Here is a 288,358-nt window from a genome sequence, read left to right on the forward strand (position 1 = left end):
GGAATAAAATCACCAAAGACATACTACAAAGGAACCTTCACTTCAGACAGGCTCCCGCCTCAAAATCCCAGCCTACAAGAACAAACCATGGGTGGAACATCCTTCTCTGACCGAACTATGAAATTCATTATCCCACTAACAAAAGATCCACGGAAAACTATCTAACCTTAAAAAAATTACTCAAGAATTGGCACTTCCCCACACGACTGCTACACTGAAAATACAACGTACAGCAACAGTATTCACACAAGACTAAACAATACATAAAATAACTTATTTAATCGGAAAAAATATTTTAAAAACAAATCTTTTTACTCATATTCTATATATCCAAATGTTGTTGTACTCATATCCATTCGTCCGTCAATATGAGTTGCATCAAATATATAACTACGTACTTATATAGTAAATGTGTTAATGAGTCTCCACATATCATCCCTATATCTCTCCGAGTATGTAACTATGAAACTAGTAAACATACCTGTGAGTATGTAACAATATTTTTTAAAGATAAAAAAACACCAAACTTGCATGTTTGACCATCTAAATATTATTCCATATACATGCATGTAGATATATTGGGATCAACTCAAGGTATATAAAATATTACCAATTGTACTGTGTGTATGTAAACATATATGATTATACTTGTAAGTTTTGATATGTGCATTTCTCTATACAAATGTTTATATTACTTATGGTTGAAAAAAACTAAGTAAAAATAATATATTGTATGCTTAACATGTATATAGGTCATTGCTTACATAGCATATAAGTATTTGACTGTATGCCATGGATTTGTGTTTTATTATGATAATATATATATCACAAGATATAAACATGATTATACAGAGGTATGTGTAAATGTTCCATCTTTACACTCAACACAAAAAAATATACATCTTATAGCCAGCTAAAATGTGAATGCCTCAGCCTTTAAATAATAATACAAACTCATACGTATGTGTGTGCTTATAAATTACGATTATCTTCAGTAATACATAAAAACTGTGTAGGTATAATATATTAATGTGTGTGTATAAATTACGACTATATATTATCATGCCAGGTATGTGTCTATATATTTTTTAATATTTTTGTTACTTACTGGAGGGAAAATATATATTATTTTTATATAAATGTTTAATTTATCCTTTTATATACAAGTTGGTCAATATATAGATAACATACAAGTTGATCAGTGTATGTGTTTGGTTATTTTCCCCATGATACAACATTTTAGTTACAATGTGTAAATATGATTATAGGAAATCCAAGTATAAGTGCTTAACTACTGAAACATTTCGGGGGGAGGGTATTAGTAAACTATTTATAACTGCAAAAGTGTGAATGCTTGAGTCTGTAAGAAATTATACATGCATTACATATGAGTTTTTAGATAGTACAAATGTTTATACTTCTACATTATTTTGCATATGTGTAATATGTTAACATAAGTACGTACACCATTATTGTGTGGGTATGTACCTATATAGTTATATATTTTGCCCCTACTGCAGAGGAAACCAAATACAAAAAAAGCTATAAAACTCTGCCCATACCTCCACTCGAACTCATCTCGAATCACTCACACTACTATGGACTCCTAAATCCCTTTCCAAACGTTTCCCATTCCCAGTAACAATTTACATTTTCTTGCTACTAATCCACCAAAGCCAATATATCCCTTCAAAACTATACACTTATGGCAAAAAGTCTCAAGCAATTACTTAAAACGATTTCTACCCTTAATCCCAAAGAAAAAATAATCTGAATTAGTAACTAAACAACTCTAAAGTTAGGTTAGGGAGTGACGTGCTACTTGCTGAAAAGTACTTCAACGCCTCAACAGTGTTAGAAAGTGCTATATAAATACAATACAATGTGCCCCTTTACTGTGGACAAACGTGTTGGCACGTTTTTCTCTTCCCAGCCTTGTTTGCTTTTAAGTTAGCGGGTTAACTGTACTTTTACAGATCGTTACCGATTATATTTTGTTTGGATTTGCCTTTAATTTCAACACCACAACATTCAGGAACTAAATATGGACACATCAGCTGCACCTGGAATTTGTCACTGACCAGCACTGCGAGAGATTTGACCCATTCAATGAGACTGAACACATAGACAATGAGTCGAAAGTTCAGTAGTATCACAACTGAGTTCCAATCAGCTGATACAGGTTAGGGTGATGCTCGAAGACCCACACTCATATTGTCATGCACCATGAAGAGACAATCACCCTATGACACTTCATCCTCAGATGGGTTCGCTGGGAGGTCGGCTGACCCCATTCTCTGCCAAAGAAACAGAACCGCAGGAAACCCCATATGCCAAGAGACCACAAGCATTATACTGTGCAAGGTCAGTCCACAAAACCCCACACAAAAACATAATTGAGAGATAAATAAAAGTTAACCAAGAGGGTCAAGTAACAGAGTCAATTAACTAGCAAACATTGCCATTTAACAACTATATAAAATAATATAACATTCAGATCCATGCAACCTCCTTCTAAATCTTCAATTTAATTTTGATTGTTCTGTGGATTGAAGGTACTCTATCCACAAAGTAATTGGCATTGTAGGTAAAAGTTTCAGAGGTACAGTAAAATGCTACCTTTTATCTCAAATTGTTTGTGTGGCAGTTCAAGAGTAACTCCTGTTTTGTGACAGGGAGTGAAAGAAAGGGGGGGGGGAGAGCATGCAACAGACTATAATTATATCTTTAAGTATTGCTAGCGCATAGCCTCACACACAGGTGGTAGAGCATTTAAGAGAATAAATGAAAACTCAAAATCTATAAGGCAATACTTTTAATTGTCATTCAAACATTATTTAATACTGTACATAGATAATAGACATCACTTCATTCAGTTTCAAATGTTAAAAAACCCCTATTTAATAGCACTCTGGGGTACAGATTATAAATAACTGTACTTTCATAAGCGTTTACAAAATCCATTGTGTCCATCAACATGAACACTTCCTTATATCAGTGCCTAATTTGCAGGAAAAGGTATTCAGGGTCACAAGAGCCCAATCAGAAATGAGTTTAATCCACACACCACTGCTCCATGTAGATCTACCTCCTTTCTGAAAACGATATCCCCAGTTCCCACAATGTGCTGTTTCTTCCTGCCAATAAGATAAATGGGTTCAGGGTTTGGGCACGGGGAGTAACAAGACCAGCATTAAGCAAGAATTCTGTGTAAAGACACAGCCAAAGATTAAAGGAATACGAATCTCAGTGGCAAAATGTGGTTACCTGGGACTGTGTGCCATTATATGAGGCCTGAGCAATCACACATTAACTTCAAAGACCATGTATATTTTAATCACTAATACCACATATAACAGAAACTGTTCAGAAGGAATGCCTAATCACACCTTGCACATTTAAGTGTATCGTCCCGGACCTCGAGCTTACAACATAAAACAAGATGCTTTTGTATAAAAGATATATAAAGATATATTGAAGACCAGTCAGTATTCTGGCTGGTCTTCAATATATCTTCTGCTATTGTGCAGTGTGCAGTTCTGCTACATACAGGGTGGGATTGGCTAGGTATCATCATTTTAAAAGCAATCTTTTTTTATTGTGGGTGCTGACCTGGGCATGTGTTAATTGACAACCGTCGATCCAACGGCCACAATACCTACCATCTTCAGATTGTATTTTCCTCTTAGCATGCAGAGTCTGAGCCAACACACTGTCTTAATAAATGAATACATTCTTTCATTTAATAGCCTCCCGCATCAGTGGGATGCGGATGGTCAAATGTAATATTACAAAGGATGCAAGCAGCAAAACGAGTCTGCTGCAGTTAAGAAATGTCTTATTTGCTACATGAATCCATTGTAGATTCCCTTACTCTGCATCAACTTTAAAGCAGTATTACTCCTCTTAGGTGAGAATAGAGATTGTGGCTTTGCAATAGTAGCACCAAGGAAAATAAATAAGTAATGGGTGGAATGAATGAAATCTCAGCCACTGGTAATTACTTGATGAACTGGTCCTACCAGGAAATCAGCCATATGCAAATAACCGTTGGTTCAGCTCCAATATGAACAGTACAGTCTGAAAGTCCAGGTCAGGTCGCCCGCCTCTGAATGGGACCACAATCAACCCCAGACCTGTTTCAGACATCCAGTAGCAAATACGTTACAAGTAATTAGTTGTCCTAATTGTGCTTCGTGCTTTGCTTGAATACCTACACTGTTATGTAGGCATTTCCTAGTGGCAGCCTCGTGCATTAGTAAAGGTAATAAATGAACAAGCAGCAGAGCTGTGAGGCTAGGCTGGTGGTGCACTAGCCATAGAAGTAACAATACAATTACCAACAAATGCAAGAACAACTGTCATCGTCTACATGGAATGGGCTCTGGTGCCCACCCTCCGACTCATTGGTCACTGAGTACTACAAAAGAATGCAACCCCCGATTTATTTACCAAATCATGCTTTGATGATGGGGTTTCTCTCTTGTGATGCATAACCTAAAGGTATTTGACCAGGTCTTCTAGACACCTTTATTCTAGCTATCTAATATGAGTGCTCCTCTAACAATGAGCACTTGGTGTAATCTATCAACTGGTTACAAAGGGTCTGAAAAGACCTTTGAGTGATTAAAAAGAAAAATAAAGGTACATTTAGGTAGGATGGGGGTGCATTCTGAACAGTATCTTGTCTTGTGTACTCCTGAGACATGTTAAAGCAATCACAAGTGCTATTTTAAATGCCAACTCTTTCAGTGGTTATGTATGCTTTGGTTCACAATGGAGTGACAACCTATCTGGACCTCACTTAGGTAACACACCAGAGATAGTGCTCCATGCGATAGAATCGTTCCTTTGAGTGCCTCCCGAAAACAATGTAGTACCACTATTTTGAACAGGGGTATACGCTCGATTTTCTTGATTTATGCTACAGGTGTAGCCAGATCAACTTTAAAGGAAGAGTAGGAAAACTTTGTTTCTACCACATACAGTAACAAAATACTCTCAACTGTTGCAGTTAGAAGTGATTTATGATGCCTTAAACACGACACAAATCTTTTGTTTTGCTGAGTAACACCTAGTTGTGTTAGTCAGACTCTAGAATTAGGACTCAAGTGTGTCCATTGCCTAGCCAATATGCATGGATCCACAAATCTTGTTATATAACTCTTCATACCACACTAATGACATGTCTAAGTGCTATAAACAATATAGATTCGATTACACTATTTAATGGTACTTTATTTAATGGTATAGGGAAGACAAAAAGCGGAGTATTCCTTACAAAGATTCGAACTTCTGGCCTTCAAGTCAACGTCTGCCCTATTTTATACAGCTTAGCTGCTTCAGAGGATATTAGGGATCAAAGTGAGTACACTCCATGCCCTCATCTTACTTGCAAAACCTTCTTGATAGCTCCTTTGTGGAGGAGAGTTTGCACATCCTCTTTTTGAAGCGGTAAGTAGTTGGTCTTTGTTATGCACCTTCTTGATTTGTCATTAGTTGGTTTCGAAATTAATTTCAAGCAGCATCTGGTCTTGTTGGTCTCCCAAATGCACATTTCAAAGGTTATAATGCCCCTTCTATGATGATAAAAGCTTGCCCTAGCCAGAACTGGGGGACCTTGCACATATACATTTGGCTTTTGCTTTTCTGGTACTACCTCTTGGGGAAGAATGCTATCTTTTTTGCAGCATCTTCCATAAATACAACTCGCTTGTGACGTTTCAGGATCTTGTCATGTTGATGGCTGGCCTAACAGTGCGTCTCTTTTGATTACACGTTTTATGTTAGGAGCATAGGCACTGGACCATAACTGGCTCTTGGTCCCCCCCCCCCTTCTTTGTATTGATACAGATGGCTGGCCTGAACCAGATTTGTGATAGCCTGACAAGTGGGCCTTTACTGAGGCATTGCTCTTCTTGAAGATATAGAGCACCTATGAAAACTTCTTCCTTGGTGGAGAGTCTCTCTAGACTTTTCTGTCCATGCCCTTGTTGAGTCTGTATGAGGTGTATCTACTGGCCTAAAAAATTACACGTAAAGGCATATTTAGCACAAGGTCTGTAGTCCGTTTCAAAGCTTAAAACAATTAGTGTTTCACTTCATTTGCTCGGTCTCTTGGGGGTTTGGATCTAGTCAAAACTGGATGTCTACGAGGTGTTGTAGGAAACAAATATTATTCAGGATCACAAAAAACGTTATTGGAACTTCTGGCAAAACTACTTAAAAAAGCCAAAAAGTGGTACAATTCGAGGGACATTATTGTATGATCTCATTAGTCAAAAATCAATGACCTAAAGTAACTTTGATTCAAACTCCAGTCACTGAAAGATTTATGCCACGCGCAGCTTGTGTTCTACCTATGTGCTGTCGAACAAGATGGTGGATGAAAACAATATGAAACTATCTGTGTCCTGAGGGGCACTGTGGGCTTGAACCCAATACTTTGTGACTCATCACATTACAAACATTTGAGATAAACTATACCAATCTGAGCCCAATAGCCAGACCACCAAATTATACACACCTGTGGAATCTGTAACACATTCATCCTGCAAACATTACAAAAAAAGAAAAAAAACGTCTGCAATTTCTTGATACACTACTAAAAAGTGACCATATAATGAAATAAAATAATCAGTTCTGTTTAGCCATTCCTGTAGCAACAACAATATGGAGCTGAGAAACTCCCTGTGGCGGATGTCTGTTTGGGCTTTGAGACCTACTATAGCACCATTAACAGTATGTATAGTTTAATTTCTTTTAAGTAGCATCTTACATTTTAAAAAATGTCTAATCAGTAAACTTTGGAAAGCATTCCTAATGTGCCATGGAGGTTAGTATGGGAAAGGATAATCTTAAAATATTGGGAACCTCTCCATACATGTTTAATAGCATTAACACACTGCAATGCGAACCAGACAGAATTAGATTGAGTTACACTGAGTGTGAAAGCTTGAAGGAATGGCAAGAGTGGGAAATGGAGTAGATGAGATCACATGTAGACTGAATCATATGAAGGACTAGGATGGAACGAACCCAAGATGATCGTGAACTAAAAGTGAACCCAAATGGTCAAATAAAAGAGCAGGGTAAACCAAATATAAAACTGGATCATTCATACATTTAAGGAAAGGTGATAAGTGGTAGTTAACACCATTAGAAGACTGAACATTGCTGGATAGGGCAGGAAGTACAATCATTCCCTATAGAAAAGTCCCCACATTTTCTACGAAAGAGAAGATATGAATTCCAGTCAGCCCATGAGTACAATCCGGTCATTATCCAGCATGTAAATGCTTAAAATAGATCATAATGATCACATACATTCCCTGTCAAACCACAGTTGACCAGCTCCAAAATGACCATTTGCGGTTTCCTCCAGCAGGCACAATGTTGGACCTGCAACTCTCTAAAGGGTATTAGAGAACATTCATACTACATACAAGTAAGAATGTCATATATTCCCTACTGGAACCCTCAAACATACGATTTTGGAACAAGTCATGCACAGGGCTGCCCTCTGCCCATCTCGTCAGCATCTGGGTCAGTATGCTGCTATGGGCTCACAGCATTCCAGTAGTCAACACAAAAGCACACAGGATTAAGGAACAGACAAGAAAGGATGTTGGGAGAGGCAGATTCCAATTTGTGTTATTTGGATATATTAACCTGTCTAATTATCACTGCACAAATGGTCCTGGAGACAAATCAAAATTTTGTATATACTGCACAGAACATATCCTATGCAACTGCACAATATTTTGCTTCCCTCATTCCAGCTATTATCTCTGGACATTGTAAGACATGCATCAGCAAGATCAATGCGGGACAATTCTTGAACATTGGCGCACTGTAATATCACAGACAACTCCCCTACGTAGATTTGGTGAGACGGACAGAACCACACGCACTAAAACAATGTGTTGTAAAGATGGCAGGTTCAAAGGTACACAGCAGAAAATGAAATGCACTGTCTGGAAACAAAATTGTTTGCAGGAACCGAGAGTGAACACCGTCTTCTTCCATGACTTATAGAAAGACATACCCCAGTGGTAGGCAATGCTCCTTGATTTTGCTTGTATTCACGTCACAGGTAGAAGTAATCAAACACAGGAAAAAAGGAAGAGCTTTAGGTCTCAATATATTCCCCATTGTTCTGTTACTAAGCACCTTAAACGACCTATGGCTTTCCAATGAAGTTAGAGCACCTGTCATCAAGGAAAGGAGGCATTTCCAATATGTCATCGAATGGGGAGAGTGCTCAACTTCATGCAGCTGCATCGACAAATGGCCAATAAAAGCTAAGTCAGTATGACATCTATAACCCTGCAGATAATGCCAATATCAGAGGTTCAACAAATGGACATGCCGTTCCTCTCTTTGCTAAAAAGGTGAAAGCGGGATTAGAGAAAAATGGAAAGTGGATGGAGCTTGAAAGGTTTATCAATCCTCCCAAAAAAGGTACGACACATTGCTCATATATCATGAGAAAAGGTAAAGGAAGTGGGAGATAGGCATGCACCTTTACTGCACGAAATAGCAAAAAAAACTCAGTTTTAGTGTGTAGGTCAGAGAAATGTTTGTGTACATGGCACAGGTGTACCAAAATCATGCTGGTAACCAACTTTGTGAAAAGTTAAAACTAGTATTATCACAAAAATGCCTAACTTCACGAGATATCATTTTTCACAGAAAAATTGAATATGGGTGACAGGCCTTAGCCGTCGCAAAAATGTATTTCACTGCCTTCTGTAATACCACATTGGTAGGGTGGTACTAGTACACCTGTAATTTGTAATAACAGGTGGGGATGTAATATTTCACATGTACACTGTTACCCCTCCATTCCTATTTGCACACCTCAAAATAGGCAATGAATCACTAACCGCGCATGCGGTTACCAATTCTGAGGTGTGCAAAAGTGAGCAGTTTGCCCACAAACGTTTAGTCTGGTTTTACCAAACAAACGTTTTGTGGGCAATAGCATGCACTGTGTTAAGTGGAGCAAAAAGTGTTACCCCAAATTGGGCACACACTCCTGTTTGTGCCCGATTAGGTATTTTGGTAACCTTGGCTCTCACTAGATTCCTCTTCTATTTTGGTTATAGGACTTTTTGACATTATCAACTTCATACAAGAAAACCGTTATCACATATGTCAACTTTCGTAATAAGCTAATACTAGTACTTCTTACCTCTGTTGTGGCTTACACTTTTATTAGTATTGCCCCATTCATTTTCTCTCATGATTAGTTTACTATTTAGTGTTCTTGTTAAGTTCATGGGGAGTATGTAGGGCTAGCTTTCCTGAACATGAAAAGCAATCCCACAAAGGAGTTTAGTTTAAAAAGAAGAAACAAATCCTCTGATCGATTAGACAAGAAGAATATAAAAGTAGGTTTTACCTCCACACCTGCGTTGTGTTCAATAGTAACAAGTTTGTTTACTTGTTAAATTTACTTTTGTTCAGTCAATTTACTCAACTTGCCAATACTGGTGAGGATCTAGCAGACTCAACAAAGTAAAATATTGAAATCAAACTGAAAGTTGGGCATCAAATTGTCAATCTATCACAAATGATGAATAGTGGTATGCGCTTAGTTTCTGTAGAGCAGCAGAAACAGCATGCTTTTGAAATGGGTCAGAGAGAAGTATGGGCACGCTTTGTCCCAACAATTTTACTCTGTGGACAAAGTGGGCTATATTTGAAAGTAACATAATTCATTCACCGAGAAAATGGGATTGAGGAGCTTGTAGGGCATGCTGCCAACCAAACATAGGGGCAAGATGTATGCTACCTCATTCACCGGTAGCAGCAGATGAGACACAGAAATACACCCTCCTTAACATAGATCAAGTAACTGCTTTAAGTAAAACAGATTGTGATGTAAAGTTCTTTCATGTCCACTTGGAGATGGTCAGAGCAACTTTGGGTTCAAGGTTTCCTGTGGTAGTATATATTTTTTTGCAGTCTTCATGGAAGGGAAGGTGGCTGGTGGTAATGAAGAGAAGGCATTGTGAAGGCAATTAGTTGTATATTCCCAACTTGAGGTTTGTGAAGAGTAAGGGAGAAAAAGTCTAGTCCATGATTCAGTGCTACAATGTGGTCTAGGACACAAAAGACGATTTGCGAATTATGTGGTTCCTCCCAAGTGTTAATCTGCCCTCCAGTGCTTGGTGCCTTCTCATACTGAGGTTGGTCTCATGGATGAAGACTACTTCGATATAAATGTCTTTAGAATCAGAAAATAGGGGTCTCTAGCTCAGAGACAGCAGGTCCTAACAGTAATGTCCTGGGAAAAAGGGCCACAGTATTCACAGGTCCTGCTGGAGGAAGAAGACGTCTTCCAAGTGGGGTGTGAAAATGTCAGACAACAGCCCTGGGGAAAATACGCTTCAGCAGGTGGCTGTATGCCTGCTCTCTCCCATTAGCAGAGCCATGGATTACACCCTTTTCAACAGTGGTGGGAACTGGTTCACAGTGTGATGAAGAGAATAAGCACAACCAGCAGCACTGCAGCGAGGATCCCAATGGCGCACCACTGTCGCCGATCTGCAAAAGGAGAACAGGAACTGTGATTCACCAGCCAATGCAAGCCAACTAAGAAATCTGGACTCAAATACAGTCTATACTTAAAACTCCAGCACTGCTGCTGTTAGAGATAAAATGCAATTTAAGAAACGAGGTTGGAACAAAAGAACCATCAAGGTTTATAATCGTCACATGTTTAGTAGAGAAACCATTTAACATAATACTCTCAATCCGCAGCCCCAACAGTTATTGTTCAAGCAATAACACATGCCACTATGAAAGTACTTACCACTCGTCATGTGAGAAACTTTCGCCAGCTTCTTCATGACATTGTCTAGGCGAGATTGAGTGCTGTCTATTTCGTGAGTGAAATCATCTAACATTCTGTGATATGAAAGAAAAACAATGAAATGGCAGAAGGAATTAATGTCTTACACAGCTCTCTTTATTATGTGGTCTCTATGCTGATTTTCAGCCTGCATGCACCCCCACTCATACTTTTGCCAGACCCTGCCCATCATAAAGCATTCACACGAGGTAGCGGATGATTACTTCTTTTATCGTGCTGCCATCATGTAGTGTAAACACTATGAATTGCTATGTTCACAAAGAGGCAATAACACTAGTCAACCCCCATGTGCACACACTTTATAAAGGCACTCACCAGCCTTTACTCCCCACTGCTCAATCAAAACGTATGCATGGGAGTAACCGATACAAAGCCGCTGGTTCTCTGTAAGGATGTACCCACCTGAGTGAATTAAAACATTTCAGGAGGGGCGTGCATCCTCAGAGACAAGAGGTCCATTATTGGAGTCTGACACTTTTCAAGCTTGACTTCAAGTTTATTCCACGAGTGCATTAATACTAAGAAGGCGAGAGGTTTGTTGTAAGGTGGACCCTCAGCTTCCCAAACTATAATCCAGAATATACAAAGAGGAGGGTTGACCCAACTCTCTTAAATCCCACCTTGTATTCAGTTATATGCGTGATCTTACAAATATCTTAAGTGAGTGTGTTATCCGCACCCAGGTAAATTAGTGCTCTCGCCACATTTCTTGGATATATTTGTTGGATCCTCTCCCACAGGTGACATCTGTGGCATGCTTTATCTATGGACACACACACATCACCTAATGTGAGTGGGTGGGCTCTATGTGTTTGTAATAGGAGCACTTAGAAGGTAAAAGGCAAGGGATTTTCCGAGTGAGTTAATATTGCCTCACAGATCCTAAAACTATGATTTAGAAAGTGAGGTATTTGATAAGATTAAAAACAACGAGATGTCATAAGGATCTAATTGTCCTTGACATCAAAAGGTCGACATGTTTCAGCGTTGTAACTGCCCCTAGAGGGTCAATCGGCTTTCTTCAAGACAGGTTCTTGCTATGTTAAATCCCTGTGTGGTGTGGTTGAGCTTGCCATACTATTTCATTTCAATCATCACAATTTTAAATGTACAGTCACTTAAATACCCTTAAGACGTTTGCATGTGAACAGTTCAGTTTGATTTTACTTTAGTTTGATATGAGCATTAAAAATATGCGAGTCTAACAGTCTTTTGCCTGCTTCTCAGTCTAGTGTCTCAGCCTCCATCTGCGCAGTTACTGCAGCTGCAGTCCTGACGGGTACAAGACTGAAGTATGAAACATTACCACTCTGGTAGAAACTCTGGAGCGGTAGCAGACACAGGGTGTTAAAGCTGTAGTGTTCGAAGGGCAATATTGAAGCAGTAGCGTTGAAGTAGAAGCACTGTCGTATCTTGATGTTTGTGTTTCCAACTCTGTAGACACAGCTTTAAGGTACACTAAATTATCCAAAACGTCAGCAGCACTGCAGATATGTGCTTGCACGTGTACGTTTTGTCGTGAAGGAGAAAAGAGACTCAAGGTGAAGATAGGCTTGTTTTCTTAAAGTAGGCTACGGAAACATTTTACAAAATATGTGCGCTGATTATCATCTGGGTCTCCAGCAACATTGGCCGTTCACACATGATTTTCAGTGAGACCCTTCTGGTTAGACCATTGAACCTTTAGCATCGCCACATCTAAATCTCGGATCTAGGTTTCCTGTCAATAACTCTTCCAGGGGTTCTAGCACTTCAAAGTCAGTAAGGGTGGTAGGAGTGGAAGGGAATACTTTAACCATAAAAAATACTTTCCAAACTAGAACGTTGCCATTATGTGGAGTTCTGGAAAATATTCTACCGGGAGGCAGTACGCATGCATGCATCAATGATGGTGCCAATGGTCAAGAGAAGATGAATCTACTTTAAGTTACAAACGATGATGTATTAATTTGAATAACAGGAGAGATTTTGGTGAATGTAGATAAATACCATGTCTGCTCTTGCAACTTGTTATATTTTCTCTTTGAAAAACAAAGCTGTAAAACTCAATTCTTCCCAGACCTGGGGTACGGCACTCCCTGCCCCTGTTGCATCCACGGGCTAGACACAGCCTTAGGGTGGGCTACCTGAAGTAAACGGCCAAAGCAGGGTTTCACCATCTTGATTTTTGCTGAAATTGGGACTTATGGGTCAGGTTTATTTCCACTCCGCACATGAAGTGAGCATATAGAGGGCGTAGAGGCCCTAGTGGCAGGTAGCCCATTGGCCACTACCATATGCTCCTCTAAAATCATCACAATTGAATATTTAGGGGTCCCTCCGAAACCAGGTCCTGAGAGTCGACTTCTTGGGACCAAAAGAACAAAGACGACACAGCAAAAACCAAGGACCTACAAAGAAACTGGTGCCAAACCCTGCACTGGTGCCTGCTCCTTAAATATTGCAAAGACCCAACTCATCCTGCAGCTGTATGTCCCTCCCAAAACTGGGAGGTCTACTTGGCACTTCGACAACCATCTAGCATCTCCCTTGGGGTGCAGGAGCCACCCCCATGCATCTGCAGGAACCATCCACACTATGTTGAGCAACACTTCAGGAAGAGGTTTTTGTGGCTCTAGAAGATCAACCCGGTCTCTCTGCCACGTTTTAAGACACTGGACCCTCCAGGAGCTACCCTGCACCAATACCCTCAGTATCGGGGCACTTGTACCAGTCAAGGCTTGTTATTTGTCCAGTCTGACCACCACCTTGGAAGCCTTTCTGCATGCCGAAGGACTTCAGGACAGATGAGAACCACAACCAGAGTGGCTTAGCTGTTTTGTCCCCCCCCCCCCTTACTGCAGATCTACAGAAAACCTTGAGAGCCTCAAACACAAGTGTACAGCCAGCCAAGCACCTCTACACCAGAGGCCCCCCAGCCCAGGTTCACAACTTCTGACTGCGTCCCCCTGGCCCCTGAGCCACTCTTTAGGTTCATCTGACTTGTCCAAAAGTACCCCATTACAGCCTCTTTGTTTCAGGTCCCCATGATTGTAGTGGTGCAGCACCCGAGGCTACCATCCCTGCCAGCACCTCTGCACCCGAACACACCAGGGCAGGTAAAGTGAAACTGCTGGTGGCAATTTGGACCTTGACCCCCTAGCATATTAATTTGCAAAGGCCACCTCTGAACTCCGACTGAAAGTACAGGTGTACTACATGGGTTTTTCCTCCCATAGGCTAACATTGTAGTGTTCGAGGTTAGTGGTTGAAAACCATTCCTCGAGTTATTTTACTGTTTACTTCTAAAATCGATATCTCCAAATGTACTAAAGTTATTCTAAAGATCTTGGTGTCTCAATTCATATTAAAAATCTACTTTAATTTTAGAAATCGGTCTCCGGTTTCTTATTGGGTGTGTGAAACATTGATTGACTGTATGTTTACAACATATGATTAACACTCCACTCTGATAAGCCTTAGATGCTTGACTACAATACCACAAATAGAGCACTTGAGATTATTAAAGTAAGTTCAGTAAACCAAATAAGAGTAGTCTGGACTTTTTGCAGGGTGTGCCCTTACATTGGCACAACTTCATAAAAGGCCAGCTTCCTACACCGGCCACTCGCTGACTTGACCCTCTTTTCCGAGCCCTGAGGTATACACACATGTAAAAACTCTTTGGTTTGGATTCAAATGCGCTGGACATGCTCACGCTGGATTTTAGGTGCAAGGAGTAAGGGTTCAGAGGCTGCTCGAGGTGATCCACAAAATTTAAGCTCTCCCCTTTATATCTAATCTGCCATATTACCTCTTGGAAGAAGTGCACCACAGTCATGCTTGATGCGCTGCACAAAGAGACCACAGAAGTGGTGCCTATAGAACAAAGGGACACAATTCGACTCCATTTACTTCTTTAACCTGTAGAAGGAAGAGGTAGCAGGCATGTGCTGGACCTCTAGTTCCTGAAGAACAAGTTACTTACCTACATATATCTGTTAGAGTCAATATCTAGCCGCACATTCCTTACTTTTATATTTCCCCAGGCTTCAGACTGGATCCTGAAGATTTTTCCGGAAGCAGTATCCCAGCGCGCTGGAAGTGACGTCCACGTTTCCTATATAGACGCCACATCGGAGCACTGACGGGTGTTACTTTTCACGACTTGCCACACTTGACGCATAGAGCAATGAAGGGCACTGACACTGGTTTGATGTGTCCTAACGAGGGATTGAAAAGGATTGGCCCTGACCCTAGAAATCGGTCCGCAGGGCAGGGAGGAATCTGCGGCTAAATATTGTCTCGGTAAGGCGTTACCGAAGGCAAGTAACTTGTGCATCTAATGGGACAGATAACTCAGATTCCTTACCTTTGAATAGATACCAGAGCAAGATCATCCCCCGAGGAGGGTCTGCGGACAAATCTAGTCTAAGAAGTCCTGCAGGACCGAACAGGCGATGTGCCCGTCCCTGTGGACCGGACTGTCCAGGCAGTAATGCTTGGTAAACTTGTGCAGGGGATGCCCACTTTGCAGCCTGACAAATGTCCTGGACTGGACCCCCCAAGTTGCAGCCTGACATATGTCCTGGACTGGACCTCCAAGGGTTAACGCAGTAGTCGCAGTCTTAAATCGGAAGGAATACACTCTTAAGTCTTCAGGAGGCTGCTTCTTTGCCAGTATGTAGCAGATCTTGATGCAGAGACAGACTCATCTAGCGATGGTCCGTTCTGCACTGCCCAACTTTTCTTTGCACTACCATACCCCATGAAGAGATGGTCGTCAACCTGTAGGTCTCCTGTAGGTAGAACCATGAAGCTCTTTTTGGGTCCAGACAGTGGAGTCACTCTTCTTCTTTAGAGGGATGTGGAGGAGTGCAGAAAGTGGGCAAGTCGACCAATTGGTCTACCTGAAATCTGTTACCACTTCTGGCACGTAAGAGGCGCTAGTGTGAAGCATCAGTTTGTCAGGAAAAACTGATAGGATGGGAGTCTTGGACGATAAAGCCTGCAGCTCACTCGCCCTCCTGCCCAATGTATTTGCCTCAAGAAAGGCTGTTTTGATGGTGACTAGCCTAAGAAGACAATTGTGCAAAGGCTTGAATAGAGCACACATCAGAAATTTAAGAACCAAATTAAGGTCCCACTGATGCATAATGAAAGGGGAAGGTGGGAACATTTGTACAAGACCTTTGAGAAATCTATTTACAACTGGAGATTTAAATATGGAGGGATGATAAGGCAGTTGCAAGAGACCAGACAATGCAAAAAGATACCTTTTCAGAGTGCCCGGGGCAGAGCCCTGCTGGGCAAGGGTCAAAATAAAAAGTAAAATATCAGAATAGGAGGAAGAAAGAGGGTCAATAGACTTTTCTGTACAATATGATATATATATATTATGTCAATACAATCGACATACAACACTGCACATTATACTAAATGTTTAAAAAATGCACCTTGGTTAAATGATATGAATTTAAATACAATGCCCACAATGCAATTTGTGTCACATGTGTATATAATGCAAAAGTGAAGAGGGACTCACTGTCTGAAAATTTGCCGTGAACAAGAACGCTATGTTCGAAACGCGCAGGCGATCACAGGTGTGAAATAAAACGCTGTTAAAAAGTTCCCCGAGTGGAGTGCCATATATATATATATATATATATATATATCCAAAAGCTTCTCCCAACAGAAAGAAAGAGGCCACACCAGGGAAGCACTTGGAGAGAGCTTTAATCTAAAGCACACAGAAACATGGCGAATGCATTTCGGCAAATGCTGCCTTCTTCAGCGCCAGGGTTAGAAGTGGAACCGCAGCCCAAATGCTTGATTTTGAATATCCTGCTGCGTCCTGATGGGTGGATATCTGCCCCGCCCCTCTGCATCTTGAATGGTAACGCCTCCTGTGTGTTGCCCGGTTTATGGCAACTACAGTTCCCAGAATGCCACATTCTGTATCGTGAGGCGTTGCTGTGGCGGAGCGGTCTCTCAAACTCCAACCCCAAAGTTCCTCCGTGCGCCAAATCAAGCTCTCTCCTCCCGTCCCTGTCTGCAGCAACCTCCAAGTCTCCGGAAAGTTATAAGCGGTGAACAGGCAGGAAATCCGCTTGTCCGACGTGTAGTCAGTGACTACCACCCCGCCCCATATTTCTCCGAACCTGAAGGTGGACCAGGGATATCCAGGTGAGTGGAGACAAAAAGTTCCGCCGAAGCAGGTACCAGTAGTCCCAGGTCACTTGATGCTGCAGGGGCCTCTGGCGCGGTACTGGAGAACCACGCAACAATGTCCAAAAGCTTCTCCCAACAGAAAGAAAGAGGCCACACCAGGGAAGCACTTGGAGAGAGCTTTAATCTAAAGCACACAGAAACATGGCGAATGCATTTCGGCAAATGCTGCCTTCTTCAGCGCCAGGGTTAGAAGTGGAACCGCAGCCCAAATGCTTGATTTTGAATATCCTGCTGCGTCCTGATGGGTGGATATCTGCCCCGTCCCTCTGCATCTTGAATGGTAACGCCTCCTGTGTGTTGCCCGGTTTATGGCAACTACAGTTCCCAGAATGCCACATTCTGTATCGTGAGGCGTTGCTGTGGCGGAGCGGTCTCTCAAACTCCAACCCCAAAGTTCCTCCGTGCGCCAAATCAAGCTCTCTCCTCCCGTCCCTGTCTGCAGCAACCTCCAAGTCTCCGGAAAGTTATAAGCGGTGAACAGGCAGGAAATCCGCTTGTCCGACGTGTAGTCAGTGACTACCACCCCGCCCCATATTTCTCCGAACCTGAAGGTGGACCAGGGATATCCAGGTGAGTGGAGACAAAAAGTTCCGCCGAAGCAGGTACCAGTAGACCCAGGTCACTTGATGCTGCAGGGGCCTCTGGCGCGGTACTGGAGAACCAAGCAACAATGTCCTATAATCTTTGTGGAGGGACACCTGGCTGCCAGAATAACATTACAGACTTCGGGAGGAAGGTCGAAGGCTATCAGATGGTGCCGCTCAATCTCCTCGCAAAAAGGCAAAGAGTTGATAGGTTTCAGTGGAGGACCCTCCCCTGCTGCTGCAACAGAAGATCCTCCCAAAGAGGCAACCTGGCAGGAGGATCGATGCTCATGTTCATAAGCACAGGATACCAGACTTTCTATGCCCTGGCAGGGGCCACAATGATGACTTGGACCCGGTCGTTACTGAACTTCTTGAGGACTCTGGGTAGAAGTGGTGTGCACGCAAAGTTGTACAGGAGGCCTGAGCTCCACTTGAGACGAAAAGTGTCTCAGAGCAAGTGCAGCCTTGGAAACTCAAGCGCGCAAAACTGCTAACATTTCTTGTTTTCGGCGAAGACGAACAGATCTAACCAAGGCTCTCCCCACTGTTGAAAGAAACCCTGCGCCACCTTCGGGTGGAGACGCCATTCGTGATCCACTAGGCATCGAAGACCGAGTTCGTCCACCCTGGCATCCAGGGAACCTCCCAGGTGTTGAACCATGAGGGAAATGCCCAACTGTTCCAGCCATGTTGGGCCTCTTGACAAGGGGTCCACAACCTCATCATGCCCTGTTAGCTAAAGTACCACATTGCAGTGGTGTTGTCCGTTAACATCTGTATCAGCCATTCCTTGATGGAGGGTAGAAAGGCTTTCAGCGCCAGTCGGATCGCTCTGAGCTCCAGGAGGTTGGTGTGGAGTCCAGATTCCGACGGAGACCAGAGTCCTTTGATCTCCACCTCTCCCAGGTGGCTGCCCCATCCCAGGAATGACGCATCTGTTACTACTGTGAGATCTACTTGGGGAAGGGAGAGGGGTTTGCCTCTGACCCAATCACGGGTTGTTAGCCACACCTTCAGGTCGTTTGCAGTTCCCTCCAAGATCTGGATCTGAGCAACCAATGGAACTTCAGGTACCACTGCAGAGCCCGCATATGCCATCTGGCATGTGTCACTAGCAGGATGAAGGAGGCTATGAGGCCTAGTGGCCTCAGAGTCTGTCTCACCGAAGTCCAGGATAGAGGATGAAGCATTGAATATCTTGAATATCCTTGACTCTGGAGGATTATCCCGAAACGGCACTGTGTACAGCACAGCTCAGATGAAAGGGAGTGTCTGAGAGGGAGTCGTATGACTTCAGCATGTTGAAAGTAAACCCCAGCGAATGCAGGAGGTACGTCATAGCCTGGAGGTGGGTGAAGACAGTCTGAGGCAAGTGCGCCTTCACCAGCAAATCTTCCAGATAGGGAAAGACTGGCAACCCTGATCTGTGAAGATGAGCTGCGACCACCACCATCACCTTGGTGAATAAATAAGGCACACTGGTAAGGCCAAAAGGAACTGAAAATGCTAGTGGCCTACAGTAAACCGCAGGTAACGCCGATGGGCAGTCTCCTGGGTCCAGGGCAGACAACAGCTGAGCCAATGCAAGCATCTTGAATTTCTCCTTTTTAAAGGAAGTAGTTGAGGGCTCGGAGATCTATGATAGGCCAAAGGCCCTTGTCCTTTTTCATGACCAGAAAGGAGCGGGAACAGCAACCACAGCCTACTTCTGGCACCGGAACCCTCTCTGTGGCTCCCCTGGCCAAGAGAGCCGTGGCTTCCTCCCGGAGCAGGAACAGATGATCCAACGTCAGCCAGTCGTAAGATGGAGGACAGAAGGAAGGGGTAGTCTTGAAGGGAACGGAGTAGCTTCTGCAGACAATCTGCAGAACCCATCTGTCTGATAATGATTGCCACTGGTGGAGGCGATGGTGGATCCTGCATAAACTGGACACCCATGATCTAAAAGGGCACGATTAGGAAGGTTTGGAGGCTGCATCCGCTGGAGTGGTGATTGGGGGTGGGGGGGTCACCTATACTAGACCGCTGGCTACCTGACCCACAAAGAAAGTAGGAACCATGCCCTCGTCCATGCAGAGGTTGGGAAGCTTGTATTCTCGGTGGCTGGGATAAGTGTGGCACAGTTGAGAGGCCCAAGGACTTTGCCGTAGCCCAGGAGTCTTTAAAGCGCTCCATCGTGGAGTCTGCCTTGTCTCCGAAGACACCGGTGCTATTGAAGGGCATGTTCATGAGGGAAACCTGGACATTCCCCGACAAGCCAGATGTTCTCACCCAGACGTGGCATCTGAGGGCCACCGTCGACGAAACCACTCTGCCCACTGAGTCGGTCGTGTCCAAGCCACAGTGTATAGTAAACTGAACTAGCTGCATCTCTCCCGTCTGACTGTGAGAATGGCCTGGCCCTCCTCCGGGACCTAAGGCAGCACTGGCGCAACCGTTTTCCACAGCATGTGGGAATAATGGCCCAATAAGCAGGCGGTGTTCACTGACCACAACGTTAGGCTGGCGGAAGAAAACATTTTCTTTCTCAAGCTGTCCAGCCTCTTGGATTCCCTGTCCTGGGGAGCAGCAAGGTACAAGCCAGGGGAAGTAGAGGCTTGGACCACCAGGCTCTCCAGAGTAGGGTGTTTGGAGAGGAAATTTGGGTCCTCTGGAGCGGGGAGGTGGCGGCAGGCAATTGTCCTGCTCACAGGAGGCCCTGTGCCTGATTCGGACCAGGTTCCCAGAACATTAGTGAGGGCTTCATTGAACGGGAGTAGGGTTTCAGAAGAGGAAACTCACAGTTGCAACACCCCCGTAAAGGTGTTCAGTCTTGACTGCCACAGAAGGCAACTGAAGGTTGAGGACCTCAGCCGCCTTCCGCACCACCACTGCATATGTAGCTCCCTCCTCTATAGGGGATTGCGAGAAACAAGGACCCCCTGGACACGGATACCAGTGAACTCCTAGGGCAGGGACAACAATGTGTGAGTGAACACCCTAGGCAGTCAATAACAATGGCAAAACAAGTAATATCAAATGACAGTAAAAACTAAAGGTGGGCAAAGAAAATTAAAAATAGTCAGAACTTTAATGTAGACAGTTAAAAATCATACAGATACATGGCATATTCATAAACATACAAAGTAGACATAATAATTAAAAAACATAATTTCATTACTATTTATACATCTAAAAATAAAGATCATTTAATTGATAAAAATCACACTGTGGCGAGTGCACTCTGTCTACTTTGTATGTTTATGTTGTTTTGCCATTGTTATTGACTGCCTAGGGTGTTCACTCACACACGCTCCCTCCTCTATAGCCACGGTAAGGGGGGGGAGGGGAGAGCATGCCAGTATCTGGAGATGTGCCTTGTCTGCTGGCATCACCCAGTTCCTTATACCAGTCCATATCTTGTTCCTACTGGTATTCTAAAGGGTCCAGTGACTTTCATTACTCCCCAAGGCCTAAACCTTCAGAATAGAGTTCAGGTTCCGACCTAGGACGCCGGGTCCTGTCAGCGCCGGAATCGGCATTGATCTACGTGACTTTAGCTCCATGTTGTCGAGGATCAAAATGGAATTGGTGCCGCCGGTGGAAGACTGCTTCGGGATGGCGCAGCGGAAAGTCGCAGTGGCACGACCAATGCCAGTCCAGATCCATGAAAGGATTCATGGGAGTCCATTGAGGCTGGAATTGCTGGCCCAGAATCAGACGGGCTCCCCTGACCGCGCGGGCCAGAAGGCATGCCAGAGAGGTTGCCAACTCAAAAATTAGGTGCATGGCCTCATAACATTCCTTAATTTGAGTGGGGTTGCTCTGGCTCACGGAAAATTGGGAAGTTGTGGAGTCGGGCCAGGCTTCTCAGATCCAGGCCTCGAACGCCGATGTTCCTTCGTCACGTCGGCCGACAGATGAGGAGAAGTCGTAGCATGCTTCGACTTAGTGTGTTTCCTGTGCTTCTTACCCAAGTGCCCGCTGATTTGAAGTGGGATGAGTACTTCAGACTCCTGGAACGGTGACTTTCGTAAAGTCACATGCCGGGCCGCTAGCAGCTTCAGGGTGCTTCAAAGCCTTTGGTGCCATGGCCCGGCAGTTAGAGCTTGACTTGGAGTCATAGTCGCCCTCCAAACACAACAAGCACCTGAGGTGCGCGTCGGTCACCAACATGGCACGGTGACAGGCATCACAGGGTGTAAAACAGGAGCCACAGGGTTTAAGGCCGGTCTTCCTCGATGACATCTTCGACACATCAGGAGGAAACCTCAAAAAAGAACAAAACAATTCAAAGGTATTGTCAAAAACTGACAGAGGGGTACCTCTTCTCTCAGATCAGTGCTGACTGGCGCAGATAGAAAAGAACTGATGTCAGCATCAAGAGGTGGCGCCTATATAGGATGCGCGGACGTCACTTCCGCTGCGGACAACGCCATGTGGAGCCGATCAATGACACCTACTGGTGTGCAGGGGTACTGCTCCTGAAAAATCTTCTGGATCCAGTCTGATGCCTGCAGAAATTTAAAGGTAAGGAATCTGCTGCTAGATGTCTATCAAATTCTTTGTTCGGACAAATTCAAATTGTTGTCCCCAACTCAGATGATGATGTTTTTTTCAGACTCTATTCCCGGATCTGCGAGTTCCTAGATTGCTGGAGCAGATAGCCTTGTTGTGCCTCAGGAACACGGAGAATGCCCACGTTTTTGTTCTAAAAACCTAACCCTCTACAAGCAACATCTTTGGAGGGATAAGTGTTTAGGAAAGCATATCAATTTCAAGGAGCCATTTCCTCACCTTCTAGGAATCCTTCATGTTTCCTTCTCCGTCCCATAGTTTCCCATAAGATGCAGAGCTGGACTATGTCACCATTCCCAATTGAAGATGGTGGGCGCAGTGGATTCCTATGACTGGTTTCTAATAGGACTCCTGTACTTCCTATGATGTCACTTCTGTCTACTATAAAATGCTGCTGAATTCAGAAAAGTTTGCTGCAACGCAACAGACAGCACGTATTTTTTGTTGCATTCTTCGCCTACTGCTATAGACTTTTCTCACACTGTTTTGCTCCTTAGAATTTCCTTGAAACCATTCCGCAATTCATCCGGTTCCAAATCTTCACAACTCAGTCTTGGGTAGTTGTGTCCTGATACTAAGCTTCCACCTTCTCCATCTGCCTCTGGAGGTTTTTTCCCTAAGGGTTTGTCCTCCTTTGTAATCTTTCTTGAAGGGCCCTGCGAACGATGCATTGTTTGCACTGTGTAGGTGGTACCTTAGCTATAGGAAGGAATCGGCTAATGTCAAGTAGGACTGAAGTCAAGAAAAAGGCCTCAGTCCAATCTGAAGTTAGACACATGCGCATTCTGGTGGTGCTGCATGCCAGGTGGCAGATGAGGTGACTCAGTGGTGTCACAGCAGACAGTGGATTCATTTTCAGGGACAGATGTCTGCTCTAGTAGAGATCTCCAGTTTTCTTACTCCAGAACTCAATCGGTGGATGTGCTCTTCCAACGTTACAGTTCATCATCCCCTCAGTCCTTCACAGTTGCAGGTTTTGTTGTGATGGACGCTTCCTCGTTGCTCGGGGTAGCTCATACATAGGAGATGACTGCAAGATATCTTGGGTCCCCATCAATAGAATTAATACACATCAAAGTGCAGGATTTAAAGGCTGCCACCAGGTCCTGAAGGTTTTGCTTTCTTCCAACTCAGGCAGTGTTGCTCAGGTTCTTCCAAACAGCACTATTGGCGTTCAACATTTCAACCGGCAGCCGACAGTGTGTTCATGAACCCTGTGTCCAGAGGTTTTGCACTCACACATGAAGGCCCTACAACAGGGTATTGTCCTACTGATGTCTCATCTGGCAGGCAATTTGAATGTGAAGGCAGATACATCAACAAGCCAGTTTCTGTACATGGGAGCTTTACCCCAATGTGACAGGCATGATCCTTTCTCAGTTAGGGCATCCTTCGCCTTGCCTACAAACCTGAAATGCCTGTTCTACGCCCCGCAATTTCACCATTTGATTCCCTGGGGGACACATTTCAAATAAGCTGCTGACAGGGCCTGCATATGTATTTGCCTTTTCACCCTGATAGGGCAAGGAGAGTTTGTTATGCCGATCTGTTGGAATTCAGTGTTCTGCCTTCCCTTCCTCCCCCGGACAGAGCCAATCTGCTTATGTAGCAGGTTGGATAGGTCCTTCGCCCTAACCCTTGAATACTTTCCCTATATGTGAGGAGATTCAGCAGTATCGGGTAGAGGCCTTCAACTTATCATCTGAAGAACGGATTGGCACCTTAACTGCCCGGAAAGTGTCCACTGAAGGGACACGTTTGTCTCTTGGCATTGGGTTGCTGACTTTAACCCTTTTCAAGCCTTATCTATCTGACGCCATGCAATTTACCTCACTCAACAAGATTTAAAAGATTCTACTGTCAAGGGATAGTTGGATGCACAGTTAGCCTGGTTATTGGTTGTTGCCCAACTTTCATTGTTCAGGTTGGCCCAAGTTATAAGCTTCTTCACAGGTTTGCTAGTTATTTCTAGCCAAGCCCTATAATAAACTACGGTTAACAATAAGGTTCCAAGGTAGGGCATTGTTACAATTTTTTCATTTTATGCTGTTTTTACATTTTTGTAAGGAAGAGACGCCCGTGACGTATACAGGCCAGAGTTGTCACATTCTGGGCCTACAGAGCAGTCACTGGAGTTGCATGGCACCATTTGGCAGCGCTTGACAACTGGATCTTCTGGAAAGGTTTCCAGGATCAGTATGGCACCAGGGGATAGTCATAAAACAAGGACTCTACGGGGAAAATACAGTATCATTACCAAAGGTAAGAAAGTTTTCCTTTTGGGAGTCATCAAGTCCCCTCAAATAATTTGTGTACTACAGTTTTTCCAGCCAAAAGGTAAAACATCAACTTCATCCCTTTCAACTGGCATTTTTTTCATTCCCATATGCTTAACAGTTTAATTGCACAGAAAAGATAGCCTGCAGGTCTCTAACCCTGGTCGTATGCTTCAGCTGGGTAACCTTTACACAACCAAGACGTTCCAAAGGCTCCCATTCCATTTAGAAGGGAAAAGCTCTTTCACATGACTTGTTCATCACCTATGTTGATCCAACCTGCTGGAAACAAACTAGTAGAAGCCACTTTAAACGGGGACAATCGCCTGCATAGCAAATATTACATTATTAAACAAATTTGTTTGCCCAAAGATCTGGTGTTCATTCAACCAGAGAAAAGGGCATTCTGGATGCCATCCAGGGGTATATACTATTACTGAATTGAACTGCCAGCAACAATTGTTATTTCTTGTTCTTCTTACAAGCGCGTCCTTTTAGTTTCATTTTCCAGAAAGGATGCCCTTTTTTTTTTAAACAAACAAATATGTTCAAAGCAATCTAGCACAATGATGTTATTGAATGCAATTTTGATGCAATTTGAAAAACAGTAGCAGCATCCAACATGCACTGACCTAACATTCAATCCAGCTATGGGACCTGGTGGAAGAATCCCTGCTAGAATATAGGGTGCTACTGTCTTCACTACACTCACATGCAATTTCCCACATATACAAAACTATAAAGAGTAAATGCCAATGGATCCTGGACAACCTTAGAAGTAGGTGTGACCATAACCTGGGAAGGATCGAGGACTCAGACTGGAGAGAAGCTTGTAAATACCCAAAGGAAGTTGATATCAGGTTAGGCTTTCGGCTGGTGCAACTGAGAATTCTGCACCGGGCATATTGCACTTGGACCGGATTACATCTCATGGGAAGTCCTATGCAAATGCAAGCAAGAGGGCTCACTAACACACACTATGGTGGTGCCCACAATTGCTGGAGCTCTAGACAGGTGTATGAAGCCACCTCACAAAGGCCCTGGATTCTGAACTGAATTTCAATGTATGGGTAGTTTATTTGGGGATATAGGGAGGCCAGCCAAAATATGCCCTGTTTTGCACTGTGCCACCGATGGCATCCTGTAGAGATGTGGTCCGACTGTGGGGAAGCACGACCCGCCCCATGGGCAACAGTGGGCACAAAACATGGACTGGTATAGGCAGGCAGTAAAGCATCATACAAGTTGTGATGGTTGCTGTGAGAAGTTGGCAGGATATGTGATGTCCACTATTCTAGTGGCCACCCTGTATCAGTCCAAACAACCCTTATGGTGATGGTTGTAAAGTCAACCTTATAGACCAGCAATCCTAGAGATAGCATGGACAAAGTAGTCTTAGGCTAAAACTTCAGAGGGCATGTAAAGCCAGCTGTTTTACCATATGTAACCCCTTTAATACCAAATGAAAGGACACCACACAGGTTATATATAAAATATATATGTATTTATTTCTAACACAACCCCTCTGAACTCTTTATGAGGTCAGAGGCACAAGCACATAACAAGATACTTAATTATCATACAATAAGTTGCACAATATACAGAAGAGCCCTAGGGGCACTTCAAACCATATACTAAAATAGTGGTATAAGAACCACGTCACGAACAAAGGATAGGCCTAGGGTATCGCTGGGGCTACGCTGTACTACCAAAGGATAGGAAGCAGGAGGCCCACGGGAGGCGTGTGCAGAGTCTTTACACACACGCGATTTACCATAGTTAGAATGGGAACGAAAGAAATGGAAACTAGTTCTTTTAGGACACTTCCGGATGGACTAGGAGAAAGCCACTGAAAACTGTGACACTAGGATAGTGAATACCCACAGGAGCACTCGCGTTACCTCACCCACAGGAAGCGGGTGCATAGGTGTCAAAGTGTGTCTGGTTTCGTCGCTGAATCCTATGGAGCCTTGAAGAAAGATGCTGCAGGCGACCAGGAGAGAAGTGTCCGGTTGGATTCAAGGGCGGATCAAGGATGAAGAGTACCTGAAAGAAGAGGGGACAGAGTCTGAGTCACTAGCCAGTGACCAGGAAGGAACCAGGCGATGTCGCAAAGCAATCAGGTGATGTCGTGAAGCTTGTCTCTGCAGCCACGTGGACCAGGAGGTCTCGACGACGACCAGAAGCTGGGCACGGACTGTCCCACAAAGGATCTCGCTGTCGGCGGTGTCGGCTTCCGGTTTGGAGTCAACAAGCCTTGGCAACCCACGGAGGAATCAAAGATGGCTTCTGGATCAGACCAGCAAGGTCTGATGGGGTTCTCCTTTTCAGGGAAGCAAGGGCCAGCCTGGAGAAACCAGGCCAGCGGTGGAAATTTGTAAGTTCGTTGTCACAGGGGCCATTAGCCAACTGGCAAGTGACCAGACAGACGCGTCGAGCAGGAAAATGCAGAAGGGCCCCACGCGGCACTCGTGGAGTGTGGAGGGCTGATCTTCGGTGCAGATGATGCTCTGGGCTGGGGCTTCCCAATCCCCAATGGACAACTTCGAGGGTGCCTCAGAAGTTGCACAGGAAGCAATTTGCAGGCTTTCCAAGATGGCCGGTCCCACGTCTCTCGTCGCCTCCACAGGTCTCAGCTTTGCTGAGGCTGTGGATCGGGCTGAAGGAAGTCTGGAAGTCAGGGTCTTGTCGGGCTCTGTGCTCGGGCTCCGGCGGAAGCGTCGACAAAGCAAACCGTTGATCGCTTGATGGTGCCTGCTTGCACAGGGTGTCACTTGCCCCAGCCGAGTGATCAGCCAGTTGTGTCAATGTGAATGGCCAGCCAGGGGTTGCATAATACATGCTGCAGCCCCTGGTGGGCCTTGGATGAACCTATGCCCTGGGTACCTAAGGTACTCTATACAGGAGCTCATACGGTGACCCAATGTCCAATTGGAGATGTACCTAAAGTACATGGAGTCCATTTTACAGTGAGAGCAGATAGCCTGGGGCCCTGATTGGCAGGATCCCAGGCCAACTAAGTCGAAAACCAGCTAAACACTAGGCAAAAAATCTGGGGCAACCATAGTCAGGTATCCACCTTCCTACAGTTGCCATGAAAATTCGAGTATATTTGGAACCCCTAGAGAGATCTCTGGGAACATGACTGACTTTCAGTCATTGGATCGATCTGGAAAATGTAGATGGTGTTGAAGCCAGAAACAAGGCTAAGACTTTGCACTGTACTGAGACATTAAAAAAAGACACCAGCAGCACATTTGGGGGTGTTATGGTTGGGAAGATAAACATAGCAGGACCATTTTTGAGGTATTTGGAAGGTAAACATAGTATTCCTTCAACTGATGTTGCTCATGGGATTTCTAATATTTAACATTATTGTGTGTCAAGCTAGTAGAAACTGTAATATCCTTTACATGCAGTTTTTTTAGGAAATTTCTTGGATTTTGAATTAAATCCTTGTACACTGGCCACAGGTCTGACCTTGCTCTAGGCCATGGCAGAGAATTCCCTTATCCAGCACAGGCAGATACAGTTTGTAATTGTTGGATCCTTGTGATGGCCTATAACCATGTTCTGAACCTAGTAGCTGCAACCTATATAACCTCAGAGGACATGTATTGCCTGAGGTCATGCATTGCTACCACTTGGCACAAGGAATCACCTTGATGATGCCCTAAGGGTCATTAGCACAAGATTGTCCCCTGATAAGTAAAACTTGGTCAATTTTCTTTTCTTTTAAGTTTTCGGACTACCCTAAATTGTTACATGGCATAGACTTTGACCAAGCGCTGCATGTACTGAAATGCAAATGCTACTTACCAGTATGCATCTGTTCTTGGCATGTAGGGCTGCTGACATTCATATCTGTGCATAGTCCGCCACCTAGTGTTGGGTCCGGATGATTGCACATTGTTGTCCTGGAAGAGTTTTCGAAGTATCACGAGATAGGTGGCTCCTCCCCTGGACTACAGTGCGCATGGGCATCGCCTCCATCCCCAGATTGTTTTCAGCCATAGGCAGAGATGGAGTGAAGAAGTGAGTGATGACCATGCTATGAGCATATGTTTGTATATGAATACATACTGCAGCTGCTACAGGCGCCGGGGAGGAGGGTGGGCGATATGAATGTCAGCAGCCCTACATGCCAAGAACAGATGCATACTGGTAAGTAGCATTTGCAGTTCGAGGCATGTGGGCTGCTGAATTCATATCTGTGCATAGAATACATAGCAGTCCCTCCATTAGCGGCGGCCGCCCGTGCCAGCTGCAGCAGTCTGAAAAAGCGTTTTTAGAACAGCCTGACCAACAGCTGCCTGTTGTTTTGAATGCACGTCTACACAGTAGTGCTTAGTGAAAGTATGAGTGGTAGACCATGTGGCTGCTCTACAGATGTCTTCTAAGGGAATGTTACCTAAGAACGCCATAGAGGCCCCCAACTTCCTAGTGGAGTGGGCCCTCGGTGGTATAGTGAGAGTGCGCTTTGCTTTAGCGTAGCAGATCTGAATGCACTTTACTATCCATCTAGCTATTCCTGCTTTGGAGATTGCATTTCCCTTGTGTTGTGTGGCAAAAGCAACAAAAAGTTGTTTGGTTTTGCGGAAATCTTTTGTCCTGTCCACATAATACATCAAGGCTCTCTTCACATCAAGGGTGTGGAGCATCCGCTCCGCCAGCGTCTCTGGGTTTTGGAAGAACACCGGCAATTCAATAGTCTGGTTTATGTGAAACTGCGAGACCACTTTGGGTAAGAACTTAGGGTTAGTGCGGAGCACCACCCTGTTGGCATGTACCTGGAAGAAGGGTTCTTGGATGGTGAGCGCCTGCAGTTCGCTAACCCTCCGTAGCGATGTGATTGCTACCAAGAACGCCACCTTCCAGGTCAGAAACTGCAGCTCGCAAGAGTGTAGTGGCTCAAAGGGAGGACCCATCAGCCTTGTAAGAACCACATTGAGGTTCCATTCCGGAGCTGGTGGAGTCCTTGGTGGAATGACTCTTTTGAGGCCTTCCAGAAAAGCCTTGATAGCAGGGACCTTAAAGAGTGACAGGTGTTGCCTATTTTGGAGGTATGCTGCCATAGCCGACAGGTGAATGCGGATGGAAGAGTAAGCTAGATTACACCGATACAGGTGAAAGAGGTAACATATGATGTTTTGAATGGAAGCGTCTAGCGGGTCAATGCTGTGCTCCACGCAGTAGACGACAAACCTCTTCCATTTAGCCGCATAACAAGCTCTAGTAGTGGGCTTTCTCGCCTCCCGAATGATGTCCATGCAATCGGGAGGAAGATTGAGGTAGCCAAACTCTAGGACTTCAGGAGCCAGATCGCCAGGTTGAGCTGTTGCGGATCTGGGTGCTGAATGTCGCCATGGCTCTGCGTCAAAAGGCTGGGAGTGAGATGAAGCCTTTGATGCGGTACCACGGAGAGTTCCAGAAACGTGGTGTACCATGGTTGGCGAGCCCACGTTGGAGCAACCAGGATGAGCGTCATCGAGTGTTGCCTGAGCTTGCGTGCCACCAGCGGTATCAGAGGTGCTGGGGGAAAAGCGTACGCAAATCTGCCTGACCAGTTCATCCACATCGCATTGCCCTGTGATTGGGGGTGTGGGAACCTGGCGGCGAAGCTTTGGCATCTTGCGTTCTCCTTTGTGGCGAACAGGTCTATCTCTGGATGACCCCACCTTTGGAAGTACGGTTGGAGTACTGATGGATGTAACTCCCACTCGTGCATCTGATGGCTGTGTCTGCTGAGCAGATCCGCCATCTGGTTGTCCTTGCCTGGGAGATGTTCTGCCATGAGGAAGATGTTCCTCTGAATGGCCCACTTCCACATGCTCTGAGCCAGATGAGACAGCTGTGGAGAGTGTGTTCCCCCCTGCTTCTGGATGTAGTACATGGCCGTCATGTTGTCCGTCCGGATCAACACGACCTTGTTGCACAGATGTACTTTGAACGCCTTTAAGGCCATGAAGATTGCCATCAATTCCAACACATTGATGTGCATCTTCCTTTGCTGAAGTGTCCATAGTCCCTGCACCGTGTAATGGAGTACATGCGCTCCCCATCCCTGGAGAGAGGCGTCCGTTGTCAGGATGATCTGTGGGACAGGCTCTTGGAATGGTCGGCCCTTGCAAAGGTTCAGTGGATTCCACCAATGCAGAGAGTCGTACGCCCGACCGCTCACCAACACTAGGTCTGTCAGTTGCCCATGAGCCTGAGTCCACTGACGTGCCAGGCACTCCTGAAGCGGACGCATATGTAGTCTCGCGTGCGGGACAATGGAGATGCAGGAGGCCATCATGCCTATCAGCTGCATGAATACCTTCGCTGGAAGCGAGGTTTGGGGTCTGAATCTTTGGATCAGCGCCTGGATACTGGCGATTCTCACCGAACTCGGCTGCGCAGTGGCTGCCAGAGTGTCGATTGTCGCGCCCAGATACTGTCGCACGTGGGCGGGCTGGAGATGGGACTTTGGGTAGTTCAGAGAGAATCCCAGATCGTGCAGGAGGTGAATGGTGCGTGACACGTGGTCTACGCACTGCTGTTCCGTCTTTGCCTGAATAAGCCAGTCGTCTAGGTATGGAAAGACATGGACGTGCTGGCGACGGAGATGCGCTGCTACAGTCGCTAGGCATTTGGTGAACACTCGTGGTGCCGTGGTGACCCCGAACGGCAGGACTCTGAACTGGTAATGCTGGTCTAAGATCTTGAATCTGAGATACTTCCTGTGTGATGGATGCAGGGGAATATGGAAATAGGCATCCTTCAGATCCAGCGTTGCTAGGAAGTCCCCTCGTTGAAGCAGGGGAAGCACCTGCTGCAATGTGAGCATATGGAAGTGCTCTGAGTTGATGTACCAGTTCAGGGGCCTGAGGTCCAGGATCGGCCTGAGTGATCCGTCCTTTTTGGGGATTAGAAAATACAGGGAGTAAACCCCTGTTCCCCGTTCTTGCAATGGAACGAGCTCTATCGCCCCTTTTTGCAGCATGATTAGTACTTCTTGCTGCAACAAGGTCAAGTGCTCTTCGGACATAGCACGGCCTCTTGGCGGTATGTCCGGTGGAATGGACGTAAGTTCTAGACAGTACCCGTACTGGATAAGGGACCTCACCCACCTGTCCGTGGTGATGGACCTCCACGCCGGCAGGAACTGCTGTAGTCGCCCCCCGACAGGTGTCGTGTGATCGGGGGAAGTGACAAGACGTCACTGCTTGTTGGAGGCGGTGGACCTGGAGGCATTGTTTCCACGTCCTCTGCCTTTGATATTATTGCCTCTGTAGCCACCCCTGCCCTTGTTGTTGTTATACGAGGACTGGGTGTTACCCTTGTAATATTGCGTGGGCTGGGATGCCTGGCCTCTTGAGGTGCCTCTTGAATTGGAGCGGCGAAAGGAACCACCCCGAAACTGCTGACTTTGTAAAGCCCCCATAGACTTGGCAGTTTCGGTATCTTTCTTCATTTTTTCTAGGGAGGCATCCACCTCAGGGCCGAACAGATGGTCAGGATTCACCGTTTGACCCAGTAATGTGGTTTGTATATCGGGCTTGAACCCGGAAATTCGAAGCCAGGCATGGCGTCTAAGTAACACGCTTGTATTGATAGCCCTGGAGGCAGTGTCTGCTACATCTAGGGCACATTTGATGGATGCATTAGTAATGAGTTTACCCTCCTGAATGAGCATCTCCCCCGCCTCTTTGTATTGGTCAGGCAAGTGTTGTAGGATGGCCTCTAAAGTGTCATAATGGGCCCTATCATAACGTGCAAGCAGGGCTTGGGTGTTAGAGATCCTCCAGATGTTTGCTGCCTGTGCAGCAATGCGTTTGCCTGATGCCTCAAAGATTTTTGACTCTTTGTCTGGGGGAGGAGCATCACCAGTAGACTGCGAATTCGCCCTCTTTCGTGCGTTGGACACCACCAGGGAGTCCAATGGCAAATGTCCCTTAATATACGTGGGATCCGTGGGCGCCGCCTTATACTTCCTGTCGATGCGAGGATTGACCACCCGCGCCCGGGTGGGCTCCTTGAATACCTCCTGTGCATGCTTCAGCACTCCTTTGAGCATAGGTAGCGTCTTGACTTGCTTCTCGGCTACCGAGAAGGTGTCGACTAAGAAGTCCGCATCCACAGGGTCTGAGTGCAGTTCGACGTCATGGTTCGCTGCAGCTCTCTCTATTAATGCATTAAACGCCGCCGAGTCCTCCGTCGGGGACGTCTTCGCGGCGAAAAGTTGAGTGTCCTGGCCTGACTGCAGGTTATCCGTGTCGCCTCCTGCCGTCCAGGGCACCTGCTCCTCTTCCGGATCCGAGTACGCCGGATAGTTGTACTCGTCGTACTCCTCGTCCACATCAGGCACTGGGGAATGGGCCGGCGAGCGTTCCATGGCTTGTGGAGACAGAGGTTCCATCAGAGCCGAAGAGTCCGCAGAGTACTTTTTGCTCTTAAGTGGAATCCTAAAAGGTTCCAAAGGCGGCTCCGACGTAATCTTTCGCTTGAGGAGCGACAATTTTCCGGTGTTGGCGTCGATGGTCACCTCTCGACGTTCCTCCACCGCGAGCGGCTGGAGCCGAAGCTTCGACACCACCAAGGCAGCTTTCGGCGTCAACACTTCCTGAGAATGTCCGCCCTGCTTAGGCGCGAAGGCCTTCGGCGCCGACTTGGGAGGAAGGGTAAAACGGATGGGCGTTTGTTCCCTGGCAGGCTTCGGCGCTGGCCTAGGCACGACAGTGTCCTGGCTGGGAACCACAGTGGCCTGTTGGATCCGCTTCAAGGATTCTCCCACCTTCTTTGTAAGGGATGCCGAGGGCTGAACCATCTCGAGCGACTCTTCGTCTCCGAGAGCCCGGTCGCCGGCAGACCTCTTCTTCGGTGCCGACGCCCCCTGGCCTGTCGCCCCGTCGGCGTGACGCTTCTTCGAAGCCGTTTTCGGGTCCGCGACCCCTTTCGGTGCCGACGCGGCCGCGTCGGAAGTCTTCACCTTCGGTGCCGACCCAGAGGACTTCGGGTCGGCCATTTTGGCGCGGCTCTTGTGGTCGGCCATCTTGGCGTGGCTCTTCGAGTCGGCCATTTTGGGTTTCGTGGAAGTTGACGCCTCCAGAACCTTCTTTACCAACGCCAGTTTCGGTTTCGGTTTCGCATCCGAGGGTGCGGGACCGGTTGGCTTCACTTTCGTTTTGTTGCTAGAAATGTCCGTGACCGGGCCCGGAGGCGGGGACGTAGGACTTAAAGTAAGATCTCGGGTAAGGCCCGAAGGCGATCCCTCGACCTGGGCCGTATGACGGGGGGAAACCCCGGAGTCCGGTTGGGGATGCTCTTCCTCTGAGCTATCTCCCATCGTGGCACAAATCAGGTCGTCGTCCCCTACCTCACCGGAGACTTCGTCGCAGGCCTCCTCGTCCGCGTCGTAGGTCTCTTCCTCGGACGCGGGGCCAGAGTCCGACTCTTGCACGTCGTCCTCCTCCTCGATCGATTCCTGAAAGATGTCATCAGGTGGGGGTGCCGAAGCCGACAACTGTGCCTGGAGTCGATTAGCACGGCGAATCTTCAAAGTTTTCTTACTCCTAAACTTTGAACACGCCATGCAGGTGTCTTCACGGTGATCCGGTGACAAGCATGTGTTGCACACGGGGTGCACGTCGAGGTGCGAATATTTCGAGTGACATAGCGGACACTTCTTGAATGGAGTCCGCTCCATAGCAAATGCGGTAGTGTAGGCCCGTCCGCGTCGAAGCACGTGGAAGGGCAGTAGGAGATTGGAGCTGAGAGTCAGTAAGAGAACCCGAACGCAACTATACCGACGCCCAGCCTAAAGACCTTTTGGTCTCAAGTATAATCGAACAACTATCGGTTCCGAAGGAGGGAACCGAAAACACATCCGAACCCTATGGCGGAAAAAAACAATCTGGGGATGGAGGCGATGCCCATGCGCACTGTAGTCCAGGGGAGGAGCCACCTATCTCGTGATACTTCGAAAACTCTTCCAGGACAACAATGTGCAATCATCCGGACCCAACACTAGGTGGCGGACTATGCACAGATATGAATTCAGCAGCCCACATGCCTCGAACACAGGCATCACTGTCCTGTGCCCAGAACCACTGGCTCCTGCGATTTCATCGTGTGTGGTCGAAAGATCTATGAAGTTATTTAATGGTTGAACTCTTTATTTTTTCATCTTAGGAAAGTACACAACCGTCCTCTACAAACCTCAGGCGAGCAAAGGGCAACATGAATTTGTTCGTTAATTTACCATTCAACAAGATAACAACAGACTGTAAATTCCCCCTTTGACCCTCACCGGTTCCCTCTATCCTCTTAGCAACTGCGAGCCTTGCATGAATATAGGACAAAATAGAAATAATAACTTGCTTTAAAAAGAGTATTGTGTGTTTACGAGGCAGACTGAGTCTGTAGAAGGAGTAGTACTTTTAAGAAGTTAGGGGAAGTTAGCTCTCAGTTTTCCCAGGATAGAATTCCCACTAAGGGTGCCCAATCAATGTTGTGTGCTCTAGGTCTGTGTTCGAAGGAAAGTGTAATCTTTTCCTGGGCGAGGGTCTCCAAGAGTATGAGCAACCAGTCTATAAATGTTGGAATCGTTCCCTTCCCCCTTGATTACAGATTGTATCACTGTAGTCAAGTCAAGGACTTGTGGGATTTCCCCCTCTTGATATGGAGGCCCATGAGGAGCATCTGTGTAACCCTCGGTATACAGACTTTGAAAAACATATCTAATTTACTCAGGATTTCCTCTCAATATCTGTGTAGTTTTGGGCATGCCCATAACAAACATGTTAAACTGTCTTGGGCCCTGTACTCTCTCCAATATAAGTTGGACTTCACTCCGTCCCAAAAAGATATTTTATCCAGAGTGTAGTACCAATTTGTGAGAAGAAATAAGTTACTTACCTGTAACTGTAGTTCTCCAGTATTGGAAGCTTTCATAGATTCACATGCTTGTATCATTCCCCGTCGTCATGATGGGAATCCCGGTACTTAAATTAGTAGTAGTAGACTTAAAATCAGTCATAATACACTGATGGGTATAGACTAGAAAGGCCTAGGCCTCTTAAGTTTAATAACCTATTATAGTCATAGAACCTCAGATTTGAGCACAAGTGCTACATTCAATATGCTGAAACATATATGGTGAGCTTCCCCCAGGCAGGAGGGTGGGTCGCATGTGAATCTATGAAAGCTTCCAAAACTGGAGAACTACAGTTACAGGTAGTAACTTATTTTTGACTCCGGTATTGGAACTTTCATAGATTCACATGTTTGAATCGGATTAACAAGCAATTGGTAGCACATTTACCATAATCTTGAAAGCTTAACAGGAATCTGAAATTGTGTAACCTGCAAGCAGTCACCAAAGAGTATACAAGTCACAACCATAACAGTAACAGTAAAAGTAACTTCCTTAAGCCTTAAGGATAGTGACAAGTTTAACGTATGGAAATGTGATACAGTTGAAAGAGGTAGGAGGGTAGACTGTGGTGGCTCACCTTAATGGAACAGATGCCGAAGTACTGCTTGACCCACCACTGTGTTATTGAGAACTGCTGAATCCAGGCAGTAGTGTTGGGTGAATACGCGTCTATTCTTCCACGTTCCATCTTCCTCAGGACTCTTGGAAGTAGAGGAATGGGAAGAAAAGCATAAGCAAAGATGCGGGACCATGCAATTGAAAAGGCATTGGCCCATTACCCATGATGGGGATACAGACTTGCATAGTACCAGCATTTACGGTGCAGGGGAGTTGCGAACAGGTCCACGTCCGGTGTGCCCCAGCGCAGGAATATGTTCCTGAGGGTTTGGTGGTGCAGCTCCCATTCATGACACGAAGTTGTAAGCCTGCTTAGTGTGTCAGCAATTGTGTTCTGTTGTCCTGGAACATGTTCTACTCTGAGGCGGATTCTGTGATCTATGGCTCATTCCCACAACTTCTGAGCTTCCTTGGAGAGATGGCGAGATTTCGTGCCGCCTTGCTTGTTTATATAGTACATCGTTGAGGTAGTGTCCGTCCGGACTAGCACTGATGAATTCCGTATCCTGAGAACAAACGCCTGGAGGGCTAGAAGCACCGCTTTCAGCTCTAGCAAATTTATGTGGGATTGAGTTGGAGCCAGATGCCACTTGACGTTTACTTGGAGCTCTTGGAGGGAAGCTCCCCATTCTTCCAAGGATGCGTCTGTTGTGATCACTAATGGAGCTGCCTCCTGTTGCAAGGACATCCCTACCTATTGATGTTTTTTGTCTATCCACCTCTCTTGGGAATTTCACCATACGTAGTCGAAGGAGCCTACTGACTGTACCCACGGTTTGTCCAGCTCCTCCTGAAATGGGCGCATCCCGAGACGACAAAACGGGATCAGTGTTATGCATGATGACATCATCCCTAAAATGGATTTGAAACATCAGACCGAAAGAGACCTTCTTTTGATGGAATTTGCCAGAACGAGAAAACGCTGCTGACGTTCCTCCGCAGGATATGCTTTTAAGCAGACCGCATCCAGCTGGGCTCCTAGGAAGACAATCTTTTGTGATGGATTCCAATTGGATTTCTGTTGATCCATAGTCAGACCCAAACGTTTGAAGAGAGTTGTACAGGCCTTTGTGGCACTCGGACGGAGCCTTGATGAATCAGTCGTCCAGATACGGGAGGAATGGATGTTGCTGTTGTCCGAGAAATGCTGCAACCGGAGCAAGACACTTTGTAAAAATCCTGGGCGCAGACTTGAGACCAAATAGGAGCACTCTGAACTGGTAGTGGCATCCGGCTACCACTAATCTCCGGTATTTTTTGTAAATAGGTATATGGAAGTAGGCATCTTGGAGGTCTAATGCGGTCATGAAATCGTGCTGGTTCAGGAGCTTCAGTACCTCTTGTAATGTTATCATTCTGAAAGATAGTTTTTTTCAAATACAGATTGAAGTTTCGAAGGTCCAAAATTCGTTGCCACTGCTGTAACTTCTTTCTGATGAAGTAGAAACTGGAGTAGAAACCTGTGCCCTTGCTTGAAAATGGGACCTTCTCTATCACCCCTTTGTAGAGCATGTTCTTTACCTCTTGCTGAAGAGCCCGGAGATGCTTGTGGTGGGAGGCATGCGGAGGAGTTGAAGGCGGTTTTTGGATACATTCTAGAGTGTGTCCAAATTGTACTAGGCACAGAACCTAGTGGTCTGTAGTAACGGCGAACCGTATGCAGGCAGTAAAGCATCATACTAGCCGTGATGGTTGCCATGAAAATTCGAGAACATTTTGAACCTCTGGAGAGATCTCTGGGAACATGACTGACTTTCAGTCATTGGATCGATCTGGAAAATGTAGATGGTGTTGAAGCAAGAAACAAAGCTACGACTTTGGCAGGCAGGATGAGACTGAAACAACTAAGTTGAGCTTGGGGAAATGAGAGTTGGATTGACTAGGCAAAGAGATCCATCGATATGAACTCAGACTATTGCAAAGGGCATTTCGATTATTGGAGTGTCAATTTTCCTCCAGCTTCTCCACCTCTGTTGTTGGCCAGACAGTCTAAATCAATCTGTTTCTTGGAAACTCAAGATATTCCAATGGAATATCAAGAAGTGGCATCAGTTTTTGACGAACAGGAGACTAACAAGTTACCTCCGCATCAAGAGTATGACTGCAAGATCGAATTGGAGGCTTGCGCTTCTTTGCCGTGCAGTAGAATTTATGCGCTTTCTGAAAAAGAAAATCAGCATTTAAAGGAGTACATAGATCAGTACCTGGCAAATGGTTTTATCTGCCCTTCACAGTCACCAGTCTCCTCTCTGCTTTTTTTATTCCTAAGAAAGATGGAAGATTGAGAGCTTGCATCGACTATCGAGTTGTCGGCGGCTAGTATCCTTGCCGGCCTGCGAGGTCTTTCTTCTATTCACTCTGACACAGGATGTCTGAGGTGGCTGTCTTTGCTGAAATTGAGGTTGATATGACTGGGATGTTGAAGAATATGCCAGATAGCGGAATTGTAGATACCCTCCTCTATAGGATGGTTGACCTCTACCCTTTGACCCTCGAAAAGGAGCTTTCCTAAACTGCACCATTCCCAAAGACTTGGCAGTTTCTTTGTCCGCCTGGATGGGTTTAAGGGCTTCCTATAAATGGCTGCCAAAAAGAGCTTCTCCATTATGTGGAAGGTCCAAGATTTTGTTTTGAACCTCAGGACGAAATGAGGTGGCTTTAAGCCATCCCGGTCTTCGCAGGACTGCTGCTCCAGCCAGTTCTCTAAAACCTGTTACAGCAACATCCATGGCTGAATCTATTATTTCATTGGATGTTCTCTCTCCTCCATGCAATATCTTTTTTGCCTTATCTTGAACATCTTACAGCAGTTGGTCAATATAAGAAACGATGTCTGACCATATCTGGCGATCATAGCGCCCTAAGATCGCCAAGGAGTTTGCTGCCTTTACTGTTAGAGCTGACATTGCCGAGAATCTTTTTCCAACAGAATCTAGACGTCTGCCCTCTTTGTTCGGAGGTGCAGAAAGAGGTGCTACGGGATTTTGTAAGCAGCTCTGAGCGGTGTGCATCACTACTAAGTCCGGTTTTAGGTGTCCTGTGAGGCACGCTGGGGCGTCAGTGGCCTTATATTTTTGTATCCAGACGTGGGAGCGCCACTGGCACCACTGGCACAGAGGCTGGGTTTTTCATTATTCTAATACCTTCCTCCCAGATATAATCAATTATGGGAATAGCTCTGACAGACTTAGGAAATGGCTCTTTGAAATCATATAAGAAAAAGTCTGCTTGCTTGGAGGGCATTAGCATAGCAAACTTTTTCGCTGCATGCTCCAACAAATTGTGAAACCCTCAATATCCTCTGGTGGAGAATCTACCGGAGGAGGTGTTGGTGAGGCAGGTGAAGACATCCTGCAGTCATCCCATTCTGAGGCTGTATCATGAAGTTCTCCTTCTTCATCCCGAAGAGGCCGGTTCCTGGAGAGGAACAGGTTGTGGAGTATTCGGTACCGAAAGTACAGTCGGAACATATATTCGTGCTGGCGATGTCACTTGAGGAGGTGGAGTTATAATCTATAACAATGCTGAAGGTGGGAAGCATTGCCGATAGTCCTGCAGTATAAATTGCAGACCAGATAGTAATGCAGATGGCATTGTGACCATTTCTTCATGATACTGCTGATGTTGTTCACTTTGGGTAAAATAGGCTTGACCATAGTATTGCTGGTCATCATATTGTTGGCATTTGACAGGCAACTCTCATGGACTATGTGCGTCCTCCTTCCTCAGAATCTCCCTCCTCTGAAAGATGAGTGGGTAATAGACGTGTAATTTTACGGGGTAAGGAGTGTTCTGGTGTAATTTCCATTCCCAGTGTCTTTTTTGGCGTAATCAGCTTTGCAGACACAATCTTCGTTGATGACTGTGTCGATGGTTGCGTTGACGACTGTGTCTTCCCTTCCACTACTTTCAATTTACTTGCCGTAGGTGATGTCGTCGACAGTAAAGATTTTGTGGCCCTGATGACTGTATTTTCATCGACTGCAATGTATCAGTCGACTGTGGCATGCTCGACGATGGCAATGACTTTGCCGACCGATGCAGCCTCGCCGATTTCTCCGTCAAAGATGAACTAGTCAGCGGTATTTTCCTCAAGGACCGCGTCATTGACAACTTCAATTTCAACGATGAGTGCTTCGTCGATGTGTCCACCTCCTTAGATGGTATACAAGAAATGGTTGACGAAATCAGACCTTGTGTCGACAATGTCAAGGACACCGTCGACGATGAGAGAGCCAAAGAGCAAGTTGTCAATGTCGGCGTGCCTGAAGTGTAGCCTCTAGTCGTCGACAGAGCTGGAATACCTTTTGGTTCAGAAACAGTCTTTGGTGGCTGTTCTTTTTTTTGAGAACCTTTGCGCTCAGAGGAAGATTCGTGTGATGACTTCTTGGCGCATTTTCTGGCAGGCTCTTATTTAGACCGTGACAAATCCCTTACCTTCTTTAAAGAGATTTTTGAAGAGGTAGACTGGTCACTCTCGGAGTCCGGCACCAGTCAGATGTGGTTTTCAATTTCTGGAGCCAGATGAGAAGATGTCCTTCCCTGTCTCTGAGGGTTTTGTTTGAAAAAGTGCAGCAAATCTTGCAGTCTGACAACTTATGAGATGGGTAAAGGCAGTTTTTGTGAGGATCATCAACGTAAAGCATCTTTTTCAAGTAAGTGGCACTTTTCTGAAAAGAGCCTTCTTAGCCTTTTTCAGACATGGCCCAGTTAGTTTGAAGAACCATCAAAATAGAAACCGGAAGATTAACTCTCTGTCTAACATATAAGATTATATAAATGTACTTTGCTGAGCAGACCTCAGATGAGACTCCCTTAGCACAACGTGCGGTAGAAAATCCGAGGTTCTTAGCTTCCCTCAGGAGTGTTCTAGAGGGAGACTGATGCTTATTGGATGGGGAATAACTTTGGTCCCTTCTTTAATAATGACAATTATAGGTGGAGGCCTAGGCCTTTCTAGTCTATATCAGTGTACTGCGACTAATATTAAGCCTACTACCATTTTAAGTACCGGGGACTCCCATCCTGACGACGGGAAACGATTCAAGCATGTGAATCTATAAAAGTTCCAATACTGGAGTATTCTTATATTCTCTTTCCCTCAACTTACCATTTTGGAACGACACACTGGTTTTGTCATGGAGACGTTCCCAGTTCTTACTAAAGAGATATTTCCTTCTAGTTCCTTATCACACCTTTTCTGTCTGGAAACCTTCCCAGTAAAAGCTGAACCCTGAAAACTATGCAGAGAGTTGAACTGAGTTGCAGATCGTGTGACCCATCTTTTCAACCATTTCTAAAAGGGTGCGAGATCCCTCACTGCCTCTGGTGTGACCGACGGACGACGGTCCCACTGCCGAACTTATAAACATGCACATCTCACAGTTTCAGGTAGGTTGTAATACTTTTTAAGATTGTGAAAAGCTTTAGCCATTGTTAAATAGGGACCTCATGGAAGGTCTGTTTCACCATCGTTGGAATGAAATTGGAGTTAAAGCACATGAGGAGAAGGACAATTGGAAGGTGGTAAGATCTAAACAAATCTTTACATTAGGCCTACATAGGTAATGTAGCCCTGTTTACAGGAGACAAGTACAGCCCTCAACTTCTCGGAGATTGAGACAATTAAGACACCTGCCATATGGGGACGGCTATCAAGTAATCAACTAAGCATCACTGCTTTGGGGTTTGGTTCTGTTAACATTTCACTGGATAAAGGAGTTAAGGGGCTTGATATGTTCAAATATGGTGGGACCCTCTTGAGCAATCGTCTGATAGAAAATTTGATAGCTATCCTCTTGGTCCTTGCTTGCCACATCAAATTACCGATTGTGACTTGTCACAGTTTCAGCACCTCACCTGGTAGTGCCAGGGGCATATTCTGATGTGGATAGAGAATCTTGGGAATGATAGTCATTTTAGATCTCACCTACTAGATTGTGCATGTGCTCGCTTAAGAGGTGTATTGCCAGCTTACAGTGGGCTTAGAGTTTGTCCATTGTTTACCATTGGTTGGATTCATTGTCACTCCCATTTGTTTGCTTATTCTTCATTAGCTTATGTGGGCTTTACTTCCTTTTTCAGTGATTGGCCTTCACCTGGAGCATGGACACAGTTATAAACTTCCACTGCTCACGTTTTACATGCTACCTTTTTCTTCTTCCTTCCCCACTGCCGAGATGTTGCACCTTTTCTGCCTGTGTGCTTTCTCCACCCCCTCCGTGACGTACATGCCCTCGTGAGCTTCTTCCCGATGTTGCCTGCTCGCCTGTGGGCTCCTCAACTCCACCTTGTGCTCTCCGTTTACTTCCTGCTCCACATTCCTCTCAAAATTTGCTCCACATTCCTGGTTCTCTCTTATTGCTTTCCCACCACCGCTATGATATCAGCTTCCTCTCTCTGCTGCCTACCCCCATCTGACCAGGCTACTTTTTTTTGTTTACTGATTCAACTCAGATGGATAAACAAATAGAAAAACAAGCCTTTGCAATGCAATAGGTCTCGCATTAGGAAAGTTTGAGCTATTGGTATTGTAAATTACATTTTTTATTTATGTGTTGGTTTTGAAAATAGCGAAATTAATAGCTTTGTCATTTACAATGCCAATGATTTTAACTTTCGCTAATGCGACACCTATAGCATTTGTAACGCAATATGTGTTGTATTTACATGACTTAAATGTATTGATATTACAAATAATAATGGCTTGTAATTTTTGTAATAATTAATACTTTAAAAAAGTTATTGTAATTTATAAAGGCAATAGCTTAAACTTTTGTAAATAACTTTTGTGAAGATTATGTTCATTGTATTTTATTATGAAGAAAATCCAAGAACAGAAGTGAAATAACATCTTTTTGTGACATTTGTAATAAAGCTTGAAACATTGAGCGAACATATTTTAACCAGTTGTTGCTGAATCATTGCACAGATTGATGCAGTGGTGGCGACGAGTGATGTTGTGGTGGCGACGAGTGATGTTGTGGTGGCGACGATTGATGTTGTGGTGGCGACGAGTGATGTTGTGGTGGCGACGAGTGATGTTGTGGTGGCGACGAGTGATGTTGTGGTGGCGACGAGTGATGTTGTGGTGGCGACGAGTGATGTTGTGGTGGCGACGAGTGATGTTGTGGTGGCGACGAGTGATGTTGTGGTGGCGACGAGTGATGCTGTGGTGGCGACGAGTGATGCTGTGGTGGCGACGAGTGATGCTGTGGTGGCGACGAGTGATGCTGTGGTGGCGACGAGTGATGCTGTGGTGGCGACGAGTGATGCTGTGGTGGCGACGAGTGATGCTGTGGTGGCGACGAGTGATGCTGTGGTGGCGACGAGTGATGCTGTGGTGGCGACGAGTGATGCTGTTGTGGCGACGAGTGATGCTGTGGTGGCGACGAGTGATGCTGTGGTAGCGCATAGTGATGTTGTGGTGCCCATGAGTGATGCTGTGGTGGTGCGGAGTCATGCTGTGGTGGTGCTGAGTGATGCTGTGGTGATGCGATAGATCGAGTGAGTGCGATATAGATCGAGTGAGTGCGATAGATAGATATAGGGAGGGCGATAGATAGATATAGGGAGGGCGATAGATAGATATAGGGAGGGCGATAGACAGATAGAGGGAGGGCGATAGACAGATAGAGGGAGGGCGATAGACAGATAGAGGGAGGGCAATAGACAGATAGAGGGAGGGCGATAGATAGAGGGAGGGCACTAGATAGATAGAGGGAGGGCGCTAGATAGATAGATAGAGGGAGGGCGATAGATAGAGGGAGGGCGATAGATAGAGGGAGGGTGATAGATCGATAGAGGGAGGGTGATAGATAGAGGGAGGGTGATAGATAGATAGAGGGAGGGTGATACATGGATAGAGTGAGGGCGTTACATAGATAGATAGAGTGAGGGCGTTACATTGATAAATAGAGTGAGGGCGTTACATTGATAAATAGAGTGAGGGCGATACATAGATAGAGTGAGGGTGATACATAGACAGAGTGAGAGTGTAACTTAGATAGAGTGAGGGCGTTACATAGATAGATAGATAGATAGAGATAGATAGAGGGCGTTACATAGATAGATAGATAGAGGGCGATACATAGATAGATAGAGTGAGGGCGTTACATCGATAGATAGAGTGAGAGCGTTACATAAATAGCTAGAGTGAGGGCGTTACATAGATAGAGTGTTCTCTTTCAATAGGGATGGTGGCGCTTTTTTTTACTGGGACATTAAGCCCCTTTACATTAAAGCGAACTTCTTTCACACACCATACTCATGGTAAAATTGCAGCTTGTATTAATGGTCTTTGCAACTAAGACCCTTTGACTTGTGTATGCCTTGGACCGCTGGTCTATAGTAGGCCACCTCCCTTGTACATCACTTGGCATGTATATATCTGTAAAGCTTGAGACCAGGGGATCCGCACCACATTTCATATGTATTCCCATCCCTCTTGAGGACACTAAAGTCGTTATTGGCTTCACTTAAACTTACTCCAGCAACAGTATGCCTTAAATCTATTCCCAAAGACATCTTACTTTGAAGTGTCTAAACTAAGATTCTTGCATGTTATTCCTCTTGGTCTCAGTTGTGGTCATCTTGAAACATAGGGATGATATGGACCCCCCCCCCCCGCCTCCCCTTTTCACCAACATGCGTGTGTGCCCCTTGTCCAGACTAGAAGCTGCACCTACTATGGGGGATTATTTTATCACTTCGGGAGTGGCCCGATCCTAATCCTTCTTAATTCGGAGTGGAGGCTGGTCCCCAAAATCCCACCACTACTCTAACAGCATCAGCCTTTTCAATTTATTTTTTCTTAGCGGTTGGTGACTATGGTTTGGAGCGTTACACAATCTCCCACTGGACCCCTGTGAAAACCGCCAGCAGGTTAGGCAGGCTGGAAGCCTTCTGCACTTGTGTCTTCTGTGATTGCCAGGATTTGTTTAGCCTCTTCAAGATATTTAACATAGTGTTTCATGTTGTCCAATGACAAAAAATGAGGTGGAAAGCGAGCCCCCATGATCTTGTACATCACGCTTACCCAGAATGTCAGGGATTTGCCCAAATTCTCTCCTTCTCTTGAATGCTGTACAACCTAAACCATAGAAAAAGCCTACGTTTGTGGCCACTATATGCTACAAAGTCTAGACATCTTGGGAGTGACATTTTCCTCCTTTTCTTCAAAGAAATGTACCGGAGTCAGTATGTCTGGCGGAGCTTTCTGGAAAGGAATGAATGCCGCCACTCTATGGGTGTGCTTCCCTATCTGTTTCTGATGTGCTAGAGCAGCTGCAGTATTTGGTTCTGAATGCCCAGCTATTCTGCCACCCCCAAGGGGGGCTCTCATACAAATGTTGTTCTGTCTGGACCTAATCTCGAGGTCTTCTTTTTTGAAGAGCATGTTGTTTTATTGTTATCCAGGACCATCACTTTACAGCAGAGCAGGCAGATTTCTTCCAACCTTTCTTCAAAAGTGTTCTCCATTCCACTGACTCTTGTTCCCAGTAGGCAAAATCGTGTTAGATGTCACATAGGTCCCCAGAACAGTGCCAATCTCATCCTTGAATTCTCTGAGTGCATTTCAGAAGAGAACCTCGTAGATTCATAAGACCTATTAATCTTGTCCAGTTTGCTGACTTTAGCTGATAGCATCTCTTCAACAGAGTGATCTTGGTGACCTCTGCTGGAAGCCATACTGTCCAAATGCCAGCACCAACAGACACTTTGATGACACGTCGGTGACGCAGTGGAGATTTTCCTCTTTCCACCGTGAAAGAGATTCTATTCTCTATAGCTTTCAGCCACATAAAGAAAACAAAGGCTTGGACCCTCTCCTTAATCCCACCGGAATAGGTTTATGCCTGGGATGTCAAGACCTCCTCCCAGGATCCAAGTACCACTTTCTGCCTCAGTAGTGTCTCACCCTCAATTAGGCAGTTCGCTGGGTCTGGCAGGAGTGATGGTGGTTGGGGGAAATCCGCAGACCCTACAGCGGCTGAGGTCCTCCTGGAGACCTGGGATTTGCACAACTTTGTCTGACATGTGGAGGGTACTCACCACCAATGCGATCTCTTCAGCAGGGATCACTTTTGTCTCACCAGACAATTAGGTACACTAAAAAGCTGTATACTTGCATCCTCTACAAACTCCCAGGAACATGGAAACTACCTGACAGTTCTCATTTGTGTCACCCTGAGTACCCAGATTTCTGGGGCAGTGGGCTCACTTGTAGAGGAAGCAGCAATTTAAGTTGACGAAACACCGACCCAAGAAATACAATAGCTGTGCTGCAGCACTACCTCTGCTCCACTAATAATGTCACCAAGATGTTGGCTGACAGACTTCGGCTGAGAGGCCTATGGCCAGATTATTCGGATTAGTGCCTGCTCAAATCTCTGCCGCTACCGGAAAGTCAAGCATCTTCAGAGCCCCTGGCTGTCAGGGGTTTGCTCACATCAAAGTGGTAAAAGGGGGTCTGGATGCAAGCTGATATTTTGGGAAGGAGCGGAGCCATCATTATCACATGCACTCCATTCCCTGGCTAGTCAAGCCCAATACAGAATAATTTTAGACAGCTCAGTGTGTAAAATGGACGGTCTACATTTCCTAACTTTTGTTGACAGTTCTGAGGGCTGAAGCTAAAAACTCCATAGTTAAAATGCAGCGTATGTGGTGAAATGGTTCATTTGCAACTCTAAGGTTTGTTCTAGTTCCTCTCTCTTTTAACGAAGGCTCCACAGACCTCGTAATGACTGTGCGTACAGACGTTCAGCTCATGGCACGATTCAGATTCCAAGATCAAGTTAAAATTTTGGGACAGGAGGCCAACTATTTTTTATTTTTGAGATCTTCAAAAACCAGTGGATTTACTTATGAATGAAGGATGGAAAAAGTGTTTTAAATATGGAGTGGTTGCTATCTTCAAATGAAATTTGTTGTTTTACCTGTCCAATAGTTTTTACAAAGCTAGCGATCAACACTCCCCTGTGGGATTTGGAATAGGCACATACATATCTGCCATTTGCTCCTCAAAATCACTCTTCCATGACTAATCTGAATTCAACTTTCCAAAGTGGACTTAAGATTATTACATGTTTTGGGGGACGTGGCCAACACCATGGCGTGCTAGGACGTGTGGCTCCGGAGCTTTGCCTCGAAATCCGTCATTTTAACTACCCAAAATGTCACAAAATCAACAGGGACACAGCGTGACCCAGCGGAGGCGAGCAACGAGAGGTGTACCTTCCCGCAATGCCTCATACGCTGACTTTTTGGTACTGCTTTGCGTGCCCGGCCAGAGGCAAGATGGCGGCCGTGGCGCTGGGGCATCGGCGATGGGGCTGAAACTCTGCCTCCGATTCCGGCGACCGGTCCCCGCAGTGGGGTAGGAGGGCGGCACTCTCAGTGCGACGATTGCCAGGCCTGGACACCTCCGGTTCAGGAGCTAGGAGCTCCGGAGACGATCACCCCTTCACCAAGATGGCGGCGGGAGCGCCAGCGGTGTGAAGAGGGGTGCCGAGTGATCCTCGAAACCTCACCAGGGGGGCCCGCGAGGTGAGAGGCGGTGAAACGGGAGGCGTTGGCCGTATCAAAGGTGGGGTCTATGAGGGAGCCCCCGAGGAACCATCGTGGGACTGCGCTGTACCTGGGGTTACACCAAGATGGCGGCCGGAGCCGCTCTGTGGCCTGATCACCACACATAGCCAGCCACCTGGTGGGGCACCCAGACGACGTTATCTCCCTACGACCGCAGCAGCGCTGGGAGTCGCCTCGGAGACTGCTTCGCACACCTGCCACATACTGCTAATCACCGGCCCAGCTTCAAGAGACACCGATCACTGCAGATAGCCCGGATGGTAGAAGATTTGTATTCCTGCGCCCCCCCCCCACCCGCCCTCCCCCCCCCCCCTGGCGTCCTACGAAAGAGGGTCAGTCCCGGGCGGTGAAAGGGGCCCGGGGCTGGGTGAGCAACCTTGGGAAGTGACCATCGGAGGAGGGTGGCCTGGAGGACCTACCTGCGAAGGGCGGGAAGGAGACAACAGTGACCCACGGGACCTGCGGTGTGAGGGTCCTGGACCCCAGCACACCAGGAGACACGAATACGGCGGACCATCCATCAGGCCGCGACTGGTGCCCGGGGGGTAGGGTGATTCATTGCTTGCCTTGCGTGCTTGACGCATCACCCTTGTAAACCATGGGGAAGAAGGACCTACCACCTAAAGCGCCTAAACAAGGGCCCATGGACAATTTTGACACGCCGAGACAGATGGAGGAGAGCCTACCGGCCGCGTCAGGCGTGCGCTCGGACACCGAACTGCTGATGGGGGCCATCCAGGCCTCACAAGCAGATATCCAGGAGTCCCGAGCGGCCCTGGAGGTCAAGATAGGAGAGGTGTGCTCTGAAGTGACACTCCAGAGGCAGGACTTCCGAAACTTATCCGACAGGGTGGCTTCTGCCGAGACGCGGATGGGCGAGGCCGAGGATTCAATCACTGCCCTGAGAAAAGACATGGCGGAGCTCAAGGCATCTCATCGCCAACTGCTGTGGAAGGTAGATGACGCCGAAAACAGAGCGCGACGCAACAATCTGCGCTTTGTTGGATTTAGGGAAGGGATTGAGAAGGCGGATATGGTGCACTTCCTCCACTCTTGGCTGATGGAAACCTTCCCAGCGGTAAAATTTTCACCTTGCTTCATTATTGAGAGGGCGCACAGGGCCCTCCTGGCAAAACCGCCGGAGGGGGCAAGACCGCGACCGGTCTTTGCGTGCTTTCTTAACTTCGCCGACAGGGACCTGATCCTGCGAGAGGCGAGGAAACTGGGTGAAATCCGTCTAGAAAACGCACAAATCATGGTCTTTCCAGACTGCAGTCAGGAGGTGCAAAAACAACGCCGCTCTTTTGATGCCGTGAAGGCGAAACTTAGAGACTTAAAGATCTCGTACATGCTCCTCTTTCCGGCGAAACTCAAGGTGCTCTATAAGGAACAGTCACTCTTCTTCACCCATCCGGAGGACGCCTGGCAGTGGCTGGAGGAACGTCCGATCCTCAACAGCAGAGAGACCGTCGGACAGGATCTGCTGGACAGGTCATTGCGAAGCGGACTCCAGTGGTAACTACCGAAGGCACAGAGGTTGAAATCCAAGAGGTCTAAGAGACAAACCCCGGCGACACCTTATCGTGGCCGTGGTATGGGAAACACGTGGAATGGACGTTCGGCCTCCCCGAAAGGAGCTGCTGAGGCGGTCTTGAGATTTGCCGGTCTGCTATCCACTGCTCGCTCAGAGGGCGACGACGAGGATGAACTTGAGAGCCGCACTTCTGGAGGGGAGGAAGAGGAGGAAGGGGGACAATCTGTTCATTCGCTGGTTGAGGAGATCCGAGTGTTGGAGCAGGACATGTCTGGACAGCACAGTGCGCCCGAATCAGAGACTCAAGAATCCAAATCATGAACACAGGTGGATCGGGCCACTGAGTATGCAGCTCGGTAATGGGAAACACGCAAGTTGACAAGCCCTTTGAGCGATGGTGCTTTTGGAGACTGGAACTGGCAGCCCGACATAGGGAAGCACGCAAGTTGACACGTCTCTCTGGTTTACACGTTTTACGTTTTTTTTGAAGGGAGGGATCAGTGGGTGGGCGATAGGCCTACTCTTACAGAAAGTTCTGTCCTGTGCTAGGATAAGGCTGGGAGGTGGGGAGAGGGGTGGGAGAGGGGGATTCCAAGTTCATTCAGGTGGGGGAACGGGTGGGGAAAGTTGGGGGGGACAACAACAGTTGGGATAATGCAGCAACGCACATTGAACCTCCACACCACGTATACATGCCAGAGACTAACCACACTCAGCCATCGCATCTTTGAATGGCAAGTACCTTAGACACTCCACATTGGGGAGATAGGGGAATGAGCATCCTGACGTGGAATGTCAACGGATTAGACTCTAAAGTTAAGAGAGGCCTAGTGAACGCCTACATCAAAAAGGTGGACCCGGATGTCACCTTACAACAGGAAACACACTTCAAGGGTGCACAGTGTGCCTTCATCGCTAGGGGCCGACAGAGTTCTGGCTCATGCCGGCTACACATCGTATTCCAGAGGGGTAGCGGTCATCATTAACAAGTCCTCACCATTCTGCACCACACGCACCTGGATAGACCCACAGGGGACAAACCCTGGAGTACAGGGTACCTGGAATAGACGCACGTACACGCTAATTTCGGTTTATGCACCGCCCAAACTACAGACCCGTACGCTTACAGCGCTTGCGAACATCCTTTTGGACACAGCGGACACTATACAAGTGGTGGAAGGTGATTTCAATGATGTTATGAATATAGGACTGGACCGGTCTGGGGACTCAGGGAGAGGGCACTAGACCACACTGTTCAGTCAGATGTCCAATATAGGACTCACTGATATCTGGAGATGGCTACACCCGACACAGCAAACCTACTCATATTATTCTGGGGCCCACAGGGTGTTCTCGCGATTGGGCTATGTCTTCATGTCCCGACAGTACCTGAGGGTGGACGATATTGCAGAGTATAAGGCCAGAGGCATATCGGATCACTCGCCACTGTTTGTAAGGGTGGGACACAACCAGGGTAGGGACACAGGCTCTTGGCGCTTGGCGGCCTTGGAACTTCAAAAGGCAGCCATACTGAGAGGCATTCGAGCGGACATTAAGGACTATATCGCAGAAAATGAGGGTACGGTGGAATCGAGTGTCACCTTCTGGGAAGCCCTAAAGCCGGTACTACGAGATAGGATACAATGCAGACTGGGAGAGGAAAGACGTAAACTTCAGGCCGAGGTTGGTGCCCTGGAACAGGCTATCCTGGGATGGGAGAGGGAATATCTGACCCATAAAAACAGTGAGACTCTTAGGAAGCTACTTGATGCCCAGAGACAATATAGAGAATTGGCAACTAATGAGGCGAAGACCCAATCCCTTGCCACCCTTCACCGCCTATATGACGTGGGTGACAAGTCAGGCAAACTTTTAGCGTGGCTCAGTAAAAAGGAGCAAGCGGCTAGGTGGGTAGATAGTATTTGTACCGCCGACGGGACTGGTGTTAACACCGACACCAAGATAGCTGAAGCATTTGCTACGCACTATGAACAGTTCTATGCAAAGCGAGATCTTGTAACTTGTGAGGAAGCATTACAATACATGGAACAGACGGTCCTACCGGTGCTGCCTCCTGAGGCCCTGGTGGTGTTAGAGGCGGACATCACGACTGATGACATCGCGGACGCCATTGCCAAGCTGAGACCAGGCAAAACCCCTGGCCCGAATGGTTTCCCGGCCGAGTTCTTCAAGCGCTCGGCAGACCTTTTGACACGCCATCTTAAAGGCCTCTTTACTGGTGCCTACCAGGAGGGGGAGCTCCCTCCAGATCAAGCTAGGGCAACGATTGTCCCGATCTACAAGGAGGGTAAGCCACAAGAGAATTGTGCTTCCTACCGCCCCATCTCCCTACTCAATACGGAAGTAAAATTGTTAGCAACCATCTCGGCGGTCCGCTTGAGAGCGGTTATTCCAGGCCTTACACATCTAGACCAATCAGGTTTTTTTTACCAGATAGGGCGACTAAATTGAACCTTAGGAGAACCCATAACTGGCTGCAGGAAGTGCGAGGCGGAGCGAACCTCACTGGTCCTTTCCCTAGACGCCGAGAAAGCATTCGACGTGGTACACTGGCCATTCCTCTATGCAGTGCTTCACAAGTTTGGTTTCGGACCAAACTTCGTAAAATGGGTCCAGCTTCTCTACACCGCCCCGAGTGCCGAGGTGAGGGTGAACGGGAAAATGTCGCATGAGTTCCGGATTCAGAGAGGCACCCGACAGGGTTGTCCCCTGTCTACCCTCCTCTTTACACTCACTATTGAGGTACTCGCTGCCAGTATCCGGCAAAACAAGGACATCTCTGGCTTTACAAGCAACGACACGGACCCGACAAGAAAAGATCTCGCTATATGCGGACGATGTCTTCCTATATATAACTAAACCAGAGACCACCATCCCGGAGTTATTCCGGGAATTAGAGCATTATGGCGGGCAGGCAGGACACAAAATAAATTGGCCCAAGTCTATCCTTTATGACCCGGGGGGACGAGACAGGTGGGGAAGGTTACCGGAGAGACTACTGACGACTACCGAAGGCTTCCAATACCTCGGGTCTATATAACCCTGAGTGCTACCCTCTCGTTCCAAAGAAACCTGGAACGGATCATCTTGAACGCGGTAGAAGATATGGACCGTGGGAGACAGCTTCCACTCACGCTCCTAGGCCGAGCAGCCATGTACAAAATGATTACTCTACCCAAATTCCTTTATGCCTACAAAACGAATATTATCCACTACCGACTGTGGTCTTCACTAAGATTCATGCAGACCTGCGATCCTTTCTTTGGCTAGACAAACATGCTAGGGTGGCTCTGTCCACGCTTCAGCGACAACAGTACAGTGGGGGGGATCTCGCTCCCTAACCTAGAGGCCTACTACTGGGCGGAACATCTGACACCAAATAATGATTGATTCCATGCCCCGGCGGACCACCCGACTTATGCCTTGGAGAGAGCTAAAATGTCGTCCAAAAACCTATTGTGTTATCTTTACGGGGGTGCTAGAAGGGCACACCTCCTCCCGGCAACGTCTCTAACACTTAATGCATGGTCTAAGGCCACAAGACGCATGGGTTGGGATAAGAAGCCCACACGGCAGACACCGCTGTGGCACTGCCAATGGTTGGCAGAACTTAACAAGCTGCGAGGTTTCCAAAGGTGGGATGATATCGGTATCTCCACTATAGGAGATGTGATAGCCAAAGGGGAGCTAAAATATTTTCAAGTACTTAAAACAGAGTTCGGCCTACATAATACACAGCAGTCCAACTAAGGCACGCATGGCGAGCCCAAAACATCACACTCACTGATGTCCCAGAATATGCACCATTAGAGGGGCGGCTCCTCCAAGAGCAGATAACGGGGAAGGCGGTCTACCTAACCTATAAAACCTTAACTAATCATATGCTAGGGGACCTGGCAAAACTCAGAGGCACGTGGGAGGCAGAGGTGGGAGAGATGGAAGACCTGGACTGGGAGATAGTGCTGATGCATCCCCGAGAGGTGGCAATCAAATCACGACTGCGACTCATTCAATTTAATGTACTCCATAGAACCTACTATGATAGACTACGACTTAGTAAAATGGGAAAAGTAGAAGACTCACGGTGTCTTAGATGTCACCGGTGTGATGGGGACTTCTATCATACTATATGGGCGTGCGACACAATACGAACATACTGGACACAGGTATTCAAGGAGTTAGAGGAGGTCTTGGAGGTTCCGATCCAACAGGATCCCAAGCTGGCACTGCTAGGCATGACTAATGAGGTAGACCTGACTCGCCCACTTCTTACATTCTTAGTCCTTGCACTGGTTGTAGCAAAAACGGACATCGCAAAATATTGGGGGGCGCCGGAACCGCCGGGACTGGAGGAGTGGAGGAGGGGGCTGGATCTCTATTTGGCAGCCGAGAGGGTTACTTATAAGGCAAGGGGGTGCCCCAAAAAATTCCGGAGAGTTTGGTCCAAGTGGCGCCACCATCATGGGCTAGATGGGGGGGTGCGAGGGGCGTTTATGTTAGGTATAGGTCAACACACGGAGACAACTTTGACACCGCTAAGATGGATAAGATGAGACAATATGAACGCAAAGGATGTTATGAGGCACTGGAAATCTGAGGCTCCGAACTGTGAAAGATTCTACTGGCATCGAGGGGGATGGGGGGAATTGGAAGTGTAACTGCTGCTATTTTCGTGACTGTATTGTTTGAGTTATAACAAAATGCGTTTATTGGTTTATTGAGGGGTTAAAAAAGAAAACCAGATACTCGGAACGCTCATTGGATGCTCACATTTGTTTATGAGTTTGTATTTTCAGCGCTCTAACGATATTTGCCGCCCAACCTCCGGGCTGTGGGCTAAATGGCCGTGTGTTGCTCTACCGACTGTGCGGTGCACTAATACTGGTGAATAACTGGAATACAGATTGATTGCTGGTAGCTTTCTGTGAATCTGCAATAAAAATTTATCATCAACAAAAAAAAAAAAGATTACATGTTTTGGCATTTCATGTCGATTGATCAAAAATATCTGAATGCTCCAGCTTTGCATCATTGCCATGACAGTCCTCCATGGTTTCTTAATAGTTAATTTTTTTGATGCCTCCCAACAACTCCCAATTCTACTCATTCAGCCCAGAAAAACGATCTCTATTGGTTTATCCTTCACCCAGCCTCCCCCCAAGGCGCTCTCATTGGTTCCTTTCTTTTTCTTCTGGTTCTCCAATTGCTCCTTCTATCCCGAACAGGCCCCTTTTCTCCACATATGCCGATTTCTCTTATAGGCTAACTACTTCATGCTAACATCCTTACTCACACTGCTTGCTCATCTAATTCATTGCCGATGCGTTGAGACATGTTCTTCAGGACCCCAATACTCCCAGAGACCAGCTCCAGCTGCTCGTCCTGCTGCTCTGCGATCAGCTACATGAGACAAAGAAGTAGATGGTGAATACAGACAGAGCAATTTATATGTCCAGTGGCTTAGCTGAGAGCAAACTGGAAATCTAATCAAAGGTAAGGAAATATGTATGGCGATATACAGGTAAAGAGAAGAATGAGAGCGAGGAATAAAAGTAGAGGGTGGTGGTAATGGAAAGCAGCGAGAAAGGGCTACAAAAACAATTGAAAGGCTGCTGCAAGAGTTAGAGGCGAGGAATTAAGTTTTGTCTCCATGGTGGTGAAGGAAGTCAGAGGATAAGTCATTGAAATTGGACGAAGAGAGCCAATATGGAGATCACTCAGGCAGTTTGATATTCAGCTGCTACTTCATATGTATTGAAAATACAACAGAGAAAGGTTAACTGCAAATCTGGATGCGATGTGTGAATGAATTGATAGTAAAAAAAAGCAAAGGTGCTAGATATCTTGACTGTCATATATACTTTCCTAAAGGGCTTCTGCCTCCTTCTTGTAACTTTAGCCTCTTTGCACAAATTTAACGCTGGACTGCAGAATTTCCTTTGCCAGCTCTGTGCATACTCTCCCTGCAATATTGCTTCCAAAAGTGTCCCTAAACTTTTTTGTAGATGGTGCTTCAATTCCTCATCTACAATCTATATAATATCACACTGCCAATCAAAACCTTCTCAATTAACGAAGATTTCCAGCCTTTCAACTTACAGCTCTACAGAAACTTGAAACACTCATCCAGCTTGGAGTCTAGGTTCTGTATTGGCCAGTTATTTTTTTTTTCCATCTGGCTCAGAAGCACTGTGTGGGACCTAAATTCATACGCTCTACAGTACTTAAAGGGGCCCCACTACCCTGCAGTCTATGAGGACCTGCTATACTATCACAAGTACATCCTCTCTCCCTCAGCTTGAAGTACTCCTGGACCCCCAATACTCTGGTAGTCTGCTGTACATACTGTAGCCTTACTCTCATCAGCCCATGAGCCTCTCCAGTGCTGCTGGATAAATATTGGGCCCTAAACAGTATGACTCAATGTCGGCTACTAATAATCCCCAAACCAAGATTTCCAGTACTGCACGATTTCTCATACAAGATCAACCCCAATCCACACACACCCCAACTCAAGTTGTGTTGTACCTGCTGCTGCACATGCTGCTCTTCAATAAAGTGGGTGTTAGCGGAATGCAACTCCCGATCCAGGCGTTTGTATTTATCAGCTCCTGGGGCCCAGCTCTGTCCAGAATTCTCTCCCAGTAGGGTCTGTGCAAGTAAATTGACAGGCATATAAGAAATAGAGAGAGGCAACATTTCATTACTTTTCTTCATTTGCATGGTAACCGCAAGGCACCACTTAAATGGGCCATCAAAAAACATGACAGACTAGAATACAAGTAGTGTATAAGAAAAACTGTAAAACCACACATAAAAGGAAATAATCCAAAAGATAAACAAGAGAAAATACACCTTGAAGTACACAACGTAAAAAGGAAACTAGGAAGGCCCACACATTTGGAGTGTGAGTGCTGCAAACCCCCGAGCTTCTTCAAGAACACCAGTGCTCCGAAAAGTTTCACTGGGCTGTGCAGACCAACTACTCAGAGGACAGGGATTGTTGCAGTGCTTCGATGAACCAAGCTCATCTCCACATAACCCGGAACAGAAGATCACAGGTAACTATTAAAGATCACTATGTGCAAGTAGGGGACAGTAATGTGCGTCAAACTAAATATTCATTATAGCGCACATGCTTCAGCATTTCTGAACTTGTTGAAACTTCCTTGCAAGACAACTGTGCCACAGCTGCTTTCAAAGCCTGAATGAGCAAACTATTAGGTTGGGTGACTGGACCAGAAAATTAAGACTTGGCAAATCACTGAATGTATTTTAAATGAGTACATGATTTTCACAAAGATTTCACAAACCACACACCTGAGTAGATGAAATAGGGCCATCCAGACTTTAGAATGAATGGCTTGGCCAGTAAGCCTCACTGAACTCTTCTTCAATGTTTGTGACCAGCCTTTAATCACAGTTTTACTTACTCAATGTTACTTACAAGATAGTGGATAGAATTTAGGTTTCTATACATATGGGGCATCCTGAAAGAATGCAAATCGATTCTTAAATTCACTTCATATATCATATCCGTTACTGGTCCCAATACTAACAATTTTATTGCGGTTTTAAAAAATATTTTCCAGCAACCTGAATTGATGTATGCTGTTTTTAAAGGACATCTACAAAACTGGTATGTGCAGTCACTAAACCTAAAAGACTGCACCACTGTATAAACTCTACTGAGCAGTATTAATGTCCTTTACAGTGGTGCACCTTTTTTATTTTATCTAGTCCAATAAAAGGTATATAATCTTGGATTGCGGAGACATTTCAGACTATTCACGGATCACCCCTTCTGAACAGGATATGCCAATAATCTCTAGTACTACTGCAGCTTTCAATGCCGCAGTAAGGATCTACAATGGACAGATGACCTAGGTACAGGTGGCTTAAGTCATTCCTGTCGTGCTCTGTAAAAAGACCAAATGTAAATAAATGTAAAGTCTTCAAAGATTCATAGTTGAAACATGCCAGCAAACCTGTTGTTGGACACCAAGGAGCACATATTAGTTTACTTATATACAATGAATTAGCTGAACTCATTGCATTGTTCTGATACAGACTTAATCTGGTTAGTGTAAAGCCTGAATATATAAGGCAGGTAACCATCTGTTGGGTGTTTCCCTGCTGAACTGTTTCATGGGGAACCTAAACCATTTTGTGACCTAAGCACCACTCTTTGCCCAGCCTTAAACCAGCAAAGATTGAGCAGCCTAAACAGTGTAAAAGTTGTGTAATTTTTTTAAGCTTATGCGAGGGACTGGATGTTAAGCCCCTTACGTAGATAATTTAATGATAGTTAGTAGATATTGTTTAAATGCCCCCAACCCTTTGACAATTGGCTAGACCATCTTTGCACATTTTCCATGTATTTTGCTCCCAAACGTTAACGCAATTTTAGAGATGTACTGCCCACCTAGGACATTATAGTGTACTAAACTGATTCTGAACGAAAAAGCAGTCCCTTTTTAAATGTAATACAAAACATGCTCTATTTTGAAAATAGCAACATACAGTTGCAAATTTGCACTCAACATACCTACAAGCACATCCCATATCAAATTACGTCCTAGTACCGTTCCATGTTTTATAACCAACTCTGCTGGTTGCCCCATATATTATTATTGTTATACTCGCAGTTTCCAAAGTACTGCCGTAGAAATGCAGCACTTGCAGGATTTAGCAGTTCCCCCTCTCATGAAAAACCTAAAGAAGCCTGCAACTTCATGCTGTGAGTTTTAGTCGCCTGGTGCTGCTTTCCCTCATGCTTGTGGGCTCCTAGTTGCTGCCCCCTGCTTATTGAGCACCAGAAAAGCAATCCCCAGCTTGAGGGTTTACTGCTGCCTTTTGAAAAAGCTCCTCAGCTAGTCCAGTTCAGGTTTACATTTCGGTTTATTCCCTGGGCTGTATCTTTTTTGGTTTCCTTAGTCCTTCGTGTTTCCTGTTGTATAATTTTGTTTTATATAATTTCCTTTTACTGTTCATTTACTATATAAAGGCTTCAGTCTGGTTAGCGGGTGTGTCACAACAAAGCTGTGCTCCTTACCTGGTTTCCTTGCTCCCTCCTCTTACTCCAATGTCTCCAGAAGAAGCATTAATCCAAGATCTATGGCAGAACTATTGCTGGGCTTGAAGAACAACCGAGTTTGTGGTCCCACTAGCCCTTAACACTGGCTGGTATGATTGATATCTTAAAACTGGTAGTACTTTCCAGGTTTCTTAACTTTAATTTAAATATCCTGCTTTGCCTCACCAGACACTTTCTTGACCAACTGAGATCCGGAATAGTTAACCTGGGGTTGGCTAGTAAACAACCTAAAGTAGTGGGCTGGTAATCAACCTAGAATAAAACTGGAAACAAGCTCCCCTTTGAACAACAGGGCCAACTTTTGGCACCCTATTTCAAAATCTATCATTACTGCCTTCATGCACTTTTGTCACACTAGTAGCACCACCCTACACATTTTCACTGCACACACCGATATAGATGGATACTGCTCACCCATGTCTCCTCAACACTGTAGCCTGACCCCCTCTACAGCACCCCTTGTACAGACAGATCCAATTAAATGCACAGCCTAGGCATAGAAAAATCTCTGTTGTAAAACACAACTAGCTTGGATACATGCAGATAACATGTCACTTGCATACACCTCCTTACTGCCTACCACAGAGTATGCAGGCAATTATAAGATCCCCAGCTGCATAGGTTTAGCGACCTGTACCTTGATGGTCTCCAACTGTCACCTGCTGTCATCCAGACAGCCGGGGGATGCACCTCCTTGACATTTTCTTGTACTACAGATTGGGAGCCACTGCAGAGAGCGAGAATATATTTCCTTCTGCCTACTCCACCATTCGCTGTAATGACAACACTTAACTCCACCCTCTTTAAGAAGACATGTCTCCTGTATTTATGCTATTCTGCAAAGCACTGCAACAGTGTGCGTTCCCCAATTGAGATCAAAATGGTTGGCCTATTTACAGCCTTCTCCCACTTTGAGCAATGGATGTTCTGCTGGGCCCAAATGGGTGCTCTTTCACCCAACTATAGGTGATACATATTAAATTCTTACAAAGAATATATTATATCCTGGATTCTACATGTAAAATTTGCCTCAGAGGCGACAAACGCCACTCACCATGGGGCCTTAGATCAGGTTGTAAGTAATACATAAATAATTGCAGTGACTGGTTTCGCCATCCAGAGGATATCACTTATGGCCACAGAAACTATGCAAGATAAGCTATGCAGCTTATCTTGGTGAAACATTGAGTGCCTATCCTCTGAGGAAGTGTTCTACTCCTAAAGTTAAATACAGGCTGAAAGACACACCTTAGTGTCAAGAACAACTGGAAGCCTTTTGGGAACTTACGCAGATCAATCCAGGGGCTTTTTGCTACTGTAGAAGGATGGGGAATGCTCTTAGTCAATAGTAAATGCACCATTTGAGTGACTCCTGGATCCGTATCTGTGTATTAGGAAGGCTTGTACCTAAGCTGGATGGACGCCTGAAGCATTGCAAATTCCGGGGAGGTGTGTTGCACTCTGGTGGTGTCACGTTGGGGGGGAGGGTCTCTTATTTAGCAAACTGGTGAATGGATTTTTTGGGGGATGGGTCGCAAGAAACTATAGTTATGTTTGCTTCTCTCACATCTCCGATACTCTGTATTCTCGTGCTGGGGACTGAGTGCATATGTTGTTTAGGTATTCCTGTTTAAGATTTTTTGAAAAGTAATACATAAATAAAAGATCTTGTTGATTTATTAGCTTTTTATCACTGTACAATGCATTCAATATGTTTACATTGCCATTATGTTATCAGCTGGGTGAGACAATCATCAAGTCAATGTACCGTCATAGGGCACAATGCCCTGAAGGCACTCCAAGTGCATTAAATAACACATTTCTAAAAAGGCGGGAAGACCTATTATCTTCCACTATTTCCTTTTATGCAGCAGACAGGTTTTCTTCCAGAACCCTAGTGGGTAATGCACATAAAACAACTCTTCAAAAAAGTTGTTTAAAATTTTTTTTTTTTTTAAAGATTCCTCCTATCACATTTACTTTTCTTTTGAATACTGGGGCAAAACTATTTAAAGGCCTACTGTTTTCCTGTCTACCATACTTGGCTAGAGAAAGCAGGTGTCTGCCCAGGAAGTGGCAGGTTATACTGTATCTTTGCCCTCTGGTACTTTGTACAGAGCCCACAATAAGTTGTAGGAAGCAATTATTTGCATGCTTTGTGGATTTCCTTGGGTTTTCAATACAGTGGTCATTCCCCTTTACGGAAGAAGCAAGAGGAGTAAGATATAGTACCAGGACTTTTGTATTTGGTCCAAGGGTTGCCTGTGGATACTCGGAAAGGGATCCATCTAGGAACTTATTAGCAGAATACAAAAAGAAAATTCCGATTTGTAATGGCATAAAGAGCTTCTTTGTAAACCTGCCTTTTTTGCCCCTGACAGACATTCCAAAGACGCTTGCCGCAAGACCTTTTCCTTCTAAAGTTGTATCTCAAAATGTAAACGCCCTCCTTAATGTTTATGAGTTGGTCATCTTAGATAGGATACCTTTCAGCATAAAGCAGCAGCTTGATACCTTATAACAATGCACCCTAAATATCAAGACCCAAATTGTGCTACCTTGGAGAAGAAAGATCTTGTCAGCATGGTGTTAAAAAAACAAGCATCTTGAAACTGCAGCCTATATTGTTCTCTGTGATTGATGACCACTCACTACCTGATTTTGGTTGAGGAAAACAGTTAGGATCTTGGGTGATGGAGAATATTCAATCATCGCCAAAGAAGGTTTATCAATGCCACTTTAATTACGGCCTTGAAGGTAAAGACTGCATAAGGAAGGCTGTCCCAATTGTCCTACCTGGTTCACTATCACTAATGAATATTACAAAATCAATTTACTGCATCTTGAGACAAAATTTAGAAAGAGATTCTCTTTAGCTATGGCCTCAATAATACAAGACTTTTGCTCAGAGGTTAGTTTACCTTCTACGGAAAATACTAGGTGTGGATAGAATGTCAAGTACGCAGGAGTAATCAGAATAATTTCTGTAATTCCACACTGCTCTTTAATGCAGAATTACTGACGAGAATGCGATTACGCCAACTCATGCAATTCAGAGTAATTTGGGGAACCAAAATCCTACCGCCCGAGCACATTTAGCAAGCATGAGCAGCTGCTCATGATGCTATGTCCTGTTACATTTAATGCTATTTTCTTAGCACAAAATGGTGTGAGTAAGTTGGGGGAAATACTACCCCAAGTGCACATTTAGCTAATGAGAGCATCTCCTTGCACTCACTATTCATGTTCTCCACACTGCTCTTTAATGCAGAATTACTGACGAGAATGTGATTACGCCAACTCATGCAATTAAGAGTAATTTGGGGAACCAAAATCCTACCGCCCGAGCACATTTAGCAAGCATGAGCAGCTGCTCATGCTGCTATGTCCTGTTACATTTAATGCTATTTTCTTAGCACAAAATGGTGTGAGTAAGTTGGGGGAAATACTACCCCAAGTGCACATTTAGCTAATGAGAGCATCTCCTTGCACTCACTATTCATGTTCTCCACACTGCTCTTTAATGCAGAATTACTGACGAGAATGTGATTACGCCAACTCATGCAATTAAGAGTAATTTGGGGAACCAAAATCCTACCGCCCGAGCACATTTAGCAAGCATGAGCAGCTGCTCATGCTGCTATGTCCTGTTGCATTTAATGCTATTTTCTTAGCACAAAATGGTGTGAGTAAGTTGGGGGAAATACTACCCCAAGTGCACATTTAGCTAATGAGAGCATCTCCTTGCACTCACTATTCATGTTCTGTTGATTTAGCACTATTTCTTAGTGCAGAATACATCCTTGTGTCCATTTTGGAAGCAGGAGGGCATATATGTGCTAAGAAAATATCACTAAATGCCAACTTATTCTTCACTGAAAATTGTGTGCAATCTTACTGAATCTTTGGGTACTTCCATTTGATTGAGCTTCACACAACTACGAAGGTTCCCTCCAGACCTAGAAAATATGGGGCAGTCTTATGGTTGAAAATGGTACTGCTCTTCTACTAAAGCTTTAATAATAGAGTTTTTGCTTTAGTTTTTTTCCATTTCAAAGCATTTTATTAGGAATTTTTCACATACATTTAAACATCGCTTTTACTTCACGGGTGACACCCCAAACTGGTCGTATATGCTTGAGGTACTCGATATGGTTTACATGATCGGATGTCCCCTTAGTACTGTGCTACTATAGGAATAAAGGTGTGTGAAAAGAAAAAGTGTGAATAGGAAATGAAAAGGAGGTTGTGCGCAATGGTACTTTGCGCGCCCTACTGTCTTCGTGTGTGGAGAAGGCCTTTTTAGTAGATCACTCTGTGCTCCTGTTGATCATGGGGGCTCATAGTGACCCAGGAACTCATCCATTGTGGACCATATACCTCTGGTCGTTGGCTTCCAGGGTGAGTTGCGGAGTACAATGCTATCAGCGCCTCTCAGGTATCCAGTTGAACCACCCCTTAAACAATACCCTCCCTGCGTCTTTCCATTTGGAGACCACCATTTTAACTGCCAAGGTTAACAGGAGGGCCAGAAGGTCCCTGTCTTGTTGTGATTGCAGGTTCGCGTTTAAAAACGCCGTAGTGAGGGTTGAGAACTCCAGGTTTAGTGTACATCCCAATATTTTCTTAATAAACATGAATACCTCTTCCCAAATGCTCTTTACTTTGGGGCAGTGGAAGATGATGCGAGCTAGGCCTCCTTTCTCCCTCTCACAGTTCCAGCATAAGTTACTCTCTCTAAGGTTTAGTGATGCTATTCGCGCGGGTGTCAAATATGTAGTAGCCAGAACTTTGTCTGGGCCAGTGCTGGTGTTATTTTGTTCCTTGAGGGGGATGCCCAAAGGGGCTCCAACTCGTGTTCGTTCAGTGCGGTGTTGTGTAGATGTGTCCAGTAATCTGTTAGTTTGTCATTGATTTTGGTCGTTGTGAGTTGTGAATATGCAAGCAGGTGTGGATTACACTGGCAGGCAAATAATAAACAATTGTTTAAATGGCACAGACATTGCTGTGGTCATCAAATTAGATATAGATAAATAAAATAAAACAAACAAAAAACACTGACCATCTGTTCAGTCACCTATGCTAGGAATTGTGTTGAAAGTAAAAGTCCTTATTCTTGCTATACAACAAGCCTTAAGTTCATCTAGTGCTTACTTAACATCTGTTCTAGCTACACATAACAGGAGTCTTCTCTTAAAAGTGTGCTTCTGCCTGCCGTTGAGAAAATAATCAGAAAAGGTGGGGGGGCCTGCTTATTAATAACAGAATGTGCAACTCAAAACAATGCAAAAAATGCAGATTATTAATGTAACCTATGTACGATACATTTAGAAAGACATTTTCAGTGGCAACTATAGACGTGGTAGACACCTTAACACCCACTGATGCTTATTAACAATCTCTTGGCTAATTCCTGCAACAGTTTCCATTGCTAATGCAAATGTTTAAAAATTGCTTAGGAGATATTAAATCATTGTGATTATAATGTACAATGTGTACTTTTTTGTGAATTGTTTAGATTGACAACTCTCTATAATGAACTCACTGTTAAAGTAAGTTACTTGTAGACATGTCCTTCTGGCACCTCATCAAGTGCCTCTACAAGTTCACCCACCTAAATGTCCAGATCAAGCCCTTTGCTTACAGCTTCTCTCTGTCAGGAGATACTTGAGCTGATCAGTTTGACAAAATCCCTTCTCTTTCAACCACGCTCGATCCTACATTATCCTTTGTCTGAATTGTACTCCACAATCCGTTCTTTTCAGGAGAGCGGCAGTGCAACAGAAGCCCTCATCTTCAGCTGCAGTTGGCCGGTGAAAAGCACAATAGACATCCCTAAATGGTATTTTTTTCACCCAAACCTATTGGTGACTCTATTTTAAGGGGTCACTGCCACAAGACCATCTGAAATTAAAATGTACAGATATGATTTTTTCTGTTTCGGTAAGGCTGCACATCCACAGACTTTTACGATTAGTAATGCTTTTTAGATGTACGCTACTTTCATGTGTGTGTGTGTGGGACTCTTGACCCTGCTTCAGGCAGGTCGCTCCCCACGCTGCAACAGCTCCACCTGCTGTGCCCGTGCTCCCTGTCACTGCTGCTGCCTCTGCAGCGAGTTCAGGGCAGTGAGTTGCTGTAGATCTGCTCTTGCTTGCTCTGTATTGTTTATAATGCTCCTGTGTGTACTGTATTACCTCTGTGTCACTGCTTAACCGGTTCCATTTATTTTTTCTCTCCTTCCATTTTATTATTGATTTGTTTCATTTCTCCTCCTTGCATTTTGTGCCCTCGCCGATCCTTGCCCCCGTTCTTCCCGCCGCTGCGTCCCCTGCGTCCTCGCTCCCCCTACCTCGTACTGTATTGCCTATGCTTAATTGAGTCTTTTTCCTACTCCCAGTTGTATTCTGTGCCCTGTGCCCTCTTTTTCCTTCTGTTCCCTTGCCGGTCTCCATTTCCCGCCGCTGCGCCCTGCCCCCCCGCTCACCCATTCGTATGCTCCCTCCTCCAACCTCCCCTTCTTATGGCGCAGCTGTGCCACCGCGCCGCTGACGTACCCAAGGCAAGCCCGTCTGAGCCCGTCCGTGCCTGGACTGCACCCAGCACCAGAATCCCTGGGCCTCTAGCACTGTCCACGCACTCAACTTCGGACGATCACGCACCTGCTGCCTGGCCGGCCCGAAGCTAACCCAAGGACCCTTCTCCTGCTGGAACTGCTACTTCACCAGTTTTCGGCCCGCCAAGCCACCGACCAGAAAAGAACCTAATTACCTCAGATGCGTTCTCTTCAACACCCGCAAACACGCCGTTGAACTCTGGGACCTACTCAACTTAACCTCCCCAGATGTCGCCTTCCTGACGGCGACCTGGCTGAACCCCACCTCAGCACCAGACATCGCCATAGCCATTTCAGAAGGCCACAAGATCACCAGCAGGGACCGCACCAACGGAGTAGGAGGAGGAATCGCCATCGTCCAAAGGAACACTCTCAGAGTCTCAACCGACAACACCCTCAGCACCGCCGAACACCTGCACTTCCAGATCCACATCGACCGAAACACCAACCTCATAAGAACCCTCGTCTACAGACCCCCCCGGACCCCGACCACAGTTCAGGACTCCATTGCCAACTTTGTCAACACACACGCCCTCGCCTCCATGGACTACATCCCCCTCAGGGACCTGAACTTCCACCTCGAGAACAACAACGACACCAACTTCACCACCCTGATCGACAACCTCGGACTCACACAACTCGTCACTACGGCCACACGCTTGACCCCATCTTCTCTGCAAGCCCCCACATCTCTTTCAACCACACCACCGAACTCCACTGGACCGACCATCGCTGCATCCACTTCTCCTTCCGGAAACCCACCACGCACCACCGCACCCAACAGGTCCCTCGCCGCTGCTGGAGCAAAGTCACCGAAGACGAGCTAATCACCACCCTCGCCCTAAGCCCCCCCGCCAACCCCTCCCACCCAGACACTGCCGCCCGCAACCTCAGACAGTGGATCAACGACTGTGCGAACACCCTCACCCCGGTCAAGAAACCCTACAACAGCTGCACCAGCAAGAAATCCAGCTGGTTCACTGAAGACTTCCAGGCCTCCAAGCAAACCTGCTGAAAGCTAGAGAAGAACTGGCACCGTGAACGAACACCGGAGAACCTCGCAGCCCACAAGAACGCCGCTCGCAGACAACACCGCCTCATCAGATCTGCCAAAAGGGCCTCCTTCAAAGACTGCATAGACAACAACACACACAACAGCAAAGAGCTCTTCAACATCGTGAAGGAACTCACCAACACTAATGACATCCCAACTTCGCAAGACCTGTGCAACCCGCTTGCCACCTTCTTTCATCGCAAGATCGCCAACATCCACAACAGCTTCACCACCACGTCCACCCCGACCTCCACTGAGACCTCCGCCCCCATAACGAACATCCACACCAACCACCTGCTCTCCTGGACCAACATAAACGACGATGACACCATGAAGACCATAAACACCATCCCCTCCGGATCTCCATCAGACCGTTGCCCACAACACATCTTCAACAAAGCCAGCACCGCCACCGCTCCCCAACTCCGGAAAGCCATCACCATTTCTTTTGAGACTGCAACGTTCCTGGAGAGCTAGACGCACGCCGAGATCAACGCCTCACTCAAGAAACCCAAGGCAGACCCCAAATGCTTCCGGCCCATCTCCCTGCTCCCGTTGAAGGTCCTCGAGAAGATAGTCTACAAACAACTGACACACTACCTCAAGGAGAACAGCATCCTGGAACCGTCCCAGTCCTGGTTCCACAGCAACGAAACTGCCCTCATTGCCGCCACCGATGACATCAGGACCCTGCTAGACAACGGAGAAACTGTGGCCCTCATCCTCCTGTCCGCTGTCTTCACCTCCATGACGCCGGAATCCAAGAGAAGGCCCTGGGCTGGACCACCTCCTTCCTCTCCGGCAGAACACAAAGTGTCCGCCTCCCCCCCTTCTGCTCCGTAGACACAGAGATAATCTGCGGCGTACCCCAGGGCTCATCCCTCAGCCCAACGCTGTTCAACATCTACATGGCACCACTCGCCCACGTCGCCCGACATCAACATCATCTCTTACACCGATGACACCCAGCTGATCCTCTCCCTCACCAAGGACCCCCACACCGCCAGAAACAACCTCCACGAAGGAATGAAGGCTGTCGCCGAATGGATGAGGAACAGCAGACTGAAGCTGAACTCTGACATGACGGAGGTCCTCATCCTCGGACCCACCCCCTCGGCTTGGGACGACTCCTGGTGGCCGACCGCACTGGGAACAGCTCCAACACCCACCGACCACGCAGGCAACCTAGCGGTCATCCTCGACTCCACCCTCTCTGAAAAACTGCGTCCTTCTCAGGCGTCCATTTGTTCTCCATGACTCCATGTTTGAGTTGCCATCTCGTGACAAAAGAGCCAGGCTTGATTTTCTGCTGATGTCTTCATTTGTCACATACACATCACCTTCCTCGCTCCTTGTGGCTAAACAGATGCCTGAAAGGGGAACAAAGACTTGGTCACGTCGCCGTCCCAGAACTTGTTCTTTCACACATAACCTGTTTTGCAAGATCTATCTGTTATTCACGTACATCTCCTGTTTGGCAAAATCTGTCGTAATCTATTGCATCATCTGTTGCAACACCAGTCCTGCCTGAACGAAGAATGGCGAAACTGCAGCCCCATCCGGACTGGTTTCTTAGGGTGGGGAAAATACGTATATAATGCCTGTAAGCTGCGGAGTAAAGCAGCAGCCTCCTCTGTCTTGTCTCTGACGAGCTTGGGACACTGTTCCATAGCCCGGGCTATACTAATAAATATTGTCCTTTCTGCAGACGAAGGCTCCGGTGTCTCGCTTTATGATATAAGGAGGATAAGGTAGATTCAGGTGGTCCCCCCGCTGCCGAGACCCAGTAGCTGGGTATTTTCGGTTCTACAAATGGCGCCTGAACAGTGACTCCACGGGAACGCAGGTGGTCGTGAGGAGACATGCGGAGGAAGCCAGACGGAGGTACCTTGCCCAAGGGATTCTTGTAAATCCGGTAGCCCGAAGGTCTTGCCTGCAGGTCTTTCCCACCCGGTCTGGGCCACTTGACCGCGTCCCCGCTGGGGTCGCCCGGAAGGTGATTTCTGCTTGGAATTATACCCGGTACTGCATCTGCAGAACAGAACAACATCTGTCAGGTAAGGGTGGGCTGATCACCCACCACCTTTTTTTCGTTTGTAATGTTATTGACTTTTGCAAAAGCCAAGTGTTGTATTGTCATATTTCCTTTCCGGTTTCATTTCCCTTTTATAATTATTTCCATCTTTCCCACATTGCCCTTTTAAAAGATTTGTATTCTTATGATTGTGGCTCATTCCACTCTGTAGTAATTCTATTTGGAATCTCATGTAAACAGTTATTTGGAGTTTCAGCTGCTGAACTGGAGCTGTTGTTCTGTGCCTCTTCAATGAAAGATTTGCTTCTTTATCCTGGATTTCAACTTCATTTATACCTTGAACTTTACAAATTTGGCGACGAGGACAAGGAGGTACCTGCTACTTCACGGGAGGCACTGGAGCGGTACATCCATATATATTTTTTTTTGTGAAGAATTTACTCTCTACAAATTAGCACTTTGTTATTGAAGGATTGTGCTTTCTTTTTATTTCTTTATAAAATCATTCCTTCATATTACCTTTTTTAAGCTAACTTTCTTGGATTCCATAAATGTTATACATTTTGACCTTTTGACTGCGTTGGATAACCTATATGTGAAAATACTATTGAATCAACGACAAACCGGATCTACGAGCTTCTTACAAAAAACCTGGATTTTATAACTGGCTGGATAGTTTCATGGTGAAATTTTATAACTTTCCATCCTTATTGAGACTACATTTTAAATAATAACAAATCCTCGCAACGATCGCAAGGAACACTAGGAGACTTCCATGGTAACTTGTTCCTGGTTTCATCTCTGTGACGTTTCCTGGTACTCGATGTCTTCGCTGGGTGCTCCGACGTGTCTACGTTATACGCAGACATTAGAGCGCTACGCGACGGTGTGACGTCAGCGGAAACCATTTTCTTCTCATTAAAGGTTGGGAGTAGCGCAGAGATTTTCATTCCAAGGAGTCTGTTTGGATTTTCAACGATAATTGTGGAGTTTATACCACACATTTAATGTCTGGTAGCGCATTTACAAGGTAAATTTTATCTGTTGTGGAATAAAAGAAAAACAAAACATTCAACACGTTTGTACTACCAGCAGGAAGGAGCAAGTTCACCAGTGCATTTCACGCTGATGTGCACAGCTTGTCAAGGACTCATTTTAACATTTGACATTATTTCCTATGTGTGAATGTTTCCACTTAATAACTTTCGGTGATACATAGTTTTTGTACATTATTTTCTAAATCTGCTTAGTTTATATTGATAACATGCAATTCGATCCACCAAGTAAATTTCTCAAAAACAAGGTTGATCCTCCAATACCTTGAAATAGGTGGAAGGAGGAGTTTTAAAGTTATTAAAAATCTATAGATTGGGGGGGGGGGGGCGTGACTTGGCGCCGGACGGGGATGGCAGCTGAGGGGTGAACGCTCCGAGGAAGACTGAGACCCGCGGTTTCCGTCATCGTTTTTTATCACGGATGGCATGATGTGCAGTCGGAAGGTGGCAGGCACGAACTGAGGAGCTTCTTATCTACTTTTGAGGCAGTTTAGACCCCGAAATTGGTGGTGTAAGTCCGGCCGCGGCTCTCCAACGGCCGCTGTCGCCATTTTGTTCTCTTTTCCTCCTCACTCCACGCGATGATTTTGTTCTCCTCCTTGCCCACGGACTATCCTCTCTCCTTTTATCACTTTTAATGGCCAAATAATGACTCTCTCTTGCACCTTGGCCCATCGTTTTGCTTTTCTGTAGCACTGTTGCCCTTCTCTTGCCTTCATGACGTCTGCAGAGATTCACTTCACTTCAGCAGTGGCGGCCATTTTGAGTATAGGAGTTTCAATTTATTTCTCCTCATAGCTTCACTATTTTTTTTCGCTCCTTTTATCTCTTTTGGCTTCTTTTCGGAGATTTCAAATGTTAACTCTGCCTCTTTGCATCCACGCTCCTTGATTTTGCCATATGCTATTTCTACTCCATGTGCTGTAAAGACACGGGTTAACCCAATGAGTCGCTGGGACCTGGGTGAATAATTGATACAAACAAGATGGTCCCAGATACTAAAACGAATAAACCTTAACTGAGCAGCTTAAATGAATTCAAAGAAATTATAACATTGTTTTTATTCACAACGTGTATCGTAAAAAATTATTCATAAAATACATCCATAAATTAATCACATTTAATGCCCCTAAAAGAATGGACAGGGAATGGTAGTGTTGGGATAGTGAGGGTACTGAATGGGTAATAGAACAGTGGTCACTGTGACCTTAATAAACCAGAAATAATGATTAATTAACAAACTGAGAAATACAATTCATTAATAAATTAGAACAAACTCATGCCTCCAAAAAACAAAATCACAAATGATAATTCATGGAAGAGGCTGAAAATAGGAGGGGAGTGTTGACGTTTCGACCTAAAATGGTGCAGGCTGAAGTGAAACCTTACTAGAGGGTCTTCATCAGGACAAGGGCATGACAGGGGGCAGTGTATCTGTATAGAAAGTTAATAGATTAATATTATTGAAGGTCAATAATGATCCCTATTAATCCTAAAACAAATATGAATGGCCGAGAGTTATTTGTTACATCCTGCTTTTCCTCCCTCTTTGTCCTTTCTTAGTGTTTGTGTCTGTCATGTCTCTGTGATGTCATCCAGGATTCTACCTGTTGCTGTTCAAGGGATTTATCAGTTACCTGGAGGCTGAGCAGGAGGTTATCTGCTCCTGGTGGGGTTACAATTTCATCTACTTATCTCTTTATTATTAACTTAACTGGAAGTAAGCTACAATAAATCAAACCTATTTTTATATACTGGATTTTGGACTTTTAATTGTTACATTATTGTAAACACACAATCATAAAGAAAGGGTCACAAGGAGGAATACATTGGAAGGAACATCCGGTGCTAACCGAAGATTGATTGTGCCTCACTAGGAGGTCAAGTTACTGGTACCACATGTCTTCCAAGGTTTAGCTGTTGTTAATACATACAACATCAAACATACTAAGACCTTACCGAAATCGTGGTCACTTTAAGATTTGGACAAAGGGCTCTTGGAAATCCTTTGTCACAGCTCGAGTAACATGAATAGCGTACAATGAGTCAAAGACATAGCCAGTTTGGTAAACAACCATAGGTGTAGGATAACAATCGTTATGGGTGCATCGGACTGATAACCTGGTCTGGGAGACGTAATCAAAGATGGAAAAGGAATCCGTCACATGGATCAAGATCCTACAATGAGTAGATTATCAGAGATGGAATCACTGGCGATTGAATTAAAAGAATGTATTACAATAACAATTACCAGTAAGCCTACCTGAACTTATTAATAAGGCTGTGGGACACGGGATGGGTTGTTTGTCTATGTGATATCTCTCTCCAAGGGTGTAGTAGGACTTATTCTGTGAGAATACAAAACATTGGGTGCTTAATATAGATTACACGTGTATAGTCAGAGAAGTATTTTGAAATGATAGAATATCGCATACCTGTCATGTTCAAAGCGCTATACTCTAATTGGGGAATCTGGATTTAAGTTGAATCCAAGGTAATAGCAACCATCAAAGGCATCTGGTTTCTAGGAAGTGTAAAGGTGACTATAATAAGTAATTCATACATCTAATGCCCAGTTCCTAGTTCAAAGTTTAGCAGAGTTGTAAATAGCCTACCTTAAAATAAGGTCTGAGATCTCATGGTGACGGATCCGCTCCATTGGGGCCCGATATGGCCTTTTTCATCCGTGTCTTTTTAAGGTCACTCATAACAACAAGATGACTGCTTATGAAGATCCCCTGCGCCTTAGAAGCTTCCTGACCTCCTGCGGATCCTCTGATATGGACCTTTCTGGGCCTTCATCTTCACTTCCTACTTGATCATTATGGCCTTCAACTATTTGTTTGAGTTCACTGTTCTGAATGGTCTTGTTTCTCTCCCTCTCCTTTTCCTGGTTTTGCTTATGCTTTCCTCTTTCCTCCCCTTTTTTCACTACTTCTCAGTCAGGTGTCATTCTTTCTTCTCTTTTCGCCCCCCTCTCTGTTCTCCTCACTTCACTGCTTTTCTTTGCATTGCAGACATGGCTCGTCACTTCTTCACTTTTCTCCTAACCCAGTGAAGACTTTTCTTTTCTCTTTGACTCTATATTCTTTCCTGTTGCATGATGTACTCTAGTACAAATATTATCTCTAACTTCCTGTTTCTACTTTTCCTTTTTTCATCTTTTCTTGTTTTTATCTGTCCTGAGGCTTTCTCTTATTGCATTTGTGATCTTATTTCTCATTGTTTTTAATGTCAGTATGTATTGTTTCATGGAACGTTAAAGGTCTTAATTCTCCCATTAAGAGACTTAGAATTATTTCTCACCTTGCCAAATTGAATGTAGATTTTGCTTTCCTGCAAGAAACTCATTTGTCTGAAGCGGAATCTGTTAAGCTTAAAAGAGGTTTGGTGGGAGAGGTTTGTTTTGCTCCTGGTGATGGTAGGCGCAATGGTGTGGTTATTCTAATTCGTAAATCCCTCTCTCATTCTTTGCTGGCTACTAAATCTGATTCTAATGGTAGATGGTTATATGTCAAGCTTTCCTTAAGGGGTGCTCCACTCGCTCTTCTAAATGTTTACGCACCCACAGGTGGTGACCCAATTTTTTGGCACGAGATGGCCACTCGCATCATCAATTTCATTGATGACAATTTCATTATGGCAGGGGACTGTAATCAGCCTCTTGATCCTTTTTTGGATCGACACTCTAAAGTTTCTTTCATTCCTAACAAGCCTCAAACTTTTTGCTCAAGCAGTGTCACAGCATAAACTTGTCGATGCTTGGCGTCTATGTAATCCGACGACCACAGAGTTTACCTTTTATTCTCCTTCTCATCATTCCCAATCACGAATTGACTACATTTTTGTTTCCCATCATCTTTCCCAAACTCTCACTCGTGCAGAAATTGGCCCTATCCGATTATCCGATCACACCCCAGTCTCTATTAACATTGATATCCTTCCTAAAGTCACTGGGCCTAAGAGGTGGCGTGTCAATAATTCTTTGCTTTTGGATCCTAAATTTACCGTCTCCTTCCTTGATTTTTTCAACTAATATTTTGCCATTAATGATACCCCTTCTATTCCTAAACATAATATTTGGGATTCATTCAAGGCCACAGCTAGGGATTTCATCATCAACTATGTGGCTAAGAAACAGAAGACCGCTCGTAAGCACACTAACTATCTTCTCCAAAAAATCAAGGGTTTGGAGCACTCCTACTACACTTCTCATTCGCAGGAAAGCTTGACAGCATTTATTGACGCCAAGATGAAATTCAACAAAAAATCCACAGAAGATGCCTCTCTCTACCTATTGAAATCTAGTTCGAAATTTTATGGTGGGAAAAATAAAGCAGGGAAAATTCTGGCTAATTACTTGAAAATCAAACACAATAAGTTAAACATTGAATCTGTATTTGATGATCATGCTGTTCTTAAACGTAAAGACAATGATATTCTAGACGAATTCTCCCGTTTCTACTCTACCCTTTACTCCTCTGAGACTCATCCTACTCCTCAATCTCTTTCTAATTTCTTCTCTACTATACACCAACCACACCATTTCCCTATTGACTTAACCTCTTTGGAATTGGACATTTCCCAACAAGAATTACTTTCTGCTCTACAATCTCTCAAAAAAGATAAAGCTCCTGGACCTGATGGTTTCACTGTTGAATTCTACCTTAATTTCTCCAAATTGCTATTGCCTAAAATACACTCCCTCATTGATTCATTTGTTACCTTTGGCAGCTCTTCGGGTACCTTTTCCGATGCTCGTATTTGTATTATCCCTAAGGAAGGGAAGGACACTCGATATTGTAAAAATTATAGACCAATTTCCCTCGTCAACATTGATTATAAGATTTATGCTAAATCTCTTGCAGCACAGTTAGACCCCTTTTTACCTGACTTACTCGGCCCTGAGCAATCTGGATTTGTTAAGGGACGCTTTATTACTGACAACACTAGGCTTCTTTTTAATGTTTTATCTAAATGCCCACGCTTTCAAAATTCTCTGGCGGCTATTGCCTTGGACGCAGAGAAGGCGTTTGACAGAGTAGAATGGACCTATCTTTTTTCCACCCTTAAATGGTTCGGTTTTGGCCCAAAATTTATTTCCTTAATTTCCTTTCTTTATTCTAATCCTAGAGCAGTGGTCTGTGCAAATGGTCTGGTTTCCTCTTTTTTTGATTTGGGTAGAGGTGTACGGCAAGGAGGTCCCCTATCCCCATTTCTCTTTAATTTAGCTTTGGAACCCTTTCCCTCCAAACTTAGACAAAATCCCGACATGCAGGGCTTTCAAACATCACATTCCTACATCAAACTAGCTGCCTATGCAGACAACATTTTACTCTTTATATCCAATCCTACTGACTCCATTCCCGCTTTCCTTGCTGAAGTACGGGCGTATTCGCAGATTTCTGGCTACAAGCTGAACAATGACAAATGCGAAATTCTACCTCTAACAAAATATACCTTCAAACCGGACTTCGCTGCCTCCAACTTCACTTGGAGTCCCTCTCATATCAAATACCTAGGCTTACATGTCACTCCCTCCATTGCAGATACAATCTCGCTTTGTCTCAACAAATGTACCCAGAAACTTTCCGATCTCACCAACAGATGGCATCCACTCTATCTTTCATGGTGGGGGCGCCTTGATACCATTAAAATGATGTTATCCCCTATTGTTCTGTATATTATTTCTAATATCCCGGTTCCCATTCCCATGAAGTTCTTTAGGAAGATTAACACCATTCTTTCTTCTTTTCTCTGGTTGGGCAAAAAATCCTGCATGTCTCTCCTTAGATTAGCACGTCCTAAATCAGAGGGTGGTGTCAACTTCCCTGACTTTCCAACCTATCACAAGGCCTCCCTTTTGCGCCAAGCCTACATTTGGCTGCGAGACCCTGATGAGCCTTGCCCTTTATGGGTTTCGGTAGAACGTCTCTCTCTTTCCCCCTTTACTTTTGCTGAATTTCTATCTTTTTCTCGTAAACCACAGTTATCATCCACTCCCATACACAAATTTACTGCCAAGTTACTCTTAGCTTCCTCTCCAGCCATTCCCTCCTCAGTTGCTGATTTTTTATCCACTACCATCTGGCATAATCAAAGTCTCCTTATCAATAACAAACCTTTTTATTGGAAATCCTGGAGACAGAAGGGTTTAATTTGGGTGTCTCAACTCTTCTCTCACTCCACTTTTTTACCTTTTCCAACACTCCGCCAATCTTTTAATCTTCCCGCTTCTTTTGCCCGTAAATACCTCATACTTAAAGAAGTGGTTATGTCTACTTACACCCAGATCCAGCATTCTCACAATCGCTCTATATCATCTCCTAACCTCACCTCACAATTTCACTCCTTTTTCACTGCCTCCTCCAAAGCTTCTCTTATTTGCACATTCCTCCGCGCTATACCTTCTCCCCGTCCAAAGTCTAAGGTAGAGGAACAATGGGAATACGACTTTGCCACCTCTTGGCCCATTTCTTTGTGGGATAAGTTATGGACCAAGATTCGCAAATCCTCCAGAGCTGCCACTCTAACACAGACACTATTTTTTATTTATAATAGACTTCTTTTTACGCCACACATGCTTAGTAAAAGGTTCTCTTCTATCCCTGACCTCTGTTGGTCCTGCTCTTCACCCACTGCAACTCTATTCCACATGCTCTTTTCTTGCAATGTCATTCATGATTTCTGGAAACAAATTTGGTCCCAAATTAATGATATCTTTCACACTCAAATCCCTTTTTCTTTTATTCACATTTTTTTTAGGTAGTCTTTCTCCTTGTTGGGATCATGTTACTTTTGATGTGCAGATCATTGATTTACTGATAGCGGTTGCATTCCAACAAATTACTGTTAATTGGAAGAATTTTGCAAATATCTCTTTCAAAGCATGGTGGTATAATATTTGTCATAACCATAGACTAGATACTGCCTTTGTTTTTCCTCTTCATATGGCAACGAAACGCACTACTTTGTGGCTTCCTATAACGTTATACCTCGATACTTGTGCTAAAAAATCATTTCATTTATCGCCCACTCAGCAAGAAGTCTCTAAACCCCCCTGATTGACCTTATTGTTCCTAAGTATTTTATTTTTCAACATATTTTATTACTGTTTCTTTTCCATTCTTTTATTGTACAGCCTCATTTATTTCTTTACAACCAGTCTACCTCTTGTTATTCATGCAAAGCTTTTCTTGAATGCTTTTGTTTCTTTTCTGTATCACCTATATGTATTGTATTGACACCTCTTATTGTTCAATAAACTCCTTCTGAACTTAAAAAAAAAGCTATAAATGGAGAAAGAATGGGTAATGAAAGAAAAAAAAGTATTTTCCTTCATTGTTTACAGTCGGAAGGGCAAGCAGTGTTCAGAACTCTTCCTGTTGTGTCAGGGGATTTGGGGGGGGGGGGGATTTGATGAGGCTATGTCACGAATTGAAACTAGATTCAAACCCATGACAAGCATAGCTTTGAACCGTTACAAATTTTACAACCATGCACAAAAACAGTCTGAGTCTTTTGATGATTTCTTAACAGCATTGAGATCACTTGTTAGCTCATGCAATTTTGGAGCTATAACCGACGATATGATTAGAGATCAAATCATATTGAATGTGAGGAGCAAGAAAACACAAGAACAGTTCTGGATTTTAGGTAATCCGAATTTGCACGATACCGTTTCCACTGCTAAGGCATTTGAATAGTCCGATAAGTGGATGAAGACAGTACAAGAAGTCGGTACCAAAGGTGACAAGACTGATAAATGTTGCTATGAAATATGCGCTATGAACAATGTAGCAAAACAGTCCCATTCTACAAAGTTTTCCAGTGGTGGCATTGTTTGTTATAGGTGTGGGAGTAACACTCACGTTGCTTCATTCAAATTCTGTCCTGCTATAGGTAAGCAATGTAATAAATGTGGGAGAGTGGGCATTTTTCTAGGCTTGTAGAGATGACAAGAGGAAGATATTAGACAAATATAAGGGCCACAGTATTAAGAACAGTGATGTATCGTGTGTGAGGTACAATCAAGAAAGTGAAGGAGTTTGCCACAAATGTGAGCATTCATCTGATGTTGATGCACATAAAGAAAGAGGGATAATAGTTTCACTTGTGAATATTAATGTTATTAAAGGAGAAACTTTGAATTCTCCTAAGTGCATAGTACAATTTTTGGAGGAAGATCTTGAGTTGATGGCAGACTCTGGGTCTCCTTGGACCATCATAACAGAGACTTATTTCCAAGACAAGCTTGGGAAGAGAAAATCTATTCATGATCTGTGTCCACCGGACATTGTTGCTCAAGGGTTTGATGGTTCAGCCATTGATTTTATTGGGTATATTGCTTCTTGGGTTTGTTTTAAAGAAAGGACTGCTTTCATCAAGCTTTATGTGGCTAAGAAAGGAGTTAATGTGTTAGGATGGAGAGACCAATGGAAGTTGAAAATCATCTTAAATCCCCGCATCAAAGAACCGGTAATGGTTATTGAAGATGGAGTAGGCAAAACTGATTTAGAAAAAGAATTTCCAAACGTTTTTTCTGAGAAAAATTGGGAAAACCTAAGGGTTTCACGCATGTCATAAAACTCAAGCAAAATGTTTTACCTGTTAAACAGAAACTGAGAAATGTCCCCATCAATGTCAGGGAAGAGTTGGGAAATGCTTTCAAAGAAATGTTGGACACTGGCGTTATTGAGGAGGTAGAATCCTCGGAGTGGGTTTCTCCAGTGGTTCTCACACATAAACCAGATAAATCTTTGAGGCTGTGTATTGATTTGAGGGCTCTAAATGCTAATATACTAATCGATTGTCATCCTCTGCCCACTATAAATGAAGTTGTGAGTATGTTGGGGGGTGCAACAGTGTTTTCCACGCTGGACCTTAGATCAGCATATCACCAGGTGGAATTGGCAGAGGAATCGAGACATTTGACAGCCTTTATTATTCCCCAAGGGTTGTTCCAATTTAAGAGGATTCCGTTCGGACTGGCTTCGGCAGCGTCAGTCTTCCAGAGGACCATGTGTCATATTTTTAAAGACATGCAACATTACGTTAAGTGCTTCCAGGACGATATATTAATTTTTTCCTGTAATCAAAAGGTTCACACTGAACATCTTAAAAATGTTTGTGAGATTTTGAGTAAGTATGGTCTTACTCTTAAAGTTAAGAAATGTACATTGTATCAAGACTCTGTGGAATATTTGGGCCACACTGTGTCCAAGAATGGTGTATTTCCCCAAAAAATCACTTGTAGATGCTATTCTAAAAGCACCTGCTCCTGATTGTAAAGATAAGTTGCTTTCATTCTCGGGGCTTTGTAAGTATTAAAGCAAATTTATCCCAAATTTTGCTACAAAAATGGAACCATTGAGAGAGCTTTCCAGGAAGAATGTGGATTTTGTTTGGGGAAATAGACAACAAGAAGCCTTTGACAATATTAAAGCCGAAATGATAGCTGCACCTACACTTAAACTACATTGCATGAACAAGTTATGCATTCTCACAGTCGATGCAAGCCTTTATGGTTTGGGTGTGAATTGTCACAGCGTGAAGGAATAGAGAGGAATGGAATGTAGCGTTTGCTTCACATACTCTGTGTGTCTGAAAGAAGTTATGCTGTGATTGAAAAAGAGTTGTTGGGGTGTGTTTGGGGAGTTGAGCACTTCCGCAATTACATTCGGGGAGCTCGGTTTGTGTTGAGAACAGATCATAAGCCTTTAGTGTCTATTTTGTCTCCTGGAGGTGGTTCGAAAGCTACAGCTCACATCGCCAGTCTGATGTCACGGTTGCAGGAATATATATTTTTGACATTGATTATGTCCCAGGCAAAAGTAATGCGACGGCTGATTGCCTCTTCAGACTTCCATGTAATGAAGAGGGTGTGTGTGTGAAGAAGAAGAAGAAGTTGTAACTAGCATTTCTGAAGTAGTTTCAGAGAAGTTTAGTTTTATCACTGAAGAAATGTGGAAGAAGAGCAGGAGCGAAGATGAAGTTTTGGTAAAAGTCATTGATTACATCAGAACGGGTTGGCCATCCAAGAATAATGTTCCAGTTGATTGGTTCCATTTTGGAATGCATCCAGTGAACTTGTCACAGAAGGCGATTTGCTTTTCAGGGAAGGGAAGCGTATTACTCCTTCATCTCTTCGTAGTCATATTTTAGATACGAGTCAAGAGAGCCATTTGGAGATGCCGTCTATGAAGAGGTTGATTAGATCTGTTTTTTGGTGGCCTAGAATGGATAGGTTCATTGACAAGTTATCAGGGAATGTCCTGAGTGTATCAGGAGTGATGTGTAGATGTGATCCTGCTCCTTTAATTCCTGTAAAATGTCCAGATCAACCGTGGCAGAAAGTGGGTTAGACATAAATGATAATGTGTGGAAATTGGGTTTCAGTGAATATTTATCATTTGTGCAACACCAAATAGAGGGCCTGATAACGATGTTGGTAGGTCGGACCGCCGGCCGATATTGCGGTGGTCAGGAGATCGCCAGACGAACATTCAGAGGTCCGACCACCGTATTTTAATTTGACCACCAGGCTGGCAGTTGGAAAGTAGTCAGTACCATGGCAGAGGTATGCTGCTGCCGTGGAAAGAGGACGCTGCACATGCCGCCACCGTGTGCCATGCACCTGGTCATGCATGGTGCACAGAGATACGTGGGGGCATTCCATGTGCCCCCAGGAACACTTTTCATCGGCCTACGATGGCTGTGGGCCAAATTTGGGCCCCAGATCCGTTCTGACAACCTTTTCATGCTTGGTAATCCCGACGGCAGTGCCTATCTCGGCACAGCTGCAATTCTGGGATGCTCCTCCGACCACACCACCATTGGAAACTATGGTTCTGGCGGAGCCGGCAGTGTTGCATGCGACACATGTGGGTCCAACAGCAACTCTCATAATTCGGCGGTCAAACAGTCACCGATGGGCTGTCGGTAGTCCGACTGCCGACATTGTATTCAGGCCCAAAGTGTCTTCATTTATTTTGATCCTATTAAAATCTTTGTTTCCATCACACTTCAAAAAAATGCTTCATTCTTGCCTTCCTAATGGTTGAATATGTATAGTTAATATACATTTTGTGTTATAAAAACTTACATCTTGCAGCCTTTCCTTTCACAGTCTCTGTACCTCAGCAAGATCGTCACATAACGGATTTTACCTTTCTTTCTCTGATTGCTAATTGAACAAAGTTTGTAAACAGCAATAACCATTATATAAAACAAGCAGCAATTTATCAGAAGACATAACCTTACATTTGACACCTCTATCTTTCAAGCACAGCAAATGTGACAAGATAAACAATTTAAAGGCATCTTAAATTACTGCTTGGACTTTGACGACCCTCTGAAAATGAGGACACTCACTTCAGTGACAATCTTTAGTTTTTAACCACTGGTGGTGCAGTCAGTGCTGTGTATGTGTTAAAGGATAGTTGTCAACCCCTCTGTTTGAAAAGTTTATTTGAGCTATTGAGCTGACGAGCTTGTCTTGCTGCACCTGTGCCCAGTGAGTGGTAGAGACCTGAGAAGACTGAATAAGGAATCCTGACAAACGCATCTAGAGTTACACAGTACATGCTGCACCAACAAGGGTGAAAATGTAAAGACAACCACTGAAGTAAGTGTTATCATGCACAGCATTTACCATGAAGCATTGGGGCAAATTGAGTGCTGGGATGTGAGGCAGTGTGTTCTCACCCTTTTTCTGTATAAAATATAATTATATTTAGTATATTTAAAAACAAAAGTAAATTTAAAAAAGAAAAGATACTAGCTAAAGTCGCAAAGTAGATTAAACATTGTAAGGCAGATTCATAAACTTCCATAGTACATAAAAAGCATTGTGCATATGGATCTCTCTAGTAAGGCAGGTGGGAGAAGTGGTACTTCTGGGTGGGCCATTCTGTGGATGTTCGAGGGTTATAACATGTCTTGTGCGGGGAATATCCTGTCCTAGACACACATGCATATTTACTCCTATGAAAGAGATGCGCCTTTCCTTTTCCCGCCTTTCTAAGGTGGGAAAAGGGAAAAAACACCCTCTATGCCCCCTCAATTAGTGAGGCCAAAGAGAGTGAGGTTTCTCTACAGAGAAAAAATGCTTATAGAGGAAAACTGAATAGTGCACAATGTCTATAATGTACTCAAGCAACATTTCAGCCTAGTGGAAACCTCACATTTAAAATCTGCATTATCCAGCTTACAAATTGGAGTACTTCTGGCCCTTCGGGATCGATGTACACGCTGCGAGTTTGCCTGTGGTCCCTCTTTGCGGCCCATATCATTGTAGGTGTGGTGCCTGGTCATTGGAACCCCCTTCTCTTATTCGCTCCTTGGGGCTTTCAATTCCTGTTACAAAGAGGGCAGGACAACGGGACCTGAGTTTCTGGAGCGTAAACGTCAGATCAGTGGTAAAGCACTATCAGGAGGTTTACGATCTTTTCATTGATGGCTCCCCTGATGTGCTTTTCCTGACTGAAACTTGGCTCCAGGACTCTGACTCTTCGATAATTAACCTAGCCTTTCCCCCAGATTATGCTATCTTTACCTTAAATTGGACGACTAGAGGTGGAGGCATTGCGATGGCCACCAAACGGTGTTATCCTTGCGAGTGGAAAGCCGCTGAACTTTTGGGGTGTGAGGGTGCCTTATTTAAAATAGCGTTTAGTCACCAGTTTACCTTTTCTGGTTTATTAATTTACCGGCCTCCGGGCTGCAACACTGTTTTTAGGGCTGCTCTTCCTGAGTATATTAGCACAGAGGCACTAGGATGCGCCAATTTTAATGTTATGGGAGATCTTAATCTCCATTTGGACTGCCCCTCTTTACCCTCCATCAGGAGCTTTCTGGCGGATCTTGAGGCTCTACAGCTCTCGCAGATGATTACTTTCCCCACACATAGAGGTGGTCATATTCTCGACCCTTTCTTTACAAACCTAGAAGGATTCAGAGTTCTTGGTTCCTCCCAGTTGGTCTGGACAGACCACATGCTGGTGAAAACGGCATGTTCTTGGTCTGATTCTCCTTTTCTATCACAGGACATACTTGTTCTTAAACGACACTGGAACAAATTAAGACTGGAGGATTTCTACCATCTGCTCGAGGAGGCCCCTTTAGGCCCGCTCACCGAGGTCGATCGTGGATACGACGCCTTTTGTGAGTGGATATCTGGTGCCCTTGATTCTCTAGATTCCTATGTGTTGGTCCAAGTGTCGTCGGAAGGAGCCGAGTCCTTGGTATGATAGTACCTTGGCATCTCTTAAGAGGGTCTGTAGACAGGCCGAAAGATTATGGAGGAAGTCGTATGACCCAGATTTGAAGATCTGCTATCTGGCCAAGGTTAAGATCTACCACAGGGCAGTGTGTCAAACTCGCGCTTCCTTTTATGCCCAACAGCTTCAGAATTCTGCTAATCCATCGAAACTTATTTTTAAAGTATTAAATGACCTGATGGCGAAGAGAGCAACTGCGGTGGAAATAAGCTCGGACACCCATTGTGAGGTTTTCGCCTCCTTCTTCTATGAAAAAGTGCAAGCCATCTATCGCACTTTCCCAACGGGTTCCCTGACGTTAGAGCAGGTTGGTTGCATGCTAGGTGAGGGGGAGTGTCTTTCTATCTTACCCCCCTTATCTATGGAGGTGTTTGACTCTCTCAGCGCCAAAATCAAGTCTGGATCTCCGGCAGACCCGCTGAAACCGGCCCAACTTAAGACCTTGGGGCCGGTCTGCCGCACCCCGGTGCTGTCTTTGATCAACCTGTCCCTCTCTTCTGGAGTGATTCCCGCCAGATGGAAGCAGGCAGTAGTCACGCCAATCCTGAAGAAGGCGACACTCGACCCCCTTAAACCTGAAAACTACCGCCCTATCTCCATTCTCCCTTGGGCCACAAAAATAGTGGAGGCCCATGTGAATGCCACTCTTTCAGACCATCTTGGTAGGTTTAAAATTCTTGACCCTACTCAGAACGGTTCCGTGCGGGTCACAGCACGGAGACGGCCCTTCTCTCTATGGTCGAGCATTTGCGTTCCGTGCTGGATTCAGGTCGGAAGGCGGCACTATTGTTATTAGATCTCAGTGCCGCCTTCCACACGGTCTCGCACGGGATTCTGCTTCGGCGCCTTGAGGAGGTGGGCGTCTCTGGCTCCGCCTTGTGCAGGTTTCGATCCTTCCTTACGGATAGGTCATTCCAGGTGGCGATCCCGCCCGGGAAGTCGTCATCCTACCCGTTAGACCAGGGAGTCCCACAGGGGTCATCACTGAGTCCCACCCTTTTTAATCTGTATGTGAGACTGTTGGCTGCGGTCGTTAAGCGGTGGGGCCTGACTATGGTCTCTTACGCAGATGACACGCAGCTGGCGGTCACACTGAGCGGGGACTCAGGTCTGGAGGCTCCCAGGTTCTGTGAGGGTCTGCGGACAGTGGCTAACTGGATGAATTCCAACTGTCTCCAGTTAAACACCAAGAAGACAGAGATTATGGTGGTTGGTAAACAGGTGGCTTTGTGGGGCGACAAATGGTGGCCTTCGGACTTGGGTGTAACTCCCCTCCCAGCGTCAGAGATAAAAAACCTGGGGGTGTGGCTTGATTCTTCTCCGAGTTTCATCTGCCATACCAAGAAGGTGGCGGCTTCATACTATGGCATCATCAGAGGTCTTCGACCCATCCTCAAATTCTTTGATGCACCCACAAGACAACTGGTGGTCCAAGCATCAGTGCTGTCCAGGTTGGACTATGCCAGCTCACTACTGGCGGGGGTTAACCAGTCAGAACTCTCTCGTCTGCAGCGGGTTCAAAACGCGGCGGCCCGACTGGTGACAGGTCTGCCTAGGCGGTGCCCGGTGTCCAATGCCCTGCGCTCTCTCCACGGGCTCCCTGTGCAGCAGAGGATTAGATTCAAGGTCCTTTGCCTTGCATTTAAAATCCTCAAGGGTACCTCCCCACAAATCTTGGAGAAACTGCTGATCTCCTATGTCCCCTCCCGCACTCTTAGATCATTAGGCCAGAACTTAGCAGTGGTCCCGCGTTTTAAGTTGAGCAGAGTTGGTGGCCGCTCCTTCCGAGTCCTGGCGGCGAGTTGGTGGAATTCTCTTCCTCCGCAAATACGGGCCATCGATGAGCTCTTTCAGTTTAGACAGGCCATCAAGACCTTTTTATTTGTCTAGCCCCTTTGATGTGTCTCTTATCCTTTCTGCTTGCTCTTAATACTGTGTTGTGTTTACCTTTTCAAAGCGCCAGGACGCTCCTTTGCTGGGGCAGCTGTGCGCGGTAAAAATAAAAATAACATAACATAACATAACATAATCTACACTAGTCAATTCTTTGTGATTCCACAAAAGTCAACAATCTACTTCAAAACATAGAAATTATATAAGAGTGATAGGCACAGTAAACCAGGCTATGTATTGGGTCATTTGTGCTTAAGAATCCAAATGAAGCTTTTCACATCTAATAGACAAATCCAGTCTCTTCTTGCTTTGACTCGATAGGCTTGCCCTCTGAGGGGAGGCGAACACCTTCACTCTTTACAGATTGGTCCTGTAACAGTCTAAAAACCTTTGTGTAATCTGCATGGTGTCTCATTCTAGCAGCTAATGTATAACTCACCTGTCGCTCCTTCTTTTCAGTTAGTGCCTTTACCGAGGAGCTGGACATCTGGTCTTTCATTTCCTATTTGGAAAAATAACAATAATTCAGAGGATGTTCCAGTTAAGACGGATATGTCAGTCATCCATAAAGGAGACACAAGAAGCATTGCAGATCCACGTTAAACAGATTTCGTTAATATACGCTTTACAGATGAGTTTCCCCCATGTAATACTTATTAAGGGGGTATCGTGCATATCTTCTAAAGCTTGATATGACATAAAACAAATGTAAGGTGGAAAAAAAGTTACGCTTTCAGGGTACCCTGGAAATAAACTAAACGACTTCCTAAATGTGCTAACCTAAATCAGAAAACCAGTTGCACTGCAGACATTCCACAACCCATTAAGCAAAATTTGAGGGAGATGTGTTCTAGGTAACAATCAACCGCATGAGATGTTACAGGGACAATCAGCGGAATTCCAACCCTACTTTTATTAAGGAATAACACTCAAGAACACTAGAGCACAAATGATACCTTTTAAATATTTATTTTGGGATAACAAAAATCCTAGTCTATTGCACATGATCTGAATTTTAACCACAATGAAGATCGATAATATAGCAGCAGCCACAGTTACCAAAAGCATGACTAATATATACTACTCTAACATAATTGTTTCTATTAGTCAACAGCAATCCTACCCTCATTTTGCTACTTCTAAGCGTCGACTAAATTTTAGCAAAGCAGCATGAAGACTGCTCCCTGCCTTTCGCCTTCTTTGCTCAACTTGTATAAAATTCTTACTGGTATTAAAAATTCTTAGTATTAACAACAGAAAGTGGCTCGATGCCCTTTCAATTACTTTTGTTATACTAGATGGGATTGTTTTGAATATCAATACACAGCGAGACACGTATTGGTCAATTTTCTAGAAGCTCTTAGAAATCAATAACAAGCTAATGTAAAAATGAAGTTTCAACATTTAGATGAAACAAGGCAAATGTAGTCATGGAGGCTTGATTATCACATTGCAGAACAAAATTTAAACCAAACATGCATGATATGAATCATGCGTGTTGAGCATTTTGATTAACTGGCTAGCACACGTAACTCAGAATTGACAAAACACAAGATCCTCAACATTGTAAGAGCTAAATAGAAATTACTTGCTTTCCTCTAATTGTAGGACCTCTATTCACGAGCCATCCAAGCCACATGAAATGGTGCATTTAAATGAGATAAGGTATGGCTAAGGTACGTAACACTTTGAAAGTTCTAAATACAGAGAGATTTGTAATTAACACCACCTGCATGTTAGACCTGGGCTGAGAAAGAGTTTAACCTGGTTGTTTTTAAAAAGCTTGCCATAATCTTGCTCCTTCACGAGTCCCTCTTTTCTTTGAAGAGTTCAGCAGTCTGTGGCGAGCAGCAGTGATGTGGCGGTGTCCCAGAGTGATGTGGCGGTGTCCCAGAGTGATTCGGTGGTGGTGTCCCAGCGTGATTCGGTGGTGGTGTCCCAGCGTGATTCGGTGGTGGTGTCCCAGCGTGATTCGGTGGTGGTGTCCCAGCGTGATTCGGTGGTGGTGTCCCAGCGTGATTCGGTGGTGGTGTCCCAGCGTGATTCGGTGGTGGTGTCCCAGAGTGATTCGGTGGTGGTGTCCCAGAGTGATTCGGTGGTGGTGTCCCAGAGTGATTCGGTGGTGGTGTCCCAGAGTGATTCGGTGGTGGTGTCCCAGAGTGATTCGGTGGTGGTGTCCCAGAGTGATTCGGTGGTGGTGTCCCAGAGTGATTCGGTGGTGGTGTCCCAGAGTGATTCGGTGGTGGTGTCCCAGAGTGATTCGGTGGTGGTGTCCCAGAGTGATTCGGTGGTGGTGTCCCAGCGTGATTCGGTGGTGGTGTCCCAGCGTGATTCGGTGGTGGTGTCCCAGAGTGATTCGGTGGTGGTGTCCCAGAGTGATTCGGTGGTGGTGTCCCAGAGTGATTCGGTGGTGGTGTCCCAGAGTGATTCGGTGGTGGTGTCCCAGAGTGATTCGGTGGTGGTGTCCCAGAGTGATTCGGTGGTGGTGTCCCAGAGTGATTCGGTGGTGGTGTCCCAGAGTGATTCGGTGGTGGTGTCCCAGAGTGATTCGGTGGTGGTGTCCCAGAGTGATTCGGTGGTGGTGTCCCAGAGTGATTCGGTGGTGGTGTCCCAGAGTGATTCGGTGGTGGTGTCCCAGAGTGATATGGTGGTGGTGTCCCAGAGTGATATGGTGGTGGTGTCCCTGAGTGATATGGTGGTGGTGTCCCTGAGTGATATGGTGGTGGTGTCCCTGAGTGATATGGTGGTGTTGTGTTGCGTTCAGCAGTGTGAGGCGTTCAGCAGTGTGAAGCGTGCAGCAGTGTGTGGTGGTGTCCCTGAGTGATGTGGTGGTGGTGTGTGGCGTTCAGCAGTGCGTGGCGTGCAGCAGTGTGAGTAGTGTAGCAGTGTGTGGCGTGCAGCAGTGCGTGGCGTGCAGCAGCGTGAGGCGTGCAGCAGCGTGAGGCGTGCAGCAGCGTGAGGCGTGCAGCAGCGTGAGGCGCGCAGCAGCGTGAGGCGCGCAGCAGCGTGAGGCGCGCAGTAAACACAGTATGAATGAATGAATGATGAAAACAGGAAGAAGGATTTCTTCCTGTTTTCATCATTCATTCATCGGAAATTGTGAGCGAGTGAACCAACGCAATGGTTTGGAAACAACAAGAAAACCGGACATCAAAGGAAGGGTGGGAGGGAACGAGCATATGTGGTGTGAGCGATAACGAAAGTTAATTTGCTTTAAGAGGGGGAGCAGGAAGTGAAGCCGAGCGCGCGCTGGCGAAAGCAGTCTGCTGCTTTCAAGTCCGATGCCGGATGGCAGTTTCGCGCTTGAATGCCTCTCATGAACTGGCCATAAACCGCATTCCAAATGTCTTTGGGAGCATTTTATGGTGCCCCTTCTAAATCTCTCGCATAGCGATTGCTTACGCATTAGATAGGCGAGACCTAAAAAGGGAACCTCCATATCCTGTCAGGGGGGGTGGGGGGGGCGGGGGTGTAGTCTGTGGAGGCAAGCATCATATTACAAAATGTACTCCTGTTCAATTTAATTGTAATCAATTGATCAATCTCAGGACAACTGACTGAAGACTCGTTTGGGACTGCTGAGTCTGAACTTGGGACCTACAGGCCATCAGCAGATAATGCACAAAGACGTCTTGCTGGCAAGGAGTTGAAATGTAGATACTGTCCAAAAGGTTTATTTGTTCATTAATTTGATTAAGGTACTGTGGAGTACCAAACTCCCCCGAGAGCTCACTTGCTTTGGCAAGACAAGCATTTTCAATGCAATAGGTCTCGCATTAAGAAAGTGTGAGCTATTGGTATTGTAAATGACAATTTTTTTTAATACGTGTTGGCTTTGAAAAGATATAAATTGATAGCATTGTTATTCACAAAGCCAATAGCTTACACATTCCCAATGAGAGTCCTATTGGCTTTGGCAATGCTTATTGGTAGCAAGCAAGGACAGTACTGTTGTGGTGCTGAGTGATGATGTGATTGGGCCGAGTGATGTGGTGCCCCCCCCTCACCCCCCGAGTGATGTGGTGGCGCCCCCCCCCCCCGAGTGATGTGGTGGCGCCCCCCCCCCCCCGAGTGATGTGGTGGCGCCCTTTGAGTGATGTGGTGGTGCCCCCCGAGTGATGTAGTGGTGCCCCCCCGAGTGATGTGGTGGCGCCCCCCCCCCCCCCCCCCGAGTGATGTGGTGGCGCCCCCCGAGTGATGTGGTGGTGCCCCCCCGAGTGATGTGGTGGTGCCCCCCGAGTGATGTGGTGGTGCCCCCCCGAGTGATGTGGTGGTGCCCCCCCGAGTGATGTGGTGGTGCCCCCCCGAGTGATGTGGTGGTGCCCCCCCGAGTGATGTGGTGGTGCCCCCCCGAGTGATGTGGTGGTGCCCCCCCGAGTGATGTGGTGGCGCCCCCCCCGAGTGATGTGGTGGCGCCCCCCCGAGTGATGTGGTGGCGCCCCCCCGAGTGATGTGGTGGCGCCCCCCCGAGTGATGTGGTGGCGCCCCCCCGAGTGATGTGGTGGCGCCCCCCGAGTGATGTGGTGGTGCCCCCCCGAGTGATGTGGTGGTGCCCCCCCCGAGTGATGTGGTGGTGCCCCCCCCGAGTGATGTGGTGGTGCCCCCCCCGAGTGATGTGGTGGTGCCCCCCCCGAGTGATGTGGTGGTGCCCCCCCCCGAGTGATGTGGTGGTGCCCCCCCGAGTGATGTGGTGGTGCCCCCCCGAGTGATGTGGTGGTGCCCCCCCGAGTGATGTGGTGGTGCCCCCCCCCCCGAGTGATGTGGTGGTGCCCCCCCGAGTGATGTGGTGGTGCCCCCCCGAGTGATGTGGTGGTGCCCCCCCGAGTGATGTGGTGGTGCCCCCCCCGAGTGATGTGGTGGTGCCCCCCCGAGTGATGTGGTGGCGCCCCCCCCCCCCCCCCGAGTGATGTGGTGGCGCCCCCCCCCCCCGAGTAATGTGGTGGCGCCCCCCCCCCCCGAGTGATGTGGTGGTGCCCCCCCCCCCCCCGAGTGATGTGGTGGTGCCCCCCCCCCCCCCCGAGTGATGTGGTGGTGCCCCCCCCCCCGAGTGATGTGGTGGTGCCCCCCGCCCGAGTGATGTGGTGGTGCCCCCCGCCCGAGTGATGTGGTGGCGCCCCCCGCCCGAGTGATGTGGTGGCGCCCCCCCCCCCCCGAGTGATGTGGTGGCGCCCCCCCCCCCCCGAGTGATGTGGTGGCGCCCCCCCCCCCGAGTGATGTGGTGGGCCCCCCCCCCCCCGAGTGATGTGGTGGGCCCCCCCCCCGAGTGATGTGGTGGGCCCCCCCCCCCCGAGTGATGTGGTGCCCCCCCCCCCCCGAGTGATGTGGTCGGCCCCCCCCCCCCCCGAGTGATGTGGTGGTGCCCCCCCCGAGTGATGTGGTGGTGCCCCCCCGAGTGATGTGGTGGTGCCCCCCCCCGAGTGATGTGGTGGTGCCCCCCGAGTGATGTGGTGGTGCCCCCCCCCCGAGTGATGTGGTGGTGCCCCCCCCCCCCCCCCGAGTGATGTGGTGGTGCCCCCCCCCCCCGAGTGATGTGGTGGTGGCCCCCCGAGTGATGTGGTGGCGCCCCCCCCCCCGAGTGATGTGGCGCCCCCCCCCCCCCCGAGTGATGTGGTGGCGCCCCCCGAGTGATGTGGTGGCGCCCCCCCGAGTGATGTGGTGGCGCCCCCCCGAGTGATGTGGTGGCGCCCCCCCGAGTGATGTGGTGGCGCCCCCCCGAGTGATGTGGTGGCGCCCCCCCGAGTGATGTGGTGGCGCCCCCCCGAGTGATGTGGTGGCGCCCCCCCGAGTGATGTGGTGGCGCCCCCCGAGTGATGTGGTGGCGCCCCCCCGAGTGATGTGGTGGCGCCCCCCCCCGAGTGATGTGGTGGCGCCCCCCCGAGTGATGTGGTGGCGCCCCCCCGAGTGATGTGGTGGCGCCCCCCCGAGTGATGTGGTGGCGCCCCCCCGAGTGATGTGGTGGCGCCCCCCCCGAGTGATGTGGTGGCGCCCCCCCGAGTGATGTGGTGGCACCCCCCCGAGTGATGTGGTGGCGCCCCCGAGTGATGTGGTGGCGCCCCCGAGTGATGTGGTGGCGCCCCCGAGTGATGTGGTGGCACCCCCCTCCCGAGTGATGTGGTGGCGCCCCCCTCCCGAGTGATGTGGTGGCGCCCCCCTCCCGAGTGATGTGGTGGCGCCCCCCTCCCGAGTGATGTGGTGGCGCCCACCCTCCCGAGTGATGTGGTGGCGCCCCCCCCCGAGTGATGTGGTGGTGCCCCCCGCCCGAGTGATGTGGTGGTGCCCCCCGCCCGAGTGATGTGGTGGTGCCCCCCGCCCGAGTGATGTGGTGGTGCCCCCCGCCCGAGTGATGTGGTGGTGCCCCCCGCCCGAGTGATGTGGTGGCGCCCCCCGCCCGAGTGATGTGGTGGCGCCCCCCCCCCCCCGAGTGATGTGGTGGCGCCCCCCCCCCCCGAGTGATGTGGTGGGCCCCCCCCCCCCGAGTGATGTGGTGGGCCCCCCCCCCCCGAGTGATGTGGTGCCCCCCCCGAGTGATGTGGTGGTGCCCCCCCCCCTGAGTGATGTGGTGGTGCCCCCCCCCCCGAGTGATGTGGTGGTGGCCCCCCGAGTGATGTGGTGGCGCCCCCCCCCCCCGAGTGATGTGGCGCCCCCCCCCCCCCGAGTGATGTGGTGGCGCCCCCCCGAGTGATGTGGTGGCGCCCCCCCGAGTGATGTGGTGGCGCCCCCCGAGTGATGTGGTGGCGCCCCCCCGAGTGATGTGGTGGCGCCCCCCCGAGTGATGTGGTGGCGCCCCCCCGAGTGATGTGGTGGCGCCCCCCCCCCGAGTGATGTGGTGGCGCCCCCCCCCCCGAGTGATGTGGTGGCACCCCCCCCCCCCCCCCGAGTGATGTGGTGGCACCCCCCCCCCCCGAGTGATGTGGTGGCGCCCCCGAGTGATGTGGTGGCGCCCCCGAGTGATGTGGTGGCGACCCCGAGTGATGTGGTGGCGCCCCCGAGTGATGTGGTGGCGCCCCCCTCCCGAGTGATGTGGTGGCGCCCCCCTCCCGAGTGATGTGGTGGCGCCCCCCTCCCGAGTGATGTGGTGGCGCCCCCCAGAGTGATGTGGTGGCGGCCCTCGAGTGATGTGGTGGTGTCCCCGAGTGATGTGGTGGTGTCCCCAGAGTGATGTGGCGGTGCCCCAGAGTGATGTGGCGGTGCCCCAGAGTGATGTGGCGGTGCCCCAGAGTGATGTGGCGGTGCCCCCGAGTGATGTGTTGCAGCAGCACAGAGACTGAAGCTAAGCACACGCAGGGTTGAGTGCTACAAAGCGCGTTCAGTTTATCAAAGCACAGAATATAGAGCCGAGAAAAAGCAAGGGGAAACAGGAAAACACAGGGAGAGTGTATAATGATTGAGGCAGCTGGGGCTTGGAGAGCGATCAAGTACGGGGTCGAGAAGAGAACACCGAAAACACCCAGGGCCAAGGAAGAAAGATGCAAGCACACGGGAGAGCAGGCGGAGACCAGAGGGCAAGGAATAGCAAGCAAAACAAGCTCTCGGCATTGCTGTGGCGGGGGCGCAGGAGTGCATTCCTTTGAAGTCTGATGCGGGGGCGGGGGAGCGGCAGCCTTTGAAGTCTGGTTGGGGGGGGAGCGGCAGCCTTTGAAGTCTGATGCGAGGCACAGACAAATGGTGGTGTGTGACATGCCTGGCGCTGTGAACGTGCATAGAACACATGAACTTTGTCTAATCTGGCATTTTGGTAGACTGTTCTTTCCCCCTTACTATAATCTCACCGGAGCAATGCGCAAGCACATTGGCTCAGGCGAGACCTAAAAAATGTGTATAAACTCCTATCTTCCGAAACAGCCTCAGTAGGAGGTAGCATATTACTAAGCCAAATTAAAAAATCATGTAAGAAGGCATTGCTCCTCAGCCAGCGCCTCCTCATTATGGTACACTGAAACATAGTACTTTTTGCCATTTATTCCATTAAACATTCACAGGACATACACATCTATTTCAAATCTGGGCTAGAAATGTTGCCTTGGAACAGCCAGTCTCATTTTTTCCTTCTATTTTAAAAATATTTCATAGCTGTGAAATCTCTGGTGGCATAACGCGGAGACAGCTTATAGTTGCATCAACGATATCAATAGAGGAGTGGTGAGGAGAATCAGGAGACACTAAGGAATATACATTTTAAACATCTGACAATGTAGCTCACAAAGAATCCTGTTCTTTTGTGCAATACCCTAAAGTTCAGAAAAAGATTCACAGAGCTACAGAGAAGAGGCCAATTAGTTTGAAAGGATGGAGCTAAAAGGAGAAAAATACCCTTATTTTACCCAAGTGGCAATCCTTTCCAGTGTTGTCTGGACTAGAGTGCCCAAACGCTTGCTTCAACATTAAAGGTCTGCGTCTGAAGAGAATGACAACCCAGAAAGCCAAGTTGGCTCTTCGTAACAAATGGTTGATGGCGGACTTCGTCTGATAACATCTCTAGTAAGAGGGCAGACAGATTCAAGAGGATTGAGGTTGGTATACAACATGACCAGGGAATTTTAAATGTTCTTTCTTGCAATTCTTTCTCTAGTTATGCCTCTTGTGGCTGTAAATGGATTCACACCTCTGCTTTGCATCGAAAGACTTGGTTGGGCAGCTAAGGAAAAAAACATCACTAGAAGAATGCATTTTAGGAATCTCAGACTGAGTGCCCTAGCACAAAGGTATGGTTGAGATCATAATGAACAGTCTAACAGCATAAAAAATAGACTCTAGCGTAGAATGACTGAACTGTTTATCAAACTTCAGCCGACGTCAAGGCACCCAAGCACAGACCTATGGCGATCATCTTCTATCAACGCTATTTGGGTATGAATTTGCAGTCAACAGTTCCAACTCACAACCATCCAGGTCTCCCATAGGCATAGCAAACAGGAACTTACAAACCACACTGCATACAGAGTGTGCTCGCACATCAGTGTTGCAAGGGTGCCTGTACGGACACATACTCCACTGCTGCATCTTGAAAGAGCACATTGCTCTTAGTTCAGTGTTCTGCACTCCAGGTTAGTGCCAACATTATGACCACGGGCACATAAGATTGCTCATGGTCTTATACCGTGCACTGACAATCTCATTTAGGGCCCATGTGCTCTATATGCACCTCTTAACCTCGGTTTAGTACATCAGATTATTGCTCTCGGCTCTCAAAGGCCCTTGCACTGCTCTTACTTCAGCTGTATGTCAGTCGCAGGCATATCAGGTTAATGCGCTCACCATGATCACATCCCACACAAATTTTTTATCTCACCATGGTGCCTGCACGTTGCATACTGCACTTACTACACCTGCTAGTACTGCAGCCAACTACTCTTACGGTGGTCCAATACATATTGGGTTACTCCTCACTTTTTTGTCCCATGTTTCTCAGGTTATTGGTCTTTTATTCAAGTAGCCTGTATTCTCATTTTCCCTAGAGACATTAGATTACTGTTAACAGCTCAATCCCATGAAACGAAATACTGCTCTTGACTTAGCTCCATGCATCTGGACTCTCTGCTCTTAACTCATGCCCCATGAGCCCTGGTTCACTGCTCTTGGTTCTACCCCATGAACCCCTTGAACTTCAGATCACAGCTCTCATCTCTGACACTACTGCCTCTGATTGTGGCTAAGGCCAATGAACCTCACGACACTGATCTTGGTTTATCCTATGAACGTTTGGTCACTGCTCTCAGCTGAGCCCCATAAATATTGGTCCTTGCTCTAACTCAGACCCATAAACCTCAGTCAATAATCCCAGCTCAGCCCAAATGAGACATGAGTTGATGTTCTTATCACAGCCACTGTACCTAAGGTATGGTGGGCCCTTGTGTCTCAAGATATAGCTTTCTCCTATTACTTCCATTCTTACATGTGCTTTCAGCTCAGTCGCTTGAACCAAGTAGAACGCTTACCTTTACTGTCTGCCTGGTGCTACTGATGAAGGCTTTCCTCTTGGTGAGCTCAGCAACATCCAAGTTGAATTTCCGAGGATTTGCTTCTACGATACTTGAAGAAGGCAGTTAAAGAATATAAAACATAAGATGACAGTGGGAGGACTGTGGCAATAACAAACCAATACACTACAAAACGTAGCAATTTTAATTCAAATCATTCGTATTACTTGTAAAAATTATCCTCCAATCAGGTTTTATTGGCACCAATTCAAGTTTGCAAGAATACCAAGTGGAATGAGGAGTTTCAAAAGGTTCTGTGCCATGGGAAGATCAGCAGGAGAACAGGTGCAAATGGTTGGACTAGCATGAACAGTGACAGTGCTAATCACAGTTGACGCTTCATGCTTTTCAGGTAGAGGCTTCAACTGCTGGCAGCAGAAAATTTGAAAATCTGCACCAGTGCTCTCATATGGTGCACATGCTTCTGTGGTAGGTCTGGCCAACTCTGGGACCACAATGTGTTGTCCTGACAGTTCGAGGTAATATCTACTTTGCAAGAAAAAAGGGGAATACGAATACAGTATTTTGTGTGTGATCAAAGCCACACTGACCTGGGCCAGAGAAGTCAAAAAGAGTCACTGCAGCTCACCACGAATGGATATGATTTGCTGGCATACAGAACAAGCTGTAACATACGAGCACCACACTCTACACAAGCTACATGCTTTGCAACAGTTTAGGTGAGTGCTCTGTGTAACAAGCACTTCTACAGTCCCACGTTTTGATACAAGCACTTGCCATACCAATTCGCCTTCCATAAGGGATACAGGATCATGCAACAGTCTGAGCTTTAAGACACTGTACAATCCTGCACAAACTATAGCCACAAGCATGCACTGCCTGTTGTAACTTCAGCACTAAACTGTGCACTCTGAACAGCAATAGCCTCGTTTTGTAAACCAGGTGGACACAACCATCTTGTGTCACATGCTGAAAGTTGAGAACAGACAAACATAATCGGAGTTAAATCTGGGTCACTGTTCAGATGGTTGTTCTGAATCTGCATAGTTAGATCAGTAGCACATATAAATAAACACCTATCTCTGTACTAGTTGACATAAAGGAGTGACTATGCAAGTCATTGCTCCAAAAATCCACAAGAAGCTATACATGCAATCTTGATAGCACAGGCAAACAAATATGTTGAATAGTTCCCAAAGATCTATGGCCCACATCTTATGACACAGAAAATGGACTAAGGAATCGTTTAAGTGGCAAATTACCCAGCATCATCAGGATTATTAAATATTACAATGCTGACAACAATGGCGTCAAACACAGCTGACAAATACACAGTGACATGGGCAGATTAGGTACTCGTGTCCATGGTCAGGTGAAGATCATTTACAAAATAAATCAGAACACTCATTTTATTTTAATGTGAACCTTTGTTGGTGGGTTCATTCAGAAAAAAATGGTTCAAAACTCTGAAGATGCTATTATCATGTTCTCCGCCTGGAAATGGAGTCTTACATGCCAGATGAACCATCTTACTTTTTAAGGTCCACACTTGAATTCACTTTTTCTTTGCAAATGATGACATATACTGCTGGCAACAGAAGAGCTATGCTAAGATGGTGTACACCATTCCACAAAACGAACAAACAATATCAAAGAAGATAGTAGGGTTTCCAGCTGTAAAGAGACACGCCTTCTCCAACATTTTGCAAATGAAAATACGGATGAAAGACAGCTGGCTAGCAAGTGACTTATCAAGGTCATAATCTATATACATACACAACAATGCCTCATCAAGTCAGTACCTAGGTAAGTCATTGGAGAAGGGGGTATGAGAAGCCCAGACGCGTTCAGAACTGTAAACTAAAGACATTTCAGGTGCCAAAAGGGCAAACCACCAATTCACAGGGTCCTCAAATTATTCTCATTACATAATTTTACTGGTTGAGAATAAAACAAACGTCCTCAGGACACAAACCCCATCACTAGAGACTAAACTCCTACGACAAAAGAAAGATACGTCCAGCAATCCTGGCTGTACAAACAGGAAGAATGAGATGTCCCTCTTTGTTTATCACAACACTCTGCCGTGAAGGCTCATTTTATAATATTGCTGACAAGAAACCTAGGAACATTCCAAATCTTTTAATTGGCTATGTCAGTACAGAAACCCACTCAGTCCACATAAGTATACTTTGATACACAATAAATATGTATGAATTCAGAGCACCATTGTCTTTGAACTCAGCTTAAAAATACACAAACTAATGCATTAGACCTAGTAGTTGATTTACAGTTAGATAATCTGCATTTTGGATCACACAAAAAAACAACAAACAGAAGAACACATTTGAACAAAAGTAATGTATGCATACCAAGGGGTCCATATTCCCACAAAGAATAAATCTCCACATAATAGGATTTCAAGACAGATCCACCCATACTGAATTTGGGTCAGTCAGGTAGATGTCTCGTTTTGGCTCACAGACCCTGTGAATAATACAGCCCGGTAAATGGGTAGTCACCACAAGTGCTGTGCAACAAAACAGGCACAGCTGGAAAGGATTAATTAAGCCAATTGGCTGCTGGTTCAATCAATGACTTTGCTTCCGAGTTAACTTCTCTGATTTACAAAGGGGAGCCCTGCATCAAACAAAGAATGAAAAAAAACCTTGAGAGACAATACAAAGTAGTGTGATTATCTTAAGGAGGACTCAAGTGTTATCAGTAAATATGAAAAAAATAAAGCTGCCTTTCTAGCGGGCTGGAACAAGAACGTTCCATGTCAAGAGTCTAATGGTACCCGACACACACCAGAGCCCGTTTCCCTCCTTCAAAGACCAAGCTATAGAAACAGGAGTTGTTGCACCAAGCCAAGGTATATAAAAACACATTTGTTCAGACATAGTTAACACTCTGGCACTCCTTGAAAGACCTTCTCCAAACCCCATAAAAAGAGTGAGAAAGAGACTTTTATCCTCACCAACTGCACACATTTCTGCAAGGTACCTCAAAGAAATTTCCTCTATAATCACCTGCTCGACAAAAGTAACATTCTCATGACATCGAAAAGAAGAAAAATAATAAGAAAATAAAACTTAATTTCTCAAAAACGGCAAAGGATATTGATGGTCTCCTCAAGGTCCTCTAGGTCCCAGTCGATACTTCGCAGGTTGTTGCGCAGCTCGTTTGTAGTCCACTCCACCTCTTCTCGGGTAGCTATGGTTGGGTCGTGGAGAAGGTCCGTCCATCTCTGGAACAGACCCTGGGCAGTGTTCACTGCTTTCTGTACTTCACTGATCATTAAAGGCAAGAGATGCACATTTTAATCAAAACTATACCATGTTTACAGAGCATAGTTTGCATCCCCAATCATTCCTTAGCTACCTCACTAATGAGTCAGTCCCAAAGTCACTCCCACTACCTGCTATCAGCCCAGCGTCAATCACTTGCAGGTTCCCTTACAATGTCCCAAGTCGTACGATTTTGCTTCCCAATTAGCATCACTCATCACTACCCTCGAACAGTCCTATCACTTACCATGTCTCTCTTTGAGGACACATTACTCACCATTACCCTTGCAGTATCACTATCATCCACGATTCTCCTTCGAGAGGCCCCTTCACCTTCCATTCCCCACACTGACTCTACTACATAGCACACCTCTGTCACAGTCATCCACGCTCTCCACTCCAGAGTAACCAGCCACTGTTCAAATGTACCCTCTATCACAGTATGTTGCCATTCCTGGTTCCTTACCATCAACAATTTTACTCCCAGCCCGTCAGTCACTATTCTCCTCTCAGTAACTATTAACCAAAGTTTCTTCCCGAGTCCCATATCTCCACTACACAACTCCTAGATTATGCCCACGCCCTGTTCCTTCATCAGTTACAAGTACACATCAACTGTCTTGCAGAATAAGTCCCAATTACTCTTCCTTTCCTACAATCATCATCTCTCATCACTCCCTTCATCAGTCCTATTCTGAAAGAAGAACCTGCCTGCAGGAAGTACAACCCCTGAAAGTGCAGCAGAGTTAGAAAAAACTTCTGCTAAGACATTAATGGGTGACACCGTACTCGAATTGAGGACAGCGCTCCACTGCCTTGTGGCTAGGTTTGTGCTATACCAAAAGGCATACACACATGCTGGCAACCACTTACTAGGTGTTTTCCCATCACTACTGCTGCTCTATTTGAATTTCAACTGAAGAGGACTCTGAACAGTTCAGTTTTCAGACGTTTCCTAAAGTCTGGGTATTTTATGGCAAGTAGGGTTATTTCAGCGTTTTGTAGGCTCCTTGTTGAGTCAAGGGGTGAGACAATTTTGACCACATGGGTGGTGGTTTCAGGACACGAGTCTATCTGCCTTTCCTTCATTTTCTCACACCACTATCCTCCTATATTTTGGATGAACAAGGGGACGCCTGTAATGCAACTTTTGTGATGTCTCTGGTGAGTTATGATGCTGCAAGCGTGATGATAACGTCAAGTTTATTCCATAATGGAGAGCGATACATGCTTCAATCATATCAGCCCTGATCAACCATCCCTCTCATATTAACATTTTCCAACCTCCCTGTTCCAAATCTACCCACAAGCATTCTCTCCACGTACTCTGTAACAACCTTGCGCGTCGGGATAATGCCAGAACATGACACATCTGCTCCTTTAAAACAATTAATGTAATGGCCATAAATGAAAGATACAAAAACAACAGTTGATGGACAGAATGCATAACAATGTCATACATTGACCCCAGTACAGAGATCTGGGCCCAAATCCATCTTTTTTTTTTATCACCATGCCATTCCAGTTTGGACCCAGCCAGATACAAATCAGTATTGAACCTGGGCCCAATGGCAATAGTCCAGATCGAACTGCCAGGCCAAGTCCTCCCTGGACTGGAAACAAGCATCCTAGGACCGGTTTCGGTCTTTCAGCCCTCATCAGCCAGGATAGCTTGACTCCAGTGGCATGGAGAGCACAGGACCCACGTTTGGGCATACCCGTCCCACTCGGGTGACAAATGCAAAAAGAACAATTGATGGACAGAATGCAGCACAATGTCATACATTCACCCCAGTACAGAGATCTAGGCCAAAATCCATCGTTTTTTGCTCACTATTCCATTCCAGTTTGGACCCAGCCATATGCAAATCAGTCTTGACCCATAAACGAAAGATGCAATAAAAACAGTAAAATAAGATAGCCAAAAGTACACTCTATAAAAAACTAACAATAGAGTCTCAAGAAATACAGAATCCAATATGTAAATCATTCAACTTCACAGGTAAATTCACTGGCCTACCAGAGCGCGTAACTTTCACCCTAGTATCTTGCCTCGGTACGTTTTGTGAAACAGGTGGCAATGAAGGATCACAGATGCACCTGAACTCACTACACACATCCTGCATCCCACCAGGTTGCACCCCTTCATGAGATTCCAAGGTATTCCTTCCTCCAGTCGTACAATTGAGATTGGCATAAGTTTTGGTACTATCCAAGACACTTCCATTCCAAATTCAGGAACCGGAGGAGGAAACATTTTTGCCACTCTTCCATGACAAGATCTTGTTGAATTTCGCCAGTTTACTAAAACGCCAAATCTTGCCATCTTCCAGCTCAGCTGAACAAGCGAAAACCTTCCTCATCCTCAGAGGTTCTTAGCATTCCTGCTAGACTTAACCCTTACCCACTCCCTGTCATACAAACGCACTTCCTTGGCTCCTCTTTTCTTGTCATAGTACTCTTTATATGTGCTGCAGGGTTTCACCAGATTAGCCTTATCTACCTTCAGTGACTATTTACTCTGCATTTCCTGAGACATCCAGGCAGAATTGTCCCTTGTGAAAGGATCCCGTCCCCTTAGAATCTTAAAAGGGCCGTACTCAGTTACTGTGGGTGAGATGCGGTACATCCACTCCAACTTGTTTAGCTCAAGCTCACAGTTTTTTACATGCATCGATGACAGCCTGAATACTGCCCTTAATAACCCTATTAAATATTTCAACAGCGCCATTACAAGCAGGATAATATATAGGAGTTCTCTTTTCCTTAACACCATTCCTTTTCAGAAAATGTTTACATTTCTCATCAATGAATTGCGGCCCATTATCACACAACAGTGATTTAGGAATGCTTTCCTTAAGGAATACCATCACTTATACAGTAACAATAGTAGCAGCATCAGATGTTCCACTGACCGTTAAATCTGGCCACTTGGAATACATATTTAACAGAACCACAATATATTTGGACACACCCCTACTGTCCAAAACAGGGCCTAGCACATCAATGGCTAAGACTTCCCATGGACCAGAAGGTATTTCTCTTGTGCCCTTTGGGCAGTATCAACACTTCCAGAGACTTATCCGCGTTGAAATAATGTTCACATATCCTGACAAATTTCTCCATAGGAGTGTCCATGCCTGGACACCTATATGAACTTTTGTGTCTTTTAGATTTGACCACTCCATGACGACCCTCATGCATTAATTCAAGTATCCTCCGTCGTAGGCCTTGTGGTGGGAATTGCTGTTGCTTCTTGATAGGAAGCCATAGACAGATACCTCATCTACAAGTTCCCAAAAACATGTGCACTCTTCCTCCACATTTCTTTTGATTAGGCCAATCCTGCAGCGTATAATCCTTGACTTTGTTCAAGGTCACATCCACAATATAGCCAACTGCCCAGTCCGAATCCGAAATAGTATCATTGTCACACTCCACGTTAGCTGTTACATTATCATCATCCCACTCACTCACTTGATTCCACTCCCCACCCCCCTCCCCACAGGGGTGACCTGCTGAGATAGTCTGCTACCTTGTTCCTTTTCCATGGAAGATACTCAACACTGTACGCATAATCCAGTAAACTAAGGGACATCCTAGATATACGGACAGTGGTGTTGCTAGACCCTTCCGTGGTCAACTTTTACCAGCAGATTATGGTCAGTACATATTCCTCAGGAGCAATCAAGGATCTGGAGACAAAATAAATGATGATGCCCCTCCTCCACACATCGCTAGAAACTTGAGACCACACTACCCTTAGCACTGGCATCAGTTGTAATGATAGTTTTGGCTCTAGGGTCAAATCCTTGTAAGGGTATTGCTTCACAAATTTCAAGTTTTATTTCCTCAAACTGTTCCCGATACATGCCATTCCACTCAAATACCTGTTGAGAACGCAGGAGTTGCCTAAAGTAATACATTTTCTCTGCAAATCCTTCCACAAACTGGGCGTAAAACTCAGCTAATCTTGAAAATGACCTCACTTCTTTACTTGATGGAGCTGGGGCATCATTAATAGACTCTAAGGCTTCCATCTTGAGTGTAATACCACTGCCCAAGATAAGTCACAGATTTTTTCCCAAACTTACATTTGTTCAATTCAGCAGTCAACCCCCAGGCTTTCAACTTCTCCAAGAACTCATATAGCCTACGATAGTGTTCCTCCTGGCTCTTACCCATAATCAATGTCATCCTGGAAGTATGCTAACCCATGGAGAGCTTTAAAAACGTTTGTGCGTCAGTCTTAAAAAACACTACTGCAGCCATAGTCAGTGCAAATGGCATGCAAATAAATCTGAAACACCCCGCCGGTATTATAAACGCTCTGAGATCCCTACTGTCCAGATGCAGTCACTTGGTGGTAAGATGAAGCTAAATCGATCATAGAGAACCACTTGATCCCCTTGATAAAATAGCTAGCAGTTCATTTATCTTAGGCAGCGGAAAATTATCCAACATGATATTTTTGTTGAGGTCCCTAAGGTCGATACACAACCTCAATTTACCCTTTCCCTTCCTGGCCACGACAAGTGGAGCTATCCACTCTGCACACTTCTCTGCTTCAATAATCCCTTTACATTCCAAATCCTCTAGTTCCTTCGTCTCTTCATCCCAAATGCTTTGTAAGACACAGGTATAGCATTCTTTTTAAGACTATTTTATGAACAAAGTTCTTCAAATTGCCTATTCTTCCTGAAAACACTTCTAGAAATTCTCTCTTAAGCTTGAACACAAAAACGTGTTCAGTGTCTTTCAGCACAAGCAGTTGGTCCACACTATTAGGATTTAGTGTAATGTTCAAAGCTTTTTGATCTTAACATTGAGCGTCCTACCTCTCACACATACAATGTAGCCACCATCCCTCTACCCTTAAATTCAAAAGGTAAAACACAACAACCAGACATAGGTATTTTCTCACCCGTGAACATAACTGGGTGGATATCAGACTCTAGTAACTGCATTTTTACTACTTTTTGAAACTCACTTTTCTACACTGCCTTGTTGATAATGGTAAACGAGAGTCTGCTGTAATACCACCACACCGCCTATGTTCATGTCACACATAGGTTTATTCCTAGTCAGACCACACAAATTCAGCACAGGACACTAAACACACATGACACTCACTTCTTCTTTTTGGCCAGCATCAGAGTGTTTAGAAAACGATTCATCATCCCCCAATTTAACACAGTGCTCACCTTTATTCTTCTTTCTGCACACCATAGCATAATGACAAACACTCCACAAAATTAGCCCTTCACCCTTAAGGCAGGGCAATTTTTAGCTCTGGCTAGGTGATCCTTGCTACTGCACCTATAACAAGCCAGATTCTTACTCTTATATCTACTTCCAGATTTCGGTTTGTTCTCTGACCCCACCCCCCCCCTTGGCTTTAGAGTCTCATGCTTTAGAAACCTTACACACCAGAGCATCCACTTTAGACTCAACACGGCTAGTAGTCAAGATGCGAGGTGCTGTTGCACATCTTTTGGATAGCTCACTTTGTTTAACCAATGCTCTTATGTCCATGAGTGAAGAATCCCCACTCACTCAAAGTATCTCCAGCACATTGGAGTTATTGTTACGCATAATGACCTGATCACTAATTATTTTGTCGTGCAAATTGTCAAATGTACATGTTGCAGCTAACTATTTGAAGGCTGACACTGTCCTCAACAGATTCTGCTTGGCCTTGTTTTCTCTGAAAGAAATTAAACCTGTCAAAAGCTGCACATACTGTATGCTGATAGTAGAGATCTAAATCTTCCCTAGCATTCACAAAAATGCACTGTTCTCTTTCTGTTTTAAGTCCTATATCCCAAGCACTCACTATTCCTATTTTACAAATATGTTAACTTTCTTTTAATAACATTCAAGAAAAAAAAGGAAAGAAAAAAATCCCCAAATTTTCTTTCAGTTCTCTATTTTCTTAGGTTCCAATTCTTGTATTCTTATCCACAAGCCAACATGCGTTTCGGTGCCGATTGGGATATTCCTGTGACTTCAGCAGGGATGAAATGTTTTACAAATATTGGCCCAATTTGTAATTATTACATTTTCCAATATGGATGGTAACCCCACAATATAGTGACATAAGTGCAAATTTAATATATAATGGGACAATATATGATTTGTGACTGTTTCGTGGAGACCTGTGCATAGCTAACAGTTTTTCAAATATCATATATTTTCACAAATATTTCGCAATTTCATAATTAGTTTTATCACATGCCATACTATCAGTCGAAAGTTCTAAGGATAAGTTACATCTAGCAGCCAATTTGCGTCATTAGCTATTTGTTCCTTTTCTAACCCTGTGTGTTTCCCAGCAAATGTCAATAATTCCTACAAAATCCCAATAATTAGAACCAATGTGCTAAGAGAGAGCCCCATACCTGAGAGAATAGTGTCTACCTGTCAAATTTCGTCAGACTGTATTTCTTTCTGTAAAACATTCACCCATTGCAATTTCAATAAACAAGTATGAAAAGGTGCTCAGGTACCCAATTGCCTGATTTTTAAAAATCATATGTATCTTACGGCCAGGTATACTTCCGTCCCGGTCCACTCATGGAATATTTTTATATACAGTTTCCCTTCTGTAGGGGTCCATCAGAAACAATGCTCCCGGTTATACGAGAGTCATTACTGCCTGATACAGTGAGGAACAGGATAATACTGTGTATCCTAAAATATTATCCTGTTCCTCACTGTATCCTAAAATATTAAGAGAGGGATCAATATTTAACATGATGTCCTTGTTGTGTTGCTAATATCTATATAAACAAGTGAAATTGAATCTCTTACCAGCATGAGGATACAGGTAGACTTTGCTACGGCGAGTTGAAATGGTGTCAGTAATCGCACCCTACTAAGGCGCCATATTAAGTTAAAGAACATGAAAAAGGGACCAAAGTATATTAGTCTGATCTTCCACAAGTAGCGCTTCGTGGGCACCATCTTAGAATAGTATAAGAAATGTAAGCTGAATGTCCTATTCTACGCGAGTATTGGTATGGTTAGCAGCAGACATACTTCACTGCATCTTTATAAACCACATGTTCAGAATATGAATCTAAAAACAGTTATATGCTGTTCATGTTTGTCGGGCAGTAGTTACATTGTTGCCATAATTATAAACACATTCAGAATTACATCGAAATTTTTTAGCAGTGTAACATGGATAAAATCTCTGTCTATAAGTCCTAATAATCGATATATATTTAAATTGCTTCTTTTTTTGTCCAACACCATATGCTGATTCCCCATATCCACAGGGAATTTGTATTTGTGAATTAAAATCACACTCAAGTGTTGGACGATCTTTCCTAATGAAACATACATAGAAAATATTGCTTAGCTGTGCCATCATATACTTAATCACCATACCTGCGGAGATTTCTATTCTACAGTTAAACAATCATTAGTTACATATTGCAATGGCACTTTCTCATGTTGTTCCCTTGCTTCTCATCTGATATATACCACTATGGTAGACAATCCTGGTCAAACCGAAGAAGGACAGCACTCACAAGAATTATTTTGCAGTGACTTTATTGTGCGAAACCTCCCCCCTCAACAGACGCTTTTCGGCGTTGCCGCCTTCCTCGGTATCAGTAAATAACTTACATGCCACCATTTTATAGTGCACAGGGCTGATGTTAAAATCAGATTTCATAAACAGCGAAGACGGTCCAGGTAAAATCATTTAGCCATGTTTGGGAGTCTATAAAGAGTGGCCATCATTTAGCATGTCTCCGGCAATTATGCTTATATATATATAGAAAATTCTATATACAAGAAAATCAATGCTTGAATGTCGGGCAGGTATTAGGTTAGTAAATATTCCACCCAATAAGATGGACTTTTCTTCAGCAAAAGCCATCCTATACACAGGCCTTATTGGTGGTTGTATATCAAACGATGTTGTTACATCATCATAATAGGATAAGTACATACAGGACGTACTCTCTGCTTACATTAAGGTAACATTTAAATTCTTGTAAGGGTGTGTGATGTGGTAATAAAAATCATGTATTTATGATGGCTTGGAACATGCTGTTCAAATCACAGCTAAATGATAATAAATTCAAGCTGCTGTGATGCCAAAATGCAAGGATGTGTACGAGGCAGCAGCCCATTGATTCACTTTGAAGATGGCGAGTTCTGCGGTGCCAAATCTTTCCATACCCATCGCAATTTATCACCCTAGCCTGCTAAAATCAGCACTGCTAACAGGTGTGCTCTCAGACATCAAGGTTTTTTCCTTCAGTGTCCCCAACATACATCTTTTTCACTTTCACTATCCCAACTACTCCGTTCAGTCTTGATCACCCTCCAATTCCAACTGTTACCTGTCATTCCACATCCAGACATAAGTCCATCCAACAACCGAAGGAAGAGTCATTGACGGCTAAGAGATAATGTTGCTCACCAGTGAGACCTAACTATAAGCACTCACCCTTTGACCACGAAGAACGGATCTTCCATTGACATGATGCGCGACTACTGTAGTTCCGGCTTGCTCTTCGGGGCTCACGCCGATTTGAGAAGTCAATCTTTGTGGTCGCTTGAAGGCAGTCAAGAAGGGTCAGGGAGGGTATAGATACAATGTTCTGAATGTAATTTAATAGTACTTCAAGAATTGGACAAATTTTAGAGTGTTGGCAAATAGAAGGTGGTACAGGGGACTTGTTGTGATAGTAGGGAATTTAGTGGAAAGCCATTTATGGGTCCCGGAGTAAAGTGCTACTCGCCGAAAAAGCGCTTCGACGACTCGTCAGGGGTAGTAAGCCCTATATAAATGCAATTACAATACAATACAATTATAGAATGCGTTAGGACTGGGCAAATAAGTAACTTAGAATGGATAACATATAGTTTATAGCGCTGTATAGAGAAGAAATGAATCATTAGTTAGATTTACCAATCACTGAACCGGCATGCGGGCTTTCTGTGAGGGCGATAGATATATTTTGAAGCTGTATGATGGATTGTAGCATGGGTGCGGATAGATACCTCAATTATTTAAGGGTGTGCCAAACGAGAACTACGTTCCGCCTAAAGGCATGATATCAGAAACTTGGCAAGGTGGACTCCGCCCTTGATCCTTCCGATAATTAATACATAGAAGGATGTTTTTTAGATCTCGAAAATAAGGGGAAAATGTCATAGAACACCTATATAAAACACACGTTACTATAGTAACTGTGAAAAAAAGCCAGTAGATATACTGTTGAGATTTAAGGGAAGAGTATTGAGGAACGTGAAGTGACCACCTGTCCGCTACTTACACGGACCCTCTGCAAATTCAGCCCAGTATCCGCTGTGGCTCTTCTAACGGACGTCATTTGTTCTATTTTTCAGCACTTCCGGGTCGCATCACCAAACAATCCCACGGTCGAAGCTATTCTGGGAGCCTCGGGGTACTGCGAATTTGTAAAGAGACCTATGATTGGAGCATTGGCAGCACTTCCGCCAATCCTAGTACGCCGCACAGAATTCCGCGTTCCTATTGGATTTCGCTATGGTCGGATAACGGAGGCCCGCACGTGCATCTGCTCCAGCCATGGAGCATTCGCCCAGAGTGTGCAAATTGTCGCCCGTTTCAGAGCGGGGTTGGCTGGGTCCATGCGAATTTAGCTAGTTACAGACAGCTCTGAGGCAGTCTGTCTGGGCTCTGGAGCTGAAGGTCATGATAATGGGAAGAAATGGGGAGGAAGTGGTATGGAGGTTAGTAGCGTTGAGCTGGACTGACCCCGGAGGTCACTGTATGACGTAGTTAGTCCCGATCACTGGGTTCCCGCAGCAGCCGGTCTCTTGCGGGTAGTTCTGTTCACGACTGGAGCTGACCAGCTGTTGACCGGACAGGCTTGTTGATGCTGCCCACGTTTTTGTTGGTGTTTGAAGTAATGTGTAGTTTATTCGCAGTAATATGCTCTTGTTCTGATGTATGCCTTTAATGTTTAGAACGTTCTGTTGTAAGTCTAGTTGTTATTATTGTTGTTTGTAATGATGGGGGCCCTGGGCCCTCATGCTAATAATGACTGACGCTGACACAGGATGGATAGTGGTTAGAATGGCCCAGAGCACGTGCGCTCCGCCCTATTTATTAACTGTGTCGCCTGACCAGTGACATCAGTGGTGGGTGGGTGTAAAGTGTGGGATTACACTTTAGCAACTAGAATGCCGACTGTGACTCTGGGTCACTACATCCCTCCCAAACTTGGGGGAAAATGAAAAATAAAGGAAGTCCAAAAACCCTGTGAGAGGAAGAGTACAGTTTTCAAAAACCCCACGACAAAAGTTCAACCTGTGGGAAAGAAAATGTACATCAAATATAGCACTGGACTCGATGATTTAAAGTGAGTCTCTTTGGCGGATTGCAGGCCGCAGATGGTGTAGTTACTGCAACCAGGAACATGAGTCATTGTGGCATGGTTTACCGTTGTTCGGCGGGTCCTATCTTCTGTCTGCGCCGCCTGGACGTTGGTCTCTGTCTTGTCTTTGCTTCGCACCACTGGTGACAGTTGGTAGCCAGAGAGAAGGGTGACATGATCCGAGTACTGTTTATCTTCTGGGTTCTCCTCTCCAGTCCTAGTCCTTGTGATGTCTCTGGGCAGGCTTCAAAGTGTTTCTGGGCAGATGAAGAAAAAGAGTAGGTGCACACATCCCTCTCACTAGGATGTCCCTCTCGCCGGTGTTCCTCTCTCACAGGATGTCCGGGAGGACCTCTTTGCCAGGCTTCCACTGGACTGGTGCTGTCGATCGTGTTGCTCCACCATAGCCTGCGGGGCGCTCCACATGCCTTACCGTTGTGTCCTAGTTCCACCTGAAGGTTACGCTGTTGACTCTTTTCTTGCATGCAAAGCTTTTCCACTCCCTGGGTCTTGCAGACGCACCGTTCTGGATCTGTCTCTCTTGCGGGACTTGCTGCCACCAGAGTCCCTTGAGGCCTTTGCTTCTTGGGTTGCCACGGGTCGGTTTGGAGCAGTCATTTCCTCAGCCGGATATGTGAGCACTCTCGCCATTCCATCTTCCGCTCAACCCCAAAGGTAGATTGTTGTCAACAGTCCAAACTTGCCCTCTTCTGCGATCGCCATGGATGGATGGCTTGTAGGTGGATCTCTTTGACTTTTGCCGCTGGTGTTCATGCCAGGCCTTGTTCTCCATTGCACTCCGGTGTTCTGTTGCATGTCGCCATCTTCTCCTGGTGTGTGTGTGAGTTGACTGGTCACACCTCTTCTCTTTTTGTGATCTTCTAGTGGCACCGTGGCACTCACTTCCCTTCTTCTCCTCCTTTCCTTTCACGACGTGGTCGGTCCCTTTACTTGTCTTCAACCACCCATGCCATTTCCGTGTGGCGTGCACTCCACACGTGTCTCCCTGTTTGCGTCCTACCCCTAGGACACGCTTTCTCTTCTTCTGATGACCAGAACCAGGCATCGCTCCTTTCTTCCTGTCGCTCCTTCTTTACTTCGGGTCGGTGTCATCAGACCTCTTCTAGGTCCCGACCACGGACCTCTTCTTGATCTATTATGTTACTATGCCTTTGATCTTCTGGCATGTCTTCGCAGTCGTGATCTTCTGACTGGTCAGCTTCTTCTCTTTTCGGGTGACCATCTGACTGGTCAGCTTCTGGCAGTGACTTTCTGGCAAGTCATCTTCGCTATGACCTACTGACAGGTCTCAGAGGACGCGCTCCCTGCGTCTCTCAGTCGTGGTGGTGTGGAGTTCCTTCACTCCGTGCGCGTTCCTGCGCAGTGCTGTTTGGTCCTGAGGTGTGGAGTTCCTTCACTCCTTGCGTGTTCCTGCACAGTGCTGTTCGGTCCTGAGGTGTGGAGTTCCTTCACTCCTTGCACGTTCCTGCGCAGTGCTGTTCTGTGGCGTTGGCGTGTCGCTGTGCAGCGTCACTTGGGCACTCCTGACTTCTGTCGCTCCTGGCGCAGTGCTGCGCTGTCCTGTCAATGGTTCCTGTGGCATATCGTGCAATGTGTCCCCAGTGATGTGTGAAGTAACCGAAGAAACAACATGTGTACATTTAGGTGAACTATACAGGTTACAGTTGTGACTATTTACAAAAAAGAGACATGACTCCAAGAAATTATTTAAATCAATTGTAGAACAGTTGCTACACAATCATAAGCACTGTATGAGTCTAATTCGCCTCCAGTACGTCGACGGCGTTTCGACCCTTAAAGTGAGGGTCTCATCAGGACAGGAAGTGAGGGACATCTAGAAAACATAATATATATTGTGGAATTGTAATTATATGTAGTCGCCTTGAATATTTGTAAATATTCTTGGGAAGGTGAAGTGATTTACCTTATAGTGGGCTAATGGATGTGTAACCCATGCGTGTAGAAGTAAAATGAATTTACTTCCAGTGAACCCAGCCGGGCACTGTCGAGGGGCAGTCAAGTAAAAGCATAGAATTAGCCACATGCGTAAAAACATCAAGATTATGTATCTGGAGCGGCACAGAATGAACAACTTACCACTGTCATAGACACTTTGGTAGTTGTAGTATCTCTATCTCAAAACGGACGGTGACGCCACTTAGCAAAGTAACTCAAGGTTCTGTGAATATAACAAACGGTGTCTGAATATTTGGCATTAGCCATGCGTTTATGGGTGCTAAATAATCATCACTCTGTGATGCCTACCTGAGCGCGTTGTCCACTAGCACAGTCGCTAGCTTCCGTAGATTGATTTATGTAAAACGGACAATGCCGCCACTGCGCGAATTAGCCAGAGGATCTTTGTAAGTATAACAGACGGTATCCGAATTTAACATGGGCTGGCAATGGCCCTAAGTTAACTAGCGTGAAATAGTATCAATTTACAGTGCCTACCTGGGCGCTTTGACCACTCGCTCGATCGCTGCCTTCCGGGAATAGTGTGGAGGCTGGCGGGTGACGTCACTGCGTTTTAGAACGCCCGGCGTGGCGCGCATGGTAGGTATAGAAGAAGGACTATGGTGCAATGTTTATGTATTACGAGGACAAGTGAAATCTTATCATTTGCGCTGGGGTATTGGTGGAAAGTTATCGAGATTCAGTGGGGGGGTCAGCCCCATGCACACTGTAACTTAATGATAGAGTCAGTCTAAGACCCCCTCAGCAGATGCTGTATTTAATTATTGCAGCCCAGCAGGGCGTCGGAGCCAAAATATAAATACAAGGAGCGTGTGCCACTCCAATTCAAGGCAAAGACTATTCTTACAGCCAGTCAGGCGTGAAATCAACCAACTCCGATCAATATTCGGTGTGTGAATGGGAAAAAACGGCATTCGGCGTTTGTAGCCCAACGCGCACCCAAATCCTACTAAAAACAAGCCCAATGGGTGCGCGTTGTGCTACACGCTCCTGCCGTGTGGTTTGCGGCTCACTTGTGCGTCCGGGCGACTAGGGGAGCCCTCGCGCAGCCTGCCAGGGGACGAGGGCACTGATGAAAGCCCCAGGTAGGCGCGACCGTCAATCGGTCATTTCCTGACTCTCGCGCTGCTAGGCGCTTACTTACTGGAGGTCGGAGCAGAGCTCCGATCAAGCGCGAGGCGCGCCTGTCAAACCGCCCGCCTCCGGCGGGGAATACACAACGGGAAAGCCTGCGCTAAAGTCAACAAGCCCCAAATAAACCGAAAACAAGCAATACACAATAAAATACATAAGCGCTAAGCACTAGGGGCGCATTTGCAATCTTTAAGTGTGAAAACACATCCAAATCGTCCCCAATTAACCATATAAAGCATTCAAAACAGCACACAGGCATATAGGTAAGGGGCTGGGCACTTAACTCTTGCTGTGTGAGCAGCAAAGAAAGAGGAAGCTGGAGGTGTGACCTAGGCTCTTATGGGTGCTGAAGGGGGCGTGGCTACGCCAAGCATCACAGACTTTGAAGTTTTATTTGCACTAAACTGTATGTTTATTGGCTGCTGTGTTTTATACAGTAAAGAAAGAGAAGCATAATCTGAAGCCTCCGGTCCTGTAATAGAATCAACTGACAGTCTCTGTCCTTGTTGGATGTACATGTTTTACTGAGAATGTCAGACTTCATTCTCACATGACTGAGAAAGATAATGTGAATTTACAGAAAAAATGCTTTCAGTTTAGCTTATAGATCCCCTTCCAAACCACTGTGGGAAAATCATGAGATATTAGTTTTCTTTCAAACATGATTCATGATATCACAGCAGAAGGCTTTTTCACATGGTAAAATCACCTTAGAACACACCACAATTCCCAAAATGAGTATGGTACCATCAACAAATGATTTATAATGTAACTAAAGTCCTAAAACCCTCTATTAACTATAATGCTTTTTAATGAGGTGCTATCATGTATATTGGTCCCAAGATGGCTGCCAACACTTCTTGGATGAAGTGCTGACAGCCAATCAGATCAGATGTGTGGTTAGGCTCCGCCCAGATATATATATTTTTTTGAACCTAAATTACTCAAAATCCACTGGAGCACATATCTTGAGACAGATGTATATATTTTTTGAACCTAAATTACTCAAAATCCACTAGAGCACATATCTTGAGACATAGCAAAGGCACATTGGGCTACCAATCCCTACAATTTTGCCAAGTTTTGTGGAAATCCATTCAGCCGTTCGGGCTAAAAGTGAGTCCAACCGCCCTATGGAAATGAACATGGGGAAAACACGTTTTGGGACCCCCCTTTTATCTCAGCCCCCGCTTGACGAATCCCCCCCAAACTATCAGGGAAGGAGCGGAGCGCAGCGAAGCAAATTTAAGGAAAATTACAGGCAGATTCCTCAACCGGCGCCCAATAGAATGTTGCAGATTTCCTATAGAAAACAATCCTAACTATAACTACCTACTGGCGACCACCAGTAGGTAATATATATATATATATATATATATAGAACAGTGAGCAAGGGCGTTCACGCCCGAAACGCGTCTGTTCGACGTTCTTTTTTGCACCCCTGCACCTTATGCTTAAAAAATAAAAACAAGAACAACTTGAAGACTGGCTTCGGACTTTGATTTTGTGTCTGCGCACTGGGGAAAGTGCATTGGATGTTTCATTGCACGGTAACCGGTTGGAGGAATATATATATATATATATATATATAAATATATATATATATATACATATACATATATACTCCAGCCTGTCCCTCAATGCACTTTCCATGCGGACAAGAACGGGACACCAAATGACGCCACAGCCAGACTTCAGATGCTTTCACTCGTGATAAAATTTATATATACATGTATATATAAACGTATATACAGGAAGTACTTCAGACAACTTGAAAGCACACACTTCAATTTCAAAAGTGACATAAGGGAATACAACCAAAGTATCATAGCCATGTGGGAAAGACTTGATTGGTGGAGAACTAATGGCATATTACGCAGGGAAGAATTCTGTTACTTAAAACGTGGTTATCCAAGACTGCCCATTTATATATATTTCTCACACAGTCCAAGTAATACGCTCTCTCAGGTCGTTCCAAGTGTAAAGGTTTAATGCCAGTTACGCGTTTTGGGGAACACCGTCCCCTTGCTCACACACTGGACAATGAGCAACATCACCATACATATAATCACTAGACATAGTAGACAGACAATTCATTTTCCTTGGCCAGTCATTGCTAGTTGATACCATGGTATCCATTTTGTAATGGGTTCTCATAGTGTAGTATGTGAATACCATTTGACTATATACATATTATTTCTTCAAAATGACATAATACAATCCTTTGCTATGGGTGACACAATTGTGATCCGCCCCTCTGACAAAGGGGGGAATATAGTGATTTGGGACAAAGAAATGTATATACAGGAAGCACTAAGACAACTTGAAGAAACACACACCAGTTCCAAAAGTGACATAAGGGAATACAACCAAATTATCACAGCCATGTGGGAAAGACTTGATGGATGGAGAACTAGTGGCATATTACACAGAGAAGAATTCTGTTACTTAAAACGTGATTATCCTAGACTGCCCATTTTTTACTTACTTCCCAAAATACACAAGAATCCCACTACACCACCAGGGAGACCAATTGTGTCCTTGATTAGGAGTATCACGGAAAATATCTCAAAATATGTTGATCACTTCCTAAGAAACTTTGTCACAGATTTACCATCGCATGTCAAAGACACTAAAGACTTCCTGAAAAAAATACAAAATGAACATTGGACAAATGACTTGATTTTAATAACCATGAATGTGAACGCATTGTATACTATCATTGACCACAATGTAGGGATAAAAGCATGCTAGCACTTTCTAGATCAGAGACCCATTGCATTTCTGGAACACACTAATATGTTAGTTGAAATGATAAGATTCTGTCTCACTAATAATATTTTTGCATTTAACAATGAGATCTATAAACAGACACTCGGTACAGCAATGGGAACATGTTTTGCCCCTAGTTTTGCCAACTTGTTTCTAGGGGCATGGGAGTAAGAAATACCCAAAGCTCCCAACATGCAGGAAATGTGGAAACAGGTTAACACCTGGCTCCGGTATATAGATGACATATTCTTAATCTGGGAAGGCAGTGAGGAAAGTGCCACTAAATTCATAGAACAACTGAATAATAACAAGTGTAACATCAAAATCACATACAACATGAGCAAAAAAACTATTGCATTTCTAGATGTAGAAATTACAGGCGATGGGGAGAAACTTAACACCAAACTGCACAGCAAGAGTACAGCAGGTAAATGTCTGTTTCATGCCCTCAGCAGCCACCGAGATGTTCTCAAATGGAGCATTCCATTTGGGGAATTGCTGAGGGCAAAAAGAAACTGTAGCACTAAGGAAGCAATTGAATCTGAAAGTAAAAAGATGCAAAAAAAATTCAAACAACGACATTATCCAAATTGTGCGATCAAGAAAGCAATGAAAAAAGTAAAACAAATAAGTAGAGACCAGACCCTCCAAGAGAAAATGACGAACAAGGATGAAAATATGAGTAGAGTTATTTTAACATACAATGAGGAATCCAAACAAGTGGCAAAAATCCTGAACGACAACTGGAAAATCTTGAAAAGCAACCTAGTTGTCAGACAAGATCTGCCGGACCGCCTCATGATAACATACAGGAAAGGGAGAAGCTTTAGGGATATTCTAGTAGAGGGGACATTAGCTCAGAGCAGAGTATACACCATCACAACCTACAGGGAGTTTTTCCCTGTGGCCATTGCAAAGTTTATAAATCAAGTGTAATGGTCAAACATATGACACCCCTGAAGCTACCAAATCCATCAAACAATTTTTTACCTGTAGCACAACGTTTGTAATTTATGTACTAGAATGCCCCTGTAAGATGAGATATGTATGGAGCACCACGATTGCAGCAAAGAAACGTATACTGGAGCATCTACGTGCTACACACAATAAAGACAAACACCACCCAGTAGCACACCATTTTGAGGAGTACGATCTCTCAAACAGTTCACTTTTGAGATACTTTATCATTGAGCAAGTCCAAATGAAGAAAAGAGGAGTTAATCGTACACTGCACTTGAGAAAACGTGAATCATGGTACATAATTCATTTACAGACAAGAGGTCCCTTGGAGCCACAACCAAGACGAGGAAATTAGTTTACACTTACAGGACAGGTAGGGGTGCACAAGTCCTTTGTAAACCTCTATTTCTATCTAAAGGTAGATGACAATTTTGAATGTCTATATACTGTTTGACCAGAAGTCATACGTGTAGAGAAAACCTTTTACCCAGAGCTGATTTCGAATTTTAAATGTTCACTATTTAGGTCGAAGCCTAGCGTAAGACTGCGCAGTCTCGCTGACGAGATCTTATGATCTGAGGATCTTTCTCTAGCATGCTTTAAGCCTCGCCACTCTTTCCCATTGGCCTGCGTCACCGTTTATGCTAAACGGTGGCCGGCCACTGGGAAAGAGGTTAGTGTGACGTACACTTTTCTCTTTGTTGGACGGCCCCCTTGGACGGGCTCGTCCGACTTACTTCTGCTGTAAAAGGATTCTTATCTTTATGGGGCCATGTGTTTCACACATGGCCCCATAAAGACAAGCTCCTCAGCTTGTTTCTTTTTGCATCTCGCTTTCACTTTTGAAAGAGCGATGCAAAAATAAACTGCGGCTGCATGTCAGTGTGTAATTCCAGTCATGCATCCACCCTTCTTCTCCAGCCTCCCCCCCCAAGCCTTCAAAATAAATTAATCTTTAGGGTGGTCTGTGTGTGGCTTCTGAGCTGCTGTGTGGGTGGGGGAGGGAGCGAGCGAGCGATCTCTCATTAATGGGCGCAGTTAAACATATTTAATCGGGATATTTGTGCACCAGGCCCCCTCTTCCCTCCAAAAGCTGCTGCCGCCGCTGCCTCTCTCCACCCCTCTCACACTGCCTCTCACGAGCAGGCAGCCCAGGAGCCCCTGTGGAGCAGAGCATGTGAAGCCAATGGGAGGTGGGCCTGGCTAATGCATGCAAAAGATGCTGAAAAGGGGCTGCAAAATATAAAAACAACTAATTTGGGGCGAAGTAAATCACCAAAAACTGTTTATGAACTGGCATCTATTCTTGGAAATGTAGAGCGACGAGTCCTTCTAAGTGGCGTTATTATTATTTTATTTTCATTTTTTTCTCTCTGTCAGTGCATTTTTTACCCTGAAGGAGGAAGCGGCATCATGCAGGATTAGGAGTTTTTGGTGCCTTTACCCTGCATCCGGAGTCGCTTTTTTGATATTCCTGGAAAATCGCATTCTCCCATGCAAGGATCGTGGCAGTTTCTTTGTTTTTTCTCTTTTTTGGGGGCGTTTGAGCTTGGAGGCGAGGAGACCCAAATCTCTCTTTGTGTCTGCTCATAAAGAGGGGCCATGATTTCGTATTTCGTTAACTCGCTCTTCTCGAAGTACAAGGCGGGGGACTCCCTGCGCCCCAACTACTATGTATGTGGCTTCGTGCAGGTGCTGCGGGGCAGGCCCACGGTGGTGTACGGGCCAGGCATCGGGGGCTTCTTCCAGCACCCCAGCCAGATCCAGGACTTCTACCACTGGGCGCCGTTGCTCTCCGCCTACCCCTACCAGCAAAGCCCGTGCGACGTCACCTGCCACGAGGACCCCGGCAACTTCTACAGCTACAACCCCCTGCAGTGGCAGGGGGCCCTGTTCGGCGGCAGCAGCAGCAGCAGCCAGGACCCCAATCTGCTGCAGTACCCGGACTGCAAGCTGGCCGACAAAGGGGAGACCTCGGAGCAGAGCCCGTCGCCCACCCAGCTGTTCCCGTGGATGCAGCCGCAAGGTGAGGCGGGCTCCGGCCAGACACTTCTGGACCAATAAAGGCACTTTTTATTGTTTTACGGGGGTCCCGTATGCTGCTGCCACGCTGCTGCTCTTAGAGTTTAATTGCCTTAATTGGGGTCTTCTGTCTTCCTTCTCGGGCGCCCCCTCTTTCAATGACCCTTATGGCACTTTTTACAGCTCTAGCGCGTCTTCGTCTCCTAAGACTTTGCTCACTCCTCGGAAGATAAAAAAAATCTGCAGGAAACAAAGTCTCCCTTCTGCACACGAGCTGCTCCCTCGATCCGATATTATACTTGCAGGATATTTCTTCGGCTGATGTCGTAGGTCCCTTGGCAATACCAACATTTTGCAAATTAGGCATCAGTACGGAGAACGGGGAGGACAATGGACAGAAATGCAGCATCCCAGGAGACTCTGAATAAATATTGTATCTTCGCCTAATAAGGGACATGCCCACCTATCAACATTTCTATCCACTTTTTCCCAAAACCCTTCTTCCTCCTTTTGTTCTCAAAATGCACCAGGGGCCAGAGCTCACAGCTCTACTCTAGGGCAGCTGCTGCTGCCTCATAGCCCCGCACCTTCTATGTCTATGCACATGGGGTCATAGCTCCCCTCTCTACTCCAGGGCAGCCGCTGCGGCTTTAGAGCCTTGCCAGCACCACAGCTTCTCGGTCTCTCCGACATCCTGGGAGCCGTGACCCAGGGAACGTTCACCCAAAACTCACAGCTCCCCAGCCACCTGATGCCTTATTACTATATAGCTGCCAAGGTTTCAAATAGCCAGCTGTGACATTTACAAAATTTCACTCAGCTCCCAGCGCTAGTGAAGTTGGGTCTGGTCGCGGGATCATTTACGGTGGTGCGGACAGCTCTGCTGCCATTGCCAGCACTGTCCTGAGTACATACCTGCCAAGGTTTCAGATTGCCAGCTGTGACATTTTCATAATTTCACTCAGCAGCTAGTGGAGTTGGTCCGGTCGCAGGTTCATTTACTGTGGTGTGAGCAGCTGTGTTGCCATTGCCAGCACGACTCGGAGCAGGTTAAAGTTAGCCTCCGGTGGAGTCCGGTCCAGTTGCGGGACATATCACACCATTAACGGCTGCTGTGCGAGCAGCGACAAGCTGCGCTGTGATTACCAGCAGCTGCCAAAGCTCTATTCAGTTATCTCATGAACTGCATGCTAGGACTAGAAGTCTTATTTTCCTTTATGGATGACATATTTAAACCTCTTTCTGCCTCAAGGTAAGGGCGAGGTCCCCCTCTATAAAATAAGTGTTGGCACTCCATCCACCTCAAGTTTTTCCCTACATTTTGCTGTATCTCTCTTCACTTATTTTATTTACAAAAATAAAGTACCACTTCCTACCTCCCCCAATGCTTGCCTCTGGTTGAACGTCATATACTCAATGCCTATCTATCTTCATGTTCCCCCTTCCCGCCACTCTATGTCTCTATGCACCCTCAGTGTCGGCCCCTTTTTGAATGTCAGCCATGTACCTCGTTTTTTTTGTGTGTGCATATTTATATAGCGCAAACTTAGCCCGAAGGTATTGGAGCGCTTTACACGAGCACTGTATTTACATTACATATTCAGGCAAGGGGAGATTAAGTGACTTGCCCAGAATCACAGGATGTGGACGCGACCCCGAGGCTCGAACCCTGGTTTCCAACACAAAAGGCGGCAGTCTAGTCGACGGACCACATCCTCTACCTCATCCTCTCTGTCTTAAGATTTTGTTTTCTTTGTATAACGTAGGGAAATATCAAGCCCTGATGCTTTTCCGTGCGCTTGCCAGCAGCGAATAGTGCCATGCAGCAACACAAGGCGAAGATGTTGTGCATTCAAACACTGAGATAGTGTTCCTAGTAATTCCCTCCCTCCTCCATGCGCCCTCTCTTGCTCCCACTGCTATTTCAGTCTCTTCAGTTAAAGCCATGCTGCCCTGACAGGGAGTTTGTAACCGCCTTCATGGGACCAGGTACTTCTCTTCTGCTGCGTTTGCTGGTTTTATGTTTTGTTTCAGCACTATGCATTCTGGAGCCATAGTCCCCAATGTTAAAAGTGAAACTACAAGGGCTGTAGTGTAGTTCCTATATTCCAAAAAGGCTCTGCGCATTTGAATAATATATCCTATAGATTAGACGTAGGACAGAGGTCAACTAGGTCTCTATCGAATATACTAAACTTAATTGTGTGTGTGCCAGCGAACTCAGAGGTCAATAGAAACTTTCTTGAATACACAAGAAGGGATTCGTTTCTGACAACCGCATAAACATGACAACTTTGTTTCCCAAGAATAAGAATAAATCTCTGAGTTGCGGAAACAATAGATAAGTATTTCACGCAGTCAATCGTGCATGCTTAGTTTCTACAGAGTTGCAGAGAAATAGTGAGACAGGAGTTTTCAATAAAAAGGGTTTATTGAACAGTCTTTTTTCTCATGGAAGAGAAGTGAACTGCTACAATTGTTATGCAGACTGCAAAGTATAATGTGTACAGCGTAAATGGTAATATGAAATAATACTGTAAGAGCATTGTATGGTTTCTAAGCTATATAAAAATACATACATAAATAACATTGACTAAAATACTCAACTGGTGCTTCTAAAATACGCCTACCCCAATGTACCTAACCTAAGTCTAGCACAAGGGAAGAAGTAAGTATTGTGTAGCATAGATTTCGTTTTTTGCCAAGAATCTACCAAAGGTTTCTCTAGGTTCTAATCAGCTCCATACCTTGGTTAGAATGAAGGAGGTCTGGTATCTCTGTCTCTGGACTCGATTTCCCAACACCTCGCAAGGGGAGCTGGAAACACTGGAGCTGGATTCTTGGCAGAAGAAAGGCAGCGTCCTGGTCAGTGTGTCAGCTGGAGAGTCGGCTTCCTTCTGCACTTGCTGTAGCAAGCTGAGTCGGGCAAGTAGGTCTTCAAACTGCTCCAAACCACCGTATCTTGGTAGAGCAAGTGTAGGTATATTTATACCTTGAAGGTGTTTAGGAATGCCATTGTTTGACGTAAAGTCGGGCATATGACCGTCAGGAAAGAACCCCTAGGGAATAGTTGTTCTTTGTAAAGTAGCTGAGTTCTTGGACAAATCAATATTCAAGCAAGGGGAAGTTCCCTAACTGCTTAAGCTGGTTTTCCAAGAAATCGTTGTGACGTTTGGTACGGGTGGAAGTAGCCATGCCTGTATTTGGGTAGCATGGGCTATACCTAAATACGGTCTTGATTTCTATGCCTATATAAAGGTAAATGCGAATTGTACCTATATAAGGGCATGAATCAGGAAAATTCATTCGGACTTTAAAACGCCACAAAACACCCACTCCACTTTCTTATGTATGACATTAATAAGTTCTAAACACATTAAAACATATCTAAACATGTGCCGCTTTCCTCTCGTACTTCACCGTCAGCATTTTGCGTCTGTGAGATCTCAATGAATGCCGTCATCAGAATTGGTAGCCGATGGGGACAACACAGTGCATGAGCTGTCACTGGTTCAAACAAAGTATCAACATCTGTTGGCATCACTGATGGGAGTGTCAAACAGATGTCTAGCACGCATTCTTCTCCACATAGTAGGCATCGTAGATCAGGTAAGATGCAATCTTGCCAGATTGGTCTGAATGACATAAACCATGTGGTATTCAATTCTCTTAAACAAGTTAATCCCAAAATTTGGACTATGCGCTCATGACATTCATCGCCAGTAGAGTATTTTCCACGGTGATCTGGTGTCTGCTGTGGATTGGCTTGCCATGTTGAAGCAGTAGGAGCAAAAATAGTATCCCTGCAGCAAGTCCCAAAATGAGAAGCAGTCCACCAAACACAGAGTGCATTAAGTTTGGAAATATGCCTAGGACTGCTTCAAAAGGTGCTAACAGTCCAGAAAAAACTGTCTTAAATACGTATACAATACCGCTCGTATCAGACATGTTTAAGAACGACTTAACATTTCTGAAAAATGTTCGGGCAATTTGTAGTTAATAGGGTGTGTATCTCTGCAGAAGTCCTTGCGACTTGCATATCATATGTCTCTTTGGCCGAGGTCAATGGCACAGTTTTCTCTAAAAGAATGGCTTTCATTCTGCTTTAAGTATCAATTCGTATCGAAGAGATGTTCAGTGAAGGCCATAAAGGCGACTCCTGGTCTGTCTTGGTTTTTGGAAGAGACCCTGGCTGACACAGTTATGAGATAGGCTAAACCTGGCAACATGCCACAGCAGCTGTGATCATTCAACATAATATAACTTCCATTAGAAAGTTGCCTAAAAATTGGATCACTCACTGCAGCTGGTGAACCTTGCAGGTGGCAGGATAAATTGTTAGAGGAACCGTCCCAGGCCCCATGTAAATTAATACCCTGACAAAGGAGAGAACCGCTTAGTGTGTTTTCACAATTTTTACCACTAAGAAACACTTCTTTCCCCACACTCCAACATTTGTGTGTGTATGATAATTCCCAGGATGTCTTGATGTATTCTTTACCCAACCTTTCATATATGCCTGCTGGTATATGTTTTAAGCAATACTGAAAATGGGAAATTGTAACAGGCAGAGTGATTGTTCCGTGTATTATCCATTCAATGGCTGGCTTTTCAGTGACTGTAAATGGCAATCTTTCCAGTTTTTCAATGCTCAGCACCGTTTAGTCTGCTCCCCTCTGTGCCAGTTTGATCTGTTTACAAGTGATGTTGAATTCTGAAAACAGTGACGTAGTGTTCATTAAACGGCAAGGCACACAGCCTGAATGAAGGTATTGTAACGTCCAGCCTAATAGCATTATAGAACGTAATTGCGACTGACCATGTTGCAACATGACCAAGTCCTTTTCCATTATGTCTATGGCAGAGGATACTATGCTGTCCAAAGAATATATCCTGGACAACAGAGTTGTTAACCTATTGTCAACTACAGAGAGAGATTTCTCTAAATTAATACGATCAATTTTTGTATTCGTTCTGCAGTTTCTGCTTGTGTAATCTTCCATGCTTCATTATAAGCAGCATAGATTCCGGCGTATATAAAATGTTTATGACGCAGTTTAGTAGGTCCTTGTAAGAAGTCCCTCAGATCAGCGCCATCTTTAAGTAAAGATAAGTGTTGTTTTACTTCCTTTAGTGTAGTCTTGTGTAGCCATTCAAGGCACAGTTTCCCTACATGGTATGTTGTTACTATTCCTGGATGCTGTATAAGCATGGGTGAATTTTGCGAATTCGCGATCCGCGAATTTGCGGATTTGCGAAAACGCGATCCGCAAAATTCGCGAATTTGTGCAAATTTGCGGATTTTTGTTTTTTTGCATGTTCGCAGGGTTTTTTGCGTGTTTGCGGGGTTTTTTGCGTGTTCGCGGGGATTTTTGCTTCTTCGCGAACGGCTTGCATAGCGAAGTTACCCATGCAGTCGTTTATGGGAGAGGGAGAGATAGATAGATAGATAGATAGATAGATAGATAGATAGATAGATAGATAGATAGATAGATAGAAAGAGAGAGAAAGAGAGGGAAAGAGAGAGGGAGAGAGAGAACGAGAAAAAGAAAGAGAGGCCAGATCTCTGAAGGGCCAGATTCTTGAGTTGCCCCTACAGAACATACAGCTTTTTATTTTTAGCAAAATGCATATGAAAATTGTGCTGTAAAGGTCTCTTTTAGTTAAACCCCTCCTGACAACTCAAAATGGGTGTATTTGCCATCCTCTCCCTTCTTCCTGTTTTTTATATCTGTAAGTGCTTCCTAATGAGGTTTAATTCCTTGGACAGGTGCCTCGTTGCCTACTTGTAACTATTCTCTGACCCTGCTTCAAGGGTCAGAGCAGCGTCAGAGAATAGTTGCAAGTAGGCAACGAGGCGCCAGGAAGCAATTAGCAGCAGGTGTCCAAGTTGAAGTTAATTTGTTTGTAACCCTTTTATAAAAGGTTACAAAGAAATTAGGTTCAACTTTTGCACCTGCTGCTGTAACCCTTGCTTGGCTGGAAATTCGTCCCCGCTGATTCGCGGATTTTACCGCGATTTCGCGAGATTCGCGGATCGCGAAATCGCGGAAAATCCGCAAATTTGCCCGCGAAACGGATTTTACGCCCACCCATACTGCTGTATCTGAACATGTCTTGGGTCTGGCCTAGTGAATGTGAACCCTTGTGTCTTATTCAGAAATTTATCTTGACAGTTGTTTGTGCCTGTGGGCCAGATTAACCATTTTTTCCAATCTGGATCTGTTCTGTTGTGAAGCAAAATAGTATGTAGGTCGACCTCCCCCTCTGAAGTGTTATTGATATCAGGTGTAGGTGTAGTATGGACGGTTTGTTTAAATCTTTTATCTTGGCTAACCCAAAGACAAGATGTCTGTTGGACAGTGTCATTCCAAAACATTATTTGCTCTGGGATGATGCAGGCGCTAAATAAAGCTTCCAATCCCTGCACCTGACAGTCTTGTGTGGCCCAGACAGTTTTTTCGGTTTTGCTGGCATTTAGTAGCAGGTGGTTGTTTGCCATCCAGTCATTGACGGATGCCATGCAGTGGCTATATCTGACTTTAGTGTCACTGGGGTCTGCCCCGAGTGTTATTAGGAGTTGCGTGTCATCAGCGTATGACACTGTGTCAAACCCGTGGTCACAAATGATTTTTGATAGGGGAGACACGTAAAGATTAAAGAGTGTTGGGCTCAATATGGAGCCCTGTGGAACTTCTTTGTCGATGTTCTGTTTTTTGGACACGAAGGGGCCTATTTGGACCTAGGAGGACCTGGCAGTCAGGTAGCTCCTAATCCAGCCTAGTGCCGGGCCCCTGACACCAATCTCCGACAAGCGTAATAACAAAGTGTTGTGGGAGATGGTGTTGAAGGCCGCAGAAAGATCAAGCAGGATCAGGATCGCGGATTGTTTGGCGTCAAGAGAGAGTCTGATGTTGTCCACAATTTCGAGGAGGGCAGTCTCAGTGCTATGGCATGCCTGGAAGCCTGACTGGGATGGATCTAGTAGATTATTTTGTTCCAGGTATTGATAGAGCTGACGGTTAATCAATGATTCCATAGTCTTTCCAAACAAGGGTAAAAGGGGAATGGGGCGATAATTTGTGAGTTGTGTTGGGTCAGCCGTGGATGTTTTTAGAATTGGTCAGATAGTGGCTTCCTTCCAGTGTTTGGGGACTGTGGATTGGGCGAGTGAGAAGTTGAACATTTCCGTAAGGTGTGGGACAAGGACTGGGGCAATTTTAGAAATGATCTGGGCGGATGCTGGGTCGTCGGGGAATCCTGACTCTATTTAGTTCAGGGCTAGGCCTACCTATTCCTCAGTTATTTTACAAAATTGCTTGAGAGGAAGCGGACGGGGGGAGAGATGTGTTATTCTCTGGTAGGGGAGTGGTGGTGGAGGGGAATTGGCTATAAATGATGTCTATTTTCTCTTTAAAATAGGATGAGAGGTCGTCAACCCATTCTTGGAAGGCCTTGAGAGGAGGTTGACATGCTGCGGGACTGGTGAATTCTTTGACTATTTTATGAAGTTCTTTCTGCGAATTGGAGGCCTGATCTATTCTGTTTGCAAGGTAAATTTTTTGATGTGCACGCGATCTGGCTGTCATGTACACTCCTTAGCATGTGTGATGGATATCAAGATGGTGCACTGAAGGCACACTCCGGAAAAGCAGCTTCAAGTCAATAGAGTAGAAGCAGCGGCTGTGCATGCTTCCCTCGCGAGTAGAATTGTCAGGTTCTTATCGCGCCTCACTAAAGAGATGGGTTACGGAATGAGATGGAACTACGTTTCCCAGAATGCCAAGCTTCACAGGAGGCGGGGTATATAAGGAAGACACTTCCTCCACCTGGTGTCGGATATTTTGGATCTTGACCGCCAATGCCGGTTGACGTCTCTACGTTCTGTGCTGTTGAAGCGAGGGACGGAGAGTTTGCCGTATCGTTGTGTTCTTGGGTCCTCCGTTGGCGAGCCTTTTTGCATCGGCTCTTGCGGAGGACACATATCGTTGGCTTTGTTCACGTTTTGCTTTTGCGGTGTGTCTCCGTTGGCGAGCCTTCTTGCATCTGCTCTTGCGGAGGACACGACTCGTGGTCCTTTGATCATAGTTTTTGCTGTTTCCTTTTCCTCCGTTGGCGAGCCTTTTTGCATCGGCTATTGTGGAGGAAATACTTTGTTTGTTTTGTTAATACACTCCAGCAATCCACCGTTGGCGAGCCTTTTTGCATCGGCTATTGCGGAGGATTATTGATAAAGGTCCCAGGCTTGGGACGAAGGAGCTCGACTCCATAAGTTACCATGCAACTATACAGGTATCTCTTTTCATACTTTACTTTTGGGTGACGTAACCCTCACGTTTTGCTCAGGGAGAGATTGTGTCACTTCATCTTCAGATTGCAAAGACTACTCCTCTTCACTACCTACGGGAAGGGAGAATAGGGTATGTGTTTCATTTCTTTCCGGTAATAGCGTTAATAGAAACCAGATTCCTCTGGGGTGTTACAAGAGTGAGTCTTTGTGTGTTACAGGGGAAGTTAGATGCAAGCCGAAAATATATGTTCTCAGTAAGAAGAGAAGTATCTTCTGAGTTACAGCAGGCCACTTTCGAGTCACAGGTAGAGAGCTGTTTGTGTGCTGTCATAATATATGGGTATGGTGTGCATATATTAGAACCTGTACCAATCATTGTGTTATCTGTCTTCACAGCTCTCCCTCCCCGCAGTCCCCTTCCTTCCCTTCCCGTTTTGCCCTCATCTGATCCTTCCTTAGCCCATGGCTATTACAGCAATCGGGGCTTGGATAGATCTGGAGATGGCCTATTAAACAACACGCCGATCCTGAGGACGGAGAGGACAACAAGAATGTACTGTCCAGTCGGCTGCAGGATATTCTTGGCTCTTTGTCATGTGGGAGCAGCTCATACTTCCTACTTTGCACTTACCGCTTACTTCAGTTTTTTTTTTTAAACCTTTATCATTGCAAAACAAAAGCCACCCGTATGCGCAAGTAAAATGGGACCCAATGTGCACGACCAAATTATAGACTGAATTGGCTACCGTGGCTTGTCTGTGATGTTTAGTGAACTCCGTAGCACTCACCAGCCGTAGTGCAGACCACTTGTGAACATGGGGGATGGGCAACAATGTCCGAAGCCAAAGATCTTGCTGCCCCATAGCCGATGCAGCTAGGTCGTCCTGCCCGGTTACTTCAGTACATTCTATTTCTTGTAGATTTATCTTCTCTCAAATGCAGGAAGCACCCGAATCGTACTGCAAAATATAGCATGCAAGGCACCAAAGCCTACTTTGCACCACTAAATATACCGGCAGTGCCAAAGCAAGGCTTTAAGCTTGGTGGATCCTGTTAGTAGACAGCACTGACTGTATTGGAAATGTGACATTGAAACGGGACCCCGATTACCCTCTATTCCTGCCTTTCACTCACTACCAAGTTTTTAATGTCCTTAGATAGCACTTAAGGAGTCTGTACAATGTAACCTCTTATACACCAGTACCTGAAAACAAAGTCACATATTTATCCCGAGCGAGGGAAGTAATGACTGGTGACCTCCAGCGCCTCAGGAGATTAATTAATGTGCTGGGGTGCGGAGCAGCTTGTCTCGTCGCACTCTGTCATGCAAGGAGAACGGAGAGCAAAAACTTGCATGGGCGTCGGAGATTGGGTGTGAAGGAGCCAGCGTCTGCCAGCAGAAAGGGGAGGCATGAAAATCTGAGAAGCAGTGGCAGAGAGCTGCATCGGAGGGAAATGCAACATGGCCATATATACCAACAAAGAGGAAAAGACCATTGCTGTGGGGAGGGAGGAGGAGAAATGCGACACGGCCTGGCGGCCGTGCAAGTGAAACTTGCATGGGCGTTGGAGATTGGGTGTGAAGGAGCCAGCGACTGCCAGCAGAAAGGGGAGGCATGAAAATCTGAGAAGCAGAGGCGGAGAGCAAGCTTGTATCCAATATTCCATTCGTATTCCTATCTAAATTAGATCATGACAGCTTTCATTCTCTAAGCTCGTAATTAGATTTCCTTTGTTTTAAAACTAGCACACGGGAAGGTGTGAGTGCTGGAGTCACTGTTTTTAGCATTGTTTGTTCCAGGTAATCAGTTTATGAATCGTATTAATAAAACTGAGCAAGGTGGCCAAGGGGTCCAGGGTTACCAAGCACGCAGACATTGTGTTTTAACTAGAGATGCCGGTTGCCTAGAGAATAACAAGGGGCGGATCGGATACCTTTGAAGAGCTGCTGGAGGCACCACGCTGGGGAACAGATGGCTGGCTTTGATGTGCACGCGCTTTTTTATGTCAATGCGCTTGCGCATTGATCTTGCTTTTCACGGGCACTGCATGGAATCGCCCGATAGTTAAGCTCTGGATAAGCCCCTATATTCTCGCAAGCTCAATGCTCAAGCGCATTGACAGGCGAGACATAAAAAGGCGCGCTAATACAGCAAGGCTGATGTGTCTGTTTCCGTGCTCATTGTACAGTGCACTAAAATACTCAGAACTTTACAGGACTATTCAAATACAATCATACAGTATTGATCGAGTTATGAGCTCGCACAGTAGTCTTCAAAAAAGCCCCCACACAGATAATTAACTCATCATCACCCAGTTCAAGAAGAGTCCTATATGCTTCTCTATGATCTACATGAAGTCACCTCTTAAACAAGCCTTATAAATGCAATCGGTCTCGCCTTTTATTAAGTTAAAGCCATTTGCTTTGCTATACAATACCATCAGCAAAGCAAAAAGCTTTAACTTAATCAGAGGCGAGACCTATTGCATTTTTAATGCCTCGTTTTCTTATTACAGGAAGAAAGGAAGGGACTGGTACTTACCTGTATGTTTCAATAGAGGTTGCCTACCCTTTTCTTCAAGAACCAGAGGAACCAGATGTCACCACGGTTAAAGATAAGACTAATTCAATATTTTTTATTTATTTTAATCTTGATAGTTTTTTGACACTATTGTACTTAGAAACACGCTATTAGAACAAATTGCACATTATACACCGTGAGAGAAAGAGTTTTGAGATGTTGATGTTGACTTCGGGCACAACACCTACTTATTTTCACCACTATATGGACATAGCCACTCCCATTTTTTTTAGACTGATTTCATGAAGCTTGCTCCCACTGTTAGTCCCGTAGAGATTACAGAGACACATGAGGCTACAAGTGTAGAGGCACTATGTCTACGAGTAACCTCCAACTTTATGCCCATTAACAGTACTTCGACAATTGCCGGAGAGGTAACTTTCTTAGCACCATCAGATCTTTGCCATTAGAGCGAGCCTATTTTTATTACCTTCATACGCCCCATGCGGTAACAGAATAACTTCTAACATGGAATTATACTGGCACACAAACCCAATGAGTGCTCCCCCTGCAGGGGCCGTAAGCGACAGGATAAATGTATGATTAACAGTTTCTATGTTCACCCCTACAACCTAGATCTGTTTTGCTAACTAAAACTGTTGTACCAATCAGTCCCACAATGCATATGTAAATTGTATATATAAAAACTGTACAAGTCTCAGGCTGACACAAAGCAGGAGAGGCAGACAGTAATGAGATGCCACTTCTATTTAACAACTCCCATTAAGGATCTTGATTAGTCATATTAAGAAATCATGTTAATGGCAAATGTACTAAATGGAATATATTACGGCTAATATATGTTGTGTATATTAACACTGTTTGCAATCAATATTATGAAGAAATAATATGTATATAGGCATATGGTCATGCTAGACTATGAGAACCCCCCATTACAAAATGGATGCCATGGTATCAACTAGCAATGACTGGCCAAGGAAAATGTATTGTCCCTCTACTATGTCTAGTGATTATATGTATGGTGATGTTGCTCATTGTCCAGTGTGTGAGCAAGGGGACGGCATTCCCCAAAACGCGTCCTGATATGCTATTAATGACTCTTGATGTAGCATCACTCTACACCTCTATTAGGCACTGTGATTGTTTAAAAGCAGTGGAGCACTATTTGAATCTGCGCCCAATTGAATATTCGGCACACAACAGGATGATGATCTCAATGGTAACGGCAAGTTTGGAACAAAATTTCTTCCTTTTTAATAAACAAATTTACTATCAAATTAGGGGAGTCAAAATGGGGGCCTGCTTCTACCCCAGCTACCCATGTTTGCACATGGGGCTGTGGGAGGAGCAGGTCCTGACGAGACTGTACAAGGCGACTATTGAAGAACATGCTATTGCTTATCTAAGACACATTGATGATTTGTTTTTCATTTGGAGGGGTACAGAGCAAAGTGCAAATTAATTTGTTTGCATGCTCAGTACGAATTGTTTGAATTTACACTTCACATCAACTATAAATGTTAGATCTGTTTGTTTTTTAGATGTAGAAGTATATGTGGACAATAATTCCCCAACGAGGTTGTATTGAAAACTGACTGCTGGCAACACAGTCCTTCATGCGTCAAGCCACCACCCACATCACCTGATACGCAGCATCCCATACGGTGAGATGCTGCGTATCAGGCGAATATGCAGTTCGGATGTGAAGTGTGAAGCTGCACAGGAAGCCAGTAAACTTCGATTCTTGGCCAGGGGCTACTCACACAATATGATTGACAGTGCGATTAAGAGAACTAGAAGCCTGTCTAGAAGTGACACATTGATACCTAGAATCAAGCAATCTGTGAAAAGTGAAACAACTACCAGTATTCAATCTAGGGTCAACTTAACGTTTAGTAGGCAGCACCAGGAGCTTAGGAAGATTTTCAATCGCAACTGGAACCTGGTGCAGGGTGACCCTGTTTTTTTTTTTTTTTTTTTTTTTTTTTTAAATATATTTTTATTGCAGGAATTGGTAAATCGGTACATATTCGACCAGCATTATAGTTCAAACAAAATCAGTGAAATGCAACCCTCCGTCCCCCAGCAGTATGTACCCTTACACAGCCATTCAGCCCACAACCCAATGGTCGGGCGGCGAAATTCAATGGGGGCTCAGCAGGAAGGCGAAGCTGGTCCGGATGATCCACTGTTCGTCATCTGCTTTTCTAAACAAGCCTACGAAACCCAAAAGAAAACCCCTCCCTCAAAACACTATGAACCAAATTAATCCCTACCCAACCCCGCCATCAGTGCACGGCAACAACCGCATTAGGATCTGTGAGAGGACCCATGAGGAAAGGAACAGAGCAGTAAAGTGCAATTGCCTATCGGGACTCGGGCGAGCTGCTTCCTCACTTTCGGAGTCGCTGGGGGCGCAATAATCCCTGAGGGCCTGCACTAATGTCTCCCATTCTAGCGCTGCCTCCTGTGCCTTCTCGTTATGCTGTCTCCTAGCTAGCTGGTATCTCAGCGTGCTTTCCCCCGCTGCCCACTTCAGAAGTTCGCTGTGCCACCGGCCCCCCGTCGGACCAGCCCGTGCCTTCCAGTTCCTGGTCACCTCTCGTTTAGCAAGGAGAAGCCCCAAATCGATGAATTTACTGGTAATTTTGTTTTTGGGGGTATGTGGAAACCAGTGTAGGAGTCCCACTGCCGCATCAACCGATAAGGATCTCCCTGTCACCTCCTCCAGGGTCTTCCCCACTTCCATCCAGTAGGAGGACAATCCCGGGCAGGACCACAACATGTGGAGAAGGTCTGCCTCCGGCGCCGGGCATCTGGGGCAGTCCGCCGAGCCCGTAGCAAAATACTGTTGGATTTTCGCCGGGGTCAGATATGCCCTATGGAGTACGTAGTAGTGGACCAATTGAAAGCGGGCGTGGCGTGTGCCCTTCCAGGCTCGCCGCACGAGTTGGGACCAGGTCGTCTCCGGGATCTCCTTACCTATGTTCTCCTCCCAACGGGTTCTCAAAGTAGTGAGGGGGGCCAGCCCCTCATTGATCAGTCTACCGTAGAGGCAAGTGACCGCCTTCACCGTACCCGCAGACATCATGACGTATTGGCACACCGGAGATATAGGGGGTTCCTCTTGCCCGCATTTCCAGTGCGCCTGGATCGCTCGGACCAGGGCCGAGTGCAATAGAAAGTCGCCGCGAGGAACCTCGAAGCGATCAATGAGCCCCTGAAAGGGCAAGAGCGCCCCGTCCTCGTAGAGGTCACCTACCAATTGTAAGCCTGCGTCCTCCCAGTTTGCCAACCGTGACCAATCACCGCCATGGGGCAAGGCCGTCAACATCCCCAAAGGTATTTCGGGCGCATACGGTATACGCAGTTGGCCCCGGGCGTGGGCTCGGTTCCAACACAGGCGAATGGTCTTCTCCTCCAGCGACAAGTCCTGTAAGGCCAAACGTTGTCGCAGCGCTATGAAGGAGAGAACATGCCTGGCCATCCCCGTACCTCTCCTGTCCTCTGGGCCCCGGAATTCCCTGGCGATCTCCTGGGTGAGGGTCTGGAGCTGCGCCGCTAAGTAGTACTTTTCAAAGTCCGGCACCGCAAGCCCACCCTCGGCTTTCGGCCTCATCAGGGTCCTGAGGGCCACCCTCCGGCGGCCCGAGCCCCAGAGGAATCCGACTATCATCGACCGTAATAGTCTAAACGTGGCCGGTGGGACCCAGATCGGTAGCGTCCGGAAATAATACAGCAACCGGGGAAGCGCCACCATTTTGAGCAAAGCGATCCGCCCTGCCACCGAGAGTGGTAGTGTAGCCCAGAAGTCCATACTGCCCCGTAGCGCTCGAGTACTGCGGCCAATATTCCCATCCAGGAGGTCAGATGGTTCATGGTAGACGTACACCCCCAGGTACTTAAAGCAGTCAGGTTCCCATCTAATCTCTCTACTGAGAACAGGGCTAGGGGTGCCTTTGCGAACCGGGAAAAGACAGGTCTTAGCCCAGTTCACCCGAAGGCCCGAGACCTCCCCAAACGTCGTGAGCGCCGTCGCAGCTCCATGCAGGGCAGCAATCGGGTCCTCAAGGAAGAGCAGCAGGTCATCGGCATACAGCAAAATGTAGTGTGGGCCCGAAGGAGTCCACAAGCCATTATAATGGGCTCCCGATCGGAGGTGCAGCGCGAGTGGCTCCACCGCCAGCGCAAAGAGAAGCGGGGATAACGAACAACCCTGTCTTGTGCCTCTCTCCACCGGGTATTGTGAGGAAATCAGCGGGCCCGCCCGAACCCTGGCCGATGCAGAGGCATACAGGACCGTGGTCCATCTGATGAAACCCTCGCCGAGGCCGAACCTCCGTAACACAGTGCTCAGGTAGTCCCATTCCAGGCTGTCAAAAGCCTTCTCTAAGTCTACCGACAGGACCACCGGGCACGGGGCATCCACGAGCGGTTCTCCCAGCAAGCGGAACAACCTGCGAATGTTCATGGTCGTGTTTCGCCTGGGGATGAATCCAGCCTGGTCTTCATGTACCAGGGAGCTCATGTGACCCAGCAGCCTCGAAGCCAAGATGCTGCTCAGTATTTTATAGTCAACCGTCAGCATTGATAAAGGACGGTAAGACCCCGGATCGGACGAGTCCCTTCCCGGCTTGAGGAGGGGAATCACTAAGGCCTCGCACATCGAGCCTGGGAGCCGACCAAGCCTCTTCGCCTCTCTATATACTATCAATAACCTTGGGGCTAGGAGATCAGCATAAGCTGCATAAAATTCCACAGGAAGGCCGTCCAGGCCCGGGGTCTTATTCCTCGCCATCTTTTTAATGGCGCTGCGGATCTCTCCCAGTTCTATGTCGGACCCCAGGGCTTTCGCTACGTCGGGCTTCACTGTTTGGAGCTCCAGGGGTCGTAGATAATCATCGAGCAGGTCAGGGTCTCCGTCAGAACGACTGCGGTACAAACGTTCGTAGTAGTGCAGGTAGCAGCTCAGGATCTCAGGCTGAGTGTGTACCACGGTCCCGTCCGCCATGCGCATCGACGTCGTCAGTGAGGCCTGGCGCGTAGGGCTGGCTAGCCATGCCAGCAACGCGCTCGACCTATCCCCCTCTGCGAGGGACCTAACCGTATAGGCCTTGTAGTCGAAACAGCGCAGCCGTTCGACCTCCGCCGCCACCGCCTCCTTCGCCTCTGCCGTGCGTTCCTGTAATTCAGGGCGCCCGGGGCGGCGGAGTTCCAACTCGCGGAGTTTCCGATCAGCTGTATCTAAGTCGGCAAGGATAATTCGCCTCATGCCGACCTTCTTGGAAATACAGTATCCCCTCACCACCACCTTAAAAGCGTCCCATTCCAGCGCTCTCGAGCTCGCGGTGCCCCCGTTGGACGCGAAGTTTTCCGAGATCTTATCTCCTAAGTCCGCTTTGAAAACGCTGTCCTCAAGGATCTCGGGACGTAACTTCCAGGTGGGCACCGCAGGCACCCCAGGAAACCAACGAAGGTCCAGCAGGAGGGGGTTATGATCAGAGATGGTCCTGGTCAAATATTCAGACCGGACCGCCGCTGAAACCAGTTCAGTCGAGCCAAGAAATCCGTCCAGCCTAACGTGTAACTCATGTAGGCCCGAGAAGTAGGAATAGTCCCTAGTGTCGGGGTGTTGCGCCCTCCAAATATCCGACAGACCCCAGTGCGTCTGCCAGTCCCTACGACCTTTAGCCACACGGCGAACCGGAGAGTCAGGGAGGGGCGGATGCGAGCGGTCAGTTTCCACATCCACTACTGAATTGAAATCCCCACCGAGCAGGAGGGGCCCGGAGAAGAAGTGGGCCAACGAGCCCGATAACCTGGAAAGGAAGGCAATCTGGTCTATATTGGGTGCGTACACACAGCAAACGTTTAGGTCCCTCCCTCCCAGAGTACCCGAAATGGCCACATAGCGCCCCTCTGGATCTACCACTGCTTTCGTGACCTGGAAGGGAACCCCAGCTCTAATCCAAATTAGCGCCCCCTGGCATACGCGGAGTACGATGTGCAAAAGACCTGCCCCCTCCACCTACGCTGTAGCGCCGCCCCTTCCGCCTTGTACAGATGGGTCTCTTGCAGCAGCGCCATTTGTACCCCTCCACGCACTTAATAAGCGTGGACTTTGTGACGCCTAGACATGGTGTGGAGCCCCCGCACATTCCAAGTAATGCATTTCACATTAGCAACATCAGCCATTGTCCCATATTGTTCGTGCAAAGTCTCCCCATCTGGGTCCCAACAAAGAAAGAGCAACAATCAACCCAGCACTGATGGCGGCCATTTTCCCCAACCAAAACTCAACAACCCCTGTTCGACCCAAACCCCCGCCCACCCTCCCCAGAACAGGACCCAAATAGCACCATCTAGTTCCCATCCAAACCATACCTTCAGAAAACCCCATGTCCCCGACTAATCCTGCGGTCGCCAGCGTAGGAAGGCCTTAAGGGCCAGGTGCGGGCTGGGCGTTGGCAGTGGGCCCTCGATGCCCTGGCTACCAGGACTAAAGCAAGCCCAAAACAGTACTAGAAACCCTCGGGGCAAGAGCAAGGCACCCCACCCCCACTTCCCCGGGAGTCATCATCAATCGTCGGCTCCCGCCACACCCGTTTCGGGCCCCCACCCAAAGGATGTAGCTCACCCCGTCAACCCTGTCCATCCAGAAGGTCCTCAACCGATTTTGGTGTGATCACCGGCGTGTGGACGCTATCAGTCACCGATTCCTCGGAGTCCGTCGGTACCCCCTCGTCACCAGGGTCCGCTTCCTCTTCAATGGTACCGTCCCGTGAGCCAGACAGCGCGGATAACACCTCCAACACTCCCTTCCGCTCCGTCGATGTCTCCGCAGTTGAGGGTCCGCCTGACCGGCCACGGCGACTCCGAATCCTCTTGGACCGCCGTCGCTGCTCCGGCTCCGCCGCTAGCTGAGATGAGGAGCTAAAGCCATCTTTTCCGGCTCTATAGAGTTCAAGCCAGTTACAGACATCCTCCGGGGTATCAAAGAATTGAGTCTTGTCATCGACAATTATGCGGAGCCTTGCAGGAAATAGGAGCGAGTATTGGATGCCCTCGCTCCGGAGCTCGCGCTTGACCGCCAAGAATGAAAACCGCCTGCGTTGGGTTTCATAGGTGTAATCCGGGAAGATGTTCACCTGGCTGTTCGCCACCTTGAATGGGCCATTATGTCTGGCGGCATTGAGGATGAGGTCTCTGTCCCGAAAGTGCAATAACCGTGCCACCACCGGTCGCGGGGCACGTCCCTGTTGTGGTGGCCTCGCTGGGACTCTATGAGCTCGCTCCAGGGTGTAGAAGGAGGATAGACCCTCCGGGGCCACCGTGTCTCGGAGCCAGGCTTCCAAGTATGCCACCTTGTCGCCATCCTCAATCTTCTCCGGCAGGCCCACCACACGAATGTTGTTTCGCCTGTTACGGCCTTCCGCATCTTCCGCTCGCTGCTCCAGGGCAGTAATCCGGGATAGGGCATCCTTCATTGTCGCGGCCAAGGTTCGCTGCGCCGGCTCCAAGGTTTTCACTGAGCCCTCCACTTCCTTGACCCTATCCGATAGCTTGCCGTGATCCGCCCTAAGGATGCCCAGGCTCGTCGCCACCTGGGCAATGTCCTGCTGGAGGGCCGAGCGTGTGGTCGCAATCGCCTCCAAGACGCGGTCAAATTGTTGCTGCATTGGTGCGCCACCAGAACTCTCCGGGTCTCCACGTTCCTCTTTGTCCGGGGCCTCCGAGTCTGAAGCGGCTGGGGTAGTCCCCTTGGCTCCCCTTGGTTTCCCCATGTCGCCAGAGGCACACAGTGTGGATCCAGGGACAGGCGCCACCGACTGCGGGCATCGGCTATGTCTCTCCCGGTTGTTGGTCTTCGGGTCGAGGGCCGGCGATCCCCGTCTCCAGGGCCTGTTGGACCTTCTCAGCTTCGGCTCGCGCCACCACCACGTCGTCTGAGGGCACCGAGGAGGAGGCGGAGACAATCGGCGCCAGGTCGGGCAGGCCCGTTTGGTTGACGAGGACCCGGAGTGAAGGTCACCAGCACCGCCGGAGATTTTGTGGCGCCAAGGGGCTGTGCCTCCCATGGGAGTGGGTCGGTCGGGGAGATGCAGCCAAGTGCGGTTTAGGGAGTGGGCGCCACGGTCAGGGCCTCCAGGCGTCCGTGTGCCGAGATCCACTATGGTGAGGGCATCCGACCATCTAGGCGCGATCCCCGTTGCCAGAGTCCAATCAGATCGATACCCAGACCCTCATATCACAGGGAGACGAAAAGGTGGAGGGTGCGCCGCAGCTAGTGATGCTCCTCCAGTCTAATGGTTCCGTCCAAGGGGACAATGAAGTCCGGGCGCCATGTTGGGTCGCACTCCGCGGATCCACAAACTTCGATTTTCCGTCAGGTCACCACACGTTTGGGCTGCGCCAGGTACCCCGGCAGGTCCCCGTCGGGCCGATCAACAGTTTGCGGGGGTTAGGGTGCCCCACGGCCTCCGATTTACAGGATAATCCCGGGCTCAGTCCCGGAGCCGAGCTCTCAGGCGACCATCGCCATCGGCGCCCAAGCCACGCCCCCAGGGTGACCCTGTTATCGGTGGTTTAGTTGCAAAGAAACCAGCATTGATGTTTAGAAAATCATTCTCCTTGAGCAACAATTTGGTGAGTAGCAGTCCAGAGGTGTCCATTCCAACAACCTGGATGGCACAAGTTCAAGGATTCAGAAAGTGTCCTAGCCGTAAGGAGTGCAAATTTGGGTGCAATAAGACCATTTTAGTAGTCCTTTTAAATCTGAACCAATCCTGATCAATAAAAGACTGACTTGCAAAACTGAGTTTGCAGTTTATGTGCTGGAGTATCCATGTGGGCTTAGGTATGTTGATAGTATCAAGTTACCGGCCCACAAAAGGATACTCCAGCAGATTAGGGTTATTACAGGTAAAGATCAGGCTTATCCTGTCGCTAGACATTTCGAGCAGAAACATGAAAGTAACCCAAATTTTCTTCACTACTATGTGATAGATACAGTGTTACCTTTGAAACGTGGAGCTAATCGGGAGGCGAAGTTGCGCCTCCTTGAAACACATTACATTTTGGAGCTCGACACTTAGAATTCGGCTGGATTGAATGCTCCTGAGGTTTTATACACCTGTTTATAGTTTCCCGTTAAACATCAGTAGATGAATTTTAATGTGGGCTCACATTATGATTCAAATGAGAATACAGCTACTATGTATATAGTCTGCTTATGTATATAAAAAATAGAAAAATGTAGGAAAATTAGAAATGAAAGTCTATTTTTTGGACACACTCTCCTCATTTATACTAATATGTAAAGAAGAGTGCTTTTATAAGGTCTCTTTGTTTACTAGTTTTGTATCATTTTGCACTATTTTGCACATTTTTTTTAGAACAGAATTTTATATGTAAATTACAGGATACTATTCATGACAGTCATTGGTTTAAAAAGGCCAACTTGGGCACAATTTTGCACAAACACGAGCAGCGTTATGAGCTATGATGAAAAAGTAATTATTTGATTACTGTGCATTATATGGATCAGTTGATAAATGGACTACAGCTTTAAACATAAAAGGTTGTGCAAAGTTGGGGAATTTCTTTCAGAAATCCGGTTTGTCTATAATTGTGCTTATCACTGTATCCAGTTACATAAATATTGTGTTTTAAGGGAAGAATCACCTTTTAACTTTTGTAAGCATATTTATTTATTTATAAATATTTATTGAATGATGCTTAAATTATTACGCAAAAAGTTTTGCACAGTTCTTTCATGATGCTGCTAATAGCAACTCGTTGCTCTCTTTGCAATTGTTGCACTACGATGTCGTCATTTCCTGTCACAGTACTTTAAATGCCGTTTTTTTCCAGCTGCAACGCGTCATGTGATCAAGACCCGAGTGGGGGTCAAAACGCGTAATGGCGGACTGGTTGGGCAATTAAATAAATCACTTTGATTGGCACTATCTTTGGGGTCCGCTTTTCTTCATTTTCTGTCCACCCGAGGAAGCTGCAGGCGGCGAGTTGCACATATATATATATATATATATATATATATATATATATATATATATATATATATATATATATATATATATATATATTAGTTTTTAGCTGTGCTACTCACCAAAAAAAAGCGCTTCAACACCCCATCAGGGGTAAGAGAAGTGCTATATAAATACAAACCTTTTTTCCTCTTCTATCCTGCTATCCTTCCGAATCCAAATAACTGACTAACATATCCACCACTTAAAATGTACTTGCATGTTTCACTATACTAATTCAACACTAATCCTCTATGGGTCCTGGAGTAGCGTGCTACTCGCCGAAAAGCGCTTCGATGCCTCGTTGGGGGTAGTAAGCGCTATACAAATGCAATTACAATATAATACAATTACAATACTCATTGGCCTGTTCAGTTGTCATTCAGATTTTGCATCCGCCCACCACAACATGAGGCTGTGGATCAGTCTACTTCAGCCATTGGCTGGCCTCACTGGCAATTACTGCTTACTGGCTGCTTTCTGTTACAGTCCACATCCTCCCTCATCAACAAGCAAAGTAGTCCTTTCTCAGCCTTGCATTCTGCTCTATTTTTCGTAGTGTTTCCAAACATCCTCATGCACAGACAATAGTTCTTCTCTAGTCACTGACAGCACCATATATGCCCCTGCACACTGCTCTGCATTGAGCTCCGAACATGTCCCATTGACTGCCTGCTGCCTAAAGCACAAATAGCGATGGGCCATGATTCTGAAACAACGGCCGGCTATTTTAAAGTGGGACGTGATATAGGTTCTCCAATGGCAATTGGTCCTGTTTTAGAAAAAAGTTTTAGATTTTTACTAATATATAAATGTAAACATATATATGTAAAGAATTCTTATTGTGCTAACAAAACAGACTTTTTATAAAGCATCTTCACTCGTGAGTACTACTATGAGCGCTTATTTCTTTTGCTTTGAGTTACTTCTAAAATAAAAGCTTTTGCTCGCTCTCTTTTGCTTTGATCAACCTATGCTTGATAAAAATAGCAACTGAGACCTAGCCGAGAGAAAAGAGCTCACCAATTCCAGGGCTGAACCCGTGACCCCAATATCAGCCAACTGAGTGAGTAAGTGCTGATGTGGTACCGTGTCGAACGCGGCAGAGAGGTCCAATAAAATTAGAGCCGCTCTGCCGCCACCGTCCAGACATTTTCTGATAGCTTCAGAGATTTCAACCAATGCTAATTTCATGCTATGAGCTGCACGAAAACCAGATTGGGCAGGATGAAGAGCCCCCACTGATTCGACAAATGCGCTCAATTGCCAGAACACCATTTTCTCCCCAATTTTTGCCATAGCTGGAAGTAAAGAGATAAACCGATAGTTGCCCGGGATTGTTGGATCAGCGCCTGTTTTTTTTAGCAAAGGGAGCAGTTTAGCCTGTTTCCACTCTTTGGGTACATTGGCTGACGTGAAGGAAAGGCTCACAATATGAGAAATTTCCTGACTAACCACCTCAGCAACGCCAGCCAACACCCGAGCTGGGCAAGGGTCAGTAGGAGACCCCGATTTCAAAGACTTAACCACAGCTAAGGTGTCCTCAACTGATGGTGGCACAAACGCCGCCAACCTTAGGGAGGACGGTCCCAGTGGAAGGGGGGCATCATACATGGTGTTATCAATGCTAATTGCTCTAAGGCTAGCCTGGATCAAAGCTATTTTTTGCTCAAAGAATGAAGACAGCTTCTCACACCAAGCAATTGAAGGTTGCACTGCCAATTGTTCTGCACAGGGAGAAAGACATTTTTTTACAATTGAAAAGATCTCCCGACTGTTATTGTTCGCCTTGTCAATCCTATTAGCAAAATACTCACATTTTGCTGTTTTAACGCAAGCATAGTATTTCCTCTGTGCCACACGCAGTGCCTCTTTGGCCAGGGGGCAATATGCTTGACGCCAGGTCCGTTCTAATTTTTTGCAGGCCAATTTAAGTGTGCCCAAATCAGGGGAAAACCAGGGTTGAGAAGGAATGGATCGGGTTCTGCGCGTGTCAGACCCTTTGGAGGAACAAGCCACCCCCTCTCCCACCCATGCATTAAAAGTCATAACCGAATTGTCTAGCTCATTGCCCAGCACGGGCTGACTCTGATTCAAGGAAGTAGTCAGAGTATGCAAGTTAATCTTCTGGGAGCACACAATCTTAGCGGCATTGGAAGGGCTTTTTTCGGTAGTCCATGTAAATCTAATCAGCCAATGATCCGACCATGTAAGAGCTTGAGGAACCTCCACCCTCAGAGGAAAGTTCGAACAAATAACGTCCAAAGTATGACCCCCAGAGTGAGTTGGCCAAGAGACCCATTGATTGAGAAGGGCCAAGCCAAGAGATTCCAACATAAGTTTACACTCAGGGAGCTCGACAAGCTCAGCATGAATGTCACAATCGCCCAACAACAAAAAGCGCGGAAACCTCAACGCGCGGTAAACCATAACCTCCAGCAAAGCTTTGAGAAAAGGCCCCGAGGGCCCCGGTGGTCGATAAATTAAAGTGCCCCCTAAAGTAAAATGGGGAGAGAGGATCAAGGAAAAGTTTAATACTTCCCCGTCTCCTATCTCGTCAGGGGAATCTATGCGAAGAACCCAAGTTTCTTTCAAGATCATTGCAAGCCCCCCTCCCCTTCCTAGTGCTCTGTCTTTCCGGCAAATCTTAAAACCTCCTGGAATAGCCAGCTCGATGTCCGGAGCACTGGCGCTGTTAAGCCAGGTTTCAGTGACAAACAGAATGTTCCCTTCTTAAGTAGGTTGCTTATGGCAAATGTGCGTCTAGCAAAGTTTTGCACAAACTTGCTATAAAACTCTATCATCCCCATGAATAATTTTATCTCCTCTTTGTTCTTAGGTGGAGAGAGGTTGATGATGGTGTTTTCCAGCTCTGTCTTCGGACGAATGCCCTCTGCCGTCACTTTATGACCTAGGAATTCTATTTCCGAACAGACAATCTTGCATTTCTCTTTCTTTACAGTGAGTCCCTGTTTTTTTAATCTCTCCAGTACTTTTCTTAACCTGCATTCTTGTTGTTCCTCGTTCTTTGCAAAAATCAGCACGTCATCCTGGTAGCACATGACCCCAGGAATGCCCTTAAGCAAGTTATTCATTATCCTTTGGAACACTGCTGTGGCAGAGACCAGCCCGAACGGCATTCGCTTAAACTTGAACGCCCCCAAGGGCGTGATGAATGCCGTGAGTTCTTGGGAGTCCGGGTGGAGCCTAACCTAGTGATAGGCTGATGCAAGGTCTAATGTAGTGAATATCCTCGCTCCCTCCAACGTGCACATCATTTGTGAGATATTTGGAAGTGGGAACTTGTCCACGATAACCTCCTTGTTCAGCGCCCTATGGTCAGTGCATAACCGAACAGACTCATCTGTCTTCTTGGCTGCGACTATGGGTGCCAACCACTCTGTGGCTTCAATTGATTTTATCACCTTCAACCTGCATAGTTTCTCCAATTCTTCCTTTACCTCTTCCTGTACAGCAATGGTGAAGTTTCTGACTCTGGCTGCGACTGATTTGACATTCTCCTTGAGCTTTATTCTATGGGAGTACTTTCTGAGGCAACACAGGTCCTCAGTAAAAACCTCTTTGAACTCCTCCTCTATCCCCACTCCTGCTCTCCCCAACTTCTGTACTAGTATTTGGGGATCCTTGTTGGGATTGAGATATATGCCCAATTCCTTTTGTGCTTTCCACCCCAGAATATTATCCCCTTTCCTAGACACGTAGATCGTAGTAGCTGTTTCCCTGTCTTTATAGCTAACAGTACCCCAAAAGTAACCTTTCATGCCTATGGGCTGTCCCCCGTACCCTCCTGGTCTTACATCCATTTTCTTGAGACTGATTTTGCTTTTAGACACTCTTTCAAATTCTACTGCAGATATGATTGTGATCCTAGAGCAAGAATCAAACATTGCTTCCGGGGGAGGAGCTTCGCCCGCAACCGTGATGGCCACGTGAGCACAGGGCTCCCGGTCCTTCGCCACCTCCGGCATTTATCCTGACTTTTATCCTGGATTATGACGACGGGTCATTGATGACGCAACCCAGCTAATATAATAGCTGTTTCCAAAAATTTATTTGGACCCCGGGAACCAGTTTTACGAAACTCTGAACTTTTGTGGCCTGCTCCACGGAACTGCCCCGGGCTCGAGTCCACGGCCTGCTCGGGCAGTAATTGAACAACATCGGCCAGCCTGATCATACTCTCTACCCAGGTCTTAGCTTTTGGTTTCGCTTTTGGCCTCGTACCCTCCCCAACATCTGTTTCGCTCCTGCTACACAGGGTTTACTCAACTCTGCAACTTCGCTCTAGTGCCGTGATTGAATGTCACTGTTCGTTGTATGGCGAGTGGTAACCTGTTCTTCTAGCGAACCCCTTTGGGCGAGTTGAACGTAGCCATTTTAACCAGGTCTCAAGGTCCCCTCGGGGGCGCAGCTTTCAAGATGGCCGGCAAACCGGAGATCGATAAGCGAAAGACCAAGACTGGCCACCGTGGGGGTACCATACAATCTAACGTCATGGATAGGTACACCCATCCTAAGGGCTCCCCCGGTGGGGCGAGTAGGCCTCTGCGAGATGCGGGAGATGACTCGACGACGGGAAATGATTTGACTCTACGCGACGTCATGGGCGCCATTGCTGGCATGAAGACCTCACTTGGCCAACAATACGAGACTCCTGCCCAAAAACTTGACACAGTTGCGATCGATGTCAATCTGATCAGGACAGATTTAGCCAAGACCAATGAAAAAGTCAAATCCCTGGACGTGAAGACCTCCAGCCTCACGACTGATGTTTCCGATCTACAAACGGAGGTCCGCAATCTGCGGTCCTCAAATGATTGCTTTTCTCGCCGACTGGAGGATTTCGAAAGTCGCGCAAGACGAAACAACGTTCGTATCGTGGGTGTCCCTGAAAAAACAGACAGCCAAACTGTTGACCTCCTTGTGGAAGACCTCATCGTTAACCATCTCGCACCTAAAGGCCTGAGCAACTTCTTTGCGGTGTAACGGGCACACAGGGTGCCGGGAGGTAAACCTAAGCCGGGTGCTGCCCCGCGGCCCACAATCGCCAAGATTTTCAATTTCTGCGACAGAGACGCTATCCTGCAGGCATTGCACTTGGATGGTCCCACGAAATTTGAAAATACCACGGTGAGCTTTTACCCGGACTTCACCCAGCTTGTGCAGAAACAAAGGATGGGGTTCCAAGGAGTGAAGAGACGATTGAGAGACAGGGACATGAAGTACGCAATGCTTTTTCCAGCACGGCTACGTGTGGAATATGGAGATCGGACATTCTTTTTTGAGCATCCTGAGGCTGCAACTGACTGGCTCGACACGCTGCCCAGTCAGCAGGAACACTCTGAACACTCTGGAGGAGCTGAGGGGGGCCCGATGGAGCAGGAATGAGAAACGGACTTGGTTCTCTGGACTGCATATAGACCTTCCAGCTGTGGTTTGATGATTCTTAATCTTGCTTTGTTAGAGGTGTTACCCAGGGGTGGCGGGGGGGGGTGAGTCTCTTCCTCCTCTGGGGTTTCTTACAGTAGATTAGTTATAAGTTAGGGCGACAGGCACACTGCAAGTTGGGGTGGCTTTTGAGTCTAACGCAGGGTTGCAGGGTGGTGGGTCTGGTTTTGGGAGTTTGTTGGGGGGTGGAGGGGGGAAGTTGTTGATGTTTGGTTCATTTCAAGGCAATGTATTGATGGTCTTCTGGACTCGAATGTCGCGTTCGTTGTGGGGTGGATGCAGCAATCATTACTGGGATGGGGGGTAGGGGATTGAAATTATTGTGTTGGAATATTAATGGGTTGGGGGACAGGATAAAACGTGGTGTGGTGTTACAACTTTTAAGGTGCCTCTCGCCTGATGTTGTGCTGCTACAGTAGACACACCTGATAGGAAACACATGCCACGCAATGAATCGATGGGGCTACCGTCTTTTGGCGCATTCTGGATTCACTACGGGCTCTAGGGGGGTGGGTATCCTGGTCAGGGGTTCCCTCCCTCTGGAGGTTGATGACATCATCCTTGATGACATCATCCTTGATGACAGGGGGAGGTACGCCGCCATTATTGGAAGATGGGAAGGGAAGGTTATCACCCTGCTTTCTGTTTATGTCCCGCCTGGCCTCCAGAATACGACCTTCACTGACTTAGGGAGAGTGATTTTGGGGTTCCCGCAAGGCATCCTGGTGGTGGGGGGTGATTTTAATTCGGTGGTGTCCGGAAATTGCGACCTCTACCCCCCTAGGGAACTTGTGAGGTCTCGGTCCTGGCTGAGTGGCTTCCTGGATACTTTGGGATTAATAGACTGTTGGAGACTGCTTCACCCGGGGCAGTTGCAATACACCTTTCACTCTGGTGCTCACGGTAGTCTATCGAGACTCGATTACATACTGATGGCTGCGACACAGGCCTCCTCTGTCAGAGACATTAGACACCTGGCACGGGGTATTTCAGACCACTCTCCTGTATGGCTTGTCATGGAAACAAGACTGGGAACTGAGGGTCGGATAGCCCCGATTAACCCTTGGTATCTCCGCGACCCTAAGATCCGCGCAGAGTTGGTCAAATCAATGGATCAATACTTCATGGAAAATGAGGGGTCTGTGTCATCTTCTGTATCACTATGGGAAGCCTTCAAGACTGTCATCCGTGGCCAGGCACTGTCATTAATCAATAGCGCTAAGAAACGTAAATATGAGGCAGTTGTCCGACTTGAGACTGAAATAACTGACTTAGAAAGGGAATTGGATAGTGGTGTTGCCCAGGACAAGCTCCACCTCCTCAGTTCTAAACAACTTGAGTATAGAGCGCTGGTGACGGACGCCGCCAAGGTGATGAGCAGGGAGCAGCAAGGACGTCTGTATGATGTGGGTGATAAGGCGGGAAAGTTGATAGCTTGGCTAGACAAGAAGGAGAGGGCTAGTCGTGTGGTTCCTTTGATTAAGAGAGTGGATGGGGTGAGAGTAACTGACCCTACTGAAATCGTGGAGTGTTTCTCAGAATACTTCCGAACTATATATTCCCCTGTATCAGACAGACCGTACCAGGACTCACATCTGCTCCTACGAGACATTGCACTGCCCCGCTTATCGGACTTAGACAGGGAACTGATGGACGCAACGCTCTCCGTCGAGGAGGTGGCGATTGCTGTCCGTTCCGTGCGGTCGGGAAAGGCAATGGGCCCTAATGGACTACCCATTGAGCTCTACAAGCTTCGCCTGGATAAAATAGCACTGTATCTCCGATCGATGTTTTTAGAGTCGCTAGACGCATGCTCCCTCCCTTCTGATCTACGACTCGTATCGATTGTCGTGATTCACAAGGAGGGGAAGCCGCGAGATTGTTGTGCATCATATTGACCCATTTTGCTTTTAAATGCTGAGCCCAAGATCCTCGCAAAAGTGCTTGCCAACTGCTTGATAACCGTCATTGGCGACCTGATCCATCCAGATCAATCCGGTTTCATTCCGCACCGTAACACTGCATTGAATCTTCGGCGCCTGCATGGCGCCCTTGCGAGGGCGGCGACGCTATGTGAGCCGGCCAATATGGCCTCTTTGGACGCCACAATGGCGTTCGATACGCTAGAATGGCCGTACCTCTGGGTAGCCCTTGCCAAGTTTGGTTTTGGCCCTGGTTTTATCGACTGGGTGAAATTACTGTATGATGAACCATTGGCTCAGGTGGTTGTGAATGGTCGAGTTTCCGGCTCGTTTACCCTCGGAAGGGGCACGCGCCAAGGATGCCCATTGTCTCCGCTTCTTTTTGCCCTCGCTTTGGAACCCTTGGCAGCCTGGCTGAGGTGGGAGCCATCGATGAAGGGTATACGATGGACCCCGGAATTTGAGGACCGAGTGTCACTCTATGCGGATGATATCCTGTTGTATCTTATGTAGCATCGGAAGTCGCTGATAGTGTTATTTGATGTGTATATGTGTATATGTTCTTTCGGGTGAGTCTCCTCTCTTGCCACGTTGGTGCCCCATACAGGTGGTGCAGGCGGGGTTTAAATACTTGGGGGTCTTTATTGCCTTGGAACCTGTGGTCCGCTATGAGCGCAACTTGCTACCCCCTCTTCAACGCCTAAGGTCCGATGTTGAGGCATGGCACAAGCTTCCGTTGTCCCCTCTCGGACGAGCGGCACTATTCAAGATGATGTTGCTACCCCGGTTTCTATATGCGCTACAGAATACATTTGACACTATCCCAGCGAGCTACTTCCGAGAGGTGGAAAGTTTGCAGAGACAACTGATATGGGGCGGGCGCTCCCGTATTGCCCTTGCCAAATTGACACTCCTGTGGTACGATGGTGGAATTGCACTCCCGGATATTAGGCGTTACTATTGGGCCTCCCAGCTGGGGGCGATTAATCATGGCACATACGGTCCTGCATCGAATCCCGCATTCGAAATGGACAAGTGGCTGTTACCAGGTGGGGACTACAACAGGATGCTTTACACAAAATCATCCGGGAAGATGCTCACGGGTCCTACCAAGATAGCGGTGCAAGTATTGCATCGTGGGAATGCTGCCATGGGATGGAAGGATAGACTGACACGCGCGACTCCACTTTACGCATTCGAGAGACTGGGCTCCCTGTGGAAGACAAAAGGCTTCGACAGGTGGGACGTGATTGGTATATGCAGGATGAATGATGTATGGATCAAGGACAGGGTCAAGACTTTTGAGAGTTGAAGATGGAATATGATTTGTGTGACAGAGAGTTTTTCCGCTATGCACAGATTCGGCACACACTGCTCTCGGTATTTCCGTTGGGTACTACTGTCCTGGAGGCATCCCCGCTTGAGGATCGGATACTGGATAGGCACGTCCCCGACAGTACGATCTCGCTAATCTACAAAAAACTAATAAATAATAGGGTTGACCTCCTACACCGTCTCAGAGAGGCCTGGACCAGCGATTGTCTGGAGCTTGACGACGAGGACTGGCAGTCGGCGGTATCCTCGCCGAAGGAAGTTGCAATTCCGGCCCGTCTTCGGTTTGTGCAGCTAAAAATCCTTCACCGGATTTACGTGACTGGTCGTCACCTGGTTAGCATGGGGTATTCCTTGGACTGGATGTGCAGGCGTGGGAGCGGTCCTTGGGCACCTTTCTCCACATACTCTGGGAGTGCCTGGTATTTGTGCATTTCTGGAATAGTGTGCATGAAGTTATGGAAGAGGTCACGGGTGTCGCGTTGTTGCCTGAAGCTAGGAGATGCTTGTTGAATGTTTGGGAGCCGGCTGACTATGATGTGGCGCGGACGCAGTGGGTGACCCTTGGGAATATGATTGCCAAAAGAGACATAGCGCAGTTATGGGGATCCCAGAGGCCACCCACTATTCTGGCATGGAAGGAAAATATGGACTGGTGTATGTTCAGAGAGAAGACGGTATACGTAGCGCGTGGCAAGCCTCACAAATGGGGGAAAGTCTGGGGCCAGTGGAACTCCTACCGAGGTGAAATATGTACACCTCCCTTCACACATGTAGAAACTACCTTGCCTTCCCCCTGACCCAACGTTCCTCCTACTATTTCAGCTACAATGTCTCCTAATTTGCAATTCCCCTTGCTTTCCCCCATCCCGTACTGTTGTTGATTGTATCAAAATTGTATGCTTTCCTCCCTCACAGGACGCCTCACTATTTCAATGATTGTATTGCCTTGTTTCTTTATTGTTTATGTTTTAAACTTTAATAAAAAGAAATACAAAAAAAAAACATTGCTTCCAGCCCAGTCCGTTCCACAGTTATTTCATCTTTGGGACTGCAGACTGACTCTCCCTGTACTTACAACACAATTTGATCACAAAACTGCGTGGATCTTTCCTTACCCTGTTTTTTATAATTACTAATACTCCTGCAACATTGTCTGAAATGTTCTCTCTTCCCACACTTATTGCACAATGATTTCAGGGCAGGACATTCCCTGTCACTCGCCATGTGACCTTGCTTGCCACACCGGTAGCACTTTCCTTTGAAGCTCCAACTCCCTCTCGCCTCCATCTGCTCCTTTTTCCGATCCTTTACTGAGAGTATCTTTTCACCTTCCACTGACACTTCATTCACCTTGACCTTACTCTCCCCATCCTGCCTTATTTTATTTACACACTGCATCATGTGTTCGACCTGTTTCGCTATTATGAGCATCTCCCCCAGGGGCGGGCCGCCGTTTAGCCATAGTTCCTCCCTAATGCGTTCGATCTTACACGTTAAGACGAACTGTTCACAGATCCTCTCTTCACAAGCTCGCCCAAACTTGCAGGTGGCTGCTAGTTTACCAACTCAGAGACAAATTCTTCTACTGTCTCCCCTTCTTTCTGCCCTCTCTTACCAAAATGATAACACTCCATAATGGTGCTTATCTTCGGTAGGTAATGTATATCTAATTTTTTCAGGCTCAACTCAAACTCATTCAATCCCCTCGAATCATTCGCATTCAAATCTGGAAGATGCTCCAACACCTCTTGTCCTTCTGCGCCTAGGTAATGCATTAACAGGGCACCATTCCTTTCAAGCCCTAAATTTGGTTCACACACCACCGCATAATTTTGGAAGACTTTCTTCCATTTGTTCCATTTGAGGGTCGGTTCCCCAGGGGTGTGCAAAAAGAATGGAGGAGGAGTTACATTCTGCATGGCTACGCTAAATTCCAGGTGGGAGGGGTGGGAGGCTATAAGATAACTGTTAGACACTTGCAAATACAACCAACCCCTCCACAGTTTTACTTTTTATATCCTGAATTTTCACCTCCCTAGCAGGAATATCAACCTACAGAAAACATGCATGGAAATAGGCGATTGTGACAAACAGCAGTATTCGAATGTTTAAAGCACAGCTTCTCATTTGTCTCCAGTAGATGGCGTGGCAGCCCTAAAGTATCTACTCTGGGAAGGCAAAGGCTCCCCAACCTTCAGTGTGAGTATTCACCTTTACTTTTTATTCAATAAGCGTTCACTCTCGGCTATGGTGAAGATCCTGGCCTAAAAAAAAACAGTCCAAGGTGGCCTACACCAAAGCCTAAAGCTGCGACATGCTCAGGGGCCACAGGGCTTACACATGGTACGATTGCTCTGTACCAAAGCGGCCCGACGTCCGATCACCCAATCACTGAAGTCACACCCTGCAATGACACCAACAGTCTCTGTAATCTCTGTTGATCTGGCCGGTATATTCTCCCTGCGCCTCCTCCGCGCTCTCCTTGATGCGCTGTACACTAGCTTCTGACAGGACCGCAATGCTTTGGTTAGTGTGGCGCTCCTCTTCTGCTCCCACTGTCAATCCACGTACAGGGATGGGAATGGCTCTTCAAGCATCACCACTGCTACCTTCGATGAATATGCGCCCAAACATCCGATAGCCTCGCAGCCCTCTCCCTGCTGTTGTCGACACTCTTCTGACAGGACTGCACTGCTAAAGTTATTACAGCGCTCCACTTCCGCTCGCACTGTCAGTCCACATACATAAATGCCAAAAATTCTTCAATCTTCACAGCTGCCACCTCCGATAAATATGCGACCAAATATCCAATAAGCGCACACTTCTAGGTTTCACAGCCCCACAGCTCCTCACCGTGTCAGTCCGTAATTAGGGTTGTACCTCGGCACAATACGCTGAAGCGGAAACGCTCTCCCTCTGCCATCCCACTCTGCACTGCCCTGGTAACGTACCACAGTGTCTCTTACTCTCACAACGCTCCTCACACTTCTCTTCACACCGATGCCGCTCCCTGAACTATCAGCGGCTGCTCCGTTCTGTGCTCGGTGACCGCAATCACTCCACCGAAACAGGTAGGTCCCGGTAGTTTCTGCCCGTGATCTTCTCTGAGGGCTCTGAGATGTGTGTTGTGGTGTAGCGGTCCAGCTAACGCACGTTGCATAACGACGCGACGTGCGACAGCGGCCATCTTGTGATGCGCGCGAAACCCCGCGCGGCATTAGCGCGAGTGCCGGAGCACGGACTACACCCGGCTTGGCGCTCTCTGACAAGAACGTTAAATAAACAACGTAACCTTCACTACTGCGTCCTGTCATCATTTGGGGGCACACAGCAACATTACAATGGTGACGAGGTCGGGATTCGAATAAAAGAAGAACCCACCCCCAAAATAGAAAAAAAGGACAGGAATCGATCTCGACCAGGGAAACCAACGGCCGGGTACCAGTAACACCGCAGTCAACCGAAAACAACACTACGCACAGGAGGCAGACACCAGAGAGCGCGGCAGAGCCCACAGCCTCAGGAAGGTAGGCGAACACAGCACTGGGGAGCAGAAAAGTAAAGCAAAGGGAGCACAGTGGCCGGGACACCACGCAACACCACACAATTGAGAACAGGAGCACTGGCTACCTCCAGGAACAGCGAAGGGGCAGAACAAGAGACCCCTCACCCACAGGCAGAAAACCGAGAGGAGAACAGTGCGCCAGGTAGCCCCAGTAGCCACGGAGACGCCCCAACCACAGAAAAGCGCGAAAGGATGAGCGCGCAAGCAGCGTCAGCGACGGCACCCATGCAGTTCTTACCCAAACCTGGGGAGCCCCTCATGAGGTGGGAAGACCGGAGAGATTACATAGACAACCTCATAGAGGTGTTGGAGGACGAGGACGCAGAGAAGTTCTCCAGTAAACGGAAGAGACGGATATTATTACATAATCTAGGCCCGGAGGGGCTAAGGATTTTAAGAACTTGGTACCCAAACCACGAGTAAGTACGGATGACAATGTATATGCTCATGCTATCGAGAAGTTGAACGAACATTATAAGCCTACGGTTTGTGTGTCGATAGACAGATACAACTTCCAGCAGAGGAAGCAACATCCAGGAGAGTCGGTGGAGGAATACGTGGCGGCGTTGAGGAAGTTGGCATCCACATGTAAATACGACACGTTCCAAGATGAATTCATCAAGGATCAAATCGTGATGCACACCACGAGCGCTGCGGTGCAAGACAAGCTGTGGGCCAGCGGCGACGCCACACTGCAGGAAGTAATGATAATAGTCAGGAGAGCAGAATTGGCGCGAAGGTGCATGGAAGCGGCAAAAAGGGGGGCCGCGGTGAGTCCAATGGTGAACAAGATTGATGACGGGGAGCACCACAAGGAAAACAGAAGCGAGGGACTTTCATCAAAGGGACCAAACAGGTGGCAGGGTAACCCGGGACGACCAGGAAAACAGACGGGAAGCAACAAGAAGTCGTGCTACAGATGCGGGAGTTGGGCGCACGAAGCTCATGACAGAAAGTGTCCGGCGTTTCGCGCCAAATGTCTGTATTGCGGAATCACAGGGCACTATGAAAAAGTGTGCCGCAGGAAGACCTCCAGGAACATGATCAAATACATTGACCAAGGACAAGAGGACAGAGAAGGGGAGGATCTTGAAGATGAAGACACGGTCCTATGCATCTATGACCAAGTGTTGAGTGTGGACAATAAAAGATCGACCAAACCGGTATTAGACATGACCATTGGTGGGGTACCGATAAGTATAGTAGTAGACATGGGATCACCCTACACCATTGTCCAGCGCGCAGTGTGGAACGAAACCTTCAAGCCGCACCTAGGCCCAGACCTGGAGAAAATGGACATAAGGCCGGTTACGTACAATGGTGACCGCATTCCCATGGTGGGATTCAGACCACTAAAATTCTAATTTAGAGGACGCAGCGCCAACTGCAAACTGTACATATCAGAGAAGGGTCCCTTGGTGCTGGGATGGCTAGACCAAGGCGACTTGGGTATCAAACTGGACCCGGGTGGCAAAGAACAAATCCTACTCACCGAACCGGAAGCGTGGCCAGATTTGGATAAGTGGAAGAAGGAATATCCCAAAGTTTTCGGAGGCACAGTGGGCAAGCTAGAAAAGTTTGCGCACAAAATTATCCTCAAGGCAGATGCCACACCTGTGGCTCACAAAGTGAGGAATGTACCGCTAGCAGTAAGAGAGGCGGTGCAAGTGGAGCTACAAGAACTGGAAAGGAAAGGAATAATCGAACCGATTACATGTGCTGATTGGTTGGCGCCACTAGTAGTGGTTATGAAACCAAGTGGAAAGGTCAGGCTCTGCGTAGACCTAAGAGAACTGAATAAAAACATTGTGGTCGAGAAGTTTCCTTTGCCAAGGATCGAAGAGATGCTGGCCAAAACGAGAGGCATCAAATGGTACTCAACTATTGACTTGACCTTTGCTTACCATCAGATCGCTCTGCACCCGGAGAGCAGAAGGTTAACATCATTCATAACCCGCTTCGGTTGCTGCCAGTTCTGCCGTATGCCGTTTGGACTGGCTTCAGCGGCAGCGGTGTTTCAGAAGCTGATGCACCAATTGTTCAAGAATATGGATGGTATCCAATATTTCCAGGACGATATCCTGGTGATGGGTCGAGACAAATTAGACCACGACGCCAAACTCACCAAGGTCCTGAGAACACTAGAAGGAAAGGGCCTAACGGCCGAATGGGAGACATGCCGGCTGGGCATGGAATCAGTAACGTACTTGGGACTTGAGATCGGTGTGCAAGGCATCACACCCAAAGCCGAGAACGTGAAGGCGATCTGTGATGCACTCCCGCCTGCCAATAAGGAAGACGTCAGGTCCTTCTTAGGAATGGCGGAATACTACAGTAAATTTGTGCAGCATTTCGCAACCAAAACGCACCACATGAGGATGCTAACAAGGGAAAGCGTGGTATTCAGTTCGACGGAGGAAACACAAAGGGAATTTGAGAGCATCAAGAAGGACGTAGTGGGAGCCATACCCCTACAAGGATATAATCCACAGGGAAGAACGGTACTCACCACAGACGCCAGTGACAAAGGCTTGGGGGCAGTGTTGATGCAGGATCGAGGACAGGGAGTGATGGAAACACTCAGCTTCGCCTCGCGCACGTTGAGTGACACGGAAAGAAAATACAGCGTCATCGAAAAGGAGATGCTGGCCGTGGTGTGGGCAATGACAAGATTCAGACAATTTCTGTGGGGCACCCGCTTCCAATTGAGAACAGATCACAAGCCTTTGGTGAAGGTACTAACTTCCAGCGGCCATGCCAGCGCCACCCCCAGAATCTCAAAAATGACATTAAAGTTACTAGAATTTAGGTACGACGTGGAATATATTCCAGGCAGTCAGAACAGAGTGGCGGACTATCTGAGTAGAGCGGCAGCAATGGAACCAGGGGAAGAGGACCAAGCAGGTGGAGAAGAAATGGTGGCCCTGACGGATGACCAAGAGAAGGTCATAAGCAACCAGGAGTGGAATGAAGCATATAACGAAGACCCGACCATGCAAGAGGTGAAGAGGTGCATAATGCAGGGCTGGCCGGAAAAGAAGCACACAAGCGGAAACCTCAGGATGTACTACGAAGTCCGGGAAGAATTGTCGGTGGACGATCAAGGAGTGTTCGTGTTCAGAGGAGACAAGGTCATTCCCCCCGAAGGCATAGTGATAAAACTATTGGCGTTGCTCCACGAAGGCCATCTGGGTATAGTAAAAATGAAACTGAGAACCAAGCAAGGATATTGGTGGCCAGGTATGGACTTAAGAACGGAACGATATGTCAGAGAATGCCCACAGTGCCAGGGGGCAGACAAAACCCTCAAGCCACTGCGCCCTGCAATGGGTAGATTCGACCCCCCACAGAACCCGTGGGAGGAGCTGTCCATTGACGTCTTGGGCCCGATCTTGGATGGACAGGGCATACAAAAATGCGTGTGTGTCCTCATTGACAGGTACTCAAAGTGGCCAGAGATAAAGGTGGGAGACGTAATGGACGCCGAAACAATCCTAAAATTCCTGAATAATACTTTCGTGAGAGAGGGCATTCCCAAGTCGATCCTAAGCGACAACGGTCCTCAGTTCACCTCAGATAAATGGAATAACTTTATGGAAAGAAATGGTATTCTATCCAAGCATACGTCGATCTATCACCCGGCAGGCAATGGCCTAGTGGAACGATTTAATCGTGTGGTGATGGGATCGGTGCAAGCAGCGATAGCGAGTAATAAGGACTGGGAGAAGGAAATATGGAAAATGATATGGGCCTACAGGATCACCCCCACAGGAACAGGATATAGTCCATTCCAAATATTGAGAGGTCGTGACCCTTTCACAAAAGACAATCGAGTATGGAAGGAGAAAACCATAGTGAGCAAGTGGTCCCAGGCAGTGGTTAAGGCAAACCTGGAGAAGGCTCAAGCCACATATGCAAAACATTATGACAAGCTTCGAAATGTAAGAGACACAGGCCTAGAGGAAGGCGAATGGGTGCGAGTTAAGCTGGCGACAATGCAAAGGAAGGGAGACAGCAAATATAATAAACCCTTACAGGTGAAGGAGGTGTACGACAGAGCTGCCTTGTTGAGTGATGGGAATGTGTGGTCGCAGGACCGCATGGCGAGATGCAACAAGGTGTTACAGTGGGGTCAAGGAGAAAGAGACTCTGAAGTTGTGGAGGAGCCTAGAGTAGAGGAAGAAAGGGTCAATGGAGAAGCAGACATGGTGGGAGAAGAACTTGGCGAGGAGCAAAGCAACAGAGGCAGTCCCAGAATGGAAAGCGAGATGAACACAAGGAGACCAAGAGAGCAGTGGCGTCACTAGGGGGGTGCGGGGGGTGCGGACCGCACCGGGTGACACCCTCACATGGGGGTGACACCATCTGTAATGAGTAATGTTTTGTTCTTTCTAAAAGCGACCCCTATGAAACGTAAAATGCCAAAATAAACCAAGCAGGTGCTCAGTTTCGAAAGCCTTTCCAAAAGGCATTCACCTTTGCCGCGTAGCTAGGGGGGGGGGGGCAGGGGGGGCGGACCGCCCCAGGCGGCACTGTTTTGGGGCGGCCATGGCCGCGCGGTACTAGTGGCCCGTTGCGGCCGCCTTTATAATTTATTTGGGGGCACTGTCAGTGTCTCCAAATAAATTATAAAGACGGCCGTAACGGTCCACTAGTGCCGCGCGCGCGGCGTCGTTTCCATTTCAACGTGCTTAGTGCTCAGATCACTGCATCCAATTGCCGCCGAGGCGTACCGCCTAATTGGCCAGTGTGTGTAAGTGCAACCGCACTGCACGCAACACCTGAGAATATGTAACAAGTTTCTTTGGGTCCCAGGGCCGTCAATCAGCGCGCAAAAGCGCTACCAATTACGGCCCTGCAGGGCCTGCAAACTTTATACTTCGGAGCCCGCCTTCGGCAGTGAACCGTGCTGAAATTGAGCGTGCACCACGCACGTCACGTGATGTGTGTTCATGCCTCCAGGGATCAACAGGAACATAACTGATTCCCGGTTTTGGACCAGGAGTGAGTGACTTGTTTTACTTGTCACTTTAAGTGAAGGCCGGCGCAGATCATGTGAGAGAGACATTAACTCTCTCTCCTTGTGGTGATGGTGCTGATCTTTGGGTCATTGAAGCAAAACCAAGTAAGTTTTCTCCATTGATTTTGCACTGGCTTTGATGGTGGTACTTCAACTGGACGACACGCCCGTCTCTCTGCTCTCGTCTCCTCCTCGTGTGCCCTGGTATGCGAGGCTCACTCCCAGCGCCGCAATAAGCAAACATTCAGTTCATTACATTTTGTGGACTAGAAAGAAGGGCCCCAAACATCACTGTCCGTTGCTAAAATAGACCACCATTCCCTGATTTTTAGGAACATTTCAGACGAAAAACACAGCCTCTTTTACTGTGTTTATTTTAGACATGCGAGCTTCCACTTCATTTGCCCCAAGCCTCCTCGGTGTACACGATTCTGCCCATGCAGGGAAGACACTGTGGAGGTGAAAGAAGCTGTCCTCGGTGACTCAGCTGGCGCACGCCCCCATTTTCCAGCACATTTCTTCACACTGCGCCTAACTATCCCTATGCTTCTGTCCATATTCTCTTTCTCAGCACCCTGCCCCTTCCTTCCACTGTCCTTTTCTGACCACCCCTAAGCCCTCTGCCCCTCCCCCATTTGGTTTTGCAGGGTGCCTGGGAGTTTTGCATAGCCCAACTCCCACACCCCCAAAAAAACTTTAAGTGTTTTCGCACAGTGTTTGTAGTGAATGCTCTGCTTCACCGTGATCCAAGAATGGGCTGTTTAGTGGTTTGTTGCTGGATGGTGCGGGCTCGCTCATTAAATCCAGACATTACAGATCATGTAGGTGCATGTTTAGTTTTTGACATGCAGTCATGTCTCACGTGGAAACCGGAAGCACTCCCACAGCCACAGAGGAAACCCGACTCCTGGGTAAATAGAACAGGGAAAGAAAGAAGGAATGTTGGAAGAAAAGAGTGAAAAAAAGGAAGTAGGGATGATGGAGTAGGAGGATGAATGGATATGTGGATGAATGAGTGGGTGAAAGAAGAAGTGAATGATGATGGATGGGCACATGAAAGTATAGTAAAGGGATGGGTGGATGGGTGAGTGCGTGAATGGATAGGTGGATGGACATGTGAAAGGAAGGCAGAACAAATGGATGAATAGTTGAGTGAATGAATAGGTGGAGGGACAGCTAAAAGGAGGATAGAGTAAAGGGCTGGATGAGTGGGCGAAAGATCTGGGAATGGAAGTCGTAGTGGATGGATGATGAATGGATGGCAGGGTGAATAGATGGGTGGCAAAGTGAATGAATGTATGGATGGATGGCAGATTGGATGGATGGCAAAGTAAATGAATGGTTGCATGACAGCGTGAATGGATTAAAGGCAAAGTGACTGAATGCATGATTGGATAGCAGAGTGGATGGATTGATGAATGAATGGCAGGATGGATGGCAGAGTGGATAAATGGATGGATGGATGAGCAGATGAATGGCAGAATGGATAGATGGTGGAGGGGATTGATGCATGGCAGAGTGGATGAATGGGTGGTTGAATATCAGAGTGGGTGGATTGATGGATGAATGAATGGCAGAGTGGATGGGTGGTTGGATGAATAGATAGAAGAGTTGATGGATGGGTGGCAGAGTGGATGGCAGAGAGGGTGAATGACAGAGTGGATTGATGGATGGATGGAAGAGAGGATAGGAGGATGGATGGATGGATGGATGGCTGAGTGGATGAATGGAAGAGTTAATGAATTGATGAAAGGATGTCAGTTGATCGATGAATGGCAGAGATGATGGTAAGATAAAAGAGTGGAGGATGGATGCAAAGAGAATGGATGGCAGAGTAAATAGATCAAGGGTGGCAGAGTGGATGTTTGGTTTTTAGACTGTATGGATGGGCAGATGGATGGCATAATAGATGGATGGCAAATTGGATGGATGGATAGATAGATAAATGGATAGAATGGGGAAATATTGAATGATGGATGAAAGAATGAATGAATGACAGAATCTAAAGGTGAAATAGTGGATGCCAGTAGGTGAATGGAAGGGTGAAAGAATGAATAGATAGATGCATGGATGGAAGAGATAATGAAGCTGATCTATTGCTATAGCTTTGCTTATGTTTCTAAATACTGTTGTTGTTTGGTAGAGTGTGGGCGTAAAGTGTGACCTATGTGGGAGTTGTTTTGGTGTTGTGCTTGATGTCTAGCGGGTGGTTTTACTGCTGTGGTATTGTAGCAGCAGTTCAGTATGGAGAGGTGTAAGAGGAGGAAGGGAAGGAAGGGATACATTTACTTATGCATTTAGCTACCATTTTAGTGCTGGTGGGCCTTCATCAACTGAGACTTGACCTTCGAGGTTTGCTCTAGGCTTACGCCGCAGTTTCACACCCTTTCTTATGCAGTGGAGTAGAGAGTGGCATTGTAACTTAAACCCTGCCAATCCACCCCTGCTGCTCGCCAAAAATTTTCCCCAGATCCACCCTCCTTGCCGCTACCTGCCATGGGCGGCAATCTGGGGGATAGCCCCGGGCGCCAGAAGCTCTAGCTACGCCCCTTTGAATTAATAAATACATTACCGATTCCGCTCGCAGGTACAGATTAGTTGTATCCATTAATTCAGTATGTGCATAAGAATGAATAAATAATGCCAACATTAGGGATTTTACAGAAACTCCGAGGCTTATGGTCTTCTTAGCGGATCTGTGGAAATCTCAGATATAACTAAACTGATTTTAATTCCACTTACATTTCAATTTATATTTTTATATCTATATAGCAGCACTAAAGTAATATATCGCATCCAGGCACTAGAACAGGAAGGAGGTTTAACAGTCGGATGCAGGAGGAGTTTTAGTAAAGTATTATTTAGGGAATAGTTGCTTTATGGCTTTTCTAAAGACAATTAGAGATGGGTGTGAACAATCATTTGAGACCTGGAAATCAACATTTTCTGTCACTTTTGGATTCACTTCGGGAGGAAGGGTGAATCAAAAGATGCCAGCCTGGGACACAGAGGCCAAGTGGGTGAACCGCGCCCAATTCTGCAGGGTACGAGAGAACAAAAGCAAACAGCAGTATAGTTAGCAAAGATGGGCTGGCGAGGCATAGTGTAAACCTTTGACCAAGCAGTCTTCTAGCTCTTTGCATTTATGGCAGGAAAAGAAAGAAACTTTGAAAGATTTCTTTCAGGGTAAGAAAATTCTTAATAGTCGGGCCAGCAATTGCCAGGTATATGAAGAGGGTGAGCAAATGGGTAATTTCCTGGCCTGGATGGCCAAGGAAAAAAACAATCAAAATCAAATTACTGGCATAAAAGATCCCGGTACGGGAGAGATAGAAAGAGACACCGGGAAGATGGGGCATATTTCTGAATTATTCTGACTCTCTGTATAAGGGGCCCCGAGTCAAGCACGTGACCTGATACAAGTCAAGCGACACAGGACCCGCAGGTTTAAGCAGACACCTGGGGCGTGTCACGAACAACGTTCGTCTGCGCAAACATTTGCACATATGTGCGCTGCAAGATGGTGCAGGCAGAGGGTGAGATGGTGCAGGCGGAGGGGAGATGGTGCAGTCAGAGGGTGATATGGTGCAGGCAGAGGGGAGATGGTGCAGGCAGAGGGTGAGATGGTGCAGGCAGAGGGAGGGATGGTGCAGGCAGAGGGTGAGTTGGTGCAGGCGGAGGGGAGATGGTGCAGTCAGAGGGTGAGATGGTGCAGGCAGAGGGGAGATGGTGCAGGCAGAGGGTGAGATGGTGCAGGCAGAGGGAGGGATGGTGCAGGCAAAGGGTGAGTTGGTGCAGGCGGAGGGGAGATGGTGCAGGCAGAGGGGAGATGTTGCAGGCAGAGGGTGAGATGGTGCAGGCAGAGGGTGAGATGATGCAGGCAGAGGGGAGATGGTGCAGGCAGAGGGTGGGATGGTGCAGGCAGAGGGAGAGATGGTGCCGGCAGAGGGAGAGATGGTGCCGGCAGAGGGTGAGATGGGGCAGGCAGAGGGAGAGATGGTGCAGGCAAGGGAGAGATGGTGCAGGCGGAGGGGAGATGGTGTGGACACAGGGAGAGATGGTGCAACCAGAGGGGAGATGGTGCAGGCAGAGGGGAGATGGTGCAGGCAGAGGGTGAGATGGTGTTGGCTGAGGGAAAGATGGTGCAGGCAGGGGGTGAAATGGTGTAGGAGGAGGGGAGATGATGCGGACAGAGGGGGAGATGGTGCAGGCAGAGGGGACATGGTGCAGGCAGAGGGTGAGTTGGTCCATCCGGTAAATTGTGAGGGGGTGACACCATGAGTTACCCGCACCGGGTGACACCAACCCTAGTGACGCCACTGCAAGAGAGAACTTGACTGCGTTGAGCAGTGGGGGAGCCGGTGCAGGTACTCCCGCGAGAGAAGCCATGGCCACCCCAGTAAGACTGACCGGCAGAGGCAGAGCAGTGATCAAGCCTGCCAGGTTCCAGGACTTTGAGATGAGCGGTGGACCTTAAGTTACAGTTTTCATTATTTGGAAAAAAGGGAGATATGTAGTGTAGTGGTCCAGCTAACGCACGTTCCGTAACGACGCGAAGTGCGGCAGCAGCCATCTTGTGATGCGCGTGCAACCCTGCGCGGCATTAGCGCGAGTGCCGGAACAAGGACTACACTGGGCTCGGCGCTCTCTGACGAGAACGTTAAATAAACAATGTAACCTTTACTACTGCGTCCTGTCATCATTTGGGGGCACACAGCAACATTACAAGTGTGACAGTTCAAGTCCTTTGAGCGCTCTCACCCTCTGCAACGCTTAGTTTATTTCCTTTATTTCCTTCAGCTAGCAGCGCAATGACTGAGTTTCTTCTTCCCATATAGCGTGCTGGGGTCTAACTTCCTCTTTACGTCCTGTCCTCGTCGCCAGTGTGAAATAGGACGTTAATCAGGACACTGCAGATCACGTAGTGTAAACAAGTATTTCATTGTCTTCAAAGTTTCAGGAACATGACCCCAGCCATAGCTGGTCACAGTAAGGTCGTTCTCTCCCTCAAAGGTGCTTCTCTTGGAACGTTCACCACTGCGGCATTCTAAGTGACCTCTCAGTGGTGTCAACCAAGGTGTTCACCAAACAGGGGGTGGAGAGAAGGGTAAAGGTTCCCCCTAGGGCAGAGGATACCACACTTGTGTTCAGCCGTCTGAGAGTCAGCAGTCATATTGCTTTTAAGGCAAATTTACAACGGTATATAAAGTGAGATCGAGAAGAATAGTAAAAGGCTTAGGTTTTTCTTTTGTAAGCAGCTAGTTGCTAAAGAATGTTTTCAATATAGTTTGCGGTTCCGTTGTGTTTTCAAAAATGAAGCAAATTATAGAATAGTTGCCAACATTTAAAAAAAAAATCCCAGGGACACTTTGCAGCACAGCTATCACTTACTTACTTAAAAATGTACCACACCCACTGCCCCAAAGCTCGTCCACCCACTAATTAGCACCATTTCACTCCGCCTACTTAAATATTAGGTTCTGTGATATGCATGATACACATTTTTGTAGAAGGCACTATTAATTTTCTGAGCTACTTCACCAAACTTTGCACCATACCTTTGAACCGACTTTAAAGCATTTATCCCACATAGTTATATTTTTTAGCATTGTTTTATTTTGCTGTTAGTACGTACAGGAGCATTAACAGGAAACAAGGCACAAGTTATACCAGGAAGGGGAGTGGCCAACCATTACAGAACTGTCTAGACCGCCAACCTAAACATATAGAACTGTGACACCAGCCAATGCATGCAGAACTATAGAGTACTAACTTAGAGCGCTAACCAGTTTTTCGAGTAAATAAAATTTGAAATGGAGAAATATATATTTACCCTGATTTTGGATGTGTGTGGGGTGCATAAATTAAAAAAAAGAGGAAAAAAAGACCAACTCTCAACAAACACTGCTACTTCATATTCAGATTTACAGCACAGTCAATCATTTCTACAGTGACTACAAATGTGTTACTAACACTAGATATGTCACACTTGGCAGGGCTGGAAGTGCAATTGATGGGACTGTCTCTGGATAGTGAATTACCCTGGACAGTCTCCAACTTGCCAGGACTGTCCCGGCAAAAACTGGATAGTTGGCAGCCATGTTATAGTTACTGGAGTACATTATTCAGCTTCTGGGGGTTTGCTTTCTTAATGGTCACAGTAACACGATATCAAAAGAATTGTGAGAGTTAATCCTTATGAACCTTAACTGGCTGGTTAAAATATTGAAGGTTTTCAACTGATTTTCTTTTATGAGAATAGGATGGTCTTTTCTTATGCGTACGTCAATCAAAATAAATTAAATTAACCACTAGATCAAACACTTACCTTGGGTTCCGGATAAGTGTGCTACTCCCCGTAATGAGCTTCAATGCCTCGTTAGGGGTAGAAAGCGATATATAAATACAAGTACTCCTTAAATGAAAAAGAAATGTTAAAATAATTAGTGGGAAATGCATTTTTTTATATTATGAATACTGAATTGGCTAATGTGGTCACTGCATATGTATGTGCATGTAAACAAACAGTCACACCACTAAATCCTGGTTGTGGCACTGGTATAATAGTGATGTGTATTTTATAGTGCTTTGAGCACTGAATATGCAAATCATTATTTTAAAATTGTATTAACACCCAGTATAAGAAAGGCTGCCGCAAAATGTGCAGAGATTTATTTGCAGATTTACTAACTTTTTATGCAGCGTGGCAGCCAAAGTTGCAGCCTTGTGTTTTGTGAAATGAAGAGTAAGAACAGTGCCATATCTATATAAGAAATGGTACAGCTTTCTTCTCTCCTTTCACTGGCACACTTTAGGCAGAGGTATATGTGTGCTGTCAAGCATTGTTTTTGGGCTGGAAGGGTATCCTTTCAGTACAAAATACAATTTATAGACATAGTTTAACACTTTCCCCACTTTGTATGTGTACAGTGCAGCACACATGCAAAGTTGGAAGTCTGGACAAATAAAAACAGTTTTAGCCAGCCAAATCAATAGGTTGCATCTGTTTTCATTATTTTTGTTACCAGGCGCAAATTGTTACTAAATCTGTCCCTATATGTGTTAACCCCTTCGATGCGCATGATGGAATGGTGGTCGTGAACTGAGGATGGAACCATTCTGTTCTCTGCGCACGGGCACCAAATACTTCTGCTGTAAACAGAGGAATTTCCTTTCATTTTTTTCAGCCTCTAGAGCTGGGGAAGAGCTTCCCCAACCTCCTGAGAAATTTTCTTTGCAAGTGTAATGACTATCGGTGTCAATGGTGCACTGACGTAATAACACTAAATGTGAAAGTGAAATGAGCCAATCGACTCATTTCACTTTCACTTTCTATGTGCTGCTGGGGTTATCTCAGCCACCCAAGCATGTAGGCAGACAGGAGAGGTATCATTGGAAAGGGGAGAATTTCCCCCTTTCCAATGGTACCCTTCCCTATTGGATCCTTGCTTGGGGTTCACTGATGGAAGGCGATACCTAAGCAGGGATCCACCCACAAGACACCAGGGAGGGGAGAGCAGCTCCTTGGGCAAGGGCTTTTGCTCCCATCGTTTATTTTGTCCATATTCAGTCTATCTGTTCCCCTGGGGGGCAGATGGGTGCAGTAGCCCTCAATCTCTGTCCCCCCCCGGGGGCAGAAAGCACACTAGACACCAATAATAATTATTTCTTAATACTTAGGGGTGGGGGCTGCCCTAAATGGACATTATAATACCTCTACCCGTCCCAAAGTTGCCACAGTCTTTCTTCCCCTTCTGACTCCCGGGTGGCAGTAAGTCTACTAGGCACCAGAGATTACTGTTAAAAAAAAAAAAAAAAAAAGACGGGTAAGGGCAATAACCCCCGATCTGCTAGGAAGCAGGGATTGCTTTTTTTAATGCCTAGAGGTGTGGGCTGCCCAAAATAGGCATGATGATGCCCCCACCCCCAAACTCAAAAGGGACGGTCTTTCTGCCCCCTCCGATCTGCCCCTCAGGGTGAGGGGCAGAAAGCCCACTAGACAGCAAGTTTTTTTTCTTTTTTTAACAAAAGAGGGGTGATGGCTACCCAGAATGGGCATGCCAATGCCCCCAACCCCCAAAAAATGGGCACAGTCTTTCTGCCCCAGGGGGCATATGGGACCAATAGCCAATGATATGCCTGGGGCCAATAGTCAATGATCTGCCTTGGGGGGGGGGAGGGGGGTGGGAGGGGGCAGACAACCCACTAGACACCAGGGACCATCTTCTTTTCTTAGTGAAGGGGTGGGGTCTTCCCAGAATATGCATGCCAATGTCTCCAACCTTCCATAAAAAATGGACGCAGTCTTTCTGCCCCTCCCGGGGGCATACCATGGCAATAGACCCCAATCTGCCCCCCCCCCCCAGGAGGGAGAAAGCCCACTAGGCACCAGGGACTGATTATTCCCTTGTGCAGGGCGCTTGGCTGGCGGTGTGTTGGATGGTGCTTAGCTGGTGTTTTCCGTGGAGTGTGCTTGGCTGGCGTTGAGCATGGACTGGCACTTGGTTGGCAGTGTGGGCGCACTGTCACTTGGCTAGCTGTATGGCTTGGGTGGTTCCCTCTCAGTTTTTCATTTTGTACGTTTTTAGGCTGACTCTGCTTTGGGCATTTTTTATTGGGAAACAAAGGAGAGCACTGAGTGGTAGGACATTTGTGCCAGCACTCTGATTCCGCTCAGAAACATGAGGAAATGTGATTTTGTTTCAGCTAAATTTGAGGTTTGCAGGGGATTCTGGGTAAGAAAACAATGGGGGATCCATGCAAACCACACCTCCCTGGATGTCTAGGTTTTAACAAACCTGAAGTCCAGCAGGTGAAATACCTGTGGGAAGATTGCACTGTAACCTGGAACTCTTCCGTGGCCCAAACATAAGACAAGGCACAGGGTAGTATTACATGCTCCCCCCTACCCACCAACATTCTCCACTCCTCTCTTCACCCTCCCTCCACCTCTGCCTTACAACTGCCTGAACTGTATACTTTTACCACCTGCTCAAAACAGGTGGTAAATGTGTGGGTTATACCCCAAGGAATACCATGCAGAATACTGCCAAGTAAATCTGGGTCCACACAATAATTCCCTATTCCATAGGGTTTAACTTGTAATTGTACAGTACTGGTAAATTCCTACATCATGGTACTGGTTATTACTGATGCAGAGTTTGCACCCCACCAGTACAGTGCAATTTTTATTGGGGGCCATGATGGACCAAATAAAGTGCCTGGGGATAGATCAACAGAGATGAAAAGTCTACTTATCACATCCCACATTTGCAAATACAAAGGAAGGTACTTAACACAAACTTCAAAAAAATACAGAGAAACAAAGATTCCTCAGAATCGATCTCTAAGAAAATCTTTCTTTTTATTCCATGCCACTAAAAGCTTGTGTTGTTAATGCTACACACCTCATTTCTTGACTGAATCATGCCAGTGCTTGCTACGTAGTCTCCTTGAGTCAGGTATTTCAAGGTTCAAGCTATTCAGAATATGGCAACATAACATCATACATTTTCAGGACATTTTATAGGTTGCCTGAGGCTCACTATAAGCTGCAATGGTTGTTAGCTTCTAGAAGGATCCATTATATGGCACTCTCCTTTGTCCACAACACCCATAATGAAACAGGCAAAATGCTGCTTGTGTATTTGACCCCAAATTTAAGCTTGCATTTCATTTGAACTCTTCCCTTTAATCACTTCGCCATTTTGGAAAATACTCAATGGGTTAGTACAGCGGGATGTTCCGTCTCTTTTGTTGCTTCCTCAATTTGGAGTGCACTCAGTCTTGGCGTGCAAAAAATAGAGAAACTTTATATATTTAGGAAGGCTCCTAAAAGTTAACTACTTTATTGATTAGCTTCATACATTTTCTGATGTACCTTGGCGCGTCTGAAGGTGGCATCGGTCGGCTCCGCATTCGTCATTGTCGTCATGTCGACGGGAGGACGTCGCAGTAGCTACTTAAATGCCGCCCTCGTGAGCTGATGTCAGTTCTGTACACGACTTTCCGTGCCAGAAACGCAGACCCATGCAAGACACTGACCACATGTGCACAAAACTAGGGCCCTGAAAAGAGAACCTTAACCCTAGAAATCAGTTTGCAGAACGGGGAGGATGGGTGGTGCGGTAAGGAATCAATAACTAGCTAATGTTTCTTACAGATATATCGTTACCGAAGGTAAGTAACTTGTTAATCTGAAAAAAAAACACATTAGTTATAGATTGCTTACCTTAGAATAGATACCCCAGCAATACCAACCGCAGAGGTGGGTCTGCGAACTAAGATCACACAAGAAAGTCCTGGAGAACAGAACGGCCAAAGAAGCCATCTCTCCGGACTTGACTGTCAAGGCAGTAGTGTTTCGTAAAAGTGTGCAACAAAGCCCATGTAGCTGCCTGACAGATGTCATTCAGAGGAACGCCTCGTCCCAGAGCAGTAGTTGCTGCCGGCGCCCTTGTGAAATGGTTAAATAAAAATGGTTCTGTCGGGTAACTGTAGGAAGGTACATCCTGACTATGGTTGCCCCCAACTTTTTGCCCTGTGTTTTAGCTGGTTTTGGACATAGTCGACCTGGGACCCTGCCAATCAGGACCCCAGGCCTACTGCTCTCTCTTTAAAATGGATTCCATGTACCCTAGGTGCATTTCCAATTGGTACTGGGCCACCCTATCAGACCCTGTAACCCAGGGCAAGGGTGTACCCAGGGCCGCCAGGGGCTGCAGCATGTATTATGCCACCCCTGGCTGGCCTCCTAAATTTGACACAACTGGCTGCATGACAGCTGGGGCGAAGTCGTGTACACACCCTTTGCTTTAGATATAGTAGCACTATATCTAACCATACAATGGACACTCGAGTTCCTATCAGTCACTCCTATGGCAGGCCTTGACAATCCTGAAGGCAGAGTGCATTGGCTCGTGTGAACTAAGCTCTGGCTCGAGCCGAGCCCGGTTGCAGCTTGCGGAATCAAGACCCAATGGCTGTTCCATGATAACGCGTACCGCATCGGTAACTTCGGTGTCGCGTTATCAAGGCATGTCGAGTAAGGTGTCATACGAATCGGGATGCTGCCCTCTCCCCAACTCTGGCGACGAGGTTAGCATTCCGCCCTTCTAGAGGGACACGACATGTACGTAACTGTGAACCCCGGTAAAAGCTAACTAAAGCCTCAGCTCCACAAAATGGATGCTGCCACCACAGACACGAGTCTGACCTCCTGCTGCTGGGAGTCCTTCCAGCGAGGAGAGCTTGGACAAAGGGTTTCCTGTCGAGGGCGGTGTTCGCACCGTCCCAGACAGGGTTTGTGTATTCTGGGTAGGTAGGGCTTTTGCGAGAAGGTGACTGCGGAGTGGCACCCCGGTGCTCACTACGCATCTGCCGGTTAGAACCAGTTCCAGGGGCGACAGCCCTGGCCTGGGGAAAGTCCGGCAGGGGAGAGGGGTGTAACTACCCCCCTTCCTGGTCCCACCCTTAGGGCAGGACCTAGTCATGTACCCACCCCTTTCTTTAGAATAAAGGCCGGAGCGGGGACCCTTCCAAATTAGATCATCTTTGATTCAAGAACTACTTTCTACGAAAGGACATTCAAGACTCTTCTCAAGATTTCTCCCTTGTGACTAAGGAGTAGTCACCCTGCATCAGCGGGCACCACCTAAGAACTCTGCGGTTTGCTGTAAGTCCTTCCTCAAGGAATCCGACGGCCCAGCTCGACGAGAACCGGCTTCCCTGGCACCTCTGACCTCTACCCACGTCATCAGCTCAGCTGTGATCTGTGGGTGCGACGAGACCTCGAGGGACCGGCCATCATCAAAACCTGCACGCTTTCTTAACCAGCACGACCATCGAGGTAACTCTCTGGTGAGTGCTCTGGGGTCCGAGAAGCCCCGACCCTGAGCCGCTCCAGCACCGAAGTGCAGTCTCCCAGCATCTCCACGATCTGCGTGGGGCCCTTCTGCTCGCTGCTCAGCACGTTGTCTGGTCACTAGCCGCAGGCTTGTGCCCTTCTGTGACGACATCCGGAAATCAACACTGCTGGTCTGGTTGCTCCAGACCGGCCCTTGCTTCCATCTTTTCGAGAAGCACCCCGGACCCTCCTGGTCCACTCAAGACGCCATCTTAGGCCCACCACGTGGCCCTGAGATTTGCCAAGGCTTATTGCCCCATCCTGGGCCCAGCGACGCCGACAGCATCATCCTTCGTGGGACAGCTCGCACCTCCACCGTGGTCGCCGACAACGCCTCCTGGTCCGTGAGACTGCCGAGCCTAGCGTCGCCCACTCACCTGGTCGAGGTGACGGCCAACCGGTGCCTTCCTGGTACCCTCTGACTACTGGCTAGTAGTACGAACTTGGTCCCCTCTGCTTTCAGGTATCATCAATCTCCGATCCAGGCTTGGATCTCTACGAACTATTCATCACTGGTCGCCGGCCAGCAACTCCTTTTCTTCCGGCTCCTGGCTCGTCAGCGAAGACCCCGACGCCTGTAAGACTTGTGCAGCCGCAGCCCTCGTGGCTAGGTAACTCGGCATTTCGGTGCCTGCATAGCCTCTTTACTCTAGGGTCCCGAGTCCCTCGCTTCCGACTTGCCTTATCGGGTCCACCCGAGACCTTAACCTTTCCGTGTCCTCGGACACTTGTGTTAATTGTGCACTTGAAGTATTTGCTAAAGAGATTTGGTTTGTGCTTAGTACCCTGTCCTCATAAAGAGTACAGGGCTGTTGTGATTCTTAATAAATATACTGTTTATTTTCATAACACTTGTGTGGTGTCCTTTCACTGGGTGTTCAAGGGGTACATGTGTGGTAAACAGCTGGCTTAACGCGCCCTCTCGAGTCTTTAGCCTTAGACTGCTCGTATCCACGCTACTAGGATAGCTGGTCTATAGGTTGACTTACAACCAAACACCATAAGGGTCGTTGAAACGATACATAGCGGTCGCTAGAATAGCGAACGTTGCATATCGGGCCAACTTCTCACATTGGTGAGCAGCGGTTGGGATTTGAGCTTGCTGTTGTTTTACCACACGTATCCTAAGAATATCTTGTTGAAAGATCACACAAGTACTGTTAGTACATATAACTAAAGCTTAGAATACTCTGAGTTCTACTGAACCAGCTGTTGTAGCTCCTCAAGGCTTAGCACACCTTGGCTGCAACTCTTAGCAAGGGAACAGTAGGTAAACACGTAGTGTAGGTAGGTGCATCACTTACACCACACTAGAAGCGGTATGTCGGACAAAGGAGGAAACTCTGAGTCTCCCCTTGTGTCAGTCGACCCTCCACAGGTCATCTCCTCAAGATATACTGCGCTTAACTTCCATGAGTTACGACAAGTATGTACCTCTAGGAAGATTAAGCAAGGGGCTAACCCCACCACCTCCTTTCTGATTGGTCTCCTAGAGACTTATGATGCCAGAAAGGCTGAGAAGCTTCTTAGCCATTCTAATCCAGAAGGAGACATGCCTCCCCTTGAGGGAACCAGAGACGATCCTGACCTCATCCACCTCGCAACTGAGAACGAAGATGTGGAGGACGATGAGGATGAGGATCCCTCTGGGGATGAGGCAGATAAGGGACAGGTAGAAGTCGTTAGACTAAGCAGGTCCAACTTAAGCAAACATGATAGTGGTACTGGGGCGCCCCCAGCGCTACTGTCAGGTCCGCTTAACATTGGGAATGGACGAGCCCGATCTCTGTCAAGAGACTCTGGCAGATCCCTTCAAACCAATGGCTCTCACAACTCTTCTCAAAGAGGGATGACGTCCCCTCAGCGGAGAGTGTACGAAGCTAAGGAAAGGGCAGCTAATCTGAGGATCGAAAGGGAAGAACTCGCCCTGGCCAAAGAGAGGCTTGCCTTTGCGAGAGAGCAACAGTTAAGTGGGGTAGTCCCCACTGGTGGCAGCAATGTACCTAGCAATAGGGAAAAGAGTTTCGATACGAAACACCTTGGTAAGATAGTGCCCCCCTTTAAACAAGGGGACGACATCCACAAATGGATTACTGCTTTGGAGAGGGCCTGCACTGTGCAAGGTGTACCCCAGAGTCAGTGGGCAGCTATCTTGTGGCTCTCCTTTGAAGGAAAAGGAAGAGACAAGCTCCTCACCACCAGGGTGGAGGATGCAAACAATTACCAAGTCTTGAAGAATACACTGGTTGAAGGGTTTGGCCTAACCACTGAGCAGTACAGGGTGCTGTTCAGGGACACCCCGAAAACTCAGTCTCAAGATTGGACTGACTTTGTTGATTGTGCCACTAAGGCTTTTGAAGGCTGGCTACTGGGTAGTAAGGTTACTGATTTTAAAGGATTGTACAATCTAATTATGAGGGAGCAAATCTTAAATAATTGTCAGAACCAGTTATTACACCAGCACCTGGTAGACTCTGATCTGACCTCTCCACAGGAATTGGGTAAGAGGGCAGACAAATGGGTCAGAACCAGGGTTAGGCCTAAAAACCAGGGTGGTGACCAGAAAAAGGAATCAACCAAGCCTCAAGAGAAGGGTGGGGATAAATCCACAGAGAAGACTTCCCAAGGGCCCCAAAACTCCCACAAGGGTGGTGGGTCCCAGAACACTCCTTCAGAACAGAAGAAACCTTATTGCCATACCTGTAAACAGGTGGGCCATTACAAAAGTGATGCCAAGTGCCCTAAAAATAGCAATAAGGAAAATATACCCCCAAGTAACACTCCCAGACCTCCTGTTGCCACTAGTGGTAATCCCCCAGGTGGTGGGAGCGCCCCCAAGAATGTGGTGGGCATTACTTTGGGCAATCAGGAGGACTATGGCTTGCCAGGTTCCCTGACCACACTCTTGTCTGTGAGACTGGCATGGGGTTTGCCAACTTCACTACTGGACCCCACATTTTGGGCAAGTATAGACAAGAAGTTTCAGTGAATGGTCAGAAAGTTGAGGCATTCAGAGACACAGGGGCCAGCCTCACCATGGTGAGTGACCATCTGGTCCCCTCTGCTCAACTGACCCCTGGTTTTACTTATCAGGTGACAGACATTCATGGAGTGAAGAGAAGGCATCCCATGGCAGTAGTCAAGCTCAGTTGGGGTAATGTCACAGGGCCCATGAGAGTGGCAGTGACAGATAACCTACCTGTAGATTGCTTACTGGGGAACGACCTGGAACTCTCAGCATGGGCTGAGGTGGAGCAAGAAACTCACTCCAGAATGATAGGCCTATCCAGACAGGTTAGTGGGGCAGTAATAGCTACAGCCCCAGTCCAAGCAACATTCCTCCCTGAAAAGGTTGGAAGGGCAGTGGTAGCCACTGCCCAGGCTCAGACAGACTTTCCAGAACAGGATAGGAGGGCTGTGACAGTCACAGCCCAAACACAGACTGAGTGCCCTCCTGAAAAGGTTGGCAAGGTTGAAATGGTCTCAGCCTCTACTCAAACAGATAGTGAGGTTGTGAAGCCTGAAACAATGGATCACTCCACTCAAACAGAGAGCATTGAGGAGGAAGAAGAGTCTTCCCCCTCCCAGACACTAGGTGAGAGCCAGCCTCCTCAGGGAACTGACTCTACCCCTGTTGAAGGAACTGCCCCAGAGGTAGTCAGGCCTAGCCTGGCAGAGCCCCTGATGACAGTGGACCCTTCCCAGGCGGGACCCAGTCTGGAGCAGGTAACCTGCACCTCTCTACCCTGTCTCAGTCAGCCCAGGGCTGAAGAGATTAGGGAAGCCAGTGGTGGACCCAAAAGGGCCCCCTGTCCAAAAGAACCCCTTAATCAGCAGATTAGGATCACTGAAGCTGGTAAACCTAGCCAAGTGAAAATAGAACAGACTCCTGAGGGATCCCCCTTAAAAGTAGTTAGGGAACTCCCACAGCTGGACACTGTTGGGCACAGCCAAACATGGGGCCTAAAAACCCCAGACCTGACCTGTCCCTCCAGTAAGCCAAACAGAGGGACTCAGCCTCCAGCTTTAGGTAGCCAGAGGCTGACCCTGAGAGCTCAGTGCATCTCAGCTAAAGAAAGGAAGGCACACATGATGAATGGTGATTGGAGGAAGTTGAGCCCAAAGGTAGAGGAGCCTCACTTCAGTACTCCATCCCAGCATCAGCCTTCTTCTTTCCCAAGACACACCAGAGACAGAGATTCCCTATGGTGGAGACCCTCCGATACCCTTAGGGTGAGGGGTTGCCTAGTGGACCATGACACAGGGGGAAACCAAGCCAGAGCTGGTCCTTCCTTATATGGCCACTTAGGTAATAGAGGCTTACCTGGACAAGGATAGCCTTATCTCCTTTCATTTGGGGGGGGGGGGTTGTGTAGGAAGGTACATCCTGACTATGGTTGCCCCCAACTTTTTGCCCTGTGTTTTAGCTGGTTTTGGACATAGTCGACCTGGGACCCTGCCAATCAGGACCCCAGGCCTACTGCTCTCTCTTTAAAATGGATTCCATGTACCTTAGGTGCATTTCCAATTGGTACTGGGCCACCCTATCAGACCCTGTAACCCAGGGCAAGGGTGTACCCAGGGCCGCCAGGGGCTGCAGCATGTATTATGCCACCCCTGGCTGGCCTCCTAAATTTGACACAACTGGCTGCATGACAGCTGGGGCGAAGTCGTGTACACACCCTTTGCTTTAGATATAGTAGCACTATATCTAACCATACAATGGACACTCGAGTTCCTATCAGTCACTCCTATGGCAGGCCTTGACAATCCTGAAGGCAGAGTGCATGGGCTCGTGTGAACTAAGCTCTGGCTCGAGCCGAGCCCGGTTGCAGCTTGCGGAATCAAGACCCAATGGCTGTTCCATGATAACGCGTACCGCATCGGTAACTTCGGTGTCGCGTTATCAAGGCATGTCGAGTAAGGTGTCATACGAATCGGGATGCTGCCCTCTCCCCAACTCTGGCGACGAGGTTAGCATTCCGCCCTTCTAGAGGGACACGACATGTACGTAACTGTGAACCCCGGTAAAAGTTAACTAAAGCCTCAGCTCCACAAAATGGATGCTGCCACCACAGACACGAGTCTGACCTCCTGCTGCTGGGAGTCCTTCCAGCGAGGAGAGCTTGGACAAAGGGTTTCCTGTCGAGGGCGGTGTTCGCACCGTCCCAGACAGGGTTTGTGTATTCTGGGTAGGTAGGGCTTTTACGAGAAGGTGACTGCGGAGTGGCACCCCGGTGCTCACTACGCATCTGCCGGTTAGAACCAGTTCCAGGGGCGACAGCCCTGGCCTGGGGAAAGTCCGGCAGGGGAGAGGGGTGTAACTACCCCCCTTCCTGGTCCCACCCTTAGGGCAGGACCTAGTCATGTACCCACCCCTTTCTTTAGAATAAAGGCCGGAGCGGGGACCCTTCCAAATTAGATCATCTTTGATTCAAGAACTACTTTCTACGAAAGGACATTCAAGACTCTTCTCAAGATTTCTCCCTTGTGACTAAGGAGTAGTCACCCTGCATCAGCGGGCACCACCTAAGAACTCTGCGGTTTGCTGTAAGTCCTTCCTCAAGGAATCCGACGGCCCAGCTCGACGAGAACCGGCTTCCCTGGCACCTCTGACCTCTACCCACGTCATCAGCTCAGCTGTGATCTGTGGGTGCGACGAGACCTCGAGGGACCGGCCATCATCAAAACCTGCACGCTTTCTTAACCAGCACGACCATCGAGGTAACTCTCTGGTGAGTGCTCTGGGGTCCGAGAAGCCCCGACCCTGAGCCGCTCCAGCACCAAAGTGCAGTCTCCCAGCATCTCCACGATCTGCGTGGGGCCCTTCTGCTCGCTGCTCAGCACGTTGTCTGGTCACTAGCCGCTGGCTTGTGCCCTTCTGTGACGACATCCGGAAATCAACACTGCTGGTCTGGTTGCTCCAGACCGGCCCTTGCTTCCATCTTTTCGAGAAGCACCCCGGACCCTCCTGGTCCACTCAAGACGCCATCTTAGGCCCACCACGTGGCCCTGAGATTTGCCAAGGCTTATTGCCCCATCCTGGGCCCAGCGACGCCGACAGCATCATCCTTCGTGGGACAGCTCGCACCTCCACCGTGGTCGCCGACAACGCCTCCTGGTCCGTGAGACTGCCGAGCCTAGCGTCGCCCACTCACCTGGTCGAGGTGACGGCCAACCGGTGCCTTCCTGGTACCCTCTGACTACTGGCTAGTAGTACGAACTTGGCCCCCTCTGCTTTCAGGTATCATCAATCTCCGATCCAGGCTTGGATCTCTACGAACTATTCATCACTGGTCGCCGGCCAGCAACTCCTTTTCTTCCGGCTCCTGGCTCGTCAGCGAAGACCCCGACGCCTGTAAGACTTGTGCAGCCGCAGCCCTCGTGGCTAGGTAACTCGGCATTTCGGTGCCTGCATAGCCTCTTTACTCTAGGGTCCCGAGTCCCTCGCTTCCGACTTGCCTTATCGGGTCCACCCGAGACCTTAACCTTTCCGTGTCCTCGGACACTTGTTTTAATTGTGCACTTGAAGTATTTGCTAAAGAGATTTGGTTTGTGCTTAGTACCCTGTCCTCATAAAGAGTACAGGGCTGTTGTGATTCTTAATAAATATACTGTTTATTTTCATAACACTTGTGTGGTGTCCTTTCACTGGGTGTTCAAGGGGTACATGTGTGGTAAACAGCTGGCTTAACGCGCCCTCTCGAGTCTTTAGCCTTAGACTGCTCGTATCCACGCTACTAGGATAGCTGGTCTATAGGTTGACTTACAACCAAACACCATAAGGGTCGTTGGAACGATACATAGCGGTCGCTAGAATAGCGAACGTTGCATATCGGGCCAACTTCTCACAGTAACAACACCAATGATTTGCAAATGCTATTCAATGCAATTTACAAATAAAGAAAAAGAAAAAGAAAGGAACCTCCCTCTGACAAAAGCAAAGTAAAATCAGGTTCTTACAATGAATGAAAAGAAGACCTGTACTTGACTATATTCTCTATACAATTAATGCAATGACTGTCAACACAATTATTAAAGTGCAAAAAAGTGACAATAGTGAATAGTGATCATGTGATAAAAACAGTATGTACAATAATGATGTATACCAATACAATCAATATATACAAGTATTTATATCCTGAAGGCCATCCTCTAATGCGATTTTCCAGAATCCTATATATTTCTTTTAGTTCGCTAGATCACTATTCACTATTGTCACTTTTTTGCACTTTAATAATTGTGTTGACAGTCATTGTATTAATTGTTTAGAGAATCTTTTTGAATGAATTTAATTCAGACAAATATATAAAATACAACAAGTCAAGTACAGGTCTTCTTTTCATTCATTGTAAGAACCTGATTTTACTTTACTTTTGTTAGAGGGAGGTTCCTTTCTTTTTCTTTTTCTTTTTTGTAAATTGCATTGAATAGCATTCGCAAATCATTGGTGTTGTTACCCGACAGAACCATTTTATTTAACCATTGACTACCCAGGTTCTGAGGGACACAGGGTCACCCCCATTTTTAGGTTTTGCCTCGCCAAAAAGATGCGCTCTGCGCATCTTTTTCGGCGCAGGCGAAAACCTGATGAGAACTGTAGTGTGCTTTGGGTCGGCCCTCGTCATTCATTGGCTGGCTCCGTAAATGGAGCCTTGCCATTGGACGAGGGGCCTGTCCGTCAATGCCGGACCAGACACGGGGGCGTTCCCGACATTCTTTGGCTTTTGCCGACGTCACGCGACGCCGGGAACGCCCACGAGTCTGGTCCGGCATTGCCGGCACCTGCCTTCCTGTTAGCAATAAACACGGGTCATATCAATTACAAGACACTTAGGATTGAGGGCAAAGGTGTGCTTTACAAACACACACTACGCTGCTATGTTATTCGCTGTTCTAGCTATTGAAATTAAATCGTGTTTGTCACAAACGACTTTACAGTAACAACGCAGGGATTATTTGCCCACAACCCTCCTAATCATGGTTTCAGATTGGTTTTCCGCAGTAGACTGTATAGATACATTTGAGCCCAGTTTTAATGGACCGGTAAAGTTTTCAATGCTCTCGCTGCACACTTTAAAGTGGATTTAAACGTGCGGTGAGCAGGCTCAGGGCTCGGCTTGTACTTTCCCCTGCAGCAGCAGACACACCCTGGTCGGAAACTGTTAGAGGAACCCATGCAAAAGTTCACTCTAGCGCGCGCACACATACCCCGAAGAACCAGCGAGCAAGCTTCAGCGTGTGAAAGGCTCCAGGAAAAATGCACCGCAGCCTGTGCGAGGTGCGGGTTCAGTTGCAAGAACGGGCCCCTTCTGTAACCCATGTGAAGGTAAAAAGAGAGACTTGTGCCCGCGCTGGTCTAAAACTGGAATTGTCTCTCTGTCAGCAACTCCCTCCATCCAAGAAATCCGTGCGATTCGAATCCCGACACCCTGACCGCACCTTTCATCCTTCCAGGGCAGATAAGAGTGTGAATGGGCTTGGTACTCGCAACTGTTTGTCAAGATCCAAACTAAGTTGAGTCTATTGTTGAACCTTATAAAAGCTGTTAATATATAACGAGAGTGCGACGGTGCTGCAGAAAACCAGGCAGAGACAGGCAAAGGCCAGCCTCGGGGCCCATAAAAAGACCTGCTGCAGTGTGAGCCTTTCTTTCGCGAGTCCAGACAGTTTGAGCGTGGAGAGTGAAGAAGAAATGCCAACAGCAGCACACGCTGCATTCACAGAGCTGGATGACTGGAGTTAGATGCACTTCTCCGGTTCTCGCAGGACCGCACGTACGCAAAAACACACACGCGTGCTATCGCAGCATTTACAAGGCGTTTACTATCCATAAGCGGGGCTTCCATACACAGTCACGTGCATGGACCACTTCAGCTGTGACAGGCCAGGGGCCCAGCCTTCCTGGGCTCAAACAGATGTCTGCTCTGAGCCGGATTAGCCAAAAGGGAAATCGGAGATTTCCAGACAGGCCTGAGCTTCTGAAAGGCCAGAAGGGCTGAGGTTAAATCAGTCGATTGCCACTCGCACTTGGCTTGCAGAGACTTTAATCCAGCCATACAGAGGTTTCAGGGGGAGGGGCTTGTGCAGAAATATGTTCAAACATGCCGGCCAGCCTTCCCTTAAGGGGGCCGCAGCCGTGATATGTACACATGAAGAAGTGGCAGGTGTTTCGGACCCTCGGATAGAGGGGCTGGCTCTCACGAGGGAGTCTCAGACCCTCGGCTAGAGGGGCTGGCTCTCACGAGGGTGTCTCAGACCCTCGGATAGAGGGGCTGGCTCTCACGAGGGAGTCTCAGACTCACGGATAGAGGGGCTGGCTCTCACGAGGGAGTCTCAGACCCACGGATAGAGGGGCTGGCTCTCACGACCCGCCCAAGCATGCTTGTCCACCGCACTGGAAACTGAAGGTTTGGCCGCCAATATACTAAGAAATGAACCTCCACACAGCCTTGAACAGTCGGTCTCCCTGCACTGCGTGGCCGGGCAGAGGTCAAAGGACTCTAACAAAGGCAAAACCATTGCATTGTAAATGCTTGTTCTTAATAGCCCTTGTGGAATGGGCACACAGCCCCACAGGAGGCTCCTTCTTCGCCAGAGAATAGCAGGCTTTGATACACAAAACGACCCATTGAGAGATAGTCCACTTGTGTATGCGCCGACTTTTCTTAGGACCCACGTATCCAACAAAGAGCTGGTCATCCACCTTGAACTGTTTGGTGCGATCCAGATAAAAAGAAAGTGCACATTTTGGGTCCAGACGGTGGAGCCTCTCTTCCTCTTTCGAAAGATGCGGAGGTGGAAAGAAGGTGGGCAAAGTGATGGTCTGCCTGATGTGAAAGGCAGTGACAACCGTGGGCAAGAAGGATGGACGAGTCCTGAGAACTACCTTGTCCGGATGGACAGACTGGAAAGGAGGCTTAGATGAAAGAGCCTGGAGCTCACTCACTCTTCTGGCAGATGTGACGGCAACCAGGAATGCAGCTTTAAGCGTCAGAAGTCAGAAGTCTCAAAGGACAGTTGTGAAGTGGCTCAAAGGGAGCGCCCATTAAATAAGTTAAGACTAGATTCAAGTCCCACTGAGGCATAACGAAAGGAATAGGAGGAAAGAGATGAGTTATGCCTTTCAAGAAACAATTTACAACGGTTGACTTGAAAAGATAAGGCTAATCTAGAAGCCGAAGGAAGGCAGAGATGGCCGAGAGATAGCCCTTGATAGTGCCCAGAGCAGAGCCCTGCTGGGCCAAAGAAAGGAGGAACGAGAGAACCTCAGAAAGAGGGGCACAGAGGGGATCCATAGCCTTTGCTGTGCACCATGCCACAAATCTGTTCCACCGACAGGCGTATACCGTCTTAGAGGAGGGACACCTCGCTACCAAGATTACATCGCAGACTTCGGGAGGCAGGTCAAACCACGCCAATTACCACCGTTCAATCTCCACGCAAGGAGGTGGAGGCTGGACAGGTTCGGGTGGAGGACCGTCACCTGTTGCTGCGACAGAAGATCCTCCCAAAGAGGCAGACAGGTCGGAGGATCGATGGCCCTGTTGAGCCGCTCCGGATACAAGACTCTTTGTGCCCAATCCGGAGCCACAAGAATGACTTGGGCCCAGTCGCGCCTGATCTTCTTCAGCATTCTGGGCAGAAGTGGTATAAGGTGAAAGGCGTACAATAGACCGCAACTCCACTCGCGACAAAAAGTGTCGCCTAGCGAGTGCCGCCTTGGAAATTCCAACGTGCAAAATGGCTGACATTGTGCGTTCTCTTCTGTGGCTCTCCCCACTTGTGAAAGAGACCTTGTACCACCTCCGAGTGAAGACGCCATTCGTGAATTATCATGCACCTGCGGCTGAGTTCATCCGCCCTGGCGTTCAAGGAACCTGCCAGGAGTTGAACCACCAGGGATAGACCTTGGTGTTCCAGCCATGTCCAGAGGCGAAGAGCGTCTTGACCCTACCCCGCCTGTTTGTTGCAGTACCACATGACGCTGGTGTTGGCCGTGAACACCTGCACTACTCTTCCCTGGACAGAGGGAAGGAATGCCTTGAGTGCAAAACGATCACCCAGAGCTCCAGAAGGTTGATAGGGAGCCCGTACTCTGCTGAAGACCAGAGGCTTCCGATCTACGCCTCTCCCATGTGGCAGCCCCATCCCAGAAGGGATGTGTCCGCCACCACTGTTTGTTCTGGTTGGGGAAGGGAGAAGGATCTGCCGTTGACCCAATCCTGGTTCATGACCCACCACTGCAATTGTCGTGCAGTGCCCTCCGAGATCTGGATGCAATCGGACAGATTCCCCTGATGCTGCGCCCACTGGAACTTCAGGCCCCACTGCAGAGCCGGCATATGTCATCTGGCGCGATCGACCAGCAGGATGCAGGAGGTCATGAGGCCCAGCAGCCTTAGGGTCAGCCTGACCGTAACCCGGGATAGAGGCTAAAAGATCGGAATCATAGCCCAAATATCCGAGACTCATTGCTCGGAAGGATAGACCCGAAACCGCGTCGTGTTCGGAACCACTGCGATGAAGAGGAGCTTCTGAGAGAGAATTTGGTTTGATTTCGGCACATTGATGGAGAACCCCAGCGAATGCAGGAGGTCGGCCGTAGCCTGGAGGTAGGAGACGACTGCATGGGGTGAGCCCGCCTTCAACAACCAGTTGTCGAGATAAGGGAAGACTAAATCCCCTGATCTGCGCAGATGAGCTGCGACCCCCGCCATCGTGAACACCTGAGGGGTGCTGGTTAGGCCAAAGGAGAGCATGGTAAATTGAAAGTGCTTGTGGTCTACCCTGAACCACAGGTAACGCCGGTGGACCGTCAGGACGGGGATGTGAAAATAAGCGTCCTGCAAGTCCAACGCTACCATCCAGTCTTCCGGGTCGAGGGCAGACAAGACCTGAGCAAGCATCAACATCTTGAACTTCTCTTTCCGAAGGAAACAGTTGACGTTCCTGAGATCCAAGATTGGATGCAGGCCGTTGTCCTTCTTGGGAACCAGAAAGTAGTGGGAATAGCAACCACGACCTACTTCTGGAACAGGAACGTGCTCGATGGCTCCCTTGGCCAAGAGAGCCTTAACTTCTTGTTGGAGAAGGCCCAGTTGATCCACCGACATGCTGTGGTATTGCGGTGGCATGGCTGTAGTGGTTGCCTCGAAGGGGAGGGAGTAGCCCCTTCGGACTATCTGTAAAACCCACCTGCCCGATGTGATGGTGCACCAGTGGGGGAGGTGATGGCGGATCCTGCCGCCCACTGGTGTTTGATGGGCCTGAAAAGTCAGACTAGGAAGGTTTGGAGGCTGCAGCAGAGGGGGTTGGTGGACTGGCCCGTTCGCTGGACCCCTGAACCACGACAGTGGTTCCCACATCCCCGGCCGCGCGTAGGTTGGGAAGCTTGCTGAGGCCTGTGGCTCTGGGCGGGATGTAGGGGGGCACCCCTTCCACAGCCACAAAAGAGGCAAAAAGCAGACTGCTCAGGGCAGCTGGAGAGGCCCAAGGACATGGTCTTAACCCGTGAGTCCTTGAAACGCTCTAGAGCGTTGTCTGCTTTGTCGCCAAAAAGGCGATGGCCATCAAAAGGCATGTCCAGGAGGGTATTCAGGACATCCCCCGAAAAGCCACTCTATCTCATCAAGGCGTATCAATGAAGGGCTACTGACGTGGAAATCGTTCTGCCCAGAGAGTCAACGGTATCCAGCCCACAATGGATGGTAAACTTCGCTGCATCCCTCCCGGCGGCAACAGCTTGGGAGAGCACTGTCCGGGCCTCTTCCGAACATTGAGGCAGCACCTGCGCCACTGTATCCCACACAGAGTGGGAATAACAGCCCAACAGACATGCAGTGTTTACTGACCGCAGTCTTCTTTCCAAGATGATCCAGCTTCTAGGATTCCCTTTCCGGTGGAGGGGGAGGGAAGCCGCTCTTGGAAGTAGAAGCTTGGACCACCAAGCTCCTCGGGGTGGGGTGTTGGGAGAGGGAAGTGGGGTTGCCCGGAGCCGGGCGATGGCATCGGGCAATCATCCTATCCACGGGAGCTCCCATGTTGGGCCTGGACCAGGTGCCCAAAAGGATGTCGGTAAGGGCCTCATTAAACGGCAGCAGGGGACTCCGATGAGCTTGCAGCCGACTGAAGCACCACTGTCAGGAGGTTCGTCCTGACGGCCACTGTAGGAAGCTCGAGGGTTAGCACCTCGGCAGCCCTATGCAACACCACTGCGTATGACGCTCCCTCCTCCGTAAACACTGTAGGAGGAGACAACATGCCACGGTTAGGGGAGGTGTCTAGACCACTGGCATTCCCCAGTTTCTCTCTCCAGTCCTGTTCAGATTTTAACTGATCAGTCAGAGGGTCACCTGGCCCCTACCAGTCCTCCTCCTCATCCTCTGGGTGCTAATCTGGCTGAAAAGGGACCCCAGGAGAGAATAGAGACACAAAAACCCCACCCTGCACCAGATCAGGCGTCTGGCGATGCCGGAAAGGCTCCGGATCCACATCAGGATGGAGACCAGGGTCGAAGCCAGCTGAGGGGCTGGCGGGGTCGAATGCAGTAGCGGTGCCGGAGGAAGCGGCGCCGGTGGAGGCGTAATAAGGTCAACCGGCACAGATCCGTATCCAGGTCTGGATCCAAGAGGGAACATTAATACTAAATGAAAGAGGGACCCTGAACAAATTTAATGAGTGGGGAAGACATCAGGGAAATAACAAGACCAAAACACAAAAACTGGGCGCAATTGATTTATATATTTTAGAAATAACCATATCCTGGCTGTAAACTCATATTCAAATAGGTACCGCGCTTCTTTGACATTTAGCAGCAACCGCGTCCGGTAGTCACTTAATTAGGCTCGGTGCTGCACGGAAAGTCTGTCGTCATGAGCACAGTTGAGGTCCTACCGTCGTCAGTCCTATAAATAGGGGGTCCAGAGCTAGATATGCGACCTTCGCTCTATCTAAATATTATTACACCCACTAGGATTGTTCCATGCCCCTGTGGCGCTCTTAGACTCAGAATTTATTTATGAGTCATTGACTGCAAGAAACTATCTGTACCACATCTTGGAGGATGTACGGACTGTTGGCGCTCATCTAATCCCCACTTGTATTGAAACTCATTCCAAACCAATGTTTCACTGTCAAAGAAGCCCGGTACCTATTTGAATATGAGTTTACAGCCAGGATATGGTTATTTCTAAAATATATAAATCAATTGGGCCCTGAAGAAGGAGCTTGTTGATATACATGGGATCTCCGAAATGCGCGTTGGAGCTTCTCTTTCTTGTCTGTTTCTGTCATGTATTGTATTTTGTCATAATTTGTTTTGTTTAGCTCATTGTTAGTTATTGTTGCTTTTTTCCTTATGTGGTGGTTGGGGTGGTTACATGTATATTTACTCATAGATACCCTACAATATCATTGTGCTGGGCTTATGTCTTGTTTTACTAAATGTTTGTGATGTCTTATGGATTATACATGAAAATGAAGAAACATGCATAGAAAAATATGAAGATTTATGCATTTTGATAAATAAATGAACCAAAAATTATTTTATTAAAATATTCTTGGTCTGTGGGAGCCTTTAAATAATGGACTTACTGCCAATGTTAGACTTATATCTGTTAGGAGAGTTTTTGTGTGTTTTGGTCTGGATCCAAGAGGGGCCTGCGGCGCCGAGGCTGGTGCCGTCGGCGGAGAAAGCATAGGTCCCCCTTCTGAGTCCGTGGGGCCCGAAGGCGCAGGTTCGGGCTGCCCAAAGATGGCGTGCATCGCCTCGTAAAATTTACGAAGCTGGGCAGGAGTCGCCCCGGGTCCTGGAAAGGGAGGGAAGCCCGGGGTTGACTCAGCGCTTCAGCGCTCCGACTAAGCCTGAACAAATGTACTGGGGTTGTAAAACCTTGTCATCATGACAAAGCCCCGGAGTCACTTCCCGCACCAGACCTGCTTGCCCTTTCGTCCTCCATGCACGGGTGAGCCCCTTTTGATAACCTTCTTTCCTGCACCTGGCTACTCAATCCGGCCCCAGGCACTAACCTACCCCTGTGGACATAGTTTATTACCCACACACGGCAGGGCTTGTTTCACCAACAAAGGGGCCTGATTTAATCAGAGACACGAACCCTCAGATCTGACCGATTCCACCTTCTTTTAGATCCTGTCAGAATGTCCAGCTGCGAGATAGCGATCATCTGTTAGAACTGGGTGAGGGGGAGAATATTGCTGCTAGGTTTGTGTGGGAACTAGCCTAAGGCGGGAATTCCAAGGATATTTTACCATGCAATAAACTGATGCAAATGTGTATAAAAGGCCGAACCACAGAGATGCAGTTAGAGCACCTCCAGTCGATATCCCGATGTCTGAAGCGATGTGTTCTCCTCTGGAGCAATAAACCTGTTCCTTGCCTTCCAGGTCCAGCGCCTGCCTCGTTATTTTGATAGATAATCATAAGGTGAATTAAAGGTGTTTTGCGCTGGGCGGCATTTGTGGTCTTAGGAGATTCACTGCTTTTCATCAATTGGCGCACCGTCGGGGCCCATCAGCGACACGTGGGTCCGGTAGAGAGGTCCTAACGACAGAGTGAACATCTAAACTATTGGGGTATACCTGCCTAAAAGAGACCCTCGTCTGGCTGCCGATCAACTGAACGTCACCGGTTCCGAACAGACCTCTCTCGAGTGACCTACGGTCCTGACCGAGACCTTACGGGAACGCCGCACTGATTGTTGGAGTAAGGGGGACAAAGGGGCGCTGGAAAGGGGAGACGAAGAACCGTCCAATACGGTCCGGGTAAGGACGTGTAAAATTGGCTTTTACTTTTTCTTTGATTGATTGATTGTTTGAATAGTTTGATCGAATACTAGTATTCCCCCTTTTTGAAGTTATTTGAGACATTCCCTGCTTGCAAACAACAGAGAATAGGAATATTCTCTCTCTTTGCAGATAGCGAAGGATGGGTAGTGCAGGCTTTTTGCCTACATTGTTTGTTTGAGATATTTATATTGACCATTAAATACGTCATGCCTGTCTTCTCTAGATTGTTTGGTAATTGTTTTGGACTGGACCGTTTATTAGAGGCCGGTCATCAGGCACTGCTGGAAGGCAACCCTAGTAAGGACATGTATGTAAAATATGGATCAGCCACTGTAGCTTATAACGAACTATGTCATAAACGCACTAGGAAGGACCGGGAAAATCAGTGGCCACTGACGGGATCTTTCGACCCCGATAAAATAGAAGAGCTAGAAATAGCTCGTCGCAAAAAGAAAACTACGCCAGCCATGCTTGACAGCTTTGGTTTGTCGCAGAAAGAAGTAAACCAACGAAAGAAAAGAAACAAAGCTAGATTAGATAAAGAGATTCAAAAAGCAGCTCACCAAGCTTGTAAAAAGTTAGAAGAAGATATAAAAGAAAGAGAAACTGATAAAAAGGAACAAGAGTCTACGATTCAGGTCGATACCCTGTTAGAACGCCCTCGTCTCTTTACCCTGAGTTACCAACTAAACAAAAATGAGATGATGATTTGTTATTAGGCCCTCCGATCATCTACATGCCACCTCCTTATGCCCTCACTCATCCTGTAGTACAACGTCAGGAACCCCAAAGCATAGTTGAAGGCAGCACTATTGCCTTGGTTCCCATAGCCTCTGCACCAATCGAGTCTCTTGCGCCTAATACTTCATCAAAGGATGCGTCAGTGGGAGCTGAATCAAAAGAGACGGGGTTGTTGAGGATCCCACGATTAAGTAAAAATGAATGAGCAGGTATCGATAAAATAGTTAAAACGCTCGTAGATAGGAAAGAGACCGAAGAGTATATAAGCGACATATGCAACTCCTATATCGAAAACCACAAGCGACACTGCATTGTACGTCTCTGTTATCACACTCTCACTGCTTACGAAGAAAACTACAAAGATGTAGGGCCCGAACGATTGATGGCTCTTTATAGGAAGGTAGATACTTGAGATGAAAATGACTGTGATGTGGCAGAACTCTTCTCGTACACACTAGAGGTATTCCGCCATCTCGTAGAACAAGGACGGGCAGTTAAGGATAAGACATCTATAATGACAGGGCCCCCGATAGAAAAACCGGATAACATGATGCCCATAAAAGAAGCTGCCCCTTATTGGGTTCCCCCTAGAGGGCAAGGGAACAATGATGACATAAACCACCAGGATGCAAAGGGAAGGGTGGTCTATAATTGGGTATATCAACCATGGGACAGACAGGACATTCTAACGTTCCGTAAATCTTTGCCAGATTTACGTAAGAATCCCACTGCGTTTTACACAGAATTAGGCACCGCTCTGGGATCAACTATCATGACGCTCGCCGATATCGACGTATTCTTTGGGCAATGTCTGCCAGCGGATGTGTGGAAACAAATTAGGAAAACGGACCACACAGAGCTGCTCGGCCATACCTGGGAGCAACTTGGTGTTTTAGACAAACAGCGAAACCCTGGACAGAAACCGGTAAAAGCTATATTAGACCTCCGGACAAGATAGTACAGAAAGTGAAAACTAGGATCCCAGAGAAAAAGATCAACTGGCCCATTGTAACCGCTTGCAGCCAGAAACCACAACAGGATGTCTCGGAGTATTTCTCCAGATTCGAAACAGTGTTCTCCGATTACAGTGGACCGGACACCACTTGTTTGTGCAGAATTAAGTTAAGGGACTGTTACCGGAAGTATCACAAAAATTACAGACCAGCGAAAGCAGCTGGGCAGCCTCTAAACCAGCGGCCATCCTCCAGATGGCCCAGTACTATGAACACCAGAAAAATGAAATTGATAGGGCTATAGAAAAGAAGAAGAAAGACTTGAAGGAAAGGGTAATGATAGCACAGCTTCAAGGAGTGAATACAGGAAGGGAACAATATAAGGAAGGATACCAACAGAATACCCCTAGGGCACCGCCGCCCAGATGTAGCTCATCAACACCATATATAGGACGTCAAGACTTAGGACAGGATCAATGTGCGTTTTGTAAGGAGTACGGACACTGGAAATCCCAATGCCCGATTCTGTTAGGAATCGGTAGGGGCAGAGGGCGAGGGAAATAGTAAGCAGACAGAAAGGAAGAGGACGTGGGAGAGGGTACACGAATGAGGCTAGCGAAGAAAGGCCAGGAAGAACGAACGCATTTGATCAACCCAGACGGAATCAGTACCAACAGTCAGATTACGACAACACGTACGACTTTGCCTAGGACAGCCAAGGGCAAGGGAGGGATCCAGTCGAGCTCTATGTTGATCAGCAAGGCCCTTATGTTACCGCAAAGGTCCTGGGCACGGAGTCGCCATTTTTGGTAGACACAGGAGCAACATGTAGTGCACTATCCAAACGACTGATGCCAAGGCGCACCTTTGTCTGGCTCACATGTAACCGCAATAGGATTTGACGGTATGCCCTCCACCAACCCTTTGTCCAGACCGATACCTTTCAATCCTAAAAACGATATTATCGACACGACATTCCTTCTCTCCTCCAACACCTCAGACGCCATTATGGACCCTGATCTGTTGAAGCATTTTAGTGCAACTATCAGATGTTCACCGGACGGGGTACGGGTCATCTTATATGACAATCACCAACACCCGAGAGATAATCATTCCCAACACATGTATCCCATTTCTGAGACAGAGACATCCCTACTGGACACTTTACCATCACATGTGTGGGCTAGGGCTGATTCAGACGTAGGACGAATGATGATTGACCCAGTACACGTGACAATACGACAAGACGCAACCATACCGAAAGTACCGCAGTACCAGATATCACCGGAGGGTGAAAAATCACTGACAGAAATCATCCACTCATTGGTAGAGGCAGGGGTGGTAGAAGAGGTAGTGAGCAATGTTTGTAACAGTCCTATTTTACCTATCATAAAGAGACAAGGAGAGGGAGATGGGAAAGCCTACCGCTTTATAATCGACCTCCGAGAGATAAACAAAATTGTAGTGCCGCAGTACCCAGTAGTTTCTGACATCTCCACCATCCTGACCCTAATTCTGTCTACTGCTACCACTTTTATCATTATTGACCTCAAGAACGCCTTCTTCTCCATACCTATTCATCAAGACAGCCGCTACCTTTTCGGATTTACCCTAAGATCCTGTTCATATAGATTTAGTCGAGCACCCCAGGGGTATACAGAAAGCCTGAGCATCTATAGCCAGGCGCTCAAAAGACAGTTGGATGCCGTGCAATTACCAGACGGGGTGGAGTTGATACAATATGTAGACGATATCCTTCTAGAAACACTCACCACTCTACTAGCTGTCACAGCCACCATCCAACTCCTACACTTCCTTGCAGAAAATGGTCACAAAGTTTCTCGAAAGAAATTGCAGTTCTGCAAACCACAGGTAACATATTTAGGTCACCTCTTATCGAAAGAAGGGAGGAAACTCACAACCGACAGGATCCAGATAATTCTAGACACTCCTGTTCCCAAGAATCAGAAACAAGTCCGCTCTTTGATAGGCCTCACATCATTCTGTCGACAGTGGTTGCCGAACTTTAGCCTCATTGTCACACCCCTTCTCTCCCTCCTAGCCAGAGACATCCCCTCACCTCTCAATTGGACGCCCGAATGCCAGTCAGCATTCAAAGAATTACGAGATGCCCATTGCTTTGCACCTGTTCTATGAACCCCGGACTACTCCAAACCATTCTTTCTCTACACACATGAAAGGGAGGGAAGTGCATTGTCCGTCTTAACACAGTCAATTGGTCACAAGCATCGCCCATGTGCATATTTCTCTGCCACCCTCGACCCAGTAGCTAGAACGTGCCAGCGTGCTTGCGCGCTGTGACAGCTGCAGCAGTATCCATTCGCCAGAGCAAAGGAATAGTGCTCTCCAACCCAATCACTGTGTTAGTGCCTAATGCAGTCGACACACTACTGAACCAGACAAAAACCCAACACTTGACTAGCGCCCGACTGACAGGATACGAGTTGACCCTGCTGGCACCAGACATCACTCTGAAGCGATGCACCACTCTCAATCAAGCCACATTGTTACCCCTACCCGAAAATGACCTTAGTGTGACTCCACTGCACGATTGTGTGACACTCACTGATGAACAAACAAAAAATAGAGTGGATCTCAGAGACACTGCCTTCTCAGAGCCAGATGGGGAACTATGGGTAGACGGCTCGTGCATCAAACTCCCCGATGGCACCACCTCAGCAGCATATGCTGTCACCACAGCCCGAACCATCCTAGAAACAGCCCGCATTGCCCAACGATCCGCCCAAGCAGCAGAACTGATTGCCCTTACGCAAGCGTGCATTTTAGCAGCTGGCACGACAGTTAACATCTACACCGACAGCCAATATGCCTTCGGGGTGGTTCACCATTTTAGGCTCCTGTGGAGAGAAAGAGGATTCCTGACTTCACACGGTACACCCATCCTACATGGAGATTTAGTCTCCGCCTTGACAGAAGCAGTCCTCCTCCCCAAGCAGCTAGCAGTGATTAATGCCAAGCACATAAGAAAATGGCTGATCTCATTGGACAGGGAAATGCACTTGCCGACATTACTGCCCGAGCCACAGCCAAGGACAGAACCACAACACGAATGTACGTGACCCAGTCACAAGCTGAACAATGGACTGACGCTAGAAACACTGGCGTAACGAAAATTGAGGGGGGCTAACCTGCAAGGTATGTAGAGGGGCCCCCTCTGGGCTCAATTAGGAGCTCTCCGGACAGAGTGCAGTGCCGAGGGGGCCCCCTGGAGCTTCGGTACCCCCGTACCGCGTGGGCTGCGGGGGCCTGTGTTACTCCCCTGGCTAGAACAATTGTAAGGGACATACAAACGAACTGACCGAGTGGGCTCAGGTGGGATTAAAAGACGAGGAAGGCTGCTGGAGGACGAAAGACGGAAACAAATGGCTGCTACCTAATGCCTATCTGATCCCCATATTGACCATGGCACATTTACCAGCGCACATAGGATCTGCCCCGATGACCGAACTAATCACTAGAGTATGGCACAATGGCAAGATAGCAGAATCAGCAAAACGCCTAGTACAGCAATGCATAGTATGCCTGCAACACAACCCAGGAAAGGGAACCGTAGTACCACGAGGAGGGTTTGAAGTCCCTGACCACCCCTTTGAAGTCCTCCAAATGGATTACATCCAACTAGAGAGGTGCCATGGTCTGAAATATGTTCTAGTGATTGTGTGCGCCTTTAGCAAATGGGTGGAGGCATACTCCACCCGCGACAATACCGCCTTAGCTACTGCAAAGCTATTACTGAAGAAGTTCTTCCCCCGATATGGCCATTGTAGAATTTTATGAACCGATAATGGCCCCCACTTCATAGCAGAAGTCATACAGAACATACTGAATGGGCTGGAGGTAAAACAAAAATTCCATGCCGTCTTCCACCCCCAGTCAGCGGGCCTGGTAGAAAGACACAACGCCACACTGAAATTAAAATTAGCAAAGATAGTCGCCACCACAGAGAAAGGGGTTCCGAAGACACAGACCGAGAGGACTCTGCCGCATCACAATTTCTCAATGCAGCAAAAGGACTCGTCCCGCTATGGGGTCCAATGGCAAACAGCCGAGCCATCCAGCACCTATCTCAAGCAGTTGAAACAGCCTTGAACGTCACAGCTGGCATCCTTACCAACAACACTGCTGAGCTTCAGGCGGTCAGCTTGGTGGCTTTACAAAACCGCATTGTTCTAGATGTGGTACTAGCGGATCGTGGATGATCATGCCGCATCATCAGTGCCAGTTGCTGTACTTACTGTCAAGATCCCCGTCGTTTGCGCCTGCCTAGAGGAAGCAGAGGGTTGTGCCTGCCTAGAGTGAAGCTGAGGGCGCCGGAGACGAAAAGGACTACTAGTCCCAGAAGGCTTAGCGAGGGAGGAGCGGCTAAAAGTAACATACGCGCATTCTAGCGCGTGCGTAATACTGTTTCGTTTTGTTGGTGGCGCTTGGAGTTTGCTGATGGTTCCTAGTTGAAGACGCTAGGAGCCAACGTTGGATTTCATGTTACGGTATCGAGGGAGAGGATTCACCCGAGAGGAACCGGCGGACTATAGGCACAGTGGTCGACAGGTAGGGAGAGACGAGACGCGGCGCGGCTTGGTCTCTCTATTAATACCTCTTCCTCTTACTGTGCAAAGGAGCTCTCTGGAGAAGCCCGTGAAGGAATGGCAGTCTCCAAAGGCCCAGCTTATGGAGTACGGGTATTTAAGGCAGCGGTGTCGTTTCCTAGGCATGGAAGGCTGCGCTAGCATCAAAGTTCTAAGGGGACGTATCATACTTACGATTAGGCAGCGTGTTGATTTCCCGGTGAGGAGGAGCGCTGCTAGGGTTTCTAGTGATTAACTGTTTTTCTCTTGGACAGCGTGTTGATCCCCCCCGAGAGGAGGAGCGCTGAGAGTGCTTGCATATATAGGCGGCGGTTGCTGAATACCGTGGAAGCCAAGAAGAATCAAGGTTTGAGACTTCTGCTGAAAGCTTCATAAGGGTTTTTCTGGGCTTAAGGATAACAGAATTTCTACTGATCTAGCCTATGTGTTAGTTTGAAACCCTGGCTCTCGTGAATAAGAGGCTGTGGGGTTTACCTCAAGAGGGTGAGGATTATTTGAGTTCCATGTTTTGTTTGATGGCAAGAGGATCTGAAGTTGAATGTATTTGGATTTAGCGAGACCTAATGAGAGTAGACTTTCAGCCTGATTTGTTATGTTAATTTTGTTTGCTTATGTATTACAGATCCTTTGTCCCTGCAGTCCTTTCCCGTCCTATATCCCCTGCCTGATCTGACTAGAACTCTGTGTATATCATTAGGAGTTCGGAACGATCTGAAAGCGGAACCCTTATAGCATCATCCTGACCCTGAGGAGCCTGAGACACCTGACACTTACGTCCCTGACAACTCACCCTCTGTTTTCAAAGCAATTGAACATCTCCACAGGCTGGCGGCAGAAATCCATCAGGAATCAGAACCTTGGACACTTGGAAGCTGGTTTTGGGGCACTTGAAGGAATGGGGATGGAAAATACTAATGATCATCTTGGTTCCAATATTTGTTCCAATATTTGTAATATGCGGTTGTTGTCTGGGGATACATTGTATACCACTCTTGTGCTCTCTTTGCCTGAACTGTTTGCACCCTAAGACTATGAACACTAAACTCACGAAGATGAGAATAATTTGTGATAAAGAGATACAGGACAATATGGACATTGAAGTAAACTGACAAGCTGGCTAGGATATGTTCAAAGGGGCGACTGTAAAAATGTAAAATGAACATTGACGGCGCCATCTTGTTTAGCGAGGGCCTTTACGTGCGCGTAAGCTGCAACCATTTTGGATATCGCAGCCATTTCGTACACTGCTGGCCACCTGTGTGTCACCCCGACCTTGCTATCATCCCCAGCGCTCCGACTAAACCTGAACAAATGTACTGGGGTTTTAAAACCTTGTCATCATGACAAATCCCAGGAGTCACTTCCGGCACCAGACCCGTTTGCCCTTTTGTCCTCCATGCCGGGCAAGCCCCTTTTGATAAAATTCTTGCCTGCGCCTGGCTACTCAATCCGGCGCCAGGCACTAACCGACCCTTGTGGACATAGTTTATTACCCACACACGGCAGGGCTTGTTTCACCAACAAAGGGGCCTGATTTAATCAAAGACACGAACCCTCGGATCTGACCGATCCCACCTACTTTTAGATCCTGTCGGAATGTCCAACTGCAAGATAGCGATCATCTGTTAGATCTGGGTGAGGGGGGGAATATTGCTGCTAGGTTTGTGTGGGAACTAGCCTAAGACGTGGATTTCAAGGATGTTTTACCATGCAATAAACTGATGCAAATGTGTATAAAAGGCTGAACCACAGAGATGCAGTTAGAGCAGCTCCTGACGATATCCCGATGTCTGAAGCGATGTGTTCTCCTCTGGAGCAATAAACCTGTTCCTGGCCTTCCAGTTTCCAGCGCCTGCCTCGTTATTTTGATAGATAATCATAAGGTGAATTAAAGCTGTTTTACGCCGGGCGGCATTTGTGGTCTTAGGAGATTCGCTGTTTTTCATCAGCGAGTGGGGTACTGTGTAGTGTAGTTCCTATATTCCCAATAGGCTCAGCGCATTGGAATAATATATACTGTAGTTTAGACGTCTACTAGGTATCTACCGAATATATTAAACTTAATAGTGAGTGCCAGCTAGCTCAGAGGTCACTAGAAACTTTCTCGAATTCACAAGAAGGGATTCGTTTCTGACAACAGCATAAACATGACAACTTTGTTTCCCAAGAATAAGAAATCAAATTTCTAGAGTTGCGGAAACAATAGATAACTATTTTACTCAGTCAATCGTGCATGCTTTGTTTCACCAGAGATGCAGAGAAATAGAGAGACGGGCGTTTTCAATAAAAGTCGGCACTTGCTGCTGCAGGGCGTCAAGCAAGTAGATAGTCGATCTGCTCCAAACCACCGTGTGTTTGGGCAAACCTGGGCATATTTATACTTTGAAGGTGCCGAGTTTGACGTATGTTTGGACTTAATATCGTCACTTAAAGGCTAAATTCTTTGAAAACGCCAGGAGTTCTTGGAGAACTTAATATTCAAGCAGGGGGAAGTTCCTAGCTGCTGAAGGCGGGTTTTTCCAAGAAATCGTTGTTAATTCTCGGAACCTAGTGGAAGTAGCCATGCCGTATTTGGGCTGTATGGCTTAGACCAAATAGGGTAGTGATTTTTATGCCTATATAAGGATATGATAAAGTATTCATCATATCTTGCATGTTTAGGTTTTCAATATATTTAGTGGGTGGGCACATTTTAGAAGAAATCAAGCAGAAATGATGGGGTGTGGCTCTTGTCATTTGGAGATGGAGAACTGTCACTTGAGGGATAGCTGAGGTGTCTGATGCCTGACCTATGGATAATCTGAGAGATAGCTTAACCAGAGGCATACCTGTGCCACCTAAAACAAACCTCTCTATGATCAGTTTTGCAGAGTGCATTGAAAGACCGATGTAGAATTTTCTTTAACTTATGCCTTTGAGTTCTTCTTCTTGGTGTTGTTTTTGCAGAGACAGTACACCAGCACTCCCCTTGAGTAGGCGTTGCATCGCTATGCTTTGCCTGCTCTTGTATGGGTTGTCATTGGTCTCTTACACTGATGACACTCAGCTGGCATGTGACTAGATTCCACCCTCTCAATGGATCACCAAGTGAAAAAACTTACTGCCAATTGTTTTGGTATTCTGAGACTGCTGAGAAAGGTTCTCAATCTTCTCCCCCTTTTAGCCAGAAGATTGATTGTCCAGGCTCTTTTTACGCCTGGATTATGGTAGTACCTTATACATTGGCTTCCCTCAATATGTGATGAAAAGGCTGCAGGTCGTCCAGAAACGCCACTGCTCAACTTCTTATGAACACCCCAAGACACCTGTCTGTCAAAAAGGCTTTGATAGATCTACATTGGCTCCTGGTGGAGCAGCAAGTGCAATTCAAGGATGTATGCATTTTGCACAGATCAGTTCATAAGGCCCCCTACTGCTAAGACCTTTAACTTCCTTAAATCCTCCTCCACACATCTACTAAAGCCTAAGAGTCGTAGGTCCCATTAAGGAGGCCGATCAACGGCCTACTAGGCCCCCAAACTTTGGAACACCCTTTCATTAGAATTACATCAGTTGAACCCCAAACTCTTATTGTAAGGCCTTGAAAAGCTGGCTGTTTTGTAACTAGTTTCTCTTTTGTGGTGATCTGGTAACCTGTGATGACTGTTCTAGTGCTGGGAGGACTTTGGTTAGCCAAGCGCTTTACAAGAACCTTAGAATGGAATGGAAAACTGCTTCTAAAGTGCTTTGGATTGAAATCTGCTTTTTGGTTTGTTATAATCGTATTGTGTTTGGCCAATGGTTCATAAGCACAATTTATCATTCTATTTTCCTGTATTGGCTCTAAAGATAGCTCCGCCTAATTTATTTATTTTTTATTTCATGTATTTAGTTAAAGTTTTATATATCGCTGGCTAGATCCATAGGTATCGAGTGCTTTACATAAGGTAAACAATGTCACAACAATGATATCAATTACATGTTACATCAAATATAATTGTATGAAGTGTTAGCCCTGACTTCATTAGTTGACCGTTAGCCACACCTCAAACTTCAGTTCTAGTTGCGCCCGTGACATGTGTAGAATGAAGTGGCGAGTGGCTGCACTTCGCTAAAACAGCGACGCTTGGATCACACATTGGGCAGGGCAGACCAGCCATTGTGTCCCTTGGATGTGCACTTGTAGCCCTTTTGTATACACTGCCAAACACGGAATATATCTAGAGGGCTCCTGCTGCTGTGTTAGTACTCAACGTTTCACTGTTCTGGGTGCTCAGAGATTCGAAGATCGAATTCTATATTCATGTGAACCCAGCATGCCTGCGTCAAGGCAAAGCAGGACCAACAGCAGCATGATCGGAGAGGCTGATTAAAAAGAAGGAAATTATGTAATGATTCAATAGGTGGACTGCACTGAACTGGATTAATTACGGTTAATTTAAATTGACGATTGACGATGCCTGTACAGAGCATTTCTTTTGTGTCATTCTGGTCTGCAACGGAAACAAAACCCAGATTATTTGGAACAAGACATTCAAGCAGTAGAAGAAAAAAGGTGTCCAGGGACTTTAGAGGGGTATCACGGTGTGGACTGTATCAAGAGGGTTGCCTAAAACAATCTGTGGCGAACACTGGATATAACTGGATGGGCTTCAGCGCACCTGACTCTATGGAATATTGAAAGGCATCGCTGTTGTAGCACAACTGCATTGGTTAAACTTTGCCAAAACAGAACATTACGATGGCAGAGACACGAGGTACAAACACTTTTTTTAAGGAAAGGAAGGGCAGAGTGTGGTGGGGCATAAGCACAGAGGTCAAGTCAAGTCAAGTCAAGTCATAAAATTTGTATAGCGCACTACATACCCAGAGGGTTTCAAGGCGCTTAGGAAGGGGAGGGGGATTATTTGTCGAATATCCACGTTTTAAGCTGCTTTCTGAACGCTAGGTGGTTCTGGGTGAGGCGAAGGTAGGCGGGGAGTGAGTTCCATGTTTTAGCAGCCAGGTATGAAAAGGATCTGCCTCCCATGGTGGTCTTGTTGATGCGAGGTACAGTGGCGAAGGCTTGGCTGGAAGAGCGAAGTTGGCGGGGGGGGAGTGTAGAAGGACAGTCGAGAGTTGAGGCAATCTGGTCCGATGTCGTAGAGTGATTTGTGTGCGTGGGTAAGCAGTCGGAAAGTGATCCTCTTATTGACGGGAAGCCAGTGGAGGTCTTTAAGGTGACCAGAGATGTGTTCGTTGCGTGGGATGTCTAATATCAACCTGGCTGAGGCATTTTGGATTCGTTGTAGTTTCTTCTGGAGTTTAGCGGTGGTACCTGCGTAGAGGGTGTTTCCGTAGTCCAGTCGGCTCGTGACTAGAGCGTGGGTGACTGTTTTCCTTGTTTCGGAGGGGATCCAGCGAAATGTTTTTCTGAGCATGCGAAGAATGTTAAAGCAGGAAGAGGATACGGCGCTGACTTGTCTGTTCATTGAGAGTGAGGAATCCAGGATGACGCCAAGGTTCCGTGCGTGGTCTGTCGGGATGGGTGCTTTTCCGAGGGCTTCCGGCCACCAGGAGTCGTCCCATGCAGAGGGGGATGTACCTAAGATGAGGACTTCTGTTTTGTCTGAGTTCAGTTTCAGACGGCTTTGTTTCATCCATTCGGCGACTTCTTTCATTCCTTCGTGTAAGTTAGTTTTGGCGGTGCTGGGGCCCTTGGTGAGAGAAAGGATCAGTTGAGTGTCATCCGCGTAAGAGATGATGTTGAGGTTGTGTTGGCGGGCGATGGCTGCGAGGGGGCTCATGTATACGTTGAAGAGGGTGGGACTGAGTGAGGATCCTTGAGGTACGCCGCAGATGACTTCAGAGGCCTCGGATTTGAATGGTGGGAGGCGGACTCTTTGGGTTCTTCCGGTGAGGAACGAGGTGATCCAATCAAGTGCTTTTCCTTGGATTCCGATGTTATTGAGGCGTTGTAAAAGGGTGCTGTGGCAGACTGTGTCGAATGCTGCAGAGAGGTCAAGGAGGATGAGGGCGACTGTGTCTCCATTGTCCAGTAGAGTTCGAATGTCGTCTGTTGCTGCGATGAGGGCGGTCTCAGTGCTGTGTTTGGCTCGGAAGCCAGATTGTGAGGGGTCGAGGGATTTGTTGGTTTCGAGGAAGGCGGCGAGCTGGTTGTTGACGGCTTTCTCGATGACTTTGGCCGGGAATGGAAGAAGCGAGATGGGGCGGTAGTTTTTGAGTTCGGTGGGGTCTGCTGTTGGTTTTTTCAGAAGGGCGGTGAGTTCAGCGTGTTTCCAGTCTTCAGGGAAGGTGGCGGAGTTGAGGGAGCCGTTGATGACGTCTCGGAGGTGCGGTGCTATGACGGAGTCAGCTTTGTTGAAGATGTGGTGAGGGCATGGGTCTGTAGGGGATCCAGAGTGGATGGAATTCATCAGGCGGATGGTGTCCTCAGTGGAGACTGGGTTCCAGGCGTTAAGGGTGTTCACGGGGGGAGGATGGTCAGCAGATGGTAGGGTGGGATGGCTTCCGGGTTGGTTGTCAAAGCTGTTGTGGATGTCAGCAATCTTGTTGTGGAAAAAAGAAGCTAGGGAGTCGCAGAGGGTTTGAGAGGGGGTGATGTCGTTGGAGTTGGCCGATGGGTTGGAGAATTCCTTGACGATGTTGAAAAGTTCCTTGCTGTTGTGGGCGTTGTTGTCAATTCGATCCTTGAATGCTGTTTTCTTGGCTTTTCGGATCAGTTGGTGGTAAGTGCGGGTGGCGCTTTTGAAGGCGTCCTTGTTGCTGGTGGATGGGTCTTTTTTCCAGGCCTTTTCAAGGGAGCGGCATAGTTTCTTGGACTTCTTGAGATCATCGTTGAACCATGAGGCCTTCTTGTTGCCAAGTTTGTGTTGACGTTTTTTCAGCGGTGCTAAGGAGTCGGCGGTGTTAGATAACCAAAGGGTGAGGTTGGAGGCGGCTTTGTTGGCGTTAGAAGAGAGGGCTGGGGAGGTTCGAAGGAGTGATGCGGAGATCTGATCCGTGGTGATTTTGTTCCAGTTTCTCTGTAGGGTTGGTTGGAGGTGGATGATGGGTTTCGGCTTGTTGTAGGTGAAGTGAACGCAGCTGTGGTCAGTCCAGAGGAGATCCGTAGTGTGGCTGAAGGAGACATGGTTGCTGGAGGTGAAGATGGGGTCGAGTGTGTGACCTGCGATGTGGGTGGGGGTAGTGACAAGTTGTTTAAGTCCGAGGTTGGCGAGGTTGACTAAGAGGGTGGCGGAGTTGCGGTCGTTGATCTTTTCGAGGTGAAAGTTGAGGTCTCCCAGAAGGATGTAGTCTTTGGAGGGGAGCGCGTGTGGGGTGATGAAGTCCGTGATGTCTTCACTGAATTTTGCGCGGGGTCCTGGTGGTCTGTAGAGGAGGGTGCCTCTGAGAGTTGTCTTGGGGTCGATGTGGATCTGGAAGTGAAGGTGTTCTGAGTTAACGAGGTTGGCGTCAGAGCTGGTAGAGATGCGGATGGATTTCTTATGGACGATAGCGATTCCTCCTCCTGTGTGGTCGGTGCGGTCCTTGCGTGTGATCTTATAGTCATCAGGGATAGCGATGGTGATGTCTGGGGCGGAGGAAGCGTTCATCCATGTTTCCGTTAGGAAGGCGACGTCTGGAGCGATGGTGTCTAGTAGATTCCATAGGTCGATGGCGTGTCTGTGGATCGAGCGGGTGTTGAGCAGGATGCATTGTAGGTGGTTGGGGTCAGGAATCTGTGGTGTGGTCGTAGCGGAGATGATGTCGGTGCCGCTGAATTTGCAGGAGTAGCAGGAGAATGGTCCATGGGTGTGTCCAGGAGCGGCTTGGAAGCAGTTGAGGGAGCGGCCGGGGTTGAGGGCTAAAAGGGTGGCGGCATCGTAGGTAACGCGGGGGAGCGGGGCAGCGCGAGGGGCAGGGGGTATGGCGCTGGGCGCGGTCCAGGCGCGGACGGGCGTAGACGGGCTTACCTTTGGCGCACCTTCGGCGCGGATTGGGCGCGGTCGCTGCGCGTAAACGCTGCACGCGGGAACTACTGTCATATATGGTGGCGAGGGGGGAGGGGCGAGGGCGGGTCAGCTGGGAAGGCGGGAGCGGGGTGGAGACTAGGGCAGGGCGACCAACAACAACAAAATGGCCGGTGGCCTCGTAGGGTCGATCAGCTGCACTTTACCTTCACAAATCGATTGTGACCACAGTAACACGCAGCGCAGAGCGGCAGTGGGAAATGTGATGCCAGGCAGGCAGCAGCGGCAAGGGCAAGCAGCGGAGCGGCGCAAATTAATAAAGATAATGCAAATCGGTAATTGTAAATCGGCAAAGGTATGCGGAATTAGCGCGATGCAAATTAATCAGGCAGCAATGTAGTGGCAGCCAAAGCGAGCAGCGGAGCTGCGTAACGATACCCAGCAGGGAAGCAAGGTGAGTCAGGGAGCAGCGTAGGGAGCGTCCGAGTCCGCAGGAAGCAGAACGGTCACAGCGCGTTAGGGTCAGAGTGCGTAGGTAGAGCTTAGTGGGAGGGCGGGTCAGCTGGGAAGGCGGGAGCGGGGTGGAGACTAGGGCAGGGCGACCAACAACAACAACAACAACAAAATGGCCGGTGGCCTCGTAGGGTCGATCAGCTGCACTTTACCTTCACAAATCGATTGTGACCACAGTAACACGCAGCGCAGAGCGGCAGTGGGAAATGTGATGCCAGGCAGGCAGCAGCGGCAAGGGCAAGCAGCGGAGCGGCGCAAATTAATAAAGATAATGCAAATCGGTAATTGTAAATCGGCAAAGGTATGCGGAATTAGCGCGATGCAAATTAATCAGGCAGCAATGTAGTGGCAGCCAAAGCGAGCAGCGGAGCTGCGTAACGATACCCAGCAGGGAAGCAAGGTGACTTCTTGGTCTGTGCAAGCACATGGCGAAAACAAATGTCAATCTGAGTTGACGAATAACAGCCGACACAGATAAGACATTGTTCTTATGTCACAAATTAGAGAAGCAAATGCACATCCTTAACACTCTATGCAACCCCCCCCTCCCCCCCCCCACACACACACACTTAAAAACCACATAGGATATCGTTGGCATGAAAAGGCACGCATGCTCTGCCAGACTGATACTGTATATACATGGAACTTGCAGAAAATTATACAACCACAAGGTGGAAAGAGACAATGTAATTGCATGAACATTTCTTCAGTTGATTTTAATGTAGAAAAGAAAAAGCATTCAGCACGTTGCTTTGTTGTAGGAGGGACCAACGCTTGGCAGGTCTTTACTCTTTAACATCTCAGGCATAAGGGGGCGTGTCCTCCACGGGATTTAGAAACCACCAAGGTATTAAAGACGAGAGGTATTTGGGGAGTTTGTGTTTGCCATAAGCAGCGCATTTGTTAACATCCTGCTCCTGTACACAGGCCCGGCTCCAGGAATTTTTATTTGGGTGGGCCAATGGTGCATTCGGGTGGGCCACTGAGTTAGTCGCAGCTGGCATAACTCGCAGGGTAGGGAGAGGGGGCAGGGGGGTCACGCGGGGGCACGGGGGTCACAGTGGGGTGTTTTAATTTAATAATATATATTTTTTTAATGTAGCTTACCGGGTCCCAGGTCTTCTCTGCTCCTGCCCAGGATTCAAGGAGCCAGGCTCTCTCCCCAATGGTGCATAATTCCAGTGGCCCTGGTTATATCAATACACCCCAGCAGGCAGCAGTTAATGGCTATGCTGTCTGAACAAATAAACTATGATGTAAACATTTTCAGTTTCGCTGGTTTTGATTGAAAGGGTTTTATTTTTTTTCCAAGGAAGGAGTACATGATCAAACATTTGGTCTCTCAGAAAAAACATAACAGTTTCTGTGGTGGCCCTCCTTTGACTGAGGCAACTTAAAAGTTGCACTGCGGTGGCACTAGGGCCCAGGAAACTCGCTGCCAACGGCTTCTGCTAACAAAGCCTATACATTAAATGCCACATCTCAAAGAGACAGGTAAGGTGGAGGTTGGTTTCTGGTTCAATTCTGAGTTTGAGATGGGAGGTTGGTTGAGCAGTGAGGATGCCTTGCCTTGCCAGAATGAGTTGGAGTCGGGCCTGCCATCCACTGCGAGGAGGGAGGGAGCAAAACCCTGTTTATTGCCCCCATCACTTCCTGCTCCAAGGGGAGTGAAAACTCTGGCCCGCAGTAGCAGCATCTCCCGTGGTGAGGCCTCACTGTCATACCCTAAGGCAGTGGTCTTCAAACTTTTTTGCACTGAGCCCCCCAAAGCAAAATGTTTTGAAGTTGGTGGCCACATACAATACTTTATTCCAAGGATCGGGAAACAGAAGAGGCAGGGCTGAGCGCAAAGGCAGAGCTTTTGAGATCCTATCATGGATACTTTTTTGTAGCTCATAATCCACAGTAAATGTGAAACATATGATAGGGAAAATAATCAAACAATAACAGAAATTGACAAAAAAACTGTTCTCTCCATCATTTGGTTCTTGTGAGCCCCTAGCACTCCTGGGCCCCAATGGAATTGAACTTTCTTCACTAATGATAGCTGAGGCCAGAAGTAGCCCTTTACCTCATCTGCCTCTTTCACAACTTACCGACCATGGGTATCACTCCAATCTTGAAATAGGTTATCCATCCCTTTTTTGGTTTAACGTAGGGAGGACTCGTCCCAAGGGCATTGGGAAACTTTAAATAAGTACCATTTACATTACACAAACACAAGTTCATATTAATTTATTTGATATATTTTTTTATTTTAGGCACTAGACTATTACGTGATTTGAGTTGAGCTGACAGGAGGACCTGAAGTAGGTTCCAAAGTAGGAAGCTCTTGCCATTAGGACACAACTCCTCCCTTTTAGAAATAATGAGCTCCAACGTGCTGCCTACACCTTTTCGCAGTAAAGGTGCTCTCATCTCTCTGTGAAACGTCCTTCGCAAATCTTGACTGGTCACCTTACCTTTGCTTTTTGCTATATTTGGATATTAAACCAGCATTAATGAGGTGAAATCAATGCCCAGATAGTTTTTACCAAATGACAAAGTAAACAAGCATTTGCAATGCAATAGGTCTCGCATTTGTTGGAGTTGGAGCTATTGGCATTGTAAATGACAATTTTATTTTTGTTGCAGTGGAGTGATTTTTTAAATTAAAAAGTGCACACTATATCATACTCTGAGCTTTTATAGCAAATATACAGTAAAGCATTGGCTATATTAACGTAAAGGGTGTGAATGGATGAATAAAAATACAAAAAAATAATCTTAAAATGCAAGGTGCAATGTGTAGTAGGTGACAGGGACTACCTATTATTTAATAAACATACAAATTTAAAAGCAAACACAGAGTGTGGAACCTGCAAACTTTAGGAAAGTGGCTGGCACCAGCGTGGTGACAGTTGCATAGGGGTTTATTTTTCAGTATATATATGTGCAAATGCACCAGGACATGGTGTCCCCTATTTTTACTTTACCATTTTAAGATGGTTAGACACCCATCTTGGAGAGCAGCGAGGTAGGACCTGTCTTAGCTGCGTGTAAAATAAATAAATAAATAACACATAGGAGGGGCACAGGATGCAATAAAATTTGGGGAGTCACGGTGCCACATGTAGAGGGTAGGGGGTAGATGTGAATTGTGAGTAGCAGACAGGGGAGAGAGTAAGAAGAAACATGCACTAAAGGGTGTTGGATTTAAATTACATTAAAAATCCGGGGTTTACTAGGACATCGCCTCAAAAAAAGTTTGTCAAGTACTGTGTTTTTCCCTAATTTGCAGAGGTTTGCAAAGAAACCTTTTGTGCTGACTTTGCTAACAATCCCGATGAGAATGCCAACTTAGTCCAGATTCTCTCCTTTATAGCCCCCAAATACCTGTGTATCTGTTAAATAGGGGGATGCAATATTTAAGAATTATTGCTCACGCTAGACGAAAGAACTACTATAAAAACAAGACCTATATTTGAGGTTATGTAACAGTTTGCAGCACAGATTGCTAAGAAATCATGCAGTCTAAAATCATATGCAATATTTTAGAAGTCAGCGGAACACGCATATCCTTTGCTACCACTTCCCATGACCATACTCTGTTTAGCTGTATGGTGGTCCTGCACACAGGTTACTTGCCAATGGAATATTTTTGGCAATTTGTATATCATTTGGTCCTATCATTTCACATGTGAATGTGCCCTACTTAGCAGGCTGCAGCAACTCGAGAGGTTCTAACATGAGAAGTCCACAGCATAAAAAACAAGATAAACCCGCCCGCAGAACAGCACTGTAACGCTGAGGGTCCATCTGTCCGGGCGCGCTCCTACCTCCCTCCCTGGGTGCAGCAGTCCTTGGGCTGGGCCTGCGTCATGTGACCCTGTGCTGTTGTGACCCTGGCCCTTGCGCCGCTGTGGGACCCTGGCCCTTGCGCCACTGTGGGACCTGGCCTCAGCAGTTGTGCTCTCCATCCCCTTCCAGCCTCCCCATGCAAGACCTGAGCCCCTAGTGGCCTCTGGGGTAGGCCTGTGCCGTTACGAGTCCCCGGGCTTTGGTCTGCGCCATTATGTGCCCTGGACGGGGCCTACATATTCTCTTCTCCCTAAGCTGGGCTTGCGTGAGCCTGGGCCAGAGCCACCACGTCCTGTGGGTCTGGACCGAAGCCACTGGACCCCCAGTTACACCACGCAGTCTTGTGACCATGGCTGGGCTCAGAGGTCTGCGCCACTGTGTGACCCTGGGCTGGGCAGGAGACTGTTCGATCCTGGGTAGCAGTGTGCTGGGCTTGTGCCATTGTGTGGCCCAATCTCGTTTATTATAGAAAGATTAGGGAACCAGTGAGTGCAACGACTGTTGAAAATATTAAGCAGTTCCCAATGTTGCAAAGCCTGTGTGAACAGTGCAGGTGTGTAAGCAAATATCCGACCCTCTCACACATGGACATACCCTACCATACACGTATGGCAGCGCAGCGGGGGACGAAACAAGTAACTTGTTGCTTCACTCTGGCACCTGAATTTCTAATGCGCTTTCTACCATTAGCAGCAGCATCGAAGAGCTTTCTTAATCTGGCTGCCCTTTCATATGATGGGCGTTCACGTCGTCCGGTTGTACTTGTGTGTGTCTGCAACGTTAGTTACCCTTTAATTTAGAAGTAAATTTAGTTCGACCCTATTCAAGAACTTTGTAGTATGACAAGTCTGCTCCGGTACAAGGTGCAGTTTTTGCGAAGTCACGACACTGTGGTCTGCGGCACCATTAAATGTGCGGCAGAAAAAAAAGACCAGGAACGTACGGCAATATTTTTTTCCGAAAACCTAAATCTCTGGAAAAAAAAACACCTTTTTGTATTATTTTCCTGAATGCCACAACACTACGGAGAATGAGAGTGTTCGAATGTGTGCACGCATTTGCAGGCGTGTTCCCTCACGCGTGCTCCTGTGCCATAGGGAATATGTGTAAATCGCTTTCCATAATCCCACCTGTTGCAAAACATGTTTGTAGTGGCATTAGCTGCTTTACTCGTGCAGAAATTGAACGCTCAATTGATTATACGACTTGTATTAATTGCGACATCACGTCCATATCTTGGCTAGCCATCGCATCTCTTTGCACGTGCGTCATGCTCATAGCACAATGCAACCAGGGGCACGTGGTTGTGTGCAAGGATCGTGGTCGTCTGATAGTTACATGTTCAGTTCGCTCACATTGATCAATAAGTGAGATTGATGTGCGGCACAGATCCATCCACTAGGGGGGACAGCGCATCCCATACGTGAACCTCCATGCTCTTATCTGTAACCGGGTAGCACTAAAATACATCACATCTGGCTGTGGTGCATAAAAGAAAACTTCATGTCCGCCTGTGATAAGCACCTCAAAAGCTCCCATCTGCCCGCCCTGCACTCAAGAGCACAGCACACCTACCTGCCATAAACTCTGCAGCAGCTCGTAACTTCCCTGGTGCACGGAAGAGCACCATATGTCCACACTTGATGCACTCAGTGACACTTTACCCCTGCCCAGGGTGCACTCCGTTACACCTCACATCGATCCACATCTGCCAATCGTGCAAGCAAGAGCACCGCACATTCATCCACGTAACTCTGCTCACCTCCAGGCTGACCCTCGTGTGCCTTTCATTCACCACCGCAGCCCAGGAGTTTCTTGAAGTTCCCGCCGGGCCGCCGCGCTGCCTGCGACGACCCGGAAGCGGTTGGGCAGCCGGCCAATCGCAGCGCGGCCCCAACCGGAAGTCCCGCCCCCAGCGCGGCGCGAGAGAGAAACCACTGTCCGAGGAGCCCCGAGGGCTCCTGATCGAGTCCCGGTCCCGAGATGGGGGACCGGGTGAAGAGCGGCCGGGCGCATGAAGAAGGCGGGCTCTCATGTGATGAGAGAGCCCCGCAAAGCGCCACCGCCGCCCGAGAGGCACGCCGAGCACCGCCAGAACAGGTGAGTGTGTTGAGGAGGAGGAGGGGTGAGTGGGGGTGGGGTGTGCGCGTGTGTCTGTTGTAGTGTGTCTGTGCGTGCGTGTGTCTGTGCGTGCGTGTGTCTGTCTGCGTGTGTGTCTGTTTAAGGGGGGGTGCGTGTGTGTGTGTATGCAGTGTGTGTATGTGCGCATGCGTGCGTGAGCCTTTCTTTAAGGGGGTGCGTGTGTGTGCATGCAGTGTGTGTATGTGCGCATGCGTGCGGGAGCCTTTCTGTGCATGGGAATATCAGGCACGGCAACGCGACGTGCGCGCTCACGAGCTACAATCTCCAGGAGGACAAGCTCGTCACAGTCTGCAGTCCACATTCCCCGGAAAGCGGCGACATTAGTTGTCTCCCTAGACAGCAAAGCTTCGCTTTGCTTTCGTCTAGGCGAGACCTAAAAAGTAGATGCATAACAAAATGTTCTGTATAACCCCACATAATTTTCCTTTTCTTGCCACATAATTTAGTCAACCCTGCCACATGATTTGGTCCTCCCCTGCTGCATAATTCCAGTGACCCTGGCTTTAATAGGCCTCTCATGACACTGGGCCCTATGCAACTGGTTAAGCAACACACATAAAAGCAGCCGAGGACCTAATATATGCTTTATGCGATGCCAGAGTGCTTTTTACCACAGGCATGGAACGTGTAGCTGTGGAAAAGTCAGCCCATATGACAACCGATGCCCAGGCTGCTGGCGCAAGACGCCTCTTAGTTCCCATTCTGAATAGTTAAAATAATAAAGAGACGGGCGCTGGAAGCAGGAATCACAAGAACAGGATTTATTACTCATGAGGAGAGCCTGTCATTTCGGACACGAAACAAGGTGTCATCGGGAGGTGCTCTAACAATTTCTCTGAGACATCGCCTTTTATACCTTACAAAACATTCCTTATTACAATAACGACATTGTGAAACAAGAAAACGACATCCCCCTAATCCTCGTGTCAATCCCACCCCACATGTATCCACAATAGAAGCCCTTGACCTGCTGATAGGAGGAGGGGGTAATCAAACAGCTGAGTGTTCCGCCGATTCTTGGGATATGTGCGCCTGATCGCAGCCCAGGGGGTGGGGAGGCCAGGATCAATAGTGGGTCCTTTGAGGAGGAGCGATTTCATACAATAAGGGGCAGTAAACAGTGTCTCCCGGCTTAGGTGATGGCCTCGGACATGTGTGGATAGTCCATCGCGGAGGGAGGGTTCACTACCAGAGGGGTTATTCATGAAAGGAAAGGAGGTGTTGGTCAGGCGCGGCCGTGACTCCCAAGGACAGGGTCTTGCAGAAGAAGGAGGTTTATGACTTGTCCATGTGAGGGAGGAGGGGGGAGCCAGGGTGCGCACAGGGACAGAGTCGCACAGAGAGAGAGATCTTATGACCCGTACATGAGAGAACGGGGGCAGTCAGATACAGCTGGGGGGGTTATGTCAGCTGAGGCGAGGGATGCTTCTTCAAGAGGAAATGGGGGACTTTGCGTGGGTCAAGCAGGAGGGTTGCTTTTCATAGCAGGGTCGCGCAGAAGGAGAGGGTTTCATGGTCTATGTATGTGAGAGGGGGGGGTTCAAATACGCGCAGGAGGGAAGCCGGGGATTCCGATGAGCGGGCAAAAGGCCATGGTGCCTAAAATGGCTATCAGGTACATGTGGGCACGGGCTTTTACTGGCGGAGTGGTGCGGTTAACGTACAGGGAAGGGAATGGGAAAGGGCAAATGAACGCTGCTTATGTACATCAATTTCGTTATTTTCCACATAGCTCTATAAATACACTAGTTACTATATCTCACTGTGAAAACCAGGATTCAAATCAGCGACTCTCTGGTCAGACACAGAAATCTGCAGTAATTGCTTTAGATAACAGAGGTTTATAACGTAAGAGTATATTTTCCCAAAATTCGTTTCATTTGCTTTGTTTTTTCATTTACTGTGTGTGCGCATTTTTTATAAAAGCAATTATATGAAGATGAAAAATTATATAGTTATTAGCCTATTGTGTTTAGCCTTGAGCTCCGTCTCCTTACTCACTGACAGTGCCCCAGGAAACACTCAGAATTACATGTGCAAACTTTTTATGCGGTTTAATTTCTGCATATAAAAGACGACATCCTGTGAACTCACCAGATAAACGTCGACCCTTCCTGGCTATCTTCATTTACAATTCCTTCCTTTCAGACGCAGTTGTGCCCCCCTGGGAATACAGTTGCAGACCCCCAGGGAGGTGCGCACCACCGTTTGAAGAACTGTGACCTAAGGCCTGGGCCGGAGCTCCCACCACATGCTGTGCCTGCTGGCTTTGGCCCATTGTCATTCTATATGTGACAATGGGCCGCGATAATCTGTGCTGGGCTGCTCAGAGGCTGCAGCAGCCTCTTGACCTCGGATCAGGATAGCCAGCCTGAACACTTGTGGCGGTTGGGGGGGAGGCGGGGGGGGGCGGCTCACATCAAGCCTAGGGCCAAGGCTCATGTTTGGGTGGACTAGGCTCATGTTTGGGTGGGCCTGGCCCACCCGGCCCACCCTCTAGAACCGGGCCTGCCTGTACATAGCTTTTGCCTCTACCCTACCCCCAATTGTGTATAGAGCGAGGGTGCTTGAAGTGCAGCCTGAAAAACTGAAGGATTTGTTTATGTCTGTCACAGCAGCTCTGAAGTCGAAGGAGGGGCGCAGACCAGCAACTGTAAATCAAATAATTTCAAAACCGGTCTCGAGTGCAGTGAAAGAAGAACAGAGGAGAATAGCGAGAGAAGTACACAGATGAGATAAGGAATATGGAGGGGCGGTAGCTGAGCAAACGAGATGAAGTTATGCCCAGGACTGCCGACTTTGGAGCTGGGGAAGCTGATTAGAGTACCAGCTCCACATCCTGTGATCCTAGGCATATCACATAATCTCACAGTAACTCAGAAATTAATATCACCGTTTGTAATGTGACTGGTCCTCACATAAAGTGCTCCAATAAGCCTAGGTCGAGTTTGCGATATATATAAACAGAAGCAGCAACGCAGAGCGGAGGTTGAATAGAAGCACACTGTGCTTGAAAGCGACATGGGGTGAGGTGGTGGGGGCTGAGAATCAGTAGGGTAAAACACGCACTCACATGGCGTGCTTCAGGCAAAAGAGAAAACAAGCATTTGCAATGCAATAGGTCTCGCATTAGGAAAGCTTGATCTATTGGTATTGTAAATGACAATTATTTTATTTATGTGTTGGTTTTGAAAATAGAGAAATTAATAGCTTTGTCATTTACAATGCCAATAGTTTTAACTTTTGCAAATATGACACCTATAGCATTTGCAATGCAATATGTGTTGTATTAACGTGACTTAGATGTATTGATATTACAAATAACAATGTATTTTTTTGGTGTGGAAAATGTAAATATTTTTTAATTTTTGTATATGTTTTTCAAAATATAAAAGTATTCATTTTGTTATTAGAAATGCCAATAGTTATAAAATTAGCAAATGTTACATCTATAGCATTAGTAAAGGTACATGTTTAGTTTTCCCCTGTCTTACATGTATTGATCTGGCAAATCACAATGTTTTAACAAGAACAGAAGTGAAAACATTTAACATCTTTTTATGACATTTGTAATAAAGCTTGAAACATTGGCAGAAAATATTTGAACCAGTTGTTGTTGAATGTTGTGGTGCCACTGAGTGATGCTGTGGTGGTGCTGAGTGATGCTATGGTGATGCAATAGATAGAGTGAGTGCAATAGATAGATAGAGGGAGGGTGATAGATAGAGGGAGGGCGATAGAGGGAGGGCGATAGAGGGTGGGCGATAGAGGGAGAGCAATAGATGGAGGGCGATCGAGGGAGGGAGGGTGATAGAGTGATGGAGGGCGGTAGAGTGATGGAGGGCGATAGAGTGATGGAGGGCGATAGAGTGATGGAGGGCGATAGAGTGAGAGAGGGTGATAGAGTGAGGGAGGGCGATAGAGTGAGTGAGGGCGATAGAGTGAGTGAGGGCGGTAGAGTGATGGAGGGCGGTAGAGTGATGGAGGGCGATAGAATGAGGGAGGGAGATAGAGTGAGGGAGGGCGATAGAGTGAGGGAGGGCGATAGAGTGAGGGAGGGCGGTAGAGTGATTGAGGGCGGTAGAGTGAGTGAGGGCGGTAGAGTGAGTGAGGGCGGTAGAGTGAGTGAGGGCGGTAGAGTGAGTGCGGTAGAATGAGGGCGGTAGAGTGTGGGCGGTTGAGTGTGGGCGGTTGAGTGTGGGCGGTTGAGTGAGGGCGGTAGAGTGTTAGGGTGATTGCGGTATAGTGGTAGAGTGAGGCCGGTAGAGTGGTAGGGTGAGGGCGGTAGAGTGGTAGAGTGAGGGCGGTAGAGTGGTAGAGTGAGGGCGGCATAGTGGTAGAGGGAGGGCGGTAGAGTGGTAGAGTGAAGGCCGTGAGGGTGGTAGAGTGAGTGCGGTAGAGTGGTAGAGTGAGGGCAGTAGAGTGAGCGTGTGAGGGCGGTAAAGTGGTATAGTAAGTGCGGTAGAGTGAGGGCGTGAGGGCGGAAGAGTGGTAAAGTGAGGGCGGTAGAGTGAGGGCGGTAGAGTGAGGGCGTGAGGGAGGTAGAGTGTTAGAGTGAGGGCGGTAGAGTGAGAGCGCTAGAGTGGTAGAGTTAGGGCGGTAGAGTGGTAGAGGAAGGGCGGTAGAGTTGTAGAGTGAGGGCGGTAGAGTGAGGGCATGTGGGCAGTAGAGTGTGTGAAGTAGAGTGAGTGTGTGAGGGCGGTAGAGTGGTATAGTGAGTGCGGTAGAGTGAGGGTGTGAGGGCGGTAGAGTGGTAAAGTGAGGGCGGTAGAGAGAGGGCGGTTGAGTGAGGGAGGTAGAGTGTTAGAGTGAGGGCGGTAGAGTGAGAGCGCTAGAGTGGTAGAGTTAGGGCGGTGGAGTGAGGGCGGTAGAGTGGTAGAGGAAGGGCGGTAGAGTTGTAGAGTGAGGCGGTAGAGTGAGGGCAGTAGAGTGTGTGAGGTAGAGTGAGGGCGTGAGTGCAGTAGAGTGAGTGCGGTAGAGTGGTAGATTGAGGGCGGTAGAGTGAGGGTGGTAGAATAGTAGAGTGAGAGCGGTAGAGTGACAGCAAGAGTCGCCATATACAGAAGCAGTTGCTCAAAGTGCTGTTTGCAATAATCTATGAAGGGGAATCTTCAACTTCTCTAAACTGATTGGTAAGAGGCTGCCTCTTTCGACTGACTACTGCACCCCTACATGTTTCTTCTCTAGCATGCTGGAGATGTCAGTAGATTTCTAGACAATCTGGTGTATCTAAAAAGCCGGCGAGTTTGGGGTTCATTGCAGGATGGTATAGACGAGAAATAGGTAACTGTCTCGGAAAAGCTGATCGTTCTTCACGGGGGTGGAGACAGGATTGCCCAATATGCCAGCACTTCTGAAGAGCTACTACAGATAGTACAAACAACTTGGGTAGAAGTGATATGAAAACAAAGATAAAATAAGAATGCACGTTTGTCTGACTGCTGCAGCCTACACAGTACCATGTGCCTTACTGAAGCTTGCAAAACAGTTTTACTATGCAAAAGACAAGAAGATCGACTTTGTCAATGTTTGCATTTAAAAAAAAGAAAAAGAAAACGATTTCAAAGCCATTCATTAAAGGGATGTAAAGGAATACTGAAACCATCAAACTAGCAAGATCTACTGCCAGCGGTAACTAAAAAAAAACAATGAGCTGGCCAACGAGCAGTGGAGCCATTCTATTTAAAGGACGGAAGCCACACTATAACAGGGTGGACATGTGCAGAACGAACGGGATGCGGTGTAAAAGGTGTAGGGCAAAACACTCAATGGTGGGGCACTGGAGAGACACAGAGACGGGAAGGGACTGACCAGAGGACAGAAGAAAAGAGGAATGCCTCTGGGACACTAAGGTGACACTGGGCATGGAAAGGGAGGCGACAGTGAAAAACAAGAAGGGGGAGCAGCAGGCCGTGCAGTGAATAATTAGGGGAGGAGAAATGCCGGCCTGAGGCAGAGCGCACGCTGGGAAAAGCTTGTGGGAGGGAGGCTGGGCTGCCTTTGATGTGGTGATGCGAGGCACGCGGCTGGTGGCATTGACAGAGGGGAGAGAGAGGGGTGGGAGAGAGGGAGAGAGAGAGGAGAGCAGGCAGAGGGGGAGATGGGGAGAGGGAGAAAAAGGAGAGCAGGGGGAAGGTAAAGAGAGGGAGAGAGGAGAGGTCAAAAGAGAGAGCACGAAATAAGTAGGGAGTAGTATGGGATGACAGCGAGGGAGAGGGCAGGAGACCAAGGTCAAAAGAGAGAGCACAAAATAAGTAGGGAGAGAGAGGGCGCAGTGAGGAAACGCCCTAAGAAAGACCTTTATAGAGTGTAGCTACAAGATGACTACATGCCTTCAGGATACAGAGTTTCCTTTTACAAGTCATTGTTTTAGAAACGTTAGTCCTTTCTTTTTATCTGTTGAGATGAATCAAGACTACAGCTCCCAGAATGCAATAGTCTGTTGGAGGAAATTCTGAACTGGCATATGGTCTCCCTGATGACATGGAGTCATATTGTAATCTTAACAGAATACAGGGAGCGAGAAGGGGGTAATAATATTACGAATAAACAAAGTGGAATCCACTCAAGTGGATTCCACTTTGTTTATTCATACATTTAGGGAGACTGAATCCACTGACTCTCTCTCTCCCCCCTCTTGTTAAAATTCGGTAATAATATTACTACATTGGCAGCGTCAATTACATAAAAGCATTACAACCATACACAAACGAGAACCATGGACATTCATTAAACACAAGTTTAGAAAATCATAGCTGGGACTACCCTAATAATAACAAAACATAAACAAGCAGTTAATCAAGCCCACCGTTCACTATCAAGACCTTGACTGGATTTTCTTTTACAAATTATTGGGTCCAAAAGCTGAGCATGATAGCAACAGCCATCAGTGACTGCACGTTCATGTCCACTCCTGGTGTTGCCACCACATGCTAGTCCCTTTAATTTCGCCGCCGATATTTCCATAAAGTTGATAAGACAGCCTGTTAACTGCTAGCTGTTTCCTGAAAAGCAAACAGCCCTTGCCAAATTCACAGTCCGTTTCCCAAAACGGTTGCAACAACGCCAGGGAGGGGGAGAGTGTGTGTAAGGGGGCTCAGAGGGTGAGAAGAAGACCTCAGTAGAAAGCAATGCCAGGAGAAAACATTACATGTTGTATTAATCCAGGAGCTGGCTAACGAGCAGTGGAGCCATTCTATTTAAAGGACAGAAGCCACACTATAACAGGGTGGACATGTGCAGAACGAACGGGATGCGGTGTAAAAGGTGTGGGGCAAAACGCTCAATGGTGGGGCATTGGAGAGACACAGAGACGGGAAGGGACTGACCAGAGGACAGAAGAAAAGAGGAACGCCTCTGGGACACTAAGGTGACACTGGGCATGGAAAGGGAGGCGACAGTGAACAAGGGCGCAGCACAAGCTACATGCAGATGCATGGGCCATAATGCAGGGAAGTGGCCTGCAAGACTTGGAAGCACCAAGGTTAGTGGGATGTTAAAACAAGGACAGGCACGGGCACTGACTGCGGCACCTTCTGCACATGTTGCATCTCTTGAAGGCAGAGTCAATGTGAAAGAAGTGTGCGAGTGAAGCACTTTACCGCCTGCCGAAGCAGCGGTGGCGACTGAAACACTGAAGAGATCCTGAGGAAAGCCGGCTGGGACCCACAGAAAGACTGCTACAGTGCAGAAGTGACAAAGAGGTACTGGCACGGTGGGGAGAACGTTAAGTCCGACGAAGGGAGATTGCAGTGCGGATGGGGTGGGGGCGGGAGAGAAGGAGAGTAAGCGAGTTGAAGTGTGAAGCAGTTCAAACAAAAATGAAGATCTAAGGAAGGGTGGGAGGGACTTTGGCATATGGGGGGTGAGGGGTTGAAGTAAAATTGAGACTACAGAGAAATGTCTCGATCATGTAGTTAGTGTCCAAATGCTCATGTTCCAATGAAGTAATGCCTCTTCGGCAATTATGCATAAAGTTTGGGCAACGAGGGTCTACGGCCAGGGGAGATGTCCTCAGGGGTTTGGGCTGCCAGCACAGTAGGAGAGTGGAGAGGGGGTGGGGGGGGAGGGGCGGGGAGCAGAGCCTTTGAAGAGCGTTTTTTTTTAGGCCAGCTTTGACTGCGAGTCACGGCCTGGCGGCCGTGAAGTGTGAAGCAGTGGGCGGGGAAGCACAGGAGCAAATGGTAAGGTTGGGTCTGATGTGGCTTGAAGGTGGGGAAATGTGTGTGCTTGTGGTCACGTGATTTCACGTGAACTGTTGGAAATCCGTACTCGCAATCCGCCTGGTTTAACTTTTTGGTTTCACCGCAATAGGTCTCTCTGCAAGACCTAAAAAAGAGTCCTGGAAAATCAAGCACTGAGGGAAGAACAGAAGGGGCCAATCAGAGAGAGGTGGCAAACAGTCTGCTGCAGGTGGGGGGGGACTTGCTGAGAGACTTAAACAAACAGAGCCTGTGAATAGAAAGCAAGCGACTGAGTGGCAAAACAAAAAGCAGATAGTAAGCACGGGGTGGAATTAATTTTTTTAAATTTTATTTAATGTATTTTTATAGAGCACAGACTTTACCCAAAGGTGTCAGAGCGCTTCACAATAGAACCAAGTACATTACATGAGGAAAATTTTACATATTTAAACGTTAGATACAAACGACAAAGAACTGCAGGGCTCGAGTCGGGGTACCACGCGGATGGACGGCGTCCCACACTTATTTTACCAGGAGCTCGATAACTATAAACTGCAACTGAGTGCAACCCACCTTTCATGACGTCACTTCCTGTTGTGACGTCAGCATCCCCCCTCTTCTTTTTTTAGCACTTGTGCCCTGGAAAGAAGAAAAAGTAAAATAAAACAATAGACGGCAGTCACACAAAAAACAAAAAACACATTAGGATGAAGAGCGTACAGACATACATTACAAATTTACAATATTGAAACAACTTCCTTGAGGACATGAAAAGGGATGTATTAGTTCTCAAAGTGTCTTTGGAAGAGAAGAGATTTGAGGTCAGTTTTGAAGGTCCGGGTAGAGGTGGTGGTACGGGTTAGTGGAGGAATGTATTCCTAGGTCAGCTTTCAGCACGTCTTCAAATATCTTGGCAGCCTGACAGCTGTGCTGTCGAGGGAGGGGAGGGGGCATCCACCAAAATATGGGTGACCAAACATCCCAGGTTTCCACAAACAGTCGCAGTTTTTCATGGACTCTCCCTGTGTCACAACACTTTTTCTAATTTAAATAGATGGCCAGGTTTTTGAAGAGGGCCGGGTGAGAGCAAACATGACACTGCAGTGCTAGCGTTCTTAGGGGCCTTCTCACACCAGTGACTGGCGTCCTGTGCTTGCAAGAGTCACCAGATCTGTTGGTTCATTCACACAGCACAGAAGGTATTAAAGAGGTGTGAATAAAAAGGCACCAGAGCACCACCCAGAGCCGGGTCTGCTCCCAGCATGGCTGTTAATGGCAAAGTGGGTCCACTCCGGGAGAAGGAGCCATCTTAGGTTAAATAAGTCTAGGTTACAGAAGATACAAATCACAAATTTAAGCTAATACAGTCCTGTTTTTAAGGTTGAGCCTAGCAGCGCCATAGCAGCACGCATGCGCTGCTCTGCGAGGCATGCTGTATCCAGTCTGAGGGCATAGACCACACCCACCACTTTCCATTTGTTCGTTCCTGTGCCTGTCAAAATTGCTTTCTTTTCATTTGTGAAAAGCTGCTCGTTGTCCCGCCTTTGGGTGTGTTTTTTAACTTTCGGGGAGACTGTCCTTGTGACAAGTCACCTTACTCCTGGCTTTATTCATTGTGTTTAGTACACTCGTTTTTTTCCATTGAATGGCCCCGCAATGTTTCTTGCTTGCCTTCAGACGCTCTTGGCTTCAGCTTTGCCCGTCACTTTTTTCTTTCTGTGCCTTATCTTCAACAATGGAAGCCACGTGCCTTTCTTTTGTTTTGCACTGCTCGCCCAACTCAACTTTTAAAACAACCAATCTTTTTTTTTCTTTGCAGGGCTCCACTCATTATCTTCAAGTATGCTGGCCACGCCTTTCATTTGTTTAGCATGACTTGGCTTGCACACCTCTGCAGCACTCCACGTGTCGCTTTCTAAATCTAAATCCTGCCCTCGTCCCCCACCTGCCTTGAACTCAAGCACTCACCTCAGCGCCACAATCGCTCAGTCTGCATAATAAAGATGGGACCTGGGGGTTTGGGAAAAACAAAAACGTAAGTGCTGGGGCCGGAGATACGCTGTTTACCACAGTGCTTTAGTTGAGCAATCAAATTATACATTTCTTTGCCCACTGCAGGGTGGTTTCACATTTTTCAAAGGAAACCAATTGAAGCAGCTAATGCCTTAGCAGTTACAGCTCTAGACAGAAGTGTAGATTAGGAGACCTCTCGTAAGATCCTTCAGGCAACCATGAGCCATTAAACATTACACCTAGTCAGCACCAGAGCTGGATTTTCGATTCCTCACCTTACCCAAAAATCTGAGCTTTCACTTACCTGCCCTACGGACACCCTGCACCCCAAGACATCCTTTTAACGGGGCATAACAATTTTTGCAACCACACCTAACGCATTTTTTTACCCCACCTGCGATAGTCCCTTTCATGTATGTCTTGTACGCTTTTGCACCTAATAATGGAGGGAAGAAGGGTGAGGTTTATGCGTATTCGATGTTTAAAACATGCAGAAAGTTCATTACTAAGTGCAGTTTTCTTTTTAGAAGACTGCACATGCCTCACAAACTTAACAGTTAAAGAAGCCTCCCACCCATTCCATAATTTCACATCCTAAAATCAGTTTGTTCAATTCAATTTAGCTTTATTCGATTTTGTTGTGCAAATCATAAAAGCGTATAATTTTAAAAACATACAATTAAAACAACCTTAACAGGGCCCACAAAATACTGACGGAGTTAAAAAGTAAGACTTAAAAGATTGTTCCTAAAATGTGCATACCTCATTCATAATGGAAACAACTTTACACAATATTTAGACAGTTATATATTCTAGCAATCTTGCCTTTACATAAGTATCGCCCTCCCCATGGGCTGCTAATAAAAGCCTCTGTAGCGTAGCATATCAAGACAGTTAGGGGCAGGGGGGTTGCTATTGATCGTTCTCCAAACAGATTTATCGATAGCATAGGTTTAGCCTGCCCCTGGTCCAAGTGCAGGATAATGAGGGTAAAAGTCATGAAGGCCCCCAGTATGTATCGGGCCATCTACATCTTGCTGGTACCAAGATTGGAGGAACGAAACAATGTTTCTGTTGCAGAATTTCACTAAGACCAGATCCCCGACTATATCCTTTCGAAGGGGACCTAACCAGCCCACCCTTCTAACAGCTAGTATTCTGCCATTAAGTTTAGCAGGCAGGGGTCTATTCCTAGATAACCAGTGGGTAACTTTGTTCTGTAGCTCGTGTTGGGTTTCAGTTTTCCCCTGTGTGATTGGTGGCACTCCTGATAGAACGTAAACAAAGGGAGCAGCCTCTGGTGGTAAGTGGATATGAGGTGCTATGTTTGACCCTGAACTGGCGATGTTGCGCTGTGGAAATACACGATTTGGCAGAGGATGAGGGTCCTTTGGATCTAGTATATTGGGAGCTGTGGCCTGAGTCTGAGCATTGGTGCTTAGCACAGTTGGTTTAGGGGTTCCAGAAACAGCAGATGAAGGGGATTGCCTGGTATATACCTGATTTTTTATGGGGGCCAGGTTAGTGTTGATCGTGGTTTCTAGTTCCGTAAGTCTATCCCCCAGAAGGTCTATTTTTGCCATCAATGGTGAAATGGCGGAGTTAATTCGCCGTTCAATAAGAGTCAGTAAGGACGACTGTGATGGCGGTGCTGAAGGATCTAACCCTCCCACAGTTTCACCCGGAACTGGAGTTGGAGGGGAAGTAATCGCAGACAGCAAGGAGTTAGAAGACAATTTGGGATGTTTAGGGAGATTCCCATTTTCTTTGTCTGTCTCGCACTTCCTTTTACAAGGTGGGGGCCGTGCTGTTACTGTGCTCTGGGCGTCTGCAGGGTTAATTTGGGAACGTTCATACGGACTGTTATTCAGGTTTTGTGAACCAATTGGGGCGCTAATATATTTAGGGCTGCTTGCCGCTAAGGTGTACTTAGTTCCACACAGACTGCTTAGTTCGTCTAGCCCTGTTAAGCTATTCCCATAGTCAAAGACAGATACGCGTGAATGATTTGTGGTTATGCACTCGGGTGACTGTATAAGTTCGTGTACCCCTGGATTTAAGGGAGATTGCTGTGTGGGCTTAATTCCTTGTAAGTCTTGTATCCCTTTTGGAGAGTCCCTATGTGGGATAGCTTTATTGAATGCCCCCTTTTGTGACATCGTGATTACCGGAGAATGTAGAGTCAGTTGATAGTATTTACTCAAACGGATGACAAAAAGTAACTTGTTGGTAAGATAAATAGTAGGTAGGAATTAGTAGGTGAAAGTTTTTACCCTCTTTCAGATGGAGGCAAGGGGGGTGGCCCGTCCCGGCCTTCTCGGTCCTCTGAGGGCCACAGAGGGCCCGCCCTTTGCCCGGGCTTAGCCCGGCGCTCCCGCGACGCGGGTTTGGTGAGGGACTTTGAAGCGCCTCCAGGCGCGGAAGTTTGCTCTCGCGGCTTCCTGCCGCAAAGCACGCCGGGGATTGTAGTCTCCCCCGCTCGGTGGCCGCAGCACGGTGTCAGAGGCTGCGGCGGCGGTGGGAGACAGCTGGCAGGGTCCCGCTGGCGAAAGGAGGTAAAGCAGGCCACCCCAGGCTTGTCAGGTCCGGTTTGAAAAAGGACGCCCCCTCCCCCGAGACTGGTGAGGGACTTTGAAGCGCCTCCAGGCGCGGAAGTTTGCTCTCGCTGCTTCCTGCCGCAAAGCACGCCGGGGATTGTAGTCTCCCCCGCTCGGTGGCCGCAGCACGGTGTCAGAGGCTGCGGCGGCGGGGGGAGACAGCTCGCAGGGTCCCGCTGGCAAAAGGAGGTAAAGCAGGCCACCCCAGGCTTGTCAGGTCCGGTTTGATTTGAAGAGGTGGTATATAAAATCTTGCTCCCTCAATGGGTCCCTACGTTGTCACATGGACCAGTATTATCATCTGCACGCCACACAAGGTGGAGCTGAGCCTCAGCTGTGGCTCCCTCACCTGCTTGTGTTTGTTTGCGATTGTTCTTTGCCAACTGTGCTTACCTCTGTCAACTGTTGGTTTGCTAGATGTTCTTCAGACAAAGTTGAGCTTCATAGATCACAGAGTGAGCAGGGCTTGCCACACTCCACATGGCAGGTAGAGGAATACCAGGGAATATACCAGGTGTTATAATTTGTTCTAATAAACTACTCCTAAAGCAGTTTTGGTATCCTGGAGTGCTTACTACACTGAGGAACAACACTGGAGAATAATTGGCTCCTGTTCCTCAAACTGTGTCACCAGAAATTGCTTCATTCGACTGACAGAAGCAGCAAGGACATATTACACATCTAGGCTGGCTTAATAATGCATTAAGGGTTTGTGAGAGAGCCGGGTCTTATTACCGAAGTTAGACTGTCTGCTCTGCACTCTCCACTGCTTCTACAGATGAAGAGTGCGGACAGTTCTGTTAATGACAATCCTGCGACTATAATGATATTAATTACATTTCTTTCTGTTTGTTTGAAAAAATGTCTGACGCACTCTTCAACATTTAAAGCCACTCCACAGAAAAAATTATCAGTCTGAATCTGTATGATGGCTTACTACTGCAAAAATGCTAGTTTCTCTGCATTGATGTCTGATGAACAATTTGTTTGTATGTATCTTGATTATAGGATGGGAATGTAAAAACAGTTCTGTGTACATTATAAGCTCGTTCTATGACCACTGCATAAAACAGCACCACTATTTTTTTAGTTCAGTAGGTGCACATTCATCTGAACGGCGGGGCGAAAGATGCGAATGGGAAAGTTTCCTCTCATCCAGCAGCTGAGCGAGCATACATTGTAGTTGCATGAAAGACTGAAAAGCACTCATACATTGATGCTTCAAAACCTGATCTGTTTTAACCTTTCACAAAAATAAAAAAAGAATAAACCATTTTTTTCTCAAATATTAACTGCCGTTGTAAATCACACTGCATCACCCAGTGCACAGTAATTGTACAGCTATTAAATCTCTGGCAGCACAGCACCCAGGATAATGTGCTGCATAGCTAAACACTTATAAGGTCCCAAAGACGAGAACAAGTGCATTGCAAATGCTTGTTTCATTTGCTTTCTGGTGCTTTTAATCTTTTTTACCATCATATAAAAAAGACCAGGAGTCCCAGAATGCAAAGAAATCAGACTGAATCTAGTCTTACATTTTTTAAATGGAACAATGTGTAGAGGCTTTGAAACACATTGTTTTTATATATAGCCTATTTTAGTAGCTTTGTAAATTAAGCCTTTGTAGTCCCATGTTTCGATGTTGTTGTATACTTCAACATCTATGGTAGACAGCAATGTTTAGTCCCATGTCTATGTCTAATACTCTCCTGATCTTTTGGTTCTAAAAATCTGGTCATCCTACCAAACAAGCAATGACAAAGCCAACAGGTCTTGCCTATGCAAGAGCTATTGGATTTCCTAATGTTTTTGCAATGCTGTACACTAGACTGGCTGCTGTTCAGCATGGCTAAAAGTAAACTGGGTACAGTAAATAGAGGTTGAGTGGAGTGTAGCAAAGAACAAGTTACTTACCTTTGGTAAAAATGAATCTGTAAGAGACATATGTTAGTTATAGATTCCTTACCTTAGAATTACCCCCAGGTGTCAGACTGGATCCAGAGATTTTTTCGCTTAGCAGTACACCTGCGCGTCGGTAGGTGGCGTTGGACGACTCTGCCTCCGCTATCGGCGTCGTGGTTGCCGGGATGACGTTGCGATGTCTACCTAGACACCGTGCCTGGGTGCTGACATCAGAAGGCGCAGAACCATGCAAGACACCGACCACTGGTGCACATAACTAGGGCCCCAGAAGGGAGTCCCTATCCCTAGAAGTCAGTTCGCATAACAGGGAGCATGGGTGGAGCGGTAAGGAATCTATAACTAAAATATGTCTCTTACAGATACATTGTTACCAAAGGGAAGTAACTTGTTCATCTGAAAGAGACTGTTAGTTATAGATTCCTTACTTTAGAATAGATAACCCAGCAATACCAACCCTGGAGGTGGGTCTGCGAACTAAGTTCAGATCAGAAAATCCTGGAGAACAGACGGCCAAAATAGCCGTCTTCCAGACTTGACTGTCTAGGCAATAAAGTTTAGTAAATGTGTGCAGTGATGCCCATTTGGCCGCCTGACAGATGTCAATGAGGGGTAAACCACGTCCCAAGGCAGTAGTAGCTGCCGTGGCCCTGGAAGCGTGGGTACGCAGTCCCACTGGAGCTTCCTTTTTGCTAGGGAATAGTAGATTTTAATGCATAGGACAACCCACAGATAGATGGTACGTTATTGCACAGCCCAACCTTTCTTGGTGCCCACATAGCGAACAAAGATTTGATCATCCACCCAGAAATCCTTTGTGCGGTCGAGATAGAAAGACAGCGCACGTTTTGGGTCCAGAAGGTGGAGACTTTCCTCCTCCTTAGAAGGGTGTGGAGGTGGGAAGAAGGTGGGCAAAGTGATGGTCTGTCCTATATGGAAAGCGGTAACCACTTTGGGAAGAAAAGAGGGCCTCATGTGAAGGACCGCTTTGTTCGGATAGACAGCCAGAAAAGGAGGTTTGAGGATAGAGCTTGAAGCTCACTCACTCTGGGAGCAGAAGTGATAGCGACAAGAAAGGCAGTCTTCAGAGTAAGGAGTTTGATATGGCAGTTATGAAGCAGCTCGAAGGGAGCACACATAAGATGCGTCAAAACAAGATTCAAGTCCCACTGGGGCATTATGAATGGAGGAGGAAAGAGGTGAGTAATGCCCTTTAGAAATCTATTCACAAAAGGGGACTTGAAAAGAGAAGGGTTACCAGGAAGGCGAAGAAAGGCAGATATGGCCGAAAGATAGCCTTTAAGAGTGCCCAGAGCAGAGCAATGCTGGGCTAAAGACATAATGAACAAGAGTACCTCCGAAAGAGGGGCAGAAAAGGGATCCACAGCCTTTGCTGTGCACCATGCCACAAACTTGTTCCATGTACAGGCATATACAGACTTTGTTGAGGGACACCTGGCTGCCAAGATGACATTACAGACTTTGGGAGGAAAGTCAAAAGCTGTCAATGTAAAGGAGCTTCAGAATTACTACTTGATCTCGCAGCTTACCAACTCCACCTCCTTAGTGACCAACCCACTCATAAAATGGGTCATCTCTTAGACCCCCTATTCTCGAACATCCCCAATTTAAAGATTCAAAACCTGACACCTCTACCTTGGACAGACCATTTTTTAATCTGCTTCAGTTGGCACTTGCCAGCTTCATACCGGCCAAAATTACCATCCTCCTGTCTCGAGCGTCGCTTTTCGAAATTGGATACAGAGGAATGGAGGCACCTCCTGGAACGCTCTAAGCCACCTTATGATTCCCTCATCCACGCAGCAGACACCAAGTTCTCTGCTTGGATTGAAAATGCCCTCAACTTAACCCTTCCCAAGACCCCAGTCCGCATCGCTAGGGGTAAGCTGCGATCCCCATGGCTCAACCAGGAGCTCCGCTTACAAAAAAAACGATGCAAAAAACATGAACGAGCTTGGAGGAAAGAACCCACCCCTAACGGCAAGGAACCATGGTGGGGATATTGTTTGAAGATATCTTTGATGTGAAGGATATCGACCCGGAAGGGAGGAAGTTCGATCGAGTTTCCCGTCTACATTGTGAGAGTGAGTCATTTAAGATGGACCTTATTTTGGATGTGAACATACAAATATATCCAGTGGACCTTGGTGACAAGTTTCGGCTAGTTATTGCCAGTACTCTTTATGAAGATGGCACTCTTGATGATGGGGAATACAACCTGATCGATGACCGGCCATCCAGGGCTGATCAGTTTGAATATGTGATGTATGGAAAGGTGTACAGGATAGAAGGTGATGAAACATCAACTGAAGCTGCCACCCGCCTATCCGCGTATGTTTCCTATGGTGGGCTGCTGATGAGGCTACAGGGTGATGCCAACAATCTTCATGGTTTTGAGGTGGATTCCCGTGTTTTTCTACTGATGAAGAAGCTTGCTTTTTAATTCCAGCTGACTACGGCGTCTGAGGATGATGGTGTTGATTTTAGACATTTCTAAGAGACTATTAAGGAACAGACCCGCTCTAAGAGACTTTTAAGGCCACAGGATTGCTGTGATTCTAGATCGCACATGCTGAAATCGATGCAGTTTCCATGCGCATGCAGAAGGACACTTTCCACAAAGTGTTGACAGTGTTTAATGGAGATTTGTTCACTGTGTGGAATTATCTAACTCCAATACTGCAATGAAAACACAGCATTTCGTTGTATGTTTGCTCTACGTTTCAAACAAAAGGTATTTCTTTTTCGATTCCCCACTCCCCTTTCTTTTTCTGCAAGAGTCCAAATGACTTTTTATATGATGATATGGTTTAGTTTAAATATTTTGCTTACGAATGGGAAGACACTCGATTTTGGTATTTCAAATTGTACAAAAATGTTTTAGAAGTGGGTGTAATATTTCCTTTTGTGAATAAAAACTACTTTTACAGAAGAACCCACCCCTCAAAAAAAGAAAGACTATAGATGCGCAATCCTTATCTATAAAAAAGCTCTTAAATCCGCTCAAGCAGCCTTCTTCGAGGAAAAAATTAGAACTTCCTCCAACCCAGCCAAAGAAACGTTTCTCATAATCAATAAACTTTTAAAGACACCAGACCCTCCCCCACCTGACGACCCGTTTAAAGACCGTTGTAATGAATTCGCTGAATTCTTCAACTTAAAAATTCAAAAAATATTAAAATCTCTTCCTCCCCTCACAAACGACACTTCCCCCGATCCTTTGCCCCTCACCCAGTTGCAACCCGGCTCCGGTGTGAACGCCTTCTCTCCCGCCACAGAAGAGAACCTTCTCCCTATTTTTTCATCCATCAAAAGTGGTTCCCCACGTGACCCGGCCCCCCGCCACATCCTTAAATCAGTCACACCAACTATTCTTCCACATTTGGTCCAACTCATAAACACTTCCCTTACTCAAGGCATTGTGCCCCCAGGCTGGAAAAAGTCTATTGTAAAGCCCCTTTTGAAGAAGCCACATCTCGACCCAATAGATCTGAGTAATTACTGCCCCATCTCCCTTTTGCCCATAGTGAGTAAAACGGCTGAAAAATTTGTCAACAAGCAGCTCGCAATCTATCTTGAAAATAACAACCTCCTTCACCCTTCCCAAACGGCCTTTCGCCCAGGTCAGGGCACGGAGACAGCCATAATGGCTGTCATCGAAGAAACGCGCAAAATCTTGGACTCAGGAGGATCAGTGGCAGTGATCCTCCTGGATCTAAGCGCGGCGTTCGACACCGTGAACCATCACATCCTGATCCATAGGCTAAGGGCATTAGGTATCTCAGGGCCGGCCCTAGCCTGGTTGGAATCCTTCCTCCACAACCAATCCTTCTAAATTTGGGAGGGATCCTCTAAATCTCATTCAAATCCCTTACCCTGTGGCGTTCCCCAGGGCTCTTCTTTGAGCCCTACCCTTTTTAATGCCAACATGTCACCCCTCCAGGAAATTGTGTCCCCTCATGGACTCAAGCTAGTGACGTATGCGGATGACACGCAGCTTGTAGTATCTCTCAACCAACCTGACCGTTCTCCCGACAATCTCTATTCATACCTGTGCGACATCTCACGCTGGATGGACCGATCCCACCTTAGGCTCAACGCCGAGAAAACGGAGATCATGGTACCAGGTAACCCAGCCTATTTTAATCCAAACTCTCTGTGGCCTTCCTGTATGGTTCCAGCCCCGAACCCTAAACCTTCTATTAAAAGTCTGGGCTTATGGCTAGACCAGGACCTCTCGTTCACAACCCAAGCTAGGAAATCTGCCGGAGCATGCTACGGTATCCTCAGGACTACTCGCAAAATCCTGCCATTGCTTCCTCAAGACACTAGGAAACTCATCATCCAGAGTCTTTTAATATCCAGACTCGACTACGGTAATGCCCTTTATCTTGACGCCCCAAAGAAAGTAATTGCCAAATTTCAGGGCGTACAGAACTCGGCAGCTAGGCTGCTAACAGGCACCACCCGTAGGAGCTCGGCAAAACCAGCCCTAAGGCTTCTCCACTGGCTCCCGGTGCAGGAGCGGTCAACTTCAAAACGCTCTGCTTGACCCATAAAATCCTTCACAACAACGGCCCACCCATTCTCAAACATCTTATCAGACATCATGTTACTAAAAGAAACCTGCGCTCCGCTCATCTCCATCTGGCACATGTACCTAGGATCAAAAAGACCCGCTCTGGAGGTCGTCTTTTCTCTTTTATCGCTCCCAAACTGTGGAACTCTCTCCCCCTTACCCTGCGAGCGGAACCCAACCATCTCACGTTCCGCAAGGGTCTGAAAACTTGGCTCTTTCCCTGATCTTTCCTCCTCTGCCACTACCTTTGACATCAGCGCTGGGACGCTCAAGGGCAGCCATGCGCTTTATAAATCCCTATTTCATTTCATTTAATTTCATTTCATTTCAACTGCCGCCGCTCAATCTCCACGCAAGGAGGTGGAGGCTGGACATGTTCGGGTGGAGGACCGTCCCCCGTTGCTGCGACAGAAGATCCTATAGAGCAGTCAGTGTGATGGGAGGGTCCATGACCATGCTAAAGAGCTCAGTGTACCAGACTCTTCGTGCCCAGTCCAGAGCCACAAGAATGACTTAGGCCCGGTTGCGCTTGATCTTCTTCAGCACACTAGGCAGAAGTGGTACAGGCCTACAGGAGGCCACAGGTCCACTCGCGAAGAAATACGTCGCAGAGCGAGTGCTGCGTTGGAAATTCCTTTTTTTAAAAAAAATATTTTTGTTATTGAAATCCATATATCACATACATTAGCATCCTAAAATTCATCAGTATCATCGGATTTGCAGGAATTAAAATATAACAAACATTTAATCAAGAATTCATCGAGCTCTTAAATCAGCAGCAGCAGCAAATCAAATCCAATAGCTAAAAGCGCCTATTGCCCTAAAATATCGTCAATTGCCCCCTAATCCCATCCATTTTAACATATTCTCAGATCTTTCCATCTTTAGAACATAAACCCTGTAACAAGCATTGACTCATGTAAACCTACCTCGCCCCCCCCCCCCCCCAACCTCCCCCCGGCTCCTATCTGAATAATTAAGCCACCAATAGCTTGTTGAGGGAAATGGGGGCATGTAAAGTCCACTTTCAACCTCGGGGGATGGGGCAGCCACGCAGAGCTCTGAGGTTAGCACCTCCTTTCTTTAAACACCGCCCCCCCCCCCCCCCCCCGGGTCTGCAGTCAGGGGCCCGGCCCGGTGCACGGGTGATGAGGGTGGGTGCACCCTTTCAGGCCTAGGGAGGGGTGAGCTGCACAGCTCTCTGCCTCCCGGAGCGTGTCTTGGGGACTCTGCTGAGAAAATACCCCTAAAGTCCCCTGGCAGAGGTGCATGGACATCAGAAGTAAGCGCGGACCCCACAATACTCTGACACATCATCAACGTGCATTCCACCATCACATTTCACTGACAAGTTTTTATTGGAAACTATTTCAGTGAGTAAGTCCTATTTGACTGCATTTTGCAAGGATTCGGCCATTTGATTGAAAAATGTATTTGTTGAAAATGTTTAATTGAAAGGCAGTTCTGTAATCCTAGCCCAGGCCCAGCCCTGCTCCTGAATCTGCCCTTAACATTTACAAAGTCTATTGTGACCAGATTTCCAGCAGCGTCGGAAACTGTACGGTTCTCATTTTATTGCCAGGGAGAGGATGAAAATCTGAGCCAGCCCTACTGAGATTCAATCCTGTGAGCTCAAGTTGCTGCTGGTGTAGAGGCAATAACCACTGAGCCATCTCAATGCATAGTTTTAAGAACTCAGTGGTACTTTGAGGGTTCAGGATGTGTGAGGGTGCTTGCGCCCCTATATCAGCACACCAAGAATCTTTTCGAGTCACAGATGTCAGCCCCGCACTTTACACGCAGTACCCCAGCTACCCCAACATGCGCCCCTAGCCCCGCGAGATGTGGGGGCTCGTCCTGCTGCTGCCTCTGGTGTCCGGCCGGATAAGTACCTCGGGGGGGGAATGATTCTGTCAGGTGCCTAACTGGGCGCTGCGGCGCAGCAAGAGCTGCCTAAGATCACACACTGAAGCTACTGCGCCGCAGCGCACCTGCTACACAGCACCCCAGAATATCAGGAGGTGGTATTTATCTGCTAAGATAGCTCGGTGGGTTAATGCGCCTGTTGCAAACACTGTTTATCAGCAGTAGAAAATGCATGAGTAATACTGACAGGTCAGGAGTGGTAGCGGCGCTGACATACTCATAGAGGGGAGAGAGAAGAGAGCTGGTGTGCTACCCAGGGTCCTAATTTTGGGGAAATCTGTGTTTTTGTTGCTTGTCTGAAATCTCAATGGCTGCTTATTGTCCTTATTATCTTTGGGAGTGTATACCAGAGCTTGTGTGTGTGCACTGGGAGCGAGCTTTCACCAGTACAATTTTTATATGAAGAGGACTTTACATCCACCAGACTGCCTCTGCTATGCCTTCCAAATTTAGAGATGTCCATCAATCCTATCAACACTCGCTATACATTGGCAGGAACCACCATTACTGCCCACTCAAACATGACAGCTCCGTCAAATTTTTCCAAAATGTATTTTTCAAAAAGAAACTCCCATAGCTCCGTGGCTCACTGGTTAGAGGCGGCAGACCCAAGAGCAGAGGACGGCCCGGGACCAGGGTTCGATTCCCGACGCGGCAGGTTTCTGGACCAAGGTCAGCGGACTCGATAATTCTCTCGCCTCGGTGCCCACTCTGATCAGCGATCACACTCGGCAACTCTGGGCATAAGCTTGCCTCATCTGCACTAACGGCCCCACCAGACCGCCGGGGATGCCTGGTCTCACCCTGGAGATACCCATTAAGGGACCATCTCTCCGGGAAGCCAGGAAGGGTTTCGCAGCGGTCGAAGCGCGGAGATACTCCTCCGGGAGTCGATCCTAGCGCTATATAAACTTGCAATTAATTAATTAATTAATAGTGGTAGTGTGTTTTTGAAAAATAAAAGCAAATGACTGGCCCCGCCGTTGGAGTTTTTTCCCATGGTTTGGGGGTCATTTCTCTTTCTTTTTTGTCCCTTGCCATCAGGTTTTACCTAGCGAAAATTCTACAAATAATCTCTCTGCCCTATCAAAAGGTTCGTTTCTAGGCTGATGTATCCCCTGCCCTGCAACTATTTGACAGACAGGTGGGTCCCGGTCAACCACTGGAAAGAGAGCCGCCTCGGTCAACTGTGGCTCGCAGGGCAGGTGGACAGCTGGAAGCCCTCTCTGCCGTCGGGGCTCCCTTTGAATCTGCTGTGTGACGGGCGGCCGGGCCTAGCCATGGCAGCACCACCACGCCTGCCTTGGTGTGCCACCTGGGCGCCAGCAGGGTGCAGGCGAGAAGGGAGGACAGCACATTGGGAAGAGCGGGACGGGGCGGAGCCATGGAGAGTCGACTTTACAACAGTGAGAGAGCTTCGTGCTCCGAGGGTATCGTCACAATAAACAGAACTTGAAGCATAGGAGCGTCGTTGTGGTTTCACTTTCACGTACACTTTTGTGACAGTACTGTTTTTTGTCATGAGGTGGAGTGATTACGGAACCTCATGGCTTAATCACTGTGCACTGGCCACTTCCAATGCAAATGGCGCAGATGTTGCAATGGGCTGTCTGCTTCCAGGGGGTCCGGTGCCCCCCAGCCGGGCGATGACACTCCTGCCCCCTCCTGCTGGTGCCCCCACCCTGCCCCCTTCCTTCCAGGGTGTCCTGCAGCTCCTCTAACCCTGTCATCAAACCAAATGCTGCCTCTTCCCTAGGCGCCCAAGCCAGTGCCCCCCCCCCGCTCCCGCTTGCACGCCCCTTCTCCCACCCACCCCAGTCAAGCTGCGTCCTCGCCAGACCCAAGGCGCCAACAAATCCCCACTCCCCCAGGAAGACTTCACCCAGGGGGGCCCAGAGCGAAGCTAGCTGAGGACCGCTGATCATGGCCTGCAGAGAGACGCGTTCCCATTTCTTAAGCTGGCGAGACAACAAACTAGGTAAGCAGGAACGTAATGTGAATCCGCAGCAGTGGTGGAAGGTGAAAGAGGACTCCAGTGCTGGTTATTGTTAGCAGGTCAAGCAGCGATACACCTTTTGGGTAACACAAGTAATAATAACTTTCTTTAGAGTTTTGTGATTTAAAGGTGCTGGCACCACACCTCCTCGCTGCCCCCCTTAGAGCACAATACCTCCTTAACATAAATAGACTCCTGATTTGTTACCTTTGCCTGAAATTGTAAAGCGCTCTGATATCCTTCTGGATCAAGTTCGCGCTATATAAAACTTTATAAATAAAATAAATAAATACTCAATGCAACATAAATACACCCCACATACCAATCAGTATCACATAATTACCAGCCACATAATTACACTCTACTCAATGCATCATAAATACACTCCACATAATACCACTCAGTACCACATATATACAGGCCACATAATTACACCTTACTCAATGCAACATAAATATACTCAACATAATACCACTCAGTACCACATAATTACATGCCACATCATTACACTCTACTCAATGCAACATAGACACCTGATTTGTTACCTTTGCCTCAAATTGTAATCGCGCTATATAAAACTTTATAAAAAAAAAAAATACGTAGCTCAATTTAGGCATCCCCATTAAAGAACTCTGCCCAGATCTTGCCAAACTTCTTCAGCCCACCCGTTCGTAGGGCATATGCTTGTTCACTTTTTTGACCTGTTTCATTTTCAAGATCCATTCATATTTTGATGGTACTAGATCTGATCGCCACCTTTGAAGCAAAAAGTGACCTAGCAACTGCCATGCCACCATAAAGAAGTTTAATCGTTTTGTCAGGTAGGCTGAGATCTGGGTCATAACCAAGAACTATAAGCAAGACATTGGGACCACTAACTAGTATACGGTCTGATGTTAAATAATCAGAAATGTCAATCCAGAATTTCTGGATCAGGGGACACTGTGAAATTATGTGTGTCCAATTGGCAGTTGGATGATGTGGCACCGAAAACACTGCCCAGATTGATTTGGATAGGCTTTAGCTATAAAGCTTGGGGTACTATACAGTAGCCATTTACTAAAAAAAGCATCCTTTGCCAATTGGCCCCCCTGAGCGTGTTAAAATTTAATTTATTTATTGTACCACACATTTGCATTGATTTCCAACTCTTCATATTTTCCCCATTTAGTTATAGCTGTAGAATCCAAATCCATCCCCTTGACCGAGGCAGGACGTTTTTTCCAAACCCCCGTTTTTTTTAGCCATATCTTCTACTAAGTCATAGACTAGGCTTTTCTGATTGCTAATCTGGACCAAGTCCAGATTACTGAAAAACTTCTTTAAAGCGTTATACGACTCCATGAGGAGAAAATTACGATGGGTTAATCAAGATATTTCTTCAATATTCAACCACCTGTCATTCAGCAGAAAATCCGAGAGTTTCAGGAACCCTGCCTTAATCCAAATTTGAATGATGGTATGAATCTTTATTCCTGCAGAGGAAATAAGACCTGCTATAGGAGTGGAGCTATTAATTACTGGGATAGAATATCTTTTATAAAAATCCTGCTGTTTAAAGTAAAACCAATGTAGACACTTATACCGTACTAACTTAGGAGATCTGAAAATTGATAATGGGCAATGGATCTGATTCTCTTTACAAATTAAGTTCAGAAAAAATGTACAAAAAAAACGGAATGTGATTCCTGCTTAAATCTAGATATATATTGTGCAAAATATGCGTAATAATAATCCTTCAAATTGAGAAGAGCTAACCCACCAATTGCCCGCTCCTCATATAAAGTGCTATGTGCAATGTGGGCGACCTTTCTGCCACAGAGAAATGATGTAAACATAGACTCTAATTCCTTAAAAAAGGAATTAACTAAAACACAGGGAATAGCTGAAAAGAGAAAGTTAAAAAGTGGAAGCACTGACATTTTGATCAGTGCCACCCTGCTTAGAATAGATAATGGAAGAGGATGCCATTGGGTAAGCAAATCTTGAACTTTTCAGAGTGGTGGGACAAAATTTGAGTCATATAATTCCGAAATGAAGGTTGAAAAATACACACCTAAATACCTCTTCAGATTTGCGTTCAAACATGAGATAAAGTTGGGGTGTAAATCCCTAAATGCCCCACTACAGGAAAGTAAGACTTCAGTTTTTCTTTGTTAATTTTATACCCTCCGAAAGCCTCATACTGTTCAAAAATCTGGAAGGCAGCTACCTGCACTTCCTTCTCTGGTTTTATGATCAGCATGATGTCATTTGCGTATAATTTACTTTTATCCAGGTTTGAAAGTGGGGGGGGGCAGATATCCATGTTGTTCTAATGGCTATCACAAGCGGTTCAATAAAAAAGGCAAATAAAACTGGGGAAAGCGGACATCCCTGTCTAGTTCCTCTTTAAACTTTTACTTGGCTGGCACTGGCTGCATTAATAATAATATTAGCCTCAGCATTCAAATATAGCTTTTCGACCAGTCCCGTAATTTTAGAGGGGATGCCAGATTTTCCCAGGATACAAAATATAGATTCCCAAATCAAAAAATCAAAAGCCTTTTCGGCATCTAAAAACAGCACCAAGGCTGGTATCTTCTGAGTATCAAAATAGTCAAGTTTCTCCACCAAAAAGTACGTGTTCGTGCCAAGCTGCCTTCCAGAAAATAAACCATTCTGATCCTGATGGATTAAATAAGAGGCAATTCCATTAAAACGATTTGCTAAAAGTTTAGTAATTATTTTGTAATCAGAATTTAAAAGCGTAATGGAACGATATGAATTGTGGTCTTCGCTGTTTTTGCCTTTCTTTAAAAAACTGACAACACTTCCTTCTCTGAATGATGAAGAGATAGGCTCACCCTCAAAATTGAGTTTATAACTAATAGTAATGAATGCCCAATTACCTCGATGAATGTTAAAAAAAATTCTGCTGGTAAACTATCTGGACCACAGGCTTTGCCATTTGGAAGAATTTTGATGACCTCCCCTAACTCATCTTTTGTAAAAGGGTTCATCATATGCCCTTTATCCACCTTAGATAGCCCTGGTACTTCGTATTCCCGCAAGAAATCTTCAATGCTGAGATATCAATTGATGCTTGCTGGCTATAGATCTTCCTATAATGCTGGGCCATTATCTCTCCTATTTCTTCTGAATCCTCCGTACGAGAGCCAGAGGTGGGGCATCTCAGAGCCAATATTTGATTACTTGCGGCCCGTTCCCTCGCCTGCCAAGCTATAATCTCCCAGTGTAATTGCTTTCTTCGTAGGTCTTTTGCCTAACCTGCTGAAAAAGGGTGTCACTTTTGGCATTATATACTTCAGTCAGGTCCCGCTTAGCCTGAACCCACTGACGTTTATTCGGGGCCGAGGGATTAGAGAGAAACCTTTCAAAAGATTCTTGAAATTTTTGCTCTACTGTTTTTCTCCCTTCCTTTTTCTTGAATTCTCTGCATCCTTACCTATAACTAGACCTCGAAAAAAGGCTTTAAATGAATCCCATGCCACGTTGGATGGGGCGGAGCCAAGATTATGCTAAAAAAACTCTAAAATATGTGTTTTACTGGAAGAGACCCAGTCCTCTTCTAGCAAATATTGTCGGTTTTACGTCCACCTTTTATTAAATACCCTACCGTTACCCAATGCTAACTCCAGCACCACCAATGCATGGTCAGAGAATCCATTTTGAAGAATTTTCTGCTTAAAAAAAAAAAAATCCTGGAAATAGGAAAAAAATCAATGCGTGAAAAAATTCTCCCAGAGAAACAAGTGTAGGCAATTTCATTAGGAAATGCAGTTTGCCAGGGGTCACTAATATCCATCATTGAACTATAGCAATGTATAATTTTAAGTGTTTTTCATTTTAACTGACTTTTTAATTTATCTGAGGAATCAATCCTAGGATTCATCAGCAAATTAAAATCACCTCCCACAATCAATTCTCCCATGACTTGGAATAAAGATTGTAATAGTTCCTCATATGGGATGGGATTATCCTCGAATGGGGCATATATGCTAGCAAACGTCAGAGGTCGATGCTCTACATTACATGTAACCCAGGACCATCAACACTTTGATCGCTTGCCGAGTTAACCACTTCTGCCTGAAATTGTTTATTGAGAAAAATCGCCGCCCCCCTATGTGCTACTGAGGATGAAGAGAAACCCCTATAAGCTGCCCAGGCTCTGAACATTGCAAACTCGGAAATTTTCCCTGCTGGTATGTAGGTTTCTTGTATTAGAATGACCAAGGGGTTCTCCGTTCAATAGCCCGCATTTTCCTTTTATTATTGAGACCATTGACATTGAATGACACTACTTTCACTATTTCCTTATTAGCCATTACAGAAAAAGAATGAATTTTTGAATGCCCCCATGTTCCAAGAATATTCCTTTTACTAAAACTGAAAGAAGCCTCCCGCCCTGATCTAACGGAGGTGACAGGTTTTTAGGTCTCGCCTTTTCCATTCCGAAGGAATGGGAAATGGCGAGAATTCAAGTGCTCAAAATACTCGTGAAACCACAGGTTTTTTCATGCGGTTTTCTTCGAGTTCACGTGGCCACAGGCACGCGCTTTTGGGCCATAAACTTTCACGGCCATCTGTTCCCCAGCTCCAGCACCTCCCCTCTCTCTCCCCGCGCACAACCTTTCTTGGATTTCTCCTCCCCCTCCCCAGCCAGCTTCCCCCAGGCTGTAGCAGCACTCCTCCCACACCTTTGAAGTGAAGCTTAGCTTCACTTCATAGGCCCCTGCTGCTTCACACCCTCATCACCGCTCTCCGCGCTCGGCCCCCTCCCCTGCCCGCCGTGTCGCATTTCTCCTCCCCCCTCCCCTTCTCTGCCTTCCCTCCGTCTTGTTTCACAGGCACCCCTATCACGCAATTGAACAGAAGGGCAAAGCGAATCTCAGCAAGTAATTTTGACAGAAATGGGTGTCTAGCTGCGCCTGTGCCCTGCCAACTTCAAACGTGCGAACCTTGCAACAGCATTGCTTTGTTTCATTTGTGCAGGGCCAGGTTTACGCAGTAATTTCCAGTCAGAAAAAATCCTTCCCTTTCTAAGTTTATATTACTTATCTCTTGCTGAAAAGTGTATTTCAAAACATTGACGAAAGTCACAGATCTAAGTATGTACAGCTGGTGCACCTCAGAAAAGACAAAAAGCGTGTAACTTCATGAATGTAGAGAGAACAAGTTACAAATATTAAATGGCAATTTTTTTCTCAATGAATCATTGAGCATTTCTTGAGAAGCAAGAAGATCAAGGTCGCGTGGGTTTGTTGGAGGCGTCTCCCCGCGTCAGAGACGAAACAGGAGAAACGTGAGTAATCCGGCACGCTGTTTGCTGGGGCTTCCTCCTCTGACAGAACAAATCGCAGCCTCGTTCTTCTAAAACATCAATGTAATAAATAAATCCATCCGGCGAAAGGGAGATAAAGAGCGTCCATCTGCAGGGAACCCGCTCGTCCGCAGATCAGGTTAAGAAAAAAACACGACGATGGTTGTATAATTTATTGTCCTGTGTGAGCGGCTTTGAGCGCTGTGCCGATGCAGACATCACCCGCCATTAGCCTATGAGGGTGGCGTGTGTGGCTGCAGAGGCCGCCCACTCCCATTAAAGAGGCATTGCACAGCCGTCTTTTCCCACCATGATGCTTTTTGTTTTCAGTCCCCAAAGCTGGGGATGGTAGCTTGGCGTGGCGGCCATTGCCGGCTTCAGCGTTCGTTTTCTCATTGGGGGGTGGGGTTAATGGGGATGGGTGGGAGACGATGGGCGGCTCTTGCTCCTGGCCGTGCAGCGCCTCAATTGAATAATCTACGCTACATATGCGTGGTAGGTAGCATTCAGGGCGTGTTTTTCCCTAGTATCCCCCGTGGACCTCCTGCCGTGAACGTGTTGGCACGTCAGTGATCACCTGGGTCCCAGTGTTAAAGGAGGCTTTGTGGCCTTTGGGAAGTGGTACTACGTATGTTTAGTTCGCAACCTGTCTCCAGCCTGTATGGCGTTCTCTTGTTCTGGTATATATATAGCTCGGTGGCTTAACCAAGAAAACAGCGCAATGTAGAACTCGCTGTCGACTCTTTTCGTCTTTATGACCGACTCAGCATTTCATCATTCTGGGTTTGATTAAAATACATTACGCTTGAATTCGGTCATAGTAAAGCTCACTCGTGCTTTCTGTTCATGGGAAATGTAATATCACTGTGCGTGTTAAATGATACATAATAGCTATACCGTCACAGAACAATAGCCTGACGCTACTGCGTGACATTAAAGGTTTACATATATGCAAACCGTCTTCCAACCTGTACTGAAAGCTGTAATTTTACTGTCAAAGTAAAAAGGAATAATTTAGTGAAAGAGTACGGCAGGGAAGACACTACATGATTGACAGGGGTCACATGACTTGTGAATACCGGTGTTACTTGTCTGAGTGTAGGGCAGTGTGGCTGAAGACGTATTGTGTTTAGGTTCGTTTGTATCTCCGGGGCGATGTTGCGTCACTCTTTAGTCAGTGCTAAAAGAACGTGCTGTTTCTGAGGGTGTGACAGGGGTGTTGTCTCTGACAAGGGCATGTATTAAAGCAACAGTACTGCACGTAACCTTTACATTCGTAACCTCAGACTTTTTTTCCCTCTGTACGTCTGTATATGTTTTCCAGCGCTTGCCAATTGAGGTTTGCAGCATTTTTCCTTAAGGTTCTCAATGACTGCCGAGTTTAAGTATGTTGTTGATGGTCGCATTTTCGTGGAGGAATCGCTTTTAAACCATTACATTTGTATTATATTCAAAAAGCCATTGTTATTTGTAATATCAAAACATCTAAGTCACGTCAATACAAAACATGTGGCATTACAAATGCTAAAAGTGTCACATTTGCTAAAGTTAAAAGTATTGGCATTGTAAATCACAAAATATAAATATAAAATGTCATTTACAAAACCAATAGCTCCAACTTTCCTACTGCGAGACCTATTGGCAATGCCAGTGCTTGTTCTTTCTTGCTCTCACATAACAATCAACAAATGAGTATGAATTTAAAATATGGATTTCATTTTTCCCCCCATGCTCCCCACCCAACCCTTGACCCATTGACGCCCGGGCAGATGGCCGCCCCTGCTCGGTGGTTGACAGCCTGTCCCACCCACCCTTCTACAGGCACGCGGACTTGGTGCCTAGTGTAGCTGAATGGAGCCCTCCCCTACCCTCACTTTCCCTTCCTAAATTACAGAACCTACATTTTTAACTGCCTTATACTATCATTTCCCTTCTATACCAAATGCTAACACCTTATCATTTCACCCGTGTAAAAAGTTATATAGTAATACAATCCTCAAGGGATGAATAAACCATTCCTAACCCAAAAATACATACCCCCAAGCATGTTAACCAAATACTTGCTTCCAGCCCCTAGGGTTTATCTGCCAAAATCTCTTCTAGTAAACCCTGTGCCTCTGCGACATCACAAAAAATATGAAATTTACCCTTAACTAACACTTTGAGCTTGCTATGCTGAGCTATCATGGCTTGTGCCCCTAGAGCTTTAAAGAACTGAAGCATTTTTACAAATTCTTTCCACCTTTTTGCAGCGGAGGCGGACATGTCTGAAAAAAAAATGACACACTGGCACTTCTGCCGAAGAAAACTGTCTTTGCCTGATTGCTCTAGACACAATCTGTTCCTTGACCCTGAATTCATCAAAGTTTACCAGAATCGTCCAGGGGAACTTAGCATTAGCAGGGAAATGTGCGGGGACCCAATGAGCTCTCATTATTGTCAGAACTCCCTTAAATTCTGGAAGGACATTTTTCTTTATGAAAGAGTCAACCCATTGTAGTATCTGCTGGCCTCCAAACCCTCTGGAAGGCCCAGGATTCGTAGATTTGAGAGTCTGGAGTGGTTCTCCAGTTCCTCCAGCTTCATTTCCAATGAAGCTCTCTGGGACTGGAAAGTAGTCACTTTACGATTTAGAGATAACATTTGATCTTCTAATTGGGAGATCCGCGTTTTAGCCTCCAGGAGCAGGACCATGACCTGCACCATGGATTCCTTAATCTTCGTCAAGCAGGCGATCTCAATAGATTGGGAAGCCTTTAGGTCCCGAATTTCTTCCAGAATTAAATTGAGGAGGCTCTCAGCGTCCCATTGCATAGAAAAGTAGCCGCCACCTTGGGGGGATCCATCTGAATACCGTTTGACCTATCCTCCGCCTTGGACCCCTCTGGACCCGCCAAATCAAGGACTACTGGTGAGGTCACCATAGACACATCTGCGACCCCCGGCATTGAAAGAAGCATGGGCTCTTCCTCAGCTGATGGATTTAAGGGAAGAGACAATTGACTACCAGACATAGTCAAGTCAAGTCAAGAGATTTATATAGCGCGCTACATACCCAGAGGGTCTCAAGGCGCTTGAGGAGGGTGAGGAGTTACTTGTCGAATATCCAGGTTTTAAGTTGCTTTCTGAATGTAAGGTGGTTCTGAGTGAGGCGAAGGTGAGTGGGGAGAGAGTTCCAGGCTTTAGCTGCCAGGTAGGAGAAGGATCTGCCTCCCATGGTGGTTTTGTTGATGCGAGGTACAGTTGCAAGGGCTTGGTTGGAGGATAATAGGTGGCGGGAGGGGGTGTAGAAGGAGAGCCGTGAGTTGAGGCATTCGGGTCCAAGTTCGTAGAGTGCTTTGTGTGCATGGGTTAGGAGGCGGAAAGTAATCCTCTTGTTAACGGGGAGCCAGTGGAGGTTTTTCAGGTGTCCAGAGATGTGGTCTTTACGCGGGATGTCTAGTATGAGTCTGGCTGACGCGTTTTGGATGCGTTGGAGTTTTTTCTGGAGTTTTGCGGTGGTACCGGCGTATAGGGTGTTTCCGTAGTCCAGGCGACTCGTGACCAGTGCGTGGGTGACCGTTTTTCTAGTTTCGGTGGGGATCCAGCGGAATGTTTTTTTGAGCATGCGTAGGATATTGAAGCAAGATGATGAGACGGTGTTGACTTGTCTGTTCATAGAAAGTGAGGAGTCCAGGATGACACCTAGGTTCCGTGCGTGGTCCGTCGGGATGGGTGCTTTTCCAAGGGCCTCTGGCCACCAAGAGTCATCCCAGGCGGAGGGAGAGGTACCAAGGATGAGGACTTCAGTTTTGTCGGAGTTCAGTTTTAGACGGCTGTACTTCATCCACTCGGCTACTTCTTTCATGCCTTCATGAAGGTTGGTATTGGCGGTGTTGGGGTCTTTGGTGAGTGATAGTATCAGTTGGGTGTCATCAGCGTAGGAGATGATGTTGAGGTTGTGTTGGCGTGCGATGGCTGCAAGGGGGCTCATATATACAATGAAGAGGGTGGGACTGAGTGAAGATCCTTGTGGCACGCCGCAGATGACTCCTGTAGCTTCTGATTTGAATGGTGGAAGGCGGACTCTCTGAGTTCTTCCGGCAAGGAACGAGGTGATCCATTCCAGTGCTTTTCCTTGTATTCCGATGTTTCTGAGGCGTTGTATTAAGGTGCTATGACAGACTGTGTCAAAGGCTGCGGAGAGGTCGAGGAGGATGAGGGCGACTGTGTCTCCGTTGTCTAGCAGAGTTCGAATGTCGTCAGTTGCTGCGATGAGTGCGGTCTCAGTGCTGTGTTTGGCTCGGAAGCCGGACTGTGAGGAGTCGAGGGACTTGTTGGTTTCGAGGAAGGCGGCGAGTTGGTTGTTGACAGCTTTCTCGATGACTTTGGCCGGAAATGGAAGGAGTGAGATGGGGCGGTAGTTTTTGAGTTCGGTGGGGTCAGCAGTAGGTTTCTTCAGAAGGGCGCTGAGTTCGGCATGTTTCCAACTTTCCGGGAAGATAGCGGAGTTGAGGGAGCAGTTGATGACGTCTCGGAGGTGCGGTGCTATGATGGAGTCTGCTTTGTTAAAGATGTGGTGAGGGCAAGGATCTGTGGGGGATCCTGAGTGGATGGAGTTCATCAGGCGGGTGGTGTCCTCAGTGGAGATTGGGTTCCAGTCGTTGAGGATGTTCAAGGGGGGTGGGGGTCCTGCAGAGGGGTGGGTGGGTTGGTCCTTGGGTCGGTTGTCAAAGCTGTTGTGGATTTCTGCAATCTTGTTGTGGAAGAATGAGGCTAGGAAGTCGCAGAGGGCTTGTGAGGGGGTGATGTCGTTGGAGTTGGCTGAGGGGTTGGTAAATTCCTTGATGATGTTGAATAATTCCTTGCTGTTGTGGGCGTTGTTGTCTAGTCTGTCCTTGAAAGCGGCTTTCTTGGCAGACCGGATTAGTTGGTGGTGTATGCGGGTGGCGTTTTTGAAGGCATCCCTGGTGCTGGTGTTAGGGTCTTTTTTCCAGGCTTTCTCAAGGGAGCGACAGAGTTTCTTAGATTTCTTAAGATCATTGTTGAACCAGGAGGTCTTCTTGCTGCCAAGATTGATTTGACGTTTTTTCAACGGTGCTAGGATGTCGGCGCTGTTGGAAAGCCATTGGGTGAGGTTAATGGCTGCTTGGTCGAGGTTTGTGGAGTGGGCAGGGGGGTTTTGAAGAAGCGATGAGGAGATCTGGTCGATGGTGATTTTGTTCCAGTTTCTTTGCAGAGTGGGTTGAGGATGGTTGTTGGTTGTGGTCTTGTTGTAGGTAAAGTAAACGCAGCTGTGGTCCGCCCAGAGGAGAGCTGTGGTGTGGCTGAAGGAGACATGTTTGCTGGAGGTGAAGATAGGGTCGAGTGTGTGACCTGCGATGTGGGTGGGGGTAGTGACAAGTTGTTTAAGTCCGAGGTTGGCGAGATTGTCCAGAAGGGTGGTGGTGTAGCGGTCGTTGTTCTTTTCAAGATGAAAGTTGAGGTCTCCCAAAAGAATGTAATCCTCGGAGGGGAGGGCGTGCGGGGTGATGAAGTCCGTGATGTCGTCACTGAATTGTGCACGGGGTCCTGGTGGCCTGTAGAGGAGGGTGCCTCTGAGTGTGGTCTTGGGGTCGATGAGGATCTGGAAGTGGAGGTGTTCAGTGTTTGAGAGATTGACGTCTGAGCTGGTTGAGATGCGGATGGATTTCTTGTGGTCGATAGCGATGCCTCCTCCTGATTGGTCGGTCCGGTCCTTACGGATGATCTTGTAACCTTCCGGGATGGCAAGGGTGATGTCTGGGGCTGAAGTAGAGTTCATCCATGTTTCTGTTAGGAAGGCGACATCTGGGGAGAAGGTGTCTAGTAGATTCCAGAGGTCGATGGCGTGCCTGTGGACTGAGCGGGTATTGAGTAGGATGCATTTAAGGTGGTTGGCGTCATGTCTCTGTTTAGTGTTAGTGGATGTGGAGTTGGTTTTGGTGCCGTCAAACTTGCAGGAGTTGCACGTGAAGGGTCCATGGGTGCGTCCGGGGGCGGCTTGAGCGCAATCGGAGAGGCGGCCGGGGTTAAGGGCTAGGAGGGAGGATGCGGGGTAAGTAATGCGGGAGGGGTGGGTGGGACGGGGGCCAGGGGGTCTGGCGCTGGGCGCGGACGAGCGTAAACGGGCTTACCTTTGGCGCACCTTCGGCGCAACTGGGGCGCGACCGCTGCGCGTGGACGCTGCGCGTTAAAGCTACTGTCATATATAGATAGTGGAGGGGGGCGGAGCGTGGGAGGGGCAGCAGCTGGGAGGCGGTAGCGGGGAGGAGGGGCGGACCAGGGAACTGCTACAGACAAAATGGAGGGTCAAAGGGAAAATGAGGCAGGGGCAGCAAATGGTCTGCCTTTTCACCAAATAGGCGACGGCCATCAAAGGGCATGTCCAGTAAGGTAGATTGGACATCCCCTGACGTGGAAACCGTTCTGCCCAGTGAGTCCGCGGTATCCAGCCCACATCTGATGGTTAAATTGGTAGTGTATCTACCCTCTGTCACTGCGTGTGTGAGAACGGCCCGAGCCTCGTCCGGGCACTGTGGCAGCACTTGCGCAACCGTGTCCCACACTGTATTGATACATTGGCCCAAGAGGCATGCAGTATTCACCTACCGCAGCGCTAAGCTGGCAGAAGAAAACATCTTCTTCCCAAAGTGGTCCAGCTACTTGGATTCCCTATCTGGGGGAGCAGTAGGGAATGCGCCCTTAGAGGATGAGGCTTGGACCACCAAGCTCTCGGGCCGGGTGTTGGGAGAGGAAAAGTGGGTCATCCGGGGCCAGATGGTGGCATCGGGCAATCATCCTGTCCATAGGAGCATATGTGATGGGCTTGGACCAAGTGTCTAGAAGGACGTCCGTGAGGACTTCATTGAAAGGTAGAAGGGGCTCAGAAGACGCCGCCGCCGGTTGAAGCACCTCTGTCAGGAGGTTAGTCCTGACTGCCCCTGTAGGAAGCTCCAGGCCCAAGGCCTAGGCTGTCCTATGCAACACCACTGCAATGGACGCTTCCTCCTCTGTAGCCACGGTAGGGGGAGAAAGCATGGCAAGGTCTGAGGAGGTATCCAGAACACTGGCGTCACCCAGGTTCTCTCACCAGTATGGCTCCTCATGTTGGTCAGCCAAAGGGTCCACAGACCCCTCCCTGTCCTCCTCACCCTCCTCTGGTTGCCAATCGGCCCTGAAAGGAACACCAGGAATGAACAGAGGACCAAACGTGCCTTCCGGTGCTGGCTCAGACGTCGACCTACGTCGGTCCGGCGCCAGGTCCAAGTCGGGGTGAGTCTGGGGTTGGTGCTGGTAGGGGCATGACCGGCACCGGGATCGGTGCCGGGGAAGGTCAACCGGCATCCATCCGGATCCAGGTCTGGATCAGCGGAGGCCCGCCGGTACCGGGGTCGTAGCCGTTGGCATCGAAGTCCCAGGGCCCCCAGCCGAGTCTACAGGGCCCAAAGGCGTGCCAGGGGAGTCGAGCTGCCCAATAATGCTATGAAGCATTTTGTAGAAAGCTCGAAGCTGGGCAGGGGACACTCTGACACCGAAAAAGGGAGGAAGCGCCAGAGCCATCGCTGAAGCAGGCTCCGAAGACGGAGCTGGAGAGCGAAGACGCTCCGGGTCCCGCATTGGCCGATCGACGGGGAGAAAGCTGCTTCTTCGCTTTCTTCTTGTGCTTCAACTTACCCGAGGACCTCGAAGTCTTGGATTAGGAATGATGATGGTGGTGGCTCCGCGGCCGGTCTGAGACCTTCCTCTAGACCGGGACCTCGAGCGATGCAGAGCAGACTGCCAGGCCTCCAGCAACTTTCAGGACTGCTTCCTCAAACACTTCGGATTCATGGCCCGGCAGTCAGAGCATGACTTCGGGTCGCGCTCCAAGCACCAAAGGCACGCACGGTGGGGGGTCTGTAACAGACATCAGGCTGGTACAAGCCTTGCATGGTTTAAACCTGGTCCGACGATGGGACATCCTTCGTACACCAGGAGTCGACAGACTCAAAAAAGAAGTTGACAAAAGTCGAGAAAAAACATAGTCAAAAAATTACTAAAGGGGTACCTCACTCTAGATCTATGCAAGGCGGGCGCGGAAAAAGAAACAACTGACGTCAGCGCACAGGGACGGCGTCTAAGTAGACATGGCAACCACGACGACGGATGCGGAGTCGACCGACACCACCTACCGACGCGCCGGGGGAACTGCTAAGAGAAAAGATCTCTGGATCTAGTCTGACGCCTGGAGTAATTCTAAGGTAAGGAATCTATACCAGTCTCTTTCAGATGTGGAGTGTTATGGAGTGGTGTACAGTAGAGTTGAGTGAAATGGAGAGGATGAATTGGAGTGTTATTGAGTAGCACTCAGTGTTCTGGAGTGTTGGGGAAGGAGTAGAGTGTTGTAGCATGGAAGGGCGTAGAGTTGAGTGGTGTAGAGTGGAGCACGGTGTTAGAGTTGAGTAGAGTGTCATAGAGTGTCCTGGAGTGGTGTAATGCAGAGTGGAGTGCAGTAGAGCACGATGAACAGAGTGTTGTAGAGTAGAGTGGCGTACAGCAGAGTAGACTGTCATAGGGTAGAGTGGCATAGAGTGTAGTGTAGTAGTGTGTCATGGAATAGAGTGTAGCAAAGTGGTATGGAGGGAGTTGCGTAGTTCAGCGTTGTTGAGTGGAGTAGTGCCATAGAATAGCATAGAGTGGAATAGAGTGCTGTTAAGTGGAGTGGCATGGAGCATCAGTGGAGCAGAGTTTAATGTAATAGAGCATCAAAGAGTGGAGTAGAGTGGCCTAGAGTGAAGTGCCATAAAGTACAGTGGTGCACAGTAGATTGGCATAGAGTGCAATGGTTTTGAATAAAGTGGTGTAGAGTGGACTGGTATTGAGTGCAGTGACGTACTCAACCTTGCTGCCAGGCTCATTACTGACTGTAAGCGGTTTGAACACACCTCCCCCGTCCTCAAAGACCTTAAATGGCTTCCCATTGAAGGCAGATCCACTTACAAAACTGCTTGCATCACGCACAAAGCCCTCCATCCAAACACCCCATCCTTACTCGCTGATAAACTTCACAAATCGGGCTGTGCTAGAATTACGAGGAGCACTAACGCCCTCATCCTAATCCCACGTTTACTAAAAAAGAAATCTACACAGTCTCGCTCTTTCTCTGGAAATGCGCCCACCGTTTGGAATGCTCTCCCTAAAGAACTACGTTGTAACCCCTCTTACCCCAGCTTAAAAAAAGACCTCAAACGGCTCCTTCTCAGCAAATACTGGGGTCCTTAACATCATTGGCACTGGATACTTACTCCTACCCTAGGCCTGCAGAGTTCAGAGGTGTAGAGTGGCGTAGAGCTGAGTGGCGCAAAGTGGAGTGCAGTGGCATATAGTGCTGTCATGCATAGTAGAGTGTCAGAGTGCAAGGTTGTAGAGTGGTGCAGAGAGCAGTGAAGTAGAGTAGAGGCGTGCAGAGTATAATGGAGTGACGTAGAGTGCAGTGATGTAAAGAGACAGTGTGTAGTGGTGCAAAGTAGCTGGTGTTGATGCAGTGGCGTAAGGTGTATTGATTTTGTGTAAATTGGTGTAGAATGTAGTGTTGAAAAGTGAAGTGGTGCCGAGTGTAGTTTCATAGAATGCAGTGGTGAACAGTAGATTAGTGGCGTGGAGTGCATTGGCGTAGAGTGCAGTAGAGTGGTGCAGAGTAGAGTGCAGTGGCATAAAGTTCAGTAGCAGAACGTGCAGTGCTGTTGAGTGGTGTAGAGTGATTGGTGTATAGCGCAGTGGTGTAGAATGGTGCAGAGTAAAGTGACAAATGGTTTACAGTGGCGTAGAGTGCAGTTGTGCAGAGTAGATCGGTATAGAGTGAAGTGGAGTAGAGTGTATTGGTTTTGAGTAAAGTGATGTAAAGAGCATTGGTGTAGAGTGCAGCGCTATAATATTGAGTGGCGTGGTGTGGAGTGGTGTAGGGTGGACTGGCACATAGAGGAATAGAGTGGAGTAGACTGCAGGGGCACAGAGTAGATTGTTTCAGAGTACAGTGAAGTGCCATAGATTGCAGTGTTATAGAGTAGAGTGACGCAGAGTACAGTGGTGCACAGTAGATTAAAGTGGCTTAGAGCAGATACAACGAAGAGTACTCCATCTTAGACGCCTCCCAGTCTGGATTCCGTAGCAACCGCAGCACCGAGACCGCCCTCCTCGCCGCCACTGTCGACATCTGCATGCTACTCGACGAGGGCCACACCGTGGCCCTCATCCTTCAAGGCCTCTCCATTGCCTTAGACACCGTTTCTCACCGCACGCTCGCAGCCAGACTTCACGACGCAGGTATACAAGGAATCGCCCATGACAGTGTCTGATCCTTTTTTCTCCGGCAGAACCCAGAGGATCAGACTCCCTCCCTTCATCTCCAAACCCACTGATGTCAACTGCCGAGTACCCCAGGGATCGTCGCTCAGCCCCACGCTCTTCTACATCTACATGGCCCCCCTCGCTGCCATTGTGAGACAACTTGGGCTTAGCATTGTATCCTACGCCAACAACGCTCAGCTTCCCATTGAAGGCAGATCCACTTACAAAACTGCTTGCATCACGCACAAAGCCCTCCATCAAAACACCCCATCCTTACTCGCTGATAAACTTCACAAATCGGGCTGTGCTAGAATTACGAGGAGCACTAACGCCCTCATCCTAATCCCACGTTTACTAAAAAAGAAATCTACACAGTCTCGCTCTTTCTCTGGAAATGCGCCCACCGTTTGGAATGCTCTCCCTAAAGAACTACGTTGTAACCCCTCTTACCCCAGCTTAAAAAAAGACCTCAAACGGCTCCTTCTCAGCAAATACTGGGGTCCTTAACTTCATTGGCACTGGATACTTACTCCTACCCTAGGCCTGCAGAGTTCAGAGGTGTAGAGTGGCGTAGAGCTGAGTGGCGCAAAGTGGAGTGCAGTGGCATATAGTGCTGTCATGCATAGTAGAGTGTCAGAGTGCAAGGTTGTAGAGTGGTGCAGAGAGCAGTGAAGTAGAGTAGAGGCGTGCAGAGTATAATGGAGTGACGTAGAGTGCAGTGATATAAAGAGACAGTGTGTAGTGGTGCAAAGTAGCTGGTGTTGATGCAGTGGCGTAAGGTGTATTGATTTTGTGTAAATTGGTGTAGAATGTAGTGTTGAAAAGTGAAGTGGTGCCGAGTGTAGTTTCATAGAATGCAGTGGTGAACAGTAGATTAGTGGCGTGGAGTGCATTGGCGTAGAGTGCAGTAGAGTGGTGCAGAGTAGAGTGCAGTGGCATAAAGTTCAGTAGCAGAACGTGCAGTGCTGTTGAGTGGTGTAGAGTGATTGGTGTATAGCGCAGTGGTGTAGAATGGTGCAGAGTAAAGTGAAAATGGTTTACAGTGGCGTAGAGTGCAGTTGTGCAGAGTAGATCGGTATAGAGTGAAGTGGAGTAGAGTGTATTGGTTTTGAGTAAAGTGATGTAAAGAGCATTGGTGTAGAGTGCAGCGCTATAATATTGAGTGGCGTGGTGTGGAGTGGTGTAGGGTGGACTGGCACATAGTGGAATAGAGTGGAGTAGACTGCAGGGGCACAGAGTAGATTGTTTCAGAGTACAGTGAAGTGCCATAGATTGCAGTGTTATAGAGTAGAGTGACGCAGAGTACAGTGGTGCACAGTAGATTAAAGTGGCTTAGAGCAGATACAACGAAGAGTACTCCATCTTAGACGCCTCCCAGTCTGGATTCCGTAGCAACCGCAGCACCGAGACCGCCCTCCTCGCCGCCACTGTCGACATCTGCATGCTACTCGACGAGGGCCACACCGTGGCCCTCATCCTTCAAGGCCTCTCCACTGCCTTAGACACCGTTTCTCACCGCACGCTCGCAGCCAGACTTCACGACGCAGGTATACAAGGAATCGCCCATGACAGTGTCTGATCCTTTTTTCTCCGGCAGAACCCAGAGGATCAGACTCCCTCCCTTCATCTCCAAACCCACTGATGTCAACTGCCGAGTACCCCAGGGATCGTCGCTCAGCCCCACGCTCTTCTACATCTACATGGCCCCCCTCGCTGCCATTGTGAGACAACTTGGGCTTAGCATTGTATCCTACGCCAACAACGCTCAGCTCATCCTCTCACAGACTCCAGACTCTGCTTCCAGGAAGGAATGAAAAACGTGGCAGCCTGGATGAAAGACAGCTGCTTGAAGCTCAACTCAGAGAAGACCGAGGTCCTCATCCGCGGATCCTGCACGTCCGCCTGGGTCAACACCTGGTGGCCCTCCGCCCTCAGGAACCCGCCCATCCCTATGGACCATGCGCGTAACCTCGGCATCATCCTCAACTCCTCCATCTCCATGAAAGTGCAGAAAGTGCTGTGTTGCAGCGTATACTGTCATAGAGTGCAGTGGTGTATAGTAAAATGGCGTGGCATGCATTGATGTAGAGAGCAGTGGCGCAGAATAGAGTGCCGTAGAGTGCAGTGATGCAGAGTAGAATAGAGTGACCTAGAGTGCAGTGGCGTAGAGTAATTTGGTGCAAAGTTAATTGGCGTAGAGTGCAATGGTTTTGAGTGAAGTGGTGTAGAGTGCAGTAGCATAGACTGCAGTGTTGCAGAGTAGGGTGGCATAGTGTAGTGGCACAGAGCGGTGTAGAGTGCAGTGGTGCATAGAGAAGTGTGGGGTAGAGTGCACTGGCTTGGAGTGGTGTGGAGTAGAGAGGAGTGGAGTGGTGCCGATAAGAATGCAGGCATGCAGTGTGGAGTGTAGGGGTACAGACAGTGTGCAGTAGTGTAGAGTGCAGTGGTGTGGAGTAGAGTAACAGAGTATGCATGGTATGGTAGAATACTGCCAGTACAGACAACACATCTTCAACTAAAATTACCATTACAATTGCACTAACATATAGTTTGACTGATAAAAGAATACAGGGCACAAACGATAATGTGTGGAAATGCCGTCACCAAACGTATTTATATGATCATCAGCACAGATCATTTACAAAAATTCTAATTTTTATTGTGTGCTAGAGAAAAAAACTTACATCTGTACAGACTTCCTCGAGCAGACCCCCACTAGCCAGCATGATTGTAACATAAATCCTCTCACTTTGATGTCAGAGAAAGAAAATTAAGGAACCAAGCTCCCTGGAAAACACAGGTGGGCATGTGACCTCTATCTTTGCACAGCAAATGGGACAAGAACATGATTAAAAAGGTCTGTTTACAGAAAGCTAGTCTGTGGAAGAATACAATTAAGAAGGTTTAGGCAACAGGAAAGACCAACTCGAGCTGGACAGCCTAAAGTAAATAAAGTCAGCAAACAGAAAGCCAGAAGATGTGAGTTACAAACCTCGCAGCCAATTCCTAGGTCAACTTCTGAATGTCCCAAAATGTCTTTAGAAAATCAGACAGATGTGCTGTCTGGTAGGCTGCGACCTAAAAAGATCTTCAACAATGAGATAAAGAGGCAGAACCTGTGTTGTGGTGAAAGCAATAGACATGCAGTGTAATCTTGATTAGGCAACCCTGGCATTAAATAGCACAGGTGATAGGCTCCCATGAAAAATGATAGGCCCAAGATGTGAGTTACAAACCTCGCAGCCAATTCCTAGGTCAACTTTTGAATGTCCCAAGATGTCTTTAGAAAATCAGACAGAGGTGCTGTCTGGTAGGCTGCGACCTAAAAAGATCTTTCAACAATGAGATAAAGAGGCAGAACCTGTGTTGTGGGGAAAGCAAGAGACATGCAGTGTAATCCCAATTATGACTATTACTACTAAATAAACTGGGGATTTGGATGGTCCATTTTCGTTGCCTGCTTTTAGGGTATCCATCATAGGACTGTGAGTAAAAACATCTGCCATTACTTGTCCTCACTCAACCTGCTCCCCTCATTTCCCCCTCAGAGGTTCCTTCTTTTTCTGTTCCTTCTTCACCTCCATCTATCGTCATGTGTATCCTCCCTCGTTCAGTAGCTGGTTCCTTTCTGACATTTGTTTTCTTTTTGAGATAGGAGGGCTTGTGTCTCAACGTTCGCTTTGGTAGAGGTGCAGCCTTGCTTCGTCCTCGGTTTCTGTGGTGTTGTCGCAGTTGCACTGGGTTTCAGGGTCACCGCTGAGCGAAGCTATTCGTGTTTCCCTGTAAATATAGATCAGCGCAGTCTGATACTGCCTTCGTGTTGTTGTCCTCCCCCTCCCTGTCTGGGCCTCATCGTCGCCTCCCTTTCGCGGTATCGCTGCCCTTTCCCCTCCCGCTCTGTTTTGTGCTCCTGGTGTGTCTGAGCCGCTCCCCACCCCCTCCGCCTGTTTCTCTTTCCAGTCAGTCACTCTGCGTGTCCCAGGCGTACAGCCTCTCCCCCTCCCAATCCCACATGTGGCAGTTAGGGCGGGGGCTCTGCCGGGCCTGCCACCTCCGACCTCAGCAGGCCTCACATGACTCGCGAAATTTCCCAAGCATTACATCACCTGGGAACCGGGGACAACAGCGCTCTTAAAAGGGCAATGCCCGGGCATGCGCGCCAGCCTCAGCAGCCTCAGGGGGAGGGGCCGCACGAGGAAGAGCACCAAAATAGCAAGTAGGTAGAGAGACTCCAGCTTCTGGCAAAGGGTATTGTATTTTTTGCAGTTTTATGTCGCGCAAACTCGGCCCGAAGGTATTTGCGCGCTTTACATGACCTCGTCTCATTATGGAAGGACACATTCCGCCTGGAAGGTATGTGGTACCACATATACAGCCGTCTGCGCCATCTGTAGTGCTGTGTGATATCCTCTACACGTCGCACAATACCCAGTACGTCACTCCCTTTTTTTTAACAACAGAACCTACCCAGTCTGCCCTACAGTATATTGACAACCTTTACACTTTACAGAATATCCAGCAGCAGTGTGTGTGTGAGTGAGACGCTGCGTTCTCCTCCACGCCTCACCATTTAAAACAGAATGCCATACAGTGTCCAGGTACAGCCTTCACAACCTGCGCTACAAAATTAGATGTATATACCGAGAGTCTACCACGCATGTTTGTACACCCCCAGCCTGTTCTTTGGTAAGCGATACATATTCCATGTCAAAGCCTACTTAGTGTTACAGCATGTGGCATCAAATTGTCCACAACAATGTACCCTGCCTGTACCACCGCATGTGACAACTTCCCGCATTACAACCTACTAATCGTATGGTGCAGGTCTGCAAGATGCAACGCCCTGGCACAGCCTATCCTGCCTATGATATAGTATGTGATACTCTGCAAGCCACCGCTTTCTCTGCTTGTGCTACAGTATGTAATACCTGCCCATGCCAAGGCCTACCCACAATCTAAGCGCGAGACAGAACGATTGGCCATAGATAAGACCGGTCTACAATAAAACATACTCCAAATAGAAACAAATACCCCATCTCACTAGCAGTCTGCCACCCTCAAATCTCCCTGATTTCCCAACCTTTACTCCACTGTAAAATTCAAACCCCAAATCACCCTTTGTCGTTCTTCATCCATGCATTCTCCCATACCTGTACACTCACACTTATTATAATCCTTATCATTTGGCCCATGCACCTTCTGAGATGTCCCATTCCCAAATCTCCTTTCCCTGCTGCTGGGCTCTCTGGAACCAGCAACGTGGGTAACCCACCCAGCGTAGGCAGGAAACCCCTACATGGGGTTTTCCTGCCCCACTACAAACAAAACAATCTTCCCTTATCAATCCCATAACCCCTCTCCTAAAATACTTTCCACCATTTCTATCAAGCCCAAATGATCAAGTTTTTTAACCTAAAAAGACAAATGCACGCCGTCTGAGTGATACATTATGAACTCCACAACAATGTTTGTGTGTGCCAACACCCCAAAACTGCTCTCTACAAAATACTTTCATCTCTCCATTTAACTTTTTTCTGGCTCTGTCCAATGTCCAGTGCTTCAAAGCCTCTTTTCACACTCTTTTAGGCATATATTCTGTCCAGATAATGAACGTGTTAGCACACAACTGTTTCAAACACAGGAAATCCACAGTCATCTTAAACAGCGCCAGACCCAACAGCTGCACTATGTCATTCTCCGCTAAATGTATAATTAACTCACCAAAACAATCTCTGTCCATGAAGAGTTATGGCAAATAACGGCAGCAGTTGAACTCGGCGCATGTTGCTACGTCCTCACCAAGAGACAGCATCTTGGCTACTGTGTAATCGAAGAGCTCTTCCAATTTGATCACAATTGGCCGTTTTTGCCACCTATTTTATAAATGAATGCCCCCCAATCCACAGTACACCTTTGCTGGCATACAGCTTCGAACACGTTGTACAAGAAAACAAACCACAAAATAATGAAACAAACCTAAACTCCTACTGCAACTCCTTAGATGGTCTACTATATCCCTTGCAGTAAGCAGAGTTCCATTCACATATATGCCTAATATTCTCCATAGTACTGTCTAATCTATCCACCTATGTTGCCGCACCAATCTTAAATAGATGATTGTTGTGTTGCTCTGCCTGCAAACCTAAAGCCTTTAACACTTTCCTCAAAACCCCAGCATGTTTGACACCATCAGCTTCCTATCATCCACATAGCAGAAAACGTCCTCAAATGACCCAATCTGAATTCTCTGTAAACTGTTTTCACATTTCAAGCGGACACATTTCAGATCTATTCATTCCATTCAGAAACACCAAATGTCCTTTTCATGTCTGATCTGTTTGCGATCTGCTCAACCAAACCACTAAAACCACTGCCTAAATCTTCACAAGTCTGAAATAGGAAAAGCTCCAAAAATTAACCAAAGCTTGCATAACAACAACAAACTTGGCTTGAATTCTGAATAGCAACACCATAGCAACGTCTTAACCACATCCTTTAGTAGACCATACATAACATGCTACCTAACATGCAATTCCTTTAATTTCTTTCTCACTCAACTTAACCACATCCTCCTTCCTCTCAATCATCCTTTCCTCGTCACTATCCCTTTTCTCCGCACCACAAACTCTCTCCAGGCCTGATTATAAACTCTCCTAGTAGATGGTACTAATAAATGTCCTATAGGTTCTAATACTTCTAGTTACCTAACACCTACAATTCTAGTGTATTCCTGTTCTTCTGCTCCTCTGTGCCTGGACCAGCTCACCCAAAATCTGCGATTGTGAATGAGTCTGCATTTGCATTGTTTTTGTCCACTCCTGGCTAGTGTCTGGCTCTAATCACAATGTTAAACCATAAACAATCTAAAATAAATCTGCACAGAAGCTTCAATATGCACGCATCTTTGACCATTTACCTGCTGTTTGGTTATTAACGTTAAATTGCACTCCCTTATCAGCCAATTCCGCATTCCACAGAACCACTGCAAAAACTAAAGGAAATAATTCCAAAGACGTGGTGCTCCTGCCTGTCTTCAACCACTGCACAGGCTGCTTTTCTGCACATTTTCTTCGATACCAAAACAAACCAAAGCCACAAGCACCTGCTGTGCCTGGAAAAACCTGAACCCTCCATGTCAGTTCATCGTTATTTGTCTCATGGAAACATCATTGAATTGTACTAAGAAACATCTCCGAACTCTTAAACCAGCTCTCACTGCCATTGAAACTTGTATCCTATGAAAAGGCAAGACCACCTCAACATTGCAAAGCACAGCCTTCAGCAAAATGTCCTCCCTTCTCTCACCACTCGACATTCAAAGCTCAAATAGCCTAACAAAATCTGTACTAACTTCAAAGTCATCTTTCTAGCATTCACCGATTACTCCAGTAACACAACTATATCTTCAGCCTTTCTCTTCAGCAACCTAGCCTGATGAGAACTGTATCAATCTTAGTGCCCAAATACGTTAATAGAGTTCTTGAGCCTTTAGTATTTTCCAGTATCAAAGGAACTCCTACTTTGTCTACCAACTTCTGAAATTCCATCAAACCTATTGCACACTACTAGGAGCCAGCTGACCCCACAAACAAAAAAAACATTCATATAATGCGTAATGCCCACCCACCTCACCTTTATTGAAGAAAAAAAACATTAAAGGATCATACTAAACAGTTCAGAATGGTAGCCCAATCTAAATATTTTTCATAACCCCCATTTTCCTAGCCAGGCACACAATTTCCCTACATTTACAGCGGTAGCAGCCCTTTGGCATATGCCATTGTTGCTGGTTGACTCCCCCCCACTACCAGGGTTCCATTGCGTGCCTTCAGGCAACTAACCAAAGCATTGCAGGAGTGTGTTTTCCCCCGCATTTAGAGCCTTCACATTTGAAACATCATATTGCTCTTGAGGACAAACTCCTGCTGAAGCTCCAGCATGCACTAACAACTCTGCCTAGGCCATTTAGCATTCCCTACACCTCATGTTGGGTGGGTGTCCCAGAAAGGGCCAATATGATACAAGGATCCTGCTAGCCGAATGCACTGAACTTGCCAGACTCATAGGGACCATCCATTGTAATCTCATATCTCCATCAACCTCACATAAAGGTGTCTGTGTTTACACTAAATCTTGCAGGCAATTTCTCATCATACAGTAACCTGGGAACCCACCCCAAAGTCCATGTGTGCCTTCCTGATTACACCCCAAAGTCCATGTGTGTCTCCCTGATTACATTCATATATATATTGAATGCTTCTCTGCATATATTAAAAACACTGATGCCCTCGACTCAATGTTTACAGTACCCTAGATTGTTTTGTTAACTTCCACTCCTCTCTTGAACCTCCCTTGGCCTGTATTTCCCAATGCAGCAACTTGTACACATCTACAAATCCCCCTCTTTCAAATCTTCTCTTTTGTTGCACTTGACAAATGGGCATCTAGCGGTTTTACCAAAACCCACGTAAGGTAATTTCCTCATTTTTTTTTTTTTTTGTTAAATATATTTTTATTGCAGGAATTAGTCAAAATTACATATTGGACCAGCATTATAGGCTCAATCAGGAAGAGTAAAACACATCCCATCTCCCTTTGACAAGTTATATGTGTACACAGCCATTCAGCCCACAACCCGAGGGTCGGGCGGCGAACACCAGTGGGGATCCGATAGGAGGTCGGAGCTGGTCCGGATGATCCATAAATCTTCATCTGCTTTTCTAAAACATCCTACAAAAAAGGGCAAAAGAAACCCCCCAACAACCCAGTGAATTAGGTAGAACCCCCCCCAACCCTGCCATCAGTGTGTGGAAATGCGTGTAGGAAGACCCATGGGAGATTTCCCCGAGAATGTTACAGATGTTTAAAGTACAGTTGGCTATCGGGATTCGGGTTGTGCTGCATCATCACTTTCGGAATCGCTGGAAGCGCAATAATCCCTGAGGGCCTGCACTAACGTCTCCCATTCTAATGCCGCCTCCTGCGCTTTCTCGTTGTGCTGCCTCCTAGCTAATTGGTATCGCAACATGCTCTCCCCCGCCGCCCATTTCAAAAGTTCGCCGTGCCACCTAACCTCTGTTGGACCAACCCTTGCCTTCCAATTCCTGGTCACCTCCCGTTTAGCAAGGAGAAGCCCCAGATCGATAAATTTACTAGAGATCTTATTTTTGGGGGTGTGCCGGAACCAGTGTAGGAGCCCTACCGCCGCGTCAACTGATAAGGACCTCCCCGTTACCCTATTCAGGGTGTCTCCCACTCCAATCCAATAGGAGGACAACGCCGGGCAAGACCACAGCATATGGAGGAGGTCCGCCTCAGGCGCCCGGCACCTGGGGCATTCCGCCGAATCCGTGGCAAAGTACTGTTGGATCTTCGCCGGGGTCAAATAGGCCCTGTGGAGTACGTAGAAGTGGACTAATTGGAAGCGGGCGTGGCGTGCGCCCTTCCAGGCCTGCCTCATGAGTTGTGACCAGGTCGTCTCCGGAATCTCCTTCCCTATGTCTGTCTCCCAGCGGGTTCTTAAGGTGTTGAGGGGGGTCAACCCCTCACTAATCAGTCTGCTATACAGGCATGTGACCGTCTTGACCGTTCCCGCGGACATCATAACATACTGGCACACCGGGGACATAGTCGGTTCCTCCAGGCCGTTTTTCCAGTGCGCCTGAATCGCTCGGATCAGGGCCGTGTGCAAGAGGAAGTCGCCACGAGGAATGTCAAAGCGGTCTATGAGCTCTTGAAAGGGCAATAGCACCCCGTCCTCGTAAAGGTCTCCCACCAGTGCAGTCCCGCGTCCTCCCAGTTCCCAAGGCGCGACCAATCACCTCCGTGAGGCAGGGCCGTCAGCATACCCAGTGGTATTTCAGGTGCATATGGCAACCGCAACGGTCCCCGGGCGTGGGCACGGTTCCAACATAAACAAATGGTCTTTTCCTCGAGCGTCAGGTCCTGCAAGGCCAGACGTTGTCGCAACGCAATGAAGGAATAACATGCCTAGCCATCCCGGTGCCCCTCCCGGTCTCCGGGCCTCGGAACTCCCTGGCGACCTCCTGGGAGAAGGTCTGTAGCTGCGCTGCCAAGTAATACTTTTCGAAATCCGGCACCGCAAGACCACCCTCAGCTTTCGGCCTCATCAGGGTCTTGAGGGCCACTCTCCGGCGGCCCGAACCTCAGAGGAATCCCACCACCATAGAACGCAGTAGACGGAAGGTGGCCGGCGGGATCCGAATCGGCAGCGCACGGAAGTAGTATAGCAGCCGGGGGAGTGCCACCATTTTCAGCAGGGCGATCGCCCTGCTACCGAGAGCGGCAGGGTAGCCCAGAAGTCCATGCTGCCACGCAACGCGCGAGTGCAGCGAGCTATGTTCCCATCCAGGAGGTCAGTCGGGTCATGGTATATGTACACCCCCAGGTACTTAAAGCAGTCAGGTTCCCACCTAATCTCCCTACTGATGTCGGGGCTGGGCGTCCCCCTGCGAACCGGGAACAGGCAGGTCTTGGCCCAATTTACCCGAAGGCCCGAGACTTCCCCAAAAGCCGTGAGCGCCGACGCAGCCCCATTCAAGGCAGCCACCGGGTCCTCAAGGAAGAGCAACAGATCATCAGCGTATAGCGAGATATAATGTGGGCCCGATGGCGTCCGCAAACCGCTAAAGTGGACCCCCGACCGGAGCAGTAGCGCCAGTAGTTCCACCGCTAGCGCGAAAAGCAGCGGGGATAATGAGCAACCTTGCCTCGTGCCTCTCTCCACCGGGTATTGCGAGGAGATCAGCGGGCCTGCCCGTTCTAGAGAAAATGTTCCTTCAATGGTCATGGGCTTCAATTGACATTATACATAGAATTATTTGAATAAGGTGACAGAATAATATGACAATATTTTCTTTATCATTATTTTTATTTTCATTTAGTATAATTTCTCATTTTTCTTTTTTATAAAAAAGAGACAGTTCATCATAAATACATTTTTAAAGTGAGTATTTTTTGCTTTTATGAACGAGTACTAACACACCATAGATTGAAAATATATACACAATTATAATACACAGTTAATTTTAAGAAAACCACCTGATATCAAGCACCCAACTCAGATCACTAACATACACACATACATACTACAATCAATCCGCACTAACAGAAAGGAAAAAGGGGAAACTGAGTATTGGTTGACAAGATCAAATTTGCCAATACTAGGGTCTCAGAAGGTAATTCGAGACCCCTGCACCAGGTCGGTCGACGCGCGTTTCGGTGGGTAAACCACCTTCCTCAGGACCTTTTTTCTTTTTTCATTCAACTCAAAGATATCAGGGGACAGTGAAAAGCAAGAGGATTCCTATTCCTTTGATACTCTTTTCCTACCGAATGAATGATTTTAAAACAGGATATATGTCAAGAGGCACCAGATCATGGTGAAAGACAGAGAGCGATGGTGGCGATTACTCCGGTCTGCTTGAAAATAGTAGTCTGTGCTCCCGTCAACCAAATTGGCTCCTAAATAATTGATAATGCCCTCAACGATGCGACCCGAATAAAATTGAGATTGGTTCTTGAAATGGTGTAACTTGGTCTTGACAATTGCAATGTTAATTGCTTCTGGGACGATGCTTTCATGGAGAGTATATTTTAAAAGGGGATTGTGACGCCGCTCATTATTCTGCGTGCATCTGAACGTCTTGTGTTGCGGAGTCTACTCTCATCTTCCTATAAAATCGGCGGCAGCGGGCCTGCCCTCACCCTGGCCGACGCCGAGGCATACAGTACTGTAGTCCACCTGACAAAAGCCCTCTCCCAGACCGAACCGCAGTAGTACACTGCGCAGGTAGTCCCATTCCAGGCTATCAAAGGCCTTTTCCAAATCCACTGAGAGGACTACCGGACATGGGGCTTCCGTGTGCGGTTCCCCCAACAAACGAAACAGCCTGCGAATATTCATGGTTGTGTTTCGCTTGGGAATGAATCCAGCCTGGTCCTCATGTACCAGAGAGTGCATGTGCCCAAGCAGCCTCGATGCCAATATGCTGCTCAGTATCTTATAATCAACCGTCAGCATCGATAAAGGACGGTAGGACGCCGGGTCGGTCGATTCTCTTCCGGGTTTGAGGAGGGGAACCACCAAGGCCTCACACATCGAGCCGGGGAGGCGTCCCAACCGCTTCGCCTCTCTGTAAACTATCAGCAGCCTCGGCGCCAGGAGGTCAACGTAGGCGGAGTAAAATTCGACCGGGAGGCCATCGAGGCCCGGGGTCTTATTCCTCGCCCTCCCTTTAATGGCGCTGCGGATTTCCCCCAGTTCAATGTCGGAGCCCAGAGCCCTCTCCACGTCCGGCTCCAGCGTAGGTAGCTCCAGGGGTTGCAGGTAGTCCTCAATTAGGTCGGGGTCCCTGGCAGAGCTACTGCGGTACAGTTGTTCATAGTAACGCAGGTAACAGCCCAGAATCTCAGGTTGAGTGTGCACTTCGGCCCCCTCCGCCGTGCGCATGGACGTCGTCAGAGAGGTCTGGCGTGTAGGATTAGCTAACCACGCCAGCAAAGCGCCCGACCTATCCCCCTCCGCGAGCGACCTAGTAGTATAGGCCTTGTAGTCGAAGCAGTGCAACCGCTCGACCTCCGCCGCCACCGCCTCCCTTGCCGCCGCCGTGCGCTCCTGGAGTTCAGGACGCCCGGGGCGGCGAAGTTCCAACTCGCGGAGCTTCCGATCAGCCGCAGCCAAGTCATCAAGGATGACTCGCCGCATACCCACTTTTTTAGAGATGCAGTAGCCCCTGACCACCACCTTAAAGGCGTCCCATTCCAAGGCCCTCGATCCCGCAGTACCCCCATTGGACGCGAAGTACTCCGAGATTTTACCCTCCAGGTCCGACTTAAAGACTATGTCCTCCAAAATCTCCGGGCGCATTTTCCAGGTGGGCACAGCAGGAACCCCGGGAAACCCGCGGAGGTCCAGCAGGAGAGGGTTGTGGTCTGAAACTGTCCTGGTCAAATATTCAGACCGGATCGCTGCGGAAACTAACTCCGCGGATCCCAGAAACCCGTCCAGTCGGACGTGCAACTCATGCAGGCCCGAGAAATAGGAGTAGTCCCTAGTGTCGGGGTGCTGTGCTCTCCAGATATCTGTGAGCCCCCAGTGCGTCTGCCAGTCCCTCCTCCCTTTTGCCACCCGGCGAACTGGGGAGCCAGGGAGGGGGGGGTGTGAGCGGTCGGCCTCCACGTCCACTACTGAATTAAAATCCCCTCCGAGTAGGAGGGGTCCAGAGAAGAAGTGGGCCAACAAACCCGATAACCCGGAGAGGAAGGCAAGCTGGTCCACATTAGGCGCATAAATACAGCAAACATTCAAGTCCCTCCCCCCCAGTGTGCTTGAGAGAGCCACGTAGCGACCCTCGGGATCCACCACTGATTTCGTAACCTGAAAGGGGACCCCAGCTCTGATCCAAATTAGCGCCCCCCTGGCATACGCTGAGTACGAAGTATAGAAGACCTGCCCTCTCCATCTACGCTGTAGCGCCGCCCCTTCCGCCTTGTTGAGATGAGTCTCCTGCAGCAGCGCTATTTGCACCCCTCTACGCACTAAATAAGCGTGAACTTTGTGGCGTCTAGACATAGTGTGAAGCCCCCGTACATTCCAAGGGATGCATTTCACATTAGCAATATCAGCCATTGCCCCATATCGTTCATTCCGGATCTCTCCACCACGGTTCCAACAAAGAAAGAGCAACAGTCAATTCAAAACTGATGGCGGCCATTTTCCCCAACAAAAAAACAACAACCCTTGTTCGAAACAACCCCCTGCCCACCCTCCCCAGAACAGGACCCAAATGGTGCCACCTAGTTCCCATCCAAACCATACCCCCAACAATCCCACAATCCCCGACTAATCCTGCGGTCGCCACCGCAGGAAGGCCTTAAGGGCTAGGTGCGGGCTGGGCCCCGGTAATGGGCCCTCGATTCCCGGGCTGCCGAGACTGGGTTGAGCCCAAAATAAAAGGCTATGTCACGATCAGAGCACCCCCCCCCTTTCACCGGAGTCCATAATCAATCGTCTGCCCCTACCACCCCCGCTGCAGGCCCCCACCCAAATGGAAGTAGCTCACCCCGTCATCCCTGTCCATCCAATATGTCCCCAGCCGAGTTCGGAGTAATCACCGGCATGTGAACACTGTCGGACTCCGACTCCTCCGGGTCCGTTGGTGCCCCTTCGCCTCCAGGGTCCGTTTCCACGATAATGGGGCCACCTCGTGCACCAGACATCGTAGACAACATCTCCAGCACTCCCTTCCGCTCCGCCGATGTCTCCACAGTCGAAGGCCTGCCTGTCTTGTCGCGGCGACTCCGAAGTCTTTTGGACCGCCGTCGCTGCCCAGGTTCTACGGCCAGCTGGGATGACGAGCTGAAACCATCTTTACCAGCTCTATAGAGTTCAAGCCAGTTACAGACATCCTCCGGGGAATCAAAGAACTGGGTCTTGTCGTCGATGATTATGCGGAGCCTAGCGGGAAAAAGGAGCGAATACTGGATGCCCTCGCTCCGGAGTTCGCGCTTGATCCCCAGGAAAGAGGCCCGTCTGCGCTGGGTCTCATACGTGTAATCCGGGAAAATGTTCACCTGGCTGTTCTCCACCTTATAAGGACCATTGTACCTGGCGGCATTAAGGATGAGGTCTCTGTCCCGAAAATGCAGCAAACGCGCCACCACCGGTCGCGGGGCGCGGCCCTGTTGCGGCGGTTTCGCCGGCACTCTGTGCGCCCGCTCCAGGGTGTAGAAGGAGGATAGGCCTTCTGGGGTCACTGTGTCCCGGAGCCAAGTTTCCAAGTAGGCCACCATGTCGCCATCCTCGATCTTTTCCGGCAGGCCCACCACTCGAATGTTGTTCCGCCTGTTACGTCCCTCCGCATCATCCGCCAGTTTCTCCGAAGCCTCAATCCGGGATAGGGCATCTCTCATCGTCGCGGCCAGTGTTTTCTGTGCCGGCTCCAAGGTCTGTACTGAGCTCTCCACTTCCTTGACTCTATCCGAGAGCTTGCCGTGGTCCGCCCTGAGGAGGCCCAGGCTCGTCGCAACCTGGGCAATGTCCTGCTGAAGGGCCGAGCGCGTGGTCGCGATCGCTTCCAGGACCCGGTCAAATTGTTGTTGTAAATGAGGACCACCAGAGCTCTCCGGGTCTCCTCGATCATCATTGTCGGGCGCCTCCGAATCCGAGGCGGCTGGGGTGGTCCCCTCGGCTTTCCCATGTCGATTGAGTCTCGCGGTGGAAAGTCCGTCAGAGGCACCACCGAATGCGGGCGTCGACTATGTCTCTCCCGGCACGCTGTCGTTGAGTCGAGGGTCGTCGATCGCCGTCTCCAGGACCCGCAGCTCTTTCGCAACCTTGGGCCGCGCCACCTCCGTGTCGTCGGAGGGCAAGGAGGAGGAGGCGGGGACGAACGGCGCCAGGTCGGGTAGGCCCGCTTGGCCGATGAGGATCTGGAATGAGAGTCACCAGTACCGCCGGAGACTTTGTGGCGCCAGGGCGCCGTGCTGCCCATGGGGTTCAGTCACTCGGTGGGGGGCAGCCGGGTGCGGCTCGTGGGATCGGCCTCACACACAGGGCCGTCCGACGTCCGTGTTCTGAGAACAACGATAGTTCGGCCAACAATCCGTCCGGGGTCGGTCACCGTGCTCAAGTCTATTCCAAGCGTCACCCAGACTATCATGTCATAGGGAGATAGGATGTAGAGGATGCGCTGTGTCCGACTACGTTCCTCCGGGTTAAGGGTCCCGGGCAAGGAGTCAATAAGATCCGAGCGCCATCTTGGGTCTCTCTCCGCGGACCCTTGAACCTCGGTTTGCCGTCGGATCAGCCGGTTTCCGAGTGCACCGGGTGTCCCACCAGGTCCCAATCGGTCCGATCATTGGTTTACGGGGGTCAGGGTGCCCCGCGGACTCCGATTTGCAGGATCAAAAAGGGCTCAGTCCCGGAGCCGAGCTCTCAGGCGACCATCGCCATCGGCGTCCAAGCCACGCCCAAGGTAATTTCCTCATGTAACCATTCACTTTCTTCCTTCACTGGCTTTCTCCACATCCCTATCTTTGTCACCACCATCTGCATTGTCCTTCTTGTCAGGCACCCTATGTTGTACCCAATTGTATTCTTTGTGTTAATGCCAGGCTCCATGTCACCTATTGACTTTGAGTCCTCTGTACCCTCAACCATCTCAAAATTACCCCCTTTCTGTATTCCCTCAAAACCTACTTCCCTTAACCCAAGTGACCTCAACCTTTGTACCTCCTTCTGTATCGGACCACCCACTTTCCATGCTCCCGACCACTTTCCTATACATTTCTGCAACCTCCTTCCAGCTTGCAATCTTGTCCACGTCCACTGCTTTTGTCATGTCTGTGCCCATTTCGCCATATCTTATTTACCTGCTCTTTCTGCACCATGTGCAGCAAAACAGATGAACTCCTCTGATAGTAGGCCCCAGTCCCATGCTCCCGATATCCCCTAACACCAACCTTCCCATGCTCCTCGAACAACTCCACCACCTCACCCTTTCCTCCTATATCACCGTCCTCCAAATCCTCATCCTCCTCCCATCATAGTCAAACTTGGTACCATCCAGATCGGCATCTCCTCCCACATTCCTTGCACACCCACTCATCCCAGACAACTCCCCATCTCCCACACCACCATCATGCCATTGCGACTTTGCCTCTTTAAAATGTGGAACCTTTGCTGCAACTTCTTCTTGATACCACAATGTTGGAAGGGCCATACTGGACCTACACCTCGCTTCAGACTGGAGCCCTGAAGGCACACAAAGCTCCAACAGTATCTTCAAGACTTCTCCACCTGATACTGCGTTCTCTCAGTGCCCTTCCTGTGGGACGCTCAATCTGAGAGAGCCTGCACGCCATTAGGCCCTTCAAACCTAAGCAAACTCATTTAAGCCCTCTCTATCAGGCCATTCAGGCATCTAAACCCAACAAACTTACTTTTTCTCCTGACCAACTGCCTTAATCTTGCTGCCTTGCCCACTTAAAGCCGACCTGGATTTCTTCTCCTCCCCTGCACACTGCATGCCCCTCCTGCCCCCAGCAGGCTTGCTATTCCCCTACCCTCTATGTCAAAGCCCCCTCTGCTCTCTTTACAACCTTACTGTTTGGAAGCACAACTGTCCTTCCACCTCTGCCCACGAGTCCACATTTAGAGATCTCTTCACTGAGGCCACCTTAAACAATTTCACATTTTGCCTTCCTTGTCTATTGACATCTGGTCTGTCTTCATTTCAGCACCATTCATCCTAAACTCCCGCCCTTACCAGCCCCCTGCCCCAACCCCATTTGTGTAATTGATGACCCGCTAGGGGACTACATGCTGACCCAAACTTATCACAGCGTTCCCACTCAAGAGCCCCCTTCCCATCTCCTCCAGACTAGGCCATCCCCTGGCCGAGGCAGACGCCATGTAATGTCCAGATTCCCTCCTGCTGATCTCAAGTACATCGCCAACACCATATCTTCCAGTGCCTCCCCGTCCCGCGCCTCAGTACACTGGCATCACTTGGAAGGCCCTGACCACTCCTATAAGTACATAACCTACGTGAGCACCAAGGCTGTCTTTGTCTTACCACGTCACTCCCCGTAGTGCCTTTTCCCCCCTTACATATGCACTCTTTTCAGGGGGGAGGGAGGGAGGTGGGGGGAAGGGAGCAAACCATTACTGCCGCTGGTGCTCACACGAACCGCCTGCCTCTTTCACCACGCCAGCCAATCCAAGTCTGTTCCATGACGTTGGCACAGATTACATTTTCCCACTATACTTGCTTCAAAATCTGTAAGGCATTACTCGCCTTGGCTATACTATCCATACCGCCAACCTACTCTGAAATGCTGCTGTCGTAACCTCACACTCTGCCCTTAAATCACCTACAACCATCATAACTACAAGCTACCCACCAAAAAATACCAATGGTTGCCTTTAACTAGCCCATCTTCATCGTAGGACCATACCTGTCCCAAACTCCACCAAATGCTACTGTACTGACTCGAAAACTTCCTATCTAAATGACCTCCCTGAGACAAGGTAACTGGATAAAACCGTAATCTAAACGGCGCCCTGAGGCCTGCCCCCCCTCAACCTAACTGACTTATCTCTTGCCACTTCCCTAGGTTCCCAATATGGCACCCTGTTCATCCGTCAGCTTATCCAGCCTGTGATACAGTATGACACCACGTTCACATCACAACCCACTTACTCAATGTGTGCTACAATATACAAAGCTCTACATCATGGCTACCCAGTCTTTAGTACTGTATGCAGTACTCTGTCCACACCACAGCTTATAGTGCTTGTGCTGCGGTATGCATCATCCCGGTCATGCCATAGCCTACTAAACCTGGGCAACAGTATGCAATACGCTGTCCACATCAAAGCCTACCAAATCACAGTAACAGAATGTTGCACCGTGTCCACATAACAACCTACTCAGTGTGTGCTACAGTGTGTGACAGCCTGTCCACACCACAGCCTACCCTGTCTGGGTACATGGTATATGGTCCACCCCCACAGTCTACCCATTTTTATTTTGCGCCTGGGCAGCACATGCGCTGCTCTGCGAGGCAAGCTGTATTCAGGTATGGACTTGAAGCTCCGCCCACTCTCCGCCCATATTTTACTTTAGCTTGTGTTATTGTACACTGTAAACTGTGGCTTTTCATTGGTCAATAGGCTTAGTAGACCCTCCTTAGTGCCGCCTTCTCTCATTTTGTAACCTCCCATGAGGAGACACCCGGTTACCTGTGCTGTTACTCCCTAGGCTTTAATTATAGCCTCAGAGCCCTATTTACTGAAATACCTGCTCTCTCCTAACACTTTAACAACAAAAACTTGATAGCACAGGCTCCAAATGCATTTGCAATGCAATAGGTCTCACACTTCGGGTCTAGCTAGCGCTATATAAAACTCTCAAATAAATAAATAAATGCGAGAGTTGAATCTATTGGTATTATAAATGACCATGCCTTTTCTTTATCTGTTTTAAAAATAACACGTAAATAAAAGGCATTGTCATTTACAATGCCAATAGCTCAAACTCTCGTAAATGCGAGACCTATTTTATTGCAAATGCTTGTTTGCAATGCCACTGTGAAATGAAACAGCTAGTGCTACGATACGCCTGTCTCAATTTTTACTGTGCTGTGACTCCCTGCCTGTGGTTTTGAAGACCAATTTCAAAACAAATGGCAGTAGTGATCCTTTAGACTGCACCGGTCAATAATCCCAATTTTTTTATTTTCTAAATGTTGCGCCAAAACCTAGAGTTTCGCTCATCCACAAAACTCAATATAGATCTGGTTATGCGGATCATCAGCTGTCACCTCTCTTTTTCTCTTTTAAGAATTGTGTGCCATGTCTCTCCCTTCCTGCACCTCAGCCTTATTACAGCACGTACTATGTGGCATCTGGCAAATTTGCCAGCTATATACAACCCCGCCATGTTACACACTACCGATGTTGCAGCCTCACATAGTGTGTGCCACGTGACAACCTACCCATGTAAAATCAAACACAGGCAGCATATGTTGTTTAGCAACAGACCCATGTTACAGCCTAACACAGCCTAGGGTGACCAACCGTCCGTAAATTTCACAGATAGTCCGTAATTTCGTCCGTCTGTCCGTTGTCCGTGAAGGATTCTTTTGTCTGTAATTTGAACTGGTCGCACAACCGGCACAGCTGGCCCCCACCTCCCTTCTTGACTGCGTTGCTGCTAAGGTCGGGTGTAACAGACTCCGAGGCAGTACAAAAGCTCAGATACCCATCAGCATTGGCGAGGCACAGCGGGATGGCAACCCTCACACCTTCAGCCCTTGATGAGCTGTTAAGAGGTGCTTGAAGGTGACAGAGGGAGGGGCGGCAGCTTCGGAGCAGGGGCATCTATTCAGATGCAAACAGCACTGAATGCGTCTTGTATCTGCAATTGGTGTGAGACATTCCCTTTCTGCCCAGGGTTCAAAACATCCTAGAACCGGCCCTGATTACACCGAGGCAGCACGTGGTTCACTTCACAGAGCTTAATTACTGTCACTAAATTGTAAACAAACCTCGATTCTTCAAACATGCAGTCTATATTGTAATATAATAGAGAAATGGCACAATCTCACTCACACTGATTAACAAAGTATGGAGGACAATCAGTTGAATCAGTTCTCTTGGAGTATCTCCTTTCAGTACTGTACATCAGTGTGGGGGGAGGGGGGAAAAACTAACATTTTGGAAACAGAGCCTGTCTTCTCGTTGTCTTGTCCAGGAGGGGGTGAGGAGCCCTCCCCCACCCTGGAAGAGACCAAGATGATACTAGAATACTGCATACCCACCCCTGTGTCCACCCTGGTGGATCCTGTTCCCCCTCCAGTGATGGCTCTTGTCCCCCCATGTGGTGGCTCCTGTCCCCCCTGCCTGTGATGGCTCTTGTCCCCTCCTGTAGTGGATCCTGTCACTGCCCTGGGTGGCTTCTGTCCCAGTTCTGGAATGTCTCCTGCAGCGAGGGTGAAGTTCTTGATGGACCTCTTCTCAAAAAGGCTCAGCTCAAAATTAATATGAAAAGGTGGGCGAGTGAGTAAGTGAAGGGATGGCTGGATGAATTTGTGAAAGGGTGAATGGATGAATGAAAAATTGAATAGATGGATAATGGGAGGGGGTGGATGGATTGATGAGTGAGTGGAAGGACGGAAGAGAGAAAACGGAAATAGCTGGATGTATGGGTGGAAGGGTAGCTGGATGGGTAAAAGGGTGGTCCCAGCAAGCCAATTTGTATAATTTTAAATTGTCGCATTTATCTCACTCGTATTTTTTTAAATCATTTATACTTTTAGCAGTGCCTTGCTTCGCTTACTGTATCTCTCCTGTGTGCTCTACTGACATCGCTCCCCAGTCCCGATCCACCGCGGCTGTGTGCCGTTTGCAGTGGCAGGCAGGGGTAGGCGCCATATTGGGTGAGGCCCGGATCCCTGGTGCACATAGAGGTAGCGCTCTAGCACGGGGAGGGGCGGAACATTTAAAAAGCTATGGCTATCCGGAAGCGCAGTGGACGTGCGCAGCGGGCGCGCCGTCTGCGCGCCGAAGGAGCGCCAAAGGAGGGCCCGTCTGTGCCTGTCTGTGTCCCGGACGGGCCCAGGGCCAGCCATTCTGCCCGTTATCTTCCCCTCTGCAGGAATATGGCTGGTACGGTCAGGTACTCTCGCAGTGACCTACTTAAACTCAATCTGGTATCAGGAGTGGGTCTCTGCACTCGGGCTGGGCTGGATTGTGATGCTGGGGAGTGCAAAAACTGTGGGTTTATGCCCCAGCTAAATCTACCCCCACGAACATGCAGTGAATCAGGCCCTACTGTGATTAAGGCAGGGTTAATCAATTCGAGATCTTTGGTAAAACATGCGGCGGACATTTGTGAAACACTCGCTGACGGACAGCTGGAGCTCCTTTTCATCACGGAGACATGGCTTACTAGTACCTGTGCTCCGATCATGGAACTCGCTGTCCCTAGAGGTTTTAAGATTGCCAGAGTTGATCGCAAGACAGGCAGAGGGGGCGGGCTAGCAGTAATTTACAGGGAGAGGTGGCTCTTCTCCACTGAGCAGTCCGATGAAGTGGCTGATGGGGAAGTGCTCCATTTCTCTCTTAATATCAATCCCCATTTTACCTTGGGAGGATCACTGATTTATAGGCCTCCAGGTTATGCTGGGCACTTTATTGAAGTGTTGGAGGAGTGTATAGTGCCACGGGCACTTAGCTTTTCTAAATTTCTTCTGGTGGGTGACCTCAATATCCATGTTGATGTCCCTGACTCTACTGAGGCTCGCCGCTTGGGGGAAATTTTTGATCTGGCACAACTCAAACAGTGGGTGGAATTTCCGACCCATGTCGGTGGTCACCTCTTGGACCTAGTATGCTGTAACTTTCCCATCATGGCACTAGGTTCGGAAAGAGTGACATGGTCCGATCACAAGCTTATTAGGTTCTCGTGGGAGGTGGAGGACGCAGGCAGAACAGAACGTCTTGCGGCCTGCCCCTGAGCCACCCACTGAAGATCAATCTGGTCTCGTTCGGACAAGCCCTATCTAGAGCCCGCCCGACACTCAGTCCTGAGGTAGGCGAGGCGGTTAGTGGCTATAATGGGTGGGTGGAACAGGCGGCTGATGCGTCCACAAAACACAACACCATGTCAAGGCTCCGCCGCACCCCCTCTCAACCCTGGTTCTCGCCCGAATTGAGGGAGCTGAAATTGGGTTGCAAAAAGTTGGAGCGAGTGTGGAGGCACGAGTATAGCCCTGAGACAAAGGCCGCCCTGCGTATAGCCCAAAAGGACTACTATGCTGCTATTAGGACAGCAAAAGGCAGTTATTATGCAGGGAGAATTGCCAGGGCGAACAATAACAGTAGAGAGATCTTCTCTATCGTGAAGAGCTTTCTATCCCCTGTTGCCGACACACCCACGATCCCTTCCTCCATCCAAGGGTGTGAGGAACTGTCCTCTTTTTTCATTGAAAAAATAGCAAAGATTCAGAAGGATTTGCTCTCTGCTCTGCCAGAAGCCAGCGCAGCGGTGGGTCCTCCCCCTCTGTTATGTCACTGTGTCACCCAGCTGTTCACGGATTTTTCAGTGGCTGCTGAGTGCGATATTTTGGCACTCCTTCAAACCTTCAAATCTGGTTCACCTTCTGACCCTTGCCCTGCTCGGGTACTTTCAGAAGTAGCCACTACTGTATGTAGTGAGGTCACCCAGATTGTGAATCTTTCTCTATCCTCAGCAACCGTTCCTGTATGCTGGAAGCAGGCAAAGCTTCTGCTGCTCCTAAAATAAATCAGGGTTGGATGCTGCTGTTCCAGGGAATTGCCGTCCTATATCCCTCCTGCTGGCATTGGCAAAAATTTGTGAGAAAGTGGTTTTCCACCAACTCGAGAGCTTCGTGGAGGCTTCGAACGCCCTGCACCCAACTAAATCGGGATTTAGGGCGGCCTACAGTACTGAGACAGCCCTGGTTGAGATGACGGAGGCAATCCGGGAGTGTTTGGACGGTGGCGGCAGAGCGGTCTTGATTCTTCTGGACCTCTCTGCCGCGTTTGACACCATTCCTCATGAGCTCCTTCTCGCCAGGCTGTCTGCGGTCGGTATTGGTGGTTGTGCCTTGGCCTGGTTGTCTTCATTCCTATCGGATAGGACGCAACAGGTCTGGATGCCGCCCCATGCCTCAAAGCCCAAGCCACTTCTCACTGGGGTCCCTCAGGGCTCCACTCTTAGGGCCCGATGTAGGTAAATCCCATTTACCGAATTTGAAATACCGAATTTTACCGATTCGGTATTTCAAAATCGGTAAATGGGATGTAGGTCCCAACATCTGGATTCGTTACCGAATCCTTAACAATTCTTTAATTACCGATTCGGTAAATACCGAATCGGTAATGGCCATTCATTCCTATGGGCTTTGAAGCCCATAGGAATGATTAGGCATTACCGATTCGGTATTTACCGAATCGGTAATTAAAGAATTCACAAGGGTGCAGGGGGTGTCACTTTGACACCCTCTAGCACCCCCAAAACGGGCATGTGTGCAATGTGGCACACAGACATGCCCTAAGGGCACGTCTGTCTGTCACATGGCACATGTGTACATGCACAGATGTGCATGTACACAGGAATCGGTATTTTACCATGGATTTGTATTCCATGGTAAAATACCGATTCTGTAAGCCATGTGCTGATGGAACATTGCCTACCTACATTGCATTTTTGGTAATTTTACCGAATCGGTATCATTACCGAATCGGTAAATATTACCGATTCGGTAAATTTACCGATTCGGTAATGATAACGATTCGGTAAAATTACCGAAAATGTGCCCCTACATCTCGATAGCCCTTTACCGATCGGAAACGGCCGAAAATCGGTATTTTCGGCCGATTCCGATCGGTAAAGGGCTACCTACATCGGGCCCTTAGTCCCTTACTGTTCAATGTTTACATCACTCCCTTGGTTTACCTGGCGGAACAGTACGGGGCTAAGATAATTGGTTATGCCGATGACGCGCAATTGCTGTTTACCTGGCCGAACGATCATCTGGATACTGTGGCAGTCCAGCTCTTTTTGTCCTCAGTCTTTCGCTGGTTGACTCTGGACCAGCTGAAATGTAACGAGGACAAATCCGAGGACCTTTTTTACGGCACATTTCCCTCCAGCTTTAAAGATACGCTGTGGCCCTCGAACATTGCCAGCCCTAAGGTGATGGGTGGCCCTGCAAAAAATCTTGGCATATGGTTTGGGGAAGGTCTAAGATTTGAAGATCATATAAGAAAATTGTCAGGGACATGCTTCACCACTCTGAGAGCGCTGCGAAGATTCTTCCCACTCCTCCCTAGAGAAGCAAAGGAGACTGCCGCCCGAGCTCTAATTTTATCGAGATTGGACTACGCAAACGCTCTGTTCAGCGGTATCCCTGCATATCTGGTCAAAAGTTTACAGGTCATCCAGAATGCCGCTGTCCGTCTCTTGTTCAATGTTCCGAGATGGAAGAGCGTCCGCTCCCACATGCATAGCCTTCATTGGCTGCCAGTGGTGCAGCGTATCCTATTCAAATCTCTAGTGCTCTCTTTTAGAGCAACTCACGATCAAGGGCCAGCCTACTTAAGGAAACGGTTCATCCTTTATGCTCCTTCAAGTTGCCTTAGATCGTCTTCCCTGTATAAGATGACTCTTCCTCGCTTTAAGCAGACTAGACTAGGGGGTCAGCCGATAGCTGCGGTGGCTGCCAGAGCATGGAATGCCCTTCCCCTGCATCTGCGCTCCATTCAGTGCGTGGGTCAGTTTAAGAAGAGTCTGAAAACTCATCTGTTTATCGGTGTGGTATAAGCTGGTTCCCCCGCTGTGTTCTGTCTTTCTCCATCGCGCCAGGATACTCCCAAGTAACAGAGCGCGTTATAAAATGGTTTATACGTACATACATACATTATACATACATGAGTGAAAAGGTGGATGATGAGTGAGTGGGTGGATGGATGAGTGTTAGGGTCAATGGATGGATTCATGAGCGGATGAGTAGATGGATGGGTGGGTGGATGGATGGATGGATGGATGGAAGGAGGGTGGATTGATGGAAGGAAGGATTGCTAAGTGAAAGAGTCGATGGAGAGAGAAAGGGAGGATGATGGATGACTGAAAGGGTGGATGGGTGGAAGGATCAGTGACTGGGTGGATGGATGAGTAAGTGAAATGATGGCTGAATGGGTGAAAGGGTAAATCGCTGGATGGATGAGTGAATGGATGGATGGGTAGAAGAGTGGATGGATGAGTGTACAGATGGATAGGGTGAAAGGGCGGATGGATGGATAATGGATGGATGAGTGAAAGGATGGATGAAGGGATGGGTGAGTGAAATGAAAGATGGAAGGATACATGATGGATAGGTTTGCAAATGGCTGAATATGTCTAGATATGGCTGGGCTTACTTATATACAATTGCGCCTGTAAAACTTATCCAATTGTCCTGAAGTTTTGTCCTGAATTTTGACCTCCTGTCCTGAATTTGTGTCCTGAATTTTGACCCTTTGTCCTGAATTGTTACACTCACCGTCCTGAATTTGCACCAATGCCAGTTGGCACCCTAACACAGCCTGACTGCAGCGCATGACTCAATAGCCACGTCATAACTTTAGGTAGCAAGTGATATGTGACACCGTGGCCACAGCAAATGTAAAAGTTTGTCCTAGGTGCAGGGCCACTCAGACTATGAAGTTCTGCATCCATGGGGTTTCTGTATAAATATTTACTGCACTTACTACGTAATTCGCCATTTGTTGCATAATTTACAGTTTTCAACAACAAAACGTTCTAGTTCAAATCAATCAAAAGTAAGACAAAAAATTACCAGACCTAATACTGCACAGCAGCATATAACTTGGGAAGATGAACTGATCACTTTTCAGTTGTTTTTTGTGGTATTTAGGTGTTAAACTAGCACCAATGAGGAGAAACGTTTGCCCAGACTGCATTAATTTATGTTACTGTGACAAAGTAGTGAAGTAATGCTGCTGCAGAAAGTGCTGCATTTGCCACAGTTTGCCTTTTTTACAGCATTTGTTAGCTACCTCTGGGGCGTAAGTTAGTCTTCGCTTATTTGTTAATGTAATTGGCCCTGCCTTTGTGATAATCCGGGGTTATGAATCCGACAAAGCATGCGCTTAGGTGCCCTGCTGATACTAGCCTTACACATCCTGAATTATGTGAGACCTCTAGGGCGCAGAATTACTTAGCTCATGCTGTATGACACACTGTCAGTGCCAGAGCCTTACACTATCGGTACAAAAGGGGGTGGTGATGGACGGAGCATCTGAATCAATCAAACACTCACACCCAGTCAAAAGATCTGGGTTTAATCCATCACCGTTCTTTAGCCCACTCTGCCACCCCAGTTCAGACATGGCCATATGCAAATCAGTCTGACCCTGTGCCTCGTGCGAACAGTCCAGCCTGAACTGCCAAGCCATGTCTTCCCTGGACCTGAAACAAGCTTCCGAGGACCAGTTTCTGGCATTCCAGCCGTCTTCAGCCCGGCTTGCTTGAATCCAGTGGCAAAGTGAGCAAGGGACTCACGTCTGAGCATACCCTGCCACACTTATGGTGGCCAAAAGCAGTACAAAAGGGGGTGGTGATGGACGGAGCATCTGAATCAATCAAACACTCAAACCCAGTCAAAAGATCTGGGTTTAATCCATCACCGTTCTTTAGCCCACTCTGCCACCCCAGTTCAGACATGGCTATATGCAAATCAGTCTGACCCTGTGACTCATGGGAGCAGTCCAGCCTGAACTGCCAAGCCATGTCTTCCCTGGACCGGAAACAAGCTTCCGAGGACCGGTTTCTGGCATCCCAGCCGTCTTCAGCCCGGCTTGCTTGAATCCAGTGGCAAAGTGAGCAAGGGACTCGCGTCTGAGCATACCCTGCCACACTTATGGCGGCCAAAAGCGGTACAAAAGGGGGTGGTGATGGACGGAGCATCTGAATCAATCAAACACTCACACCCAGTCAAAAGATCTGGGTTTAATCCATCACCGTTCTTTAGCCCACTCTGCCACCCCAGTTCAGACATGGCTATATGCAAATCAGTCTGACCCTGTGCCTCATGGGGAACAGTCCAGCCCGAACTGCCAAGCCGTGCCTTCCCTGGACTAGAAACAAGCTTCTGAGGACCGGTTTCTGGCATTCCAGCCGTTTTAAGCCCGGCTTGCTTGAATCCAGTGGCAAAGTGAGCAAGGGACTCACGTCTGAGCATACCCTGCCACACTTATGGCGGCCAAAAGCGGTACAAAAGGGGGTGGTGATGGACGGAGCATCTGAATCAATCAAACACTCACACCCAGTCAAAAGATATGGGTTTAATCCATGACCGTTCTTTAGCCCAATCTGCCTCCCCAGTTCAGACATGGCTATATGAGCCTTACACTATGACATCTCCCTGAAAGAGCCTTGTTTGTATTTCGGTGCACTATGCGACACTGTACTCAATGGATGCATGCACCACTCTATTGTCACAGCCTTTGCATTGTAATACGTCACTTATGTCACAGTTAGGACATCCCTTATTCAAACACATGTACATTCTGTAAAAGGAAACCCTATCCCCGTGTTAGATTTGCAACAGATTTGCCATGAAATATCGCCCCTGCAGCTCCAAAGAGTCTTCCCTGTGTGGCACCCTGCTCACATCACACCCAGCCTCTGATATGTGAAATCCTGCCTCTATGCCTGCCTTGCACAATCTGTGCTATGAGATACCCATTGACAGATTTACACAGTCAAAGTCACATTAGATTATACCATGCCACAGCCTAACACGTGCCACATCTAGCTGTGCATTGTGTCACGCCAACAATTGCACAATTTTACACACCCCTCGATGCGTGCACCCCCGTATAACAGCCGTAAAGGCTCAAACGCTGCCCTGCATGAGACCCTGACCCATGTCACAGCCTGGGTCATCATATACCTGTGGTATAGTTCACCATGTTCACATCACAGACTTACAAAGCCTATGTTATGCGAGATCCTGTCCATGTCACAGCCTAAGCTGCCTGTGATATAGGAATTTTTAGGGCTCGCGTGCGAATGCAGCGCAGCTGCTTCACTAGGAGCTCTATTGCTGCCACTTTGGTGCGCAAAGGGAGACAGGAGGTGGCACGCGCGGACAGGTGATGTGCACGCGTATGGAGTGCACATCTTCTGTCCGCGTGTGCCAACTCTTGTCTCCCTTCAGCAGAGAAACCGGCGGGACAGCGCGCGCATCGCGCGTGCTTTCACTTTCTCTCCCTCCCCTTCAAGAACTCTGACATACCATGGCCACGGCTTGTTCTTTGAAGGCAGGATAAAGGACAATTTAGGATTATTTACAAGCAAAATAGCAAACGTGGTTCGGAGCCTTTGATTTTTTTCCACAAATAGCTGCGCTTAGTTCCTTGGCACAGAGCCTGCGGTTCCTGCCTTCCACATAGGGCAGAGGTGAAACTTGATGTGCATGCCTCATGTTGGTGTCAGCGCTCTTAGTTGTAATTGGGACCTTTAACTTTGAAACACGCCATGACTCAGTGCGAATTAACCCGGGCTTTCCAACTGCGCCATTTCTTAGCAAGATATCTCGATTCTGATACCTAGAAGTTTAATTTTGTTTCCGAATGCTTTTTTTTTTTTTTGCCTCTCATGTAAATGTGTTTCCCTCCACAAAAATAAACTTGTACCGTAACCTCTGTGTATGGCCGTGCTGTAGGAAACGTTGGCAGGCTTCTACTCGCTGCAAGGGCCCGTGAATGGGCACATGCACCAACATGCATGTATTAAGTGTGTTACTGGCGTGCATACTTCCCAGAGCGAGGCTCGGGCGTAAGGGCCCAACAGTGCTGACCTAGTTGCACATTGTCGTAGTTCCAATGGCAGCATTTACACACACGAACAGCTGGTTGAGATCAGAAGTATATATTTGATCACAAGCAGGTACTGGCAGGCACTAGCAGAGAGTTTGAAGAAACCATGGGCACACTTTCACAGGGTTTGAGGAAACCATGGGCACACCTTGATACACTGCCCAAGTTTGGGGAACTACATTGCAGGCAGCCCGTGGTTATGATGTATCTTGCATTTGACCATGGCAGAGTATGGCTATTTTTAAGGGCACCGAACTTGGTTCTGGGTAACAGGATGTCGTTTTGTATCACACTGGCAATGCTTGGCTTCACCAGGCCACTGCCTTCATGAGACAGCTGGGCTATCTTGAGATTGGCATGTCTCTTAGCGCGGCACGTGGGTTTACGTCAGCTGCAACCAGGTTCTTTATTGGTTGGTCTTCAGTGTGATGCTTTTTCTTACAAAACCAGACAGATGTCACCTGGTCTTCCTAATCTGTGGTGTTTTCTGGGTAATGTCTGGATCGCTTGAAGCAATGGGACGTGGCATGAAGCAAGGAATGAGGTAGTTGAGCCTGAAGCTACAAGAATGCAACAATGTGTGTTTACACCTTCCTTTTCACCCACGATAAGCATGAAACACCAATACAAAGATTTTTTTTTTAAATGAAAGAACAAAAACCGTCACACACCCACACACACAATTCCACACACAACCACACAAACAACCACAAACAGAACCACACCCAAAAACACACACAACCACACACACAATCACACCCAAACACACATCCACACCAACACCCACAACCACACACAACCACATATACAACCAAACTTACGTACATAACATCAACCGTACACAACCACGCGTACAACCACGCGTACAACCACGCGTACAACCACGCGTACAACCACACACACACACACACACAACCACGCCAATAATTAGCATAGCCAATAGGTCTCGCCTTTGAGACCTTAGAAGTGTTTAGCCACGCAACAGTTGATATTGTTGCACCAAGGATATTGTGCTGCATAACTAAATACTTAGAAGGTCCCAAAAGCGAGACCTATTGGCGTAAGGTAAAACATTCCGTGATCAAGCAAATGCTGTTTTTAATTTGTTTTATAGAAAGGGTGAGCAACTCAATATACCCATGCGGGCTTGGGCAAATAGTATATTTGGAAAAATGGGCCAGCAAGGGGTTTTGTTTGAAATTCTCAGTGTCAGCAAATAAGGGACTCAGGTTGTTTGGGTACTCACACTACTGTTCGTTAGTGGCTGGATGTGATTTCTCTAATACAGATCAATAATGTTACCACACTAACACAACGAAATGAAAAAATACAATAACCAGGTTGTTGAGTCAAAAGATTATTATTTTCTTTGTAATAGATGAATTTAGTCAATGATAAAAATAGGGTACAGAGAAATGCATTTGAGACCTAAAAGTAGTGTCTTATATGCTCCAATCTTACATCACAAAATGAGTCTATACTGCTGATAAATAGTAACACAATGATTTCAAATGAATAAAAGAAAATCAATGATGACTGATAAATAGTAAGCAGAGTTAGACTTGGTAGTCTACCAAGTCTAACTCTGCTTACTATTTATCAGATGTAAGATTGGAGCATATAAGACACTCCTTTTATGTCTCAAATGCATTTCTCTGTACCCTATTTTTATCATTGACTGAATTCATCTATTACAAAGAAAATAATAGTCTTTTGACTCAACAACCTGGTTATTGTATTGTATCCAGCCACTAACGAACAGTAGTGTGGGTACCCAATCAACCTGAGTCCCTTATTTGCTGACACTGAGAATTTCAAACAAAACCCCTTGCTGGCCCATTTTTCCAAATATGTTTTTAATTTGTGTCAGCAAAATATTTCTATGCAACTGCTGTTCTTTTTACTTCACATCACAAGATGTTTTGCATGTGTGAGTTTTGGCACATGACCTCTGAGGCAGGGTGTTCCAAATCATGGCTTGGTTGCAACTTTTTATAAAGGTTCCTAAAGAAAAAGGAGCCAAACTCTGATTGTTCATAACCTGAAGCCATTCCCAAGCAGACCACTGTGCACTGTCCTGGGCTGAATAAGCTACTGGTCTCAGCTCAGTTACCAGCACACCAAAGTTCACATCACTGAAAGCACCGTCGCAACTGACGTTAATTGGAGCCTCGGCTCAGTTTCCTTCATAAAATGCGCCTACTTCGAGACTCAATTGGCCATCGTTTGTGTCTACATATCCGCCTACCAACAAATGTCACTGCACACTTTTCCACCAGGCAAACACACCACCAGCCTTCAGTGCAAGCTTTCACCAGGCACACACACCACCAGCCGTCAGTGCACGCTTTCACAAGGCATACACACCACCGGCCGTCAGTGCACACTCACCAGGCACACACACCACCAGCCATCAGTGCACAATTTCTACAGGCACACACACACACCACCAGCCATCAGTACACGCTTCCAACAGGCACACACACCACCAGCCGTCAGTGCACGCTTCCACACACACACAACACCAGACGTCAGTGCACGCTTTCACCAGACACACACACACTGTTGTAATCGAATCTAAGGCCCTAGTGTAATTTTCCCGATTCATGCCCTTATATAGGTATACTTTATCATATCCTTATATAGGCATAGAAATCACTCCCTATTTGGTCTAAACCATACAGCCCAAATACGGCATGGCTACTTCCACTAGGTTCCGAGAATTAACAACGATTTCTTGGAAAAGCCCGCCTTCAGCAGCTAGGAACTTCCTCCTGCTTGAATATTAAGTTCTACAAGAACTCCTGCCGTTTTCCAAGAATTTAGCCTTTGAGTGACAATATTTAGTCCAAATATGAGTCAAACTCTGCACCTTCAGAGTATAAATATGCCCAGGTTTGCCCAGTCAAACACACGGTGGTTTGGAGCAGATCGACCATCTACTTGCCCGACGCCCTGCAGCAGCAAGTGCCGAAGGAAGCCGACCCTCCAGCTGACGCACTGAGAGACTCTGTTTTTTCTCTTGCCGAGAAATCCAGCTCCAGTGTTTCCGGGCTACCCTTGCGGGTATCTGGGAAATCGAGTCTTGAGAGAGATACAAGACCTCCTTCATTCTCAAACCAAGGTACGGAGCTGATTAGACCTCTTAGAGAATTTTTGGAATAGATTCCTGGCAGAGAACTACTAACTTAGGCTACTCCTCACTTACTTCCTCCCTAGTACTAGGCTTAGATTAGGTGCACCGGGGTAGGCGTATTTTAGAAGCACCAGTTGAGTACTTTTAGTCCTTATTTATTACTTTATGTATTTTATACATTTTATGCACTTTTATGGCTTAGAAACCATATCATGCTTTTACAGTACTACTTTATAATACTGTTTGTATTATATGCCTTGTACTTTATAACCAGTATTACGATTGTAGCAGTTCATTTCCAATTCTTGAGAAAGAAGACTGTTCAATTAATACTTTTATTGAAAACGCCCGTCTCTCTATTTCTCTGCAACTCTGGTGAAACGAAGCATGCACGATTGACTGAGTAAAATAGTTATCTATTGTTTCCGCAAGTCTAGAGATTTGATTTCTTATTCTTGCGAAACAAAGTTGTCATTTTTATACGGTTGTCAGAAACTAATCCCTTCTTGTGAATTCGAGAAAGTTACTAGTGACTCTGAGCTAGCTGGCACTCACTATTAATGTTAATATATTCGGTAGAGACCTAGTAGACCTCAGTCCTACGTCTAAACTACAGTATATATTATTTTAATGCGCAGAGCCTATTGGGAATATAGGAACTATACTACAACACCACCAGCTGTCAGTGCACGCTTTCACCAAGCACACACCACCAGCTGTCAGTGCATGCTTTCACCAGGCACACACACCACCAGCCATCAGTGCATGCTTCCACCAGGCACACATACCACCAGCCTGCAGTGCACACTTCCACCAGGCACATACACCACCAGCCATCAGTGCACAATTTCTACAGGCACACACACCACCAGCCATCAGTGCATGTATCAATTGTTAACGCATCCACAATTAACTATTGTAGCAATTGCAGTATGGCGCACTTTACTTTTAAACATGTCAGTGCACGCTTTTCCACCAGGCACACACACCACCGGCCGTCAGTGCACACTTTCACCAGGCACAGACACCACCAGCAGTCAGTGGACGCTTTCACTGGGCACAAACACCACCAGCCGTCAGTGCACCTTTTCACCGGGTACAAACACCACCAGCCGTCAGTGCGCGCTTCCACCAGGCACACACCACCAGACGTCAGTGCACGCTTTCATCAGCGACACACACACCACCAGACGTCAGTGCACGCTTTCACCAGGCACACACACACACCAACAGCCGTCAGTGCACGCTTTCACCACGCACACACCACCAGCCGTTAGTGCACGCTTTCACTAGGCACACACACCACCAGCCGTCAATGAATGTTTCCACCAGGCACACACACCACCAGCCTGCAGTGCACACTTCCACAAGGCACACACACCACCAGCCTGCAGTGCACACTTCCACCAGGAACACACACCACCAGCCGTCAGTGCACGCTTTCACCAGGCACACACACACTGTTGTAATCGAATCTAGGCCCCTAGTGTAATTTTCCCGATTCATGCCCTAATATAGGTATACTTTATCATATCCTTATATAGGCATAGAAATCACTACCCTGCACAATTCTTACAGGTACAACACCACCAGCCATCAGTGCCCACATCAATTGTTAACGCATCCACAATTAACTATTGTAGCAATCGCAGTATGGCGCACTTTACTTTTAAACATATTCATCAAAGCGCAGTATGCCACCATTGCTACAAAAATAAATACACTTTTTTTTTTGGCCTACAAATTATAGACTTTTGTTGCAATTGGTGTTGCAATATTTCGCAATGCCAATAGCACAAACTTAATTAATGCGAGACCTATTGCATTGCAAATGCTTGTTTTCCTTTTTTCACAACCTTTGAATGAGGTGGAGGCAGCCTTTGAGTCCGTGAATATTGTGAGCTATGGAGAAATTCACATATATTTGTGTGTTGATAGCGCATTGGTGAATTTTGATGTTGCTGTCTGTTAGTAAGCTCCAAGTAGTTTCCATGTAAAAACTGAAGGTGATGGAGGACAAGACTGGAGACTTGGATTCTCCGCTGGTGACGGAAACATCTGGGATATTGGCATACCCATCTGAACATGTGCTTGCTGGTTGGAAAGGAAGGAGTAGAATCAGTGTAGGATAGTGTTTACAAAGCCCAATCATGACGATAGGATATGCATGACGGTAGTCTGTTTGACTGTGTTGAAGCCGTGGCAAGTTCCAGGAATATCAAGATTCAGGGATTGTTCATCACCGTTATGAGGGGGACATTAACTGTAATTTGTATGGTGGCTATTTCAATGCTACGTGGTTATAGAAACAATGGTTCAGAAGATGGCCAAAAGATTGGTCCAAGGGAGATGCAATGTGATGCGCCTGAATAGGGGACACAGTAATTATATAAAAGAAGACAATCAATGCTGGAGGGAGCAAGGAAAAGCGTGACCAGGGACAAGTTATGATCAGGATAACAATAGTTATTTGCAATAGTACGCAGAGAATAATACTCGTGCAGGTGCTCACATAAGAAAGTGACAACAAGCATGCGGTGCTCAGTGAAAGTGACCTTAAAATATGTACATCACATTGACAACACACTAGAGAACTCCTTAAAAATGAAATAATGTATATGGAGTTCTGGTTGTTGCCTTATTTTATATAATTACTGTATCCCCTATTCGGGAGCCTCACATTGCGTCTCCCTTGGACCAATCCTTTGGCCATCTTCTGAACCATTGTTTCTATAAACATTATTCCATCCCGGGTTCGATTATTGGGGTGCCCTTGTTTTCCTTTATGTATTTCAATGCAACAGCATGGTCTGCAGCCTGATTAGTAGCCATGGAGGCAGCATTTGGCCTTGATGTTTTGTGGAAGTTGGAAGTAGACTGCTTTTCCACTGATTTTTTTCAAACAAAGGGAAGTATGAGTTGACGAGGCCATAATGGTCCAGGTGGGTTCTTTGGGAGGGGGGAGGGGGGGGTCTGGTCTGACTTGAGGGAATCTTTGAAGGGTCATTGAGAAATGAAGACGTTGATCAAGTTGAGGACGGGTATGAGTGCTTTTTTTGGATAAGGGAAATGAGACCAAGGCTTCATCTTTGTAGGAGGTTCTGAGAAGTTGGCCTGGTATATGATGTCCACTATTCTAGTGGGCACCCTGTATCAGTCCAAACAACCCTTATAGTGATGGTTGTAAAGTCAACCTCATAGACCAGCTATCCTAGTGGTAGCATGGACAAAACAGTCTTAGGCTAAAACTTTAGAGAGCATGTGAAGCCAGCTGTTTTACCCATAATAATCCCTTGAATATCAAATGAAAGGACACCACACAAAGTATATATCATATATATATATGTATTCATTACTAACACAACCCCTCTGCACTCTTTATGAAATCAGAGTTCGAGATACAGCACAAGTTACTCAATAAGCATACTATAAGTTGTACAAATACAATTCTGCCCTAGGGGCCTCACGAACCATATACTAAGTAAGTGGTATAAGAACCACTTCAGGAAAGGTGAATAGGCCTAGGGCCTAGAGAATCACTGGGACTACACTGGACAACCAAAGGTTAGGAAGTAGGAGTCCCACAGGATGCGTGTGCAGTGTCTAAACACACACGCAAGTTGCCATAGACTTTCAATGGGAACGTAAAAGTTACAAAGTAGTAGATTTCTGACACTTCCGGGTGGTCTACGGGAAAACCTGTTAACACTAGGATAGTTGATACCCACGGGAGCATCGGAGTACTCGAGTTACCTCACCCAGGGAAGCCGGGTGCATAAGTGTTCTTTCGTGTCGGGTTTCGTCGCTGAATCCTATGGAGAGCTGCAAGAAAGTGCTGCAGGCGACCAGGAGGAAAGTGTCCGGGTGGATCCAAGGGTGGATCGGAGCAGGGAAGAACCTGAAAGCAGAGGGGACAGAGTCTGGGTCACTAGCCAGTGACCAGGAAGGAACCAGGCGATGTCGATATGCATTCAGGTGAAGAGGTGAAGCTTGTCTCTGCAGCCAGGAAGACCAGGAGGTGTCGACTACGACCAGGAGCTGGAATCTGACTGTCCCACGAAGGATCTAGCTGTTGGCGGCGGCGGTATCCGGATTGGGGTCAACGAGCCTTAACAAATGCAATCCACGCAGGATGGGAAGATTGGCTTCAGTTCAGACCAGCAAGGTCTGGGGTGCTTCTCTTTTGCAGGGAAGCAGGAGCAAGCCCGGAGCAACCAGGCAAGCGGTGTTGTTTCAAAAGGATGTCTTCAGGAGGGCGACTAGCCAACGGGCTAGCAACCGCAAAAACGCATCGAGGAGAAATGCAGGCGCAGGCCCCACGCGGCACTCGTGGAGTGTGGAGGGCTGAGCTTCAGTGCACTTACTGCTCGGGGTTGGGGCTTCTCAATCCCCAATGTACAACTTTGAGGGCGCCTCAGAAGCTGCACAGTTAGCAAAAAGCAGGTACTGCAGGATGTCTGGTCCCACGTCTCTCGTGTCCGCCACGGGTCTCAGCTTTGCTGTGGATGTGGGTCTGAGTCAGAGAAGTCTGGAAGTCCAGCGGCTGCGTCGCTAAGTCTTCGGTTCCGGCGGGAGCGTCGACAAAGCAAACCGGCAAGTTACTGTTGGTGCCTGTTTGCACGGGGTGGTCACTCCTTGACCACAAGGGAGATGTCTTCAGTCTTCCAGTCGAAATGGAACGTTGAAGGTCCAAGAGTTCATTTCAGAGTTTCTTTCCAGGATAATCTAATGTCTCTAGACACAGCTCCTAACTTTATACCAAACTAAGGGGCTGGATTATCTGCTAGGTCCCTCCTGTGGGTGGAACCTGGGAAGGGGGTGGTTACACCACTTTCTCTTTGTCCAGTTTCGCGCCAGAGCTGGGGCTGGAGTGCCCCAGCAACTGATACAAAATCTGGGCCTCGACATTTACGCTTATCATGTAAAACTCTGCCACTAATAAATAGGCAACAAGGAGAAATATGGCAGAAAATCTGTTCAGCTGAATTGGTTATAAAGTCTGCTTTTTAAAATATCTTATAGGGGTAAGGCGCCTGCTGCTCAGATCTTTGTGTGCCCAGCGAATCTCAGGGAATAGCAGTAATGGAAAGATAACTCTGGTGGTTAATACAGTTGATGGAGAGATCTGTGTTTTGTCTAGACACAGCTGGAATTTAAAATTACCTCCTCAACCCCTTTTTCACATACCAGTACTTATTTCTATGAGGTGTCCAACCTCTACCCAGCCACCACATGACCTAGCTAGAGCCAATCTCCAAGCTCTTCTGTCGATACTGGTGGTAAAGAGGAAAAGAGCCCAAAACACTTCCTATTTTCTTCATCTGCTCTTCCGTACCACAATATGGCCTTGGAGCCTGTAGAGCTCTTTCTCAGTAAGCCCTGAGAAGTGGGGCCTCTCGGGTACTAGGGTTCTGGGTCTTCCCTTAATTACTCCCAGTAAGTATGGTTCTGTGTAGGGCACAGTACCAGGAGTATTACGGTTTGTAACGTCCCTGCTCAGACACTTCTGTTCTTAAAGACGGGTCTTTATTATACTTGAGCCAAAAAGCGTTCGTTATCGGTAAGTTTTAGCAGGGATGTGTGAATAAGATTGTTTATATTTAAGGTTCCATGTTTTCCGTTTTTACTGATTTTTACATATAAATACAGACGGAAAACCATTTATTTTTATGTGGATAGACACGGAAATTGGGTGCTTTATGAGGGATTCTAAATACACTTTGCCATGACTGCGAGGCCAATAACTATGTGGTTTGATAAGTAAGGGTGTTAAAAAGAAAGGCTTACTACTGTCTTGCAATGGCCTTGACATCTAGGTGGTCGTTGTAAATCCAATTCACTGACTGGAAGGGAGGAATGGCCAGACTATACCATGTTTATGTCAAACCAGATAGAAACAACAGTGACCTACTGCATGCAGTGACCTCTGCATGTTCCTGATTGTTGGCTGTGATACTTTTAGCCAGTCGGATAGCTAGGTGGGTTGATGTGCCTGCAGCAGGTATGTATGTGTAACATGAAAGTTACAAGTATGAATTGCACGAAGGCAGATGGTGCCTTCTGTTCCTGAGAGGTGAACAAAATAAGTATCATGAATTTACTATGTAATTTTGGCAGCACTTATCAAAAGGAATTGACACTCGTCAATATGTGTTATGCTCTTTATCAATGGTACATTTAATTTGGGATGTTTCGTTCATGTATGCCTGTGGTAACAAAGGAGTAGCTGCGCATCAGTTGCAGAATCTTGGGTGCTGCATCTGCCTGGCGACCACTTACCATCTGACCATGCAATGCTGAAGCACATTGCCAAAGCCAATAGCTTTTGCATTGCCGAGACCGAATGGCTTTGCCAGTGCTTATCTACTGTGCGATTGGCATGCACTGGAGTGTGGGTCCCTGCCAAGTGAAGAGCAGGGTGCCACAGCTAATCACAGCCTAAGACACGTGAGAGACTGCCAGCCCACACTGATGTGTCATCCTCTACTCTGTGTCCTCCTCCCTCCTCTTTGGTATAGCGTGAACTCGACCAGAAGGTATTGGAGCGCTTTACATGAGCACCCGTTTACATTACACACTGTGATATCCCATCCTGCCAATATTACTCAACTCGCCCTCCGACAATCCGTATCAGTCTTATGCACTCACTCACATTTCACACTCTTATCCATTATGCAACAACTGACACCTGCATGTGAGTCACAAACACCCTGTGCGTTGTGCCTGCTTACTCGTGCCTCAGCCTTACACATCCTCGTGGGTCAGCCATATATAATATAAGAAGCGACTCCATACCAGGTTCCACAAGGCTCTAACAAAAAACGTCCCTTGTGGCACCATGCCACGTCCCCCGCCGCTTGGTTGAATGCTCCGGAATTATCGAAATAAGCTCACACAGACGCGGATATACTAAGGTTAAAAAATCATATTTTGGCGGCAATGATCGATGAACCCACTGTGATCAAGCCGCCTCTGCCAGTGGGCCCCATTTTTTTTTAAGCCACTCCTCGCCCTTTTAAGAGCAGTCTCGCGCTGCGTCCTTTCGAAACGGTCGTTCCTCCCATCGCGCTTGATGCTCCCATTGGCTGCGGAGCTGGCACGTAAAGTCCGTCGTCTCCGGCTGTGAGAAGAGCTGCGGTCCTGTGGGGCCAGCCAAGAGGGGCGTTGGGTGATTGGCTACTTTGTGGTCACGCGGTACCCGAGGGGTATATAATCCTGTGAACGGGCGCGGGCTCTCAGAGATCGAATGGAGGTTGGAGAGGAGAGCAGTGTTTTGTCAAAGGCAGAGCAAGTTGCAGCAGAATGTTGGTTTGTCCACACAAACTGAACAACAATACACTGCCTGCCAGGCTGCTTTGAAGATATAGATCGAAAGGGATCGCCCTGTTTAAAACTAGCGACCGGTGTGACAATCTGCCTGTGGCAGGGGGACAAAACCTGAACTGTGCTGACCAGGACACTGAGTCAAGAGAACACTAAACTGCAGCCTGTGCTCTTGCAAACAGCAGAACAGTGCTTGAAGGTCAGTACCTGACACGTACTGTTTTGGCACAACAGAGGAACGTTGTCAAGAAGAGGTTGTACAAGTAAGAGCTTGTATTGCAAGTAAACTACCAGTTGTAAAAACTGCCACAAAGATGAAAACTGGTCTGCTCAGCCCTTTACAGCAGGGCACTGACTACCCTATATTTTGCTGAGCAAAATGGTTCAACGCTGGTAGAGTCGGATGCTGCGACCTGTCCCATAATATCGTTGGGTTAGCTGCTCAGACGGAAACTGCTGTCCCATAAAAGAATCTGGAGTTCCCGGGTGTTCCAGAGCTCGAGTGGATGATTTTGAGCAGAAAAGGAGCTTGTCGAGATGCTGTGGTGAGATCTTCCGTGTTCATCTAGTGCCTCTGATTGGTAGAATTGTTTGCAAAGTGCTTCGAAGACATTTGCTATACCACAAACAAAGGGCACGTTTCAGTCACGGAGTTCCGACTCATGAACATTTGAATTTGATTCCTGCCGGTCCCAACTAGTCTGCCAGTTTCCTGCTTCCTGTTGGACTTGCATGGCATCCGGCTTTACCTTTGCCCACAGCGACAGCAAAGACCTCAACATGCTTGGAGCCAGTGACGGGGCCCTGGTGCGTGATCTGGAAAGCGAGGAGGACCCGCCGGCCCCCTTCACGTCTTTGGGCCTGGTAATGAACCGCATACCAGAGCCCCACTATGCCCCGATGCCTCCGGGGTCTAGAGGTGAGCATGGGCCAACCGAGAGTGAGCTGGAGTGTCACCTCGAGGCCCACAAGATTGTCAGCATCTCTCTGGGCAAGATCTACCACTCACAGGTGCAGCGCGGGGGCAGCAGCAAGCTGCGCAAGAACCTGCTGGTGTCCCTGGTGCTGCGCAGCGCCCAGAAGGTCTACCTGAGCCATGCCCCCGAGGTGGCACATGCCTGGAGAGGGTCTGAGGGGGTGCAGGCCTGGCGTGGGCCCGAGGGGCCGCATACCTGGCGAGGCTCACCAGTTCATCAGCAGCCTGCAGGAGGTGAGCAGTGCACAAACTTGGAGACCACAGAGAGAGGCTTGTGCCAGGGGGCGCTTGACTGTCGATGCCAACGAATTGGCAACTCTACAGACCCGGACTGCGAGCTCTGGCGGGCGTACAGACGGAGCCCCGAGCGAGACCCCTCGGCGGACGACGCAGAATGCGCCCTTTGGACGAGTGGCACGGACAGGCCGGAGGAGGCCCCCAGCCCTCGCTTCTCCCGGAAGAGGGGTGCAGAAGTGGGGAAGGCCGAGGACACTGGGGCCAAGCGGGGCCGCTGGGAGCCAGGGGACCAAGAGGTGCCCGAGGCCGGTGAGGATAGTGACATGGACACTGGGAATGTCAGCAGTCTGGTCAGCATATTTGGCTCTGGCTTCTCTGGCCTCTTGGGAAAGGAGGGTGCTGAGGAGGGCAGTGAGAAGGGGTCGAGCGAAGGTGGAGCTCCTGATCCCAGCCAAGGATGCTGTGAGCGGGGACTGAACGCTAGCCTGGGCGCTTGGAGCACTGCAATCGAGGCCTTTTGAGTACTCCCATCCATTGGGGAGTTATAATCTGGTCCCACGGAAAAGGGGAGAGTAAGACCACGCACCTCTTCCCAGAGACTGATCCACAGATGGGGTGAGCATGTAAGGGGCTTCTCCCAAGGGAGAGGGAAGAGGGGCTGACCCCGAAGGAGGAAGAGAGTACTCGTCCTTTCCATCGTGGGAAGGGAGAGGGTATGGACCCCTCGCACCCAAAATGGGTGAGAGTGGCTGTTCCTGAAAGGGATCGAAAGAGCTGGGATAATTCCGTAGACAAAAGGGTGAGTGACACCAACAGTGGCGAAAGGATGGTACTCGCCCAGAATAGACTTGATTTTCAAGAGTAAGGCACCTTCCACAGAGGGCAGGCAGGGAGGGACATATTCCTACCGGGTTGGGGACGCACAGCCCTTAATTGGAAAGTTAACCCACAAGTCATCTAAGCTCACGTTTGAAGGGGAGATGGTTCCTTACGGGGGAAGGGAGAAGGAAACAGTTGGCACGAAGAGGGTGGGGGCAGAAACTGTCTTTGTTTTCTCTACAGGAAGAGTGAGGAATGTAAACCTTTCTTCGCTGAAGGGGGCGGGTTGTTGCCTCTAATGGCACTCCCCTTTACTGTCAGGTGAGAAAAAAACTGCCTTCACTGGTTGCGGAAGTATGTCACCACTGCCCGCAGACGAGTAACTCATCCCGCCTTTTATAGCAGTGAGGGAGCGAGGGCATGCCTCTCTTCGGAGGTGGATAAGATTACACCCACCCTCGGGAAACGGTGGCACCACATCCTTGCTCACTGACCAGGTTACCTCTTACTGGTTTTAAATAAGACCCCTTCCTACCCAGAGAGGAAAGGTATTTATTTGTTCCTATTAGAGACTTAGCCCCACTCCACGGGTGTTTGTATCTACCTATTGAGAAAGGTGGGGATAGTCAGTTACCCCTCAAAAAGAAAGCTAGGTAAATGTAAAGTTCTACCAGGTGTGGTGAGGAAGGGAGATGCGATGGGTTGTAATCATTAACGGTGGTGTGGGTGGCTAATCTGTGGGAGATCTGGACACACCTTCAGACCGGGAGACCTCCCTTCATGAAGGTATTAGTAAGGCCCCGACAAGAGAGGAGTCAAGCTAGTTACTATCAGGGAGAGGCGGCACCCCGGAGACAAAGTGAATAGAAAACACCATAAGACTTGAACCCATGTAAAATGGTGTGCTGCCGAGGCCATGGATGGAAGGGTGATGAGGATAGTGAGGTGCTCAGGGCGCGCCCCATGATCTGTCACTGTCGGATGCTCTATTGTGGGCCTAAACGTTGGGTATAGGGGTGCTCTCATTTGCATTCTTTGTGCATTTCATGTCCCTATGGCGGATAAGGTGGTGCCTTTCTCCCCATAGTTCTACGGCGACATTTTGGGCTCCGAGGGGAGTGTACACCCTCTCAATGGCTCACTGACTGTAAAATGTTTTGTATGTTTCTAATTAGTGGTGTTCCTCCAGCACTTGACACTTTCGCATTGTCTGTTAAGAGGGATATGTACTGTCAGCATTGTATGGGAGATAAGCCTATGATTTGGGTTTGGAAGGCCCCCTCCCGAGGGCGGTTTGCTGGGCTGTGGTGTACTGTCTGCATTGTGTGTGAGGGGGAGGGGCAAAGCCGGGGCTTTCCTCGGCCAAAGAGGACGTGCATAGAGGGAGGAGCTGGAAGGGACTCCCATCTGTGCTACATTGTTGGCCCAGCCCTCCCAGGCACCTGGGGGCATGTGTGCGCGGGGAGGGCCAGTGTCTCTTCCCTCCGGCTTGACAGCTGATCTCACCACGGGTTTCTGACTGGAAGGACATGTGGGGGAGGGGCACGCACGTCTTGCGGAGCAGAACTTTCAAGGCAAAATACTGGTCTCTCCTCTGGCGCCTGTGAGGGAATTGCCCACTCTGCCTACTGTTTAACTACCCACCTCACGTAGTTCCCCATCCTGTTTGTTTCCCATCCGCAAACACGAGAGCAGCTTTGCATCGCCCCTTCTCTCGTGACCCAAGGTGCGCCTGCTCTCGATCGAAGCCCTGACCCCAGGCTCACCTCCCCACACACAAGAGGCCGAGTTCTGCTCTACAGTTGTTTGTTGCGCAGAGTACGCACCAAAGGCGATACGTACTCCCCATGCGACTAGTATGCCCAAATGCATGGGGGAGAGGTGAACGCCCCCATCCTTGCCGTGCGCACACTGCCCAAAACGAACCCGGGCACCTCCTTTAGCAGTTCCCATCACATGCGGATCACGAGAATTTCCCCACATCCAACCCTCAGGCTTGACCTCGTCCTGACGGGAGCGTTCTTTAGTCTGGACTCAGTCCTTGACACAAGGGGCTGTGGATTCGGGGGTTCCTTCACATTCCCTCACTTGACCACAGTATTTCCAACCATCAAACAGCGGTTTACTTTACAGCACACGTAGTCACGGCGCCCTAACAGTAGGTGCTGTTTACACCCACGAACACTGAACACGTTGCTACAGATTTTTGCTCTCCTTCGTGTTGGTAGGACACTAACCAGAGGGGAGCAAGGTCTTGGGGTGGGTCTTGGTGGGGTGGGTGCAGGTGGCTGTGTGGGCTGGTATACTGCCTAAGAATTTCAGTACATGTTCAAATTTCATCGGCTGTTAATGGGTTAATGATCTTAGCTTGAAACTCTGAGGACTGTTCTGTTGCAACGCTCTTGCCCCCTCCGGTGCAATACTGGTGCCACCTTGGAGGTCCATATACTGTACAGTCTACGGTTTCTTGTGAAAGCAGAATCTTTATATGTGCTGAAACTAATGTCGCAGCTGAATGTTTTCAAATTAAATAAATATTTTTGTTGCATAAAGAGGCATTTTGGTTTTCCTTTGGGTGGTGGTGGTAAGACGGCAGTGGGGAGGAAGGGGTGGGAATTGTGACGTGCTTCTTGTGAAGGTGTGCACTGTGATGTTGGTGGTCCTAACAATCTGATGAGGTTCGAGTCATTCCCCATTAGCTAACCTGAGCAGCACAATCGACCAGAATTCAGATAATTACTTAAATGGTGACCCTTTGGCCAGGCCCCATCGTGTTTCTCTCTGCCATACCAGCGCCACTTCAGCCAGCAGTTAAGTTTACTTAACCCCTTCCACGTTGCATGAGGTACACCTCTCGTAAGCTCATGACGAGCTGAGCTGAGCTCGTAATGAACCGCGGTATTTACAAAACTTCAGCGCACAGCGGGAAAGCCGCCGTGCGCGTGTGGTTAAGAGTATACTACATAGGTCTAGCATAATCTCCAACCCATCCAGATTCCCCCACAGATACTATTCTCTTGTTATGCCCAATTGACGTGTCCAGTAGGGTTGGGAAGGCGGGGTTTGGCAATAAAGACCTGTGGTGAACCTAATCCCCATCTCTGCCAATGCAGATGAAGGCAGAACAAGAAGGGGTTAGTTGCTAACCTATCTCATCAGAAAGACATTGAGCTGTAGAGACCATGGGGTGATAACTGACTGATTCCAGGTAAAGTTAGAAGCCGGAATGGTAACCAGTCATAGCGTTTCCTTTTCAAGGAAGTGGGTCGGGGTCCTTCTGGCTAGAGGCAGTGTAACAGATGCTAGCTGAGGGGCTCAATCTCAGGAAGTAATATTATGCAACCAACTGACTATCCTAGTTTAGTTTTCTGGTATGAGGCGGTGTCTCTTAGAAAAGGGCACACAGAACACTGTAGGGGGCTGCTCTCTCTATTTTGGGGTAAGTAGCCGATGTGGAGCAGGTTGGCAAAAACTTGTGATTTACATCTTTTGCTGTTGCAGTTTAGATGAATTGTTATGTCATGCATATTTGTATAGCTCGCTAATCAACCGTGAGGGTATACATGTGCTTTGCAGGTGGGTGGGCGGGGTCATTCTAAAGAATATTAAATACGCCACGTTCTCAGCCTCTGAACTCAAGAAGTGATGAGGAGGCTCTGATGTGCAGTGGGAGGTCCTTCCATACTTTGGAGGAGATGTATGGGAAGGCGCAATCTCAAGCTCTACTTTTGTGTAGGAGTGCCAGTGAGTTTGGCTGAGCAGAGGTGACTGGGGGTTTGCCGGAAGTGTATGCAGCTGTTATGGTTAGGCGGGCCTCTGTTCTGAAGTGCTTTGTGCAGAGTTTGGATTGAGCGTTTGTTAATGGGGAGCCAGTGGAGTTTCCTGAGGTGTGATGTAACATTGGTGTGGTAGGTTGAGGATGAGTGTGGCTGCTGCATTCTGAACGGTTGGAGTCTGTTCAGGAGTTGTTTAGTGATTCTAGCGTATAGTGCGCTGTAGTCAAGTCTGCTGGTTATTTGTGACTGTTTTCCTAGAGTTATTGGGTAGCCACTATAAGTTTATCATATGGAAGCCGGTTGTGGCGATTAAGTTGACCTAGGTCATCATGTCAATTTTTTGTCAAAGATGGTTCCTCGTTTTTTAGCTTGGGCCATCGATCTGTTGACGACAGGTCTGACTGTGAGGTCTTCTTTCCGAAAAAAACTACTTCAGTGTTGTCCCAGTTGAGTTTGAGGTAGTTGGACTTCATGTAGGTGGCCACTACGTCATGCAGGCGTGGAAAATTAATTCTTGTCTAGGGTGTCTTACCGGTGAGGGACAGTATATTACTTGAGTGTTGTATGCATAAGTGAGAATGTTGATGCAGTGGTTCTTATGATGTTGGCCAGTGGAGTCGTGTAGTGGAGCTGAACTATTCTTAAAGGTAGTTTTTCAAATATGAGGAAACTTCAAACAGTGTGTTGAACAGCCACGGCAGTCTGTATGCACTGAGGCGCCATCTCCAGCCAGCCCCCCTCCCTCCCCAAGCACCTTTTTCCACAGCAAAGAGGGTCTGTCAGGCAGAACAAAGGTCCACTCTTGTTCAGGTCAGGCAGCCAGGAGCTAAACCAGGGGCGTAAGGAGCCCCCCCCCCCCGCGCTGCGGGGGTGGGGGGGGTGGTCAGGCTC

General features: G+C 47.4%; 2 protein-coding genes and 1 pseudogene across 3 annotated transcripts; 2 read left to right on the forward strand and 1 right to left on the reverse strand.

The window, feature by feature from the left end:
* Positions 1 to 7,686: 7,686 nt before the first annotated feature.
* Positions 7,687 to 106,802, reverse strand: STX6 (syntaxin 6). The gene is made up of 8 exons (XM_086955470.1): positions 105,921 to 106,802; positions 97,287 to 97,456; positions 94,161 to 94,255; positions 84,665 to 84,727; positions 55,724 to 55,846; positions 54,489 to 54,595; positions 10,823 to 10,917; positions 7,687 to 10,554 (listed from the first exon to the last, which is right to left on the reverse strand). Exons 1-8 carry the CDS (start codon positions 105,953 to 105,955, stop codon positions 10,478 to 10,480), a joined length of 765 nt encoding a protein of 254 aa, XP_086811596.1. The 5' UTR covers positions 105,956 to 106,802; the 3' UTR covers positions 7,687 to 10,477.
* A 113,286-nt stretch (positions 106,803 to 220,088) lies between these two features.
* LOC147747748 (DNA-directed RNA polymerases I, II, and III subunit RPABC3 pseudogene) lies at positions 220,089 to 221,040 on the forward strand (annotated as a pseudogene). The gene has a single exon (XR_015299689.1). The product of XR_015299689.1 is annotated as a DNA-directed RNA polymerases I, II, and III subunit RPABC3 pseudogene (transcript).
* Positions 221,041 to 281,579: 60,539 nt separating this feature from the next.
* Positions 281,580 to 286,243, forward strand: IER5 (immediate early response 5). The gene has a single exon (XM_086955492.1). It carries the CDS (start codon positions 282,392 to 282,394, stop codon positions 283,391 to 283,393), a length of 1,002 nt encoding a protein of 333 aa, XP_086811618.1. The 5' UTR covers positions 281,580 to 282,391; the 3' UTR covers positions 283,394 to 286,243.
* Positions 286,244 to 288,358: the final 2,115 nt, after the last annotated feature.

This window comes from Lissotriton vulgaris, chromosome 1_1 (genome assembly GCF_964263255.1).
Source record: "Lissotriton vulgaris chromosome 1_1, aLisVul1.2, whole genome shotgun sequence".
Lineage (NCBI taxonomy): Eukaryota > Metazoa > Chordata > Amphibia > Caudata > Salamandridae > Lissotriton > Lissotriton vulgaris.

Excerpts from the sequence above, each read along its gene's own strand:
- STX6 (XM_086955470.1), bottom strand. The coding sequence starts at position 105,955 with ATGTCAATGGAAGATCCGTTCTTCGTGGTCAAAGG. Across the intron at positions 94,256-97,286 it reads GGACCTTGAGGAGACCATCA|GTATCGTAGAAGCAAATCCT; the intron begins ATATCCTTTGCC and ends TGCCTTCTTCAA. Across the intron at positions 10,555-10,822 it reads AGTTTCTCACATGACGAGTG|ATCGGCGACAGTGGTGCGCC; the intron begins GTAAGTACTTTC and ends CTCCTTTTGCAG.
- IER5 (XM_086955492.1), top strand. The coding sequence starts at position 282,392 with ATGGCATCCGGCTTTACCTTTGCCCACAGCGACAGCAAAGACCTCAAC.